The 254,608-nt window shown below is 39.9% G+C and overlaps 2 protein-coding genes and 1 non-coding gene across 6 annotated transcripts; all 3 read left to right on the plus strand.

The window, feature by feature from the left end:
• The first annotated feature begins 24,716 nt into the window (after positions 1-24,716).
• On the plus strand, positions 24,717-24,791 carry Trnas-uga (transfer RNA serine (anticodon UGA)). The gene has a single exon. It is a non-coding gene; the product is annotated as a tRNA-Ser (tRNA).
• Positions 24,792-63,557: 38,766 nt separating this feature from the next.
• LOC126094829 (dolichol kinase) lies at positions 63,558-114,319 on the plus strand. 2 transcript variants are annotated; one of them, XM_049909424.1, is made up of 8 exons: positions 63,558-63,889; positions 64,000-64,257; positions 72,950-73,170; positions 77,246-77,434; positions 103,265-103,474; positions 111,287-111,548; positions 112,162-112,239; positions 113,826-114,319. In XM_049909424.1, the coding sequence occupies exons 2-8, from the start codon at positions 64,059-64,061 to the stop codon at positions 113,960-113,962; spliced, it is 1,296 nt and encodes a 431-aa protein (XP_049765381.1). In that variant the 5' UTR covers positions 63,558-63,889; positions 64,000-64,058; the 3' UTR covers positions 113,963-114,319. The 2 variants fall into 2 exon arrangements, with proteins under 2 accessions (XP_049765381.1, XP_049765380.1); XM_049909423.1 differs by having other exon boundaries at positions 64,016-64,257.
• A 25,677-nt stretch (positions 114,320-139,996) lies between these two features.
• Positions 139,997-241,526, plus strand: LOC126094650 (zinc finger protein 511-like). Of its 3 annotated transcripts, none has more exons than XM_049909149.1 (4): positions 139,997-140,198; positions 178,908-179,059; positions 203,609-203,810; positions 241,375-241,526. In XM_049909149.1, the coding sequence occupies exons 2-4, from the start codon at positions 178,911-178,913 to the stop codon at positions 241,423-241,425; spliced, it is 402 nt and encodes a 133-aa protein (XP_049765106.1). In that variant the 5' UTR covers positions 139,997-140,198; positions 178,908-178,910; the 3' UTR covers positions 241,426-241,526. The 3 variants fall into 3 exon arrangements, with proteins under 3 accessions (XP_049765106.1, XP_049765104.1, XP_049765105.1); XM_049909147.1 differs by lacking the exon at positions 241,375-241,526 and adding an exon at positions 215,508-216,137 and having other exon boundaries at positions 139,999-140,198; XM_049909148.1 differs by lacking the exons at positions 139,997-140,198; positions 178,908-179,059; positions 241,375-241,526 and adding exons at positions 180,581-180,687; positions 215,508-216,137.
• Positions 241,527-254,608: the final 13,082 nt, after the last annotated feature.

A 254,608-nucleotide genomic window follows, 5' to 3' on the forward strand; every position in this document is an offset into this window, starting at 1 on the left:
TAAGTACTACTGTGTAATTGAATAGTGTTACTGTGTAAATGCAATTCTGTCAAAGGTTTGATGTTCATCATGTGTATCAAGTGGTAGTGGCAGCAATGTATAACAGTCAATAATAATTAAGTCAACGTCATAGTCATCATGTCAAGACCAATGTTTGCCAAGCCAAATAAAAATGTACGGTTGCTGAACAACTGTCAGTGTGCCAAGATACGCAAATACTTCCTCTCTTCAAAAAAAATATGTACTGCTAGTGATTTAACAAAGTGTGTGTAGACAATCTTCCTTCCACTTTAGTGTTCTAGTCTGCTATCTTCATCCTCCTTGTTCCATATAGACCAACAACAAAAAAATATGCACCTCACTCACTTTACCTCTTATCCACCAAAACTTCAACAATCATCAACTTCACACAATCTCAATACCTCAATAATATCTCTTCAATACGTCGATACATATAAACCTTATCGCCAATATCATTTTACTTTCATAACAACTCTTTCCTCTAGTCAGTCTCCTCGAACAAGTACGGATAAAATCCTAATGCAAACCTCATCATCCCATAGAATCCGAAGACACACTGTCAACACACAACCTCTGTGTAATCCATCTGAGCCAAAATCTTCTACTCATTATGAATTATAAACAAAGGAATGCATACATGACCTCTAACAGACTTAGTTCGAATAACTCTCAGTAATTAAGTACGATTACGGAGTGTGAATGATCATAATATTTCACAGTGTGTACACCACTTCAAGAATTATGGCAAACAGAAGCAAACATGTGGAGTATTTCTTGTGTCAAGTGTCACTTCCTATTTCAGTTGCTCACAAAAAATGCAGTGTAATAACTGTCAATGGTCTAAACCTAGTTTTGGTATGTCATGTCGTTAGCTTCCTTCCTATTAGCATAAATTTATACAGCTTCCATAAAACCTCCAGCTCATGTGACTTCTATGACGTTTCTTGTACTAAAGTCGCTCGTCGAATTACTGCAGTTCATTTTCTTATGTTAAAATATAAAGCACTGAGCGTAAGCAAAACAGGCAATAGCGAGTAAATATACCAGTAGAGAACAGAATGTCAACAAGTGGATGCAGCACAATTCTTACAACGAGGCTCTGCCGAGCAAACAATCTATAATTAATACAATAGTGTGACCTAAACTCTATGTTTATACACAGTACAACAGCATTTCTATATACCAAATTAAAGAGTAATTATGACAACAAACAGAAATTTATAAATATGCAATCCATACGCACAGCAGCAAACATATATCTTACGTAATAAACAGGTCATTAGCATCATATCAGCATAAGCAAATAAATGTTCATATGTAATCTTAATAAGTAAACATGAAGGCGCAAGCAGATAAATGACAAAGTGTAACCTACATACATAACCACAGTCAGCACAATTAATCAGGTGACAATTATAATTTAAATAAATAAGCACAGCAGGCACATAATTAAAAAATATTACATCAGTGAAAAAGCATAGCAGCCAAGCGATGCATAATATACACAAGTTACAACTCAGTTCATTAATAATCATTGTCAAAATCAGTTAACGTACGCAAGCACGTCGCTTCACAAGTAAATTCATAGAACATGAAATTTAGCACAAAGTATGAATCACATAATCGCGAGCAGCAAATTACATCTAAAGTACGTACCTAAGTGGAAATATGTTACCTGAAAATGAACTCAATTAACAGTTACCTTTTTTTAGTTTATTAGTTTCTTCTTGGAAATTACATTCTTCCTGAAATTTTCGCGATAGCAAGTCGTCTTAACGTCGGACACGCACAGAATTTACCTGAAGTTCTTAAATATTTTATAGAACCGTATCCTGAAAAATACTGAATGTTAATAACAGAATTCATCAAGTCACTATAGCTTTATACTGAATTTAGTCGGAGAAATTAGACTGTGTATTTGTTTATGGCTGTCAGTGCATTCGCACTGAGCGCTCGATCAGCTGTAGGCGCGTGACGTAGGAAGCAATTGTTTGCGGTCAACGACTGCCCTGTGCGGCTCGCAGACTTCACTGTTGCTTTGAGTATGTGCCGCCGCGCCCCCAAAACACAGCGCGGTATCCTTGTATTCTCTGCATGTTTACGTAAACTGTTGGTTTCTCGAAAGTATGTCATTCCACAAAAATTTTAACGTTAGATATATGATGTATTCCCTTAGAGCGTCGTGATTTCAGAGTTTCTACTTCGACAGTGTTATCATGAATAATTTTGCGAATTCTATATGGGCCGTTATAAAGCAGAAAAAATTTGCGACACAAGCCTTTTCCTTTGTGAGACAAACGATGAGACTTAATTAACACTTTCTGACCAACTGACAAGATTTTTAAACGACCAGGACGCTTAGCTGATTTCTCTCTTCTAGCAGCCGCAGATGTAATATTTCGTAGAGCCAAGTTGACAATTTCAGAATGCCGCAGTTTCCGTGTAGGCGGAAAAGGAACGATTTCAGAAATGCGATTTGTCGGTGCTTTGTTTTTTAATATCAGTAAAGGCGGTAAAGAAGTTGAATCATTAGGGAGTTCATTCAGAATGTTTTGAAAAATATGAAGATACTGATCCCACGTTCTGTGATTCTGATGACAATAAAGACGACACAATTTATTGATTTCCTTCATCCATCTCTCTGAAGCGTTAGATTGGGGGTGAAAAAGTGAAATGAAAATTGGTTTAATCTTACGACGCCGTAGAGTACGAAGCCAAATTTTAGAGCGAAACTGTGATCCATTATCTGATATAACCTTATCAACATGACCCACTTCTTTAAGAAAATGTTTGATGAAAGCATTAGATACTGAACGAGCTGTTGCTTTGCGTAACGGTGTAAAACACACATATTTTGATGTCAATTCCACTGCTACGAAAATGTACGCAAAACCATTAGTAGATCGAACCACTGGACCGAACAAATCGACTGCAGCCATGTCCTTTAATTTCGCTGGAATGATAGGAAACAACGGTGCTCTGTGAGAAACTGTTGGCGGCTTAGCCTTTTGACATAATTTGCATTTGGCCAGAACAGATCGAATACGTTTTTGCATATTACTGAAGTAGCAATTCTCTCGTAATTTATGAAAGCATTTTCTGGGACCAAAGTGTGCATAACTGAAATGCGTATACCAAATCAGCTTATTAACCCACTCATCAGGAATACAAACTAACCAAACAGAGTTGTCGACCGATTTTCGTTTAAAAAGAATGTCATTGCGAACTAAATAATGCTGTCTAATCGCTACGCTTTCCTTTCTCCTCCACTTCTCCTTAATGTCCTTCCAGATTGGATCCTTAGTTTGCTCCTTAGCGATGTCCTGGAGCGAAGACGAAATAAAGTTCTCAAACGCAACACCTTGAATATACATCAAACAATAATTGTTTTCCTTGCAGTCCTCTTCAGCACTTTGTTTCAAACCCATAGGTGCACGTGATAAAGCATCAGCAACAATATTTGAAGAACCCTGTATGTAAACAATACTAAAATCAAATTCCTGTAGGTACAACGCCCATCGTGACAATCTGCCATGAGTTAATTTTGTCGACATAAGAAATTCCAGAGCTCGATGATCGGTGTAAACCTTAGTATGTCTGCCAAACAAAAATGTGTGAAATTTTGTAAAAGCCCAAACAACAGCCATAGCTTCAAGTTCTGTAATCGAATAATTCTGTTCTGATTTAGAGAGAACACGACTTCCAAATGCAATAGTCTTTTGTACTACAACGCCGTTTTCTTCTATCTCTTGAAATAAATGTGCACCTAGGCCTTTGTATGATGAGTCCGTCGCCAAACAAAAATCTTTAGATAAATCCGGGTGTGAAAGAAGTGGAGCAGCAACTAAAGCATCACGGAGTTGTTCAAATTCTGACTGAGCTTCCTCATCCCAACACCAATTAGATTTCTTTCCAGATAGTTCACATAAACGAGGTGTGGCCAAATTGTCCAATCTAACAAAGCGTCTAAGAAAATTACAGACACCAAGGAAAGTACGAACATCACGTTTTGTGGTAGGAACAGCATAATTACGAATAGCGTCTAGTTTTTCTGGATCAGGAAGAATACCTTCTGTAGAAATAATGTGACCGAGAAATTTCACCTGAGAACGACCAAATTCAGATTTTTCTAAGTTCACCGTAATGCCAACTCTTGCAAAAATACGTAATAATGAATCCAAAATTTTGTTGTGCTCACTCCAAGAATGTTTAGCAATAAGAATGTCGTCAACATATGAAGTAATATTGTCACGAAGATAAACAGGTAAAATTTCATTTAAGCTACGAATGAATGCTGCTGAAGATACAGTAAGTCCAAACGGTAATTTCCGAAACTGGTAACAGTTACCAAAGGCTAAAAAGGCAGTATATTTTCTACAATCAGGGTGGAGTTCTATTTGCCAAAAACTTGCGCGCATATCAATCGTGGATAAAACTTTAATTCCATGAAAATGTTGAAGAAGTTCATCTAAATTTTGTGGACGGTCCGTTTCAGGAATGATGATATTATTTATCTGTCTGGAATTCAGAACCAAACGAATTGACCCATCCTTTTTAAGAACAACGTGTAATGGGCTAGTATAAGGACTGACTGCAGGCTCAATAATGCCCTGAGCTAACATGTATTGAAGTTCATTCTTAACCTTGTCTCTGTAAGCCAAAGGAATTGCGTACGTTTTCCCCCGAAATGGTGTGTGTTCTTTTACCTTAAATAAATATTGTAAGCCTTGTATAGTTCCTGTGTGATGTCTAAATACTGTAGCATGTGAAGTCAAAATGTGGTGCAGCTCTTCTCTTGCAACGTCATCTGGCACTTCAGCTTTCTTAACCTTTTCATTAATTAATTCTTCGCTATTAATTATATCATCCATCGCGTCGCTGTATCTATTGTCATTGTCATGAATAAACACACCGTCGTCATAATGCTCAACGAAAACATCAGAAGTAAGAAACCTTAAACATTTTGTATCTGACTCAGATCTTGTTAAACACTCGAAACATTTCAAACATTTCGGCATTCCGGCAACAGTCAAATTCACACTTCCTTCTTTAAAGTTCAAAATTGCCTTATGTGTGTTAAGAAACTCCATACCTAATATAATTTGTGTACTGAGTAATGGAACAATAATAAAATTAGCAGAAAATTCGTATCCTTGACAATTGAAATTTAGGTTGGTCTGTTGTTTAACTTCTACACCTTTTCCAGAAATAGCTCCTCGAATTGTAGTTTTAGAAATAGGTAACACAGGACAGGCAATAGTCCTTTCACATATACGAAAAACTGATTCACTAATGACGTTCAATGGGCTCCCAGAATCTAAAACTGCAGTGAACTTATTCTTACCCACACATACTTCAATAACAGGATGTAAAAATGCGTCTACATTATTTTCCTTCTCGTCTAACAAAATGTCTCTCATGTCTTCCAGGCGTACGTAGCGTAAAGCCGTAGTGTCATTACTTTCTTAACCGTCTATATTGCTGCCAGAAGCCGAAGCTGCTATAGTTCAATTCTTTTATCTTGGCGGCTCGCGCATGCCCGCCTAGACGCGGGAGATTGCTGCGTTGCCAGTTGCACACGACGCACGCGCCAAGAGAAGCAGCGCCATAGTATAGCATAGTTCGCAAGCTTACGTTTAGGGGGGAGCGCGCAGTTCATGAAGTAAAGCCACCATGGCCGCAGTAACCCTTTCGCTGCTACAAAGACGTGCTCCCTGCATTCCGCGCTGTGGGCGATTTTGTCACTGCGCTGCTCGCCTGTGCAGACACGTTGTGTTCCGACTGCTTTGACACTCTTTATCATTCGATTCCACAAAAGCTATTTGGCTCAAAAATTAGATTTTTACCTATCTTCTTGACTGATACCTTCTCCCCATAAATGACTTAATTTTGTTTCGATGTTCAACGCAGTTATTATGCAGCATTAAATACAGTAAACCATTGCACGAAATTTTGAAGAGTTTGCAGAGGTTAAGTCCATAGAGTATACTTTCCGGATGGTCGATTTTAGTTGCCACAATGTTGAGAATGAAATGTGGACAAGATACCTATATATTTCATTTAATTTAAGTACCACATAAGTGTCGTATGTAATATTGAGAAATATTCCACCTTTCGCGACTGTAACGAAAGTTTTACTTACACTGGCCACGTTTGGCTTTATTTTAAAGCACTTCAATCAATCAAAAGAAAGTAGACAAAGTACATTAAACAAAACTGTGGACTTACAAAAACATTAGGACTTGAATATACCGTCTGTCAGTGAAGTTCTCAGAGCTATGTCAAATATAATTTTGTGTGTGGCACACACAAACAGCATTTATTTGCTAAAACACTGATGAGCCAACACAAACGTTGAATATTGTGCTACCGCAGCACAAAACTACGAAAGGTTACTTGGCAATGGAGGACACAAAATACAGTCCTCTTATGATGCTTTGAAAGAGAGAAATGCGTCTGGTCTAAATAAGTCGCTTATTACAGTTGCAGAAGAGGGATATATTTCAATACCATTGGTAAAACTGCGACTGTGGAACAAAAACAAGAAATAGAACATGAATACCATTGTGTATGTGCCATAGCTTTCACCGATGGAAGTGCTTTAAAATAAAGCCAAACGCGCCCTGGGTAAATAAAACATTTATTACAGTCGCGAAAGACGGAATATTTCTCAATATTACATACGACACCTATGTGGTACTTAAATTAAATGAGATATTGTTATACAGTAAATATTATATGAAATTTAGGTATCTTGTCCACATTTCATTCTCAACATTCTGGCAACTAAAATCGACCATACGGAAAGTATACGCTATGGACTTTTACCTCTGCAAACTCTTCAAAATTTCGTGCAATGGTTTACTACATTTAATGCTGCACATCAAAACAAAATTATGTCATTTATGGGGGGAAGGTATCAGTCAAGAAGACGTGTAAAAATCAAATTTTTTGGCCAAATAGTTTTTGTGAAATCGAATGATAAGTGTGTCAAAGCAGTGGGAACACCATGTGTCTGCACAGGCGAGAAGTGCAGTGATGACAAAATCGCGCACAGCGCGGAATGCGGGGAGCACGTGTCTGCAGCAGCAAAAAAGTTGATGAAGAGGCAAAGCACTAGAAATTTCATTCAAACGAATAAAATTCGTGAAGTAAGGCACTCCAATATTGTTTTAAAATAAAGAAAATATTAAGCCGCACAGAAGGTTTGAACTCATAAACTTTTGCTTGGCAGCCCAAGTCCTTAACCGTTCCCCTACCTCAGCTCGTCGGGCAATGTAACTCCATAAGAACTATAACAGTCACGCAACTACTTATAAACACTGTTGGTATGACTATGAATTGCTCACGCTTCGTCGAAGTACAATAGGAAATAAACAATTACCGCTGTTCTTTATTGCGAAAAAGCAGTTCGTGAGATTGAAACAAACACCTTTCCTTGCTATCGCCTGAATTAGGAGTCTTATTGCTTGTTTGGTTTAATTAATTAATAGAATATGAAGCAGTTGGTATAAAGAATGTTTTTTCCAAACTTTCTATAAAAGAAAATCTGCTATCAAGACATTGCTTTTGTTCTATTACTTTATTTATGACTGAACGTTTCTTAAACTGAAGACACTCGTCCGTGCTCTGCACTGCAGTCGAGATCTGGCAACGTCGTTCTCTGTTCATTGGCTGACTGTGTTTTGTGACGTCAGATGCGCAGAACGAACCTAAACTCGGCCGCCAAGATACATGACGCGCACTATAGTCATTGTCGATTGTTTGCGTCACGTCTTTGATTATTCGCGTCATTTCGCGGATCCATTTCTACGATTTGCACTTGTCTCTCTGAAGTTCTGTCACGTGGAGGATGCCAATTAGGTCCCTCCTGTCTGTCAAATACAAATTCTTGGTTGTGTCTGTTATTAAAATTTCTGTTTTCCTGTCTGTCTGCATAGCTACTTCCTGTGCAATTTCGACTGTCACTTCTGAAATTATTGTTGTATCTACTACCCTGATTATTTCTGTAGTAAGAATTTCTATTACTGTTTGAATAATTTCTGTCTTGATAATACCGATTACTGTTTCCGTATGATTGATCATTCCGGTTGGAATTACCGTTATTATAACTGTCTGTGTAATTTCTGTTAGAACGTCTGTCATTGTCATAAGGCTGGTATCTATTGTCCTGTCTGTTACGTCTGTCATTCTCAAAGTTACCCATATAACGCCCGTTCCGATCACTATCCCTTTTCTCTGAAAATCTATTGTAATTACTGTTACTGAAAAAGTTACAAGAAGTCCCGTCGTCGTTGTCATACTCAAGTTCTTGCAACAAAGTCTTAAAAGTCTCAATGTCGTCTTTACATCTTCCGGCTAAAGCAATTTGTCTTATGGATTGTGGCAGCTTAGTTAAACAAATGCGAATTAATTCAGTCGGGCTGTAAGGGTTGGAAAGGAACTGATTCTTTCGAATCATGTCTTCAAAATATTCTGCCGGCGTGCGGAACTCAGACTGTTTAAAATTACGCTGCATAATCAGACTATGTTTGACTCTGTCTTGCGTGTTTTCGGACCAATATGCCGATAGAAATGCATGATAAAAATCATTTAGATTGTTACAATCTCTAATAAGTGCACGCATCCGCGTCGCCGGTTCGTTTTCTAAATATCCACACATAAATTCCAGTTTGTGACTTAGTGGCCAATTTGGTGGGAGTGCGTACATAAATTGATCTAACCATGAACATGGATGTATGTCATTCTTAGAATTGCGGAAGATCTTGAATTTCCGAACAGTCAAAAAGTGTTTATAGTCAAAGTTTTCGCCTCGTGGCGACAAAGACCTACCGCGTCTGTCCCAGTCCCAATGTTGATTATTGTCAAGTTCGCGCGCCTGGCGCTCTCTTGTTGCATCCCGTAAATGAAACAAATTATTTTCTTCAAACCCCTCTGCTATCTGTGATTCTAAATTTCTTCTACTGTCTTTTCCTACGATTTCGCCTTCAATTTGTTTGACTTGCTTTCGTAATGCCTCCACTTCCCTTTTAACGCGTTCATTAAATTTTCCCTGATTTTCAACGTGTTTATTTATGCTCTGGTACTCTTCGGTTTCTGCAAATGGTAATGGAGCTGTATCATCCGAATCTCTGTCCCCATTTAAACTAAGACTTGTCAATTTATCTGAAATCTCCTCAACTCTTTCCGATAAGTCACCTATTTTTCTTTCTGTTTATTTACATCTTCCGTAAGTGTCACGACTCGGGTTTCAGTATTGACACATTTGGTAGTTAACTGTTCATATGTTCATATTGTTGTGTTAGGTTATTTAATCTGTCATTTGGCACGGATTCCCCGATTCTCACAAATATTTCCTCCTTATCGTGTGCACGTTGTAAATTTAACTCTGAAAATTTCTGTACTATCACGCGATCTCTTTCTTCCTGTTCTCTATCCTGTTCCTTTTGTCTAATCTCTACTGCAATTAATCTATTATTGTGAGAATTCAAAATCGGTTGTACTTCTTCTCTAATTTCTTTCTTTAATTCATCTTTCATGTTTTTGAAACATGTCCCTATTCGTGAATCTAACCGTGTTTCCATTGTTTTCAATTCAGATCCTAACTGTGATCCCAGTGAGTCTAACTGTGTTTCCATTGTTCCCCTATCTGTTTTTAATTCAGATCGTAACTGCTCCATTGTTCCCATTTGTGAGTCTAACCGTGTTGCCATTGTTCCCATATCTGTTTTTAATTCAGATCTTAAATTTAATATTGCACTCATCAACTGCTCCATATTAAATGGTTCAAAATTCTTTTCGCCCCTTACATTTCCCGCAAAACTAACTGCATTCTGCATAGCCATAAAGCTATCTGTGTTCGATACTATTTCAAAATCTTCTGTCGTTGATCTCGTATTCTGTGAATTTTCTGATTGAGAAAAATTTTGAAATGGTTCCGGACTATTTTCCTGACTTATTAAATTGTTTTCAACTTCATTATTCATCATACTGTTGTCCTGTGTTGGCGAGTTCGCCATGTCAATAATTTCGTCATTCTCACTATCCATCATTTTTGCCTTTTTCATAGATCGCGTAATCATTTACAAAACATACAAAGCTCGTCACTGTACGAAAATTACACACAATGACTCTTTATCTCCAACAATACCATTTACATGAAAAGTTTCCCTCAAACACGATTAATCGAACAATTGAAATAATTGCACTAAATCGTCAAACGCGTATACCAGGCAATAAAAATTAAATTTTGAAAAATACCATTAGAAGAATCCTGATTACCAAATCTACACATGCAAAATAGACTACAATTACTAAACTCCAAATTACTACTACAATACTACTGTCTACTATTTTTACAATCAGAAGATTCCAAGGGACGATCCGAAGCAGCGGTCGCCACGTGCATGGGGGCTTAATTTATATAAAATGCAAATATTTTTTAGTAGCTGTAAGTCCGATTACGCTGTTTCGTAAACGGCTGGCCCTGACTAGTATTAGTACGCAATCTGATTGCATAGAACAACAACAAAGAATGAAATGAAAATTTTCATTAACACAATTAATTAATTAAGTCCCCAGCAACTATAAAACCTACGAAGCCAACAAAGCACAAGTGTAGCTGTTCTGTGTGTGGAAGTGTGACTCAACGTACACATCTGGCACGGTTCTTCTTCAACAAGACAAGAATTTTTAAATACCAATTATATTGATGTGATAAAAGAAAATTAGAAATACTATAATTGCGTAAGGAAAGCAGAATTACACTCTAATACAAGAACACAAGCCAGATGCTTTGTTGACTGAACCTGTAATGATGCATTATTTGCGATACACAAATAATATAGGAACATAGCGTTTTATTACCTTCATATATATTGACGAAATGCACTCTGATCATTACAATATCTCCATTAGAATAACATCTGCTATCTCTCCCATCAAATAACTGCATAAAACATGGAACAACACTCTCCACTATCACATCTCACTCCGACTTCACGACAAGCAGTGCCCACCACAACTTCTCGGCAAGAACTGCTTGCCGCTACGTCTCAATAGTCACTGCCAGTGGAGGCGGCGGAACAATACTCTCTGGCGCGATCTCTGGCGCTGTGGCTCAGTGTAGCCACCTTTCAACGTCTCAAATAAACAGGAAATTGTCCTACGATATTCAGTTAAAATACAGACAGAAAATACCCTTATCAAATGCAGTGAAGTTACGTTGAGAGACTTATGATGATGGTAGCAAAATCCCCAAATAAATTGTAATCAAAGATAATAAGATAATCAAAAACAAAGTCCACTTCGTAATTACAATACACGAAATGTTCACTGGTTCAAAGAAGTTCAGAGTTCAACATGATCGTTACCAAATTAACATACGCAATACAAAGAATAATAATTCATAATCTCTCTAAACTCAGTTCCAAAATACAAGAGAGAACAGTTTTACTCTGGAGGGCATTCAGGCCACTCGAAATTTTAAGTCCCTTCAGAAATTAAAATATGGTAGCGGCTGTACACCACCCAGAATCAATCACCTATATGACCAAATAATGCACGTTGTCTCACGCAGGTCTGCCTTCTTCAAGAACTCGAAATGAAGTACCCAGAATCATTCCCTTGAGCTCTTCACTCGAAAAGTCCCAGTATCCAGTTCCCCAGGGTTCTGCTACTGTCTACTTTTCCATTGGCTGAAGCCCATCCCCACAAAAAACATCGTTCTTACGTTCTGAGACATGATTTTAATCAACCAGACATCTTTGTGGACTAAACTAATATATTACAACAATATTTAAGTAAATGCCATAAACATTCGGTTACACTCAGATCTTTTAAACTAACTACAAATAAGGACTGTTAATAAATAAATAAACTAGCATTATTTTGCAAGTTCATGCATGTAAAATGACAACGAATTGCCGTTAAATATTATTTAAACAACCGTTAAAACTTTCTTGACAGAAGCGTCTTTTGGTTCTCTTTTCAATTGTGGTGTCCACTAACACATGCGACTGACCACTTGTAAATCAGCACACTCTTTTAACAGCATTTTCAATCAACATTTAAATAAACTTACTGGCAGACTGCTCATTAAATAACGCCACAAATGTTACACTATATAAGGTATTCACACTATATCCATTGCTGTGTAATTCTGGAGGGTACGATGTTCTGACAAATATTTGCATAACAAATTCACACAAAAGACGTAATAAATCAACAAATAAAATAAATATAGATACGTAGCCTTCAGAGATGATAACTGTAGTGCAAAGCTGTCATCTGAGGTACTGTATGTTGTAATCTCATGAAGCGTTTAAAAGTCTTTAATACAGAGGTTCAATGTGAAAATGTTAATTCAAAAATGGTTCAATTGGCTCTAAGCACTAGGGGGCTTAGCATCTGAGGTTATCAGTCCCCTAGACTTAGAACTACTTAAACCTAACTAACCTAAGGACATCACACACATCCATGCCCGAAGCAGGATTCGAACCTGCGACCGCAGAAGCAGCGCGGTTCCGGGCTGAAGCGCGTAGAACCGCTCGGCCACAGAGGCTGGCAAAATGTTTATTCAGTGATAAATACTAAGTTGTGAAGTTTTAAAGTTATGGAAATGTTGTTATGTCATTGGATGCGCCGTGTTTTTCTGAGACTGCAGATATATTAAGATTTGTATTTATATTTGACATTAAATTATTATAGATTCTCAAATACCTGTAAGAAGCCATCTTTCAGCCTGTCTGACATTGCCCCATTTTTGGAGTACTGTCTCCTGCACAAAGGCCATGTGTCTAACAGTTGTCCAAATTACCAGGTTTGGGATATAATTATTTCCGGTAACACTGCTCGTCTCTGCACCTGGCTGGCCCGTACCAATTGCTGCAGCTTTAGGTGCCCTGGGCTGTGCGCCAGCATACACCTAGGCAACAAATTCGTCTTATCTCGCACCATTGCTACACTACTGGCCATTAAAACTTCTACACCACGAAGGTGACGTGCTACAGACGCGAAATCTAACCGACAGGAAAAGATGCTGTGATATGCAAATGATTAGCTTTTCAGAGCATTCACACAAGGTTGGCGCCGGTGGCGACACCTACAACGTGTGACGTAAGGAAAGTTTCCAACTGATTTCTCATACACGAACAGCAATTGACCGGCGTTACCTGGTGAAACGTTGTTGCGATGCATCGTGTCAGGAGGAGAAATGCGTACCACCACGTTTCCGACTTTGATAAAGGTCGGATTATAGCCTATCGTGATTGCGGTTTATCGTATCGCTACATTGCTGCTCGCGTTGGTCGAGATCTGTTAGCAGAATATGGAATCAGTGGGTTCAGGAGGGTAATACGGAACGCCGTGCTGGATCCCAACGCCCTCGTATCACTAGCAGTCGAGATGACAGGCATCTTATCCGCAGGCTGTAACGGATCGTGCAGCCACGTCTCGATCCCTGAGTCAACAAATGGGGACGTTTGCAAGACAACAACCACCTGTACGAACACTTCGACGACGTTTGCAGCAGCATGGACTATCAGCTCGGTGACCATGGCTGCGGTTACCCTTGACGCTGCATCACAGACAGGAGCGCCTGCGATGGTGTACTCAACGACGAACCTGGATGCACGAATGGCAGAACGTCATTTTTTAGGATGAATCCACGTTCTGTTTACAGCATCATGATGGTCGCATCCGTGTTTGACGACATCGCGGTGAACGCACATTGGAAGCGTATATTCGTTATCGCCATACTGGCGTATCACCCGGCGTAATGGTACAGGGTGCGTATTACCTGGCGTGATGGCTTGGGATGCCATTGGTTAACGTCTCGGTCACCTCTTGTTCGCATTGACGGCACTTTGAACAGTGGACGTTACGTTTCGGATGTGTTACGACCCGTACCTCTACCCTTCATTCGATCCCTGCGAAACCCTACATTTCAGCAGGATAATGCACGACCGCATGTTGCAGGTCCTGTACGGGCCTTTCTGGATACAGAAAATGTTCGACTGCTGCCCTGGCCAGCACATTCTCCAGATCTCTCACCAACTGAAAATGTCTGGTGAATGGTGGCCGAGTAACTGGCTCGTCACAATACGCCAGTCACTACTCTTGATGAACTGTGGTATCGTGTTGAAGCTTGCATGGGCAGCTGTGCCTGTACACGCCATCCAAGCTCTGTTTGACTCAATGCCCAGGCGTATCAAGGCCGTTATTACGGCCAGAGGTGGTTGTTCTGGGTACTGATTTCTCAGGATCAATGCACCCAAACTGAGTGTAAATTTAATCACATGTCAGTTCTATTGTATTATATTTGCCCAATGAATACCCGTTTATCATCTGCATTTCTTCTTGGTGTAGCAATTATAATGGCCAGTAGTGTAGGTGGCTGATTAGCTCCCCTAAATACGAGTAACGTTACTGAATGTACTCCCATAATTTGCCTACAATATAGGTGCAAAGAGTTTCCGATTAGCCATCGTAATTTAGTTATTTGAATAAATCTGTTGTTTTCTTAACACCTTGTGGACATCGTTCATTGTGCAGTACCCAGCAACCCTGTTCTCACTGCCCTCAACTTCAACTAGATATTCGTGATTATTTTGTTAAGTTGGTGGGGATACTTTCTTACTGCATGCGGTTGTAACACACACACCTAATTTTTTCTGAGAATTTCGAGCACGTTGTACCACTTTACATTGCGGGACGCTATTTCTAGGTGGGCAAATCCTGATTTTTCTCCCCGGTGCGGGTGGAGGCAGGATAAACAGGGCGGCCGGCAGGTGGGCGGCTCCAGCGCCCCTGCCTCTGCGGTAGCTGCGACAGCGCAGGCGCGGCTCCGTTCCGGGATAAGCCGCCGGCGAAATTGGATGCGCCGCAGAAATAAAGGCGCCCTGCCTGCCCTATCAGCTAAATATCTCCCGGTGTAACAAGCTTCCCATGTCTGCCGTGGCGCAACTCCAGGCACGAGTTTGGAATCTCACACTGTGCAGCTCCGCTGTGTGAACGTATCATTTTTCCCCAGAATTTCTCTTTGGTCCCCAACGCCATAAAGACTGCGACCCCTTTTTGTGGCAGATTTAATGTAAAATACGAGAGGCGTTCAATAATTAGTGCAACATACATTTTGGTCGGCCAAGTTCGGTTCAAAAAAATGTCGAATTTATTGTGGAACGTTGTGGAGTATTCCCGCTGCATCCCCTGTAATTTTCTGTAGTTCCGATAGGTGGCGCCGGTATACGTAGCCTTGCAAATGGCGTCCGTATCAGATGTGCGTTCCACGCAGAGAAATGTTACTGAGTTTCTTTTGGTAGTCAACCAGATCATCGCACATATTCATAGGCGCTTGCTGAATGCTTACGGAAACCTGGCAATGAACAAAAGCACGGTGAGTCGTTGGGCGAGGCGTCTGTCACCATCGCAACGAGGTCGTGCAAACCTGTCCGATCTCCCACGTCCTGTCCGGCAGTCACAGGTGTGACTCCTGCAGTGTTGGAACGTGTGGACACTCACATTCGAAGTGATCGACAGATCACAATCAAACACCTCGCTGCTCAACTGGACCGTCAGAGGATTATTCTGTTTGAGGGTCCCCCTCATGATGCAACGATCAACTCTGAAGTGTATTGTGCCGCCATCAGGGAATCGAAGAAACGACTTCAGTGCGTTCATCGCCAAAACATGCAAACGACTTTTTCCTTCTCCCTGACAACGCATGGCCTCACACACGTATACGTACCCGAGAGGAGCTCATAAAAATTCATTGGACCGTTCTTCCTCATCCACCCTACAGCCCAGATCTCGAACCTACCAACTCCCATCTGTTTAGTCCAATGAAGGATACACTGCGAGGGAAGCAGTACGTGAATGATGGGGAGGTTACTGTTGCAACAAGACTTTGGCTCTAACATCGATCAGTAGAGTCGTACCATACTGGTGAAGTGTGGTAAGGTCATCGCATTCAACGACGTGTCCAAAATTAAAGCAACAAGCAGAAATTTTGCAAGGTTATGTTTATTTTGCTACAAATGGTTAAAATGGCTCTGAGCACTATGGGACTTAACTTCTAAGGTCATCAGTCCCCTAGAACTTAGAACTACTTAAACCTAACTAACTTAAGGACATCACACACATCCATGCCCGAGGCAGGATTCGAACCTGCGACCGTAGCGGTCGCGCAGTTCCAGACTGTAGCGCCTAGAACCGCTCGGCCACCTAGGCAGGCTGTTTTGCTACAAAACAGTATAAATAGGTGATAGAAAAGTAGAAACAACGTAAAATATACAGAATGTCAGCAACTGCAACATGCATAACGGAACACAAGGACATCTATGTCTTTTTCCAACTTAGTGGATTTGCACACACATTCCGACAACTGGTTAACGTGGTCGGTATGGAGTGTGGCCACCTCTAGCAGCAATATATGTCTGAAAACGACCGAGCATTCTGTGAATGTAACCAATCTCATGTTGAGGCAATAACGCCCATTCTTTCCGCAGGGCAATTCGCTAATCTTGGTGTATGCTGACATGATGCAACCCGTCTCCTTAGTGCATCCCAGACATGCCCTATGGGATTAAAATCAGTAGAGGGAACAAGCCACGCCATGCAGGTAGTATCTTCCGTTTCCAAGGAAACATCAACCATCCTTGCTCTATGTGGTAGAGCATTATCGTCCATAAATATGAAGACTGGGCCCACAGCATCTTGAAACAACCGCACATGAGCTCCCCAAGATCTCGTCACGACCCCTTGCCGATTAAACTGTACAATTTCGTGAAGAGGTGTTCGAGAGGTCAACATAATCCCTGCCCACACCATCAGAGGTCCTCGTCGATATCAATCTCTTTCCACAATTTTTGGGCCCCGTAATAGGGTTCCACATTCCCTCCAGATGCGAATCTGTCTAGAATCACTCTCTAGACGAAATCGGCACTCATAAGACGCGTCGGACGTACACATACTGCAGGTCTCCGAGAATAAAGGCCACTCGTCCGAGGGCTTCTGAATGCCGTTTATCTCGACACAACACGTCCAGTGGAAGCTGCGAGGTCTGATGCCAGGTGCCATGCAGTACTAAGGCGGCACTGTCTACATCTACATCTACATTTATAATCCGCAAGCCACCCAACGGTGTGTGGCGGAGGGCACTTCACGTTCCACTGTCATTACCTCCCTTTCCTGTTCCAGTCGCGTATGGTTCTCAGGAAGAACGACTGCGGGAAAGCCTCTGTACGCGCCCGAATCTCTCTGATTTTACATTCGCGATCTCCTCGAGAGTTATAAGTAGGGAAAAGCAATATATTCCATACCTCATCCAGAAACGCACCCTCTAGAAACCTGGACAGCAAGCTACAACCGCGATGCAGAGCGCCTCTCTTGCAGAGTCTGCCACTTGAATTTGGTAAATATCTCCGTAACGCTATCAGGCTTACCAAATAACCCTGTAACGAAACGCGCCGCTCTTCTTTGGATCTTCTCTATCTCCTCTGTCAACCCGACCTGGTACGGATCCCACACTGACGAGCAATACTCAAGCATAGGACGAACGAGTGTTTTGTAGCCACCTCCTTTGCTGATGGTCTAAATTTTCTAAGGACTCTCCCAATGAATCTCAACCCGGCACCCGCCTTATCAACAATTAATTTTATATGATCATTCCACTTCAAATCGTCCCGTATGCATACTCCCAGATATTTTACAGAAGTAACTCCTACCAATGTCTGTTCCGCTATCATATAATCATACAATAAAGGATCCTTCTTTCTATGTATTCACAATACATTTGTCTATGTTAAAGGTCAGTTGCCACTCCCTGCACCAAGTGCCTATCCGCTGCAGATCTTCCTGCATTTCTCTGCAATTTTCTAATGCTGCAACCTTTCTGTATACTACAGCATCATGCGCGAAAAGCCGCATGGAACTTCCGACACTATCTACTAGGTCATTTATATACATTGTGAAAAGCAATGGTCCTATAACACTCCCCTGTGGCACGCCAGAGGTTACTTTAACGTGTGTAGACGTCTTTCCATTGAGAACAACATGCTGTGTTCTGTTTGCTAGAAACTCTTCAATCCAGCCACACAGCTGGTCTGATATTCCATAGGCTCTCACTTTGTTTATCAGGCGACAATGTGGAACTGTATCGAACGCCTTCCGGAAGTCAAGGAAAATAGCATCTACCTGGGAGCCTGTATCTAATACACGATCGCTGATTCCTACAGAGTAGATTCTGGGTTTCCAGAAATGACATGATACGCGAGCAAACACATGTTCTAAAATTCTACAACACATCGATGTCAGAGATATAGGTCTATAGTTTTGCGCATCTGCTGGACAACCCTTCTTGAAAACTGGAACTACCTGTGCTCTTTTCCAATCATTTTGAACCTTCCGTTCCTCTAGAGATTTGCGGTACGTGGCTGTTAGAAGGGGGGGGGGGGGCATGTTCATTCGCGTACTCTGTGTAGAATCGAACTGGTATCCCGTCAGGTCCAGTGGACTTTCCTCTATTGAGTGATTTCAATCGCTTTTCTATTCCTTATTCCTTATTTCGATGTCAGCCTGTCGCGCACTTACAATCAAATAACGGCCCTCTCTTTCTGATATCACACGTGGTCGGCCCTGCTCTGGTCTTCAGGATACATTTTCAGTCACCATAAACTGTCACCAATTCGAGAAACAACAGGACGATTCACATTAACCCATCGGGCTACATCAGTTTGAAACTGTCCTGCTTCCATTCTTCCTATGGCCCTCCAGCGCAGAGAGTCTCTGGTAGGCGTCTTCTCTGTGCCATACCGCAGCGTCTGTGGCTCTGTAATCAATGATTGTGGATGTGGGACATTATTTCATGCCAAGACAAGGCCACAACAATAATCATAACTCTCTCCCTGTGTGGAAGTCACAGCAGTAGTGCGAGTACACGACACAGACACACAGTGACATTCTGATATTTGGGTCAGTCCTGCTTGAGTGTTTCTGTTGGTCGAGGCAGTTAAGGCAACCAGTCGCGTATAGCGCGGGAAATCAGGATATGCTTCCCGGTCTGGAATAAATTTTCGTTGTCACCAATACATAGTGCAGCAGTAGTCTGGTCGTATTCGCCACTGCGAACTCGTTTCATACAGAGGAAGTAGGTTTAGCCACTGATCAAGTAGCTTTTAAAATAGCATATGCGAGATCTGGATGAACAGAACTTGTCAGATACCAATGGTCCTACAGTTGAACAATAAGGAATGAATGGTGCTGTCGAGAGTGTTGCTAGATTAATTGTCACTGGTTGCTATCACACAGAGACTTTAATGGCTTCAAATGGAAATGGAAATGAGCGTTCGGCGACATTGGCCGGGAGGCTCCTTACAGGGCAGATCCGGCCGCCTTGGCACATGTCTTACTACGTTCGACGCCACCATAGGGCGACCTGCGCGCTGGTTGGGGATGAAATGATAATGAAGACAACATAACACCCAGTCCCTGAGCAGAGAAAATCCCCGCCCCAGCCGCGAATCTAACCCGGACCCCTTAGAACGACAGTCCATCATGCTGACCATTCAGCTATTGGGGCGGTTTCGAATCAATGCTGCTAGAAATATGTAGAAACTCCTCTGTGTGTACTCATTGTGAAATAAACAGATGAGACTCTCTTTGTTCTATTTCCTTCATATAAGTAAGCCTGGTGAACTCACTGTTATTTGAATTCTGACATTAACAAACCTAATAACGAATTCACTGAACTTTGAGTTGATCTTGTGATGAGGCTATCATCAAAGTAAATAGCAATCAGCAATTTTTCGTTTTGTTCTGTCAAATGTAAATACAATGAATAAGTCTATTTTTCTTCGTGAATGAGACAAACATAGTATTCCAGCACTGAGGTGATTGGTTATATGTATATAATGATTTATTGAGGCGATATACATGATCAAACTATAACTCTTCCTTTCTGACCAAGAAGAAGAATTATATTGTCAAAAATTTATTTATATTTTGAGAATGAGAGTATCGAGAGACTAGTAATCCATTGCCAGAACAACAGGCTTGCAACACCTCATGTGTGATCATGTGAATATTAATTATTATAGATGCACCAACTTTATTCATGCTTGGATACTAGACTTTGTAATGAAATAATGTCTGCAGGCTATGAAGAAGTTTTCTACCATTAGTAGCGATATGCTTAAGATGTTGAAAATGGCTGCTAGTTGTTCATTGGCAAGCCATTACTCCAGAAATCATTACAAGTGCTTACTGGAATCTGAACATCTATTCTGTCAGCTGTAAAAATGCTAGTAATTAGCCTTACGAAAAATACAAGTACTCCATTCCCAACTACCACAATTATTATTATCTAATAATCAAAAATATTTACTCAAGCAATGGCCAAGGAAGGAGATAAAAGCTAATAGAAAAAGATGGCCAGAGAGAGAGTTTATTAAAGACAAGTGATAAACAACTTACAAAAATTCAAATAATATGTTGCCGATTTTCATTGCAGTTACTGATATATATACATTATGTTTGCCTTCTCTAGCTATGTGAGTAAAAGGTCATTCAATAACAGATATTAAATAGCATTTATAACACAAAATATACACAACTTTAAGAATCATTTACCATACATAGTAAATGAAATTGATGTATCGTTACATCGACCACTTTGATTGAGGCAAGAAATTTTCTTTATAAAATACACAGTGAAATTAAATGTTCCTTTCACTGTCAGGCGTGTCTATATAAGACATTTATTTTATATTTAACATCAGTTTTATAAGTTTCACGTAATGATTTGTGTACAATATAAAAATTTGAATTCTTTTTGTCCAGATCGTTTTAGTTTAAGCTCACAGTTTATTTTTTCTCTCCGTTTCTTTGTTTTCATCTCAGTAGAACTTAAGTAACTTTATGCTTGTCAAATATAAGTTTCATGCATTTCATTCGAATTTACTCTGTTTTTTTTATTTTATTTATTTATTTACAACTTGCTCCAGTGTGTGTGTGTGTGTGTGTGTGTGTGTGTGTGTGTGTGCGTGCGTTTGTGTGTGTGTGTGTGTGTGTGTGTGTGTGTGTGTGTGTGTGTAGAGCAGTGTAATGTTTGTGTTGCATACCGACGATGCTGAAAGAAGGGTGAGGGTGAAACTCGGTGCCTGTAAGTAGCCAGCACCTTGCGAATAGCACCAAGGGGGCTTGCCAAGCTTAACGTCCCCACCCAACAGATGGATCACCACCAACAGTGTCACAGGCTCTCACTTCATGAGACACTGTGGCTAAGTTTGGAATTGAAACTATGACATTTTTTGTCAAGCCTGGTGACAAGAAACTGTATGCCACCATCTTTCCTCCCCTTGTCGGCCAAATACTGAGAGTTGAAATTTTTTTCCACTACTAGGATTCGAGCTGATCACCCCTCTGTCGAGCGCCACTGCACAGTTTTCAGTTAGCAATCTCGCTCATGGAGATAGCTTGATTTTAATCTGTTCACTTAACATACGAGTTGCATTCAAGTGCTAAGGCCTCCAATTTTTTTTTCTCCGGACTGGAAAGAGATAGAAACATGCGCATGTTTTAAAATGAGGCTGCGTTCATTGTCAATACATCCCAGAGGTGGCAGCACCGTAGGACAGATGGAATTTTATCGCCAGCGGCGAGAATGAGAACTGTCTTAAATACTTAAAATGGCGACGTTTTCCTTACTTGAACAGCGTGCAATCATTCGTTTTCTGAATTTGCGTGGTGTGAAACCAATTGAAATTCATCGACAGTTGAAGCAGACATATGGTGATGGAGTTATGGATGTATCGAAAGTGCGTTTGTGGGTGCGACAGTTTAATGAAGGCAGAACATCGTGTGACAACAAACCGAAACAACCTCGGGCTCGCACAAGCCGGTCTGACGACATGATCGAGAAAGTGGAGAGAATTGTTTTGGGGGATCGCCGAATGACTGTTGAACAGATCGCCTCCAGAGTTGGCATTTCTGTGGGTTCTGTGCACTCAATCCTGCATGACGACCTCAAAATGCGAAAAGTGTCATCCAGGTGGGTGCCACGAATGCTGATGGACAACCACATGGCTGCCCGTATCTACTGTAAGCAATGTTGAAGCGCAACGACAGCATGAATGGGACTTTCTTTTCTTCGGTTGTGACAATGGATGAGACGTGGATGCCATTTTTCAATCCAGAAACAAAGCGCCAGTCAGCTCAATGGTAGCACACAGATTCACCGCCACCAAAAAAATTTCGGGTAACCACCAGTGCTGAAAAAATGATGGTGTCCATGTTCTGGGACAGCGAGGGCGTAATCCTTACCCAGTGCGTTCCAAAGGGCACTACGGTAACAGGTGCATCCTACGAAAATGTTTTGAAGAACAAATTCCTTCCTGCACTGCAACAAAAACGTCCGGGAAGGGCTGCACGTGTGCTGTTTCACCAAGACAACGCACCCGCACATCGAGCTAACGTTACGCAACAGTTCCTTCGTGATAACAACTTTGAAATGATTCCTCATGCTCCCTACTCACCTGACCTAGCTCCTAGTGACTTTTGGCTTTTTCCAACAATGAAAGTCACTCTCCGTGGCCGCACATTCACCAGCCGTGCTGCTATTGCCTCAGCGATTTTCCAGTGGTCAAAACAGACTCCTAAAGAAGCCTTCGCCGCTGCCATGTAATCATGGCGTCAGCGTTGTGAAAAATGTGTACGTCTGTAGGGCGATTACGTCGAGAAGTAACGCCAGTTTCATCGATTTCGGGTGACTAGTTAATTAGAAAAAACAATCGGAGGTCTTAGAACTTGAATGCACCTCGTATAATAGAAAGTTACAAAAATGTTACTTCGCATATTTTTTCTGAAAAAAAATTGAGAAATAGTCACTCTATTATTTGTTTCAGGTAAAATGTACTTCATTCATATTGGATTGTGTGATACTTACAGTAGATAGGAGATTAGGAACGGCGAATCGCAGGTACAATGATGGAACATCCACTGACCTGTCATCTGCACAGTCGTTTTAGGTACCTCCTGGCAGCTTTTGCTAGACTGCCATAACTGGTGATTTATATAGAAAAGACATATAAATAGTAAGTATACCTGTCCCCACAGCTTCAGTTCCGCCAGTATCTCGTCTCCTACCTTTCAAACTTCACAGAAGCTCTCCTGCGAACCTTGCCGAACTAGCACTACTAGAAGAAACGATATTGTGGAGACATGGCTTTGCCACAGACTGGGGGATGTTTCCAGAATTCACCTAGCGAAATGTTTGTTTGGTCTTTAAGAATATTAAGCATTAGACTTCGTTTTTATTGTATGGATTGATTTGCATGTAATTCCCATGAGAGTAACAGAAGCTGTGTGTTACCATTAGGCAATTGCTGTGGTCTTACACTGTACATACATTGCTTACAAAGTGATGTAAATAGCTTTTGAACTAGTCCATTCATGTGATACAAATTAAATGCAAAATAACAAAACAGATGCAACAGGTGGCACTGTCTTTATACATTATCTTGTAAATTGAAAAGTTGTCTACTCATCCGTTTAAAATTCAAGATTGTGGACTCTATGTCTAAATCACCGCCAATAATTAGAATTAAACCACCTCAGCAGCCAGTTCGCTGCTCACACCACTCCATTGCTAGTCAATAGTAGCATCCAGACGGTATGAAATAATTGCGCAATTTTGTGTATGCACTTTTCAGCTGCAGCTTTTATTACAACACCAATTATCTCTTGGATGAAATAATATTCGGAATGGCCAATGAGAATTCATTTCCAGATCGCCACACCATATTACAGATAAACAAGTGTACATTACTGCCATTTACTGTTGTCTATACCTGTATCAGTCACATTGTCAGCTTTTCAAGTCCCTTTTAGTGCTGACTGCTTGAAATTGATTACTATCGTGGTTCCTGTCTGCGTTGCCTTACTTATGTTGTAGTTTACACACATGTTTTTAGACCTCACTCATGAGAAATCCTATTACAAACAAGAATACAGTTACTGACATGTATAGTTCCTTAACATTTCATTACAACAATTGGCACATTTACAAATTGTCTGCATATCTCATTCTCGGTTTATGGAAACACATTTTTCATTACAGATAGAGTTCCTGTCAATTGTCCCTAACAGAGTAGAATCACTCTGTAATGTTTGGCATCACTGACTAGTCAGTCAGTTTATTCATACTATGAATAGCATCATACTTTTACAAGAAATAAACCTCAACATCAGAAACATGGAGTAAAATCACTACCCATGTAACTGCTTTACAAAAGGAAAAGGAGCATTTCGTGAGTTTAAGACTTGTTTTACATTAGTCCTCGACCTTGGACACAGGTAACGCAATTCTTCATACAAAATACTCATGTTGAAACATTCCTAAAGTGAAACTTCCTGGCAGATTAAAACTGTGTGCCCGACCGAGACTCGAACTCGGGACCTTTGCCTTTCGCGGGCAAGTGCTCTACCAACTGAGCTACCGAAGCACGACTCACGCCCGGTACTCACAGTGAAAATCTCATTCTGGAAACATCCCCCAGGCTGTGGCTAAGCCATGTCTCCGCAATATCCTTTCTTTCAGGAGTGCTAGTTCTGCAAGGTTCGCAGGAGAGCTTCTGTAAAGTTTGGAAGGTAGGAGACGAGGTACTGGCAGAAGTAAAGCTGTGAGTACCGGGCGTGAGTCGTGCTTCGGTAGCTCAGTTGGTAGAGCACTTGCCCGTGAAAGGCAAAGGTCCCGAGTTCGAGTCTCGGTCGGGCACACAGTTTTAATCTGCCAGGAAGTTTCATATCAGCGCACACTCCGCTACAGAGTGAAAATCTCATTCTGGAAACATTCCTAAAGTGTTTGCTGTATGACATTACTTTCGTCTCTTGCTTTGTTTCCATTATATGAGGTACCTGGTTACTGCTGCGTCCAACAAAACTTGTTCCCACTATATACACATATATACTTATACTAGCATGCTTAGGCATGGTAATTCATTATGGGCACTGATGACCTCGATGTTGAGTGCCCATAAGCCCCAACACACACACGGTAATTCATGATATAAATAAAGTAAAATTTATTGCTACCACTGTTATTCCAACAGTCCAGTGATATGCTGCATTCTGCCCTTATTGGTAGTACAGTTAATTTTATTCATGGGCTCATACAATACTGTGTCAGTAACAAATTTTACCGAATTTCCGACAAAGTAGTCACTTACTTAAATCATTTAGTTGATACAATACTCTCACATTATTTGACCATTTTGTCACTCTAAAAGTCTCTACTGCATGATTTATCTCATCACTATCTACTAAGAAATATCTCTTTGACATTTACTTTGGTAACAGTCATTCCATCATTAGAAACCTTCGCTATCTAGACCCTTTTATTGTAATTATTAGTCATTTCATATACTTATGTTTTAGAAATCATATAATGCTTACTGCATTTTGCTTATCAGATTCAAAATCACATGACACAAAACTTATTCTACAACACAGACAAAACACTCGTTGACCCAAATTCGGCTACATGATGGTTAAGTAAAATCCTTGTAATATAGCCTAACACCTTTACATTAGATCTTTGCTACAGATGGCAGATAAGTTTACAGTATGATCTTTTTGTGTAAACTTTCTGATTACTGACACTGTATCCTTTCGTAAATTATATTGCAGGAATATAGCATTTGGCTGGTTATATGTCTTACATATGAAATTCTCACATGCACTCATTCAGATATTATACAAAATACTTTCATACCTTGTAGAGGGCTGTTACTTTCTCATCCTCTCTTAACTAATAGTTGTATCACCAAACTGCTTTTACTTACATACTAGATGTGTCATGTCCATCGACTCCAATACCCTTAATCAATACTTAACCTAAGGTCACAGAGGTCATACTATGCAAACGTTTTGCTCTGACACATCAAGTGCGTGTATTCTCTTAAATGAGAGACTAGTTGTCTACATCCTAGCTCCTGTTGGTATACCAATAACATGGTCACATAGATTAGATATATTTTCTGACTTACTTGCAGCCAAGGCATTTTATCTACAAAAACTGAAACTTAATGGGTTGTTGCATTACATTACATTAATATTTGTTCCATAGATTTACATTTCGTAATGATGTAGAGTGTGCAAGTTTAATGAAAGATTTCTTTACACAATTTTTTTATAGTAACTAACTCATATCCAAAAATTCATCCATTGAGTAGGAGTTGACACTCAGAAATTCTTTTAATTTGGTTTTTAATGCTGGTTGACTATCTATCAGACTTTTACGCTATTTGGTAAATGACCAAAGATTTTTGTGGCAACATAATTCTCTCCTTTCTGTGCCAAAGTCAGATTTTACCCAGAATAGTGATAGTGTTGTAGCTATGCACTTTGCTATTATTTTTGAATTAGGATATGTTAATAATAACAAATTTCATAAGCTAATATGTATTGCAAGGGTATTGTGAGTATCACACGTTCCTCAAATAAATCGAGATTGAGATTTTCACTCTGCAGCATAGTGTGCACTGATGTGAAACTTCCTGGCAGATTGAAACTGTGTGCCACACCGAAACTCGAACTCAGGACCTTTGCCTTTCACAGGCAAGTGCTCTATCGACTGAGCTACCAAGACCCGACTCACGTCCTATCTCCTAAGCTGCAATTCCGCCAGTCTCTGCAATATGCTTTCTTCCACGAGTGCTAGTTCCACAAGGTACACAAGCTAGCTACTATGAAGTTTGGAAGGTAGGAGACGAGGTATTGGTGGAACTGAAGCAGTGGGGACAGGTAGTGAGTCGTGCTTGGGTAGCTCAGTTGGTAGAGCACTTGCCCACAAAAGGTGAAGTCCCAAATTCGAGTCTCGGTCCGACAACCAGTTTTAATCTGCCAGGAAGTTTCTTTAAATAAATGTTTGCAAGGTGGTCTTGGGTGGGCTCCAGCTATTATTCTGATAACATGCTTTTGTGCTACGAATTCTTTTTCTCTTAATGATGGATTACCCCAAAATATGATGCCATATGAAAGTAGTGAAAGAAAAGTAGTGAAAGACATAGTAGGTAAATTTACTGATCTGTTTATCAGCAAAATTTGCAGTAACCTTAATAGCATAAGTAGCTGAGCCTAATCATTTTAGCAGATCATCAATGTGTTTCTTCCAATTCAATTTCTCATCAACACACACCCAGAAAATTGAAACATTCTGCCATAGCACTAGGCTTCTGTTCAAAGTCTATATTTATCAATGGTATTATGCCATTTAGTGTACAGAATTTGTATAACGCATTTTCTCAAAATTTAATGAGAGACCATTTGCTAGAACCACTTAATAATTTTCTGGAATGTATTACTTACAATTTCCTCAGGTAATTCTTGTTTGTTGGTTGTGATTTCTATACTTGTATCATCAGCAAAAAGCACTAGCTTTGCACCTTCATGAATATAGAGTGGCAAGTCATTAATATATATTTCAAACAATAACGGACCCAAGACTGATCCCATGTGGGAAAACATTCTTGATACCCCCCAGTTAGAGGACTCTGCTGATTTTTGCATAGAATCTGTACTGTTAATTTCAACCTTTTGCATTCTTCCAGTTAAATATGCATTAAACCATTTGAGCACAGTTCCACTCATATGACAACATTTAAGTTTATCTGGAAAAATTTCATGATTCACATGTCCATAATATTTTATCAGTGAATGTGTATATAGCATTTTCTATTGAAAAGTCTTTCTGAAAACCAAACTGACATTTTGGTAGTAGTTCATTTTTATAAATATATGAAGCTACACTTGAATACATTACTTTTCAGGAATTTTGGATAAAGTTGTCTGAAGTGAGATTGAATGATAGTTGTTGACATCAGACCTATCCCCTTTTTAACCTAATGGTGTAACAAAAGCATATTTCATTCTATCCAGAAATATGACCTGTTTCAATGAGCTACTAAATATGTGTCTGAGAATCCTGCTTATCTGTTAAGAACAAGCTTTTAGTGCTCTGTTGGAAATGCCATCGATTGCATGTGAGCTTTTACTTTTGAGTGAATTTATTACTTTCCTAATTTCAGTTGGAGTGTAGGGCTGAACTTCAATTTTATCAAGTTTTTCTGCAGCACTTAAAAAATGATTATGAAAGATGTTTTCTACCTAAGGCTTTTTCATAACGAACTCTTCATTGAGGTTGATAGAAATATAGTCTTCCTGTGCTCTTTGATGCCTTGTTTCCCTTTTAACAACATTTCAAATTGTTTTAATTTTATTATCAGAGGCTCTAATCTCAGACATAGTGCTCATATTTCTGGACTTCTTTAAAACTTTTCTTAATTCAGTCCAGTAGTTTTTATGATGTTTGACAGTTTCTGGATTCTAGCTTAAGATGCATTTCCCTTTCCTGTTTACAAGATATTTTTATCCTTTGGTAAACCATGGCTTTTAGATGCTTTGTTTTAATTATGTTTCACTCTTTTGTTAGCGAAACTGTTTTCAAATATACTCACAGATGTATCGTGAAATAGGTTAATCTTTAAACTAGCATTGGATACCCTGTACGCATCACCCCAGTCTAACTGCTGAAAGATTTTCCTATACTTTGCAGTCGTTAAATAGTTAATTGAATCCACTACTTTGCAGGACTGTTTTGCATTACTGTATGCAGCTATGTCATATACTGTAGCTAGCTGTGCATAATGATCCCACAGATCATTCTTAACAGGAAATTTCTTTATTTTATTGGGTACTACCTGCATACGAAAATCAATAACTTGTGTCAGATTGAAAGAACCAAATAATATTTAAAAGTCAAGCTTTCTATTGGAATCTTTCAGAAAATCTACATTGAAATCCTCACAAACAATAATTAGCTTCCCTCTGTCTGACAGCTCAACAAAAAAATCCCAGTTTTTCAAAAATAGTCGAAAATTTCGCTTGTGGAACTATACACAGTTATAGTTAGAGAAGTATCATTATTTAGTTTAAGCTCGCACATACATGGTTGTAGATGTTCCTCTGCACAAAAGTTTTTAGTTTCTAAATTTTTCATGCTGTGATTAATTTTAACATATACAACAGTTCCTCCTCTCTTCATAGCATCTCTACTTACATGTGCTGAAAGCTTATATCCACCTACATTTACCTCTTCCATATCTGTGAGTGTGTGATGATCAGACAGGTGTAGTACATCTATTCCACCCTCAGTTACTAAATCTTATAAACAGACAAGAAGCTCATCTACTTTGTCTATTAATACCCTTATTCTGATGCAATATACTAACATCATTTTTCACTGAACTTTTATGAGAATCTAATGATTTTTCATTGTACTTTTATGAGAATATTGTGATATTTTAACATCTCTAGTACCTGCCTGTCTGAGCTTCTCATTAAGCTTAATTTCATTCAGTGTTGAATTATTAGATTCTGATCTTACCCAAAAAAGAGGTACTCATATGACTTTTAGTGCCCCCCCCCCCCTTAAAGATTTTGTCATCCTCCTGCCCATTTTATCCTTCCATTTCCTATTGCGATGCAGGCCATGTCTTGTGAAGTCCCACCTACCAATAGCATTAACAGGAACCAAAACTGTGCCTGACAGAGCAGCTGATCTAGCCCCATATTGATCCTCTTGACAGACCTGTTCAGTTGGGGCCGATCATATTGCATGAAAGCAGAAACCAAGCCAACATTTGCATGGTTCGTTGCAAATACTATTTTTGCCAGGTTGCATTTAATACTGTAGCCTTGATCTCTGTCAGTGCTGTTTCCTTCTCCACCCACTATCACAACATGATCCTACTTTGTAAATGCCTTTTACAATGATCCTACATCCTGTGTCACTTGGCTAAGACATGCACTGGTCTTGAAAAAACTTGTCACCTGGTACTGCTCAGCTATTTTTTCCTGCAAGATCTGGCCAAACCTCTTCCACAGCTCCTACTACCTAACAACACAACTTTCCTCTTACTTTATTTTTTTTAAACAGTTGTTTTTCTGGTGAAAATTTGTTGAGTATTAACTACACTTAAATCTGCCTGAGCCCCTTCCTCAGTCAACTGAGGTAGCAAGGCCAATTATTGTTTGTCCCAATTATGGAACTGTCACTGTTCTCCTTCTGTGGTCCCTGTTCCTTGCTACCACTTCCCACCAGTCTTCACCCATCTGCCCCCTTAATGTCACCAGTTACTCTCTAGAACTATACAGTTCAACCTTCAGGGCTCTAAGCCTCCCTTCCCATTCAGCTGTTTTCCCATCCCTTGAACATACTTTGCAACAACATGGAACAGATCCCTTTAATTCCCAAATTCCCATTCCATTACATTCCCCCCAATGTAACCATTTGTCACAACAGCTGCAGAGAGCTCCACAACCAACTTTCCTATAGCAGCTCAAACACTTCTCACTCACAATTATTTACAATCTTTTTACAAAATTTATCTAACCAATAACAGCAGTATTCTGTTAGCTGTAGATCACACCAGTCAATAGAGTTATGTGCAACGCTAACATATGTGTATACTATTAACATAGTAACATAATGCAATTAAGAGAAAAATTAGGCTTAAAATCGCATTTGCGCGATATGGACTTTACGATTTTTGAAAAAAAATTAAAAGTAGAGCTTAAAACATTTTGATTCTTCAAGTAGATATGGCTCTGTTAAACAGAGGGTGTTTGAAAAAGAACTCCCTAGTTTTAATGTGTCCTAGAATCTGTACAAAGTGACATACACTATTCTAGTACGAGGGTTGTTTTTTAAGTAAGGGTCGTTCGCGCGTATAGTCCCGTAGTTCGCGCGGACGCCGCAACAAGCCACCGCGCCACTTGCCGGCATCCTTCCCGTTCACACTGATCCAAGTTGCAGCTCTGTAGCTGACGTGTACGCATCGCTGTGCTACTTTATAATGTTTACGATTATTGAATCGCCCGCCGCGTGTGAGATACGGTCAGTGATACGTTTTTTGACCGCGAGAAGCCTATCAGCTGCAGAAATTCATCGTCAGTTAACAGAAGTTTATGGCTTGAATGCAATGAGTGAAGGTAAAGTGCGTCAATGGGTTAGAGAGTTTAAAAATGGCCGTCAAAACGTCCATGACGAAGAACGCTCAGGCCAGCCCTCTGTGATCACTGGTGATTTGGTGGCTGCAGTCGAAACAAAGATTCGTGAGGACAGAAGATTCACAATTTCCACTCTTTCTTTGGAATTTCCACAAGTTTCAAGATCGGTTTTGTACAAAATTGTGTCTGAAAACCTAAACTTTAAGAAACTGTGTTCTCGGTGGGTACCCAGACTCCTCACAGAGGACCACAAAGGGAAGAGATTTGCCACTTCATTGGACTTTTTGATTCGTTACGAGGAAGAAGGGGATGACATGTTGAGTCAAATTGTCACTGGAGATGAAACATGGGTATCCCATATCACTCCCGAAAGCAAGCGACAATCGATGGAATGGCGAGACACAACCTCACCCGTTAAGGTCAAAGCCAAACAGACGCTGTCAAAGCGCAAGATTATGTCAACTGTGTTCTGGGACCGGCGCGGTGTTTTGCTAGTGGACTTTATGCCACGAGGAACGACAATCAACTCAGATGCCTACTGTGCAACTCTAAAGAAGCTCCGCAGAGCAATTCAAAACAAAAGGCGTGGCATGCTGACAAAAGGAGTTTTGCTTCTTCACGATAACGCTAGGCCTCACACCTCTCAAAAGACTCGGGATTTGATTGATTCTTTTGGCTGGGAAGTTTTGGACCATGCACCATACAGCCCCGACCTTGCTCCTAGCGATTCTCACCTTTTCCGGTACCTGAAACACCATCTTGGCGGGCAGCGCTTCAATGACGACGATGAAGTGAAAGCGGCCGTGAACTCTTGGCTGTCGGAGCAGGCGGCCGAATTCTTTGAAGAGGGAATTAAAAACTTAGTTGTACGGTATGACAAGTGCTTAAATAAATAAGGCAACTATGTAGAGAAACAGGTAAAAGTGTGTAGAATCAGAAAATAAAAGTTTTTTTACAAAAGTATTTGTATCTTTTTTTAAAAAGAAAAACGGTCCTTACTTAAAAAACAACCCTCGTATGTGGTGTTTGATTCATCAACTCTCCAAGTTTGGCTCCCCTGCAGTTGGCAGGTCTGCTTAACCTTGAAATGGCACCAGTGCTGTTTTTTTCCTCTGTTCCCTCAGTTCAATCCAGGTATGCATGCAGCGTAGTGCAGAGAAACTCAGCCATAATGTGTGCTCCACAACAGAAAGTTCAATGTCTTATTTGGCTCTTGAAAACTAAGTCAGGTATATCAGTGTAACATAATTTTAGACATCAGTATGGTCGTGAACCACCTACAGCAACAACTATACGTCATTGGCTAAAGTTTTTCAAGGAAACCAGTAGAGTTTTAAAAGCAAGATCACCAGGTGGAGTGAGGACTTCTGAAGATGTTGTTGAACAGATCCATGTTTTTTGTGTTCAGGGCCCGAAGAAGTCATTGGCCTGACGTAGTCTACAATTAGGAGTGCCTAAAGGTACTATGTATGATGTTGTGCGTAAAAGACTTAAATTGCGCGGTATATCGTCTCGATGTGTGCAGGGCCACAAATGGATGCCACTACTAACATTAAACAAAACTTTAAGGAGTTCTCTTTCATGATATGTACTCATTGATGTAATTTTTCATTCATTTCACCATTAAATTAATACTTGAAACTAGAATGTTCAGTCTCAAACACCCTGTATAAGTGTAACAAAAGCAACCTTAATTCATCACTTAATACTTACACAAACGCCTTATATTTATGCGAAAACCCAGATCTAAAGTGCGCGGAAATCGGTTCTTAGTATTTTTTTTAGGAATACTTTGAAACGAGTGAAACCAATTTCTTAACATTATCAGATCAGCAGTAAATTATACTCACTGTAATTAGCCCAATTGCTTTACTGAAGCCTATGCTCACTGTATTTTATTGGTTCTGTCAATATATGCATCCAGCCGTTGGAAATAATTCTTCAGCTCGTGATAAGTGTACAGACCTTTAATTTTCCTCGTAATCAGGTAGGCCAATAGGGAAATATGCATTATCTTGAATGGTACAATATATATTAGTTGCCATTTCTTATTCCTTCTTAATAACAATGTGGGTTTTCAACATCAATTTCTCACCTATAGGGTATACTTGCATTCTGCCTAGCCTATTGTCATACTGTCCTCTCACAAATCAGCATTTTCCATGATAGTGACCAACACTTGTTTTATGTTTTCTTCCATGGTTTCCTCTGCTCGTGGCACATGGGAAATGGGGTTTAGCCACATATTCTTTTCTTTCCCCCATTTCACTAAACCAGCTGGAGTGTGTGAGGTGGAATATACAGGAAGATTATTCACTATTTCTTCGAACACACCTAAATATTCTACCCATTTGGTGTGTTTATGAGATAAAACGATTAAACTCAAGAAAGATCTTCTCCATAGGGCTGTCTTCTGGGATGAGTCACGAGACCATTATTTCCTTAATCTGATAATCTTTCAAAAATTCCCTCCATTTACGATAATCGAAATTGTATGCATTGTCAGATAAAATCGATTCAGGCTTGCCTAACATAGAAAGATAGTCATTTACCTTTCTTCTCATGTCTGCCATGGCAGCACCTGATTTCACTCTATAGAACTTAACATATTTAGAAAAGATGTGATACAAGCCAACAGTGTATTTAATGCCTCCTCAGGCAGAAGGTAGTGGTCCTGAAAGGTCAATACAAACCATACTCAAAGATTTTAAAGGTAGTATGAGATGAATTTCTGTCTTACTACCCAAGTTTCGAGAATTTGTCTTTTGGCAGAGTACACAACCTTTCAGAATATGTTGTGTGTGCTGAAACATATCTGCGAAGTAGCAATATAGGTTCAATTTCCTGCAGCATTTTCTTGCACCTGAATGTCATACAAGAGCGTTTCGATAGCCAGCAGGAACACACACGCACCACTTTCACATAGGATGTCTCCCCTGCAAAAGAAAGCACCTTCATATAATTGATTATGTTGTTGCATTTGGGATTATTCTTTTGCTGTAGAAGATGCTTGACTTTACTTCACCTGGAGTCGTTATTTTGTAACTTCTTCGTTGCCTTACAAAAGTCTAGAAAATATTGCTTATATATTCAATCTTTCATCAGCATTATTTTGACTTCTGAGATTTGTTCTACCAGATGTTCAAATTCGGGTAATCCTTTAGGTATTCATGATAAGGCATCAGCAATTATTTTCTCACTTCCTCTTTTGTAAACAATCTCAAAATTATAAGCAGCTGCAGCAGCAAGTCGTATACTCCTAGCTCACTCATTTGTTACATAGTTTAATTCTTAATTTCTTTGCGTGTTTTTGGTACTTGCATTGTTTAATTCATAAATTTCGGGCGTATTATAGTATTTGAGAGTTGTAGCATCGCGTTTTAGTACCTGAATAGTGCAAATTCGCGTAGTCGTCTGTCTTCTGTTTTTGTTTTGAACGGCCAGTGTCGGTTGGTCACAGTCAGTGTGCTCCCTGCCGCCGTTGGATAAGCAGCTGCAGCAGGAAGTCGTATACTCCTAGCTCACTCATTTGTTACATAGTTTAATTCTTCATTTCTTTGCGTGTTTTTGGTACTTGCATTGTTTAATTCATAAATTTCGGGCGTATTACAGTATTTGAGAGTTGTAGCATCGCGTTTTAGTACCTGAATAGTGCAAATTCGCGTAGTCGTCTGTCTTCTGTTTTTGTTTTGAACGGCCAGTGTCGGTTGGTCACAGTCAGTGTGCTCCCTGCCGCCGTTGGATAAGCAGCTGCAGCAGGGAGTCGTATACTCCTAGCTCACTCATTTGTTACATAGTTTAATTCTTCATTTCTTTGCGTGTTTTTGGTACTTGCATTGTTTAATTCATAAATTTCGGGCGTATTATAGTATTTGAGAGTTGTAGCATCGCGTTTTAGTACCTGAATAGTGCAAATTCGCGTAGTCGTCTGTCTTCTGTTTTTGTTTTGAACGGCCAGTGTCGGTTGGTCACAGTCAGTGTGCTCCCTGCCGCCGTTGGATAAGCAGCTGCAGCAGGAAGTCGTATACTCCTAGCTCACTCATTTGTTACATAGTTTAATTCTTCATTTCTTTTTGTGTTTTTGGTACTTGCATTGTTTAATTCATAAATTTCGGGCGTATTACAGTATTTGAGAGTTGTAGCATCGCGTTTTAGTACCTGAATAGTGCAAATTCGCGTAGTCGTCTGTCTTCTGTTTTTGTTTTGAACGGCCAGTGTCGGTTGGTCACAGTCAGTGTGCTCCCTGCCGCCGTTGGATAAGCAGCTGCAGCAGCAAGTCGTATACTCCTAGCTCACTCATTTGTTACATAGTTTAATTCTTAATTTATTTGCTTGTTTTTGGTACTTGGCATTGTTTAATTCATAACTTTCGGGCGTATTATAGTATTTGAGCGTTGTAGCATCGCGTTTTAGTACCTGAATAGTGTAAAATCGCGTAGTCTCCTTCCGCCGCCGAGCAGTGTGTCAGCAGTGCACAAGTGGCAGCATTACTGCATTTACTAGGCAATCTCGTATTTTAATAACCGTTTAAATTTTGTGTTGATTTGTTTGCGCTCTCTGTAGATTAGTTCAGACGTTCATTGCACAACAGTTTTTAGCATGGATAGGGACTGCAACTGCTGTGTTCGGATGCAGGCTGAGTTGGCATCCCTTCACTCCCAGCTTCAGGCAGTGTTGGCTTCGGTCACACAGCTTGAGGCTGTTGCCAGTGGGCATCACTGTTACGGTCCGGATGGGGGTTTGTTGGGGACGGCCAGCTCGTCCCACGCATCCCCCGATCGGGCTACAACTGTGGTTGCCCGGGATACTGCCCACATTGAGGCTGATCCCTCACCTGTGGTAGAGTGGGAGGTCGTCTCAAGGTGTGGCAGGGGGCGAAAGACATTCCGGAGGGCTGAACGGAAGGCCTCTCCAGTTTGTCTGACGAACCGGTTTCAGGCTCTGTCTCAGGCTGATACTGATCTTCGGCCTGACATGGCTGCTTGTCCTGTTCCAGAGGTTGCCCCTCAGTCTGCAAGATCCGGGCGGTCGCAGAGGGTTGGCTTACTGGTAGTTGGGAGCTCCAACGTCAGGCACGTAATGGGGCCCCTTAGGGATATGGCAGCAAGGGAGGGGAAGAAGACCAAAGTGCACACCGTGTGCACACCGGGGGAGTCATTCCAGATGTGGAAAGGGTCCTTCCGGATGCCATGAAGGGTACAGGGTGCACCCATCTGCAGGTGGTCGCTCATGTTGGCACCAGTGATGTGTGTCGCTATGGATCGGAGGAAATCCTCTCTGGCTTCCGGCGGCTATCTGATTTGGTGAAGACTGCCAGTCTCGCTAGCGGGATGAAAGCAGAGCTCACCATCTGCAGCATCGTCGACAGGACTGACTGCGGACCTTTGGTACATAGCCGAGTGGAGGGTCTGAATCAGAGGCTGAGACGGTTCTGCGACCGTGTGGGCTGCAGATTCCTCGACTTGCGCCATAGGGTGGTGGGGTTTCGGGTTCCGCTGGATAGGTCAGGAGTCCACTACACGCAACAAGCGGCTACACGGGTAGCAGAGGTTGTGTGGCATGGGCTGGGCGGTTTTTTAGGTTAGATGGCCTCGGGCAAGTACAGAAAGGGCAACAGCCTCAACAGGTGCGGGGCAAAGTCAGAACATGCGGGGACCAAACAGCAATCGGTATTGTAATTGTAAACTGTCGAAGCTGCGTTGGTAAAGTACCAGAACTTCAAGAGCTGACAGAAAGCACTGAAGCTGAAATCGTTATAGGTACAGAAAGCTGGCTGAAGCCAGAGATAAATTCTGCCGAAATTTTTACAAAGGTACAGACGGTGTTTAGAAAGGATAAATTGCATGCAACCGGTGGTGGAGTGTTCGTCGCTGGTAGTAGTAGTTTATCCTGTAGTGAAGTAGAAGTGGATAGTTCCTGTGAATTATTATGGGTGGAGGTTACACTCAACAACCGAGCTAGGTTAATAATTGGCTCCTTTTACCGACCCCCCGACTCAGCAGCATTAGTGGCAGAACAACTGAGAGAAAATTTGGAATACATTTCACATTAATTTTCTCAGCATGTTATAGTCTTAGGTGGAGATTTCAATTTACCAGATATAGACTGGGACACTCAGATGTTTAGGACGGGTGGTAGGGACAGAGCATCGAGTGACATTATACTGAGTGCACTATCCGAAAATTACCTCGAGCAATTAAACAGAGAACCAACTCGTGGAGATAACATCTTGGACCTACTGGTAACAAACAGACCCGAACTTTTCGACTCTGTAAGTGCAGAACAGGGAATCAGTGATCATAAGGCCGTTGCAGCATCCCTGAATATGGAAGTTAATAGGAATATAAAAAAAGGGCGGAAGGTTTATCTGTTTAGCAAGAGTAATAGAAGGCAGATTTCAGACTACCTAACAGATCAGAACGAAAATTTCTGTTCTGACACTGACAATGTTGAATGTTTATGGAAAAAGTTCAAGGCAATCGTAAAATGCGTTTTAGACAGGTACGTGCAGAGTAAAACTGTGAGGGACGGGAAAAACCCACCGTGGTACAACAACAAAGTTAGGAAACTACTGCGAAAGCAAAGAGAGCTTCACTGCAAGTTTAAACGCAGCCAAAACCTCTCAGACAAACAGAAGCTAAACGATGTCAAAGTTAGCGTAAGGGGGGCTATGCGTGAAGCGTTCAGTGAATTCGAAAGTAAAATTCTATGTACCGACTTGACAGAAAATCCTAGGAAGTTCTGGTCTTACGTTAAATCAGTAAGTGGCTCGAAACAGCATATCCAGACACTCCGGGATGATGATGGCATTGAAACAGAGGATGACAAGCGTAAAGCTGAAATATTAAACACCTTTTTCCAAAGCTGTTTCACAGAGGAAGACCGCACTGCAGTTCCTCCTCTAAATCCTCGCACAAACGAAAAAATGGCTGACATCGAAATAAGTGTCCAAGGAATAGAAAAGCAACTGGAATCACTCAACAGAGGAAAGTCCACTGGACCTGACGGAATACCAATTCGATTCTACACAGAGTACGCGAAAGAACTTGCCCCCCTTCTAACAGCCGTGTACCGCAAGTCTCTAGAGGAACGGAAGGTTCCAAATGATTGGAAAAGAGCACAGGTAGTCCCAGTCTTCAAGAAGGGTCGTCGAGCAGATGCGCAAAACTATAGACCTATATCTCTGACGTCGATCTGTTGTAGAATTTGAGAACATGTTTTTTGCTCGAATATCATGTCGTTTTTGGAAACTCAGAATCTACTATGTAGGAATCAACATGGATTCCGGAAACAGCGATCGTGTGAGACCCAACTCGCTTTATTTGTTCATGAGACCCAGAAAATATTAGATACAGGCTCCCAGGTAGATGCTATTTTTCTTGACTTCCGGAAGGCGTTCGATACAGTTCCTCATTGTCGCCTGATAAACAAAGTAAGAGCCTACGGAATATCAGACCAGCTGTGTGGCTGGATTGAAGAGTTTTTAGCAAACAGAACACAGCATGTTGTTATCAACGGAGAGACGTCTACAGACGTTAAAGTAACCTCTGGTGTGCCACAGGGGAGTGTTATAGGACCATTGCTTTTCACAATATATATAAATGACCTAGTAGATAGTGTCGGAAGTTCCATGCGGCTTTTCGCGGATGATGCTGTAGTATACAGAGAAGTTGCAGCATTAGAAAATTGTAGCGAAATGCAGGAAGATCTGCAGCGGATAGGCACTTGGTGCAGGGAGTGGCAACTGACCCTTAACATAGACAAATGTAATGTATTGCGAATACATAGAAAGAAGGATCCTTTATTGTATGATTATATGATAGCGGAACAAACACTGGTAGCAGTTACTTCTGTAAAATATCTGGAAGTATGCGTGCGGAACGATTTGAAGTGGAATGATCATATAAAATTAATTGTTGGTAAGGCGGGTACCAGGTTGAGATTCATTGGGAGAGACCTTAGAAAATGTAGTCCATCAACAAAGGAGGTGGCTTACAAAACACTCGTTCGACCTATACTTGAGTATTGCTCATCAGTGTGGGATCCGTACCAGATCGGGTTGACGGAGGAGATAGAGAAGATTCAAAGAAGAGCGGCGCGTTTCGTCACAGGGTTATTTGGTAACCGTGATAGCGTTACGGAGATGTTTAACAAACTCAAGTGGCAGACTCTGCAAGAGAGGCGCTCTGCATCGCGGTGTAGCTTGCTCGCCAGGTTTCGAGAGGGTGCGTTTCTGGATGAGGTATCGAATATATTGCTTCCCCCTACTTATACCTCCCGAGGAGATCACGAATGTAAAATTAGAGAGATTAGAGCGCGCACAGAGGCCTTCAGACAGTCGTTCTTCCCGCGAACCATACGCGACTGGAACAGGAAAGGGAGGTGATGACAGTGGCACGTGAAGTGCCCTCCGCCACACACCGTTGGGTGGCTTGCGGAGTATAAATGTAGATGTAGATGTAGATGTAGACATGACAGTAATAAACTCAAGGCTTCATGATAACAGTAAACCTTGACATGTCTCCCAAACAAATAATAGTTAATTTTTTTTAATCCCAGACAGTAACCAAAGTCTCTAGTTCAGTTGCAGAATATCCCCTTTCCCAATGGGATAAGATCCTACCAATGAAGATGATTATCGTTTTTTTCATCTTTTCCTTTATTGGGTATGAACTGGAAGATGCATGCCCCCATCTCAGAAATGAGGCATCAGACGCAAAGCAAAAGTCTTTCAGCATGTCAGGATGAAACAATACATCAGAATGAAGTAACACATGCTTTGTAGCCTCAAAATCCTTCTCGCAATGCACTTTACAGCACTGCTGACTGTTCTTTAAAATATTTTATGTGGATTGCTATTCAACAACTGATGTGGCACAAGTCACCTAAAAATGGACATAACTCTATAAAGGGTTTCAGTTGTCATTGTTCCTTGGAAGTGGAAAGTTCTTAACAGCGATCAGTTTCTCAGGATCAGGTATTACAGATCCAGATGAAATTACATGACCTAGGAATTTGCCCCCGTTTCGCACTATCTTGTATTTTGATAAATTTGTAGTAACTCCAGCAGATAAAATTTCTGCAACATTTTTTCTAAAAATTCATTACGTTCTTGCCAGACAGGGGTGGCAGTTAGGATGTCACACACACACATTTCTTTTATCCAGTAATTCTGATCCAGGCACCATGTCAAGTGAAGCTATAAAGCCTCCTAAAGTAATGTTTAATTCAAAAGGGCAACATGTGGTACTGGTAAGATCTTACAGCACAGATAAATGCAGTAGATTTCCTCGAGTATTTTGACAGCAAAATCTATCAGTATGAAGGTTGCACATTGAAGCTAGATAAGTGCTATCGCTGAAAAAATTCTGTAGATGCTCCTCCAAGTTTTCAGAACCTGTTCATACTGGCACAATTATGCGATTTATTTCCCTTGTGTGGAGTACAAGGTGTACTTTCACACTAGGCTTAGCTGCTGCAAGAAGAAGACTGCAGTAAAGGGAGAATGAAGGCTTGATGACAGCCCCCAACATGTATCGTATTTCTTGAATCACAACCTCTCTCTTAGATCAAACAGTTAATTAGGTATTTTTACTAAGGTTTCATGTGGTTTCACTTCCACATGCTATTTGTAGTTTTAATTATTCCAGACTTCTTGTCAAACACACCAATATACTCTGATAGTAAATCTTTCAGTTCCTCCTGTCATTGAAGAGTAATATTGGTAGACTCTGATACTTTATCCTGAACTAATTTTTCATTTTCATAACTCAAAGTGCTATGATCCAACGAATCATCAGTCAATACATCTCATTTTGACAAGATGTAATCGATTGTTTCGACAATACTTATCGTGGTACTTAGGAATTTTGATTAAATCCACACTGTCTTCTTTCTGATCAATGTGAAGAGAGCATCTTCCCATCTCTAACTCAATTTTGAAACATTTCTCCTTTAATAACTTAGTACCAAGATACACTTTCCTATCAAATCTTCCACTACTAAAAAGATGTATTTTGTGGCTGTGCCTGCTACTATCGTGTTAGCATGGATTTGAATTTTTACTTGTTTCGACTTACTACCCACTGCTCCAAGACAATGCAGTTTTGAACTGGGAAGTTGACAGCTTTCGAATTTTACTTATTTTATCAACTAATGCTATAGACATAACACTGATCATTGCCCCAGTATTGAGAAAGGTAACAGTTGGGCTAGTTTCTATAGTAGCTTTGATTCATGCTCACACTATTTCCTTTGAACCTTCAGTATACATGTAAAAATTATCCATTATTTCATCTCTCAAATCTACATCTTCATTATACATCAACAGTGACTGCATAAATCACTTTCACCCCCACTCCATCCTATTGCCAACTTTGGGATAGGGGTACTAATGTGGCCAGTTAAGTTTGTTCAACTATCCACTACAGGACAAGTCTCATTTGTGACTCTGACAACATACATAGTGAGATATTGATCAGGCCAGTTAATGTAGACATCACGATTCACTTCAGGATTCCATTGTGGGTGTTACTATTTTCTTTAAAGGATAGCTGCTCTGCTGATAGGAATGCCACTGGTTGTTTGGATTATTTTGCGTTGTACTGAACTGTGATGTGTTTTGCGCATTGGAATTACACTGATTACAGTTATTGTGATTATTTGAGGGGAGTATTTCATTATTTTCGCAACACATATTGTACCTATAATTGGTCCTGCTCCTCCTCGTATGATCTGGAGAGTCAATATTTACATACCCACCAGCACCTGACAACTGAGGAGCTTGCACTGGGGCAACAAATCCTGCATGAGTCTAAGCTGATTGGTCGCCATTGTTGACATACTGTGGCGCGATGGCGTTGTCTGGCCCATTTCATTCCCATTCTTATGATTATTTCCATTATTACTAGTCCTTGTATCTTCATTTATTAAATCAGCAGAGTCTAGTACAGATAAAAGTTATTCCAAATTATACTCAGGTTACCTATACAAGCTTTTCTCTAATGTAAATTGGCAACATGACTTTCAGAATACATGACAAGTTTTTATGTGATATAGGTTCATCCCAGAACCCGGTCTTGTTCAAATATTTCTCAAAACACTTTCTTGGAATTTCTTGTCTAGGATTATATAACTCTGGATTAAAGAGTTCTTTCCTCAATTTTTCTTGAACAAATTTTGACAAATACCTTGCCAAACACGCATTTTTGAACTGTTCATGTGAGTGACAACGTTTTTCAGTCGCTGTAGCCCATAGTGCAGCCTCAACAGGATGCACAGTTTCTTGTCTGGTATGATCATGTGAAACTTTCTGTGTCTGGGAAGACTTTCCTCCAACAAGATAGAAGTATGGTTGGGTCTTTCCACTAAATTCCTACTGGTATAGTTTTGTGGCAGTTGTCCACCTGAAAATATGTCATTAATACCGGTCGCTGGCTCCATCTATTTGAGTTATATTTGGTGTGTTATCACCAGTATGCCCTTTTACAGTATGTAATTCCTTTTCCACATTATCAGTTTGACCAGTTAATTTAACTTGAATCTCTTGTTGCCATTTGGGCAGATCTTGAGTCAATGTTTTTCTCACAAAACTAAGTTCGCTTTTGACAGCTTGCACTGCATTACACTGTTCAGCATGTACCTCAGTGAGAGTCTCATCTGTCACTTGCCTTAGTTCTACTTCGAATTTTTCAGCAATTTTTGATTACTCTTTCGTTTCAGAAATTCCTCTATTTTGCTCTCGGGCTCAGCAGATAGATTTTCCATGGGCGACTCTGCTTGTTTCACTATGGGCTTTAGATATCTTCATCTAGTTGTAAAGTGTAAAACTTTCAGACAAATCTGTTTTTAGCAATACTTTTAATGGTTTCCTGCAAACCTGATATTTCGGTATTTACATGATTCAAATCTTCAATACTTCTGTTACATTGTTAGGCACTTGTACTTTCAATTGCTTAATTTGCTTCCTCACTTGTTTAGTGACTTGCTCCATTTGTTGTTTCAAAGTAGAAAAATTACTAGACATAGTGTCTTGCCTATGATCTATGTCGTTTATTCTTTGTTCATAGAGAATAGGTCGCAGTTCACAGCTTCCTGTTTTTGATTTAGTGTTGATAGGTCACTAGAAAAGTTTTCTACTTTTTGCAAAATCAGTGCAAGAGAATATAGTTACTTATAGGTTCAGTATTTGGGGCTGATGTTACATTGTTTTCTCCCATAATAGGGCTAGAAATCATTGCATCTGGATCAATCGCAGGTACAGGATGAAAATCCATACTTTTAACTTCAGCAAAAGGACTGTACATCATAATATTGTATTCTGTATGCATGTCAGTTTCAGCTGGCAATGTTAACGCTGCTCACCACAGCTGGACTGGCAGATATGTTTACATTGGTGAACTAACCATTAACTGTCTGAATATTCTCATTTACAGTATTAGTTTGTGCCAATTTCAGCAACTATTGGCGAGTTAACACCACAACAAGGAATTGTAGCTTCCTAAAACGTTATCACTTTTATATAACAGAATTAAAGATGTTACAGAAATATCACTTGCCACTAGTTAATAAATGTGGCAAAACGTATCTTTGGTAACAGATGCTGATCACACTAATCAGTGGCATGCACTTAACTATGATTGTCCGCCTTCTTGTGGAATTTCTACAGATTCCAATTTTAGTTACAAAAAATTCTAAATCGTATAACTAAGTGTAAAAAAGGTCTCAATGCCCAGGAAATTTATTTTAACTGAAGCCAATCTAAATTTAAAAGCTTTGAATGTTCTGTGCTCATTGCCTGGTGCTGCATACACCAGAACCTTTATGATAATATATTTGTAACTCTTTGATTTCAGATTATTTCCCTTCCAGATTCTCTTGCCTTTTATAGAGACAGTATATTTTATCCTCTGTTTCTTGTCAGGTCTGAATTTCTCAGTGTATTTAATTACTGGCTCATTGATTTCATTCATTATTTATTCTCATGGAAAGAACTAAATAATTACAACACATACAGCAGGGGTGTCCAACCTGTAGCCCGCTGGTTGTATGTGGCAAAAAACAAGTATCAAAGTGGCCTTTAAAAAATCTGTGTATGTACCACTATGATAAACTGCGTATTTTCAATCTGAAACTCCCACCATGATACTACTCTCTCATTAGTTCATTTTTTTCAGTTATGTTTAGTAATTTTAAGTGTATTGTGTGTGGCCCAAAAATATTCGTCTTCTTCCAATGTGGCCCAGGGAAGCTGAAAGATTTGGCACCTCTGCTATGCAGCATAATATACAGCATACAAATCAAGTCCAGCTTATGATGTTTCCAGTGTAGTTCTCCCTCTCTGACTGAGAAGAACAGTTACATTGACAAAGAAAACTATCTATATTTTCAGAATGAGAACATGCAGCCTAGTACTTCCTTGCTGAAACAACATAAAATTTGCGACCTTTAGTAATGATCTGCATGGTATGTAGAAAATGGCTGCTAATAGTTCATCGGCAATATGTTACTCCAGAAAATGTTACAGTTACTTACTGGAACCGGGACGTCTGGTCTGTCAGCTGTGAAAATGGTGATTATTAGTCTTACAATAAATGCATGCATACCATTCCCAGTTAATGCAGTTATTCTTACATAATAATCACAAATGCTTACACAAGAAATGACCAAGGCAGGAGAGAGTAGGCTAACACAAGAAGAAGACAAGAGATAATGTTTACTAAAGATAAGTGGTGAACAACTCACAAAAATTCGGAAATAAATTTTGTTGATTTTTACCGCAGTTACTGACATATACACTTTTTTATCATCAGTCTCCTGAGTGGTTCGATGCAGCCCACCAAAAATTACTCTCCTGTGCCAACCTGTTTGTCTCAGAGTAGCATGTTCAACCTACGTACTCAATTATTTGTTGGATGTATTCAAATACTGTCTTCCTCCACAGCTTTTCCTCTCTCCAGCTCCCCCTAATACCATGAAAGTTATTCCCCAATATCTTAAAAGATTTCTTACCATCCTGTCCCTTTTTCTAGTTAGTGTTTTCCATATATTCCTTTTCTCACCAATTCTGTGGAGCACATCCTCATTGTTTACATATATACATCAAGTTTGCCTTCTCTGGGTATGTGCACGATGGGTCATTCAATTACAGATATTAAATAGCATTTATAATAAAAAAATATGTACAACTTTAAGAATTATTTGGTTTGTTTGGTGCAACCTATTCATGGACTGCTTTTGTCTGACTGACTAATGTATTTATTTCTTGAGACTGATGAGTCTGCTAACCTAATTCATAATCGTTAAAACTTACTGGTTGATATATTTTTTTTAACTGGATGACGATTTAGTAAATCATCTGAACATTCTTGGTTGCTAATTTCAGTCTGATCAGTAGTGGATTTAACTTTTTAATTTGATGGAGAATCGCTAATCAGTTCTTCACTTTCCTCTCGTATTTCTCCAGGTATAGAAATAAGTTCCAGCTTAAGCTGATTTCCAGTTTTATATAATTTCTCTGGTCAAAAATCAACATTGCATAATTTCAGTACTCGATGTTTTGATAATATATGCGGTTTGTGACCATCTTTGTCATTCACACAACCAATAAAATGGAGTGGCAAGATATACTGAATGTGGAACAACATCTCTTTGGCAAATAAACATAGCATTTTGAACCAAACTTGCATAAATAACTAAAATTTTAAAACACTTTGACAGTCCACAACTCAAAAGGTTTTTTTCTCTTTAACACTTTACTTACCAGTATGACTGAGTAGATAAATGGCTGTTGCGCATACATGACCCCTAAATGGTTTTGGCAACTTGCTAAATGATGATATGGAACGAGCTAATTCTGTTATTTGTCGATTTGTTTGGTGGATGACACCAGTTCGTTCAGACTTATTCAGATACATAAAATGAAACTCAATACCATGCTCGCATAACACTGGAGTGACCATTTTACAACTGAACTATGTATCACCACCAGACTGAAACACTTCTACCTTGTGACTAGCAGCATCACACTCTTTCAAAAATGTTTACAAATTGTCAGTTACTTCAGATTATTTCACATGAGGTATACACCAGCAAAACAAGAATAATCACCTTTGAAAATCACATGCTACTGAAAATCACTTACAGAAGCAACAAACACTGGACCATTAACATTAGCATTAATCAACTCATTGACAGATTGTGAATGATCTCTGTTAGGACTGAATGGTTTGAGTTGAAGTTTACCAAGAGCACATCCAACACAACACAAGTTTGTACACTTTAAAACATGCCAAAGTGAGAGACTACATCTCATATATAATGTACATGTTGATGGCAAAGTCTCTCATTGCAGCCATGTGATTTTTCTTTTGCACCTGCTAAGTTAACCTGTGTTTGTGAGTCTGGAAAATTAACATGCATGTTCATAATATTCACTGAATCAACAAGTTTTCCACTGCAGTTGTTTTAATACATCAGACTGATAACACCATTTTTATCATAATTCATATTACAACTATTTTGTTCATCTTGACCAAAAGAGAAAAGTTGGTGTTTGATATGAGGTATATACCAAACATAATCTAGGGAAACAGATATCCACTTTTTGTTCATGCATATTTCAGTAATAATATTGCCACTCCCACATTCAAAAATAACTTTATTGCTAGCTGTCTGTACACATAGCAGAATACACATAGCAGAATCACAAACTTTTCAAACATAGCGAAGTACAGTCTGTTTGCTGAAATGTAGAGAAATCCAGTAATCACCACTATCAGCGCTATCAGCTACTGTTCATTTCTGAATTGGAGCTAGAACTACACACATCAAAAAAGTTTTACATCACTCCAGTTCTCAAAACTCCTGCACATAGACGTTGACTGTTGATATTGTAGCACAGTCACAGTCCTTTTGACTGTTCAGAGCTGTTACAAAACCCACCCAAAGATGTAAACAACCATGCATGAGCAGTGCCTATTAGATGGAGGGGGTCCGACAGCTGATCAGTTCCAGTCATTCCACCAGGAAGGAGGTACAGGGCTCATGTTGTCTATAGTTCAACTATGCCTAGACGGTCAATACAGTGGCTTGAGCGCGTCCGCATTGTTACTTTGTGCCAGGAAGGGCTCTCAACAAGGGAAGTGTCCAGGTATCTCAGAGTGCACCAAAGCGATGTTGTTCAGATGCGTAAGAGATACTGAGAGACAGGAAATGTCGATGACATGCCTGGCTCAGGCCGCCCAAGAGCTACTACTGCTTTGGATGACTGCTGCCTACGGATTATGGCTCGGAGGAACACTGACAGGAACGCCACCACGTTGAATAATGCTTTTCGTGCACCCACAGGACGTCGTGTTACAACTCAGACTATGTGCAATAGGCTACAAGATGTGGAACTTCACTCCTGACATCCATGGTGAGGTCCATCTTTGCTACCACGACACCATGCACCGAGGTACAGATCGGCCCAAAACCATGCCAAATGGACCGCTGAGGATTGGCATCAGGTTATCTTCACTGATGAGTGTCACATATGCCTGCAACCAAACAGTCGTTGGAGACGTGTTTGGAGGCAACCTGGTCAGGCTCTACGCCTTAGATATACTGTCCAGCGAGTGCAGCAAGGTGGGGGTTCCCTGCTGTTTTGGGGTGGCATTATGTGGGGCCGACGAACGCCACTGGTGGTCATGGAAGACACTGTAATGGCTGTACGATACATAAATGCCGTCCTCCGACAGATAGTGCAACCATATTGGCAGCATATTGGCGAGGCATTCGTCTTCATGGACGACAATTTGTGCTCCCATCGTGCACATCTTGTGAATGACTTCCTTCAGGATAACGACATCGCTCGACTAGAGTGGCCAGCATGTTCTCTAGACATGAACCCTATCGAACATGCCTGGAATAGATAGAAAAGGGCTGTTTATGGATGACGTGACCTACCAACCACTCTGAGGAATCTACGCCGAATGGCCATTGAAGAATGGCACAATCTGATGAACTTGTGTATAGTATGCTATGACGAATACAGGCATGCATCAACGCAAGAGGACGTTCTACTGGGTATTAGAGGTGCTGGTGTGTACAGCAGTCTGGACCACCACCTCTGAAGGTCTCGCTGTATCATGGTACAACATGCAATGTGTGGTTTTCATGAGCAGTGAAAAGGGTGGGAATGATGTTTATGTTTATCTGTATTTCAATTTTCTGTACAGGTTCCAGAACTCTTCGAACCAAGGTGACGCAAAACTTTTTTGATGTGTATATTGTAGCTGCAGCAATGGGTTTTCAGCAGTTTGCAGTAATGTGTCCAGTTTTATTGTAGTATAGTTATGAGTGAGGTTTGTTTGTCTTATTCCACTCTGTTGTCAATTTCTTCTGTTTACACTGTTGCTTGTCCAATTTTGATTTTCCATAGAAAATGACAGCTGCCTGAGTCTTCTCATATGTAACCGGTGAATTCTCAATAAGAAACTTTATCGTCTCGTCAGTTCAGATTAAAAAACATGATAATATGTCCACCTATAAAATTAATATTCAGGACCTAATGTTTTGAAAATATGATGCTAAAGTAGTAAAAGAGGTAGCATTGCATTTGCATCATAATTTTCTCTGTTCATTGCATAAGTCATCGGAAATGTTTGTGAGCAGTGACAGATATTTTGTTACTCATGTGACATCATCTTCCGTCATTTCAAACTAACAGACGCTCCACTGAAGATTGTTCAAACATTGATAAACGGCTGTTCAGAGTTATTTTGCTTCAGTCTTATATCATACATGAAAAGCAGATAGTTCTTCCAGTACATTCTGATGACAAAATCTGCCACTGCATTCTTGTGTTGCAAGCAGCGAAATGTGTCAAACGGTTCTTCTCGTTCCGTTAATCTACAATGAAGCAAAGGCAATGTTTGTTGAAACAAAAATGGTCTTGCTATTTTCCATGGTTCCCACAGATCTTCACTTGAGAACTTGCAAATTTCTGTATGACTACTGTCATCATTCTGCTGAAGGACAGTGTCAGTCTTATGCCACAAACTTTGCTGCCTCGTGTAGTTTAGTAACCGACAAATAGTCCATTGAATGAGTACTATAATTATCACAACTACTGCGTTCAACTCAGGACCTGTAATCTGCTGTGGTGAACTACAAATATATATGTGGTAACGTAGAGAATGTTGAGAGGTCGAAACCTCTCTGACGTCCAGGGAGAGTACCTTTGGCGGCAAAAAAGTCAGGTATCTGGAGCCAACATCGCGTTGACCATAAATAACATAGACTGCGTGTTACGTCATTAGACTTAAATCAACGTCTGACTCGGGGCAGGACGCCGAATTTCTAAAAAAAAAAAAATGTTCAAATGTGTGTGAAATCTTATGAGACTTAACTGCTAAGGTCATCAGTCCCTAAGCTTACACACTACTTTACCTAAATTATCCTAAGGACAAACACACACTCCCATGCACGAGGTAGGACTCGAACCTCTGCCGGGACCAGCCATACAGTCCATGATTGCAGCGCCCTAGACTGCTCGGCTAATCCCGCACGGCCCGAATTTCTGGTTTCTCTTATTAAGCACTGTGTGGTGTAGAGTTGACACAGCTTTCCTCATTTGTAGTTGGAATGAAACATTGATTTTAACAAGAAAACAATTTACCTTATTGCTATTACACATGTAGTAGTGCAGTTAATCTGGTTTCTCCAAAATTCCAGATATTAATGCGTTGATTATCGTTTTTGTATGTGGCGATGTGAAACATACTGACAGTTCTGTTTACAAGCAACAAAATTACAGTTCTTCAGTGAACACTTGTTTTTGTTGTGCTGTGAGTCTTTTTGTGCATCGTTTCTACAAGAGTGGAGCAAAAACATGGGTTTGGCAGGCAACGTTACTTTTCTGACGATCCCTCAACAAATGTGGAAGATGTTTTGTTGTGCTTTTACAAGAAATTAAATCATTTTATAACAATAAGGTTCGGTTTTTATGCAACATAAGCATTCACTTTTATGAGTTTTGCCACTTAGTGATGCAGATGTGTAAAGCAAGTAAAGGACTGCCAGTTTGTATTAAAAGAATCTCCTGAGGGAACTTAGCTGGTTCACTTAACAAGAACAGATTTTCTAGGTACAATTAACAGTTTACATTCACCTTTAGTTGTGTATGACGCTGTCAGAAGCAAATCTGCACCACAAAGGACTTTCCTACTGGTGGAAGTATTATTTAATGCTGTGATAATTCGTGGAGGAGCAGAATATCAATCCAACAGTTTGAAGCTGCTTCCAAGGGATTTTTGGTGCACATTCAGACTGGTACATCTACTAGCGCAAATTGTTCTGCTATTGTAATAAATAACGACTATGATTACATACCTCATTCAGTTTCTAACACTTCGTATTTGACTAGTAAACTGAACAAAGAACTGGAGTGCCACAATTGGCAAATTTCACTGTATCCTAAAATTTCTAGTTCCATTACACTGAACGGAAAAAAAGATGTGGTTCTTCAAATGTCCAGTTTTAATGTGAAAAATCCTTTCAAGAAATTAGTTACCTTAGCTATGCAGGACATAAGGAATGATGTTTTCCTTCAGCTGAATAAACATGGTCCAAATAGTCCTCCTCTTGATAATCACATTCATCAACTGAAACAATGCTGTACTCATTGAGTATTGTAAAATAAGACTACACTTTGTAGTGAGACTCTACAGTAAGAAACTATGCCATGCTCTGATTAGAAGCAGCTACACAAAAATAGTTTTTTTAATATTCAGTGATTTTGAAAATAGAATTGCATACATATGTGGTAGCACCTATAGTTGCAGAGGTCAAGTCACTTACAGCTGAACTGCAGTTTTTTTTGTTTGTTTGTGTGAAATAAATTAATGAATTTGACTCTCATTCGGTAGACCTGCTCTGTATTTTTCTTAAACTCTGTTGCTGACAAGCAAGAAACTAATGCCTTATATTTGTTTCAGTGTGTAATTCAGCATATCAGTTTCCAAATTTATGTGCCTTAAAACTGTGTTATCATCTTAATTTTAAGATTACTGAACAAGTTTTTCTTCTTCCCTCTCATACAGCTTCCAAAATTGGGTTAAATAAGGTTGATTCTAAACGATCTGTGTTAAGTGCTAGAGTAATAAACTTCCACATTAAAAGGATGTCAGTCTTACATAAATGCTGTTTTTCTGTGACAGATTAAGTAATTGTATTATTATCATCAGTACTTTTATTTTTATTTTGTTTAAGTGCTCGTTTTAGAATTCTGTTCAACATGTTGATGCTGGGTGAGAAAGTGAAAATGTTGTCATCAGAAATGTACTCCCCTCCAGACACTTTACCAGAAAAAGCTGCATCCTTAATACAGATAATATAGCCTATTGCTGATCATAAATAAGTTATGACACTGATAATGATTCTGTTAAAAAAAAGACTGTTTAACTTATTTGTCTGAAAGAGCAGTTCATCTATAAGAAATATGGAACAATATTTATACAAACACAATGGTGTCAAGCTTGATTAATGTCTGTACAAAGTGTTTTGGGTGTGCATTACTGTGCATGATGATTTTTTTTTGGGGGGGGGGGGGTGGCATCGGTGTTGGCAAATTTTCACTCTGTTGTAAATGAATCCCCTGGAACAGAGCACTTTAAGTAACTAGGCATGTGTTTAGTATATAGTGTCCAATCACCAGAAATGAGCAGCAAGATTATTGTGTAAAGCAGATAACCACACATTGTGTAGAGTGCTTTTTAAGGCTCTTGGAATGCTTACACCCCAATACCTGTACTCCTTAATGGTTTTTCTTACTGACAACAAAAACAAGTTTCAGCTGAACTGTGGTGTACTTAACACAATAGAAGGCAAACAAAATCATTTTCATGTGCACTTTGCATTCATGCCCAGTGTTCTGAGATGAGTAACAGATTCTGCTGCAAAGGTATGGTATCCAACAAGCTCTGATCTGACATGAAGCAAGAAATTGGGAATTTCTACTAATTCAAAAGAAAACTGTACTTAAATCAACCACTCTTTTTTATTACTTAACGATCTAGATTCAATAATTAAAAAGTTCTGTTGGTTACTTGGCAGGTACAAATACGTGCTGCAATGCTATATGTTACATAGTAGTGCACTGCAAGCAGAACTCTGTTTTTGCAGATATAAGTAACTATTTTGTATTTTGTCTGGAAAATTCAAGTGTGGTGAAGTTAGTATTAAGCTATCAGTGGGAGGAAAGCAGCAAGTATTTTGTGTAACTGTGAATGCAGCAGCTTTTTTCAGAGTAGCATCTTTCTTTTTCTTTAACCAATTAGATGCTGTAGGTATGTACACAACTATGCAGTATAGAGGTGGGTACATTAATGTTAATACAGATTATCTAAAATTTGTGTGTTGTTACAGTAAATCTTGACTGACTCCACATCCCTGAGCGTTCTCCATCTAAAATATAATTTTGTTACAGATCAAATTTTGTGCTTTGTATTAGCAGCATAATTAATTACCTTCATGTATTCCCAGAGAAGTCTTCTTTTTACCCCACACACTTCACAAACAGACGAAAATCTCAATTGTGAAAGGGAATTATTATCAAAATCATTGCAGAGGTATTCCCATGAGTTGAAAGTTAGGATGGATGCTGGTCCCTTCATGTTAAATTTGATGTGTGACTAAGATTTTGAAATGATGTATCGTTAATATCTAGCTCACTGCACATGTATAATAATTTTTTGTAATATATTACACTTCCTATCTTGATATCGTTTCGGTTAACTACAAGAATTCACAGTGCAAGAAAAGGATTCACCAATGAACAGGATTCCGTTACTTGTTAAAAAGAACTGTCAATACTTTTGGGCTTGATCACATGTAAAAACAATAAACATTGCTTTATTATCAGTAATTTCGAAGAAACTATGTTAACTGCACTGATATATATGTGTATATATATAACAGAGGTGTTACAGTTCGATGAATTGATAAATTCAGCTGTATATGAGGAAAGCTGTAACTGTCAGCTCCACCTCACACAGCCAGTAATGACACACTCAGCTTTCTGCCTCATGTCATGTGACTTAGATGTTGGTTTCAAGTCTGAAGACAGCAGAGATAGGGACATGCGCGGTCTGTTATATATGGTCTATGCAACATCATAACTCAGTCACTAAACAGACCAGTAGATATCACTACGGCCATGCTACCATGATCCTTTGTGAGTCCAGGAGGCTTGATCAAATGTTCACACTCATTCTTCAGTGATCTTTCGTAGCAGTAGTATTTTTTGGTTATAGGTTTTGGCAGATAGGTATTTGGAATAGTCTAAGTCTAGAGTAGGCTGTGATAGTTTGATGGTAAGTTCAAGAAGTAAATGAATATGCTTTCGTGAGAATAGCTATAATTATTGATATTATATGGTTACACATGTATTTTGACGATGGTGGTATCGAATATTTCAAATAAACGATGAGCATTTCATCTATGAAAATTACGTTGACTTAACTACTCAAGCTGCATGGGCAAGTCATCAATACAGGATACAACACTGCAGTCAGAACAAATTTCTCAGGAGGAAGAATATTCAAAATTGCTGTTTATCACTATGATTTTAAAGTAAACATAGGCACAGAAAATATAGCAGAAATGCTTGTATTATTATTAAAATATCTGAAACGTATCCATGATCTAATAAACTTTCCCTGAATTCACCTTGCAATTTAGTTTTTATGGTTCATCAGTTACGGAAACATGGATTATATATAGTGCAAATGTAAACTTTAGGTAACGTAACATGTCAATCTGTTACCACTACCTTTATTTAGCAATCACATTTGCCAACTCACAGGCAAAAGTATCACCTCCTACCCTACACTACAGTTTGGGCTAGGCTACACATCAGTGTGTCACCACAATCAAACCTCAGTTCTGGGTCCAACCACACACTATCCCCTTTTAATTATCATAGTTTTGCTTAAATCGGGAAACCTTATTTTGTACAAATCGCATTCCTGCACCTTCCTTTCAGCAACAGAATTCATTTGGAGCTGTGATCTATCCGAGTAAATTTCCAAACTGTACACATACCGGTACATATTCTCCAGAAAAATACATATTGCGGAAATTTGAACGGCCTAAAATATTTTTTTAAAATAATGCTTTAATTAATCGGTAAGGGATGACAGTAGCGCGATCATAGCGACATCTATCGCCTTGCTTGGTAGCTCCAGACTAGAGGTGGGCCAAACGGTTATTCTGGAGTAACCGTTATCACAGTTCCAGTTATTCTTTGATAACCGTTATCGTTAACGGTTATTAATAACTGCCAAGTTATTTTTCGCTAGCGAATACCGATAACTCCGACAGTTAAATAACGACATAGTTGGAATCCATCAGTTTAGTTATCAGTATAACTGCGAGTAGTGTGAAATAGCAGGAATGTCGTATGAATCGTGTCATAACCTCAGCTTATTAACTCCGGGTACATTTTAGTTGATGTTAGAACGATTATTAGTGTTTCAGATTATATGTTTGTAGGTCGGTCGCTATTAGAAATATTATCTTCGCAGCTGCGACAGAAAGTACGCGGAACTTCGCCAAAGCACTGTTTAAGTAAAATGTTAACAATGTGCATTTTTAAGTATGAAGTAATATGTAAACTGAGTACTGTAGGTTAAATTCGAAGCTTAATTTCTTGTGCTGCTCACATAATAGAATAAAGTGTACAGCCTTGTAATACAACAAAAAATATGCGTAATGTGACAGATTCGTTTACTCTTGTGCTGTAAAAGCTAGTCCTATTGGGGAAAGTGTGAGTACGCTAATCCAAGTTTTATGTCAGATTTGGAAACTGCTCGATTTCTCCAGCTACAGCATGTTTATAACATATGAAGACATGCAGATCGAAAAGGTTGACAGTGTTACATTTCTGGGACTACAACTCGATAATAAATTCAGTTGGGAAGGGCATACCACATTTTTTCATTCTATTATTTCATAAGGGAGCATATTCTGTGGTAACTTATCAAACGTAGCAAAAGTTTTTCGCATGCAAAAGCGTGTAATAAAAATCGTTTGTGATATCAATTCAAGAACATCATGTAGGAACCTGTTCAAGGAACTTTGTATTCTAACTACTGCTCCCTAGTATATTTATTCCTTAATGAAATTTGTTACAAGTATTTCCAACCAATAGCTTAATACATAAAATCAGTACTAGAAATGGGAACAGCAATCTACATAAAGATCTAAAATCACTTACCTTGGTCCAAAAGGGGTTCAATATTCAGGAACATGCATTTTCAATAAACTGCCAGCAAGTCAGCAACCATTAAATCTTGGTTTCAGATAAAGCACGGTTTACAGTGTGTTTGAAAGACTATTTGATACAGAAGTGTCTGATTCCACCCATCATCAATGTGCCGGAAGTAGCTATTTTAAGTGTGTCTATGACGTTACTACATACACATGGCAACAAACACGAAGATACATATAAATAATACAATAACATTTCCCACCAAAAATACAATCAAACCAACGAGACAAATGCGGGAAGTTGGGGGTTTTAGGGTGAGGACAACCTAGTAAAAAAAACCACACCATGATCCCAAAACACAAAATGAAGAACAAAAAGAAAAAAGCATTCTGCTACACCAACAAAAATCTGCAGGAATCAGACACTTCCCTTGAACAATATAGGTCAACCGTAGGTGACCATACCAAAACACCAATACCCACAACTAAAAGTACGAAAATTGGAATCGGACATTTTCCTTGACCTACATAGGTCAACCTCAGATGACAATACTAAAACATCAGCACATACAACTATGAAAATGGGAATCAGTCATTTCCGGTGACCTATATAGGTCCACCACAGCTACTGATGCCAAAAAACCAACACCTACAACTGCGAAAAATAAAACCACAATCCCAAAAGTCCACAAATCAATCATCCCTACATAAATTAAATCACATTCAATACTTCATAAATACACAAAACATCACAGCTAGAAAAAAAAATAATAATTACCACCAGCAAATTCTGGCACTGCAACCTAGATCGACACACACAAAAACCAACTCATAAACACCGTGCCGTAATGACATTCACACACCACAACACCTTTACGTCGAAGCAGACGGGTGGAATCAGATGCTTCCGTTGACCGCTCCTTCTACTCTGTAGATGAATATCGTAACAGAGACTGATAGACCAACTTAGGTAAAAATTCTGCTATATTTCAGTTTTGACAGCACTTGGTTGCAACAGTCAAGATCGGGTATTCTGTGTATGATAAATTTATTGAAAGTGCGTATCTGTGTTTTATTCTGACAGTGTATCAATTCTGTAAATATTAGCAGTTACTGTGATATATTCACATATTTTGACAATCTCCTGACAAATGATGAGGATAATAATTATTATATTCCACTGTATTATGTTATACGTTCTGACATGTTATTTGTCATTCGCGACGGCCAGCGGCTATTTCAGAAGAAGTACGTAAATATTTGTTCGCTCCAGTAACTATCGTCTCTGTAATATCACCGGGGTCTAAGACTGGAGTCACTGTATCAGGAACACAGACACACAGTTATTCCGTTACCAACTTCCAGGTTACTTGTAATGGTAGTCCGATAACTGCCAGAGAGCGAGAACTGTGAGCCAATAACGATAACTGCCAGAGGAAAATACCTATCTCTGACAGTTATTTCCATAGTCGCTCGAATTCCTTATGGTACCTATCTTTATACAACCCGTCCAAGCTAAATTGACATATGAGGCGGTGGCTTAAGGTAACGACCGTACTTGTTAATGCCTGTACTGCAGCTCCTATCAGCCACTGCTTGGACATTAATCTTATTTAATTGTTTGTGCTAAAAGTAACGAAGGCGCACGATATAGTACACAGTTCTTATCAACAGATGGCGTGCAGTCTCACAGTTATTTCCATGGCCTATAGAACGCCTTCCAAATGGTCTATCCTCTCCTTAGTTCCTAGCCAGTTCTCCGATGAGTTGACAGGAAAGCGTAGTACGATCTTTGGTCAACAGATGGCGCGAGGCACTGTTGACATTAGACAGTTATTGAAATAACTGCCTCTATCAGAGGAACGGTTATCGCAGTAACCGTTAGTTTTCAGTAACCGGTTATTTCTATCAGTTACGTTATTTGTTGCTACCTCTACTCCAGACGCCTGTGAGAAAACGAGAGGAGCAGCGCATTCTCGACATTTTAAAGGTTGAGAAAGCTCTGTAAATTCGATCTGTTCAATAAAACAGTTCATGTATAATCGTGTATTATATCATTCGGCAGTGATTCTAGTTCGCCTTAGAGCCCTACTTTGACACATTTTGTAGCAAGAAATGAACTAAACACTTAGTAAGTAAGGCTCACTTCCTGTAGCTACACAGATACACAAAACAACAGCGCATTGGAGGTGGCAAAAAATAATGTAACTGATAGAAATAACCGGTCATTGAAAAGTAGCACTTACTTTGATGACCACTCATCTGATACTAGCAGTTATTTCAATAACTGCCACTAGTGTCTCGCGCCATCTGTTTACCAAAGATCGTGTTATGCTTTCGCGTCAACTCGTCTGAGATCTGGCTACAATGGAAAGAATACATCATGTAAAAGGTGTTCTGCATGCCATGGAAATAACTGTGAGACTGCGCGCCATCTGTTGATGGAATTGTGAACTATTTCGTGTGCTCTCACTACTTTTAGCACAAACAATTAAATAAAGTTAATGTCAGAGCGGTGGCTAATAGGGGCGACCGCAAAGCCATTGCACATGTACGGTTCTTTAAGTCACCACTCTGTGTGTCAATTTAGTTAGTGTGGGTAGTACAAATGGTCACCGTAAGGAATTCGTGCGACTATGGAAATAACTCTCAGAGGTCAGTATTTTTCTTTGGCAGTTAGCGTATTCACTCACAGTTCTTGTTATTTGGCAGTACCTCGAAGATGGTAACTGTGTTCATAACTCCAGTTAAAAGTCATAGAACTGATGAATTTCCAGAAAAGATAGTTACTGGAGTGAACAAAATATTTTCTTACTGCCACGCAAATAATCGCTGGCCTTCAGGGTTCCAGAGAGTTGACAAATAATGGGATTCTATTCTTTCCATTTCTTGAGGTGCTGGAACAGGTGTCACTCTCTTTCTGGCCTTTGGTTGCGATAGCGGGTATTGACTTTCGTTTTGTGTTCTTGTTTCCTCTGTGTTGTTGACACTAGACTAGTAGTACCAGCAATAGTCGTATACATGGAAAGCTATGAAATATTGTAAAGAGTATGGTTCAAATGGCTCTGAGCACTATGGGACTTGACTGCTGCGGTCATCAGTCCCCTAGAACTTAGAACTACTTCAACCTAACTAACCTAAGGACATCACACACATCCATGCCCAAGGCAGGACTCGAACTTGCGACCGTAGCGGTCACGCGGTTCCAGACTGTAGTGCCTAGAACTGCACAGCCACTCCGGCCGGCGCTGTAAAGAGTATGCAACATGTTAATATTTTTTGGGAGTTTTACACTTACTGAAATATTTGAGTGTCATAGGTGGTCTAAAAACGGAAAATAGTATACCATACCCTAACACTTAGTGGCATTATCATGATAAAAAAGCGCCAGTGCTGTATCAGACAATCTCATTAAATTGTGTCTTATCAACTAGAGTACAAAAAAACTTCTGGAATTTGGTGAAGTATAGCTTTGTGGCTTTACTAAGAGAAAAATGAGTTTTCCCAGTTTTACGCATCCATTGCAAATGGGCTTTTTCATTTATTTTTGGCCATTGACTTTGAAACATCTTTTACATAGTATTGAGCACATCAGTTTTATACAGGAAAATTGTACAATGAAATATTTACACTTCAGACACATGTATGGCAAATTAACCATTTCATGGAGGCATATTTGGAATGAATACAGGTATACTTACAACAATAATCAGGTCAGATACTTTTTCAGCAGTATTTAAATAAAGGTATAGATTTACCAGTATTAAAGCCTACTAGTACTTGTGCATACAACATGAACGTTTTTTAATAATATATGTTTTTTTTGTTTTCAAAGAGCTCAAGTCAGTTCATTTTCTGTTGTGTTAAGAAACACTAAAAAACTTAGTCAGGTGCACCCATTGCTATGTTGGGGTTCTGTTATATGCAAAGCTTAGCTGTTCATTTTAAGTGCTCACCAATCTCGTTCATGAATTAGTCTGTTATATATTCAGACAGTTAACTGTCATGACATTAACAGTGAAAAGGAAAAATGTCAAAGCAGACATTTGGCATTTACAGATGAAGTGTTTATTATTGCCTCATATGTGTGATAGAACGAAAAAAAGTAAAACACTGAATCGGCAAATAAAGTATTCCTCAGGACACGAAATTTTGTTATTAACAAATTTCTGAAAACTTAATGCAAATTCGTATTCCCAACATCAATACTATTAATTCTGAAAACTTAATGCAAATTCGTATTCCCAACATCAATACTATTAATTCATACTCTCACAATCTGGATACCCAAAGAAGAATTAGATCAACAGAGTAAAAAAGATATCATAGTGACGTCAGAGGTATTTAAATCTGTTACCCTTATGAGGTCAACACGACTAATCATCCATTGGAATTCTTCGTACAGTAATTCCAAACATAAGAGATACACAACAAACTGAAGGCTTGGAGAAATGAAATCTAGTCATTCTCCCACCAAAAAGTGAAGACCCTCACACTAGCTGAAGAAATCGATCAGTTTTTCAAATCTCACATAAGACTTGGGTTAGAGTACTCCCACTTTCCTCAAATGGACTATCTTGTACAAGAGAAAACGAATCTATCATGTTACATATATTTTTCTGTTGTATTACAAGGACATCCACCTATTCAATTAAGTGAACAGCACAAGAAATTAAGCTTCGAATTTTATCTACAGTATTCAGCTTACATATTAGTTCATGCTTTAAAAAGCATGTTTTTAACGTTTCACTGAAACAGAGCTGTGGTGAAGTTGCGTGTACTTTCTGCTTCAGGTGCGAGGATAACATAACAGCTACCAATAACCTAATTACATATAATATGAAACACCAATAACCACCCAGACATCAACTGAAGAGCTTCTGTAAAGTTTGGAAGGTAGGAGACGAGATACTGGCAGAAGTAAAGCTGTGAGTACCGGGTGTGAATCGTGCTTCGGTAGCTCAGATGGTAGAGCACTTGCCCGCGAAAGGCAAAAGTCCCGAGTTCGAGTCTCTGTCAGGCACACAGTTTTAATCTGCCAGGAAGTTTCATCAACTGAAATGTACCGGACAGTTAATTTACTAAGCTTATGGCATGGTTAATATGACATTGCTGCCACTTTGCACTACTCGCGGTTATAATTATACCTATAACTAAACTGTTGGATTCCACCTTATTAGTTGTTTTTAACAGTAACACCATCTGGAGTATTCGGTAGTGAAAAATAACTGGCAATTATTTATAATCGTTAAAATTAATGGTTACAAAAATAACTGTAACCATTACAACAGTTACTCCAAAATAACTGTTTTGCCCCATTTACAGTACACAGCGATAACAGAAACAACACAGGGTTTTGCACTAACCACACCATGTTGTCCCAGCTCTAACCAACTGAGCAATGAAAAGTCAGAACTGGGAGATCAATTGGAATCTGCTATGTTTCACCCGCATGCAGGTTTCTCCTAGTTTCCTTACTAAGGCTGTTTTTGGTGCATTGAAGACTTGTCACAAATATGTTACCCATCATAGGATTTTTTACAGTTAAATATCAACTAACGACGCATTGTCAGAGTCAGCAGAAGATTATAGTATAAACAAAAACTTTTTTCCCTCCATCTCTAATGTTATCTTTGGTCATATACTTAGAATCATCAGATTACTGTGTCACAGATTCAAAACTTGTTGAAAGGTTTTTTTTTTTTTTAATCTTCACATTGTGACAGATTCTGAGACCAGCAATGATATTTATATTCTTATTGTTATAAATATTTGACAGTTTTTGTGACTATGTCACAATTCCCATGAGTGTGGTTAGGCAGCAACCTAAGACTACAGCTTATGTTGCTGTGAGTGAACTAACAGCAGTGGCATTTGGAGAGGAAAGTGCCTAAAAGTGAACTCCCATTTCGTTTTTATTTTTAAAAAATAGAAAATATTAAAAAATTATCCTTTAAAAGCATGTAATATTTAATGTATAATATTATGTGCCATTTACATTTTAGTAATAGGAAATAAACGAGAAGTTATCAGGAAGAAAATATTTTAAAAACTTTACACTTAGCGAGTTCCTAAAATAGCTGCTAAATCGGATCCCATGTACAAATAATCAAAATGACACTGAACAAAATTAGAAGGAGGTGTTGAATTAGAGAAAACATCACTCAGTCTTCCAGAAATACCCCACATTTTCCCAGCAGTTCCGTCTTTAAATGGGTGTTCAATGTTATTTCCCTCTTACAGTTGTAAAGTCATTCTTCACACTCATTGCGATTAAGCATGAAGGAAGAAGCTTCCATAGCAAGACATCACTAAATCGACACTTCTTCAAGATCTTTACCAAGGTGTGTTGGTCTCCATCTTCTTGTTTTTGCTAGTGATCAGGTGCATCGTACTTCTTGCTCAACACCCTTATAAGAGTTTTTTTTGTGCCATTGAACTGTTCACTTCTTCCAACTCAGCTGTTTTTGAACTACATCATTAGCTTTAGTCATTTTCGACAGACTCCACTTTCTTTGATTTACCCTATTATCCTCTTGAAATCAGCAAGAGAACTACAAGGAAACAGTAATGCACTAATACGGGAAGACTTTAATCATGAAAAAGAAAGGCACCCAGTTTAAGGAACTTCAGGAGGTCCAGTTTACCTACATTTCATAGTAGAATAATTTTTTAAACAAACATCCAATCAAAATGTAAAAATGCTTGATACAACAAATGTATCAGAGCACAATATATGCTGTGTGTGAATACTGTATCAAACAAGCATGAAAAATACCAATTTCTCGATTTATGCTTTTACACTCTGTGTAAATAAGTGCACCTCATGTAATTTATTTGGCGCCCATTTCATAGCATTCATGAAACAGGGCTTGTTTTTACCAGTGCGCTATCGTTCAAGTGTAAAGTACACCTTCACCAAAAATTTCTGGCAGAAACTATTCTAGAAACTTTACATTTTACGTCATACATGAATAGTTTTCTGATTTCACTTTCTGAAACAGCAATACGAAAAAACAATGAACATAATTTTGACAAACAAGTAAAATTATCACAAATAAATATAATTTCCAGAGGAAACATTTTTCGCTCTTAAGTAGGCACATTTTCGAAGAAGCAGCAGTGCTGTAGCCAATAAACAATAATCATTTGTTTTTACAGGCACATGGGCATAACATAGCACTTTCAGATTGGCCTTCGAGTTCTGATTTTTCATTGATCGCTTGGTTAGAGCTGGGACGATGTGGTGGGGACAGCGCAAAACCCTGTGTCGCTTCCGTTCTTGCACAGCCCACATTGAGCCAAAGCATAAACTAGACTAAGAGTGTACAGTTTTGCAGTAGAGGGGTTTCAAAGAATATGTAGCGAGGTGCTACAGTAGGACAGAACGGAAAATATATCGAAGTTAGATTTATTTACTTCTTTCGATTTTTTTACATCAACAGGCACCTTTCCCCAATCTGTATGTTGAATCACAAAGGACGTAGCAAAACAGAAAGTGAAAACAATTCACAGTGCGACAATGCATTTTAAATTGGGGCATTCTCACCGATCGTCGACGGAATGGGATGGAACGTAACGTCAACGATTCTGTGGAAAAAAAACTAATGATATCTAGGTGGGGGCATGGAGGTGCTATCGTCATCAGACGAATAGTATAGGAATTTGTGCTTTTGTGACTTCTCAGCCCATATATTTTACATGCTCTGTTTACGAAGGTACCATGACGATCTGAATATTTTTTATTTTTGAGTGTTCTTCTGAAACGGAAAAAATTATTTACGTTTTACAATGCACGGCTAAAGAAACAGTCTAAAGTGCACGTAAACAAGAACATAAATAGACGAAGTATTTAACAGTGAAAAGTTGTCTCTACTGAAGGAGAAGAACTCCGTTGTTTTTGTTGTTGTTTGGTACTTGACAAAGAAGAAAAGGTAAAAGAACTGTATATATTGCCATATAAACATATTTGTATATATACTTTTCCTGGGGCAAATAAAAAATAACTGAAATGTCTGGATGACAGTATTCCTCATTGCATTGTGCGATGTTTGCTGTACAACCTTTGTGAAGAGCATCTATTACGAATTTTTCTTGGGCATTGATAAACACCTATTTTTAGTTTCTTGCTTTGGATTACATATTCTGAGTTTTGTGTCTTGTAAATGGTACATACCAGGTGTTGTTGGCTGTAAACTTTCACCGTTGTCACTGCACTAAGTGAAGTGATGTTGATCGAAGTCTCACCGATTAATTGACGGTGACATTTCCTTCGAATGTCAGTTGTGTGTATGTAGCATCTGTGGTGGTGTGCATCTGATGTAAACAAGCCATGACGCTGACAGGAATAATGCAAGAAGCTGAGGTGTAGCAGGAGTTATCTGTTCCGAACTGCTGACGATGATTGAACTTTGATTTCAGTACGTAGGCTGCCTTCTTTGACGGGTGGCAGCGGTTGTTTGTTGGCCGAGAACAGAGTACCGCAGAGGTGCAAAATCAAAATAATGGGCAGTCGATTGCAGGCAATTTTAATGAGGGATAAGTATAACACGAGGTCAGTTGTAAACCTTGTCTCTACATTATTATGCAGTGAAACACTAGAGTACAGACAAGATACGGTTTACCTTCAGTCACATGCTTCTGTCAATTTAAGGATTGTTTCAGCCTTTACTGTTAACAGGCCCGGCGCGTCAACAGGAGAATGGCTGATTTCTCTCCTCCCAATGGCAGTGGTATTGAGTACGATAAAAACTCACAATCCAAACTATTTGCTGATGACTTTCAGTGCCGGTCTGCTCGCCGCTGCCGTATGGAAACTTATAAGAATTTCTTTATGTGAAAATTATACTTTGAAACATTTCGATGTTTATGATGTGATACCAGGCGCTGTAATCTTTCTGCTTCTAAAGTTGCAGAAAACAAGTAAGTACATCACCCGTAGTTCGTCCATGAAGGTAGGCCCAGAAATGTTGCAGTAGAAACTACCGTATTATTATTTGCCAATAAATCTGACGGCTAAAAGATACTTACTTACTTGGTTGATGATACTGGAAGGTGGTCAGTGTTGTTTTTAACAATTTGTAGTCTAAAACTGCAAACACTGACGACATACAACACTGGTTTTATCATAAAATTATATTTGACAATTGCAAGCGATTGTCAGTGAGAAATTTTTCAGAGCAAAGCCTGCTGGATATTGTGTTTATGAAAGTTTCATTACAAGGTATTTCTGTTTGAAATCTTGATCAGCATGCTTCCTCAATAGGCTACTTCCAGTGCGTATGCAATTTAGTAATCTTTAGCACACAATATTGCATATAGAGTTTTATTTCGATCGATCATTTCCAAATGGCGTATAAATTCTTTGTATATAAAGTGTCTGTTTGCGTTTACCCACATGTAATTCAGTAATTATCAAAAAAATTATTCAGTTGCAAACAGTAAGATTTTGGCTCCATTGTCTGAAATATTTGTCATGCAATATAAATTTGGCTTTGTGCATACTACACAAACAGTATCTCTTAATTTTTGGGGGTGGTGTCAAGTGTGTAGATATTAAGGTTGAGATGTGTTTGGCTGTTTCCGCTAGGTGTCATACTTAATTAGGAAGCAATACTATTTGTATTAGCTTTGTGCTGTAGTATTCTGTAACATGGAACAACAAAATTTGTCACGATTACCAAAAATCATTTAAATAATCATTATTTCCAATATGCTTTCGTAGAAACATAAGTGCATGTCTTATTTGATCTATGACATCATCAGTATTGCGGAAATGGCTATTCTGTCTCCAACATGGTGCCTATCATGTCCCTACATACACAGGGCAACAAACGTGAAAATACGTATAGATAAGACATGGTTCATTCCATGTCAATTCAACCAATTTGAGAAAATGTTCCAGCTGATAGTCTCAGATTTGGCTGAAATATAGCACACCAATGCTACTAAGTGTGGAACACTCATGTACAAAATTTTAAGTTCTCCTGCCAATTAGTTCAAGAATTATGGCTTGTGAAAGAAAGTGGCATGACCCGGAAATTGCAACCCGCATCTGGCAATCTATCTTCAGACCCAACTTCAGGTCTTAATAACTTAGGAACTATTCCGCACAGTCCAGTGAAATTTTTACAACCCTGTAACATCCACTTAGAGAACACACTATTAATCAAAACACCAACAACATATTTCTGAGGGAAAATAAAAAATTCCAAAATGTGATTTAGAAAATGTAATACGTTAAAAGGTAAAATTGTAGGTGCCCTCTGTGCCAAATATAATTCACTGAAAAAGAGTATAAATTTTTTGTGATAAGCTTAATCTGGCCGAAACACACACAGAACTCATCTTGCCCATATCAGTCTCACAAAGTTACATGCACACGAAAATACAAATTTTGAAAAATTACCGGAAAACATGGATTTTCTAAGTGTGGTAGTACAAAAGGGACAAGTGATACCCAAGCCAAATTTCAAACACTGCATAAGTAGACCATGATATAATATGTGGCAAAATTTCAACTTGTTATTGCAAGGCATTTGTGCACAATAAAAGTTGACAGAGATGTATTTGGTTACGTTGCTGTTAACGTGATTTAGCGAGTAATAGTGGTGATGCAGACGGCTTGTTTCAGATAAAGCTGAAGTAATTGTTGGGAACCATTAGGCAACAAAAAGTTAAACAATGGTAGTTTTCAGGGACAGAATGAGTCATTGTTGGGCAGGAACAACAAAGGAAACAAAGCAACAATTACAGGTTACTAATGTTTTTAAGATTCTAGTTCAGACTGGTCAGTACTGTTATGGAAAGTCAGTATGAAGGCAGAGTTGTTCAAACAAGTTGCAGTATTGGTAGAGCACAAGCATCTGAATGTCATAAAACAACATATGGAACGAAATGTGGCATTCACTTTGTACTGTATAATCTGGATGAGTTGGGCCAAGATTTGTTGCTATGGAGTTCTGGGATACACCCTGTGGGCACAAGAAGTACAGTTCCAGGAAACTTTAGTGTTTATCGTCATATGAAAGTGTTTCTGGATAAGTATTCTTTCCTACAAAGAAGTTGTTTTGATCCATTTCGGATTCATAAGAAGACAGTGAAGTGTAGCCTCGGAGAAATTGGTATAAAATCAGTATTGAAAGTGAATCAGTGCATGGGACTTAACGTGAAACCAGGACAAAAGTTATGTTCCAGGTGTGTTACACCGCTAAAAAAAATGAAGAATATTCTGATAATTTACATGATAGTGACGAAGAATGTCAACCACCTAAAACCACAGCGGATGAACAATTAAATACTTCAGTGACTGCTCTTGGTTTGTCTCCCATGAAGGCACACAAAGTTGGGAATAGAGACAGGCCCAGCTATGGTAGAACAAAACTACAAGAAGCTCAAATGGAATTAAAACACAAAACAGCTGACACACTAATGGTGGAAGAGGAAGAACTATCTGCTCCAAAGGAACAGAAATCATGCCAGAAATGCTCTGATTTGGACAAAATTGTGCATGATTTGAAAGAAAAATGTGCCATATCCACACACCAGGAAAAAGTAGCTATTCTTACCCTTGCACCTCCCAGCTGGTCTATTGACTACACTGCAAAGGAATTTAATGTTTCTACATATATGGTAAAGCAAGCTAGGAAAATAAAAGCAACCCAAGGAGTGCTTCCACAACTTCAGCAGGCTCAGGGTAAGCAATTGAGTTCAGAAATAAAGGTGCTAGTGTCGGAGTTTTATGAAAATAATGACTACAGCCGAATAATGCCTGGAAAAAAAGACTATGTAATGGTGAAAATGGGAAATGTACGTGTACAGATGCGAAAAATACTGTTGCTATGCAACATATCAGAGCTGTATGTAGAATTCAAGGGAAAGTATCCCAATACCAAAGTAGGTTTATTATCTTTTTTTCAATCTTCGGCCAAAATGGGTTGTGCCTGTAAGTGCAAGGGGCACACACAATGTTTGTTTATGTGAGACCCATGAAAATGCTAAACTGATGTTTGCTGCTATAAAGGATTCTGGTCTGGATTACAAAGGTGCAATGAAGCTGCTAGTGTGTGACATCAGTTCCTACCAGTACATGGTACACAGGTGTGAAAAGTGTCCTGGTAAGGCAAATCTTGCAGAACACATGAATAACAAACTGTATGGTGAACTCCTTGTGGATGACTATGAACTTGTTTCTTATAAACAATGGACACACATGGATCGCACAAGTCTTGAAACAAAGCAAAGTACAGTGGAAGATTTTGTTGAAATGTGTTGTCTAAAAATGGACAAACTGACCACACACAGCTACACAGCAACAGCACAATCGGCTTATCTCCAGTTTTGTAAGGATAATTTGAAACAAGATGAAATTATAGTAATACTAGACTTTTCTGAAAATTATGCATTTAGGCCTATAGTTCAAGATGCCATCCAAGGATATCATTGAGACAACAGTCAAGCAACTCTCCAGCCATTTGTGATTTACTATAGAGGTGAATCAGGTGATGTGTCTGTCATGAACCTGTGCGTTTTTAGTGAATGTTTAATTCATGACGCCATTGCAGTTCATGCCCACATTCGCACTGTCATGGCAAAACAAGCTGCCTCATACATTTTGTGAAATACTTCAGTGATGGGGCAGCTAGTCAGTACACAAACTGTAAAAATCTCAAAAATTTATGCATGCATTACCATGCTTTTCAGATTCATACAGAATGGAATTTTTTCACAACAGTCATGATAAAAATGTATGTGATGGTATTGGTGCTACCATTAAGCGCATGGCAACACGAGCTAGTCTGCAGCACCCTACAGAAGGTCACATTCTAACACCTCTTCAGTTATTTACCTGGGTACAGAAAAATATCTCTGACATACAGTCATTCTGTGTTTCAAAAGATGAGGTGAAATCAGCCGAAGAATTACTAAACAGCAGACTAGAACACGTTAAAACTATTGCAGGCACAAGGAGCCATCATCACTTTTCTCCAGCGGACTCAATGTGCAGATGAGCAGACTAACTATAGGTTCAAAATGATTAATGGAAAATCTCATACAAAGATGTGAAACAAATACTAACAAAGAGATAGAGGGGCTGGCCAGTACTTACCTCAGCTCAGTACAGCTGATAGATTCACAAAAAACAGAACCGAAAATTTACATTCCTAGCTTTCGGAACAAATGTTCCTTCATCAGGGAGGAGAGAGGGGAAAGAAAGGGAAGAAGGGAAAGTGGATTCAGTTACTCACAACCCAGGTTATGAAGCAACAGGGAAAGGAAAACAGGGAGGGTAGCAAGGATATCTTTGACTTTCCTCTGACAACCATGCCTCCATCCTTGCTACCCTCCCTGTTTTCCTTTCCCTGTTGCTTCATAACCTGGGTTGTGTAAATAACTGGAGGAAGTTAATAGCAGACAAGCCCTCCCCCCATCTCTGACTGCAATATGTTGTTGTTGAGGTCTTCAGTCCTGAGACTGGTTTGATGCAGCTCTCCATGCTACTCTATCCTGTGCAAGCTGCTTCATCTCCCAGTACTTACTGCAACCTACATCCTTCTGAATCTGCTTAGTGTATTCATTTCTTGGTCTCCCTCTACGATTTTTATCCTCCACGCTGCCCTCCAATGCTAAATTTGTGATCCCCTGATGCCTCAGAACATGTCATACCAACCGGTCCCTTCTTCGTGTCAAGTTGTGCCACAAACTCCTCTTCTCCCCAATTCTATTCAATATCTCCTCATTAGTTATGTGATCTACCCATCTAATCTTCAGCATTCTTCTGTAGCACCACATTTTGAAAGCTTCTGTTCTCTTCTCTTCTCTTCTTGTCCAAACTATTTATCGTCCATGTTTCGCTTCCATACATGGCTACACTCCATACAAATACTTTCAGAAACGACTTCCTGACACTTAAGTCTATACTTGATGTTATCAAATTTCTCTTGTTCAGAAACGCTTTCTTTGCCATTGCCAGTCTGCATTTTATATCCTCTCTACTTCGACCATCATCAGTTATTTTGCTCCCCAAATAGCATAATTCATTTACTACTTTAAGCCTCTCATTTCCTAATCTAATTCCCTAAGTATCGCCCGACTTAATTCGACTACATTCCATTATCCTTGTTTTGCTTTTGTTGATGTTCATCTTACCTCCTCCTTTCAAGACACTGTCCATTCCGTTCATCTGCTCTTCCAAGTCCTTTGCTGTCTCTGACAGAATTACAATGTCATTGGCGAACCTCAAAGTTTTTATTTCTTCTCCATTGATTTTAATACCTACTCTGAATTTTTCTTTTGTTTCCTTTACTGCTTGCTCATTATACAGATTGAATAACATCGGGGAGAGGCTACAACCCTGTCTCACTCCCTTCCCAACCACTGCTTCCCTTTCATGCCCCTCGACTCTTATAACTGCCATCTGGTTTCTGCACAAATTGTAAATAGCCTTTCGCTCCCTGTATTTTACCCCTGCCACCTTCAGAATTTGAGAGAGTATTCCAGTCAACATTGTCAAAAGCTTTTTCTAAGTCTACAAATGCTAGAAATGTGGGTTTGCCTTTCCTTAATCTATTTTTAAGATAAGTCATAGGGTCAGTATTGCCTCATGTGTTCCAGTATTTCTACGTTATCCAAACCAATCTTCCCCAAGGTCGGCTTCTACCATTTTTTCCATTCGTTTGTAAAGAATTCTTGTTAGTATTTTGCAGCCGTGACTTATTAAACTGATAGTTTGGTAATTTCCACATCTGTCAACAACTGCTTTCTTTGGGATTGGAATTATTCTTCTTGAAGTCTGAGGGTAATTCGCCTGTCTGATACATCTTGCTCACCAGACGGTTGAGTTTTGTCAGGGCTGGCTCTCCCAAGGCTGTCAGTAGTTCTAATGGAATGCTGTCTACTCCCGGGGCCTTGTTTGAACTTAGGTCTTTCAGTGCTCTGTTAAACTCTTCACGCAGTGTCATATCTCCCCATTTCATTTTCATCTACATCCTCTTCCATTTACATAATTTTGTCCTCAAGTGTGGCCCTTGTATAGACCCTCTATATACTCCTTCCACATTTCTGCTTTCCCTTCTTTGCTTAGAACTGGGTTTGCATCTGAGCTCTTGATATTCCTACAAGTGGTACTTTTCTCCAAAGGTCTCTTTAATTCTCCTGTAGGGAGTATCTATCTTACCCCCTAGTGAGATAAGCCTCTACATCCTTACTGTGGTGTCACCGCCACACACCACACTTGCTAGGTGGTAGCCTTTAAATCGGCCGCGGTCCGTTAGTATACGTCGGACCCGCGTGTCGCCACTATCAGTGATTGCAGACCGAGCGCCGCCACACGGCAGGTCTAGAGAGTCTTCCTAGCACTCGCCCCAGTTGTACAGCCGACTTTGCTAACGATGGTTCACTGACAAATTACGCTCTCATGTGCCGAGACGATAGTTAGCATAGCCTTCAGCTACGTCATTTGCTACGACCTAGCAAGGGGCCATTACCAGTTACTATTGATGCTGTAAAACATGTACCGTCAAGAGCGATGTTCACCAATTATGGATTAAAGTTAAGTATTCCAGCATCTACGTACTTTTTTGCTAGTATAATTACCTTGTCCTGTTCCAGACCTCACGCCAGCCTGCGTGAGCTTAAACGCGTGCCTTTCGGCTTCCTCATAGTGGCTTGGCTGTCTTGCCAAGCCACAACACTTACATTTTTCCTCTAGCTATCCCTGCTTAGCCATTTTGCACTTCCTGTAGATCTCATTTTTGAGACGTTTGTATTCGTTTTTGCCTGTTTCACTTACTGCATTTTTATATTTTCTCCTTTCATCAATTAAATTCGATATTTCTTCTGTTACCCAAGGATTTCTAGTATCCCTTGTCTTTTTACCTACTTGATCCTCTGCTGCTTTCACTATTTCATCCCTCAAAGATACCCATTATTATTATTATTATTCTTATTCTGTATTCCCCCCCCCCCCCCCCCCCCAATTCTTGTCAATTGTTCCCTTATGCTCTTCCTGAAACTCTCCACAACCTCTTGTTTAGTCAGTTTACCCAGGTCCCATCTCTTTAAATTCCCACCTTTTTGCAGTTTCTTCAGTTTAAATCTACAGTTCATAACCAATAGATTGTGGTCAGAGTCCACATCTGCCCCTGGAAATGTCTTGCAATTTAAAACCTGGTTCCTACATCTCTGTCTTACCATTATATAATCTATCTGATACCTTCTAGTATCTCCAGGATCTTCCATATATGCTACCTCCTTTCATGATTCTTGAACCAAGTGTTAGCTATTATTAAGTTACGCTCTGTGCAAAATTCTACCAGGCATCTTCCTTTCATTTCTTTCCCCCAATCCATATTCACCTACTACATTTCCTTTTCCTATTATCGAATTCCAGTCACCCATGACTATTAAATTTTCGTCTCCCTTCACTATCTGAATAATTTCTTCTATCTCATCATACATTTCATCAATTTCATCATCTGCAGAGCTAGTTGGCATATAAACTTGTACTACTGTAGTAGGCGTGGGCTTCGTGTCTATCTTGGCCACAATAATGTGTTCACTATGCTGTTTGTAGTAGCTTACCCGCACTCCTATTTTTTAAATTCGTTATTAAACCTACTCCTGCATTACTCCTAGTTGATTTTTGTATTTATAACCGTGTATTCACATGACTGAAAGTCTTGTCCCTCCTGCCACCGAAATTCACTAATTCCCACTATATCTAACTTTAACATATCCATTCCCTGTTTAAATTTTCTAACCTACCTGCCCAATTAATGGATCTGACATTCCATGCTCTGATCCGTAGGACACCAGTTTTCTTTCTCCTGATGATGACGTCCTCTTTTGTAGTCCCCGCCCCGAGATCTGAATGGGGGACTATTTTACCTCCAGAATATTTTACACAAGAGGACGCCATCATCATTTAACCAAACTGTAAAGCTGCATGCCCTCAGGAAAAATTACGGCTGTAGTTTCCCCTTGCTTTCAGCACTGCAACATAGCCCTGTTACATTTCATCATAATATCCATACCTAACAACAGAAGCCACAGAATAAATGAAATGTCTTACTGCACCTTGAACAGCAAACCAATAACACTCAACAAAAACACCAAACACACAAACAAAAAAATAATTGGTAACCATTGAAAAAAATTCCAAATTTTAGATCCGAACTACAAACACAGTCAGTGACTTCACACATCCCACACCAAGGCTCAAATGAACCCAATACCGCACACTACATTCAGCACATACTCACACACCACCAGAAGGCGCCATCAGACACAAGACGACATCTACAAACACAACCAATTCATAAACTCCACGCCGTAATGATGTCACACACCATAACACCATTACATCGTGGGTGAGAGCAGACGGGTGGAATCGGACGCTTCCATTGATCCTGAATATGTAGTGTAAACTTCATGTTTTCAGGTGCATTCTCTATTAAGCTTCCTGGTAGTTATGATGTGTCTATTGTACAGTTATTACCAGAATGCCAAAATACTCCACATTCCTCTTATTGTTTTTTCATTCTTGTCCTGATGTGTTCACATGCATATTTTAGCTCCGTTATTACAACATTATAATACATGTTCTTTGTTTTAGGCATACCACTATGCTTTATTGGTTCAGTGTTGGGTTCATATGCCTATACATTAGGCATTCCCACTATTTTAACACACTGCCCAAAATATTTCACATTTGGAGAAGCAGGGGTTATTGTGCAGTCTTTCTTGACATTTTTATTTTCTGCTGCAATCAATATACCTCACTTCTGCAATATGACTTCACTTGAAGACATTGATAGAGCTACAGTGATATTACAGGTAATTAAAACAATGTACAGGCGCAGTTGTATTTTAAGGTAATTATATAACAAGAGATTTATGTGTAATAACTCACTACAAAAATTCCTTTAGATAATGGAATTAAAAAAAAAAAAATAAGGTTTGTTCCAATCCTTCTGGTGTACTGCTACTTCATGACACAAAATTCCAAAGTAATAGATGTTTAAAACATTTTACAACCACCCTCCTCAGGGCAGCCCTCATGATTTACATCAACCGGTGGACTTCATCACTGAAGGCCAATTCACACTGGCTGTCATGGCACCGTCACGTCACAGTGTATTCACACTGTCCATCATGTCATGACATGTCGAATCAATTCAAGTCACTTGATCTGAACTTGCTCTGCTGTCCTCAACTTTTTTCTCAGGCATTGCGACTTTTGCAAGATGATTGTCAAATGTTTTTAAGCACAAGGTGTACATACACAATGTGGTAGCTTATATAATGGGTGCTGGAGTCCACACATGCATGGAAATGACATTTATTGGACTCAGATTGTTTGCAGCTTGCAGGGGTAGCTTGTATGTTAGAGAAGGAAGGCAGATGTGTAAAACAGTACAAAAAATGGTGTCTCAAAAATGTCATTACATGATACAGAAAGGGAATTTCACACGATACAAGGAGGTAAAGCACGAGAAATGTGCGCTGCAAATTTTAGAAAGTTGAAGCAACAGTTTTTTCTCATTTGTTTTGTCAAATTACACCCAGAATTACTGAAAGGAACATCTGCCATCACATCCGTGAAAAACTGGTTTGTTTAAGATTAATTTTAGTTGCCAGTGCAGTACAAATTTTTGCACAGTAGTCATATTTTCATTACCTTTCCCTTAAAGATTTCTAGGATTTCTTTACACTGTGTATTTGGCTTTAATAGTTAGTGCTTTATTTGTACTTGCATTACCCACTGAAACCACATAGTTAAATATTGACCACCGATGCTTGAAGAACTTTTCACACACATTCCCGAGAGCTACTACAATGAACAAGCCTGCCACAAACATATTTAAACAAACAACTCTAATACATTACTTGATGTATACTTCACTGAAGAAGCTTTTGTCCACTGTTGCAGTGTCTGAAGGTTTCAGTTCATTTCTTTATGAAACACTAAAAATGCCTGACACCACACAAAAATAAATTTCATGTACTAATCAGTCTGATTCTACCCAAAGTACTTTCTCACTTAAAGTTGCAGCCATATTGCAAACCATTTCATTGTAAAATATTAAAATGGTTCTGGCATGTATACAAATTCACTTTGTAAACATAGTAAAGGGCAAGTAATTCAGTACATTCATGTCATACAATTCAGACTGCAAACCCGTTGCTTCAATTAATCTTTCATCATTTATTATAAGCTTTAACAAAAGAAATAATGAAACAAAACACCTTATAACAAATAGCAAACAGATAAGTGATATAAACCTTGAAAACCACGACAAAACAAAGTATGAAGATCACCATATGGCTGTGTATTGGGAGGAAATAAGCTTGGGAGTCATGTAATCAACAATGGTTGGATGATGCCAACCATCAAAACTTTCTTCGAGAGGAACCTTGATGATGCCATATCATGGTGGAAAGCCAGTATGTGTGCCACCATTTGAAATGCATTTGAGAAAGTTTTGACATGATGTAGCAGACATGACATGACGGCCAGTGTGAATTGGTCTTGAGTGGAAGCATATAACCCAAGTTTGTCCCTTGGTGCTTTGGTAGTAATCTCTGGTGAAAACATGAGTTCCATATCAATTTTCCCTTTGTTAGCACTTTTTATTTATGCGCCTATTGGCAAAATGCTGTGTTCCACATTTGCAAGCCTGTGATAAGTTTTTGCAATTGTTCCACATCTTGGTCTGCAGTCATAAACCTCGAAATTTTGTTAAACACTTGAACCTCTTGACTGTTTTGGAGGTCCAACACCAAATTTGACTCATTACTTAATGGAATTATGCTCAGATGTGTGGGACTCTTACCAAACAGAAATAACAGGAGATACTCAACTTGTAGAAAGGATGGCAGTGTGAATTATCACAGGTTTAATAGATCTTGTAACAAAACGGAAGCCTCCCTAATATTACATCTACAAGAAATGGCTGTGTTTCTTTAAAAAAATTAATAATAAAATGATTGATGATTCAAATTGAAGTGGAATTTGGCACAGAAAACGAGTATGGGAACTCTATATGTAGCACTGGGATAAAGACAGAAAGCTTTGAGTATTCCCAGAATTCAGATTATTACTTACTTGGACCGAAATAATTACTGATATTCATCACAAAGGGAAGTAAGGTCCCACAGTGACTGGAATACTGTATAGTATAATGAGTTCTAAGATGCAAACAAATGCCAGCAAGTATGCATCTCTGATTTAAAATTTTCATGTGGTCCATATGCATTACCAGTGAAAGTCCACCTACTCTACCCTGATAATCCACACACTTGTGTGGATGGTTTTATCTCTGAAGAGTTGTCCAGAATGCACCTTGTGTATGGTTTCGCTGAATCCATTGGGACAGACTGCACAGAGAAGCTATGCTGAGCTGTTAATGCAGAAACAGTAACCAAAGAAGTGTGTCTTAATTTTGTCCACCATTGTCAGTGTTGCTGCTGTGACTGTTATTCTGTAAAAAAGAAAACAGTCTACAGTCAGAAATTGTCATTTCTATTCCAATACATGATGCATTGTGAGGAGTGGGAGTCATATTAAAGTGCTTCATCAGTCTGCATCATTGTTTGAAAACAGATTATTACTGACCCTGTTAAGACTACATAGGTATACTACAAGGCAGCACATTGTGACTACAATTTTTGTAAAATAAAGCTGCAATGTGCCACATTGTGATACACCCATGTACACTTAACAGGACCAGTAATAATCTGGGTTTTTTTTTTTTTTTTAAAATGTGTGGCTGATCAAGCACCTGAGGATGAGCCCCTTGGGCTCAAAATGCATTGTATGTTGAAATAAAAATCATTATTTGTGACAGAAGTAATTTTTTCTGTTTAAGAAAGTAACTGTGTTTTCTTCTGAGGGTTGTCACATTACTCTGTTTTGATGACTGCATATTATATGCTTTTTTACTGTTGCAAAGATTTTTGCCCAGAAACATAGGTAACTGAAGGAACAAACTGAATGAATTGTAATTATAGTATTATTCAGTAACAAGCCACAAGAGACCACATGTCCCTTACATCAGAATACAGCACTCAGAAACCTTGAACAACCTGTAACATTTTGTCAGAGTTATGGTTCAGTGTATCACACTGAATGTTGTCTAAGCAACTAATTTGAGTGTTGGTCCAACTTTTTCTTAAAATCATTGACCATTCTGTATTGCAGTTCACATTTTGCCTTCGTCTCACTTGCACCAGACAGTTATTCTTCCTCCGTATTCTTTGATTTTAATCCATTCATGTGATGGGTTATTATTGATATTGTTGTTGTTACTACTACTTATTATTTATCAGTTCTAATCCTTTTTTACATAGATTTGTGTCACATTGTACCCCATAAAGACAAACCACAGTAGTTGTTGAAAGCTGATTTTACTTGTGTAATACATAATTGATAACTGTAAGTGCTAATCTGAGATGAAGAGGTTGGCACAGGTGAGGCAGTTGTGGCATAGTTGGAAGACTGCTGAACAAAAAACATTGTTAATTCTTTTAAGTGACAAAAAGTGTTTACTCACCCAGTAATAAAATACATGCATTCTTTTAGGAATAACAATGAATAAATCTGTTTAATTTACTGTGTATTTTTATGTCTGTTATGAGGCCAGTGAATCATGAGCAAAACGAATTATGCATAGCAATTCCAGTTGTTTATCAGTGTGTGTGTGTGTGTGTGTGTGTGTGTGTGTGTGTGTGTGGAGAGAGAGAGAGAGAGAGAGAGAGAGAGAGAGAGAGAGAGAGAGTAGTTACAATGTTGGTTGCTTCTTTGTGTCCCTTTTAAAATGAGTTAATATATTATGAAGGTCAGTGTCACCTAGCTTGCAGAGAAATTGTGTGTTGATATACTAAGTCCTTTTGCAAATGAAATTTACAGGTTGGCCTAGTGGGTGTGACAGTTATTTGTCTAGGACTGTGGCTGGTTCCAGCTTTGAGAGCAACAGTTGGCTTCTACAGCATTTGTGCAAGTGTACTCATTGGACTTGTGATCTTCCCATTGCACATTATCATGGGAGCCAGTCCAGTTATGTGGATTATCCAGTTGCTGTTTGCAGATGTGAAAACGGTACATTATATGAAGGATTTTTTTACAAACATCTGTTAGATCATGCTACTGTAATCTAATATTATTGTTTTCAAATTTGTCATTTAGTACTGTTAGGGAACTGAAAATATAGCATTTATTTTTAGCAAAATTAGCATTTTTTCCCCATAATTGATGTAGTTTAAAATTGTTTGACATATAAATTTAAGTTTGCCACGCTGTGTGTCTAAGTTGTAGTTGTTCACAAAAGAAGATAAAAAGGAAAAAAAAGCCATTGTTGGATTGAAATAACAGTAATAAGGAGACAAACTAGTTTTTATTCTCAGTAAGAAGAGTTTTTGAGTGGAATGTTTGCTCTACAGAAATTTCAATTATTTCTCTGGAACAGTCTTTGCTTATTTTCTTCTTTTGGCTTTATTTAAACTTTCATCAAATGATTGTTGCTGTTGAAAAACAGCTGCATTTCTCACTGGTGAGCAGTGTGCTTTCCTGATTTAAGGTGTATGTTGACCTTTTGTTTCTTTTGCTGCCTGGTTCAATAATTACAAATTCTGCAGAACAATATTGAATATGTGGCATTTAATCCATGGTTAGCATACAGTAGAGCCACACAGCAATCAGTCACAATCCCATTAGTTTTTATTAGTGTTGCAACTCTATGTTTTGACTATAAGTGCCAGTCTTTAGTGCATTTTCATTGCAATTCAATAGACTCGTGGAGTTCATGTCATGTTCCTATAGGTGTGCAGGCCTTCTGCCTGTGCGCCTGTAAGAACATATGGTGACATGAACTGCCACAAGTATATTGAATCGTAACAAAAATACATTGAAGATGGCTATTTATATCTGAAATCTAGATTTGCAAGAGTGATAAAAACTAATGGAATTTCGACTGACGACTGTGTACCTCTCCTTTCTTATAGTCTACGGTCACTGTACTTGGTGGTTCCTGGTGGAATCAAATTTGGCTATACTGTAGAGCCCTTTTCAATGCTGCATATAGGACTGACAAGATAGGGGATGTAGAGGCAAAAATAACTCTTTTTTTTCATCCTTTTGAGGAAGACTGTTGATGCAATTTCTGCAGTGCAGACATTACAACGTAGTGTGAGAGTAAACAGATGATTTCAGATGTTCAGTTCGCGAGGAGTGCTATGCAGGTGCGAGACGAGCCCTGCTTCCCTCTCACAGTTCAACAGCCTTCAATGGTTGTGTTTCTGTGACAGGAGAATTGATACATGGATCGCCAATACCTTGTGGTGTCATGAGTCGTGCTCCGATCCCTTGATGAACCAGAAATAGTCTCGTCTCTCATTTCAAAATAAGAACAGAAAATAACATGCTATGCAAAACAAGAATAAAGTGGCGTGCACAAAGCATTTGGCAACAGCTAGCACAAAATTGAATTTTGTGGTTGGCAACTTTGTAAATGAAGCGGTTCAGTGCAAGCTCTGTTGGTATCTTATGTACCCCACACCAGAAGCTACCATGTTACAGTGACTGCAGTTTTTGCATAATACCAACTTTAGTTAGTAGACAAAACAAGCCCATCTCTTTGGCTGAGTCCTAAGTTGTCATATGCAGCATGTATGTTAGAGATCATTCAACCATGCATTTTTTGATGTGGGATTGGAGTGCAGCTTATAAGTGTACTGTTATATCCGTGTGTCAACACTCAAGTGTGAAATGTATTCTGCAAACATACATTCTCTTTCCAAATTTTGGTTCACTAGATGTTACGCAATATCGGTAACTAAAAACTGCTTACTTTCACTTATCTTTATATGCAAAAAATAACGCTGTTTAAAACTATCTCTGATAAAATAGAGTTCATCTGGGGAAAAAATCTCTGTGAAATAGCGTTTATTACATAAATTCACAAATTTTTCCCCATTTCGAGGCAGAATTCGCACATATTGTAAATGCAGTTTTTTAAGGTCTCTTATTATTAAAACAAACACAGGTCAGTGAGGTGAAAAAATGGAATTTCACATGAAGGTTTTTGGTAGATGGTTGTCATTGTAAGATTCTCATGCATGCCCAGCACAGCAGTCGAATAGCTTCATTCACCTTCAGGTAATCAGTTGCTTTGGATGAGCCATTGATGATACTAGTCATGAATGTTGACCAAAATAAATTTTTCCAGATTAACATCAACATTGTGTGGAATGAAGAGGATTGGAATGTGAATTACAGGAGGTAGAGACATACTTAGGAGTATTGAATACTGCAGCACATATGGTTTTGTGAGGAGATATAGGTGTGTAAAATATTGTATCCCAGAGGGTTGTGGACAATTCAACCATGCTCAAAAGTGGACTTGCATTATTTTATGTTAGGAAATGCTCAAAAAATTCAACCAAGGAAATCCAAAATCAACATTATAACAGGAGACAATATTTATACATGCTCCAAACTAAGCAGCAATTGGCTATTTGGGTGTTCAAAGATCACCCGAAACCAAAAAAAGTATCTGAGACAAATCCATTGTGTATTTCCACCTGTAAACTTCACCATTGTGAGCAGCCAGAGAAATGGAAAAAATCTGAGGAAGGCTTCTCTTGACTTACGTTGGGAGTAACATTCAGAGAGAAATTGCTAGGATGAAGTTAGTGGGACTGAGTGAAGTGCAGTGGCAGGAAAAACAAATAGGGGTAATGCACAAGCATTTTGAAAAGTAATTGAGGTTCATGGAGAAGAAATGTAGAAACTTTGTGGTTTGCCGATGTTATTGTAATTAAGTCACAGATGGGCAAAGGAATTGTAAGAGTTAGTTGAAAGGAATAAATAGTGACTCAAAAATAATTTATAAGTTGAACATGAGATTAAGTGAAACAAGGGTAACAGAGTGTAGCCTGGTGTTGCTGAGGAATTCATTTCAGTTGATGTGAACTTTTTCAAGCAGTCATCTGACTGATTTGATGTGGCCTGTCATGAATTCCTCCCCTGTGCCAAGTTCATCATTTCATAGTAGCACTTCAAACCTGCGTCCTCAATTGTTTGCTTGGATGTTTTCCAATCCCTGTCTATCTCTATAGATTTTACCTTGTACAGCTCCCTCTAGTCCATGGAAGTGATTCCCTGATGTCTTCGTGGATGTCCTACAATCCTGTCACTTTGTCTTGTCAGTGTTTTTACATATATTCCTTACCTTTTGATTCCTCATTCCTAACCCTATCAGATCACCTAATTTTCAACATTCTTCTGTAGCTCCACATCTTACATGTTTTGATTCTCTTCTGTTTTGTTTTTTCTGCACCTTTATTTTGCTTTCATACAATGCTGTGCTCCAAACATAAATTTTCAGAAATTTCTTCCTCAGATTAAGACATAAGGTTAATACTAACAGACTTCTCTTGGCCAGGAATGCCCCATTCTGCCAATGCCACACTGCTTATGATGTCCGCTATCTCTGATGGGGTATTTTGCTTCATAGGCAAAGAATTATTTAACTTTGTCTACTTGTGATCACCAGTTCTGATGTTAAGTTATTTGCCGTTCTCATGTCTGCTACTTATTGTTATTTATTGTTACTTTGGTGTTTCTTCAGTTTACTGTCAATCCACATTCTGTACTTATTAGACTGTTCATTCCATTCAAGAGACCCTGTGGTTCTTTTTCACTTTCACTTAGAATACCAATGTCATCAATGAATCTTATCACTGAAATCCTTTCACTCTGAATTTTAGTCACACCCTTAAACCTTTCTCTTATTTCAATCATTGCTTCTTCAGCCTATAGATTGAACTGCAGGGGCAAAAGACTACGTCCCTGTCTTACATGCTTTTTAATGCAAGCACTTTGTTCTTGATCTTCCACTCCTATTGTCCTCTCTTGGCTCCTGTACATACTGTATATTATGTCTTTCCCTGTAGTGTGGCACTATTTTTCTTAGAATTTCAAAAATCTTGCACCATTTTACATTGTCACATGCTTTTCCAAGCAGACAAATACTATGAATGGATACTGATTTTTATCAGCCTCGCTTCCATTATCAGCAGCATCGTTGGAACTTCCTCTCAGGTGCCTTTACCTTTTCCAAAGCCAAACTGATCGTCATCTAACAGATCTTCAGTTTTCTTTTCCTTTCTGTATATATTATTCTTGCCAGCAACTTGAGTGAATGAGCTGTTAAGCTGATTGTAGGATAATTCTGGCACTTGTTGGCTCTTGCAATCTGGAGCAGCACTACTGCATCAAATTTTGCCAGAAACTGGATGACAGACAGGTGGAAACCATTTGGAAGATTCAGACGGCTTTTGGTGATTGTGTTCTGGGCATCACACATATTTAGGAGTGGTACAACTGGTTTAAAGAAGCCTGCACATTGCTGGAGAGTGAGCCACACTCTGGTTGGCCATCAACATGCCAAAATGACCATGTCATTGCCAAAGTGAATGCTATGGTGATGGGGGACTGTCTTTTGATGATCAGAGAAATTGCTGAAGAGGTGAGCATCAGCACTTTTTTGACACATTGCATTGTGACCAATGATTTGGCCATGAAGAGAATGTTAATGAAGGTTGTGTTGACAGTGCAGCAAAAGCAGCTTCATGTTGAAAGTCTTACAGGACATGTTGAACTCCACAAACAGTGAACCCGACTTCGCGAATACCATAATCACTGGTGACTAGTCCTGGGTGTATGGTTATACCCAGAAACCAAATTCGTCATCACAGTGGAAGTATTAGTCATCACCAAGACTAAAGAAGACCCACCAAGCCAAGTGTGCAGCAACGTCAAAGTGATGCTGACTGTTTTTGTTGACTCCCGCAGTGTGGTACACCATGAGTTCACAGCACAGGGTCAATCAATCACCAAACTGTACCTCAGGAATGCCCTCCATTGCTTACATTCTGTTGTTTGGTGCAAGAGACCGTACTTGAAGTCAACAGGAAATTGGTGCCTCTATCACAACGATGCTCCACCACATTCCTCGTACTTCATTCAGAAGTTTTTGGTGAAAAACGAGAATCCTGTGCTTCAATAGGGTCCTTACTCTCGTGATCTGGCCCCTTGCAACTTCTAGCTGTTCCCCAAACTCAGGAGGCCACTGAAAGGAAAGCTGTCTCAGAAAAGGGAGGACATTATAGCAGCAGCAGCAGCAGCAGCAACAACAGCTGAGCTAAACTCCATTCCAAAAGAGGCTTTTTCGGCATGCTGGCTCTGCTGGGAGAAGTGTGTGGAGTCCCAAGGGAACTGCTTTCAGGGTGATTAGGTGTCCAGTGCTCCAGGTAAGCCAGTTTGTTTTTCCTGGCCATGGGTCAATTACTTTCCTAACAGACCTCGTATTATCGCCATTTTCCCCAATGATTTTAGAAATTCTGATGGGATGTTATCTATCCTGTCTGCCCTATTTGATCGTAAGTCATCCAAAGCTCTTCCCTGTCAACTCCTATTTCTTCTGTCATTTCATCAGATAACACCTTTCTTGGTGACTCCCTTGACCACTAGTATTGGGCTCACCCTTCTTCTCTATTATGACCAGGAGTTCTCTTTCAGCTACTACTCCAGCAGCTTAACTTCATGTTACCTACCACGTGCCTGATGTGTGTGAACCCTTCACCACCTTGGCTTCATGTGGCAGCTCATGTTCATCTTGGACTTCATTTGCTTCCTAAGGAAACAGCTCCAGATTTGATCTCTCACTGTAAGTTTCTTGACCTTCGCAAGCAACTTCACCTTCATCTACACTGGTGGCTTTAAGACTGACTGTGGTGTCGGGTATGCCTTCGCCATTGGCACAGACTATTATCGGTATTGGCTTCCAGAACACTGCTCAATATTTACAGCAGAGCTCTTCGCTCTCTCTCTCTCTCTCTCTCTCTCTCTCTCTCTCTCTCTCTCTCTCTCTCTCTCTGACCATCCAGTGCAACCAGTGCCACAGGCTTTTTTATCATCATATGCTCCTATTCTCTGTGCCTTTCAGAGCTTGTGTGTGATGTACATCTCTTAGTGCAGTGGGTCCAAGAAAGCTACTACTTGCTCACTGTTGACAGTGCCACTGTGACATTCATGTAGGTCCCTCGTCACGTCAGTCTAATGGAAAATTAAGCTGCTGACGGGATAGAGGGATACCAAGACCTGACTACAGTAAACAGATGCAAATGAATGTTTGTTGTAGCAGTTAATCAAAGATCAAGAATAGACTAGAATGGAGAGCTGCATGAGACCAGTGTTTGGACTGAACACAACAGCAGCATCAAGTCAAATGCCTCTTTCCTTCTTCTAATGTGAGTATAAATATTGCTACTTCCTGTAAAAGTCGGTCACAGTTTAAAAGAGTCAAGAATAGAAGAAATTCCTTCCTACGATGCGAAATAGTACGGCTGGTCTTGTCAAAAATTTAGCCAGGTGCTAAAATATTGTCTAGGTAAATAACACATGCAAGAATCTGAATGTTGTGAATGGGCTTGATGTGCTGTAAGGGATATGTAATTCCTTTCTCCTCTAATGCATTTCAAGAAAACACATAGAAACTGGCTCACTGTAGTAGCTCTCCACAGTTGCATCGACACGTGACAATAACAAGAAACTGCTTCATGCATTTTTCAGTTCTAATGACATGATGTGTTATGGTACTTTTTCACTGTGCATATCTTCAGGGTTTAAGTCCCAAAGCCTCATATGGGCTATGTATCTTGTAACACAAGTGTAGATATGGAAAAATGTTTTCCCAAGTTCTAACTATGCTTCAGAAAGTGATAAGATTTACAGAGAGTAATTATCATGTTGGAGGAAGTGTGAAAACTTTTGCAACCAATAAAATTATACAGACTTTGGTGGTAAATGCTATTTGGTCAAGTGCTTATTATGGCATACTGAGCAGCTAGCAGCATGAATACATATCTATGCTTTTCCACTCACATAACAGTGTGACTTCTGTCAGAAAATCAGATGTCCTAGAAAAAATAAAATACGTCTGCTGAAGTTAGTCATCTTGCTGAAATTTGTAACTATTTCTGTGGTTACTTGAAATTCAAAAAAACATTTCATTTGAAATCTGCAACAAGTTTTACTTATGTCAAGATCAAAAAGACACATTACTGATTACTTTAAATGTAATGCACATAAATTAATCAAATAGCTATTTTTTATGAAGTCGTCATAGTATAACTTGAAATTGATAGCTGTGAGTTTTTTGGAAAAAACTTGATTATGTATCAAAAGGATAGGCAAATGGGGAAAAAGTGGTGGTGTATTTGTCACTGTAAACAGGAAACAAATCCATTGACACAGAAATTTCAGATGCAAGTGAGATTGTTAAGACAAGATTCAGTAACAGGGATGGGCATAAAACAATAATTGGATCGTGCGATCACCCAGTTGACTCATAGATAACTTGAATTCAGTTCTATGTAAGTTCCCCAATCGTACCATAATCATCCAATAATTAATTGGGAAAACTAGTTTTGTGAGTGATGGGTGTGATGATACATCCTGGGAAAACAGCATCTCTGAAAACTACATCTACATGATTACTCTGCAATTCACATTTCAGTGCTTGGCAGAGGGTTCATCGAACCAGAATCATACTATCTCCCTACCATTCCACTCCCGAAGAGCGCGCGGGAAAAATGAACACCTAAACCTTTCTGTTCGAGCTCTGATTTCTCTTATTTTATTTTGATGATCATTCCTACCTAAGTAGGTTGGGCTCAACAAAATATTTTCGCATTCAGAAGAGAAAGTTGGTGACTGGAATTTCGTAAATAGATCTCGCCGCGACGAAAAACGTCTTTGCTTTAATGACTTCCATCCCAATTCGCGTATCATATCTGCCACACTCTCTCCCCTATTACATGATAATACAAAACGAGCTGCCCTTTTTTTGCACCCTTTCTATGTCCTCCTTCAATCCCACCTGGTAAGGATCCCACACCGCGCAGCAATATTCTAACAGAGGACGAATGAGTGTAGTGTAAGCTATCTCGTTAGTGGACTTGTTGCATCTTCTAAGTGTCCTGCCGATGAAATGCAACCTTTGGCTCACCTTCCCCACAATATTATCTATGTGGTCTTTCCAACTGAAGTTGTTCGTAATTTTTACACCCAAGTACTTAGTTGAATTGACAGCCTTGAGAATTATACTATTTATCGAGTAATCGAATTCCAGTGGATTTCTTTTGGAACTCATGTGTATCACCTCACACTTCTCGTTATTAGCGTCAACTGCCACCTGCCACACCATACAGCAATCTTTTCTAAATCGGTCTGCAACTGATACTGGTCTTCAGATGACCTTACTAGACGGTAAATTACAGCATCATCTGCGAACAACCTAAGAGAACTGCTCAGATTGTCACCCAGGTCATTTATATAGATCAGGAACAGCAGAGGTCCCAGGACGCTTCCCTGGGGAACACCTGATATCACTTCAGTTTTACTCGATTTGCCATCTATTACTACAAACTGCGACCTTCCTGACAGGAAATCACGAATCCAGTCGCACAACTGAGACGATATCCCATAGGCCCGCAGCTTGATTAGAAGTCGCTTGTGAGGAACAGTGTCAAAAGCTTTTCGGAAACCTAGAAATACGGAGTCAACTTGAGATCCCCTGTCGATAGCGGCCATTACTTCATGCGAATAAAGAGCTAGCTGCGTTGCACAAGAACGATGTTTTCTGAAACTATGCTGGTTACGTATCAATAGATCGTTCCCTTCAAGGTGATTCATAATGTTTGAATACAGTATATGCTCCAAAGCCCTACTGCAAACCGACGTCAATGGTACAGGTCTGTAGTTCGATGGATTACATCTACTACCCTTCTTAAACACTGGTGCGACCTTCACAATTTTCCAGTCTGCAGGTACAGATCTATCGGTGAGCGAGCGGTTGTATATGATTGCTAAGTAGGGAGCTATTGTATCAGCGTAATCTGAAAAGAACCTAATCGGTATACAATCTGGACCTGAAGACTTGCCCGTATCAAGCAATTTCAGTTGCTTCGCAACCCCTAAGGTATCTACTTCTAAGAAATTCATGCTAGCAGCTGTTCGTGTTTCAAATTCTGGAACATTCCATTCGCCTTCCCTGGTGAAGGAATTTCGGAAAACTGCGTTCAATAACGCCGATTTAGCGGCACAGTTGTCGGTAACAGTACCATCGGCACTGCGCAGTGAAGGTATTGACTGCGTCTTGCCACTTGTGTACTTTACATACGACCAGAATTTCTTTGGATTTTCTACCAAATTTCGAGACAATGTTTTGTTGTGGAACCTATTAAAGGCATCTCACATTGAAGTCTGCCAAACTTCGCGCGTCTATAAATTTTAGCCAATCTTCAGGATTTCGCGTTCTTCTGAACTTCGCATGCTTTTTCCGTTGCCTCTGCAACAGCGTTCGGACCTGTTTTGTGTACCATGGGGGATCAGTTCCATCTCTTAACAATTTATGAGGTATGAATCTCTCAATTGCTGTTGCTACTATATCTTTGAATTTGAGCCACATCTTGTCTACATTTGCATAGTCAGTTCGGAAGGAATGGAGATTGTCTCTTAGGAAGGCTTCTAGTGACACTTTATCCGCTTTTTGGAATAAAATTATTTTGCATTTGTTTCTGGTGGATTTGGAAGAAACGGTATTGAGCCTAGCTACAATGACCTTGTGATCACTAATCCCTGTGTCAGTCATGATGCTCTCTATTAGCTCTGGATTGTTTGTGGCTAAGAGGTCAAGCGTGTTTTCGCAACCATTTACAATTCGCGTGGGTTCATGGACTAACTGCTCGTTATAATTTTCAGACAAAGCATTTAGGACAATCTCGGAAGATGTTTTCTGCCTACCACCGGTTTTGAACAAGTATTTTTGCCAACATATCGAGGAAAGGTTGAAGTCCCCACCAACTATAACCATAAGAGTGGGGTATTTATTTGTTAAGAGACTCAAAATTTTCTCTGAACAGTTCAGCAACTATATCATCGGAGTCTGGGGGTCGGTAGAAGGAGCCAATTATTAACTTAGTTCGGCTGTTAAGTATAAACTCCACCCATACCAGTTCGCACGGAGTATCTACTTAGACTTCACTACAAGATAAACCACTACTGACAGACACAAACACTCCACCACTAATTCTGCCTAATCTATCATTCCTGAACACCATCTGAGACTTGGTAAAAATTTCTGCAGAACTTATTTCAGGCTTTAGCCAGCTTTCTGTACCTATAACGATGTCAGCTCCTGTGCTTTCTATTAGCACTTGAAGCTCAGGGACTTTCCCAGCACAACTACAACAATTTAAAACTACAATTCCGACTGTTCCTTGATCCAATCACTACCTAGAGCAAATAGCTAAGAGCACCAGTCATGACGAGAATATATTGCATCTGCAGTAACTGCAATAAATAGACATGACCTTTGAGAATGTCCACAGCTAAACTGGTATCAGTGACCGTGATTGCAGTTGCGGCAACAATGATTACCTCAGTACAAAGGACAACTGAAACAGGTAGAAAGATACATACAGTGAAACCCATATTTCACATTTTCATGAGGTTCAGACTTGAAAAACTTGAAATTGACGGAAATGCTGGATCAAGGAAAGTATTAAAACCACCCAAAATGTGAGCAAAAATACATGTAATTGGCATATATGATTAAAAATCTCAATCCTCTCCAATACTTCGTATAAAATCTGCGTAGACATCTGCTTAATGTCATACTTTTCACCATTGCTGTTATTGTGTAATGTGTATCTTACATGCCACACTTCATATGCTCATGACCATTAAAATGTTATTTTAATCTTCCTGAGAGAAATGTAGATGTGAGAAAATGAGTTCACTTCCCCAATTGACGTTACAAGCTTATTAGAAGTGGACTCAGTGAATTTCTGCACATTGGTAAAATTTAAATTTGAAAGAAAGCTCAGGTGCTACATTTTCGCTTCATGCCCTCAGTCACAGCTGATGTGAACTTTTTTCAAGCAGTCTTCTGACTGATTTGATGTGGTCTGTCATGAATTCCTCCCCTGTGCCAAGTTCTTCATTTCAGAGTAGCTACAGTTTCGCTTTGTGCCCTCAGTCACAGCAGCCAATCTTTATGATGTACAGCCTGTGGTGCAAAGTGTATACATGAGTAGTGTATGTAGTTGTTGCAACTATATCACATCAGATTTGAACACAAAAGTCTTTAAAATGTGTTATCACAAAACCTTTGCTATATTTCCATGTGAAATCCCTGTCATAACACATCATCTGTATGCAAAGTATATTTTCAGCACTTCACAAAATGCTTTCACCCCTACCAGTACTCCCATCACTGAAGAGTCACTCCCCCTCTCCGTACATCCAGTAGGTGAGCTCATTTTACATGTGTTGGTGTGGTGTGGTGGCCATATGCTGGCTATTATGTGACTTAACAAAAGTCACCAAGCAATAAGAGTTCACCAGCCGAAGTGGGCCATGTTTCCACGATTATGACTCAGCATGTTCTTAGAGTCTCAATGTTCAAATTAAAGAGTTGATGATTGATATTGTTGCTGAATACAGTACATCAGAAATAAATGCAAAAAGACGAGACTGAGTTATAAGTGGCACAAGATAAGGTGGTCACATATTGGCTCAATCCAGAATGCTTTTTCCATTACTGCTGCAACCAAGCAGTAGTGGTGTCATAATTGTGTGGTGAAGCGCAATTGTGTTGGCAACACCGATCATGGATTATGTTAGTATTTGCTCTCTCACATCTTCCCTCCACAACTGCATAAATATTCCCGTAAATCCTTCACCATCCTTGGTGCGAACCATCTGTCTTTTGTGCCACTTATAAATCGTTAAGTCACATCAAATGTCAATAGGAAGAAAAAGGGATGAAGTCAAGTGAGACATTGAGTAAGTACTTAGAATCAAGGTAAACCTTACTAGGAGGAAATGTAAAATCGGGGAATTTTTAGCTTTGGTCTTATATATTTTTCATAGGGGTCACTAATTAATGGTGTAGAATTGCAAAAAATGTAAAATCAGAGATTGTAAAATCAAAGTTCCCCTGTACATCCAGTAAACTAGATAAAAAAATCAATAGTGCCATATCTCAACGAGGAACTTCAAACTTTCAGCACAGAGCAGGAGCATCTAGAGGAACTGTGACTAAAGTTTAAAAGAACAGTGTACCTTGCACTGGATACATATATATCCAGTAGAACAGTTCATAATGGGAAGGACACCCCTCCCCACCCTCCCCCCCCCCCACCCCACCCCACCCTCCTATGTATATAGTTACTGCTATAAAAATCAGAGATTATGTGCAATAGGTGTAAAAAAAAGCATAGGACTTTAGATAGAGATATGCTGAAGGAAATGCATGTGGCTGTCAAGAAAGCAATGCATGATGCTTCCAGTGACTACCATGGCAGTATGTTGTCAACTGATGTTTCACAAAACCAAAGAATTTCTGATCGTATGTAATGGCTGTTAGTGGTGCTAAAGTTAGTGTCCAGCCTGTAACGAATGAGACAAGAACTAAAATTCAGGGTAGCAAAGCAAAAACTGAAATGTTTATCTCGATTTCCAAATCCTCCTTTACAAAGAAAAACCCAGGAGAAACACCTCAGTTCAATGCTGAAATAAGTATTAGTGTCAGTGGAGTTGAGCAACAGCTGAAATATTTAAAACTGAACAAAGCTTCATGGCCTAATGTAATCTGTATTAGATTCTATACCGAATTCGTCGCTGAGTTAGCATTCATCTGCCTATAATCCATCATGGGCCCGTCAAACAATGAATTCTGCCAATTTTGTGGAAAAAATCTCAGGTCACACCTGTCTACAAGAAGAGTAGTAGAAGTGACCCACAAAACTACCATCCAATATCCTTGACATCAATTCATTGTAGAATCCTAGAAAATATTCTGAGCTAAAACATAATGAGGTATCTTGAACATAATGACATCCTCAATGCCAACCAGCATGGATTCCGAAAACATCAATCATGTGAAACCCAACTCGCACTGTTCTCACATCATATGCTGAAAGTTTGGATCAGGGCAGTCAGATAGATACTGTATTTCTTGATTTCTGAAAAGCATTTAACTCTGTACCTAACTTACACTTACTGCCAAAAGTTCGATCATATGGGGTATTGAGTGAAAATCGTAACTTGATTGAGGACATTTTAGTAGGGAGGATGGAGAGATGTTGTCAGATGTAGGAGTAACTTCAGGTGTGCCACAGGGAAGTTTGCTGGGACTCTTGCTAATCATGTTGAATGTTAATGACCTTGCAACAATATTAATGGTAACATTGGGCTTTTTGAAGGTGATGCAGTTATTTGAAGTACAGTCTGGAAGAAGGTGACTAAATACTCAGTCAGGCCTTGATAAGATTTCAAAGTGGTGCAAAGATTGGCAGTGTGCTTTAAGTGTTCCGAAATGTAAATTTGTGCATGTCTCAAAATGAAAAGATGACTATAAAGTCAGTGAGTCACTTTCGGAATCGGCCAACCCACACAAATACCTGGGTGTAATATTTTGTAGAGATATGAAATGGAATGATCACATAGGCTCAGTTTTGAATAAAGCTAGTGTTAGACTTTGATTTGTTGCTAGAATACTGGAGAAGTGCAATCAGTCTACAAAGGAGATTGCTTAGAAATCACCTGTGCGACTGGTTCTACAATATTGCTCAAGTGTGTGGGATCCAGACGAGATATGACTAACAGGGATAGTGAATGTATACAGAGAAGGGCAGCACGAATGGCCTCAGGTTTGTTTACTCCATGGGAGAGTGTCACAGAGATACTGAAGGAACTGAATTGGCACACTATTTAAGACAAACGTAAACTATCTCGAGAAAGTCTATTAACAGGTTGAAGAACAAACTTCAAATAGTGACACTAGGAATATGCTAAAATTCCCCTCATATTGCTCACATAGGGATCATGATGGTAAGATTAGAATAATTAACTGCAGGCACAGAGACATTACCAATTACTCTTCCTGTGCTCCATACGTAGATGGAATGGAAGGAAACCCCAATAACTGGTGCAATGGGACACACCCTCTGCCATCCACCTCATGGTGGTTTGCAGATTACAGATGTAGAGATAGAAATATTTATATGGAGAAATGTGTAAGTGTAATGCATGAAGGCTATAACCATCAAAGGTGCTGCCCAACAGTGACAAACCTTCTATTCTTTCAGTAATGTTATGTAGTAAATGTTGTAATTCTTTACACTAATTCTTCCAAAACTTTAGATAAAAATGCACACACAATATTAAACATGTTTAAAATACACCAGTATTATGAAAAGGATACATTGATACCATATGGTGTAGATGTTGAGTCACATGTAAGCACAACAAAATACTGTCAAGGCGGTAAGCTTTCAGTTAAAAGGCCTTCATCCAAATTAGACAGTGCATGCATGCACGCATTTGCATTTAGTGGAAGCACCAAATTTGTTGGAAGCACCGAATTTGGCCAAATTTGGCGGCAAAGGTCACTAAATTTGGTTTGCCAAATTTGACAAATAAAATTTCCTTGAGTGTCACAAAAAACATCAAATATGACAGGAAATTCAGTGTATTTGGCAAAAATAATAAATGACATTGCAAAAACAACACCGAATTTGACAAAAAGTAACTCCCAACATTGACCATAAAATAAAATGATTTTTTTCCTGTCACTAGAGATGGTTAACCTTAGAGTACCAAATGGGGGTGGGGGGAACTTTGTGCCCACCTTTTATAAATATTGAATTTAGATTGGTATTTCATATTTTAAAATTCGAATAAAAATATTTAATGTTTTTTATTATTTCCACTACCAGATTTTATAAATTAATAATTTTTTTCAGCTGAACTTAATCCATTAATTTAAGTCCAATGGTGGTCATCCTGAATTCTACCTGCTTAGTAGTAGATGTGACATATCCGTGTGTGTGTGTGTGTGTGTGTGTGTGTGTGTGTATGTGTGTGTGTGTGTTTATTGTCTCTATGAACATACCAATGCTTTTGGTAAGTTACAGCATCTTTGTTTTTAGATATATATTTTCCCACGTGGAATGTTCCCTCTTATATATATATATATATATATATATATATATATATATATATATATATATATATATATATATATATATATAAAAAGAAAGATGATGAGACTTACCAAACAAAAGCGCTGGCAGGTCGATAGACACACAGACAAACACAAACATACACACAAAATCTAGCTTTCGCAACCAATGGTTGCCTCGTCAGGAAAGAGGGAAGGAGAGGGAAAGACAAAAGGATTTGGGTTTTAAGGGAGAGGGTAAGGAGTCATTCCAATCCCGGGAGCGGAAAGACTCACCTTAGGGGGAAAAAAAGGAGGGAAAAAAGGACAGGTATACACTCGCACACACACACTGATCTCTGCCCAAACTCTTTGCCTTTACAAATGTCTGCTTGTGTCTGTGTAATGAGGATGGATATGTGTGTGTGTGTGTGTGTGTGTGTGTGAGTGTATACCTGTCCTTTTTTCCCTCCTTTTTTTCCCCCTAAGGTGAGTCTTTCCGCTCCCGGGATTGGAATGACTCCTTACCCTCTCCCTTAAAACCCAAATCCTTTTGTCTTTCCCTCTCCTTCCCTCTTTCCTGACGAGGCAACCATTGGTTGCGAAAGCTAGATTTTGTGTGTATGTTTGTGTTTGTTTGTGTGTCTATCGACCTGCCAGCGCTTTTGTTTGGTAAGTCTCATCATCTTTCTTTTTAAATATATTTTTCCCACGTGGAACGTTTCCCTCTATTATATATATATATATATATATATATATATATATATATATATATATATATAATAGAGGGAAACGTTCCACGTGGGAAAAATATATTTAAAAAGAAAGATGATGAGACTTACCAAACAAAAGCGCTGGCAGGTCGATAGACACACAGACAAACACAAACATACACACAAAATCTAGCTTTCGCAACCAATGGTTGCCTCGTCAGGAAAGAGGGAAGGAGAGGGAAAGACAAAAGGATTTGGGTTTTAAGGGAGAGGGTAAGGAGTCATTCCAATCCCGGGAGCGGAAAGACTTACCTTAGGGGGAAAAAAGGACAGGTATACACTCGCACACACACACACATCCATCCTCATATACACAGACACAAGCCATGAGTATATGAGGATGGATGTGTGTGTGTGTGCGAGTGTATACCTGTCCTTTTTTCCCCCTAAGGTAAGTCTTTCCGCTCCCGGGATTGGAATGACTCCTTACCCTCTCCCTTAAAACCCAAATCCTTTTGTCTTTCCCTCTCCTTCCCTCTTTCCTGACGAGGCAACCATTGGTTGCGAAAGCTAGATTTTGTGTGTATGTTTGTGTTTGTTTGTGTGTCTATCGACCTGCCAGCGCTTTTGTTTGGTAAGTCTCATCATCTTTCTTTTTAAATATATATATATATATATATATATATATATATATATATATATATATATATATATATATATATAAAAAAAATCATGTAATAATCAACTCAGGCCCAAATCCAAAACCAGGGTCGTGACTGCAGAACAACACACAGCCCGGAGAGCACTTTTTTTAATGACACCAACATGCAGGCAGAACAGATCTGAATTCATGAATGAAGAGTGTTGTTATTTATACTAACACAGAATACTTCAGAATATGTAAACATTATAAACAGAATTACAGGAACCAACCAGAAATAAGCACTGAACAACACATATTTGCTGGTGATTGGGTTTGAACCACAGCTTGCAGCATTGCTCCCTGTCTTGGAGAAACAGCAAACCACTGTTTCAGAGGTTCTTATTGGAGCCGACAGTAGCACCATCGACCTAGGTATAGAGGTATCCTCTGTATGGTAGCACTGAAGGATTGTAACATTCTGGTTGCACGGTCACATCCTCTTCATTATGAGAACGGAGGTAGCCCCTCCCATCAGAGATAGGCAGTCATTGAGTGGACCTTCAGTTTCCTTGAGTGAGAAGTTCCCATCACTATTCTGCACTTCAGGACTATAGTAGGACTTCATATGGAGGAAAGACCGGACATCTCTCTGCACTTTTGGCTTAATGATGAAGGGTCATAATCCTTGCCTTTGTATGTGATGTCCAGCAAGTGACAAAGGGCACATTATGGCTCAAAGTAGCACTTTAAAAACTTTTACAATAATCCCACTTTTGTGGCAGGTGTAAAAATCCATAACAAGTTTCCTAGGCTGTATCTCATTGGTAGGTACTTTGCATTAGAGTGCCCTCTGTCCCCCTCCTCAGCATCCATAGCCTGTGTGAGCTATCTGTCTGATAAATGCTCTCTGAGGCCATTTGTTGACTCCAGAAACCTCACCAAGAAGTTGTCAATTTGGTGGAAAGTCACTGCTAGACAAATAGTTAGCAGGTGTGCTGCACATATTGTGGTACATGCTTCTGTCACTGGCATTCCTTACAGTGGTTCAAACGTCTGATTCTGTCTAATCTTCAGAAATCTCAGCATTGTTGCAAAATTTTGGGATAGGTGTACCTAGATGAGCTGTCAGCAGAGCAGTCATTTCTGTCCCACCAGATTGTAATTCCTCTTATACAAGGCACGTAAGTGCCATTTCATTCTACCACTAGCACTAGTGTCACAGTTCCACACATTCAGACTCTTCTTTCTGGTTCACTGTCCTTCCACTAATGCCATTACAGATGGGTTGTGTTGTTTGTGTGTGTTAGTGATGCTTCAAAATGTTCAAGAGAATCTCTGAGCCTGCCAACTGTGAACTGAAGTCTGCATATGGTTTTTGAGTGCAAAGAATGTTAACCCAGTTGAAATACATCAACAACTTGTAGAGATTTATGGTGAAGATGTAATGACTGATGGAATGGCGAGAAAGTTGGTGAGATAGTTCAGTGATGGACAAACCACAGTTCATCATGAAGCTCGGGATGGGTAGCAGCCGGCCGGTGTGGCCGAGCGGTGCTAGGCGCTACAGTCTGGAACCGAGCGACCGCTACGGTCGCAGGTTCGAATCCTGCCTCGGGCATGGATGTGTGTGATGTCCTTAGGTTAGTGAGGTTTAAGTAGTTCTAAGTTCTAGGGGACTGATGACCTAAGAAGTTCAGTCCCATAGTGCTCGGAGCCATTTGAACCATTTTGATGGGTAGCATTATGTTGTCAATGATGAATTGGTTGGGAAAGTTAATTAGAAAATTCATGAAATCAAATGGTTCACAATTAAAGTGCTTTGTGATGAGTTTCCACAAACTTCAAAAACTGTTCTGCATGAGATTGTCGCAAATAGCCAAACTTTTCACAAATTATGTTCCTGTAAATGCTTATGGGTGTCCACAAAGTGAAGTAACATGGCTTTGCTTTGACATTCCTTACCTGATACAGGGATGAGAGAGATGAATTCTTAAAAATAACTGTGACCAGTGATGAAAATTGGGTTTTTTCATGTCACTCCAGTATCAAAACAGTTGATGGAGTGGAGGTGCACATGATCCCCCAAAAAGCAAAAATTCAAAACAGTGTTAGCTGAAAAAAAAATCATGTGCTCTGTGTTTTGGGACAGGCAGGGCATTCTGTGTGTTGAGTTCATTCCTAGAGTTGAAACCTTCAATTGGATATGATACTGCAAAACACTGAGAGACAATTTTGGCTCACAATTCAAAGCAAGATACGGGAATGCTCAGTCAAGGTATTGTGTGCATCATGACAGTGAATAACAATTCAGTTGGGTGCAGTTCAATCACAGGCTGTACAACCCCTATCATGCACCTTATGACTACCATTTGTTCTTGAATTTGGACAATGGCACTTAGACAACAATGGCAGTGCAAAAGAATGGCTCTCTTAATTGGTGGCATCTTTCTATGAAGAAGGCACAGAAAAGTTCGTTTCTCACTACAACAAATGTCTGAATAATGGTGGCAGCTACGTAGAAAAATAGTTTACGTAATGCTCTTTCTCGTAAAAATAAATTTTGGTTGAAAAAAATATTTTTTGGTGTTTTTCCAAAATGGTAATTACTTTCTGGACATGTCATACAACGGTCTCTTTATTCATTGGAATTTACCTTTAGTCAGTTACCCCTTCTTCAAGGCTTATATTATTTCAGCAGTGCTATACCTTCCTTCTGTTCAGCAACAATGTAACTTAATGCAATGATCTGAGAATGAGATTTTCACTCTGCAGTAGAGTGCACTCATCTTGGCAGATTAATGCTCTGTGCCGGACTGTGACTCAAACTCGAGACCTTTGCCTTGTGCAGGTAAGTGCTCTGCCAACTGATCTACCCAAGCACAACTCACAACCCGTCCTTGCAGCTGTACTTCCCCCAGTATCTCATCTGCGACCTTCCAAACTTCGCAGAAGCTCTTCTGAATAACTTGAGTCTTGGTCCAGCACACAGTTTCAATCTGCCAGGAAGTTTAATGCAATGATGACTTAGATTTCATCAGTGCTGATGTGTTCCACCAAAGGATTCCTTGAAGGGCAGTGACTTGTGTTTGTGTCCTTTTTTTTTGTATATTACTGTGAGGCCGTACTCTTGAAGTCTCATTATCCATCTCGCCAATGGCCTGATGGATACTGCAGGCTAGTCAGCCAGTGTAGAGAATGGTGGTGTGCTACAACTGTAAATGTTTTGCCAAATTAGTATGGTCAGAACTGATCGATGGCTGTAATAACTACAGGGTGGCACTCTTCCTCAGTTACAGAATCGTTTGTCTTGTACGTAGAGAGAACTCTGGAACCCTAAGCAGTCACCTTTTCAACACCTTGCTGAATTTGTACTAAAACTGCACCCATTCATTACCTGCTAGTGTCAGTGGTGTGAAGTTCTGTCTTTGCACTCTTCTCATAGAATGCCAGGACGAGAAAATGTTAGCATCTATTTATGGATAAGGAAAGATCTTTTTTGCACCTTTTTCTTGGAAAACTTGACGTATCCCATCAGTATTTCTAGCAGTGGACATGCTGTGGTACGGAAGTCAATTATAAATCACTGGTAATACAGGGTGATTCAAAAAGAATACCACAACTTTAAAAATGTGTATTTAATGAAAGAAACTTAATATAACCTTCTGTTATACATCATTACAAAGAGTATTTAAAAATGTTTTTTCTTTTTACTCAAAAACAAGTTCAGAGATGTTCAATATGGCCCCCTCCAGACACTCGAGCAATATCAACCCGATACTCCAACTCGTTCCACACTCTCTGTAGCATATCAGGCTTTCATAACTAACCTTTTTTGTAGGACTCTCCATACAGTTGATTGTGGAATTTGCAGCTCTCTGCTAGCTCTGCGAGTCGATTTTCCTGGGCTGCGAACAAAGGCTTGCTGGATGCGTGCTACATTTTCATCACTCGTTCTCAGCCGTCCAGAACTTTTCCCTTTGCACAAACACCCATTCTCTGTAAACTGTTTATACCAACGTTTAATACACCACCTATCAGGAGGTTTAACACCATACTTCGTTCGAAATGCACGCTGAACAACTGTCGTCGATTCACTTCTGCCGTACTCAATAACACAAAAAGCTTTCTGTTGAGCGGTCGCCATCTTAGCATCAACTGACGCTGACGCCTAGTCAACAGCGCCTCAAGCGAACAAATGTACAACTAAATGAAACTTTATAGATCCCTTAATTCGCCGACAGATAGTGCTTAGCTCTGCCTTTGTCGTTGCAGAGTTTTAAATTCCTAAAGTTGTGGTATTCTTTTTGAATCACCCTGTATAAGTACGTTGAGAGAATTTTTCTCAAACCACAAATGTACTGAGGAGTCAGGAAAACCAGTGACAAATTGTTTTCTCTGGATTAGAAAAGACTCCATTGCCAATAACTAGCCTAGATATCCCAAAATTTTATTTCTTGGTTGATCAAGAGGCAATTTCTCACGTTCAGGTGGAGGTTTTCAGCATGGTTGTTGGGCAGCAAACAGATAACTTTAAACTCATAGAGGCTGTCAGGTGTTGCGGAGGCTGTCTTTATCTGGTCAGCCTTGTCATTTCTGTTTACTAGTAGCCTGTCTGCATGTCTGTATTTACGAAATACTTTATTCCTTCAAGCATTCTAGGATGGATGTGCATCAGTGGGTGGGTAGACATCTTTCAGCAACTGGCACACACATGCCATGTGCCGTCCTTCACAAGGACCCCAGGAGAGGATCAAGCACACTCTGAAAGTTCATTGATGTCCTCTTGTAGCATCTTCATGTCGTCCTAGATTGTCCATTGTTTAGCCTGTGACACCCTTGTGAGTTCTGGTTAGTTGGGTGGATGATACCCAGTGTTGATACAGTGTTCTACCTTAGGTTGCTTGGTCTACATTTTCTCCACTTCCAGATTTGAAAGCATCCAAAAATTGGCACCATCATTCCTTGGTTGGGCCAGATCGTATTAGCAGTTGTGTTGTACCAGATGAAAGTATAATTGTTCGTAAAATAGAGAGTTCGTTACTTTGCTGCAGGTGGAGACGTAGTGGATACTGTAACACACAAAATATTAGTTCCCTTTATTGTAACCGAGATAAGAATTACTTAAGCTTTTACAGTCCACTTCCATGGAATGTCATGAGTATTTACAACCATCTCTGAACACTGACATATTGATTGAGACAGACAAAATAAGTCTCACTCAGACGGTATTTAATAATAACTTTCACTTGGAGATCTGCCTCATACGTTGAATACGCTGCTGGCCTACTAGACGACGATGTCATTCTTAGATGATCATTGACTAGAATGAATGGTTTAGATGATGATGCTGTTGTCCTTGTCCTAGTCGATGATCAAGACTGGGCTGAGTGGTTCTGTGTTGCAGAATAGTTGCAACGACACAGCAAAACTTTTCTGGGTGGGACTATGTCGGTGTTGCCCATTTGTCAATGTGACTTGCAGTGACTATCTTCTCATATGACTACATTCGGATGACACCACAAGTTAGATAGTAATTCCTTCTTCTGTGTTTGTAGTGATAAATCAGTGGCACTGGGCTGCCCATTCTGGACTGGTTTGGTTTTTTGTAACAGTTAGCAATTAAAAGTTCTCCTTGACCACCTGCAGTGTCGTAAATGGCCAACAACCATCCAGAGCAATCTTTATGTGTTTGTCAAATAGCTTCATCAGTCTGGAGCTCTGATATTCCACAGTCTGAATGCTTGCGTTACCTGCAAGAAGTCCTTTCTTAGAATATTCTGACAAATATGTATTCTGCATTCTGTGAAAGTGGCAAATTTGAAGAATTGTGTTCTGTAATTGATAGTTACGCTTGCAGTACATGTTCATATCAATTGGGCATATTTCCCAGTTGTGACCTTAAACACAATCACTTTTGTATCATGGAGCATATTCTTCTTTAGCTGGCAGTGACAAGCATTCGACCTTACAGAAAAAGGAACCCATAAGTCAACTAACACCCAGATAGTTTGGCCTTTGATGAGAGTTCCTGAGGTATGTGTAACTGTCTTGTGTTTCACATTTTTGTTTGTGGCGGTCTCAGTCACGTTACATAGTTTTCCTGAATTGGGCAGCTAGGAAAGTGACCGGCACTTCAGTACAGTGACTGGGGAACGGCTGCAGTGTGTTGGGGTGTGACCTTGATCAGAGTAAGGTCATGGTCTTAATCCTACACATAGACTATAAATGCAGAGGAGAGAGCAGATAGGTGGAAAGAATACATTGAAAGCCTCTATGAGGGTGAAGATTTGTCTGATGTGATAGAAGAAGAAACAGGAGTCGATTTAGAAGAGATAGGGGATCCAGTATTAGAATCTGAATTTAAAAGAGCTTCGGAGGACTTACGGTCAAATAAGGCAGAAGGGATAGATAACATTCCATCAGAATTTTTAATATCATTGGGGGAAGTGGCAACAAAACGACTATTCACATTGGTGTGTAGAATATGAGTCTGGCGATATACCATCTGACTTTCGGAAAAGCATCATCCACTCAATTCCGAAGACAGCAAGAGCTGACAAGTGCGAGAATTATTGCACAATCAGCTTAACAGCTCATGCATCGAAGCTGCTTACAAGAATAATATACAGAAGAATGGAAAAGAAAATTGAGAATGCGCTAGGTGACGATCAGTTTGGCTTTAGGAAAAGTAAAGGGACGAGAGAGGCAATTCTGACGTTACGGCTAATAATGGAAGCAAGGCTAAAGAAAAATCAAGACACTTTCATAGGATTTGTCGACCTGGAAAAAGCGTTCGACAATATAAAATGGTGCAAGCTGTTAGAGATTCTGGAAAAAGTAGGGGTAAGCTATAGGGAGAGACGGGTCATATACAATACGTACAACAACCAAGAGGGAATAAGAAGAGTGGATGAACAAGAACAAAGTGCTCGTATGAGGAAGGGTGTTAGACAAGGCTGTAGCCTTTCGCCCCTACTCTTCAATCTGTACATCAAGGAAGCAATGATGGAAATAAAAGAAAGGTTCAAGAGTGGAATTAAAATACAAGGTGAAAGGATATCAATGATACGATTCACTGATGATGACATTGCTATCCTGAGAGAAAGTGAAGAAGAATTAAATGATCTGCTGAACGGAATGAACAGTCTAATGAGTACACAGTATGGTTTCCGAGTAAATCGGAGAAAGACGAAGGTAATGAGAAGTAGTAGAAATTAGAACAGCGAGAAACTTAACATCAGGATTGATGGTCACGAAGTCAATGAAGTTAAGGAATTCTGCTACCTAGGCAGTAAAATAACCAATGATGGACGGAGCGAGGAGAACATCAAAAGCAGACTCGCTATGGCAAAAAAGGCATTTCTGGCCATGAGAAGTCTACTAATATCAAATACTGGCCTTAATTTGAGGAAGAAATTTCTGAGGATGTACGTTTGGAGTACAGCATTGTATGGTAGTGAAACATGGACTGTGGGAAAACCGGAACAGAAGAGAATCGAAGCATTTGAGATGTGGTGCTATAGACGAATGTTGAAAATTAGGTGGACTGATAAGGTAAGGAATGAGGAGGTTCTACGCAGAATCTGAGAGGAAAGGAATATGTTGAAAACACTGATACGGAGAAGGGACAGGATGAAAAGACATCTGCTAAGACATGAGGGAATGACTTCCATGGTACTAGAGGGAGCTGTAGAGGGCAAAAACTGTAGAGGAAGACAGAGATTGGAATACGTCAAGCAAATAATTGAGGACGTAGGTTGCAAGTGCTACTCTGAGATGAAGAGGTTAGCACAGGAAAGAATTTCGTGGCGGGCCGCATCAAACCAGTCAGTAGACTGATGACAAAAAAAAAAAAAAAACTATAATTGGCTGCAATTGACTGGTGTGTGTAGGACTGTTGTAATGGTTGACAGCTTGCAACATAATTGTTTTCAATCCCTTATCTTCTTTCTCTGTAGATAGAAACATACAATGTGCCCAAGGCATCCACAGTAAAAATATACTGGCAAGTTGTACTCTGTCTTCCAAATGTTTATTCTTCTTTGGGGCATTATACTAGACAGCGGAGTTGGTTGCACTTAAATTGGTCAGATGCTGGGTTTTCATTTGACAAATTGGGAAAGACAATTCTTCATGGAGTGTTAGACTGCTGGCAGAGTTGGTATTTGCTGTATGAGAGTCGAGGCCATGACAGTTTACTACATTCAGCATAGACCACATTTGGAAGTTGGACTTATTTCTCTTGTATTTCATCAATGTACTGGCACAACTTACGGACAATAAGCACTTGGTACATTTCTTCTGTGACTCCTGTAATTAAATGTGAGGTTTGTTGGCTTCTGTCATATTTGTAATCACAATGTGGCACAGGGACAAAATATGCTGTAAGGACGACTGTTTATTTCATGATGTTATCCTCATCCTTCATGCTAAGCAGATTTGTAGTTGATTGTTACCAAATGTTCTCTTCAGTTAGTGCTGGAATTTGTTGCAGCTGTAGAGCTTACCTTCATTATTCTTGAACCACTGTTGGTCCGTGCCATCCTAGGAAAAGTACACATTTGCCACCACATCTTGTCATTGTACCCTTCGTATTTGGTAACTCTCTCAAATCCTTTCTGCCATATGAGATCCGTTGATCTCCTGAATAAATGAACTTTGGGAACAGTGTGCTATGTGTGTGCAGGCGATGAATTTTACCTTGTGTAATTGGAGTCAGAGCAATGTAGACATTTTGAAATACCTCATGCCTCCACCGACCATTGTCACATAGCAGCTGCAGTCAAGTGCAAAACCAAAAGCAGATCCATCATTCAAGTATGAGACTGAATGTGCTGAAAGCATGTTTATTGCAGACGCAAATCTAAATAGAGAACAGAACTGTCTCCTGGATAGAAAGTGCTGCAAAAATTTATATGAACAGTATTACTCCAGAATATGCAAACATTATAAACATAGGAAATTTCAAGAACCTTCCAGAAATTTTAAGCAGTAAATAACAAATATTGGTGTTTGGGTCGGTAAAGGAAAAGTTTTCACCCTTTTTAATCACAAAACCATGTTACTTTCCAGCTGCTTTTGTAAGCCATGATAAGTAACTCTCATACAAACTCAACCATTATTTTAAAAAAAAAGCTGGATTCTGATTTTTTTTAATTTTATAACTGCTGTTTGTGATGTACCTGACTCTGTGTGTTGAAAGAAGACATGGTAACCAAAATTATGTGTAACTTCAGGAAAGGAGGCATTCATAAATTGAATTCTTGTTTTACAACTTACAGAAATGTCACCAATTTTGTCAACATTCACAGCTGGTTTGTTACAAATACTTGAATTAAATTTAATAGCTTTCCTTGCATAAATCTGCTGTAAACTTAAAAATGTTTTTAACGTGTGATATATGTTGGAGCAATAGTACTAGATAAACTTTTGTACAGTGTCACTGTATCTGTAGTACAAATATTTGTGATCTAATAATAGCTGATGGAACTGTCAGACAGATACTGATGGTATGCTACTGGATTGCATGCTGCGCTGTAGCGGTGGCTGCAATAGCAGTCCAAATACAAGCTGGTAAACATGCTTCGACAGCTACCAGGAAGTCCTTCCATATTTTGGTTGTTGCTGTATATGTACCAGGTCTTATTGGAACATACTGCCTCCTGTACTTAGCAAGTGGCATTGTGTTGGCACTGTTTGTCATGTTAGAGGTATGTATTTTTGAAATATTTTTCCAGAAGGAGAATTTTTTAGTTATAGTGACAGTAGTGTTTGAAAATATATCTATTAATAGTCATTACTGATTAGACATCTGCAGAAAGTTGCTAATAAGGAGCTGTATGATTGACATAGTTCCACCTGCAAAAAATGCTTCCTATAATAAATGCTTCCTATCAACACTAAGGAATGCTAATATGATATGTAGCCTCCAAATTGTTTGTCTGTTGGTTGTTCAGCATAGCAACAACACATAGCTGCACTTTGTTCCAATCAAGTTCAAAATTTCTGCTTCTAATACCAGTTATTATTAAAATGTAAGAAGTGGGAGATCACTAATGTTAGGCTACATACTAGAATTTGCTCAATGTTACTTTGATCAGCAGAATTCAGCAATAAATATTAGTAACCTCCTGCCCAGGATGAGCACATGTGTTTGTAGTGGAGTATACGATTGTGCTAGAGTCAAGTCATCTTTCAGATCCAAGCTGCATTCTTCTGTCAAATAATTACACAGATTTCAGCACTGTAAAATGAGCTTAAAGATTAACACTAATTAGCCAGTAAAGGTCAGAGTACTGATTGTTGACTCCAAATCACTAAAGATTGGGGACATTGCATGAAAGTTTTGCTAAGTTCGACATGATGTACCACACGGATAGTAAAAGGGCACTGTGCCACATGCATTGCATACTGATTTTCTCTGAATCCAAAACTTGCGCTTCTGCACTGCATTCTACAAAGTTCAACACTGCAGCATTCTAGCCACCCAGTGTCTGGCTCTGTGGCACCTACTAAACTTATCACCTCAAATAACATGAGAATTTCACTTGAGTAACCCATAGTTCTCACTCTGCACACCCAACACTATATAGACACATCCCCACTCTGACTTCAAACCCTTTACATTTACTACACAAGTAGAGTATAATGAAGATAAAAACTATGCCTTATAACCTACATCAAAACTATCGACCTCACAGTGTGCCGCTTTCAAAGCTTACCAGCTTCAGCAATAATTTATTGCATTTCTATTGTCATATGTAACTACATTTATATTCACTTAAAAGAGATAATTAAAAATAAGCATGAGCCTATTGATTCCGAAAATTTTATCCTGCTATTTCCACTGATAACCATTTGTCCCTAGATTTAATAGTGTTTGTTGAATATTCATTCTACATCTAATTATTGCCTTAAAATGGCTGCGAGCGCTGGTTTGCCTCCTCATCAAACAAAGGAAGCAGGAGTGTTGGGAATACTATGTATCCACCAATGGCACACGAACCTCCCCCTTGTATGTTTGGACCAAGCTCTGCCGACTTTACGGCTATCAGAACCCAGCAGGTGTACCTGGAATTCTCAAACAAGGAGCCACATCTGCCGATCCCTATGTAATTGCAGAGAGTCTTGCTGAGCATTATGCTCACATCTCTGTGTTGGAGAATTACCACCCCACCTTTAGTCTCGTCAAACAAAGTGTGAAGTGACAACACCTCTCTTTTGCTCCAAGCCACCCTGAGCCTTATAATGCTCCCTTCAGTGAGTGGGAATTTCTCAGCGCCTTTGCCGACTATCCTGACACATCCCCTGGCCCAGATCGCATCCATTCACAAATGCTAAAACATTTGTCAGCGGATTCCCAACGCCACCTCCTTGCTGTCTTTAACCACATTTGGAGCGATGGCGAATTCCCATCACAATGGCGGAAAAGTGTTATCATTCCTGTCATAAAGCCCAGGAAGAATTCACTTGACATTGACAGCTATTGTCCCATCAGCCTCACCAACATTCTGTGCAAGCTGTTTGAACATATGGTGAGCTGGCGGTTGTGTTGGCTCCAGTCTCAGGACCTTCTGGCTCCATCCCAGAGTGGTTTTCACCAAGGACGCTCCACCATTGACAGTTTGGTGTACCTGGAATCTGCCATTCGATCAGCCTTTTCGTGGCGACAACTCATTGCTATCTTTCTTGATCTCATGAAAGCCTTTGATACCACTTGGCGACACCACATCCTCACTACTCTGCATGAGTGGGGTCTTCAGGGCCCACTCCCGATTTTTTTTTATACAGAACTTTTTGTCGCACAACACTATCATAGTTCACATCGGTGCATCCCATGTACAAGAGAATGGGGTCCTGCAGGCCTCTGTCCTGAGTGTCCCACTCTTTTTTAATTGCCGTCAATGGTCTCACATTAGCAGTAAGATCGTCAGTATCTCCCCTCCTATACACTGACGATTTTTGTGTTTTGTTCAGCTCCTCTTCTACTGTTGCAGCTGAACGCCATCTGCAGGGAGCTATACAGAAGGCGCAGTTGTGGGCCCTCACTCATGGCTTTCAGTTTTCGGCCGCCAAAACATGAGCGATGCACTTCTGTTGTCATCGTACCGCCCACTCCCATCCAGAACTTTATCTTGATGACTAACTACTAGATGTATTGGACACTTACAGCTTCTGGGACTGGTCTTCAACGCCGGCTTAAGTTGGCTTCCCCATCTTAATCAGCTTAAGGACAAGTGCTGGCAGCACCTTAATCTTATTCGATGCCTGAGCCACACCAACTGGGGTGCTGATCGTTGTACACTGCTGCAGCTGTGCGAAGGCCTCGTACAGTCCCGTATTGATTACAGGAGCATGGTATATGGTTCGGCAGCCCCCCTCTACACTGAGTCTACTAGATCCAATCCATCACTGTGGAGTTCGCCTCATGACGGGTGTCCTTCCAATCTAGACCCTTGAACAGCCTACTTGTGGAAGCTGGCATTCCTCCATTGCGGCTCCATCGGCAACTATTGCTCGCAAATTTATACCGCCCACATAACATAATTCGCCTCGCCATCCAAATTATTGTCTTCTTTTCCCCAACACGGCGGTCCATCTCCTGCAACGGCAGCCTAGAATTTGACTTCCTTTTGCCATCCATACCCGGTCCCTTCTTTATGAACTCGGTGCTTCACCCTTACCACCTTCCCCGCTGGTCTACTTCCGTACACCTCGATGGTCCATACCTCGTCCACGGCTTTGACTGGATCTATTGCAAGGCCCCAAAGGCTCAGTTCCACCTGAGGCCTTCCATCAGCATTTTCTCTCTTCTTGGCTAGTTCAAGGGCTCAGAAATAATCTACACCGATGGATCAGTAGTCGACGGTTTTGTTGGTTACACTTACTCTCACATTGGCCATTGCAAACAACTCCTTGCTGGACGGCTGCAGCATTTTCACTGCAGAGTTGGTTGCCATCTATTGTGCTCTTAATCACATCCGCTCCTGCTCTGGTGAGTCCTTTGTCATTTGTGGTGACTCCTTGAGCAGCCTACAAGCTCTCGGCCAGTGCTTCTGTAGGCATCCTTTGGTACTGTTAATCCAGTAGTCTCTTTATGCCCTCTGCAACAGTGGACACCTAGTGACCTTCATTAGGACCCCAGGCAATGAAATTGTGGACCGCCTGCCCAAACAGGCCACCAGTAAATCATCTCTGGAGATTGGCCTCCCAGAGACCAATTTGCGAGCAGTCTTCTGCCGCAAAGTTTTTGCGATCTGGGATACTGAGTGGCGCACTAAGAGTACGCCAAATAAACTCTGTGCTATCAAGGAGACAACGAATGTGTGGCGGTCATCCATGCCAGCCACTCACAGGGAATCTGTTGTCCTTTGCCGCTCCGCATTGGCCATACACAGCTAACACATGGTTACCTTCTCCGTCGCGAGGATCCACCTTGGTGTCGCTGTGGTTCCCATCTGATTGTCATGCACATCTTGTTTGACTGCCCAATTTTAGCAGCTCTGCGGTGGACTTTTAACCTTCCCAGCACCCTACCTTCGGTGTTGGGCGACAGTGCCACAATGGCAGATTTAGTGTCACATTTTGTTCGTGAGGTTTTTTTTATCATACTATCTAAGGGTGGGCGTTTGGCCTTCTTTCTGGTGCCTCCACCCTTCCTCCATTTTAACCATGTCACACTTTCTTTGCATTTGTCGGTCTTGGTGTTTGTCTTTTCCATTCTTGTGTTCACCTCGCCTTGTCTGTTTGGGGTGAACATTTTAATGTGTTACAGAATTGCTGGCTCATCTTTTATTTGTGTGATCAGCCAGCCCAGACCATCTGCTCTATAGTTTTAATACAATCTTCCTACTTTTCCCTATGGTGTATGTTTTCCCTGTTTTTTTTTTGTTCGTACCATTTGTTTTCTTTTTAGGTGTGGTTCCACATTCATTTTCCCCCCATTTACTTTCCCAAACATACTTTGGGAGTTGTTTTACCGTGAGCCTTGTTTGCATCTGGAACAAGGGACTGATGACCCTGTAGTTTGGTCCCTTTATCCCTCAAACCAGCCAACTACATCTAAGATTAAAAAATCTAATTCTAGCAAATAGCACTCATCCAGTTTTTGATCGATAAATATTTAATATTACTAATTTCTAAGGTATTCTAAAATTTCCTGTTGTAATTTGCTGTCCATTTACCTAACATCAGTTAACTATAATTGCAATTATATCAAACTTTTCGTACATCATTCAGTACCACATGAAATGCATCACCGAATGACATCTTGAGTACAACTATGACAGTTTTGCTATGAAAGTATCAAAAATAAATGTTGAAACATGCCACTTACTTTTGTCATGACTTGGTCATTTATCATCCAATGAAAAGCACCCTTGTTTTAAATAATATTTATTTTTCCGAATGTAACATTGTTTTTGCCTAATAAGTACTACATACAGTGTTATCGCAACTTTATATTGATAAGGAACTGAAATTGCGGCATTCTTTGGCAGCACCCAGAGGCAGCCACCAGGTAGTGTTGGACAGCAACTTCTGGGAATTCTACCAGACACTGGCCCGGCATGTGCTTTGTCAGTGCTGGCTCGTACACTGTCTGTGGCCAGCAACATCAATGTCTGCTGTTACCTCGCTGGGCTGGTCAGCCACACCCACTTTTACTCAGGCTTGTCTCTCTCTTTATTGAGGATGCACATTATTATGTACATCTCATACCATTCTCATTAATACCTTTTGCATCTAATAAAGCTTCCAGCCTCACTGTAGAAAACCCTAAATAAGTTACGGCAAGATTCTGTATTTTATCTACATCTCCATCATGGTGGTTCGCAGTCTCTCAGCTAGTTATTGATAATCTGGCTACCATTCCTCACTGTCTGAGACCAGAGAGGCTTATTTAGTTTGGTATGTTGTTTTACTCTTATTTTATCAAACCAGCTATTACAGATGGTGCCTAACAAAGAGGTGGCACCATCTTGTTTATAATGAAAAGACCATTCCAGATTGTCCTGTGGATAATAACTGAGTGCTGCATGGTACGATTTAACATCTGTAGTTCAAGGAACTGATACTCCATGTATTGATAAGAGGTGGTGCAAGATTTTCATTGCCATAATAACACACTTAATGACTTCCTGTAAGTGACTAATAGCCTCCAATACTGTGTGTCTACTTCCAGATACTAATTATTAGTACCAAAATGGTTTCAACTCTCACTAAAGACATCTGCAGTCCCTGTGTGTCAGTGTTTTGGAGTTTTTCATAATTTCCTCTTATTTCCATGTCATGACTGCTATTCCTTGTGAATACATTTGAAAGATGCTAAAGTTTTGTGGGTAATACAGCAAAATTGGTGACACATTACTGCCCCATTCAGCTACACCTATATCCCACTGCATACATATTGTGGCCACTACGTGCAGTAAACATTCATGATGCACACACAGCTTTGGACTGGCTTAAATGTTCATATGTACTGCATCAATATATTTTCATAAGGGGTCCACTTATTAGGGGGAAAAATATTATACTACCTTATATTTAAGCACCAAATATAAGAAAACCAGAAGATAAATGATTGTTCAGTAAAATTGACAAAACTCTTATTACAATTTTTATAAATTGATTGTTCTTGTATCCAAAAATAAGTTATTTCCTTAAGTAGATATGCACAGTGAAGGGGTGGCTGAGCGGTTCTAGGTGCTACAGTCTGGAACCGCGAGACCACTATGGTCGCAGGTTTGAATCCTGCCTCGGGCATGGATGTGTGTGATGTCCTTAGGTTAGTTAGGTTTAAGTAGGTCTAAGTTCTCGGGGATTGATGACCTTAGAAGTTAAGTCCCATAGTGCTCAGAGCCATTTCAACAGTAAAGGCGCAAAGATGCTGAAGTAACCAAATAAAATTGGATAATAAACACAGATTGTCAAAGAAACTGTAAAAATGTTAATTATTGCTTTAGGTATCTCCTTAGTAATGTATTCTGAAAGACCAGTGAGTATGCTGCACAGAAAAAAGATAAATCGAAACAGTGTAAAACTAACAGAATTTAGTAAAAACATGTCAGCAAACAAAAGGACTAAAATCAAACCGAACACTTGCAGAATTTCACATAGGAATGTCAATATCCACACACAGTCTGAAAGAAATCATTACCACCAAAGTTATGAAAATAATTGATATTAAGAAACCACCGTTCTTCAAAAATAAGATGATGCACATGATCCCACAAAGAAACAGTACCTGGAGAACTTGAGAATATAAAGAGTAGCCAGTGTAATAAAACTTGAGCAAGGTCATTCTGAGTTATATTGGGAATAAGTCTCCAAAAAGGTTGCTGAGGCAGCTGAGGAAAGTGTTACACTAAGATCTATGAAGAGCAAACATTGTAATGCCAGCTTCAAGTATAGAAGCTCTACTAGAGGTGCAAATTACACCTACAGAAATGAAGAAGGGAACTTACCACAGTACTGCAAATTTCATATTACACAAATGATGATGTAATGACGGTGCCTCTTGCATACAACCTACCACATCGGTCTTGTGGAAACAGAGAAATTAGATTACCTAATAAAATATTAAAAATCTTTAGTACCAGATTTCTGAACGTAAAGTTACTGGACATAAGTAGTTATGGAATGAGTAATTTTGCTGGACACAACATGCACTTAAATCAGCAAGGGCTCAGACTAGAACCAGAAAAATGAAACTAGAAGCAAGCCTTTGTGCACGCACTAAAAAATCCTCTATTGTAATGTAATTTTTTCCAAATTAATGCATTTAAAAATTAGAGAATTATCAGTAGTAGTGATAAGCAGGCTTATTGGCTTGGAAGTCTTCCTTGAAAGTATTAAGAATATGTGAATGTTTTATACCTACTATATTAAAACTGATAATGTGAAGTTGATGAAGCCTTATAGGCATTACCAAAGTGGTATACTGCAAAAGACTGTGCTTTAGCACATGTCGCTCTAAAAATCTTGATAGTATCTGAGCTGGCAGCTAGTTTTTGCAGAGAGAAAAGACATGTAGGTTCATGCATTCTAGTTGACCAAACCATAAATATTAAAGTTGGACAAAATTTTTGGGTTACAAAAGAGGAACAAGGTTTTGAAGGTCTCTACCTATGATTTTCTGGTTTCAATATCTTATCAGCATGTACTGAAATCCAGGATGGCCAGTAATATATAAATGTGACATCGCACCACATAAAATAAAAGCAGAAAAATCCCATAATTTATTTGTACTGATTTTAATATTAACTTCAAAGTGCCTCAAATTTTAAATTCCTCAGTGTAAAAGTTCCAAGCTATTACTCATATTTATTTTACATTCTTTCTACCCGCTACAAACAAAATTATTTTATTATAATAAGAATATTTTAACTTTCCGTTTTGTGGTACTTAAAATTGTGAACTGACAAAAGTGCATATTTCTGTTGTTCATAAATAATAATGAGAACTCATTTACACACACAGAAAAATATTATGTGCACATTACTAACACTGAATGCTATTTCCAGGCAATGCGTCTTTTGCATATACCACCACTACATGTTGGCCTGCAGCAAGGTTTTGAACTGTTTGCAGATGAGAAAGATGCTGGTGGTGGAGCACTGACACCTATGTACCTGCTGACGGGTGTGTCACTTCCATTGTGGCTACACCCTGCTGCTGTCAGTAACTATTTGCCATCGTCCTTTCTAGCAGGTCTTCTAGCTGTTGGAATAGGAGATACAGCTGCATCTGCATTTGGTTCCTGGATAGGTCGTCACAGGTGGCCAAGTGAGTATCACCCATCACACTAACTAATATAATTAATAATTATATTATAAATATGGAAAATAACAGCAAAATGAAATAATGGAAAATCCAGGATGGAATGTAACAATATTATGAAAAGGATAGTTATTACTCATCATAGCACGGAGATCCTGAGTCGCAGATAAGGAGAACAGAAAGACTGTCACAGTAGGAGATTTCAGCAAACAAGACCGGCTTCAGCTGCCAGACACTGGTCGTGTGTGTGTGTGTGTGTGTGTGTGTGTGTGTGTGTGTTTATTTTTGACAAAGGCCTCTTTGGCTGGAAGCTAGTTTGTGACAGTCTTTTTGTCGTGCCTACCTGCGACTCAGCATCTCCGCTACATGTGAGTACCAACTATTCTTTTCATAATATTGTGAAAATAACAGCGAATTTGACAGTAGTGCAAATAACTTTATTAATGCATTGTTTATTACATGGGTGGGTACATTCACAGTTGTAATGATGGTTGTAGATATTATAATTGGCTTCTTCAGAAAGAAGCAACGTGGATTTTTTTATTGTTTATTGGGAGAAGTCAGTATTGAAACACACACCTTCTGGTCTCTTATACAGCATATGTAATTTCTTTTACAGATTCGGTGAAAACAATTGAAGGAACTGTTGCTTGTATATTGAGCCAGATTTTTTTGAGTGGGTGTCTGATGGCATTGGGTAAGTTGCAGCTATTGATTTCGTGCCCATAATTTGTGTGTAAGTGTATCTCTGCAAATAATGTATGTACATTTGCAGAGGTGGTGGTTTTTGAATTCACAAAAGGTATAAGGGACAGTTGGTATTTTATTTTGAAAGCAGAAAGAAATATTCAGTGAGAATTAACTAACTAAACAATTAATTTAAACATTGCCCTAATTTCCATTATAATCATCATCACTCTGAGCTTTATAATGATATTGGTGAAGAATTCTTAATGTTTGTTTCTAACTACTCATGTACAGCTTGTTTCATCTTTTTGCTGTGTCTGAACAAGTAATAAAATTCATTGTGTTGGTTGAATAGTTGGATATGAAGCAGCACAAGGTCAGGACTGTAAGATGGATGTGACAGCTTCTCTCTCTCTCTCTCTCTCTCTCTCTCTCTCTCTCTCTCTCTCTCTCTCCCCCTCCCCCTCCCTCCCCCCCTCCCCTCCCCCCTTCCTTTCTGCTCAACCCAGATTATTGATGATCATTGTGTTTGTTTCTCAGTATGGGGCCAGGTGATGCTGTGCATTGAAACCTTTGCCGAGAACACCATGTTATTTTATTCTTATCACTGATTCCACTTAGTTTTGAAGCATGTATGAACACCACTCACTTTTCACAGTACATTGTCGTCCTTAATAATCACAAATAACTGGCCTTGCGAGTCCCAAAACATCACTTCATCAAATTCCAGATGTCTCCATTCAAGACTTGGTTATTTGCAGTCTGTTTCATGGTGGTGAATCAATACTTAATCCCAGCTTATAACATAGTTTAAAAGTAAAGTAGTCATCAGTCTGAAGCTTGTTTTGAACACTTCAGTGCTTTACTAGCCATGACTGAGCGAAGTAACGCAGTGGTTAGCACACTGGACTTGTTTGGGAGAACGACAGTTCAATCCCGCAACCAGCCATCCTGATTTAGGTTTTCCGTGATTTCACTAAATCGCTTCAGGCAAATGCTGGGATGCTTCCTTCGAAAGGGCATGGCCGCCTTCTTTCCCCATCCTTCCTTGATCCAATGAGACCGGTGACCTCGCTGTTTAGTCTCCTCTCGTAAACAACCCAACCTTTACTATTCCTGGTCCTCTTCGAGGTGGTATACCATTGCTTTCCTCCCATTTTTGAACTGACTGACCCAGCCAGTTATAGGGGGACCTACAGCTTAATGTGGATTCTGAACCACGCTGCAGTTTGGCATTTTTCACATTTTCGAACATTATCAGAAGTGAAAGAAGTAATAAGCTACAGATAAAAATCTTAGGTTTGATGAGGAATCGAACCCCAGAAATTCACCACTGAGCTAGAAATTAACTGTGAGGTGGCGGTTGTGGTTGATGGTGGTTTGTAATCACTTTTGTACATAGGTTCCTTTATATTAGGAATATTTGTGACCTCTGCTTCATTCATCCCTCATTTACTTTGTTACACAGTGTGAAAAGAATTATTGCTTAGTAAGTCTTGAGCTGATGTATCTTGCATGTTAAAGGTTGGGTTCTACTGTAGACATTGACATTGTGTTCATGAGCAAACTAACTCTTTTGAAAATGTCTTGTTCCAGGTTACCTTGATGCAAGTGTAGCATCTGTTTCAAAGCTGGTAATGTCAGTAGTATTGACATCCCTTCTTGAGGCAAAAACAGATCAGGTGGACAATTTAGTGCTTCCACTATTTATGTATTGCATTCTTGAACTGTAATGGTGGTATGAAATAGAAACTGCAAACTTTGTGACTGGCTGTGCTCATTCCTATAGAACACATAAGATCTGAAGTACTGATAATAGCTCCATTCACTTATGTAACAAAAAAGAGAGAGAAACAGAGGATATCTGTATGCCAAAGAATATAGGTCTACAATTAATGTAACTGCAATAGAGGAAATTAATTTCAGAGCTACGTATACAAACCTGTATTTTTATATTTATAATGATAATTTATAGATTTTTAAAGTGCCTTCATGTTACTACATAAAAACAGTTTTTTTTTTAGAAAATGTAGATTTGTTGCATATTACTTGTTAGTGTATTTTTAAGTTATTAAATGACACTTTAAAGACTCGCATTTCTCTCATTTTCTCTTACAGAGTTACAAGATTTATGACAAGATAAATTTTCAACCAGCTATATCTTCATTTGTTGGGACTGAAAAATCACTGTGTCCACATCATAGCTTCATGCCAATAAATTTTATTCTGCTATTTGAACCTTTCCAGTATTGTTTAATATTTCTCACATTAATCATTCTGTAGAATGATCACATATTTGGGAACTCTGGAGACAAAATATTGGAAATCACAATCGTAATGGCATCTTGGCACTGGTTGACATGCAGTCAATAGAATAGGAAGTAGGGCTGTGGGTACTCTGTTATGGGAGCATCAGTTTGACACAGAGGCTGCAAAGCCTTGTAGGTCACAACCATATTCTTCTGAATCCATTTTGTTCTGGTTTTGATAGTACCACTGTAATTTGTCACAAATGTTCTGATCATTCTGTTGGTCTAAAGACCCCAAGAGTTTTTTGAACTACTTCATGAAATTTACAATTTTGTACAGGCAAAGGCATGTTTTCTGTTTAGGGTGTAGAAAAATTTCCACTACCTGTCACAATTAAAGGTTTACCGAACGAGGTGGCGCAGTGATTAGCACACTGGACTTGTATTCAGGACGACGACAGTTCACGTGTCCAGCCATCCTGATTTAGGTTTTCCGTGATTTCCTAAATCGCTCCAGGCAAATGCCGGGATGGTTCTTTCGAAAGAGCACAGACGACTTCCTTCCCCGTCATTCCCTAATCCGGTGAGACCAATGACCTCGCTGTCTGGTCTCCTCCCTCAAAGGTTATTTATTTGTCACACGACCGGTTTCAGGCTTGTGCCCATCCTCAGGTGTTCATACATTCATGTACACATTAATATTACTGGAGATAAATGTATAAATACAAAAAATTATTTGCTGGTGACTAAACAGATACAAGTGGGACAATTGTAAGTGGCGAGGCAGCATTTGTGGAAAATATCTGTACTTACCTGAAGATGCTTCATCTTTCATGAAGATGAAGCATCATAAAAATGATGCTTCATCTTCATGTAACTACAGATATATTTTCCACAAACGCTGCTTTCAATATAAACATGTACATGAATGTATAAACACCTGAGGATAGGGGAAATCTGAAGCTCGTATGACAAATAGATAACCTTTTATTATGACTGGTAGTGGAAATTTTTCTACACCCTATAAAGGAACAGTCAGGGAGTTCAAAAGCATCCACAATGGATAAAATTCATTCACATTTTCTGTTGCCAAAGAAGTAATAGTTTTATGCAAGTAAGTGTAGTGTAGAGTGTGTGTGTGTGTGTGTGTGTGTGTGTGTGTGTGTGTGTGTGTGTGTGTGTTTTGTATCGTATCTGAGGGGTTAATCACCAGAAGCATCCTGTCTCCTCTATAGGTAATAGACTATGCACAGATTTGTGATTTAACCTAGGACTTTGAAACAGCACCTGATATTAAAGAAATGTGCATGACCATTTCATTCGTTCTCCCATCTCCTCATTCCTGATGAAAATTTCTTTGACCAACAAGACTATAACCAGCTATCACAGTCAGTGATCATCACACTAACACAGTAGAACACATCCATCAGTGATCCTCCTACTAGTTTTTGTTATCTACTGTGATGGCAGCATACCAAGTGGATAACAGGTTCCAGTTGAATACAGTTACATGTGAATGTTAATAGTATTGTTTCTGTTGACTTCTAATTTTTTTGTTTTTTACAAAAAAGCATTGTAATGCAGTAAGTTGCAACAGTAACAAAGGATTCACATTAGTCATTCTTTAGGTTTTGTAAGGACTCTGAGGGGGATGTAACATCACATTGCAGGGGATTGTTCAATAAAATCTCTCATGTAACCTACATTAAGTAAAGATTGCCATTTATTTCTAGGACTAGGAAATGGCAAGTAAGTAGCAGAAGACAAGACATTTTGCAGAAAAATGGTTACTGTACAAAATTAACCAGCAGGCACTGTTACCGAGGAGGAAACTGCCACAAAAATGTAATGATGAAATGTTAAACGAAGAGAAAACCTATTTTACAGCAAAAGGCAGTAATTCCCCCAGTGTTGCTACTGTATCAGAGATAAAGTAATTAAATTAATTTTTTCATGTCTTGGAAAACAGTGTGCGAAAATCAGTGGACTTCATGTGAAATTGAAGTAAAAAAATACTACAGTTATCAGAAACTGTCTGTTTGTTTGTTGTGAGATGGCCTTAATGGCAAACATAATGTTTACTAGCTCCATTACCTGGGTTTGAGGACACTTACCTACAATAATGTGTGGGTCACAATGAGTAATGGCATTTTGAAGTTTGACAGCTATTACTGTGCTAGTTTTCAAAGCAACAGTAAAAGCTATACACCTGATTCATATTTATGTTGTCAAGACTTCCCAGAAATTGGGTTCGTTGGAGAAATGTGCCTGACTTAGGATGAAATTTAAGAGATTGGAGGTACAGACTAAGGACTATAAAGTTTTTCCAAGCCTAGTACATGAAAGAAAACAATCTAATTTTGTAACATCAGAAACAGTTTATTTAGGTCCAACATAATTCATACTTCAGATGGTGGGTGGCTTGGGTGGAAGAACATTTCCCAGCTCATCCAACTACTAGCTTTTTCCAAAAAAAAAATAAGGTAAGCTCTGCAGTTGAATCAGTCATTTTAGAAATAGCATAACTTCGTAAGTGCATATTTTTTAGGGAACATAAAAACTTTCTTTTAAGAAAAGTACAACACACATCAAAAGTTGATTTGTCTTATAATATCCAGCTCCTAGTAGACCCAGCCAAACCGTAATCATAGTGACCAAAACCATAATCAAAGTGATTAGCATTACATTTTTTTTAAAATTAACTCAAATGCTTGTGAAAATTTATCCCTGATACATGTTATTGTAATCAAATTACTATAATTTTACTTTCAAAATCTGTGAAACACACAAAAGCTGATTTATACAGCAAACTTACATAAATGTAACAATATTATGAAACAAAGTTGCTAATCACCATATAGCGGAGATGGTGAGTTGCAGACAGGCACAACAAAAAGACTGTCACAAATAAGCTTCCAGCCAGCAAGGCCTTCATCAAAAATAGGTCACACACACAAACTGCAGTCAAGTGTGTGTGTGTGTGTGTGTGTGTGTGTGTTGCTCCTACTACTACTACTACTACTACTACTACTACTACAATTTTTTACCAATATTTTTGAGAAATTTAATGCATGTGGTATTAAAGGGCCTTTATCTTTAAGGAACTGTGTTAAAAGTGCTCTTGACCACAATGAAGTTTTAAAGCCATGGATACTATCATGGAAATATTTAGACTGGTGAGAAAGATTTGGGCCTGCAAAGGTGCAAGGAGAAAAGTAGAGGTGGGGGGAAGGACTGCACAGGTATGCTGTTGGGATAGGAATGTTAACAGCTGGATACCGGCAGGTGGAGAACAGGGAGTAGTGATGGTTGACGCAAGGGGGCTTCCTGGAAATGAAAGATAAGTTCCATGGAGATTTCCCATGTGAACAGTTCAGAAAATCTTGTTTTGGTGGGAAGAATCCAGGTGGCACAGCCTGTGAAGCAGTTGTTAAAACCAGGCCCATCATGTAGAATGGCCTGCTCAGCAACTGGGTTGTCCAGCTCTCCCTTGCCAGTTAGTGGTCGCCACTCACATGGACAGACAGCTTGCTATTGGCAGGCCCATGTACAATGCCGTACAGTGGTTGCGTCTAAATTGGTAGTTCACATGACTGGGTAGGAGATACCTGTGGCAGGACTGGAATGGGTGGTAGTGGGAGAGTGTATGGAAAAGTCTCACATCTAGGTATGTTGCAGGGATACAAGCCATGGTGCAAGCAGTTGGGAGCAAGGTTGAATAAGGAGGGGCTAGGCTACTGTGTAAGTAAAGTAGGTAGTGGAATATCACTGTTAGAGGTATGACTTCAATAAAAAGAAGATACTAACTTCAGAAGTTGAGGCATGATACAGTGTAAGAAACATCAAAAGTTTATTAAAAGTATGTTTGGACAGGGCAATGAATGGGTATGAGAACTGGACTTTGGGGAATGAAAAGGGAGTGTGTGAATTCTTTTGAGATCTGTTACAGGCCCCTTCTGAAAACCAAATGGACAGATAATATCACTGACAGTTTCAGCTCTCTGAGACTGCAGGCGTATGTGCAAGTTCGTGTGTGTGTGTGTGTGTGTGTGTGTGTGTGTGTGTGTGTGTGCGCGCGCGAATCTTTTTATTGTGCCTATTGCGACTCAGCATCTCCACTACATGATGAGTAGCAACTTTCTTTCTCTGGTATTGTTACATTCCATGATCATGAAGTCATTAAGAGTGGGAGGGAAGAGATAATTTAACTCTTTTGTTAAATGAGAATCCAGATTATTGGACACCTGCTGGCGGCTGCACGGGTAGCGGAGGCTGTGTGGTGTGGACTGGGCAGTTTTTTAGGTTAGAAGGCCTCGGGAAAGTACGGGGTGGGCTGCAATCTCAAAGGGTACATGGCAAATACAGGACAAGCTTGGATCAAGGAACAGTCGAAATTGTAGTTGTAAATTGTTGTAGTTGTGCTGGGAAAGTCCCTGAGCTTAAAGTGCTAATAGAAAGCACAGAAGCTAAAATCGTTATAGGTTCAGAAAGCTGGCTAAAGCCTGAAATAAGTTCTGCAGAAATTTTTACCAAGCCTCAGACGGTGTTCAGGAAAGATAGATTAGGCAGAATTGGTGGTGGAGTGAAACTTCCTGGCAGATTAAAACTGTGTGCTCGACCGAGACTTGAACTCGGGACCTTTGCCTTTCGCGGGAAGGGCTCTACCATCTGAGCTACCGAAGCACGACTCATGCCCGGTACTCACAGCTTTTCTTCTGCGTGAGTCGTGCTTCGGTAGCTCTTTACTTCGGTTGGGCACACAGTTTTAATCTGCCACAAAGTTTCATATCAGCGCACACTCCGCTGCAGAGTGAAAATCTCTATCTGGTGGTGGAGTGTTTGTGTCTGTCAGTAGTGGTTTATCTTGTAGTGAAATCGAAGTAGATACTCCGTGCGAATTGGTATGGGTGGAGTTTATACTTAACAGCCGAACTAAGTTAATAATTGGCTCTTTCTACTGACCCCCAAACTCCGACTATATAGTTGCTGAACTGTTCAGAGAAAATTTGAGTCTCGTAACAAATAAATACCACACTCTTACGGTTATAGTTGGTGGGGACTTCAACCTTCCCTCGATATGTTGGCAAAAATACTTGTTCAAAACCGGTGGTAGGCAGAAAAACATCTTCCGAGATTGTCCTAAATACTTTCTGAAAATTATTTCGAGCAGTTAGTCCACGAACCCAAGCGATTTGTAAATGGTTGCGAAAACACACTTGACCTCTTAGCCACAAACAATCCAGAGCTAATAGAGAGCATCATGACTGACACAAGGATTAGTGATCACAAGGTCGTTGTAGCTAGGCTCAATACCGTTTCTTCCAAATCCACCAGAAATAAATGCAAAATAATTTTATTCCAAAAAGCGGATAGTGTCACTAGAAGCCTTCCTAAGAGACAATCTCCATTCCTTCCGAACTGACTATGCAAATGTAGACAAGATGTGGCTCAAATTCAAAGATATAGTAGCAACAGCAATTGAGAGATTCATACCTCATAAATTGTTAAGAGATGGAACTGATCCCCCATGGTACACAAAACAGGTCCGAACGCTGTTGCAGAGACAACGGAAAAAGCATGCGAAGTTCAGAAGAACGCGAAATCCTGAAGATTGGCTAAAATTTATAGACGTGCGAAATTTGGCACGGACTTTAATGCAAGATGCCTTTAATAGGTTCCACAACGAAACATTGTCTTGAAATTTGGTAGAAAATCCAAAGAAATTCTGGTCGTATGTAAAGTACACAAGCGGCAAGATGCAGTCAATACCTTTGCTGCGCAGTGCCGGTGGTACTGTTACCGACGACTGTGCCGCCAAAGCGGAGTTATTGAACGCAGTCTTCCGAAATTCCTACATCAGGGAAGACGAATGGAATATTCAAGAATTTGAAACACGAACAGCTGCTAGCATGAATTTCTTATAAGTAGATACCTTACGGGTTGCGAAGCAACTCAAATCGCTTGATACAGGCAAGTCTTCAGGTCCAGATTGTATACCGATTAGGTTCCTTTCAGATTACGCTGATACAATAGCTCCATACTTAGCAATCATATACAACCGCTCGCTCACCGATAAATGTGTACCTACAGATTGGAAAATTGCGCAGGTCGCACCAGTGTTTAAGAAGGGTAGTAGGAGTAATCCATCGAACTACAGACCTGTATCATTGAAGTCGGTTTGCAGTAGGGATTTGGAGCGTATATTGTACTCAAACATTATGAATCACCTCGAAGGGAATGGTCTATTGATACGTGATCAGCATGGTTTCAGAAAACATCGTTCTTGTGCAACCCAGCTCTCTTTAATCGCACAAAGTAATGGCCGCTATTGACAGGGGATCTCAACTTGATTCCGTATTTCTAGATTTCCGGAAAGTTTTTGACACCGTTCCTCACAAGCTACTTCTAATCAAGCGACTGGATTCGTGATTTCCTGTCAGGAAGGTCGCAGTTCGTAGTAATAGACAGCAAATCATCGAGTAAAACTGAAGTGATATCAGGTGTTCTCCAGGGAAGCGTTCCTGATCTATATAAATGACCTGGGTGACAATCTGAGCAGTTCTCTTCGGTTGTTCGCAGATGATGCTGTAATTTACCGTCTAGTAAGGTCATCCGAAGACCAGTATCAGGTGCAAAGCGATTTAGAAAAGATTGCTGTACGGTGTGGCAGATGGCAGTTGATGCTAAATAACGAAAAGTGTGAGATGATCCACATGAGTTCCAAAAGAAATCCGTTGGAATTCAATTACTCGATAAATAGTACAATTCTCAAGGCTGTCAATTCAACTAAGTACCTGGGTGTTAAAATTACGAACAACTTCAGTTGGAAAGACCACATAGATAATATTGTGGGGAAGGTGAGCCAAAGATTGCGTTTCACTGGCAGGACACTTGGAAGATGCAACAAGTCCACTAAAGAGACAGCTTACACTACACTCATTCGTCCTCTGTTAGAATATTGCTGTGCAGTGTGGGATCCTTACCAGGTGGGATTGACGGAGGACATAGAAAGGGTGCAAAAAAAGGGCAGCTCGGGAATGTCTGAAAGTGAAATGAATTTGTCATGGATACCATGAGCCATTACAATAATGGTAACCTTAGAGTGTAGCTGCACAGTCCAGTAGTATTGCTGTAACACATGAGCCCACAGTGTCTCACAAACTAGTTAAACTGTATCAAATTCAGAAAGTGACAAGTTGCGTATTATACTTACTTAAATGGCCTAATGACAATCGTTTTGATATAACACCTGTTGCCTGACTCCTACTTCAATTCTGGATTTTTCACTATCTTGGTAAAGTCTAATGGAAGTTGTTACAACATTTATTGAACACAAGTAGCTTTTTTTGTGTTGACAAACCAAGCAGTAGAAGTTCTCAGCAGACTGTTCCTCTGAGCCACAATAGAAATAAAAGCTAGACAGTTCCTGATTAGTTAAGTGTCAGAAAGTCCAATTACTACTTAGCCAATATGAAGGTGTTTAGTAGTCAAAGTACCATTTAACCTAACAGTCATGGAAACCAAAATGTTTGTTTTGTAGCACTATGGACATAGTAAACAGTCACGGCAGTTGGTCCACAGATGGAGGTGAATCAGATAACAGGAAAATCATCACTGGGGTGTCATATTTCTGTCCATTACAGGAGACACAGGTGATTTTACACATTTTGATATGCCCATACCTTCCAATATACATTCGGTAGGGTTACTTAACCTACCCACCCACCCCACTCCATCCTGTTGCACTGGCAGGTAATTCCAGTACTTGTCCGGCCAGTATGAGGGAGGAAGAGGCAGCAGAAATGGCCAGAGACTGGGTGATGTCAAGATCAAAGGTTCCTGGAAGACATCCAGGGCTGCTGGTGCCAGTGGTGTTGTATGTGGAGTTTCTTGTGTAGGCTCAGTCTTCTGAGAATGGAGGCATCCCTGCAGCATGTGGCAGATCCAGTGATTCAACTCTGAATATAGCTGGATCGATGTCTGTGTGTCCCTTAGCTTGTGTTAAGAGGGGGCCAGGTGGCCACCCATGTCAACTGCAGCTGGAGAAAGCTAAGATGGGAGAGCGAAGTGCTTCCTGATAATGCAGGCTACTGGCTAGGATGCTGCAACCAGAGCTGGTTGTAGTGCCGATATAGCATCCTACATTTTGTAGCCACCAGCAACACTTGATACCCTTGCTGTTTTGCCATTGACCCTGGGTCCATTACAGATTCTGCTCAGACATGCATGGCCCCTCCGGGGCACCCACTCAGAATAATGTCATTGCATTTGCTTCGTGTTTTCAGTAGTAGGCACAGGAGATCTAGAAATGTCCTGTGGGGGCACCCCTGGAGGACATATATGTCGCACTTTGGCATGTACCATTCTGCCAGCCTGTTTGAGGCTGAGGGGTGTGGTAAGATGCTAAAATTCATTGTGGGTGCAAAACTTTTTTGAATTTTGATACTGTGAATTGGGAACTTCTAGGTCACCAGCGTGCAGGGGTGCACCCTCTGTTCTAAAGATCCTCTCCAAGGCTACCACTGTGGTTGTCTGCTAGAGGTGGAGGACAGAGATGAAGTGGACAAAGGAGTCCCAAGGAGTTGGCGTGAACTCTGTCCCACTGCTGCCTCTGAGCTGGTAATGGCGAGAACTGCAGTGGCACTGACCAGTGTGCCTGACAACTGCTCCACCTGTACATCATCATTGAACATACAAGGCCAGTAAACACAGTGGCATGCCAGTTCCTTCATCCTGGAAATCTCCTAGCACGATTGGTGGATATGCCGAATCACGCGACATTGCAGGGAAGATGACACAAACACCTAACACTGTTCATCATCTTTAAGGAACTCCGCAACTTGATGAACCTAAATATGGTGCTGCCACTGAGAGAAACAGTGAAGGTAAGGTGGATCTGTACCGTGAACATTCTTGAGTTTATAGAGGCATAATGAAAAGATAGAAGTATTTAGAAACAAAAGATAAAATACCATAATAGGTGTGAAACTGTTGTACCTGGCAAAAAACATTGTCTCTGACAAATTTTCATTCTGCTGGACCTCATACAAACTTCCAGCAATATATTTATTAAGAAAACAATGAAATTACTGTTCGTAAATCTGAGAAATCATTATTGCATCGTGTCCTAAGAATGCAATTTATTTGAGAGAGACTCAGTGCGTCGCAGTGCATATTTATTTGCACGCTGCCACCAGGACTTCTGTTCTAACAACTCACCTTCTTCAGAACAGATTAGAAAGTAATTTCATGCCACTAGAGATGAAAAACATTGATAAATGTTAGGGAGGAGAGCCTTGATAAAAAGTTGACAGTTTTGAGCAGATGGCTACTTCGTTGTCTGGTGAATGCCTAGACTACTTAGACAAATGGTATGTGACATTTTAAGAACTCAAATGCTTTAGTGAACTTAAATGATAAAGTGTGAACCAGCTTTTGTACTGGCATAGCTCTGAACTTGGGAAATTGCCTTATAGATAAGTGGATTAGACATTTTAGTGCCACTCTGAACTGCTGAAACTAGTTGAGGATTTTTCCCCCCAATTCCTGCACACAATGTTGGGAAGACCATGTCATTTACATATCCCAAAAACCGAGTTTTGCATGTTTTGCACTGAAAATAATTTGTAGCACAGAATGTGCAAGATTAGAGTATTTTTTTATTTCCATTTTATTGTATCTTATAGAATAATGTTGTGGGATGTAACAAAATCTCAATTAAGACATTTTTAAATTACAGAAAAGACCCGTTAGAATTATTACACACAGCTCTCCACAAACACACTGCGGACCCTTATTCATTTAGTTAGAAATACTTACAGTACCATCTTTGTACATATTCAAAAGTGTGCTGTATGTAAGAACACACTTGAGTAGTTTACATATAAATTCAGATTTCCAAAACTATAATACATGTATCAGCAAGAATCTGCATGTGGAAAGAGCAAGAAAAATAAAAACCCAAAAAATGTGTCCCATTACAGAATAAAGCCATTTTGTACTCTGCCAATTTGCATCAAGGGAATCAATGATGATGGAAAATTTAAGTCAGAATTAAAAGAATTACCTGTTAAAGAAATATTTTTATCATGTAGAGGAATATTTTGAATCCCTAACAAACACTTATATTTTCTTCAATATTATTTAAATCATCCTATTCTCATTATAAATTTATTTTTTTGTGTATTCTTTTAAGTGTAAACGATGTGATAAATGTGTTCGCCAAAGTGCAGTGCATGTATGTCAAATTATTATTTACTTATTCAGAGAACATGTGTAATACCACTGCATTAGTTCATTGTATAATTTCTTTAATATACTGTAAAGTGTTAATTTCATATTAATTAATAGAATTGTGCTGCACCTATGCTGTATAGTGTTACGTCAATTCTGTATCATGTAAGTGACGCAAAGGATGCTAATAAACTAAACTAAACTAAAAATGCTAATGTTGAGAGTATTTTCATTAATAAGAGTGCAGTGGACAGATGAAAGGAACAGATTAGCTATTAATTCAATCAATGACAATGTTTTTGTGAAGCATAATTGTAAAAACTTCAGTTATATGGTATTTCAAACAGGCTACATGTTTTGTGCAAGGTGAGTTGAGAGAAGTATAAATCATTGCTGTTGATGATCACATTGAACACTATATGTCAGGATTTTAAGAAAAATATAAATGTGTAAGCCTGTGAGTATATGTAAATAGAATTTAAGTTCAAACTTTACATCATTTTTGTACTGACTAGTAATGTCCTACAATTGTCAGATGTTTTACAATTTTTTTTTTTACCTTGGTGTCCTAAGTTTCCATAAAATAATCTAATAATCTGGCTCTATGATATTAATAATGTATGAGCTTTTTGTGAGTGGATGGAAATAGATTATTTGTTTAATTAAAATTTAATTGGACATCAATATCAGTGGCACAATGTGACAGAATATGCATAACAGGAAACTCGTAAACAGAAAACAAATTGTAGGATGAGATCTCAGGTCTTTCAACCAACAAAACATCAATGTATTAAAAGCAATTTTGAGAAATGAATAGTCTTCAAGCCCAGTAGACAAGTGAATTGTACAATGCTTTACAATGTACTTTAGCACATTACCTCATTTAGATTAGATTAATACTAGTTCCATAGATCGTGAATACAATATTTCGTAATGATGTGGAATGAGTCAAAGCAGCATTTCTATGAACTTGGAGAAAAGAAAACTTCTTCAAAATAAACAGTGGATGACAAAGGACTTAGTAGAACAGAGTGCTACATATGAGGAATAAAACAGAAGTATTGGAACATTCAAAGCACACAGGAAGCAACAGTATACACATTTGTTAAGTCAAGCAAAATCCAAATCAATAATACTGATTGATCAGTCTTTCTTTCGCATCCCATCTGGTAAGTCTCTCCTGATCCAGCATTTCGGGCAACTTTTACATAACTCTCCCCATTACCTATAAACCTCACCAGTCCTTTCCCATCTTCCTTCCCCTTCAACCCTTCTGCCATAAAAAGAAGCCACTGGCTCTGAAAGCTTATATGTTTCTTTAAGTTTTATTTCTGCTTTCTCCTGCCACTGCTTGGTGAGTAGATTTTTTTGTCTAATTCAGCTATATTACATTTTCAAAAATTGATTATTTTTGTTGGTATATTAAATCAATAAAGGTGAGTGCTTAAATATCAACAAATAAAGTAAAAAAAAATAATAATGCTTGAGACATCATCAGCACTAAGTATCAAAAAACCATAAACATAGAACAAACTAAATAAAAAATATGAATGTAACAAAATCATCAGAGGTAAGAGACATATTGCCAATATCCTGAATAATAACTATAGAGATTCAGTAGAAATTGAAGTATGGAAATAATACCAAAAGAAGTAATCAGTCTATAGTCACAGAAACTGAAAGCTTATTGAAATTGATAACCGAGATGGAGCTGGCAAAAGTTACTTAAAAGGTAAAAGCAAAGAATTTGTCAAGTTATGGTTACATGACAGCTAATCAAACACTCCTGTTTGATTAGCTAGTCTGTCATGTAATCATAACTTGACAAATTCTTTGCAGTGGAAATAATTGTACTACAATTGGAGATTGTGAAATGTTGATCCCAAGAAATTATAGCTCCTGACCAACTTAAAATGCTTAAGGTAGTGTGTGTGATTTTAACGTTTACAGACCAGTATCTGTAGTCAGGCTTTCGCTCATGCTTAACAGACCATTGGCTTTCATGAAAAAACTTGAATGTTGTCCTGACAGTCATTGGTTGATGAAAGATTGGATATTGGAAATGGAGTGTTCAAATAATAAATGTTAGCAACTTAGAAGAAAATAATAGAAAGATCGGAAAGGGACAATCTGCATTTTTTTTAACAGTTAAAACAAAAGACAACATACAGATTATACTTCGTGTTGCTGTTCTAGTTGGGAGGGTCTTGGGAGAAACATAGTCTGTTTCATCTGAAGTAGTGTACAAAATTATGTCTTCTTACATTGCTAATTGAGATACATTGTGAGTAACTCTGTGTGCTTGTTTCTACTGTCTAAGAAATTAGTGCCACTTATTACATCTTTTAAGTGCTTATGTAGCACATACACTTTGCACTGCTTGTGTTGTTATAACTAGATGTAGTTCTACATGTTGCATGTGTGCTGTTATGTTGTATCTTTGTGTGCATGACACTTTTTCCCTTGACCAGTGCCACAGGCGGCAGGAGGGAAGCCTCGACACTTAAACTTTGAGCCTCCCCTCCCCTTATTACTTAGATGTGAAATGATTGTTTCATTGCTTATATTAGTTATTTTCCTTTACGTTATTTAGTTATCACATTTAAAATGTAGTTGCAATACATGAACCAATCACGTGCTATGTCTACTTCTTTTATAATTGTCTTATTTATCTATTTCAAGTGTTACACTCCTTGTGTATGAGTCAGTGTCTAATGTGTCATTGTGTTCGTATCATTTTCTCTGTCTATATTTATATCAGTGTCTCTGGCTGTGTCTGAGTTTGTGGCCTCCCACTGATTCTGTTGTCATGTTTATTGTGTGTCTGTTCAAGATCTGCATCATGCAATGTTATTTAAACAATATGTTACCTAGAGCACACCATTTTTCTGGGCCGTGTAACATTCCTTTGATCTCATTATATTCTGTCACAGGTCTTACATGTGTGAGGATGTTATTATTACCTTTATTACCAATTCTATGTCATTCACCAGCCACAGCTGGACAGACAGCATCAAGATAAAACATTATCAAAATACATGAATACAACTCTACCATGATAGCAGTTTAATACCGCAAGACAAATTTAAGTTATAAATTAAATTACAATAATATCACAACAACAAAACAGATAGAAGTATATAATGAAATTAAATATAATGGTTGCTGTTGGAGTCATGGAACTGAGCTGCAGCTCAAGTAAACACTATGCTATTACTAGAGAAGAATTCTCCAATATTGTAGAAGAGTTGCTCTTTTAGCTTACACAAAATAGTAGTTTTAAACTGCTCCCATGATAAAGACTGAATGTCATCAGGTAGAGCATTAAACAATTTTAGGGCCACCATTGGGAAGCTGTTTTGTGTCTCCGCTAATCGACACCTTGGCATGTCGATACTGTCTTTGTGAACTTCATTTCTCTTTCTGTAGATATCATGGTCTCTCTTTATGTGAAGAGGCAGTTCAATATATACTGGCTGTAAACAGTCAGAACTCCTAACCTGGTGAATATTGGTCAACAGTGGTCTGTTTTTTCGCTTGATGTAATGATCCCCATTGCTTTCTTCTTTCTTTTGCAGTAAAGGCACATTATTGCAGCCTGCAGCGTGGCCCCAAAACAGTGTGACGCCAAATGCTCAAGAAAACCAGCACTCTGGCTAAATCGCATGTGATTCAAATGTGCTGGGTACAGGTCATGGCTTGGATCTGTATGCTTCAGCTTCAGTCATTCCCGTGTATTGAGGAAGAAGCAGAAAACGCGACAGCCTTTGTCGGTTGTGTGATGGAACACTGAAACTAGTTGTATATAGAAATTAAATGTGAAAGAGACAGCTGCTGGTGATTTAATTTACATTTCATACTGAACAGTCAAGTCCCTGCACTCATCTACTACAAAGAGAATGTAATTACTTCAGTATGAACAGCCAAAAGAAAAATCAAAATAAGTAGCAATTTAAGATTTAACAGAATCCAATGTGCAGCCCCCGAACATTTTTTTAAGTGTCTGGAGTTTAGCTTGACCTATCCAAGGCATACAACAAAATTCATCGTGCAGCTGAACTGAAGATGTAGGCATAGATGTAGAAGAATATATAGGATTAATGATTTTACTTTTGAATGGAGCCACAGTCATATAAAACTTTCTGAAAGATGTAACTGCCATTTGACTGTACAACAGGTTTTATTTCATAGTCATGATTTCAGTCTTAGGCCCAGTACCTGGTGGTCTGTGCCATCACAGTACATGGAATGACTGATTTCCGGCAGTGCTCAGCAATGGCTGATTTAGTCATGTATCTTAGTTGGGTGTGCCTCTGTTCTTTCTATCAGATATCCACTGTTCTAGTTGTTTGGCCAATGTCTGACGTGCCACACTGACAAGCACCAAGTGCTTTGTCTTCAAACCTATGCACCCATCTGCATTCTGACGTTCTGTTCTTGGTCTGGTGTGGTTCCAGCATGAAACACCAGTGCTTGGCCTGAGCTCCAGACGAAAGATGGAATGCCTAATAATGCTTCTAGTGGGGATGGACCACAGGGAGAAAGCTGGAACTGTGGCAGACTGAAAACAGAATTCCAGCCCCCAGACAAGCACTCTGGACCAAAGAGGGAATGCAGAAGAATCCTGCAAACGAGAGCAGGCCACAGATGGAATGCCTAGAACTGATGATGGATGGGGAAGAGTGCAGGTCTGTTCCACTCAATGAGCAGTCTCAGGTAGCACCTGGTGAAGATAACAATTCACACTGTTGAAATGTCATTCAAGAATGATGCTGATAAATGGCAGAATGCCAAACACCTCAAGATGTCAACAGATCACTGGGAAGGTCCAAAGAATCACAGCAAGAGACTCTACAGGAAGGAGATACACCGAAACATCAAGAAGCTGGACAAGCTTCAACAGAGGAAGTGAAGGATTTTGAGTACATAGTTTTCATCATATCAACTCCAGAGTGGCAAATGAGATAAAACATCAGGAGAGCATGACACTTGTGAGAGACAGGATTCGATATATGTGCCAAAGGCTAGATGTGGTAGTCAGGGAGCTTTTACACCTTCATTTGCACATAAGCATCCTTAGCAACTGACATTTGATACAGGATAAAAAGTGCCTCTTGGTCTCTAATGGAGTGCATCAAGAATAATGCCTCAGTATGCCAAGCTGTGTAGTTTGACCACATGAGTAAAAAAACATGTAAGATGGAGGACACTTGCACTGCGATTAACCTAAGTGGCAAGCAATTTTGTGACACCATGTAGACAGTGCTCAGCAGGGGGGCTCAGTTTTGCAACAACTCCTAAAAATGTGCCCATTTCCGGTTTCATCAGTACAGTGGAACCAAATGTGGCAGAAGAAATTCACTGGAGACATACAGGGCACTCACCATGACAAAGCCTCCAAAACTGAACATCTCAAGTAATGAGTGGCTTGCACTCTAGAGGTTCTGGGAAGAGAGCAACATCATGGTGTTGCTAGCAGACAAAGGGAACTCTATAGTCATTTTGAAGTAGGATGATTATGGTGAGAAAGTATGTCAACTTCTGGAGGACCCTGCATACAGACTTTTGGAAAGTGACCCTACAAACAGAGTGGATAAGAAGGTGAGTGCTATATTGAGGGAAAGCGGTATGCCTGACAAGCCCATTAAACAATTACAAATGAAAGTGCTAGTTACACGTCTCTGTCACCTCTTGTTCGCATTGATGGCACTTTGAACAGTGGACGTTGCATTTCAGCAGGATAATGCACAACCGCATGTTGCAGGTCCTGTATGGGCCTTTTTGGATACAGAAAATGTTCGACTGCTGCTCTGGCCAGCACATTCTCCAGATCTCTCACCAATTGAAAATGTCTGGTCAATGGTGGCCAAGCAACTGGCTCGTCACAATACGCCAGGCACTACTCTTGATGAACTGTGGTATCGGGTTGAAGCTGCATAGGCAGCTGTACCTGTACACGCCATCCAAGCTCTGTTTGACTCAATGCCCAGGCATATCAAGGCCGTTATTACGGCCAGAGGCGGCTGTTCTGGGTACTGATTTCTCAGGATCTATGCACCCAAATTGCATGAAACTGTAAACACATGTCAGTTCTAGTGTAATATATTTGTCTAATGAATACCCATTTATCATCTGCATTTCTTCTTGGTGCAGCAATTTTAATGGCCAGTAGTGTAAATATCATTTCCACCCTTTTATTGCTCATGAAAACCACACATTGCATGTTGTACCACCATACAGCAAAACCTTCAGAGGTGGTGGTCCAGATTGCTGTACACACCGGTACCTCCAATACCCAGTAGCATGTCCTCTTGCATTGATGCCTGCCTGTATTTGTCATGGCATACTATCCACAAGTTCATGATGGCACTGTTGGTCCAGATTGTCCCACTCCTCAATGGCAATTCGTCGTAGATCCCTCAGAGTGGTTGGTGGGTCACATTGTCCATAAATAGCCCTTTTCAATCTATCCCAGGCATGTTCGATAGGGTTCATGTCTGGAGAACATGCTGGCCACTTTAGTCAAGCGATGTTGTAATCCTGAAGGAAGTCATTCACAAGATACGCATGATGGGCGTGCGAATTGTCATCCATGAAGACGAATGTCTCACCAGTATGGCTTTCACATGTTGTATGGCCTACAGACATTACGGTGTCTTCCATGACCACCAATGGCATACGTTGGTCCCACATACTGCCACCCCAAAACAGCAGGGAAACTCCACCTTGCTGCACTCAGTGGACAGTGAGTCTAAGGCATTCAGCCGGACTGGGTTGCCTCCAAACATGTCCCCGATGATTGTCTGATTGAAGGCATATGCGACACTCATCAGTGAAGAGAACATGATACCAATCCTGAGTGGTCCAATCGGCATGTTGTTGGGCCCATCTGTACTGCACTGCATGGTGTCATGGTTGAAAAGATGGACCTCGCCATGGATGTCGGGAATGTAGTTGCGCACAGTTTGAGTCATAACACAATGTCCTGTGGCTGCACGAAAAGAATTATTCAACTTGTTGGCGTTGTTGTCAGTGTTCCTCCGAGCCATTATCCATAGGTAGCGGTCATCCACTGCAGCAGTAGCTCTTGTGCAGCCTGACCGAGGCATGTCATTGACAGTTTCTGGCCCTCTGTATCTCCTCCATGTCTGAAAAACATCACTTTGGTTCACTCCGAGACGCCTGGACACTTCCCTTGTTGAGAGCCCTTCCTGGCACAAAGTAACAATGCGGACACAATCGAACCATGGTATTGACTGTCTAGACATGGTTGAACTACAGACAACATGAGCCGCATACCTCCCTCCTGATGGAATGACTGTTAACTGATCAGCTGTTGGACCCCCTCCGTCTAATAGGCACTGCTCCTGCATGGCTGTCTACATCTTTGGGTGGATTTAGTGACATCCCTGAACAGTCAAAGGGACTGTGATACAATATCCACAGTCAATATCTACCTTCAGATGTTCTGAGAACCGGGGTGATGCAAAACTTTTTTTGGTGTGTGTATTATAGAAACATAAGAGAACGTAAATGAAGATGAGATTGGAGACAGGATACTGTGAGAAGAATTTGACAGAGGTCTGAAAGACCTAAGTCAAGACAAGGCCCTGGGTGTAGACAACATTTCATCAGAACTACTGATAGCCTTGAGAGAACCAGCCATGACAAAACTCTTCCATCTGGTGTGCAAGATGTTTGAGGCAGGCAAAATACCTACAGACTTGAAAAAGAATCTAATTAATTCCAATTCCAAAGAAAGCAGGTGCTGACAGGTGTGAATATTACCAAACTATCAGTTTAATAAGTCATGGTTGTAAAACACTAACACAACTTCTTTACAGAAGAAAGAAAAACTGCCAAAAGCTAACCCCAGGGCATCAATTTGGATTCCAGAGAAATGTAAGAACATGTGAGGCAATACTGACCCTACAAATTCTCTTAGAAGATAGTTTAAGGAAAGGCAAACCGATGTTTATAGCATTTGTAGATTTAGAGAAAGCTTCTGACAATGCTGACTGGAATACTCTCTTTGAAATTCTGAAGGTAGAATTAGTAAAACACAGGGAGTGAAAGGCTATTTACAACTTGTACAGAAACCAGATGTCAGTTATGTGAGTCCAGGGGCATGAAAGGAAAGCAGTGGTTGAGAAAGGAGTGAGACAGGGTTGTAGCCTATCTCCGATGTTACTCAATCTGTACATTGAGCGAACAGTAAAGGAAACCAAAGAAAAACTTGTAGTAGGAAATAAAGTCCAGGGAGAAGAAATAAAAACTTTGAGGTTTGCTGATTACACTGCAATTGTATCAAAGATAGCAAAGGGCTAGAAAGAATAGCTGAGCTGGATGGACAGTTTCTTGAAAGTAGGATGGACATCAACAAAAGTAAAACAAAGGTAATGGAATGCAGTTAAATTAAATCATGTGTTACTGAGCGAATTAAATTAGGAAAAAGATGAAATTTGTTACTTGGGCAGCAAAATAACTGATGATGGCCAAAGTAGAGAAGATACAAAATGTAAACTGATAATGGCAAGAAAAGTATTGCTGAAGAAGAGAAGTTTTATTTATTTATTTAGATCCCATAAATCCAATACAGGGAGGCATTTGCATGGATGTAGGAGGTGTCAGATTATTACAAATTATAAAAAGGAACACACAAAAACCCCTCTTGCAAGGGAAGATATACATATAAGACAAAATACACATTAATGGTTACAGACAAAATTACACTTACAACAGTTATAACAAAGGTAGATCTTAATAGCTGCATAAAAGATAGTAATGTTAACAATGATTCGAACTATCATAATGCATAAGAGTAAATCAGATTTAAATAAAAGAAAAATCAATTAGAGTTAAAACAACTGAAATATTCTTCAACCGAATAAAAAGAAGCATCTATTGGATAGTGTTTGAGTTGTTTAAAGTTGGTAAGCATGTGGACAAGTGATTTCTGTGATGGTGAGAGTGCATTGAACATATTGCAGCTCATGTAATGGACTCCATCTTGTACAATACTAAGGTTTTTTAATTCATAATGGAGGTCCATCTTTCTCCTGGTATTGTGGGTATGGTATGAATCATTCATTTTGTATAGTTGCTCATTTCTACCAATGAAACATAACAGGGAGTGGATATATTGACATGCAGTTGTCAGTATCCCTAATTTTCTAAACAGGTTTCTATGAGAATGTCTAGGCTGAACTCCCCTGATTATCCTAATAACACTCTTGGGCAATGAATTTTTTTTTTTTTTTTTTTTTTTTTTTTTTTTTGGGAAAGTTGCTGATTACCCTAGAAAACTATGCCATTCAACAATAGTGCATGGTAGTAACTAAAATAAGCAATTTTTGTGGTTTCTCTGTCACAGACAGTGGAAATAATATGAATAGCAAATGCTGCTCAGCTGAGTTTTTTGAGAAGTTGTAAAATATATTCTGACCATTTTAGAATGCTGTCAGTGTGTACACCTATAAACTTGGATGACTCAATTTGTAGTAATTCTCTACCATTACATTTAATTATTAATTGCTCCTCCACTTTTTTCTTACTTGGAAATGAACAAACTGGATCTTGTTAACATTAAATGATAACCCATTATTTTCAAACCAGTTAAGTACTTCATTATTGGCAATATTGGCCAATTCCTCAAGAGTGTGGTTGGGAGTTTAGTTGACAAGGATGGAGGTGTCATTAGTGAAAAGAGTAAAATAAGTTTCAAAGCTAGTACACAAGTGAAGGTCATTGATGGAGACGAGGAAGAGAAGGGGGCCAAGTACATACCCTGAGGAACACCACATCCAATAGAGCCCCAGCTACATATATGAATATAAAATAAAAATATCAGCACCTGATATTGCCATTCCAATATTGATATATTGGGATACAAAATAAAGTTGATATTTATCGATATCTTTTTCAAAAAAACATCAATATATTGATGTTTTATCAACAGCTCTAATTCTGTCCATCTATCAAAATAAGAGGGCTACTGGCAAATATCAAAGATGATCTGGGATTATGAAAATCAGGAATTTATAACATACCATGCCAATGTGGCATGTTGTGCACTGACCAAACAATGAGGACAGTGGACATCAGATGCAAAGAACATCAGAGGCACTTTCAACTAACATGGGCAATTAAATCATCCATTGCCAAGCACTGGTTGGGACTCAGTCTTTCCACCAACTATGATGAAATGAGGGTTCTGGCACAGACCCACAAATCTTGGGACAGTGTTTTTTTAAAGAGTCTATAGAGATAAAGGTGATGAATAACCTGAAGAAGTGTGACACTCAGTACCAACCAAACTCAATAGAGCCAGGGATCTTGAACTGGAGTTGCTGAAAATACAATGGGAGCAGCAGCAGAACTCCACATAAATGAGAACTGAGAGTGTGAATATGAGAAATGAATCCCATATAGGTCGCCTGGCATACTAAATTGAAGATGGGATGTTGCAGGGCACTTCCAGTGGGAACAGACTGCAAAGGGAACACCTAGAATTGCATAGAACTGAAAATTGAATGCCAGCATGCAGACAGATGCATGAGACTGAAGATGAAACACCAGCACTTGGCCTGGTGCACTGGACCAAAGACAAAATGCCTAAGCATATTTCTAGTGGGAGCGGACTATAGAGAGAACAGGGGTAACCACAGCAGAACAAAAGTGGAATACCAGCCTACAGAAGGGTGCTCCAGACCAAAGAGAAAACACTAGGGACACTGCTAGTGGAAGGAGACAGCAGATGGAACACCCAGAACCAACGACATAGGGGGAAGAGCATAGGTATAAATATTGAACCTATCTTACTTGATGAATAGTCTCAGGTAGCACCTGATGGATGACAAGTCATATTGTTGAAATATCATGCAAGAACGATGCTGATATTGGGCAGAATACCCAACACCTCAAGATGCCAACAGATTGCCAGGAGGGTAATTTCATGTGAAATCACCCAGTGGCCGTCGCCCTTATGTCACAGATTTTTCTGAAAATTTGGTGTAAGAATGTACATAATGAATTAGGGTTAAAATATATTTCTGGAATTTTTTGGCCAAAATTGTAATTAGGAGACCATTTTGAAATGTGGGCTCCTCCTACCAACTGGCGTTGAGAAACGAAGTGCCTTGTAAGTTTGTAACCACTATAACTTTTTTATTTATGAATCAATTTTATTGAATTTGGTGTCATTGGAAAGTAAAATAACAGAGCTATAATATAAAAATTATTAAAGTGCTATGTCTAAGCAACAAATGTTTGAAAATTTGTAATTAATGTAATTTCTCACCAATTTTTTTGCAAATTTCAGGATTTTTTTTTTTTTTTTTTTCCGTATAATCACAAGTTTCACCATCTGAATTTTTGTTTCAAATAATTCCTACTGCCATACTTTTCAACATAAAAAAATTATAAGGTTGTTTGTCCTCTATTGTTAGATCTTATAATTTTTCAATAATGTTGTAATAATTAATTGCTTCAAATAGCTAATCAACAATACATGAAACAACAAAGAAAAATTCAGTCTAGTAGCAACACTCACATGCAGCACGGGCTGTGTGACTAATTAGAGAACACGAAAAAGTTTCAAACCATCCAGTTCTTTTCTGCAACATACATAGTTGATTAAAAATCACAATGGAAAACAAATGTTTTTAAGTTTTGTGTCAGCAGTTGTGTGTCAGAAGAAAAGTAGTTGCAGTGAAGAGCATGATTTAATAGACATGTCAAGCCTGAATCAAGCTGATACTGAATTATTGAAGCTAAGAAGCATCTATGAAAATATTGAAGAGTGTTTGTTGTTCTCACAAAAGGCTCTATTTGGGGACATTTAAAGACAGACAATTTGCTGAGACCCTTTTAAGAAGCATAGTAAAAGACTGCTAAGAAATCTTTGAAACCTGTTTCTTTAACCATGGCAAGGAAATATAAAACCCTTGGGCTTATCCCAGGTACCAAGCTGTGCATAACATGCTGTAAGGACATTTTATCTCCTATGGGGGATAACCTTCCAGGGATGGATGAATGTGAAGTTGAAGATCAAGAATATACAGCAGATCCATCTACAGTTCTTCAAAAACTTAATGAAAGTTGTGAATTACTTGAAATTTCACCATTTAAGATTACCAAGGGAGCACAAGACAGGCATCCAGTATAGGTTCGATCCAAGTCTCGTCGCTTAGCTTTAAAATTCCAGCAAACAGCATCAGAAGTGCTACGTGATCCAGTGAAATATGTGTCTGAAGAAACTGGCAGTGCTGAATGTACAGACTGTAATATTTTAATGCAAAAAATTAAAGAGAAATTCATCAGAAGTTCTGTCAAAGAAAAACTACAAATACTTACCTTAGCATCAGCTGCACGGAGTAAAGGAAAAACCCAAATGTTTTTTAACACTACCAAATACATGGTAAAGAAATCGAGGGTATTACTAAAAGGAGAAGGTATTTTGTCAAAAGGGAGTTATGAAGTGGGAAAAGTAAGTTGCATTTCTGCTAATAAAAAAAGACTGTCTGTCTGTCCCTTGAGAAAATGGCAAAAGAGTGAATAAGACAAAAAGACTAATTTTACATAATCTGAAAGATGTATACTTAGCTTTCAGAGAAAAATATCCTGAAGATAAAATTGGTTTTATTAAATTTTTTGAACTTAGGCCAAAAGAATGTGTTATTGTAAACAGTTGTGGAATGCACAACATAGGTGTATGCACGTATCACCAAACCGTAAAACTGTTAATGCATGCTGCACATGTGAAAGAACCATACACTGAACTTCTACAGAAACTTGTGTGCTATCTGGAAAACGAATAGTGCATGCTGCATCGCTGTTCTCAGTGTCATGACGAATATGATCTGTGCAATTTTTTAATGGAGCTGGAGTCCTTACAAGATTGTAAAAATATCGTATTCAAACAATGGATGCAAACTGATCGACCTACACTGAAGACATTAATGAAGACGACCAATGAATTTGTTGAATATTTCATACAAAAACTTCAAAACTTAACATCATTATGTATCAAAATCTCAGAGTCACTACTTTAAATCAAGCAAAGAAACCCTCCCTGATACTACATGCATCATCATAGTTGATTTTGCAGAGAACTATACCCGTTTGCTTCAGGATGCTGCACAAGGATTTCACTGGCAGAACATTCAAGTCACCCTTCATTCTTTTGTGGTGTACTTTGAAACAGATGATTGCATTAAGTCAATGTCATTGTGTTGTACAAGTGACTGTTTGCAGCATGATACAAACACATTCTATGTTATCCAGAAAACTGCTGCCACTTATGTATTGGAAAAATTACCACACGTCCAACATGTTATGTACTTCAGTGAGGGCAGTCCTGCACAATATAAAAACTTTAAGAACTTTTTAAATTTGTGCCATCACAGGTAAGATCATGGAGTAACTGCAGAATGGAATTTCTTCGCCACCAGTCATGGCAAAAATACATGTGATGGAGTTGGTAGTGTGGCGGTGCGGTTCTTTCCGTCCCTTTACGACGGACCTGCACCTACCTGTGAACATTGTCTCAGCAGATCATCAGTAGGAAAGCCAAGCAAAACCTACTGTACTTCGACGTGAACCAGGCTGCAATTAAAGTCACTAATCTACGTTTTGGGAGAAAGTTTTCACTCAAATGAAAGGTTGGAAATTTTGTCCTCAATTAATATATTCTGAAACTTAGGTGAACAAGTATCACTGCCAAGCCTATGCTAGTCTTAACACAGTCACTCACGATCCCTTTCACTCACATTAGCAAGTTTATGGTGTTGCATTTCCCGAAAACGTAATAGCTACAAAAATACCGATTGTTTTTGATTGATAATGCTCGTCAAATATTAAGTCTGTCAGTACCAAATGCAGTCACAGTTTATAGCTACCGACCTGCACAATACACCACGCGGAATTTGTCTTTTCTCGTCACCAAATTCACTTAAAAATTCCGAAATTTCTACACACCCATCGGAATAATTATGCCGTCACTTTACCGCACTTTTGATGTAGGAAACACTGCTAGATCCGGCAACTTATCCGTTTCCATCCAAACTACAACTACACACGTCCGAACTGTTTCATAGCTAGGCTCCCACTCTTCCCTCGAATTCTCTACCAGCAGAGAAAGGCGCGAGAAGAACTGCAGAAAGGCCTTAACAAATCTGTAGTTGCAATTCGAGTGTTAGCAGACATAGGCAACATAAAAATGAAAAAGCTTGCATACTTTCATTCCATAATGTCATATGGGATAATATTTTGGGGTAAATCTTGAAGTCAAACAAGTTTTCAAGGTCCAAAAACGAGTAATACGTATTATTTGTGGAGTAAATTCACGGACCTCCTGCAGAAACCTCTTCAAAGAACTGGGTATACTAACTACTGCCTCTCAGTATATTTACTTCTTAATGAAATTTGTCGTAAATAATATATCTCTTTGCCAACAAACAACTCAGTTCATACATACAATACCAGGAACAAAAATGATCTGCAAAAGGTCTTAAAAGCACTTACTTTAGTTCAAAAAGGGGTCCACTACTCAGGAACACTCATCTTCAATAATTTGCCAGGGAACATAAAAAAATTAGTTAGAAATAAAGATCAGTTTAAAAGGAGCCTGAAAGACTTACTACTGGCTAACTCCTTCTACTCCATTGGCGAAATTTTTAATACAAACAAATGATGTATTGTATTTATTCATACTATTAGTATTGTTATTTCAGCTTTAAAAAAATCGACATGTTCCACATCCACGAGGCTCTCCTCAGCACGGATCTATGGAACGAAAAAGTAATCTAATCTGGGTGAAGCCGTGGGTTTTACGACGACACGATAAAAGCATTCAACAAAACTTGTTACGTGAGCTTACAGTGGAAGACGTCAAGTCGTACATCAATTACTTAAGAATGGATGAGCATACATTTCTGTATGTGCTCAATGAAGTGTATCCTCATATCACAAAGCACAATATTCACTTAAGAACTGCTACATCTTCAGAAGACATGCTCACTATAACACTCCGATTCCTTGCTACAGGAGAGGGTTATGTTAGGTTAGGTTAGGTCTCCAATCTTCTTAATCTATTTTTGTATTCAGGGTGCGCTACGTTGTAAAGCGCCTCATCAGCTTCAGACATCTCTATTAATTTTGTAGTTGTCGGTACACACCAATTGTATTTACCGGCAATGGTTATAAAAACACTACAGACAACAGCAAGCTGCAGCGATGCTAGCGCTCCATGTGGTAACATGTCACATGGCAGTGAACAGAAGACAAGCGGTTTCTTTGATCAAATATACAGCGAGGCGCTAGATTTGATCAAATATTGGACGACATTTGGCAAAGTCCCTATTACACTATCAAATATCTTTGACAAAGATATTGGACAAAGAAATTTGATAGTGTAATACCGGCCAAAGAAATTTGATAGCGTAATACCGGCCTTACTTAATACTTCTATGTGGGCACGGAGACGCAGGTACTAATATAAATACGTTGTAATAAGCAATATTTATGATTTGCGTGTGAGCTGTTTATTCCAAAATATTATTTCAGTCAACAATACTATGAAAGTCCGTCTGTAACAATAGTTCAGAATTTCGACATTTGACTTCGCGTTTTATCAATTGCTTCAGAAATTAAAACAAAGCATCATCTCGCAGTGAACGCCCTCATTATTGATTAATTGTAGTTATTTTGATCACAAAGTCGTTGGAACACACTTTAAATGTTGATTTAATAGAACGTTTTATGAAATTTATGCAACTGTTTTAAAAAGATTGTCTTCCTTAAGTCTTCCTTATTTACCTACGCATAAGAGTACAAACGGAGTAATAAAAATGAAGAACGTAAGTTACGTTTGTAATTTTTCTAGAAATCTGAATATAATAAGCAGTTTGGTTGTCTGAAGTCCAAGTAACGAGAGGAGAGCAAATAGTGGAAATTAACCTGTTTCACACTCCTGCCTACCTTTACCTCCACAACCTACAAGTCACTGTTAAGTGCTGGGAAGAGAATACTCTCCAATATACCATACAGTAGAGAAGGTTGAGAAGGCCACCCATCCACACTGAGTTTCTGAAGCTCACAATTTGCAGCATTGCTCGCAGAACCGACCGCAGCCCTTGGTTCTGTGTCAGGTGGAAGGACCTGAACCAGAGACATTGAGGGTTCTGTTACAAGCGAGGCTGCAACTTTGTAGACTTGGGCAATAGGGTTGAGAACTGTAGGGTCCCCCTAAATGGGTCAGGTGTGCACCACACAACAAAGTCTGCTACCAAGGGAGCTGACTTTGTGAAGGTGCACACAAGGGCCTTTATAGATCAGGTGACTCTCCGTCCAGTCCAGATAACAATAGCTGTAGAAGACACAGAAGTATAATTGTAAGAGTGCCCCCCAGAGGTGAGAGTACTAAACTTCCTGAAAAGCAGTGAAGCTCACACAACAATAGGTACAGAAAGCTATTTGAAACCTGAAATTGGTACCAATGAGATTTTTTGAGGAAAATTTAAGTGTATACTGAAAGGATAGGCTAATGGGAAGTGAGGGTGGTGTATTTGTCACAGTAGACAAGGACTGAGAGAGAACTTGAAGCTGCATGTGAGACTGTTTGGACAAGAGCCAGTATCAGGAGTGGGCATAAAATGGTAATTGGATCTTTCTATCACCCACCGGACTCACCTCATGATGTAACTGAAAACCTTAGAGAAAACTGTAGTTCACTTGTACATAAGTTTCCCAAGCATTTTGAAATGATCGGTGGAGACTTTAATCAACAAAGGAGTCAATTGGGGGAAACTATAGTTTTGTTAGTGGAGAGCATGATAAGACGTCCCGTGAAACATTACTAAAGGCTACAAAGATATACACATTCAGTAAATTAGATGAAAAAAGCAGTAGTGTCATATCTCAATGAAGAACTTGAAACACAGGACTAAAGTACGTAGAAGAAGTTGGCTCAATGTTAAAAGGACAGTTGACCATGGACTAGGTAGACTGCTGCCTCACAGTTTGCAGCATTGTTCCCAGAGTTGATTGGGATCATTTGGTTTGGAGCCAAGTGAAGGGTCTCAACCAAAGGCTTTGTTGACTTTGTCACAGTCTTGGCTGCAGGTTTCTAGACCTGCGTTACCCTGTGGGCATTTGTAGGACTCCTAGTGATAGATCAGTGGTGCACTACACAAAACAAGCAGCTACTTGGATAGCAGAGTACTTGTGGAGTGCACATGGGATTTCTTAGGCTAGGCGGTAGTTTGACTTGGTCTGATGAACACTTGCCAGTCGATATGCAGCAACGGAAGTCAAACAGCATTCAGCATAAAGACACTTTGACTGTCATAATTTTATCAGTAAACTGACGAAGTATTGGTAGTAAAGTTATTACTGCCCTCCAAGAAAGTTATTGTGCTCAAATTATTCTTGGTACCAAGAGCTGGCTGAACCTGAAGCAGAAAGCGCTGAGATATTTAGTGAATTGTGGAATGTATATTGGTAAGATAGATTAGTGGCCATAGAAGAGGGAGTGTCCATTGCAGTTCACAAAAATATTGTCTCGATTGAAATCAAAGTTGAGTGTGTCATTAAAGTTATCTGGTCATTTATAACAGGTGTAGGTGAAGCCAAGTTAATTGTCGGGTGTTTTTACTGGCCACCCGATTCCACTGACAGTTCTAGAGTTGGGTCAACAGAAGCGTCCGATCCCATCCGTCTGCTTTGACCCATGACGTAAGGATGTTATGATGTGTGACATCATTACGGCACGGAGTTTAGTTTGAGTTGGTTCTGTTTGTAGATGTCGTCTTGTTGTGGTACAGTGCGCGCTTTAGTTTTTTTAATTGGTTGTTGTTGTTGTTTGATTTTGTGTGTGTGTGTGTGTGTGTGTGTGTGTGTGTGTGTGTGTGTGTGTTAGTTACAGTGTTACATGGTGTATTTGTTTCATTTGTGCTTTGGTGTTGGTAGGTCTTTAGGTAAGGATATGACGATCAAGTTCAGTAGCATGATGTTGCGGGCGGAGATGGGGAGGACATGTTGTCCTTGATTGAGTTTCTGCAGATGTTTGGATTAACAGCAGAAATTGTGAGTTGTAGTGTGTGCCGAGAGAATATGAGGTCAGGGAGAGTTCCAGAATCTCGGACCAGGGACGTGTGTTGGAAGGATAACCTTTGGTACTCCATTAGACCTTGTTCGAGAAATCAAGGTTGGCCATGAGAGAGGTTGTTTTGATGATTTACTGTTTCTGTTATAGGTCCTCTGTTAGTTTCTGTGTGCATGAGATAGGAGTAAGCGAGAGGACAGTGTTAGACTGGTTTTCTTTTTGTAGGGAAGTGTGTTCGGAGTAAGTGTAGTGTAGGGGTAAGTTTGGTAGGCTAGGGATGGTGGTTGAGATGGACGAGTCATAGTCTGGGAAGAGGAAGTATGAGAGGGGTAAGTCTCTAGTTGGTTTTTTGGTGTGGTGGTCGTTAGTTTGGGAGGGGGGGGGGTATGGTGATAGTGTTTTCAGGGTTTTAGAGAGGCGTAGTGAGAGGCAACTGGTGGGATTAATTGAAGCGTATATTGAGGAGGGGAGTACTTTAGTTTCAGACGGTTTTTGTCATACAGGGGTTTGGGGAAGAGGGGTTATGATCGTTTAGTTGTAAACCATAGTTTACAGTTTAAAAATTACAAAACTGGGTGGTGTAGCCTACTAATACAACAGAGGGGTTTGGGGGGGCAGTTATATCAGTCATAGTGAGAGGGAAGAGGTGCTCTCCTAATCTGCAATCTCATTTAGATGAGTATTGCTGGCAGAAGAGTGTCTCTGAGCATTGTATTTTTCTTGTTTCTCTGAGCCGGCTGTTGTGGCCGAGCAGTTCTAGGCGCTTCAGTCCGGAACTGCGCTGCTGCTACGGTCACAGGTTTGAATCCTGCCTTGGGCATGGATGTGTGTGATGTCCTTAGGTTAGTTAGGTTTAAGTAGTTCTAAGTCTAGGGGACTGATGACCTCAGATGTTAAGTCCCATAGTGCTTAGAGCCATTTGAACCATTTGTTTCTCTGACAGTTGGAGAGCACCTATTTTGTTGCAGTTGTTTTTGAGTTGTAATGTGTGATTGAGTTTTGTTTATTTTGTGGTGTTTTTTTTTTTTGGGCGGGGGGGGGGGGGGATGGTAAAGTAGGGAGGGGGGCTGGGATTGGCATTGGTAGGTTGGGGGTGGTTTGGGAGTGTTTTGTTTGTGTTTATGTTGCTTGTGTGTGTGTGTGTGTGTGTGTGTGTGTGTGTGTGTGTGTGTGTGTCTGGCCAACCTAATGTGTAGCGCCATAATTTGTTGGTGGTAAGTTGTCGTGTTTTTGGGTCTATTGTTTGCAAGTTGTAATGTTTTGTGTGTTTATGGTGTATTGATTGTTTTTTAATTTCTGTGTGGTGGTTTGATTTTTGGGTTTTTGAGGTGTTGTGGGTTTCATTTTATTTATCACAGTTGTAGGTGTTCGTTTTTTGGTATCATCCGTTGTGGTTGACCTATATAGGTCAATAGAAATGTTCAATTCCAGTCACTTCCAATTTTTGTAGTGGTAGGTGTTTGTATTTGGGTATCATCAGCTGTGTTTGTCCTATATAGGCCAAGGGAAATGTTCAGTTCCAATTTTTGTCATTGTAGCCGTGTGTGTTTTGGTATTGTCAGCTGTGGGCGGCCTATACAGGGTGAGTCACCTAAAATTACCACAGGAAACACCTCCCAAACCACAAAAAACACCGAATAACCAATTCCACAGACCAAAAGTGAAGAGAGTGGCTGTTGTAATTGGTTAATACAAACCATTGAGAAATACACGTAAGTCTGATTTTCAACATGTATATATGTGTTTTTTGTGTAAATGGAAACCCGTTGCTATTTTTAGCATAACAAAATAGAAACAAATACTTAATCAATGCTGTTTGTTCAATTCTAAAATGTTAAGTACATCCAGAGCAATTTGTAACGTAAGGTTGACACTTGAAACCTCAGACATTCAGTTGCGTGTTGTAACAAACAATATCTGTAGGGCTATGTTTATGAAGACTACGCCGTTTACGAGTTTGGCTCTCTCTGTGTCTGCACATCGCGCTTGCTGAATTAGCCCTTGTACTCAGAATAACTATAGTACACTGTGTTACTGGACGTCTGTGATAGTGTACCATACTTAAGTAAGAACAGTAGTACGCACAGTAGGAACGTGAGAAGGTTGCAAGTACAACAGTGTGTACAGTGTTGTAAGAACTGTGAAAATGATGTTTTCTAACTCTGAAAAGGCAGAGATGATACTCATCTGTGGCAAGTGTAGACAAAATGCATCTGCAACTTGCATATTGTATGCAGAAAGGTACCCAGACAGAGAACATCCAACGCGCCGCACATTTGAAAACGTCTATGAACAATTGTATGCAACAAGTATAACCGTAACACACAAACAGGTCCTAACAAACCCATCACAGGAGATGTAGGTGCAGTTGTTGTGTTGACTGCTGTTGCCTTGAAGTTCACGTGACATCACTGGAGGCAGTGCAATGAGTCAAAGTAGTGTAATGCACATACTTCACCGTCACAAATTTCACACGTATCATGTGTCACTGCATCAGCAGACAGACAGTCATCTGAAATACTTTTGAATACAGTTTTCTCAAATCTGTCTTTAGCAGCTAGCTTGGCAGCCACTACACAGTGGAAATATCTTAGACTTTGTAGCTACAAATAGGCCAGACCTTATCAACAATGTCAGTATAGAAACGGGGGTCAGCGATCGTGATGTCATTATAGCAACAATGATTGTTAGCATCTCACTTCTACAGTAAACTGACATTACTTAGTTCCAGTAAAATGGATGTAGTGGAATTATGGGCAAATGTTAAGCAGATTGTAAATCGTGGTCTGGTGAGATATATGCCTAGTAAGTGGGTACTGGATGGAAAAAAAAAAACCACCATGATTTAATAATGAAATTCAGAGGATGTTGAGGAACCAGAGGCTGTTGCACTGTTGGTTCAAAAGGGAATGCACAAATGACGACAAGGAAAGGTTAGTAGAGATTCGTGCATCTGTTAAAAGATCTGTGTGTTTAGCATACAACAACTGCCACTGTCACATCTCGGCAAAAGATCTGGCAAAGGACCCAAGAAAATTCTGGGTGTATGTAAAATTTCTAAGCGAGTCTAAGGCTTCCATTCAGTCCCTCGTTGACCAGTCTGGTGGGGCAGTTGAAGGTAGCAAAACGAAAGCCAAAGTTTTAAATTTACCTTCAAGATATCGTGCATGCAGGAGAACCATACAGACATACCATGATTTGACCTCAGACAGTCTCCCATATGGACGACATAGAAATAAGCATACCTGGTGTAAAGAAGCAACTGAAAGATTTGAAAGCAAATAAATCACTAGGTCCGGATGGAATCCCAGTTCGATTTTACAAAGAGTACTCTATGGCACTGGCCCCTTACCTAGCTTGCATTTATTGTGAATCTCTCACCCAGCACAAGGTCCCAAGCTGCTGGAAAAAAGTGCAGGTGAGTCCAGTATATAAGATAGGTAAAACAACAGACCCACAAAATTACAGACCAATATCCATAACTTCTGCTTGCTGTAGAATTCTTGAACACATTCTCAGTTCAGATATAATAAAGCAGCTTATGTCCACGAATCAGCATGGTTTTAGAAAGTGTTGCTTGTACGAAACCTGGTTTGCCCTTTTCTCACACGATATACTGCAAACAACAGATGAAGGACAACAGGCAGATACTGTATTTCTAGAGTTCCAGAAAGTGTTTGACACAGTGCCTCATTGCAGGCTGTTAATGAAGATATGGGCATGTGGAATAAGTTCACAGATATGTGGGCAGCTCGAAGACTTCGTAAGTAACAGAACCCAGTACATTGTCCTCAACCGTGGGTGTTCCGTCACAGACAATGGTATCATTAGGTGTGCTCCAGGGAAGTGTGATAGGACCTTTGTTGTTCCTTGTATACATAAATGATTTGGTAGACAGGGTGGGCAGCAATCTGCGGTTGTTTTCTGACGATGCTGTGGTGTATGGTAAGGTGTCGAAGTTGAGTGACTGTAGGAAGATACAAGACAAAATTTGCAGTTAGTGTGATGAATGGCAGCTAGCTCTAAATGTGGACAAATGTAAGTTAATGTGGATGACTAGGAAGAACAAACCTGTAATGTTCAGATACAGTATTACTAGTGTCCAGTTTGACACAGTCAAGTCATTTAAATATCTGGCTATAACATTCCAAAGTGATACGAGGTGGAACAAGCACGTGAAAACTATGGTAGGGAAGGCAAATGGTCGACTTCAGTTTATTGGGAGAATTTTAGGAAAGAGTGATGTTTCTGTAAAGGAGATCGCATATAGGACACTGGTGCAATCTATTCTTGAGTACTGCTCGAGTGTTTGGGATCTGTACCAGTCGGATTGAAGGAAGAAATCAAAGCAATTCACAGGTGGGCAACTAGATCTGTTACCGGTAGGTCTGAACGACACATAAGTGTAATGGTGATGCTTCGGGAATTCAAATGAGAATCCGTGGAGGGAAGGCAACGTTCTTTTCCAGAAACACTAATGAGAAAATTTCAAGAACCAGCATTTAAAGCTCATTGCCAAACGATTCCACTACTGCCAACACACATTGCACTTAAGGACCACAAAGATAAAATACAAGAAATTATGGCTCATATGGAGGCATATACTCAGTCGTTTTTTCCTCATTCTATTTATGAGTGGAACAGGAAAGGAAATGAGTAGTAGTGATAAAGGGTACCCTCTGCCACGCATCATAAGGTAGCTTTTGGAGTATCTTTGTAGATGTAGATGTAGATGTAGATGTAGATTTGCACCCAGGAGACAGTTCATAATGGGAGGGACTATCCATCGCAGTCAGTCACTATAAAGAAACTTCTAAAGAAACAGAGACTACTGCATCACAGGTGTAAAGCAAAGCATAGGACTGTAGATGGAGAGATGCTGAATAAACACCGGCTGTCAAGACAGCAATCTGTGAAGCCTTCAGTGACTGCCATAAAAGAATATTGTCAAATGATCTTTCACAAAACACAAAGAAATTATGGTCGTATGTGAAGGCTGTTAATGGCACCAAAGGTTAGTTCCCAGTCCTTAGCGAATGAGACAGGAATTGAAACTGAGTGTAGCAAAGCAAAAGCAGAAACACTTAACTCTGTTTTTGTAATGTTCCTTTACAAAGGAAAACCAGAAGAATCACCAGAATTGGTCCAATTTAATCCTCATACCACTGAAAAGATGTCTGAAATAAGTATTAGTGTAAATGTTGTGGAGAAACAGCTGAAAAAATTAAACAAAGCTCCAGGATTCTATATGGAATTTGCGTCTGAGTTAGCTCCTCTTCCAACTATAACACAGTTCACCCCTGTCTACAAGCAGTATAGTAGGAGTGATCCCCAAAATTACCATTCAAGGTCGATTTGTTGTAGACTCTGGGAACAAATTCTGAGCTCAGACATAATGGGTTATCTGAAACAGAATGACCTCCTCTATGGCAGCCAGCAGAAATTTCGAAAACATTGATCATGTGAAACCCAACTCTCACTTTTCTTACATGACATACTGAAAGCTGTTTATCAAGGCAGTTGGGCAAATGCAGTATTTCTTGATTTCCAAGAAGCATTTGACTCAGTACCACACCTACGCCCATTGTCAAAAGTACAATCGTATGGGGTATCAAGTGAAATTTATGATTGGATTTAGGACTTTTGGTAGGGAGGACACAGCATGTTATCATCAATGGAGAGTCATCGTCAGATGTAGAAGGAGGAGGAGGATATTAGTGTTTAACGTCCCGTCGACAACGAGGTCATTAGAGACGGAGCGCAAGCTCGGGTGAGGGAAGGATGGGGAAGGAAATCGGCCGTGCCCTTTCAAAGGAACCATCCCGGCATTTGCCTGAAGCGATTTAGGGAAATCACGGAAAACCTAAATCAGGATGGCCGGAGACGGGATTGAACCGTCGTCCTCCCGAATGCGAGTCCAGTGGTCAGATGTAGAAGTAACTGCAGGTGTGGCCCAGGGAAGTGTTCTGGGGCCTTTGCTGCTCATGCTGTAAATTAATGACCTTATAGATAATATTAATATGATTAATGGAAAATCTCATATAAAGATGTGAAACAAGTACTAACAAAGAGATAGAGGGGCTGGCCAGTACTTACCTCAGCTCAGTACAGCCGATAGATACACAAAACAGAACAGAAAATTTATATTACTAGCTTTCAGAACTTTGTTCCTTCATCAGGGAGGAGAGAGGGGAAAAAAGGGGAAGAAGGGAAAGTGGATTCAGTTACTCACAATCTAGGTTATGAAGCAACAGGTGAAAGGTATACAGGGAGGGTAGCAAAGATGGAAGCATGGGTGTCAGAGGGAAACCAAAGATATTCTAATGTAAGTACTGTGCCAGCTTCAAACCAAAGAGGATGCATACAGAAGTAAAGAGGTATATAGTATAAAGATAAACACAACTATGTAGGAAGAAAAGATGTGTGAATGGCTAAAGAGGAGAGGGAAAAAGGAGAGGACAGAAGAGTAAACGGGAGTGAGGTTGGTTAACGTAGGTTCAGTCCAGGGGGATGGCGGGATGAAAGGATGTGTTGGAGTGGAAGTTCCCATCTCCGCAGTTCCGAGGGACTGGTGTTGGGTGGGAGAAGCCAAATGGCACATACGGTGTAGCAGGTTCCTAGGTCCCTAGAATTATGCTGGAGGGCATGCTCTGCTACTGGGTTTTGGACATCTCCTAGGCAGACAGTTCGTCTGTGCCCGTTCATGTTGTAAGAGGCAACTAAAAGGAGTGTCTCACCTTTTGGCCTTTATGTGATGGTCCCCTGTAGGGTTTGACCTCCATTTTTCAAAATTTTCCCGAAGAGTGAGCCAACTGGGGAAGGGTGCCTTTCATGGTGCAACATGTCCATCATGCATTGAGATCTTTAGCCCACACTCTCATTGTGGCATTGCAGTCCTGCTCATCCTCCATTTCTTGAGCGAGGACACCTCCCTGGGTGCATTTTCCTCTACCCACTATGCAGTGTCATTTTCTGCGCCGACGAGGACCATGGAATTCTTTGCACCTCATATCCAGCACGTAACCAGTCCATTGTGGTGGGGCCACCTTGTACCCTGTTGGTTGTAGCCCCCTGACAATACAGGGATCGCTCTGCTGATGCCTGTGCCACGAACTCCCCACATATGCCATGGAGTAGATGCCCATCTCCCTGGGGCAATGGGACTCCCGGCAATGGCCATCTTGCCTGGTGGCCCTTGCTGAGGCTGGGTGGCGCCCGTGGGGAGGGCCCCTGGTTGGAGTGGGTGGCATCAGGGCGAATGACACACAATGAAGCATAGTACATCATCTCTTGCTGGTGGTCCGCTGCCAGCAGTCTCTAAGCGGGCAAAGTCTAACTTCAATGTTGAGAAATATGACCCCAAATTGTTCCCCTCCCTGGCCACACGATGGGAGGAATGCCATGTTAAGGATGGCAGTGAAGCTTATTCGCCCCGGTACCTCGTATGTACGAGAGTTGATGGGGAATCTTTCATGTCCATGAAGCCTCAGCTTTTTTTTGTGGAGCATTTGGAGGACAAGTTTGGGGAAGAGGAAGGCTTCTCCAAAATGTGCTCTGGGTCAGTCTTGATAAAAACAGCTTCCTCTGCCCAGTCATGGGCATTACTCACTTGTGCCAAGTAGAGGGATGTTTCTGTTACCATCACATCCCATAAGAGCTTAAATTTGGCCCAGGGTATTATATCTCACAGGGACCTTCTTTTGCAGTCTGACAGTGAGCTGCGTTCTAGTTTAGAGCAGTGAGGTGTTCATTTTATCCGACACATCCATCAGGGTCCAAGGAATTATCAGGTTGCCACGAGTGCCTTCATCTTGGCCTTCTGGGGTGACACATTGCCCGAGAAGGTCAAGGTGATGGTCTACCACTGCGTTAAGCCATATATTCCTTCCCCGATGCGGTGCTTTAAGTGCTGGAAGTTCGTTCATACATCTTCCCACTGTACTTCCAGTGTCACATGTCAAGATTGTGGATGTCCATCACATCCCAATGCTCCATGTGCCCCGCCTCTTATCTGTGTCAACTGCGGAGAGCATCATTCACCTTGCTCGCCAGACTACAGGATTTTACAGTAAGAGAGTAAAATTGTGGAATATAAGACAGTGGACAGACACCTACACTGAGGCAAAGAGGAAATTTGAGCACCTACATCCTGTGGCTATGACCTCCTCTTACACTGCTGCTATGAGAACAGTTGTCGCCCCATCAGTTCCTCGCATTCCTGTCGCCTCTCGGAACCAGAAGACTACACCTGCCCCCTTGATGGTAAGGGGCACTTCCCTCCCTGTTATTGCTGCACCACCTACTTTGGGAGCAGACCCCCCCTTACCCCCCTCCCCCCACCCAAACCGTCGGGGATATCAGTCCCAACTTCTGAGCTGGAGAAGTGCAAGTCTTCTTCAGCTCCTCTTGCTAGGAAGGAGTCCATTGGGTCACTCTCAGGTTTCTGCTAGTGGGAAAGATGACACCCGCCAGTGGCTGAAGAGCCCAAAAGCAGCTGGTCATAGGGCTTCACACTCATCCTCAGTCCCGGAGACTGAATCAGTGAAGACCTCCCAGCCAGGGAAACCCAACGAGCAGCGAGAGAAATCCATAAAGAAGGTCCCCAAGACCAAGGGAATTTGGATGGCACCCACACCACCACTACCTACAAGCTCTGCATCAGCGGGTGAGGTGGAGATTCTGGCGTCCACTGAGGACCTAGATCTGACCGGACACTCTGACACAATGGATATAGACTGCTCAGGCAAAAAGTTGGTGGCAGCAGGTGACCCTAAGGCGTAAACTGCCTCATTGAATGTCCCGTACCTTCCCAGTCTCACGATGATGTCATTCTCCAGTGGAATTGCGACAGTTTTTTTCCACTGCCTGGCTGAGCTACAGCAACGGTTAAGCTTCACACCTGCTTTCTGCAATGACCTCCAGGAAACCTGGTTCCTGGCAATACGGACCCCTGCCCTCGGCAGCTATAAGGGATACTACAGGAACTGTAGCGACTATAATCGAGCATCAGGTGGAGTTTATGTTTATGTCCTAAACTCAGTCTGTAGTGAAACTATGCGCCTTCAAACCCGTCTTGAAGCTGTGGCTGTCAGAATAAGGACAACGCAGGAAATCACTGTCTGCAAAACCCATGGGGTGGCACTGTGCTTACTGGCCCAGGAAGAGATGTCAAAACTTTCCTGTCTCAGTTCAACCTCTGCCTCTTAAAAACTGGGACCGCCACACATTTAATTGTGGCTCATGGTAGCTACTCGACCATTGATTTATCAATTTGCAAACCCAGGACTTCTCCCATCTATCCACTGGAGAGCACATGACGACCTGTGTGGTAATGACCACTTCCGCATCTTACCGTCACTGCCCTTGTGTCAGGCCCATGAACGCCTGCCCAGATGGGCTCTAAACAAGGTGGACTGGGAAACTTTCACGTCTACTGTCAGCATTGAATCTCCCCCACACAGTAACATCGATGTGATGGTTGAACAGGTGACTACAAAAATTGTTTCTGTGGCAGAAAGCGTTGATCCCTTACTCTTTAGGGTGCCCCGGTGAAAGGCAGTCCCTTGGTGGTTGCCAGAAGTCGCTGAAGCAATTAAGGAGCATCAGCGAGCTCCACAGTGGCATAAGCAGCACCCTTCCCTGGAGCACCTCATAGACTTTAAATGGCTCTCGTATTCACCAGCTTATCAAACGGTGGAAGCAGGAGTGTTGGGAGAGATATGTCTCGACCATTGGGTGCCATACATCACCTTCCCGAGTCTGGGCAAAGATCAAGTGTGTTTTCAGGTACCAAACCCCAACAGGTGTTCCTGGTGTTAATGTAAATGGCGTGTTATCTACCAATGCAAATGCGATTGCTGAGCACTTTGCTGAGCACTATGCTTGAGCCTCTGCGTCAGAGAATTACCACCCCCTCCCCCTCCCCCCTCCAGCCTTTCGCACTCTCAAACGGCGGCTGGATGGGAAGTCCTCTCGCTTACTACACGCTACAGTGAATCCTATAATGCCCCATTTACAGAATGGGAGCTTCTCAGTACCCTTGCTCACTGCCCCGATGCAACTCCTGGGCCAGGTCAGATCCACAGTCAGATTTTTAAACATCTCTCATCTTACTACAAGCGACATCTCATCATCTTGAATTGGATCTGGTGCGTTGGCGTCTTTCCACTGCAATGGCTGGAGAGCACCATCATTCCAGTGCTCAAACCCAGTAAAAACCCACTTGATGTGGGTAGCTATCGGCCCATCAGCCTCACCATGTTGTTTGTAAGCTGCTGGAATGTATGGTGTGTCGACGGTTGGGTTGGGTTGTGTCCTGGAGTCATGTGGCCCACTGGCTCCATGTCAGGGCGGCTTTCACCAGGGTTGCTCTACCAATGATAATCTTGTGTCCCTCGAGTCTGCCATCCGAACAGCCTTTTCCAGACAACAACACCTGGTTGCCATCTTTTTTTGATTTACGAAAAGCATATGACACCAACTGATGACATCATATCCTCACCACATTATATGAGTGGGGTCTCTGAGGCCTGATCACAATTTTTATCCAAACTTTCCTGTCGCTTCGTACTTTCCGTGTCCAAGTTGGTGCCTCCCATAGTTCCCCCCATATACAGGAGAATGGGTTCTCGCAGGGCTCTGTATTGAGTGTCTATCTGTTCTTAGTGGCCATTAATGGTCTAGCAGCAGCTGTAGGACCGTCCATTTCACCGTCTCTGTTTCCAGATGATCTGCATTTTGTACTGCTCCACCAGTACTTGTGTTGCTGAGCGGCGCCTACTGGGAGCCATCCAAAAGGCGCAGTCATGGGCTCTAGGTCACGGTTTCCAGTTTTCAGCCACAAAGTCATGCGTTATGCACTTCTGTTGGCATTGTACCATTCATCCAGAAACAGAACTTTACCTTAGTGACAATCCACTCACTATAGTGGAAACATATCGATACTTAGGACTGGTTTTCAACGTCCACTTGGCTTCCTCACCTTCATCAGCTTAAGTGGAAGTGCTGGCAGCACCTCAATGCCTTCCGCTGCCTGAGCAACACCAACTAGGGTGCAGATCGCTCTATGCTGCTGCAGCCCTTGTTCAATCCTGCCATGACTATGGGAGTCTGGTTTATGGTTCGGCGGCACCCTCAGCATTGCATTTACTCAACCCAGTGCACCACTGCAGCATTCGCCCAGCGACAGGAGCTTTTAGGACGAGTCCGGTGACCAGCGTTCTTGTTGAGGCCGGAGTCCCTTCATTGCAGATTAGGTGATCACAAATGCTGGCCAGTTATGCTGCACACATTCGTAGTTCTCCTGTGCATCCAAATCACTGTCATCTTTTCCCACCCACGGTGGCTCATCTCCTGCATCGACAGCCCAGGTCAGGGCTTCCAATTGCAGTTCGTGTCCGATCCTTTCTTTCCAAACTGGAGTCCTTGCCTTTACCACCTATACTTGAGGTCCATTCACGTACACTCCATGGTTTACACCTAGGCCATGGCTTTGCCTGGACCTTTCACATGTCCCTAAGGACTCAGTTAACCCCATGGCTCTCCGCTGCCACTTCCTCTCGATGCTTGACGTGTACCGAGGCCACGAAGTGGTTTACATCAACGGCTCAATGGCCGATGATCATGTCAGCTTCGGGGATGTCCATGGAGGACATACTGAATAGCATTCGTTGCCAGATGGCTGTAGTGTTTTCATGGCCGACCTGGTGGTTATATCTTGTGCTCTTGAGCACATACGTTCATGGCCTGGGGAGTCGTTTCTTCTCTGTACTGACTCCTTGAGTAGCCTACAAACTATCGACCAGTGCTACCCTCGTAATCCTATGGTAGTGTTCGTTCAGGAGTCCATCTATGCCCTGGAACAGTCACATCGTTCAGTTATGTGTGTGTGGACCCCAGGACACGTCGGAATCCCAGGCAACGAACTTTCTGACAAGCTGGCCAAATAGGCTACGCTGAAACCATTTCTGGAGATCGTCTTCTCTGCAAGTCACCTGCCTTCAGTACTACGCTGCAAGGTTTTGCAGCTTCGGGAGACGAAATGGCATAACTTCAGCACACACAACAAACTGCGTGCCATTAAGGAGACTACGAATGTGTGGCAGTCCTCCATGTGGGCCTCTTGCAGAGACTCTGTGGTTCTCTGCCGGCTCCGCATAGGTCACGATTGGGTGACACACGGCTACCTCCTTTGCCATAATGACCCATCTAAGTGTCGGTGCGGTGCCCATATCTTAGTGATCTGTCCTTCTTTAGCTGCCCTGCGATGGACTCTTCAGTTAACGGCTTGTTGCCATTAATTTTAGTGAACAATGCCTCATCGGCTAATTTAGTTTTATGTTTTATATGTGATGGTGGGTTTTATCATTCTATATAAGTTTTCGCACATGTCCTTTGTCCCTTTGTGTTCTGCACTCAAATGATTTTAAGGGTGGATGTTTTAATGTGTCGCAGAGTGGCTGGCTTTTCCTTTTTATTCTCATGATCGGCCAGCCATGGTCATCTGCTCTCTTGTTATTACCTCTTCTGCCTGTATCTTGCTTCTCTCTGTGATTTTCTTTTTCTGTTTTGTCCATAGTAGTGTTGGTTGTCCTCCTGTCATTCTTCTGGTTCTTCCTTTCTCCTGTTATTGTGCTGTATGTCTCCTTTCCTTTCTTCTTTCCATTGTGTAATTATATTACCGGGAACATGGGACCGATGACCTTGCAGTTTGGTCCCCCCCACCCCCTCCCCCTCATTTAGCCAACCAATCCTATGTATCGTGGTCATGAGAACAAGATTAGAATAATTACAGCATGCATATTGGTATTTAAACACTCATTCTGCCCACACTCCATATGTGAATGGAATGGGAAGAAACTGCAATTGCAATGGGACATATCCTGTGCCGTGCACTTCACGGTGGTTTGCAAAATATAGATGTCAGTGTTGACGGAGATTAGGGGTTCTTCCTGTTGCTTTGATTTGTAGAGCTTGGTAAGAGTGTGGTTCTGTATGTTCTGTAAGTAGTGTAAGGTTAGGAAAACTTACTCAGTTTTAACTTTTTTACTTTTTGCATTTATATTTTTCACAGTAAGTAAGTGTTGAGCACATTGTTATTTTGGATGCTGCGTGATTAATGTTTAAACACCTTTCCTTACCTTGGCAGCATCCTGTCATCAAGTGCAAATATAGATTTGGAAATTCAATATAGAATTAATCTCATGTTGGAGCATCTGTTCCCAGACTGAGATGTCAAGTATTTGATAATTATGATGTCAATGCTGCAAGAAAAATCCTCGTATACAATTCATTTGTAATTTCCACCATCCATTTATGGCTTTGAATCCTGGACATGTTACAGATGGCATCTAAAAGCTGGAGCACTATCACCAGTGATTCTGCATAAAATAAGTCTAGATAAAGCACAAATGTCAGCATCCTTGAAGAGGCACATATAACCAGTATAGAAGCAATGGTTTTAATATGGCAGTTACTATGGGCGGGGCGTGTAGTTCCCGTGCCAAATAATCGTGTTTCCAAACAAGTGTATTACTTTGGGTTAAGGGTAGGTGAGATATAAGTAGGAGGTCATAGGAAACCATCTAAGGACATAATTAAACCTAAAATGAAGATGTAATTATTTAATTGGATAGATAAAAAATCTAATCGCCAAGCGGTGGGAGAACACAAACAGGAAAGACTGTTGTGATTGGCAAACGTTTGGAGCCAGTGGCTCATTTTTCAGGCAGAAGGGTTAAAGGGGAAGGAAGAAGGCTCAAGGAAAAGGACTGGAGACGTCTAGGAAAAGGGGTAGATTTTGGGAAAGTCACTCAGAACTATGGGTCTGGGGAGACTTACCGTACTGGATGAGAAGGAAAGACTGACTGTTGGGGACTGCATCAGACGAGATTTGAAAACCTGAGATCTTAAAGATGGAAGACAAGGTAATATGCAAGAAAGAGATTACTAGTAAAACATTGCACACAAGTCAATAAGAGTGAGAAGCTCAGTGCATTGTACATAACAGAGGCGGGAGGGGGCGGAGAAAAATAGCCGGGACAATGGAAGATGTACAAAATTAAAACGGAGTGAAGCAAAGAGTAGTTACAGTGAAGAAAAGCTGTGACAGAAGAAATTAATGTAAATTAAGGCCAGGTGGGTGGCGAAACCAAGGACATGTTGAAGAGCTAGTTCCCACCTGCGGAGTTCTGAGAAACTGGTGTTTGGGGAAAGAAAGAATCCAGATGGCACCTGTGGTGACACAGATGCTGAGTTCACAAATGTCATGTTGTAGAGCATGCTCGGTGACAGGATATTTCGAGTTGCTAGTGTATAACCTCTGCCTATGCCCATTCATCCTAATTGATAATATGGTGATAGTCATGCTGACGCAGAAGGCTAAACAGTGTTTACATAATAATTGGTATATGATATATGTTGTTCGCAAGTGGCTCTCCCTTTGCTAGCATACGTTTTGTCAGTTACAGGCTATTGTGGGTGGTGGTAGGAGGATGCATAGGGCAAGTCCTGCAGCAGGGACAGTCACAGGAATAGGAGCCATAGGGTAGGGAGCTGGGTACAGAAGGAGCATATGGTCTGACAAGAATATTGCAGAGATTGGGAGGGTGATGGATAGCTATTCTAGGTGTGGTGGGCAAAATTTCAAACAGAATGGATCTCATTTCAGGGCATAATTTTAGGAAATCATGACCCTGTCGAAATAGCTGATTTACACATTCCAGACCATGATAATACTGAGGTGTGCTCCAAAGCTGTTTTTTGGAGAGATCAGCAGTACCAGGGTTTGTTGTGATGGCCTGGGAAATCTGCTTTTTAACTAAGCTGGTTGGGTAATTACGTGCAGTGAAGGCTGAGGTCAGAATGGTGGTGTATTGCTGTAAAGAGTTTGCACCCGAACAAATACGTTTGTCTCTTATGCCAAGGCTGTATGGGAGGGAACATTTGACATGGAATGGATGGCAACTGTCAAAATGTAAGTACTATTGTTTGTGGTAGGTTTAATGTGGATAGAAGTGTGCAGCTGGCCTTCGGTGAGGACAAGAACAACATCTACATCTACATGGATACTCTGCAAATCACATTTAAGTGCCTGGCAGAGGGTTCATTGAACCACCTTCACAATTCTCTATTATTCCAATCTTGTGTAGCGCGTGGAAAGAATGAACACCTATATCATTCCGTACGAGCTCTGATGACCCTTATTTTATCATGGTGATTGTTCCTCCCTATGTAGGTCGGTGTCAACAAAATATTTTTGCATACGGAGAAGAAATTTGGTGATTGGAATTTCATGAGAAGATTCCATCGCAGCGCTAAATGCCTTTCTTTTAATTATGTCCAGCCCAAATCCTGTATCATTTCCGTGACTCTCTCTCCCATATTTCGCGATAATACAAAATGTGCTGCCTTTCTTTGAACTTTTTCGATGTACTCTGTCAGTCCTATCTGGTAAGGATCCCACACCGTGCAGCAGTATTCTAAAAGAGGAAGGACAAGCGTAGTGTGGGCAGTCTCCTTAGTAGGTCTGTTACATTTTCTAAGTGTCCTGCCAATAAAAGGTCTTTGGTTAGCCTTCTCCACAACATTATCTAAGTGTTCCTTCCAATTTAAGTTGTTCGTAATTGTAATACCTAGGTACTTAGTTGAATTTACGGCTTTTAGATTAGACTGATTTATTACATAACCGAAGTTTAAAGAGTTTCTTTTAGCACTCATGTGGATGACCTCAAATTTTTTGTTATTTAGGGTCAATTGCCACTTTTCGCACCATTCAGATATCTTTTCTAAATTGTTTTGCAGTTTGTTTTCATGTTCTGATGACTTTATTAGTCGATAAACGACAGCGTTATCTGCAAATAACCAAATACGGCTGCTCAGATTGTCTACCAAATTGTTTATATTGATAAGGAACAGCAAAGGGCCTATAACACTGCCGTGGGGAATGCCAGAAATCACTTCTGTTATACTCGATAACTTTTTGTCAATTACTACGAACTGTGACCTCTCTAACAGGAAATCACAAACCCAGTCACATAACTGAGATGATATTCCATACATACGCAATTTCACTATGAGCCGCTTGTGTGGTACAGTGTCAAAAGCCTTCCGTAAATCCAGAAATAAGGAATTGATCTGAAATCCCTTGTCAATAGCATTCAACACTTCAAGTAAATAAAGAGCTAGTTGTGTTTCACAGTAATGATGTTTTCTAAACCCATGTTGCCTGTGTGTCAATAGACCATTTTCTTTGAGGTAATTCATAATGTTTGAACACAATATATGTTCCAAAATCCTGCTGCATATCGACGTTAACAATATGGGCATGTAATTTAGTGGATTACTCCTACTACCTTTCTTGAATATTGGTGTGACCTGTGCAACTTTCCAGTCTTTGGGTACGGATCTTTCGTCGAGCGAATGGTTTTATATGATTGTTAAGTATGCAGTTAATGCATCAGCATACTCTGAAAGGAGCCTAATTGGTATACAGTTTGGACCAGAAGAGTTGCTTTTATTAAGTGATTTAAGTTGCTTCACTACTCCAAGGATATTTACTTCTATGTTACTCATGTTTGCAGGTGTTCTCGATTTGAATTCTGGAATATTTCCCTAGTCTTCTTTTGTGAAGGCATTTCAGAAGGAAGTGTTTAGTAACTCTGCTTTGGCAGCATTGTATCTCCATTGCCATCACTCAGAGAAGGCATTGATTGTTTCTTGCTGCTAACATACTTCACATACGATCAGAATCTCTTTGGATTTTCTGCCGGGTTTCGAGACAGTCTCATTGTGGAAACTATTATAAGCATCTTGCATTGAAGTCTGCACTAAATTTCGAGCTTCTGTAAAAGATCACCAGTCTCTTTGTGCAACAATTGTCTAACCCGTTTTGTGTACCAAGGTGGATCAGCTTCGTCATTTGTTAATTTATTTGGTATCAATCTTTCAATTGCTGCCGATACTATTTCTTTGAATTTAAGCCACATTTGGTCTACACTTATATTATTAATTTGGATTGAGTGGAGATTGTCTCTCGGGAAGGCGTCAAGTGAATTTTTATCTGCTTTTTTGAATAGGTATTTTTTTTGCTTATTTTTCGAGGATTTGGGGATTACAATATTCAGTCTCGCTACAACAACCCTGTGTTCACTAATCCCTATATCGGTTTTGATGCTGGTAATTAACTCAGGATTATTTGTTGTTAAGAGTTCAAGTGTGTTTTCACAATGGTTTACTATTCGCGTGGGCTCATGAACTAACTGCTTCAAATAATTTTCAGAGAATGCATTTAGCAAAATTTTGGATGATATTTTATGCGTACCTCCGGAATTAAACATGTATTTTCGCCAACATATCGAGGGTAAATTAAAGTCACCACCAACTATTATCGTACGAGTCGGGTACGTGTTTGAAATCAAACCCAAGTTTTCTTTGAACCTTTCAGCAACTGCATCATCTGAACTGGGAGGTCGGTAAAAGGATCCAATTATTATTTTATTCCGGTTGCCAACAATGACCTCTGCCCATACTATGAGGGTTGTTTTTTAAGTAAGGGCCGTTTTTATTTTTTAAAAAGATACAAATACTTTTGTAAAAAAACTTTTATTTTCTGATTCTACACACTTTTACTTATTTTTCTACATAGTTGCCTTGTTTATTTAAGCACTTGTCATACCGTACAACTAAGTTTTAAATTCCCTCTTCAAAGAATTCGGCCGCCTGCTCCGACAGCCAAGAGTTCACGGCTGCTTTCACTTCATCGTCATCATTGAAGCGCTGCCCGCCAAGATGATGTTTCATGTACCGGAAAAGGTGAAAATCGCTAGGAACAAGGTTGGGGCTGTATGGTGCATGGTCCAAAACTTCCCAGCCAAAAGAATCAATCAAATCCCGAGTCTTTTGAGAGGTGTGAGGCCTAGCGTTATCGTGCAGGAGCAAAACTCCTTTTGTCAGCATGCCGCGCCTTTTGTTTTGCATTGCTCTGCGGAGCTTCTTTAGAGTTGCACAATAGGCATCTGAGTTGATTGTCGTTCCTCGTGGCATAAAGTCCACTAGCAAAACACCGCGCCGGTCCCAGAACACAGTTGCCATAATCTTGCGCTTTGACAGCGTCTGTTTGGCTTTGACCTTGACGGGTGAGGTTGTGTGTCGCCATTCCATCGATTGTCGCTTGCTTTCGGGAGTGATATGGGATACTCATGTTTCATCTCCAGTGACAATTTGACTCAACATGTCATCCCCTTTATCCTTGTAATGAATCAAAAAGTCCAATGAAGTGGCAAATCTCTTCCCTTTGTGGTCCTCTGTGAGGAGTCTGGGTACCCACCGAGAACACAGTTTTTTAAAGTTTATGTTTTCAGACACAATTTTGTACAAAACTGATCTTGAAACTTGGGGAAATTCCAAAGAAAGAGTGGAAATTGAGAATCTTCTGTCCTCACGAATCTTTGTTTCGACTGCAGTCACCAAATCATCAGTGATCACAGAGGGCCGGCCTGAGCGTTCTTCGTCATGGACGTTTTGACGGCCATTTTGAAGCTCTCTAACCCATTGACGCACTTTACCTTCACTCATTGCATTCAAGCCATAAACTTCTGTTAACTGACGATGAATTTCTGCAGCTGATAGGCTTCTCGCGGTCAAAAAACGTATCACTGACCGTATCTCACATGCGGCAGGCGATTCAATAATCGTAAACATTATAAAGTAGCACAGCGATGCGTACACGTCAGCTACAGAGCTGCAACTTGCATCAGTGTGAGCTGGAAGGATGCCGGCAAGTAGCGCAGTGGCTTGTTGCGGCGTCCGCGCGAACTACGGGACTATACGTGCGAACGGCCCGTACTTAAAAAACAACCCTCGTAACTCAGGAAGTATCTACTTCAATTTCACAACAAGTTAAACTACTTCTAACAGCAACAAACATGCCACTGCCAACCGTGTTTAGCCTATCCTTGTGGAACACCGTTACGATCTTCACAAAAATTTCGCCTGAGCTTATATCCAGCTTTATCCAGCTTTCAGTGCCTACAACGATTTGAGCATCGGTGCTTTCTATTAGCGCTTGGAGCTCTTGGTACTTTCCCAACAAAGCTATGACAGTTTACAACTGTTATACCAATTGTTCCTGTATCTATGTTCTTCCTGTGTTCAGCCTGCACCCTTTGTGACTGAAGCCCTTCTTGTGTTTTCTCGAGGCCCTCTAAACTAAAAAACCGCCCAGTCCACACAACACAGCCCTGCTACCCATGTAGCCGCCTTCTGCGTATAGTGGACACCTGACCTATTCAACGGAAACCGAAACACAATCATCCTTTGTGGCAAGTCGAGGCATCTGCAGCCTACACGGTTGCAGAATTGTCTGAGCCTCTGACTCAGACCCTCCACTCGGCTCTGTACCAGAGGTCCGCAGTCGGTCCTGTCGACTATGCTGCAAAAGGTCAGCTCTGCTTTCATCTTGCAAGCAAGACTGTCAACCTTTACCACTTCTGTTAGCCACTCGAAACCAGAGAGAATCTCTTCTGATCCAAAGTGACACACATCATTGGTACCAACTTGAGCAACCACCTGCAGTTGGCTGCACCCTGTGCTCTTCATGGCATCTGTGAGGACCCTTTCCACATGTAGAATGACTCCACCCGGTATGCACACGGAGTGCACATCGGTTTTCTTACCCTTCTTGTCAGCAAAGTCTCTACGGGGCCCCATAATGCACCTAATGTTGGAGCTCCCAACTACCAATAATCCCATCCTCTGTGATTGCCCGGATCTTGCTGGCTGAGTGGTTTTCTCTGAAACAGGACAGGCGACAGCATCTGGCTCAGTGACAGTGTCAGCCATAGACAGCACCTGGAACCTATTTGTCAGACAAACTGGGGAGGCCTTATGTGCGGCCACCTGGGAAGTCTTTTGCCACCTGCCTCGCTCCAGAGTGACCTCCCACTCTATCACAGGTGAGGGGTCAGCCTCAGTGCGAGCAGTAACTGGGTTGGCTACCGGTGAGGACCGATCAGAGGACTCGGACATGCTGGATGTCCATAGGGTCCCCATGGCTGGCCCACAACAGTGGTGTCCATCCACTACAGCCTACAGCCTGAAGCTGAGAGTGAAGTGTCACCAACTCGGCTCGCATATGCACACAACAATCGCAGTCCCTGTCCATACTAAAGACTGTAGAAAACTAAACTATGCAGATAAACAGAGTATAGACTCACGCTATGGAAATCTACTGTGGACCCTGACGAAAATGCACGAACTGTTTCTAGTAATACTCAGTTATTCAAAACCGTAACTACCAAAGCACTCAGGTGAAACTAAATAATTCGCCCCTGATTAGGAACTTGTAATATGTCAAAAAATCGGTTTACTTTCTGAAGCAAACGAAAACGCGAGAACAGTGGCAATTAGATATTAAATATACACACAGAAACTCAAGAAACTAAACTATTAAAGCATACAGATGATATAATAAAATTTGCTCCTGGTTAGGAACTTGTAAATGTCATAGAAGCGGTTACTTCCCTGTTGCTGGATCTGTCTCGATCAGCTATTACTGCCTGACATCAAGGAAAGTGGCATGGGATTCGGAATAAGACCATATGAAATTTAATTGGAAGAAGGTATTCAGAGATTCCAGGAATTTTAGCACGCCATCTTCACCATGAGTACATATGGTAAAGATGTCATCAGTGTATCTAAACCAAACCAGAGCTGAAGACTTTTGGAGCCCAGGAAAGCCCCTTCCATGTGAGCTATGAAAAGGTTGGCATAGGAAGGAGCCGTCCTTGTTCCCATGGCCATACCCCTGATCTGTTTGTATGTCTGCCCCTCAAAGATGAGGTAGTTGCTGGTAAGTTGATTAAGGTGAGTAGGAAGGATGTCATAGGTTTGGAATCAGGTCGGCACTGACTGAGGAAATGTTCAGCAGCAGACAGACTATGTACATCGGGGTTGTTGGTGTAGAGGGAGGTGGGATCAATGGTGATAAGCAAGGTGTAACCTCAGGCCCCTCACAAGGACTTAACACCTCATTCCAAAGAACTTCTCACCCCACTCAAACCCAGTGCCCCCATCTTTTACCTTCTTGCTAAGATCCACAAACCCAACATCCTGGCCGCCCTATAGTTGCTGGCTTCAAAGCACCCACCAAATGTATATCTGCCTTAGTTGATCAACCTGCAACCCATAGTACAAAAACTCCCCTCCTACATAAAAGATATCAATCATTTCCTAGATCATCTGAAATCTATGCCCGTTCCACTCCCACCATACACCTTGCTTATCACCATTGATGCCACCTCCCTCTATACCAACAAACCCGATGTACATGGTCTGTCTGCTGCTGAACATCTCCTCAGTTAGTGCCCACTTGATTCCAAACCTATGTCATCCTTCCTACTCACCTTAATCAACTTTATACTTACCAGCAACTACCTCACCTTTGAGGGGCAGACATACAAACAGATCAGGGTTATGGCCATGGGAACAAGGATAGCGCCTTCCTATGCCAACCTTTTCATAGCTCACATGGAAGGGGCTTTCCTGGGCTCCAAAAGTCTTCAGCTCTGGTTTGGTTTAGATACACTGATGACATCTTTACCATATGTACTCATGGTGAAGATGGCCTGCTAAAATTCCTGGAATCTCTGAATACCTATTCCCAATTAAATTTCACGTGGTCCTACTCCAAATCCCATGCCACTTTCCTTGGTGTCGCTCTTTCCTCACTGAAGGCCAGCTACACACTTCCATCCACATTAAACCTACCAACAAACAACAGTACTTACATTTTGACAGTTGCCATCCTTTCCATTTCAAATGTTCCCTCCCATACAGCCATGGCGTATGAGGCAAATGTATTTGTTCAGATGTGGATTCTTTATAACAATACACCACCATTCTGACCTCAGCCTTCACTGCACGTAATTACCCCACCAGCCTAGTTAAAAAGCAGATTTCCTAGGCCATCACAACCATTCCTGGTACTGCTGATCCCTCCACAAAACAGCTTTGGAGCACACCATTGGTGACTCAGTATTATCCTGGTCTGGAATGTGTTATTCAACTACTTCGACAGGGCCATGATTTCCTAAAATCATGCCCTGAAATGAGATCCATTCTGTTTGAAATTTTGCCCACCACACCTAGAATAGCTTTCCATCACCCTCCCAATCTCCTCAATATTCTTATCAGACCGTATGCTCCTTCTACACCCAGCTCCCTACCCTATGGCTCCTACCCCTGCAACTGTCCCCGCTGCAGGACTTGCCCTATGCATCCTCCTACCACCACCCACAATAGCCTGTAACTGACAAAACGTATGCTAGCAAAGGGAGAGCCACTTGCGAACAACACATATCATATATCAGCTATTATATAAACACTGTTTAGCCTTCTGCATCAGCATAACTACCACCAAATTATCAGTTAGGATGAATGGGCATAGGCAGGGGGTATACATTAGCAACTCGTAATATCCTGTCGCAGAGCATGCACTACAACATGACATTTGTGACCTCGGCATTTGTGTCACCACAAGTGCCATCTGGATTCTTTCCCCAAACACCAGGTTCTCAGAACTTTGCAGGTGGGAACTAGCTCTTCAACATGTCCTTGGTTCTCACCACCCACCTGCCCTTATTTAGGGCCTACATTAATTTATTCCGTCACAGATTTTCTACACTGTAACTGCTCTTTGCTTCACTCTGTTTTAATTTTGTACATATTTCATTGTCATTCCCATGTATTTTTCTCCATCCCCTCCCGCCTCTGTTACGTACGATGCACTGAGCTTCTCATTCTTATTGTAGTAATCTCTTTCTTGTATATTACCCTGTCTTTACCTTTAAGCTCTCAGGTTTTCAAATCTCTTCTGATGCAGTCCTCAACAATCAGTCTTTCCTTCTCATTCAGTACCGTAAGTCTCCCCTGACCCGCAGTTCTGGGTGGCTTTCCCAAAATCTACCCATTTTCCTAGACCTCTCCAGTCCTTTTCCTCAACCCTTCTTCCTTCCCCTTCATCCCTTCTGCCTGAAGAAGGAGCTGCAAGAGTTTGCAATAAATGAGCATGTGAAAAAAGTAATAAGAGTCTAATCTAAATATTAACAAAAGAAGAGACTGAAATGCCACATAATTGCAAGTGGTCCACTTAACACCCTACAGGAGGTGAACTGAATCTTGCCGTGGGTCAATTGAACCATGCAGGGAGTTAACTGAACCATTGTCATTAACTGGTACACTTTCAGAAAAGTAATACACATCATAGGAACCAATGACTGCCTGACGTGGAATACAACATAATTTCATTCTCATTTATTTGTTATTGCAGGAAACATGAAGTTCATGCATTACAATTAGTCATGGTAACAATAAGATAAGTTGAATCATAATATGAGATAAATAAGATACAAATAAAGAGTTGCACTGTGCTCACAATCGAGACATGCAAGGTATCAAATGAAAACTAATAACAATACTTGCAATTAGAGCTCATTGAGGCAATAGGAACATTTTAATATAAGACGACTTTTGAGCTTGGTTTTAAATTTTGAACGTTCAAGATCCTTCAGGTATCTTGGTGATTTATTATAAGAGGTTGCTCCTTTCACATATGGGACATCTTCCATGCTGGATGATGTTGCATTACTTGCTTGAATAATCTATTATCATCCATTTATTGGTGATAACATAGCTACCAGGCAGGTCTTGACAGAGGAGTGAATGAAGTGTGTGCCACATTGTAGGGGAAGTATAGCACTAAATGTGTTGTAAAGCCCGCTTTCCTATATGAGGAAACCCTGACAACAAACCATTTTAACTCGGAGGTAGCCCCATTTCTGGATATGCTCTGCATACCAGGTCAAAGGACATTTATAATTACTAACATTTGTCACAAAGAACTGGATGGACTAAAGAAACAATTAAGGTCAGTTAGTGAGAAGCCAACAAAACACTTTGTGGTACTGAAGTTGTGCTGAGGAGTGGGTTTTGGATACTTCTACATCAGTTAACTGCAGATCGCTGCACAAAGGGTGTGTTCCCATATTTTTGAGTGTACTTTGTATTATGGTTTATTCTTATCCATTCATGGATGGAGCATGAAAAGAATGACTGTGTGAGCTGCGCAATCTATACGGGATAGGTACATAGGGGACTGAGGAATATTTATACGTGGCTCAGTCACATTAATGTGACCACCACCTATGTTTAACATCAGGGTGCAATAAACACTCAAAAATGACAGGTGGTAGCACTATCACTGGAGGGTACACAAAGCGTATCACTGGGATCCAGAAAACAGTGCAGTTGTTGTCATAATGTGAAAACGGAGTGATTTATCTGATGTCCAAAAGGGTATGATCATTGGCTGTCAGGCCAGAGGGGGACAGGGGGAGGGGGGGGGGGGAAGCAGTTCCAAAATGTTTTTAATCAGTTCGTGTACTGCCGTGGTTGAAGTATATCAAGCATGACAAAATCGTGCTACCCAAAACTAGCACTGAGGCAACTGTGGGGCACCACAGTCCATAGGTGACAGGAGTGAATGACAGGCTTGAAGATGTCTGCAGACTACTAGACATGGAACTATTGAGCAACAGTTACCCAGATGAACCAAAGGGCTACTAACAGTGTCTCCTCAATGACTGTGGCAGCAGGCGCCTGGTTTGTGCACCCATGGTGACTGCTGTTCCTCGGTGACGAAGGATGGTATTTGCATGCCGATACTGCAACTGTACATCCACTTGAGTGCCAACACGTGGCTTTTTCAGATGAATCATGTTTTATGCCCCATTGGATTGATGGTTGTTGGCGTGTATGGCATGAAATGTCCAAATGCCAACAGTCTGCAACAATTGTTGGAAGTGTCCAAGCCGAAGGAGGTAGAGTTATGGTCTGGGGAATGTTTTCATGGCATTTCCTGGGTGATCTCATAATTCTGGAAGGCACAATGGATTAACACAAGTATGAATCTGTCCTTGGGGACTGTGTCCACCGCTACACGCCGTCTATTTTTCCTTGGCACCATGGCATCTACTTGCAGAAGAGTACAACATTTCACACAGCTCACAGTGTATGTGCATGGTTTGGAGAGCACCAGAATGAGTTTACTGTATTCCTCTGACCAGCAGACTCCCCAGCTTTAAACTCAGTCGAGAATCTGTGGGACCATTTCGATTGGGCTTTTCCTCACCATGGGTCCTCAACCGGGAAACCTAGTGCATATGGCCAAAGCACTGGATTTGGCATGGCTCCACTTACTTGTCGGTACCTTCCAGAACCTGACTTACGTTCTTCCTGCAGATCTCGCAATGGTGTTCACTGCAAAATGTGGTTATTCAGGCTTTTGACAGGTGGGCACATTAATGTGACTGGGCATTGTAGTTCTTCTCCTGAAATGGTTTTTTTCTGTGGGTGGGTTCTCATTAGACGAGGTGTACGTCATCTTTCTTTGAGCATTTGACAGTTAAGATTTTTCAACATTTCTGTCACACTTTCTCATCAATCAAACAAATTTGTGACCATTTGCGCCACCTGTCTTTGTATTTGCACCACCTGTCTTCACGTATATTCTGTGTTCCCTTTTAGTCCAACAAGATATGGAATCCATACACTTGAACAGTTTTAAACTATATACTATGAAGTGTTTTGCTTGCAATCTCTTTTGTGGTCAAACTACAGTTTCTCGGTATCTTGCCAATGAATTGTAGCTAGCCATTTGCTTTACCTACCACTGAGCTTAATGGTTATTCCATTTGATATTTATACTCATAGTTAGTTCAAAAAATTTCTGTAACTTGACTAGCTCTTGTTGTGATTCATTTATCCAGTAGTCAAAAGATACCATGCTTCTGCATTTTCTAAGGTCCACAACTTTGTGAGTGTTTTTTATATAAACCTTTACACAAGGTTGATATTTTGTCAATCTAACTGGATATTACTGCAGTTTTATACATGGTGTAATTTTCTTGTAGAAAACTGCGTGTTTGAAAAATTTTAAATTGCAACTAATTCTATCTCCTAACTCATTAATCTATAATGTGAACAGTGAAGATCTATTACACTCCCAAATGGAACACCAGATATTACTTTGTGTGTCTAAATGACTTACCATCCAGGATTTGTACTACATCCCGCCTGTCAAGAAATTTTTCACCCAGTCCTGTAGGAACGTATTTTTATTTATATGGTGTCAATGTGACACCGAATCAGAAGCTTTCAAAAATTCTAGAAACATCAAAGCACCATGATTTTCTCTGTCCATGGCATGCAGGATAATATATGTCAAGAGTTTGAATTAAGTTTTATGTGGTCATTGTTTTGGGAACTGATGTTGATTTCCATGTAGAAGGTTACTTTAGTCTATGAAGGTCATAATTTTCGAATTCAGAAATATTTCCAATTTACTACAAACAGATGTGAGTGGTATACAGTGGTAATGCTGTGGATCAGTTGTACTTCCTTTTTGTAGATGGGTTTGACCTGTGCTACTTTCAAATCACGGTGAACATCTCTGTGCTCAGGTGCTCAGGGGATCTGCAGTAAATAATGATCATTGCCATTGGGCAATGGGATCTTATTGGGTTACAATGATTTAAGTGGTTTTCAACACAAGTAGTAGGTCATTTAGCTTAGCAGCAGTAAGATTGATGGCTAAATTCTGTTGTTTTATTTATTCTAGAAGGAATAGAACGGAACATGACATGATGAACATAGCCTGTGTATGATTCTTTTTTTTTTTTCCACTTATAGTCGCCACTCAGAACAGAACAATACATAGTCAGAGCCATGATACAAAATGCTGATATTGAGGATCACTTTGAATGGCAAAAGCACTGTTTTTGTCTAAGCAAGCAAATAGGAAAGGAAGGCTGTAGGTTCTCAATTTGTACATAAGTGTTAATCCCATGGAGATAGTGCATGTAACACTGCATTGCAGCTAGCAGATTAACGATGAGGAGCGGTGTGCAGGCCAGCCTGGATATGAGTTTTAGCTGGTTTCCCACATCACACTATGTGAATACCGAGTCAGTATGTATGTCCCACTTCACTTACACAACTCACGAACCTTAGAAAACTTTCACATGAATAACGATGTTTGCAGATAGTTTGGGGAACACACATTCCATGGGTGTGGGGGGAGGGGGGGCAGGGGGTGGCAACAGGTTGGGCATCAGGCCACCCCTTAAATTAATTGTGTTGTAATCCATTAATAACTGATAATGTGCCAGTGCGGGCCAAAGTCACTAGAAAAAGAAGATTGGTTTGCATTTCAGTAGCTGCTGTACAGTAGATAGTTAGTGATGTTTGTGGTGACATCAAGGACTTTATTAAAGTGTGTGTAAGGAAATAAAATGATTGTATGACATTGGACAGGGAGACCCAGTCTAGGGGAGGGTCAGCCGCATGGCGCAAGTCTTTTTGTTTGCCACCACCTCGGCAACTCATTTGTCTTTGTGATGAAGATGAGATGAAAAGATTATGAAACACAAACACCCAGTCCCCGGGCAAAGAAAATCTCTGATCCGACTGGGAATTGAACTGAGGGCCCTGTGATGTAAAGGCAGTGATGTTAAGTACTAGACCACGAGCTGCATACTGTGTAAGGAAGATAATGTCAATAAAAAGTGGTTAACAAAATGTGATATGAAATAGTGGAATGTTCACAATGGGATAACAACACTCAGTGCCACTCAGGACTGGAGCAAATTAATCACATTCTCTGCCAGGGTTTCCACTTCCTCTTGTTGTGCACTGAAATGAGGAATATTCTCCCTACCCCTCCCACAACAGTATTCTGCCACCCAATGAATTTTTAATGCATGGCTTGAGATACATTTAAGTGTGATGATATAAATGGAACAATCCACACCAAACATATCATACATACAAACTACAGAAGTAGCTACCATATGACCCATATTATCGGTGATACGTTTATTATCCACATTTGACACATCCACTCTTAACGAATTTTGTTCTCTGTAACAGGTAGCTTGTGGAAATGGGCAAAACCCAAAACTAGTCATTCAGGAAATTAATAGAAGTTTTGGTTCAAACATTTTACAAAACACCATTTCTTCAGTATTTTAGAGCTGCAAGATGTAGCATACTGAAAAATCTACACAATAACAGTCTCCATCCCTACTCCACCCCTTCTCCCATGGCTCATATCCCTGCAGTAGATTTAGATGGAAGACCTGTTCCATTCATCCTGCCACTACCATCACATACTTCTGTCTTGTCACAAGCATCTCCTACCCCATCAAAGACAGGGCTACTTGTGAAAACAGCCATATGACTACAAACTAAGTTAACAGTGCCACTTTCTGCATGGACGTGACAACTAAGGAGCTTTCTGTTCACATGAATGGCCACCGCCAAACTGTGACCGAAGGACAGCTGGACCACGCACATGCTGAATATGCTGCGCAACACAATGTGTTTCACTTTAATGACCACTTCACAGCCTGCACCATCTTCCTATCAACACCAGTGTTTCTGAACTGAGCAGACAGGAATTCTTCCTAAAACATATTCTTCAGTCCCATAATCCTCCTGACCTCAACCTTTACCTGTTCCCACCCCTGCACTAAACACGTCTTCTATCCCACCATCGCATCTACTTGTCTTTTCCCCTCTCATCACCCCCCCTCCTTCCCCCCCCCCCCCCCCCCCCTCGCCCTCCCCCCTAGCATAGTGGCTTCCGTTTTTCTGCCGAGAAGACGGTCTATATTAACTTCTGGCGCTACAAAGAGTTTCTCCCACTGTCCTTAGGACTCGGTCCCGTTGCTCTCCCATTCGTGAAGACAACAAAATTTTTAGGTCTTACATTTGACAGGAAACTTAGCTGGTCTCCACATGTGTCATATTTGGCTGCCCGTTGTACCTGTTCTCGAAATGTCCTCCGTGTTCTCAGTGGTATGTCATGGGGAGCGGATCGAACCGTCCTACTTCGCCTATATCGGTCGATCGTCCGCTCCAAGCTGGATTATGGGAGCTTCGTATACTCCTCTGCACGGCCACCCATCTTACGCCGCCTCAACTCCTTACAACATTGGGGTTTACATCTTGCGATTGGAGCGTTTTATACTAGTCCCGTCGAGAGTCTTCATGCTGAAGCTGGTGAATTACCACTCACCTACCGGTGCGATATACTGCTTTGTCGGTATGCCTGTCGGCTACTGTTAATGCCCGACCACCCATCTTATCGTTCCTTTTTTGACGACTCTCTCGACCGTCAATACGGGTTGTATGTCTCTGCCCTGCTACCCCCTGGAGTTCGCTTTCGTCGCCTCCTTCAACACCTTGATTTTTCACTCCTGCAACCTTTCGAGTGGGCGAGAGCCACACACCATCTTGGCTCCAGGCTCAGGTTCGCGTACACCTTGACCTCAGCTCGCTCCCAAAGGAGGTTACCCCCGGTTCGGTATACCACTCCCGTTTTGTTGAACTTCGTTCGAAGTTCATTAAAATGACCTTCATTTATACCGATGGCTCTAAGACCAATGACGGGGTCAGGTGTTCTTTTATTGTCGGGGCACAAAGTTTCAAATACCGTCTCCATGGCCATTGTTCGGTCTTCACAGCTGAGCTCTTTGCCCTCTACCAGGCTGTTCTTTACATCTGCCGCCACCGACATTCTGCTTATGTCATCTGCTCCGATTCCCTGAGCGCACTCCAGAGCCTCAGTGATCCGTATCCGGTTCACCCTTTCGTGCACCGAATCCAACACTCTCTTCAGAAGCTGGTGGACGACGGTTCTCTGGTTAGCTTTATGTGGGTTCCTGGCCATGTCGGTATCCCTGGGAACGAAGCTGCAGATGCCGCGGCCAAGGCTGCGGTCCTCCAGCCTCGGACAGCTTCTTGTTGTGTCCCTTCATCAGATTGTAGCAGGGTCATTTGTCAGCGCATTTTATCGCTGTGGCATGCCGATTGGGCTGCACTTACGGACAACAAGCTTCGGGCCTTGAAACCTCTTCCCGCGGCTTGGACGTCCTCCTCACGCCCTTCTCGGCGGGAGGAGGTCGTTTTGGCCCGGTTACGAATTGGACACTGCCGGTTCAGCCATCGCCATCTGCTGACGGCTGCGCCGGCGCCGTTCTGCCCATGTGGGCAATTGCTGACGGTCCACCACATTTTAACATCCTGTCTGGATTTTAACACACTGCGTCTTGATCTTGGCCTGCCATATACTCTAGATGCCATTTTAGCGGATGACCCACGAGCAGCTGCTCATGTTCTTCGTTTTATCAACCTGAAAAACCTCTCTAAGGACATTTGATTATGCTGTTTTTTTAATCCTATGCCTGTCAGTCTGTCTTTTATCGTGTTTTCCCTTTTAGTTGCTGTTTTAAACTTGTGCGTCGCGGTGCATTCCTAACGTAGTCTGGGCGCTAATGACCATTGAAGTTGTGCACCCTTAAAAAAAAAAAAAAAAAAAAAAAAAAAACACCTAGTATAGTCAACGCATTATTGTAGCCACAGAGCCCACAGCCACCACAGTAGTACGAGTTTATGTGCCAACTATCTCCATAGTTGATGAAGAGATTGAAGAAATGTATGATGAGATAAAAGAAATTATTCAGATAGTTAAGGTAGATGAAAGAAAATCTAATTGTGATGGGGGACTGGAATTGGATAGTAGGGAAGGGAAGAGAGGGAAAAATGGTAGGTCAATATGGACGGGGGGGAAAGGAATGAAAGACAAAGCCACCTGGTTGAATTTTGCACAAGGCATAATTTAATCATTGCTAACACTTGGTTTAGAAATAGTGAAAGTATGTTGTATATGTGTAAGATACCTGGAGAACCCAGAAGATTTCAGATTGATTATATAATGGTAAGACAGAGATTTCAGAACAAGATTTTAAACTGTAAGACATTTCCTGGGGCAGATGTGGATTCTGACCACAATTTATTGGTTATGAACTGTAGACTAAAACTAAAGAAATTGTAGAAAGGTAAGAAATTAAGCAGATGGTATCTGGATAAGTTGAGAAAACCGGAGATTGTAAGAGTGTTTCAGAGGGAGCATTAAGGAACGATTGACTAGAACAGGGGAAAGGAAGGCAGTAAAAGACGAATGGGTAGTTTTGAGAGATGAAATACTGAAGGCAGTTGAGGATCAAATAGGTAAAAGGACAAGTCCTGGCAGGAATCCTTGGGTGACGTAGGCTATATTGAAATTAACTGACCAAAGGAGAAAATGCAGCAGGCAAAAAGGAATGTAAATGTCTAAAAAATGAGATTGACAGGAAGTGTGAAATGGCTAAGCAGGAATGGCTAGAGGACAAATGTAAGGGTTTATGAGTATATAAAACTAGGGGAAGGATAGGCCCTATCTACATAAAAATTAAAGCAGTCTTTGAAGAAAAGAGAAGTAGCGGTATGAATCTCAAGAGCTCAGATGGATAACCAGTCCTGAGCAAAGAACGGAAAGCTGAAAGGTGGAAGGAATATATAAGGGCCTATACAAGGGAGAGATGAACTTGCAAACAATGTAATAAAAATGAAAGGGGACGTAGATTAAGATGAAACGGGACTCATGATACTGAGAGAAGACATTGACAGAGCACTGAAAGACGTAAGTGAAAACAAGGCCCCAGGAGTAGATGACATTCCTTCAGACCTACTGTGATAGCCTTGGGGGAGCCAGCCATGACAAAACTTGTTCACCTGGTTACAAGATATATGAGACAAGCAAAATACTCTCAGATTTCAAGAACAATATAATAAGTTCAATTCCAAAGAAAGCTGGTGCTGACAGGTGTGAATACTACTGAACTATCAGTTTAATAAATCATGGTTACAAAATACTAACCCCAAATTCTTTACAGAAGAATGGAAAACTGATAGAAGCCATCCTTGGGGAAGATCAGTTTGGATTGCGGAGAAATGTGGGCTCACATGATGCAATACTGACACTATAACTTATCTTAGAACATAAATTAAGGAAAGGCAAACCTACATTTATAACATTTGTGGATTTGGCAGAAGTTTTGGAAAGTGTTGACTGGAAACTCTGAAATTCTGAGCATAGCAAGGGTAAAATGCAGGGAGCAAAAGCCTATTTACAATGTGTACATAAGCCAGGCAGCAGTTATAAAGAGTCGAGAGGCATGAAAAGGAAACAATGATTGAGCAGGTAGTGAGACATGGTTATAGCCTATCCCCGATGATATTGAATCTGTACACTGAGCAAGCAGTAAAGAAAACCAAAGAAAAATATGAAGAAGGAATTGGAGATTAGGGAGAAGAAACAAAAACTTGGGGTTTGCCGATGACATTGTAATTCTGTAGGAGACAGCAAAGGAATTGGAAGAGCAGTTGAATGGAATGAACACGATCTTGAAAGATGGATATAAGATGAACTTCAACAAAATTAAAATGAGGATAATGGAATGTAGCCTAATTAAATCAGGTGAAGCTGAGGGAATTAGATTAGGAAATGAGACACTTAAAGTAGTTGATGAGTTTTGCTATTTGGGCAGTAAAATAACAGATTATGGCCAAAGTAGAGAGGGTATAAGATGTATACTGGCACTGGCAAGAAAAGCATTTCCGAAGAAGAGACATTTGTTAATATTGAATATAGATTTAAGTGCTAGGAAGTCCTTTCTGAAAGTATTTGTATGGAGTGTAGCCATGTATGGAAGTGAAACACAGACGATAAACACTTAACACAAAAAGAGAATTGAAGCTTTCAAAATGTGCTACAGAAGAATGTTGAAGAAGATTGGGTGTGTCGATCACATAACTAATGAGGAGGTACTGAATATAATTGGGGAGAAAAGAAATTTGTGGCACAAATTTATCAAAGGAGGGATCGGTTGATAGGACACCAAGGGATCACCAGTTTAGTATTGGAGGTAAGTGTGCGGGAAAAAAATCGTAGAGGGAGACCAAGAGATGAATACAAAAAGCAGATTGAGAAGAATATGGAATGCAGAAGTCATTTGGAGATGAAGAGGCTTGCACAGGATAGAGCAGCTTGGAGAGCTGCATCAAATCAGTCTTAAGAACTGAAGACAACAACAACAACAACAACAACACCTCCACCTCCACCATGGACAATGCAATGGTCAGCACCTTCACTTAATGACCGAGAGCAGTGGCATTTGTATTGAGCTGTCAGTACTAACAGGCGAGGAACACTGCGTGAAATAACCACAGAAATCCATGTGGAACGTATGATGAATGTATCCGTTAGGACAGTTCAGTGAAATTTTGCTTTATTGGGCTATGGCATCAGATGACCGACAAAGTACCTTTCCTAACAGCATAACATCAACTTCAGTGCCTCTCCTGGGCTTGTGATCATATCAGTTGGACTCTAGAGAACTGAAAAACCATGACTTTGTCGGATAAGCCCCAATTTCAGTTGGTTAGAGCTGATGATAGGGTTCAAGTGTGCCACAGACCCCATGAAGCCATGGATCCAAGTTGTCAACAAGGGACTGAGCAAACAGATGGTGGCTCCATAATGGTGTGGGCTGCATTTACATGAAATGGACTAAGTCCTCTGGTCTAGCTGGACTGATCGTTAACTGGAAATGTTTACGTTCAGCTACTTGGAGACAATTTGCAGCCATTCATGGACTTCACATTCCCAGACAATGATGTAATTTTTATGGATGACAGTGTGCCTTATCACAGGCCACAGTTGTTCAAGGTGGATTTGAAGAACATTAATGACAATTCAAGCAAATGATTTGGCCTACATTGCCCGACATTAATCCCATTGAAAATTTATAGGTCACAATTGAGGGGTCAGTTAATGGACAAAATCCTGCATCGGCAACACTTTAGCAATTATGGATGGCTGTGGAGTCTGCATGGTCCAATATTTCTGCAGGGGCTTCCAACAATTTGTTGAGTCCATTCCATGTTGAGTTACTGCAGTATGCTGGGAAAATATTAGGAGGTATCCCATGATTTTTGTGACCTCAGTGTAAAGCATGTCGGGGGGGGATCCAGAAAACAGTGCAGTCATTGTCGTAATGTGTAAATGGAGAAATTTATCTGATGCCCAAAAGGGCGTGATCATTGGCTGTCAGACAGGGGGTGGAAGCATTTCTGAAATGGCTAAGTTTGCAAACTATTCACATGCTGCCATGGTTAAATTGTATCATGCATGGCAAAATGAAGCTGTCCAAAACCGACGCCATGGTAATTATAGTGCACATTAGGCCATAGATGCCAGTGGTGAATGACAGCTGCGGAGATGTGTACAGGCAAATAAACATGCAACTGTTGAGCAGCTGACTGCTCAGATGAACCAAGGAGCTACCATCAATGTATCATCAACAACCGTTCCGCTAACATTGCTGTGTATGGGCCCTGGCAGCAGGCAGCTGGTTCATGCGTCCATGCTGACTGCTGTTTGTCAGCAGTGAAGGCTGGAATTTGCACTCCAGTACTGAGTGGTGACGGATGGCCTTTTCAGATGAAGCATGTTTTATGCTCTATCTGACAGATGAAATGTCTGAAAGTAAACACCCTGTGACAATCGTCGGAAGGATGCAGACTGGAAGAGGGAGCATTGTGAGCTGGGAAATGTTTGTGTGGCATTTCCTGGGTGATCCTGTGATTCTGGAGGGTACAGTGGATCAACACAAGTATGCATCTGCCCGTGGGGACCATGTCCAGCCCTGTGTGCAGTTTGTTCTTCCTTGGCACGATGACATCTACCAGCAGGACAATCCAACTTGTTACGCAGCTGGATGTTTACATCTGTGGTTTGAAGAGCACCAGGGTGAGTTTACCATACTTCTCTGGGCACCAGACTCCCCAGATTAAAACCCAGTCAAGAATCTGTGGGACCACCTCGATGAGGCTGTATGTGCCATGAACCTAAACCATAGCTGCCCACAACATTGGATTCGGCATGGCTCCACTTCCCTGTCGGTACCTTCCGGAACCTCATTGACACTCTTCGTGAGTGCTTTACAGTTGTCACTGCAAAAGCTGGTGATTGAGGCCTTCGACAGGTGATCACATTGATGTGACTGGACAGTGTATCTTGGAACATAATCTTTTCTCTGCCACGTAATGACTGGGTGTTGTGTGATGTCCTTAGGTTAGTTAGGTTTAAGTAGTTCTAAGTTCTAGGGGACTGATGACCATAGATGTTAAGTCCCATAGTGCTCAGAGCCATTTGAACCATTTGGAACATAATCAATCTCAGAAACAACACAGGTTTCTATCAGCTGTGTGTATTTTCTGTTTCTGTCTTTCAGCAATGTGCAATTTAAATCTCGGAACATAATCTCCTTCAGCTGGTGACAATAAGTATCTATTAGCATAGAAAATGACACCTTACAGTCAACTAGTGTCTGGACAGGTTGGTCTTGTTGTAATTTCCTGACATGTGGCACCTATTTTCCATGGAGTATTGTCGTGTGTATTTAGTTTTCTTTTTATTTCATTGACTGGGAGAGTGGCAGGAATCCTTTTATGGTAGCAGTTTTGACTGCTGTACATTGAAGGACAGCTTTGACCAGTGGACAGTGATGGGCTTTTTCCCCACAGGTCAGTTGTAACTATCATCCATTGAGTGGCATGACATTGCTGAGTCCTGCACTTAAGTTAAAAATATTAGTTACTTGGTGGTGGCCACCCAAACAGTTCTGTACCGATTCTGAGATTCTCCTCTTGCGACAACTGCCCGGCACCTTCCTGAGATTAACACATTCCTGTCTACCCTTAGCTTGCATCTTATGTCTCACACTGTCTCACTCCTTCTGGATTCTTTAATGGGTTAGCATGCTTTTGTCCACAGTCTTTGAAGCACTGAAGTTACTCTAGATAGATATCTTGAAGCTGTAGACTTGCAGCATCACCAGGATCTTTTCACTGATTTGAAAACTTTGACTGTTGTTCGGTCTTCTGATCTAAACTCAAGATTTATGATGTGAATAGCTGCTCACATCCCATGACAAGTGTTAGCGCTTTATTTGTGAAAGCAAATTAAAATTACTGTTGATAGGCCACATTCAAGCAGCTTGTATTATCATTACATTATTATTGCCCATATGTCTTCATTCACAGAGTGAACTGTGTTTTCATTGGTAATATTTTTTGTACCTCTTCTCACAGGAAATGGAGAAGACATTTGAAGCACTTTCACAGGTCGCAGTGGGTCGACGATCTCCGGCGGATCCGTTCTTCTTATCGGGAGATGCAGTATGCAAAACATATAACAGGCTTGGTGTGTTTGATATTGATGATGAAGACCTGTGCCATGAAGTGTAAGTAATTTACCTTCCTTATGTACATTATATTTTTACAATTAAACAGCAGTGAGGCAAAAATAAATTCAAATGTGGGCATGTTCAATGTGAATACATAGAGAAGTAGCTGTCTCAAGGCGAAATATAAGTTAGGACGTAAAAAATAACTATCACACACACACACCCTCAACTTTCTTTGACTCCTGTTTCATTCTTCCATTGCTTGAAGAATTCTAGAATTTGTTTTGATAGTGCAACATCACTCGAAAACGCATGTTAAACATAACTGCCATAAGACTTTCTGAAGCAAGATAAGCTAGTTATTTGACGGGAAGAATGCTTTGAGAAGCATTATCAGTACATAGGTAAAATTATGTAAACAGCATAGATGTAAGGGTTCCAATACATGGGTACAAACAATAATACAGCAAGTCATCTCATGCCAAACGAAAGGAGAAATTAATGGTAAATAGGCTATTGGGTGGATGAGACAAGAACAAGGCATCAAAGAGAACTAAAGCAAGTAGCAAATACTAAAGGCAACTGAAATGGAAAACAACAGACAGACAGCTTAAAGAATTTTATTTCTCACTAGCCTGTCTTACAAAGAATCTTGTTCATTCTTTCCTGGTCCTGCGCCCATCTCCTAATGATGTGTGCAGGTAAGACCTGTTCCACTCATTCATCAAGGCCATTATGCATTAGTTCTGTAGCTGATCTCTGAAAAATAAACGTGTGAAAGTAGCCATGTCAGTTACTGATGTTGCTGATTATCACCGTACACGGCTTCTGAATATGCTGTCATCCATTCCCCCTCCACATATTCTCCTTCCCTCCCTCCCTCCCATCCCCATGATTTTTCACTGAGGAGCAGCTTGCACGAAATACACAGATAGGAACGACCTAAGACGTGTCTTTTAATCCCACAATACTCATCATGGCCATAATTACCACTAGTCCCTGCTTATATTCCCATCACATTTCTTGTCCCATCACTCCTATTGCACAAGCTTCACATTATTTTCAGCCTTCCACTTGAGCTGGATTCGTTAGTCCATAGAACCTCATCGGTCTTGCTTTCTTATTGAACTCCCATTCTCTTTGGCTCTTCCTCTGCTCTTACTGGTTGTTTGTATCCTTTCTAGAATTCATACTGTTTCATCTTCAATATGATAATGCTTCTCCCAAGGATACAATATTTGTTCTGTAGAAATGTATATATTTACCTTAAAATTCTGAACTGTAGCACCTTTAATTGTAATTTGTTCATAGATCGCGAAGACACCACATGGTTTCCTCTGCAGTTGGATCTTGTGCTGAAAATCTAAATCTTAATCTGTTTCCAATTGTCTACCAATGATAAGAAAGTACTTCTTCTTCTTGTATTGGCAAGTATATTGCGTCTTCTGATAAAAGTAGTTAATGTTAAAGAACATCGCATTTACTGTTTGCATTCATACTTTCAACTTTGAAGTTACATGAACAAAATCTGATATTTGAATGAGAATGAACGATTTGACAGCTAACTCATTGTTTCTGTTCGTTGTGATGTCATTCACATTGTCACACTACACTCTTTCTTGTAGGCGCACCATGCATCTCCAAGCTCAGAACTTGAAGCACAGAACAAATGGTATATCGTGCAGGTATGCAACTTGTGGCAAACTGGAATAGCCATCCTATCTTGAATACACATGGTGATCATATCTCTAGCAGTTTACATGCAAAAACAATGACAAAAACCTCCAAACAGTTTTTGGTTCCAAACTATTTAACTGATAAATGATTTCATCTATTTCAATCATCATTTGTCAGTTAGGTAAATGTTGGGTAACACGTCACTTTACCAGAGTGATACACTATGTGATCAAAAGTATCCAGACACCCCCTAAAAACATATGTTTTTCATATTAGGTGCATTGTGCTACCACCTACTGCCAGGTACTCCACATCAGCGACCTCAGTAGCCATTAGACATCGTGAGAGAGCAGAATGGGATGCTCTGCAGAACTCACGGACTTTGAACGTGGCCAGGTGATTGCGTGTCACTTGTGTCATATGTCTGTTCACCAGATTTCCACACTCCTCAACATCCCTACATCCACTGTGTCCGATGTGGTAGTGAAATGGAAATGTGAAGGCACACGTACAGTACAAAAGTGTACAGGTCAATCTCATCTATTGACTGACAGAGACCACCGACAGTTGAAGAGGCTCCTAATGTGTAATAGGCAGATATCTATCCAGACCATCACACAGGAATTCCAAACTGCATCAGGATACACTGCAAGTACTATGACAGTTAGGCGGGAGGTGAAAAAACTTGGGTTTCATGGTCGAGCAGCTGCTCATAAACCACACATCACGCCGGTAAATGCCAAACCATGCCTCGCTTGGTGTAAGGAGTGTAAACATTGGACGATCGAACAGTGGAAAAATGTTGTGTGGAGTAACCTATCGAGGTCCACAATGTGGCGATCCAATGGCAGGGTGTGGGTATGGCGAATGCCCGGTGAATGTCGTCTGTCATTGTGTGTAGTGCCAACAGTAAAACTCGGAGGCGGTGGTGTTATGGTGTGGTCATGTTTTTATTGAAGGGAGCCTGCACCCCTTGTTGTTTTGCATGGCAGTATCACAGCACAGGTCTACATTGATGTTTTAAGCACCTTCTTGCTTCCCACTGTTGAAGAGAAATTTGGGGATGGCGATTGCATCTTTCAACACGATCAAGCACTTGTTCATAGTGCACGGCCTGTGGCAGAGAGGTTACACAACAATAACATCCCTGTAATGGGCTGGCCTGCACAGAGTCCTGACCTGATCCTATAGAACACTACGTGAAGAATGGGCTGCCATTCCTCAAGAAACCTTCCAGCACCTGATTGAATGTATGCTTGTGAGAGTGGAAGCTGTCATCAGGGCTAAGGTTGGGCCAACATCATATTGAATTCCAGCATTACCGATGGAGTGCACCACGAACTTGTATGTCATTTTCAGCCAAGTGTCAGGATACTTTTGATCACATAGTGTATGTTAAATTACATGTCCCCTCCCTTAGACAAATGATACTGTCACATATATAAAAATAATAAGGAAATAACTGAATTAACACATGTATTTTTTTAATTCATCAGTTTTAAATTACTCTATTAACTGTGTTTTTATCATAAAGTGTTACATTGATTATTTGTTGAAACTGAAGTCAAATAAATATCAGTTCCTTTTGTGACTGTAATGTTAGCTAACTTTGTCTGGAAGCTAGTGGGGTATTACTACATCTTGGATGATACTGTGAAAACAGGTGGAAGTATACAGACAAGAGAAGGGTTTGCACATTGGAACTGTTGGATTTGGAAAGGAGTTGGATAGAATGATACTCTTTAACATGGAACTACTACACTGCAAAGTTATCTCCATTAAGACACCACTATGGTGTGGCTCATGGATGTACATTACTTCGTAGAGATGGTCATGATGTCCCCTTCTCAATGCTGCTGCGTCTGCATTGTCCATGTGGCTCCTTATTGTCTAGGCATTGATTCCTCTGCTGTTCTGGGAGCAAGAAAGGTGCGGGTGTTGATTATCACTAGACTAACAAAATCGTGATGCAGGATTCCACGGTTTGTTTAAAAAAAGCACATATTTATTGCCAGAACTTGAAAACAACTACTCTCCACTGCGGTCAAAACTCAAGTGGCAGAAATCCCGTTGCTCACCAAATATCACAGTCATAATGACAAAGAACATACATTTTCTGTATCGATTATTGATTGCAACACCTACCCTAAAATCATACAAAGTAAATGCTTTTCAAAACAATTTTAATTAGTGTATAGCATAACAAAATGGGCTATTTGTCAGTTCCATTACAATAGCCCCCCAAGAATTTTGTAAATGTGAACATGCGAACAAATTTCTGACTCCAGAATAATGGAACTGCCAAGAATGATTTTAAATAAATTAAAATTTTTAATAGGACTGTTTTCTTTGAATTTTGCTAACTTTCTGCCCATAGCAATTGGCATGACATTAGGGTTAACACTGAAATTGTGTTACAGAAAGTGAAAGAAAACACAAATTGTTAATTTTAAGGTAAATGAAATACAAGAGAAGATTTACAATTTTCACTTAGATGAGTCTATAATGTCGTAGCACTTAACATTGAGTCATTGAAAGGTTGTAGTTTTTGAGTATTGGTTTGTCTTACTTTCTTTTATTGACCACTTTACTGGCTATTCACAGTAATGTCCCACATTTTCCATCTGCACTTAGCTGTCCTCCTTTAATATGTTTGATTTCTGCTTGTACTGAAGCAAGTCCATTTCCACAGCTTAGCTGTTTGTATTGCTTCAATTATTATAATGCCTTGTTATGTAAAAACAAATACAGAGATCACCTTGTGGTTACATAATATTTATATGTAAGTATATGGTTAGAATACGTATTTATCCTTCTGGTAATGTGTATCTAGTGGGAGAAGTTTACAGGAATGTGTCTGAGTAATACTACATAGGTATGGACTGGTCCAAAAAGGATTCTTTAACTAACAACAAATTCAGTAAACTTGTAATACAAATGCATTAACATATTGGATGTAAAATGTATTATTGCAAACTATAACCCTTACACCAAGGATAAACAAAAAATTAAATTGTTTTCAAAAGTAAAGCTACAGTCAGTCTGTTACAGGGGTTCATATCCACAGTAAAAGGGCAAGGGTAGAATCATGGTTGTTTGAATGTTTTTGGATGATATGTATACATCAGAATTAGAAAATTATTACTGCCTGTGCTTTGCAGTGGTTGAGAAACAATATACAGTAATTCATGTTGTTTACTTAAAACGATTCTCCCCCTTGTTTAGTTGGGTATTTCAACAACTTATGTGTGTAGTAATTAAGGGGAGTCGTTGGACATCTCTGCCAAACTCTTTGCCTCTGTATATGTCTGCTTGTGCCTGTATATGTGTGGATGGATATGTGTGTGTGTGCGCGAGTGTATACCCGTCCTTTTTTCCCCTAAGGTAAGTCTTTCCGCTCCCGGGATTGGAATGACTCCTTACCCTCTCCCTTAAAACCCAAATCCTTTCGTTTTTCCCTCTCCTTCCCTCTTTCCTGACGAGGCAACCGTTGGTTGCGAAAGCTAGAATTTTGTGTGTATGTTTGTGTTTGTTTGTGTGTCTATCGACGTGCCAGCGCTTTCGTTTGGTAAGTCAAATCATCTTTGTTTTTAGATATATTTTTTCGCACGTGGAATGTTTCCTTCTATTATAAACTGCATAAACATATAGATATATCAAGAACAAACATGATGAGCATATTACACAAAGAAAATTCACTGCAAACACTTCATACAGCAAACACATTTCAAAGAAATAATAAACATTTTCAAGGACACAAAACTGTATCATAAAATCAGTCAATTTTTGCACACTACATTTCATAATTTCCAGTGAAAAACTTTTGTTGAGTCACCTTCTAACTTTCTCAGAATAGTCTTTTCCCTTTAGTTTATATAATTTCAATGAAACACTATTCCTTAGCCCGAGAACTTTCCTGGATTTAGGATACACCAACCAGTATGCATTAGGGTGTGAATTCTCCACAATCTCGAATGGATCCATGTGGATTTCAAAGAATTTCTTTATTTCAGAAGTTAACATTTTTGATTTCTCATGTGATTTTACTAAAACGTAATCTCCAACTTTAAACTTGGTTGCTTTGATCTTGTTATCATGTCGTCTTTTTCTAATTTCCTCCTGTTTTATCATGGTTTCTTTGACTATGGCTTCACATTCACGCATAGTCATCATTGTGCATGGTGGGAATTCTACGAGTTTAGTGATAATGTTGTCCGGTTTTAGATGAAACATAATTTCATAAAGTGAAAAATCCTGTGGAAGTATGTTTGCGAGCTGTTCATGACATCTTCAAACTCTAGTACAGAGTCGTACCATGTAGGATATTTATGACTGCAATATGTACGACATAAGCAACCAATCTCATGCATATGCCTCGCAACTGGGTTTGACGATGGATTATACACGGATATTTGAACATGTTTGATTCACGATTTATTGACAAAGGCTTTCAAAACTTTTGATAAAAACTGCAAACCACTATCCAACAGATCACTTTTGGTTTCCCGATGTTTAAGAAATAGTATTTTTCAACTTTTGTAACTATCTCTTTACATGTGGTTTTTCCGACAAGATACAACTTGATTAGTTTAGAAAATACATCCACCGTGACAAAAATGTAGCAGTGGCCACTCCTACCCCTTGAAAGAGTCCCGTAGAAATCAACGGGGACTAAATCTAGAGGTTGTGCAGGAGTAATGTTTTGCATTTCACCTTGACATTTTCTGTTACTTACTTTGACTCATCAGCATTTATCACAAGTTGACAATTCTTTTCTAACTTTCTGGGCCATATTGTAGAAATATATATTTGCTTGTAATTTTTGCATACATTTCTGAATGAGTCTCTCATGTGTATACCTAATTAACCTCTCAGCTTCATCTTCAGGCCAGCATGGTTTCCAGTTGTCCGAGTCTTTCATCTGTTCTCCTAAATAGAGCACCCTTAAACACCTTATAGTACTTGTCTAATTTTTCAGAGTTCTTTTTCCCTAAACAACTCTTTATTAATTTCCAATTTATATCACAGTTCTGGTTCCTCCTGACTTTATCATACAATGATGTTACAACTTTTTCATCTGTGACCCCTTTAATATACCTCATTTTAAACTGTTTTCTTCATTGTGATCAAAAATTTCTGTTTCCCCTCCTACTGGTAGCTTTGATAGAGTATCTGTACCTATGTTGTCAGTGCCTTTAATATATTTAATTTCAGAGTTGAATTGTTGTAAATACTGTAAGCTTATCATGATAAAGCTTACATTCCTGTAAATAGGTTAATGCTTTATGACCAGAGTACACTATTACCTTATGTCCAAGTAAATAGGTCTTGAATTTTGAAAATGACCACAGTATGGCTAGTAACTCTTTTCTGTGACTGTATAGTTTTTTTTTCATACTTCAATAACATTCTGCTTGCAAATGCAATTGTAGGATGAACAGTTTCCCCATTGACTTCTTTTTCTTGAAATAATTCGGCACCTAACCCATAATCACTACTGTCAGTATGTAAACAGAAAGGTAAATTGAAATCTGGTCTGTGTAACAGGTTCTGGTTATTCACTTTTTTTTTTTTATTTTGTCGAAAGCCTCTTGACAATCTTTACCCCATATCCAAATAGTGTCCTTCTTTAATAAGTTACTTAGACAGGGTGTGTTTAAGCTTGGTTTACTTACAAATTTTCTGTAGAATCCACATAGCCCATAAAATGATTTTAGTTGTTTTCTGTTATGGGGTGTATGAAACTCTGAAGTAGCTTTAATTTTGTTTGGATCTGCCAAAATTCCTTTTTCTGTTATGACATGTCCGGAAAATTTTAACTCAGGTACTGCAGATTTGCACTTTTTTAGTTTTAGTGTCATTCCCCCCTCTTCTAAATATCTCACATCCCTGTCTTAAAAGCACAACATGCTCATTCCAATCTTGTACAGTTACTAAAATGTCATCTACATAAATCACTAATTTGGATACAAGTTTCTCCCCAAGCACATGGTCTAAAGCTCTAATGAATTCTGCTACCGATGAGTCCAAGCCAAAAGGGACTACACAATACTGATAGGTATGACTGTTGTATATAAAAGCAGTGTATTTCCTAGAGTTGGATGCCAGGGATACTTGGTGAAAGCCTGAGGTTAATTCTAGATTTGACATTAATTTTATATCCTTGAACTTGTGCAACACCTCATTGATGTTTTCAGGGTGGTCTGTTTCCCTGTATAAGATCTTGTTTAAAAGCCTGGAGTCAAGAACTATTCCCACTCTCCCATTTCTCTTTGACACTACTACCAGTGGGTTATTATAAGTGCTGATACTCCTTTCAATAATGCCACACGCTTCAATATTATGTAGTTCTTTCTCAACCACTATACGTTTTTTGCAATGGGTACACCATACGGTTTTATGAAAATGGATCATGGCATCTCACTAGCAAAGTAAATTGGTAACCTCTAACTTTCCCTGGAATGTTGCTAAAGACATCACTGTATTCCTATAACAAAGACTCTAGTTCCTGTTTTTGCCCATTGTTTAGACCACTAGCTTCTGAAATCTTAGTGTTTACAAGTGTTTTGAAATCTACTTCACTTAAGTCTAGCTCTGTTACGTCTTTGTCAACATATATTATAAAATTAGGCATCCATGCGTAAAGGTGACTTTCTAAATTGTAAAAGATAACAAAGTTTGTCTTTTAACTGTTTTACTATGTTTTCCTGTAGCACCTCTTATTTTCACCCCAATGACTGGCATTTAAATGTAGTCTTTCTTGCACTTCAGCTTTTTGCTTAATATTTCAGATATTCCCAACACTTGACTCCCTGTGTCTATAAGGTACTTGCCTTCTCAGGTACCAACTTTTACTGTAATGAATGGACTACATATGCCATCACCTTTTTCAGATGGAACATATTCATACACCAAATCACTTTTGATTTCACTAAAACAATGACTTCCTGAATTACAATTACCTATATTACTGCCACATGTATTACCTACTGTCATTACATTAACATACACATCATTAACGCTGTAATTTCATTAATCCAACATTTTCATCAGTATAACTTTGTTCATCACTAAGGTACTTATCCTTCAGTTGTTCAACAATAATATGTTTAGTATTTTGCCACCAATCAGGCTATAAAATTTGACACACATTAAGACTCATTTTTCTAAAATTGCTATAATTTTAATTGCATCACTATTTAGCCACGTATTATAAGGAAATAATTCACCATTTGTTCATTATAAATGGTAGCCTACTTGCACAGTCAGTTTTACTATTAAGAGAATATTTATCATCTCAACATGTTTCTTCATAAGATGTTGGATTACAGAAGAATTGGTTGTGACACTGACATTAACACCACTTAAATTAACAACAGCCTTTGGTATATCTACAACATGCATAATGTCAGAATGAGATTTTCACTCTGCAGCGGGGTCCCAAGTTCGAGTCTCGGTCGGGCGCACAGTTTTAATCTGCCAGGAAGTTTCATATCAGCACACACTCCGCTGCAGAGTGAAAATCTCATTCTGGAAACATCCCCCAGGCTGTGGCTAAGCCATGTCTCCGCAGTATCCTTTCTTTCAGGAGTGTTAGTTCTGCAAGGTACGCAGGAGAGCTTCTGTAAAGTTTGGATGGTAGGAGACGAGATACTGGCAGAAGTAAAGCTGTGAGACCGGGCGTGAGTCATGCTTCGGTAGCTCAGATGGTAGAGCACTTGCCCGCGAAAGGCAAAGGTCCCGAGTTCGAATCTCGGTCGGGCACACAGTTTTAATCTGCCAGGAAGTTGCATAATATCAGTTTCTCCCACAATACCTAATTCTTCCATTTCTTCTTTCAAACAAACATAATATTTCTCACCGTCATCAGGCACCATTAAATCTTCATTTTCCCAAATACTACAATCATCAACCTCTCTCTCCTGAAAACTTACAATGTTGCTTTCACACCCAAGTGTATTTAATTCTTTGCTGATTAAATCAGTGTCAACAATTTGCTCACCTGGTTCCCTCATCAGTGCTTCAGTTCCTAAATCATGTAAATTGTTAACCTGCTGGTCCTCTGACAAACTAAAAGTTTCTGTCCATTCATAAAATTCAACTAAGTCAATTACTTCCTCTGGCTCTTTATTACAACCAATGTGTTCATTCCTCTTACTTGCATTTTTAGTGTTAGATGAGGAACAAGTGTCATTCTTAACAGATACTGTGTTTACAGGGTAGTACACACTCACAGGATAACTACTCATTACTTCAGATGTATATTTTTGTACAGTGCAGTCACTGTTATCGGCCCATCTATTATCTATACTTTTCACCCCTACCGTGTGGACTGACAATGGAGTGCATGCTAACTTTTTACTTCACGACTTACCATAGCATTTGACTCCTGGTGTCACTATGTTCATGCCAGTTCCTGTTTTTAAACTCCCTGTTATTATTTCTGTTCCAATTGTTTCCAGATTGCCCTCTTGAATGGAAATTGTAGTTTTCCCTTGAATGGAAATTATTATTATTGTGACTATTTTGTTCCCTGTGTTGAAAACTATGGATGTTAGACCTACTGTTTTCCCTTCTGTTAAAATTAGAATTTCCCCAACTATGATCCCCACCTCTCTGTGTGTGATTGAAATAGTTTTTTGGTTTCCCCACTTTGTCTATAATTCTATCTAGTTTGTCCATATAGTTTAGAAATTGTTCAGTGTCGTCATCTGGTCCATAAACTAGGTCCCATTGCACATCAGTTGGCGACAACCTCTTATAGCATCAAAGGGTTTACCCAAATGTACAAGTTTCTTCAATTGATTTTTACAAAATTGTTTCATAGTCCCCTGTGTTTCCCTATAATTTAGTCCATTCAGGAACTCTCTCTTTATTCTGGTTTGTTCAGTTTCAGACCAGAACCCTATTTCATATTCTGCATAAGACATGTACACAGAAAAATTTTGATTGGCCCATGACCTAGATTCCCCCTCCAAAAATTTTTTCACAAACTTAATCTACAAACTTTCACTCATATTAGGCAAAAAGTTGTCTGCACAACTCTGCAGAGAGTCAACAGGATGCAAACTACACTCATTAGAAAAGTTTTTAACTGCAATATTGGATAATAAGGTACATGTGTTCATAGAAAATTTTTTGTTAGCTACATCATTGCTAAGTATTTCAAACTTACGGTTTAACTCTGATATTGTACTTTTCAGTTCACTTAACGTTTATCTTAGTTTAAACCCCGTGGCGTTTTACAGTGTTACTGACTGTTTCCACTTTATCATTTACAACAGTTAGTTTTGAATCTACTCTACTTTCAATATCTGCAGCCATAGCTTTTACATTTACACAAACTGTATCTATTTATCTGTTGACATTAACAAAATACTTGCATTTTTCTCTCTGTCTGTGACTAGTTCATTTTTTACAGATTGAATTTGGTTATTCAGACTAGATTTTGTTTCTCCCACTTCAGATTCTACCACCAAAATCTTTGTTCCTGCCCTACTAAGTTTCTTGTCTATCTTGTATATGCCATTGTGAAGTTTATTACCCCAAAGTAAGACATTGTCAATTTTTTTTGTTTATCACTCCCTCGAGATGCGATACTTTCTGATTTATGACCCGAAAACTATCCACAACCATCTGATTCATGTTGTGTAACTGTTCCTCATTAGCTTGTAAGGGTGCTGCAACTGTTTGATTTAAAGCTAACAATTGTTCCATAATTTGTTACATTGCTTTTATGTCAGACATCTCCTGTTCTAATAAATGAAGACTTTGATCCACTTCTTTGAATGACTCATTTTGCGTTTTTATCGGCATGTCTAAGTCCCCAGAGAGTAACAAATTTTCACAATCCTGCTCAGATTCAGCACCACTTTCCTCTTTTACAATGGTCATTTTCGTAAAATTTCACAAACAAAATAATAAAAGGAATAAAAAGCTCTACACAAATGTACTTATCATTTTGGTGGGTCTCCACTCATGTGGTCAGTCCACTTTACCATTTCGTTTCGTATCCCTTGATTTCCATGTATTGTACATCTTTGCACCACGTGGTTATTAGACACAAGAAAATCATCCTTTTTTTTCTTTAGGCTCCTGAAAAACATAGATTTCATCAATCCGTGTACATATAAATGTCTTAACCGTGGCACAGAGCCCCCAGTTATCATGGACCCTTTCTGCTACACTGCAAAAGTTATCTGCATACAGATACCATTACAGTGTGGCTAATGGATGAACATTACTTCGTAGAGATGGTCATGATGTCCCCTTCTTAATGCTGCTGAGTCTGCATTGCCCATGTGGCTCCTTGTTTTGTCTAGGCGATGATTCCACTGCTTCTCTGGGTGCAAGAAAGGTGCGTGTTTTGATTATCACTAGACTAATGAAATCATGATGCAGGATTCCACAGTTTGTTTAAAAAAAGCACATATTTATTGCCAGAAATTGAAAACGACTATTCTCCACTCCGGCCAAAACTCAAGTTGCTGAAATCCCGTTGCTCACCAAAGATCACAGTCATAGCAACAAAGAATATATTTTCTGTATCAATTATGGATTGCAACACCTACCCTAAAATCGTACAAAGTAAATGCTTTTCAAAACACCTTTAATTAGTGTATAATATATCAAAATGGGCTATTTTTCAGTTCTATTACATCCTGGCGGCAAAGATCACAGTCATAGCAACAAAGAATATATTTTCTGTATCAATTATGGATTGCAACACCTACCCTAAAATCGTACAAAGTAAATGCTTTTCAAAACACCTTTAATTAGTGTATAATATATCAAAATGGGCTATTTTTCAGTTCTATTACATCCTGGCGCAGAAGAAAGAAAGGAAAGGTAAGACTAGGAATGTTAGAAACAAATAATAAAATGAAGATAGACCCCAAAGACAGAAGCCTACTGCACATCCCACTAAAGGATCCCTCCATAGGAGGTACTTCACTATGGGCTAGAGAATGTAGAACTTACCAATCCTACAGAATGAACATCACCAGCTTCAACCTCACAGGCCTGAAAATTGGTTCTAACACCATACTATTGAAAGCCTATGGAGAGAATAGCAACAAAATAGTAACTTCAATCCAGTTTACCACCTCAGCTACAAAAGAAACCTCTGACTGGTCACTACAAGTTTTACTTTGTTCTTAAATTCTTTTGAGTAAGACAAGTGAGGCAAATAGTTTGACTGCTTATACTAAGTTAAGCTAACCTTCCCTAAGAAATTGGTATAAACCCAACCAGAACTTGTTAGATTTCAAATAGTACCAAATCCCTTTGTACAAAACCCATATAAACTATTATTACTGCCACCTAGTAGAAAATTGTACAAGCTCTTACCAGATTTTACCATTTTCTAAATTTGAAATACAAAACACTTTATAAAATACACTGAGACTTACTTCCAAAATATATACCCACAATGTGTCAGTGGTTGGGCACATTCATGAGTATCTTTAATCACATTATGCTACTGACATTTCATTTCTTACAACAGCATCTATTTTATGAAAGCTTTATTCATTTTTGGTCACTAATACCAAATAGGAGAAGCTACATTTTCAAATAACTAGTAACATTTTAGCTGTATGTTCTACACTCCTGGAAATTGAAATAAGAACACCGTGAATTCATTGTCCCAGGAAGGGGAAACTTTATTGACACATTCCTGGGGTCAGATACATCACATGATCACACTGACAGAACCACAGGCACATAGACACAGGCAACAGAGCATGCACAATGTCGGCACTAGTACAGTGTATATCCACCTTTCGCAGCAATGCAGGCTGCTATTCTTCCATGGAGACGATCGTAGAGATGCTGGATGTAGTCCTGTGGAACGGCTTGCCATGCCATTTCCACCTGGCGCCTCAGTTGGACCAGCGTTCGTGCTGGAAGTGCAGACCGCGTGAGACGACGCTTCATCCAGTCCCAAACATGCTCAATGGGGGACAGATCCGGAGATCTTGCTGGCCAGGGTAGTTGACTTACACCTTCTGGAGCACGTTGGGTGGCACGGGATACATGCGGACGTGCATTGTCCTGTTGGAACAGCAAGTTCCCTTGCCGGTCTAGGAATGGTAGAACGATGGGTTCGATGACGGTTTGTATGTACCGTGCACTATTCAGTGTCCCCTCGACGATCACCAGTGGTGTACGGCCAGTGTAGGAGATCGCTCCCCACACCATGATGCCGGGTGTTGGCCCTGTGTGCCTCGGTCGTATGCAGTCCTGATTGTGGCGCTCACCTGCACGGCGCCAAACACGCATACGACCATCATTGGCACCAAGGCAGAAGCGACTCTCATCACTGAAAACGACACGTCTCCATTCGTCCCTCCATTCACCCCTGTTGCGACACCACTGGAGGCGGGCTGCACGATGTTGGGGCGTGAGCGGAAGACGGCCTAACGGTGTGCGGGACCGTAGCCCAGCTTCATGGAGACGGTTGCGAATGGTCCTCGCCGATACCCCAGGAGCAACAGTGTCCCTAATTTGCTGGGAAGTGGCGGTGCGGTCCCCTACGGCACTGCGTAGGATCTTACGGTCTTGGCGTGCATCCGTGCGTCGCTGCGGTCCGGTCCCAGGTCGACGGGCACGTGCACCTTCCGCCGACCACTGGCGACAACATCGATGTACTGTGGAGACCTCACGCCCCACGTGTTGAGCAATTCGGCGGTACGTCCACCCGGCCTCCCGCATGCCCACTATACGCCCTCGCTCAAAGTCCGTCAACTGCACATACGGTTCACGTCCACGCTGTCGCGGCATGCTACCAGTGTTAAAGACTGCGATGGAGCTCCGTATGCCACGGCAAACTGGCTGACACTGACGGTGGCGGTGCACAAATGCTGCGCAGCTAGCGCCATTCGACGGCCAACACCGCGGTTCGTGGTGTGTCCGCTGTGCCGTGCGTGTGATCATTGCTTGTACAGCCCTCTCGCAGTGTCCGGAGCAAGTATGGTGGGTCTGACACACCGGTGTCAATGTGTTCTTTTTTCCATTTCCAGGAGTGTATATTCCTTTACTAATTATAACCTTCCTTAGGAGCAGCATACAATACACAATTTATATAGAGGGATTCAGCATTCTGCGTATCGTTATCTTCTACATTTCTCTCCTTTTTCTTCTGTATTTCGAGTTTAACAGACTCTTAATCGATTATGACTCCATGCCTGGTTTCTTTCCTCTCTGTCTCCTAAGTAATCCTGTACTTCCCACTGAGGGTGACCAATACACATTACTTATCCATTTGTTTGTTTGTTCATTCCATGCTTCAAGGTCTCAGCATGGAGAAGCAGGGTGCACCATCGAGTATGACCATGCTGTGACAATGTGGGTAACGTCACCGGGTACAGGTGACGATGAGTTAGCTGCCAAATTGTTCATTTTCCTTTCTATCTCCTAAGTACTCCTCTACCTCATGCTAAGAGTGATCAAAATGTGTTATTCATTTATGTAATTCTAGTGATTTATCAAAAATTGACCCCATTTGTGTTGCTATGCATCTTGATCATCTCATTTTGATTGAACCTAGATGTCAGCATGTCATCCAACACAGTCTAAATGTAGAACTTCTCCTTCCTTCCTTTTCTTTGCTTCCATGATGAGGAATTGTTAACATCCTCTGTTTACAATTCTGTATTTGTGTCTGAAAAAAAAAAGTTCTAAGTACATGTTTTTGGTTTGTTAATAGCAGCACTCTTCTGAAAATTTACTGCCTAATTACTTTGTCCAAGTTCAAATCAGGAATGTAAATTTCTGAAAATGACTGAAGTGGTGAGTGAAAGTCTGTACCAAGGCTGGGTATCGAACCCGGGTCTCCCGCTTACTTGGCAGGTGCTTTAGCCTCCTCGATCCAAAGTCTCATTGCCTCCCCAATCCACTTGAAATTCCCCTTACGCATGAACAGAACTACTGAGGCTCCCCATGTTCTGGAATAGCACCTCAGCATTGAATGTAAATGGGGATCCACCCTGAAATTCAGGTCCAGGTAGTTATACAAATGAAATGACACAATTTCCAATACTTATACGTATCTCTGTTCATGTGTAAGGGGGAATTAAAAATAGACTGGGGCAGCAGTGAGAATTTGGATCGAAGAGTGAGGTGTGCCAGGGTCGTCCGTGCAGTTATGTGAACCACTGTGCTAAGTTGGCCAGGTGGCTAATGCACCTGCCTAGTATAAAGGAGACCTGTGTTCGATTCCCAGCCTTGGTACAAATTTTCTATAGCCAGTTCAGTCTGTATGCATAAAATCATATCTGTACGAGACGAGTAAAGTCTCAAATTGTGTCATTCATTTCAACAAATCTCCCCCCAAGCAACCAAAGTTGATTTTGTAGCGTGGCATGTCGAGTTGCTGACGTAATGCCAGACAGCTGTGCTTGGTGAACTGGACTGCTGCTGTTAGTTGCATCATCGCCATAGCTGCCTCATCTCGCTGTGGTGTAGTTTTTGTGTTGGACCGACTGGAAAAGTTGTAGTCTTTATAGTCTCCTGACTTGGAGACTTTCATTCTTCTATGGTGCATGTATTGCCAATTTATTTAGTTATCACTTACCAAGAAATTAATTCTTCTGATGTTTCTTTATATTCCTTGGATGTGATTATTTAATGATTTTGTCACAGAATTTCTTCTACTGATGTCATTGTTAATGACAAGAGGGATAACCATTGTATATTCTTCACTTTCAAATATCAATATCTTTTTAATGTGTACCTAATATGAGTCCTCTTTCTCAAATTTTGTTTCAATTTTTAGCATTAGTTTATTCTGGGTCCTGCATTAGGGCCCCAAAATGCAACATTTGGGTTTTAGAAGTGCTTATATCTAACCTTCATATTCTGAACTGCAGCACCTTCAATTATGATTTCTTCATAGACCAAGCAGGTGCTACACTGTGGACATTGTTTCCCCTGCAGTTGGGTCTTGTGCTGAAAATCTATAAATCTTGATCTGTTTCCAACATTCTGCAAATGAATAGAAAGTACTTAATCGTCTTCTGATAAAGAGTATATTATAGCTTCTGATACAACAAGTTAATCTAAAAGAACATTGCACGTAAAGTTTGTGTTTGTACATTCAACTTTGATGTTACTGGACAAGATCTGACATTTGAATGAAAATGTACAATTTGACTGACAATTCACCATCTTCCATTCAAAATGACACCATCCATATTGTTGCAGCACACTCTTACTCAGTGCTGCACCCCACTTGTCCAATCCTTGGCCTCGAAGCACAGAACAAATGTAATGCCCTGCAGGCATCACAGCCCTTGGTAAAATGCAATAACCGTCCACCTATATCAGTTTTCATTTGAAAACAATGACAAAAATGTTGAAATAGTTTTCAGTTTCAGACTATTAAACCAATAAATAGTTAAAACTATCATGCTCATCGTTTGTCGGCTAAGTATGGGTTGAGTAACACATCACTTTTCCAAAGTGATATGTTACATCACAAGGATTATGTAAAAATCAAGAATAGCAGAGGTCATTTTTGTTCCTAGTGTTATATTTTTAATTGTGAGAAGCTATGTATGACAAATTGGATAACAGATTAAATATATTTTGAAGCTGTTCTTAGTTTGTCTAGTTGCTGAAATGCAGTATTATGAAAAGAACTCACCAAACAGCGGAGGTGCTAAGTTGCAGATAGGCACAATGGAGAGACTGTCAAATAAATAAGCTTATGGTCAAAACGGCCTTCATTGGTTGTAACGCACACACACACACACACACACACACACACACACACACACACACACACACACACCCCTTGGTATGGCCTCAGCAGCCAGAGACTGTGGTCATTTGTATGCTAGTTGCATTTGTGTGTGTGTGTGTGTGTGTGTGTGTGCGTGTGTGCATGTGTGTGTGACTAATTCCAGTGAAGGCCTTTTTGGTCTGAAGGTTACTTGTTTAACATTTTTGTTGTGCCTATCTGTGACACAATGTCTCCTTTATATGGTGAATAGCAATCCATCCTTTTCATAATATTGTCATTATTTCATACTGGTTTGTCCATTGTTTGATAGTTAATTAAATAGGTGTATAACACCATTCCTATATCTCATCGTATGCATTTTTGCTGTGCATATTTTAGGTCAAGTGCAGAAATATCCAAGAATATTACTTCTTATGACATTAAAAATTTAAATATGTTAAAGAATGTAACTTTCTGGTGTTTTGATATCCAAAATTAGGTACCAAGAACAAAGAAAATGATCTTTAATGTAAGTATGTGGTAATGTCTACAACCTGGGAAGGTGGATTCATTGCATTAGTAAAGAATGATATTAGTGTGTTCTTGCAGTTTGAAATTGAAGTTTGGTAGCCAAAGGATTCTCTGAATTCTTTAACGTACTTCAAAATTTTATTAGTTGGTGAATCATCTTCAGTTTTAAGTTCTTATCAGTGTAACTACCCAGACAGTTTGATCAATCTCTCTCTCTCTCTCTCTCTCTCTCTCTCTCTGTCTTTTTAACTGTTGCTGTTGGATTCTCATTCTTCCTTGTAAAGAACTGTTAGGATTAGTTCAGTGATAATCATTTGAAAAGCCAATCAGTTATAGTACTTAAAAGCTCATGTACATTTTCTTTACTGACACATTTTTGCTTGACTTATATATTGTGCCTCATCAACAGAGATAAGTATTTCCACTTCTTCATTAGAAGATGTGAGTCCATTTCCTCATATAACAACACTTAGAATATCTAACAATGGAACTTCTCCCCCCCATTTGCTTCACCTGGTCCTACTCCACCCAACAAACCACCTTCCTAGATGTTGACCTCCACCTCAAAGATGACTACATCAGTACTACATCTGTCCATATCAAATCTTCTAACCAGCACCAATACCTCCATTTCAACAGCCGCCACCCATTCCATACCAAGAAGTCCCTTCCATACAGCCTAGCCACCCATGGTCATCGCATCTGCCGTGACGAGCGGCCCCTCTCGAAATATATCGAGGGTCTCACTGAAGCCTTCACGGACTGTAAATATCCCCCCAACCTTGTACAAAAACAAATCTCCCTTGCCTTATCTTTGCCCTCTTCCACCATACCCCAAAGTCCCACTGTCTGACCACAGAGGAGCATTCCCCTCATAACTCGTTTCCACCTGGACTGGAACAACTGAATTACATTCTCTGCCAGGGTTTCAACTACCTCTCATCAAGCCTGAAATGAGAAATGTCCTGCCCACTATCCTTGCCACCCCTCCCACAGTGGAATTCCACCATCCACCGAACCTACATAATATACACTTCCATCCTTGCACAAACCCTGCTCAAAACCCCATATCTCGTGGCTCATACGCCTGCAATAGACCTAGATGCAAGACCTGTCCCATACACCCTGCCATCTCCACCTACTCCAGTCCAGTCACAAACATCACCTATCCCATCAAAGGCAGAGCTACCTGTAAAACCAGTCATGTGATCTACAGGCTAAGCTGTAACTACTGTTCTGCATTCTATGTGGCCATGACAACCAACGAGCTGTCTGTCTGCATGAATGGCCACCGACAAACTATGACCAAGAAACAACTGGACCACCCTGTTGTTGAGCACGCCACCTAACATGACATTCTTCATTTCAGTGACTGCTTTACTTCCCACCAATACCAGCTTTTCTGAATTGTGCAGTTGGGAACTTTCCCAGCAATATATCCTATGTTCCCGTAACCCTCCTGGCCTCAACCTTTGTTAGTCACAGTCCTCACCCATCCAGCCCTTTTCCTGTTCGCATTCCAGTTCTACACAGCCCTCATTCCACCATCGCACCCAGTGTTTTTACTTCTCTTCTTTTCCGCTACCTCTGCCCCTCCCCACCTCTCCCCTGCCCATTATCTAACCTCCCGACTGCACATAGCTGCCGACCCTGTCTCCACCTCAACCCTGCATGCTTCCCAGAGCACTGCACTCTCTCTCTCTCTCTCTCTCTCTCTCTCTCTCTGTGTGTGTGTTTGTGTGTGTGTGTGTGTGTGTGTGTGTGTTTTCTATTTTTGACAAAGGCCTTACTGGCCGAAAGCTTTATTTGTGACAGTCTTTTTGTTGTGCCTGTCTGCAACTCAGCTTCTCTACTATATGGTGAGTGGCAACTTTTCTTTTCATAATACTCTTGTAATATGCAAGGTTCAGTCTCTTAAACACAAAAACACACATGAAATTTCACCAATATATACTACTAATAAAATACAGGAAAGGCTACATCTGTAACTTCAGTAAAGGATCCACTATAGAAAGCACTAAAAAAAAGTTTTTCGCCATCTGCATATATCTGAACATGTGTGGGCTTAAGCTCAAGGGGAGCAGAGAATGAAAGAATAGCCTTATGAAATGAAACTATTAACTGTATTGTGAGGTCATCCAGTGTGTGCGGAGATTTCCGGTGGTGACACACTGCAAGTTTCAGCTGGTCCGAAACTTCTGTTGGGTCCATGTCAGAATTCATTTGATTGTTGCCACCATGGAGGAAGGCTTTCACCATACAGACATAATGTTCTAATTCATTGCTATCTTGAAAGAACTGGACACTACATAGCTAGACAATAGGTGGGATGGTCATCTTTCAACTTTGCTATAGTGACTAGAGCCATCTAACATCCATGCATCATAACTTCTAACGCTTTAGACAACCTGAAGTGATGTGAAGTTGGACTGCAGAATTCACACCTCTCTCACATCAGTTGACTTACTTGATCTGCACAGCCGATCCTCTTCTCTGGATTGCCGGCTCTGTCAATCTCCAAAATCTTCTTCTCCGAAGAATAGTGCTGGTTACAGGAATTTATAAGACTCTCTCTCTACTTTCAAAATAATTTAGTACTCGAAGAATACTTTTAGTTCAGTCTTGATATATTTCAACTTCCACCAATAACATATTCACCATTCCTCACATTAACATTCGAATGTTTACAAGTCAACCAATTCATCTTGCATTAGACTCTATAAAGTACATGTGCAATAAAATTGGTTTAACAACCACACAATTTATGAACCTGTCTTGCCTCTAGAGAGTCCAATACGTGAAGTACTTAAAAGTCTCTATTCAATTGTTCATTTTTCTTTAACAATAATCACAGTCACTAAAACAGCAAAGAATACTGCATAATTACTCCTTGTTCTTTCATCACGGCTTCTGTGGTGCTAGGGGCAAGCACTTATCGGTGTGGTTCGACCGCCACATTTACACTCTTCTCATAACGAACTTCCAACCTGCACACAGAAACAGGTGGCGCAGTAGATACGTTTCCACTCTCCCATTTATATTTAAAATGTCATGTGTTTGAGACGGTAGAAGGACGATTGGTTCTAGAATTTACACGGAAATTCTCAAAGCACTACAATCTGCCCAGAAAAGACTGATCCACATTCCTACTGAACCCTTGAGAGTGCATGCTTTAGTAGTGCATTGGTACCTGGCAGCCTTCATACTTGCAGGGTGCCAGACATATCCTGCACTCATTGGTGAAGAGATTCTAATGCCATTGATCAAGTTTCTGCAAAATATTTGATCAAGTTAATGTCTGCAACTGAGGAACATATTAATAGAATAAAAAATATGCTTCAGTTGTCAATAACTTCTAACTTATTGAATGACCGATTTCAAAGCCTAAAGCTTCATCTTCATGTGCCATCAAATAATTATGAAAACATAAATGTGTGGCTGTTGGTGGCACCTGGAGGTGGAGCGTTGGCTTCAAAAGCTCTTATGAAATAAATAACAAATCACTGACAACTGAAACAGGTCTTATATTCTATTAAAATGATCAAGTTTCCATTATAGAAATTCTCTTGCCCACCTTCTTTGTCCATTAGAGTTTTGGGGGATTTTTACTGTTTTTTGTAACAAAAGTCTAGAGGAAAAATTAATAGTGTGAAGACAATAACATACTGTGTTAGTTGACACATGCGTTCTTGGCTGTGTCCAAAAAAGTAGTGAGCATTTCTGTTGCGTATGAGCCATAATATATAGGTCATAGTCATCAGATGGTGATGTTGAATGTGGACGACCACTATGCGGCAGATCTGTGTTATATCTCTCAGTGTTGGTTGAATGTTTGAATAATGTCACTGTGCTTGCAACTTCTTTTACCACAAAGTGTCAATGCAGAAATGGGCTAAGCTCGAAATTGTGCTCCCACCCCACCCCTCCCTCTTGCTAGCTGTTAACAGTGCTCCCAATCTAGGTAGCTGATATGAGAACAGCTTGCCCCAATTTGCATAGGTGATAAATATCAATAGGTTGCCTGCAGTTTAATGATGATTACCTAGCTATTCAGTCTCTGACCAAGTAAGGTGTCAGAAATGTTCCTACTTGCAGGGGGTCCTTGCTTAGTATGGACACAGAAGGAGATTGGATGGACAGGTAACAACACACACACACACACACACACACACACACACACACACACACACACACAAAAAAAAAAGTTTAACAGAAAAAAAGAGAATGTATTCAAAGATTTTAAGTTCACAATATTCACCGATTGGACTGTCCCTAATGTCAACCATTACTTAAGAAGATTATGAGGGACTTTCAGTAAGAAATGTACTGAGGTAATTTCAGTTGAAAAAGTGCAGAATTTTTTGTGGGACATCGTGGAATACTTCCGCCTGAGCCCCTGTAGTTTGATGATGTTCCAGTTGGTGGCGGCACTATACGTAGCCTCGAAGATGGCGTCTGTAACAGAGTTGCAGTCCAAGCAGAGCACCATCATGGAGTTTCTTTTGGAGGAAAAACAGGGTGCTGCATATATTCATAGGCACTAGCAGAATGTGTATGGAGACCTGGCAGTGAACAAAAGCACAGTGATTCATTGGGCAAGGCATCTGTCATCACTGCAACTAGGTCATACAAACCTGTCCGATCTCCCACTTGCTGACTGGCCACATGCAGCTGTGCTACCCTCAGGAAACAGAAGAAACGACTTCACCGTATTCATCGCCACAAAAGTGCAAATGAACTATTCCATCTCCTTGACAATGCAAGGCCTCACACAAGTCTGTGCACATGAGAAGAGCTCACAGAACTTTATTGGACTGTTCTTCCTCATCCACCCTGCAGCCCGGATCTCGTACCTTCTGCTTGGCCTAGTGAAGGATGCTGCATTCCATGGAAAGTAGTACATGGCTGATGGGGAGGTCGTTGATGCAGCAAGACATTGGCTCTCACTTTGACCAGTAGATTGATACCATGCAGGCATGTAGGCCTTCCCATTAATGTGGTGTTAGGCCATCCCATTCAATGGGTATTGTGTTTAAAAATAGGGTTTTGTAGCCAGTTCAGCCAAAGTAGTGGGGAATAATGTGGTGTATTGGAATCCTAAGTATAACCAACCTACTTTCAGAACAAACCAAAATGATTATGTTTGACAGTGTTCTTGGGTGCATTACATGATTACACCTCTTGCATATAAGAGAACATCCTGAATCACTACTCAGTCTTAATGTAGTCTCATCCAAGAAGAGCACTTGGCCCTACCCTTCATTGGTTCAATCTGTGTGCAAATGGTGTCGACGATGTGTGGGTGTCTAAAGAGCACATTGTACTGGTCGAAGAGATCACATCCATGCATTTTCCACACCACTGTGGAGTGTGAGATTGTGTGCCTTTCAGTCCTGTTAACTGTGGTACCAACTGCAGCTACTGTTTGACATGGATCCCTTCTTGCCTGTTGCACAATGTAGTGGACATCTGCTGCTGTAGTTGACCACGGTTGACCATCTCCTCTCCTTCAGGGAGCAGTGCCTGTGTGTTGGAACATTCCCCGTGCATGTGAAACAGTGCTGTAAGCTATACCAAATTCCTGGTCTACACTCATCAGATTTTGTCCTCCTTCCAGTTTCCCAGTGATTCTTCCTCATGTGAAGTGTGCAAGTCATCCAAATGTTGTCTTCAGGTCATGTTGTAATGAAGAACACCACCACAGTTGGACTCACATTCGGGAGGACGACAGTTCAATCCCGCGTCCGGCCTTCATGATTTAGGTTTTCCATGATTTCCCTAAATTGCTCCAGGCAAATGCCGGGATGGTTCCTTTGAAAGGGCACGGCGTCTTCCTTCCCCATCCTTCCCTAATCCAATGAGACCGATGACCTCACAGTTTGGTCTCTTCCCCCAAACAACCCAATCCAACCACCACAGTGCTCTGTAACATCCCGTCTTTTCCCATTCCTTCAGGTGACTTGTGTTTGAGGGCCAATCCCATTTGGCACTATAGATGCCTTGTCCTCATACCATTTCATGTCCTCCTTTGTGTGCACAACTGGGAGACCTCTGGCAATATGGTCCCACACTTTCATTCATTTGCACCAATTAGTTAATATGTTCTGGTACTTTACCTCTCTTGTCCTCAAATTTTATGGAGCATTGTATTTCTTTAAACTTTATCTATGGTAGGAAGAAGTAGTAGCAGTGATGTTAACAACTTTGTTATGATTCATTAATTCAATCATTCATTCATTCCTTGGGATCCATAGATCCCATAGAGAAGAAGGACCTTCAAACATATACAGTAAAAGAAGACAAGGAAGTCATAGAAACTTAATCAGTAGACTGCATTAACAATAAATTATCACTATATGAACAAATGCTATTCACATCATCAAAATTTAAATCAGGTAAATTAGTAAGAAAGCTGCCATTTTGAAAAACTCTGCTGCTTCCTCAATTTTGAGGGTGTAACCGATATTTTGAAAATACATGAATTAAAAACCTGAACTAGTATATATCTATTGTACACAGTTTCTAGTTTATCATCAGAATTGCAGCCTTATTTTTATAGTCTGAAATACTTTTGCATCATAAAAATTATTAACTTAAACATGCTGAATAGTTAAGCAGCTTGTTGAAACCAATTTACAGTAGCTGGAGATAAGTATTATTTGTGTTTTTGTTAGTGTTTCAGAATTCCCATGTGGTGTCCCTGGCTGTGATGCAAAGTTTGAGTCTCTTCTACAATTTGATGTGCATTACAGCACAGCTCATCGGTATATATGTGTGGTATGTAGGAAGACGTTGCCATCACCACACCTACTCGATCTTCATGTATCAGAAAGTCATGATTCCTTTTTCAGTGCTCAAGCGGAGAGGAAACCAATGGTAAGTTTCTCATTATAATAAATATGTAATCATTTTTAACTGATGGGACTACAGGTTCTTGTTGAAACAAGCCCTTTTTTCTAGTGTTACTGCTTTGAATATGTTATTCATATGTTTTGATGTATTATGAAATAAACAGCCTACAACCAACAAAGAAAGTAACGGGTAATTATAAGCACATCAAGCTCTTATAATATACTTCAGTAAAAATAAATGATGATGTAATAAATTACAGCTTAAATACAGTGTCTCTCACTACCCAATATTGACAGGAGGCTACTTACACTGGGTGGGGAAGGGGCGGGGAGGGGGGGGGGGGGGGGGAGGAGACGTACCAACAATAAAAAAAGTTGTAGGGCACATTTCTACATCTGAAAGTTGATATCTGTTACAGTTTCGCACAGTTCGCAATATGAGTGATGCTGGTAGTACCACTATGAGGATGCAAATAAGGATTGCTTTTAATGCACACTGTGACGGTTGTGGGAATTAATTACTTTTGAGATGGAACGTGGTGAGTTGTCAGTCAAGAATGCCTTTAAGGTGACAAGGACGCCATTAACAGCACCTCACTGAGTTTGAACGAGGTTGAGTAACAGGCCTGCAATATTGCAGAAAGACTTTGCAAGAACATAGAGCTCTGGATGGCCACATGACGCCACCAAGAGAGAAGACCACCGAGTTGGGCGTATGGCTGTGACACATCATACTGCATCTGCAGCATCAGCAGTCTGAGCAGCAGTTGGCACCACAGTGATGCAACAAACTGTTACAGATCAGAATATTGAATCAAAACATCTTTCAGCCATCTATTCCAAATAGTTATTTTATTGAGGAACCAGTTTTGGCAATATATTAATCCATCTTCAAGCCCCCTGATTGACGTGAGGGAAGATTTCTACCTCTGCTCCAGCCAAAATAGGTGCCAGAATTCAATGACTGATATCCATAGATTTTGGCACAGTTATCACTTCACTTATCACTTGCTGACTGTTTGACAAAAATTACAAATTGGTTCCAAGGACAACTCTGAGCCAGATGTCCCTGTACCAAGCAATGACCCCAATCCACTGCCATCTGTGACTTCAGTACTGTCAAGTGAGAGTTCATTGGAGGGAAGAGTGAAGGTTTGTTGTGTTTTTGGATGAAAGCTGGTTTTGCATCAGTTCCAGTGATGGTTGTGTGTTGGTTAGAAGAATGCCAATTGAGAGCCAAGAACCAACCTGTCTGTGTGCTAGACACACTGGACCTGCTCCTGGAGCAACGGTCCAGGATGCAATTTTGTGTGACAGCAGGAGCACTCTCGTGGCTATCCCATGCAGCCTGATTGCAAATTTTGTACATCATTTTGGCGAATCAACCTGCTGTGCTGTCAGTCATGAACAGCATTCTGAGGGTATTTTCCAATATGATAACACTCACCCACATACCACTGTTGCAACCCTTCTTGCTCCACAGTGCATACTCAATCAACAGATCTGTCCTATGTCCAGTACATATGGGGCATAATTGGATGACAGCTCCAGTTTCGTCCACAAACAGCATTAACAATTCCTGTATTGACTGACTAAGTGCAACTAGCATGGACTTCCATCCCACAAACTGACATCCAGCACTTATGCAATATAATGCATGCATGTCTGCATGCAACACTCTGGCAGTTACACCGATTACTAATGTATCCGCATTTCACACTTGCAGTGGCTGATCTCACACATACATTAATCTGTGATCTTGCAAAGTTAGTGACTTAAATATGTTGCCTAGACAAATGTATTCCTCTAATTTCATTACTCTACATTAATTATTTTTTTGGTGTTGCAGTTTTTTTGTGTCAATGTATTTACTGTGAAACAGAGTATCCAGGTCAGGTCAGTAATTTTCACAGTTAATTTTCACAGTATTTAAGGTTAGGGTATTTGATACAAATCATAACTGTACAGTATGGAGTTGGATGGAGAGATCAACTAGATTTTTCCATATGTGGAAAGGGTACTCCCGGATGCCATGAAGAGCACAGGGTGCAGCCAACTGCAGGTGGTCACTCATGTCGGTACCAATGATGTGTGTCGCTTTGGATCAGAAGAGATTCTCTCGGGTTTCGAGTGCCTAACGTAAGTGGTAAAGGCTGTCAGTCTTGCTTGCAAGATGAAAGCAGAGCTTACCATTTGCAGCATAGTCGACAGGACCAATTGCGGACCTCTGGTACAGAGCCGAGTGGAGGGTCTGAATCAGAGGCTCAAATGGTTCTGCGACCGTGTAGGCTGCAGATTCCTCGACTTGCGCCAAAGGGTGGTTGTGTTTCGGGTTCCGCTGAATAGGTCAGGTTTCCACTATACGCAGGAGGCAGCTACACGGGTAGCAGGGGCTGTGTGGTGTGGACTGGGCGGTTTTTTAGGTTAGAGGGTCTCGGGAAAACATAAGAAGGGCTTCAGTCACAAAGGGTGCAGGTTGAACACAGGAAGAACGTAGATAGAGGAACCATTGGTGTAACAGTTGTAAACTGTCATAGCTGTATTGGGAAAGTACCATAGCTCCAAGCGCTAACAGAAAGCACTGATGCTCAAATCATTATAGGCACTGAAAGCTGGATAAAGCCGGCTATAAGCTCAGCCGCAATTTTTGCAAAGAACCTAACGATGTTCCGAAAAGATAGGCTAAACACGGTTGGTGGTGCCATGTTTGTTGCTGTTAGAAGTAGTTTAACTTGTCGCGAAATTGAAGTAGACACTTCCTGTGAGTTAGTATGGGCAGAGGTCATTGTTGGCAACCGGAATAAAATAATAATTGGATCCTTTTACCGACCTCCCAGTTCAGATGATGCAGTTGCTGAAAGGTTCAAAGAAAACTTGAGTTTGATTTCAAACACGTACCCAACTCGAACGATAATAGTTGGTGGTGACTTTAATTTACCCTCGATATGTTGGCAAATAGACGTGTTTAATTCCAGAGGTACGCATAAAATATTGTCCAAAATTGTGCTAAATGCATTCTCGGAAAATTATTTTGAGCAGTTAGTTCATGAGCCCACGCGAATAGTAAACCATTGTGAAAACACACTTGACCTCTTAGCAACAAATAATCCTGAGATAATAACCAGAATCAAAACTGATATAGGGATTAGTGAACACAGGGTTGTCGTAGCGAGACTGAATATTGTAATACCCAAATCCTCAAAAAATAAGTGAAAAAAATACCTATTCAAAAAAGCAGATAAAAATTCACTTGACACCTTCCTGAGAGGAAATCTCCACTCATTCCAAATTAATAATATAAGTGTAGACCAGATGTGGCTTAAATTCAAAGAAATAGTATTGGCAGCAATTGAGAAGTTTATACCAAATAAACTAACAAACGACAGAGCTGATCCTCCTTGGTAAACTCAACGGGTCAGAACACTGTTGCAGAAACAACGAAACAAACATGCCAAATTTAAACAGACACAAAATCCCCAAGATTGGCAATCCTTTACAGAAGCTCTTAGTGTGGAGTTCAATGTGAGATGCCTACAACAGTTTCCACAAAGAAACTTTGTCTCGAAACCTGGCAGAAAATCCAAAGAGATTCTGGTCGTATGTGAAGTATGTTAACGGCAAGAAACAATGAATGCCTTCTCTGTGCAATAACAATGGAGATACTGTTGAAGACAGTGCTGCCAAAGCAGATTTATTAAACACTGCCTTCCGAAATGCCTTCACAAAAGAAGACTAAGGAAATATTCCAGAATTCGAATCGAGAACAGCTGCCAACATGAGTAACGTAGAAGTAAATATCCTCAGAGTAGTGAAGCAACTCAAATCACTTAATAAAAGCAAGTCTTCTGGTCCTGACTGTATTCCAGTTAGGTTCCTTTCAGAGTATGCTGATGCATTAGCTCCATACTTAACAATCATATACAACCGTTCGCTCAGAGAAAGATCTGCGTCCAAAGACTGGAAAGTTGCACAGGTCACACCAATATTCAAGAAAGGTAGCAGGAGTAATCCAATAAATTATAAGCCCATATCGTTAACGTTGATATGCAGCAGGATTTGAGAACATATATTGTGTTCGAACATTATGAATTACCTCGAAGGAAATGGTCTATTGACACACAATCAACATGGGTTTAGAAAACATCATTCCTGTGAAACACAACTAGCTATTTATTCACATGCAGTACTCAGTGCTATTGACAAGGGATTTCAGATCGATTCCGTATTCCTAGATTTCCGGAAGGCTTTTGACGCTGTACCACACAAGCGGCTCAGAGTAAAATTGCATGCTTATGGAATATTGTCTCAGTTATGTGACTGGATTTGCGATTTCCTGTCAGAGAGGTCACAGTTTGTAGTGATTGACGGAAAGTCATAGAGTAAAACAGAAATGATTTCAGGCATTCCCCAAGGTAGTGTTACAGGCCCTTTGCTGCTCCTTATCTATATAAACGATTTGGGAGACAATCTGAGCAGCCGTCTTTGGTTGTTTACAGATGACACTGTCGTTTATTGACTAATAAAGTCACCAGAAGATCAAAACAAACTGCAAAACGATTTTAAAAAAATATCTGAATGGTGTGAAAAGTGGCAGTTAACCCTAAATAACGAAAAGTGTGAGGTCATCCACATGAGTACTAAAAGGAACTCGTTAAACTTCTGTTACACAATAAATCAGTCTAATCTAAAAGCCTTAAATTCAACTAAATACCTAGGTATTACAATTACGAACAACTTAAATTGGAAAGAACACAGAAAATGTTGTGGGGAAGGCTAATCAAAGGCTGTGTTTTATTGGCAGGACACTTAGAAAATGTAACACACCTATTAAGGAGAGTGCCTTCACTATGCTTGTCCGTCCTCTTTTAGAATACTGCTGTGCGGTGTGGGATCCTTACCACACCACTTATTGCCCGAACCGCCCATTTCTGAGCCAAAAATATCCATTTAGAATGGGAAGAGTTACCCAAAATATAATACCATATGACATAAGCGAATGAAAATAATCAAAGTAGACTAATTTTTGTGTCGAACCATCACTTACTTCAGATACTGTTTGAATAGTAAAAATGGCAGCATTATGTCTTTGAACAAGATTCTGAACATGGGCTTTCCACGACAGTTTACTATCTAACTGAACACATAGAAATTTGAACTGTTGAGTTTCACTAATCATATGCCCACTCTGTGAAATTCAAATGTAGGGTTTTGTTGAATTGTGTGTTAGGAACTGTAAAAACTGAGTCGTACTGTGATTTAGTGTTAGTTTATTTTCTACAATTTTTATTTTCACAAGTCCGTCTTGATCACACAGATTTCTTTACACTTTATGACCAGTTTCGGCTTATCGCCATCTTCAGATTGTTAAAAATATTCTGATATAAATCATTGTCAAGTTAAACATGAGTGTACATGTTTAACTCGACAATGATTTATATCAGAATATTTTAATGATCTGAAGATGGCAATAAGCTGAAACTGGTCATAAAGTGTAAAGAAGTCTATGTGGTCAAGACGGACTTGTGAAAACAAAAGTGCTAAAAATAAAATGATCGCAGACTCATATATAGACTTTATATCTTCAATTGATAAATATTTTCTACAAGCCATGAACTTATGTCATGAACTGCACTATTTGAAACATCCTTTACTAACAAGCTAGTGTCATCAGCAAACAGAAATATTTCAGAGTTACCCCTAATACTGGAGGGCACCTCGTATAAATAAGGAACAGGAGTGGCCCTAACACTGATGCCTGGAACTCCCCCCATTTGACCATCCCCCACTCAGACCCCACATCACAGCCATTCTCAACACAGTGAATAATGACTTTTTGCTGTCTGTTGTTAAAGTAAGAGGTGAACCAACTGTGAGCTACTCCCCGTATTCTGTAATGGTCCAACTTCTGGAGCAATATTTTGTGATCAGCACAATCAAACGCCTTTGTTAAATAAAAAAATATGCCTAGTGTTCGAAACCTTTTGTTTAACCCATCCAGTACCTAACAGACAAAAGAGAATATAGCATTCTCAGTTTTTAAACAGCTTCTAAAGCTGAACTGTACATTTGATAGCAAATTATGTGATATAAAATGATCAATTACCCTTACATACACAGCCTTTGCAATAACTTTAACAAACACTGATGGCATATAAATAGGTCTAAAATTGTCTACATTACCCTTTTCTCCCTTTTTATAAAGCAGCTTTACTACTGAGTACTTTAATCGTTCAGGAAAAATTACAAATATGGGTAAGTACAGGGCTAACATGTGCAGCACAGTACTTTAATATTCTGCTAGGCACTCCATCATATCCATGGGAGCCCTCAGTATTCAGTGATTTAATTATTGACTCAATCTCCCCCTTGTCTCTATCACAGAGGAGTATTTCAGACATCAATCTCGGAAAGGCATTGGCCAAGAGAGTTCTATGATTCCCTATAGAAACTAAATTTTTATTTAATTCACCAGCAATGGTCAGAAAATGATTGTTAAATACTGTACATATATCTGATTTATCAATAACAGAAATACTTTTACTACTGACTGACTTTATATCATCGACCTTGTGCTACTGACCACACACTTTCTTCTCAACTGACCATATGGTTTTAATTTTATCCTGTAAATTAGCTGTTCTATTTATGCGCCACATACTCTTTGCCTTCCTAATAACATTTTTAAGCACCTTACTATACTGTTTGTAATGGGCAACTGTAGCTTGATTGTGACTACTTCTAACATTTTGATATCATTCCTGCTTTGTTCTACATGATATCCTTATCCCATTAGTCAGCCATCCAGGCTGCCTTTTACAGGTAGTACCCTGTTTAGAATGTTAAAATGGAAAGCAACTCTCAAAGAGCATGAGAAGTCTGTTAAGGAAAGCATTATATTTGTCATCTATGTTATCAGCACTACAAATATCCTGCTACTCTTGTTCCTTGACAAATTTTAAAAAACTTCCTATTCCCACATAGTTTGTAATTATATGTGACATTTGTTTGAGTACAAAAGCCCTTTAGTGTTAAAATCTGTGAATCATAGCCTGAAAGGCCATTCAGACTTTTACTAACAGAATGCCCATGTAGTAATGAAGAATGAATTATCTATGGCTGTGCTACTGTTCCCCTGCACCCTAGTTGGAAGAATCACTGTCTGCATCAGATCATATGAACTTAGGAGATCTACCAGCATCTTCTATCTTGCACAATGATATACAAAATTAATACTGAAGTCATCATGTATAACTGATTTCTGGTACTTTCTACATATTGAATCAAGAACCCTCTCTAGCTTGAGCAGAAATGCTCTGAATTCAGAGTTGTTGTTGTTGTTGTCTTCAGTCCTGAGACTGGTTTGATGCAGCTCTCCATGCTACTGTATCCTGTGCAAGATTCATCATCTCCCAGTACTTACTGCAACCTACATTCTTCTGAATCTGCTTAATGTATTCATCTCTTGGTCTCCCTATACGATTTTTACCTTCCACACTGTCCTCCAATGTTAAATTTGTGATCCCTTGATTCAGAGTTAGGGGACCTATAAACAACAAAAATTTTAAGTTTATTTTCATTAAATTGAACTGCCCCTGCGCAAGATTTAAATATCTGGCCTCGCAAAGAACTCCTTGTAAAATAGCCAGCTAATCTGTATCTTGGTAAAGGAAGCCTCTGAATTGTCAAATTATTTAAGTGGTGCTCTGATATACCAATAATGTCAGAATCAACATCTATCAGCAGTTCACTAACTTTATCTCTAAAGTAGGTATACCTATCAGCTGACTTCAATCTAAAAAAGCTGCAGCTCTAACACCATCTACTACAGGAATTTTTTCATGAATGATCCCACGACCCCACACTACACTGTCACCTGTGTAAGCTTTTGCCAGCTTCCCTTTCCCATACCTATTGAGGTGCTGGCCATGCCTAGTGAAACCAGATCTGCTGATAGACTCAACTGGCACCACTGCAATGTGGCCCATGTCCTATGCCATCAGTGCCTTCTCCAACCCCATGTTAACGCACCTAACAGCCGCATTAAGATGAGGCTGATCATGACGCTGAAACAGTTGCACGAAATGCGCGTTAGTGCCACTAGTTTGAGTAGCTATCTTTACCATGTCACCATCTACATCATATTCCCTGTCCCTATCAAGACTATTCCCTGCTCCACACACAATGAATACCTGATCCTCCTTCGTAAAATTTCTACATAACTCCCCTATGCTGTCAGTCACCTGAGCCAACTCTGCACTACACATCACAATGCTGGTGACCTGGTACTCACTCCCTGCCAGTGCTGGACCACACCACTACTGTGTGAACTACCTAGCAGCAGAACCTTCTTCTTTCTGTTAGGCTTTGCAACTGACTTAGGTCTCATAACTGCTAAGGACTGCTGCAGGTTTCATACACCTACACCTACAGCTACAAGAGGCTCCTCTCCACTCAACTCTTGGCAGTTGGTCAAATCTATTGTGTATATGTAAAGTGCAGCTGTCTGCATACCACCACCACCAACACCTCCTCCTCCTCCTCCTCCTCCTCCTCCTCGTAGCTGCCTTCTTGTCAACTGTGAGTTCCCATTCTCCAGCACCCTTCACCCTCCTCAACCTATCTAGCTCCTCCTTAGCATACTGTAACTGCACCTGAAGGGCACAGATCTTACCCTCTTGCTCCTCTGTCAACGTATTTCTGCTACAGATTCTGTATTCCCAGGAGAGGATGTCACTAGAATGCCCACTGGCTTCCCCACTGCATTCCCCCCAATGAAAATACTTTGAATAAATCCTACACCGTAACCCACTACTCACAAACCTACGACAGAGCCCACACTTCTCACTCATGGTAAAATTTTACTGTTACTGAAAAAAATTAAACGTCTACATTACCTATGTTCAGTTTCACCAGTAAACTATTTATAGGACTAACAATAGCGGTCTCTAAATTCTCTCTCTACTAAGAAAGCAACAACTTTCATTAAACTACTAAACCACAACTAATACCAGTACCAACAAAACTTCACAAAATGTACTAGCGAAAACCAAAAACTCGAGCGGCTACTGGAATGCTCAACAAAGTTAAAACAGTGAATGAAAATTTGGCCAAAATATTTCACTAGAAACAATAAGAAACATGAGCTGAAAAGTAAAGCACGAATTTTCTAAATGACATAAACACACATAAAACTCTATAAAACACAGCAAGCAAATGTTTCCAAAAGTTTATTAAATCGTTATTTCACCACGAACAGTGCGAAACACCGTTGAGAACTATTAAATTTAATAACTGTATATTAGTGCGCAAACAACTTGGTCAGTACTTAGCTTCATAACAGCTAAAGCTGCAACTGCATGCCACAAAATGTAAACACACGACTGAGGCGTGAGACTTGGATGAATGACATAAGCACATTCACAAATAACAAACCACTTGAGTCAGTAGCACAGAAAGAAAGACTGAGATTGATGAAAATCCACTGATAAGTTACTTTTACAGCAAATATTAACACAAATAAACTTTAAAATAAGTAACTGAAGACTAAAACTTTATAAAATATTGACAAGAAATTTCAACAGCAGTCCAGCACTCACGACGTCACACCAAAGATGTCACTTCCTTATGATCACTTTCCCATTGGTTACACTGGACACGTCATGGACCTGTTTGTGTAACATAACATGCAATGTGTTAGCTCACAATGCAGTGAGGTGTGCTACACCTGGATTGAATGGCCATGGTGGATTAACGATCATTGGTGTGGTACACCAGCTAGCCAAATTCTGGTTTTTAGGCTATTTTTCCCTGCTTATTTAGACAAATTCTGGGAGTGCCTCCAGTCTACATCTAAGAAAATATGATTAACAAATATTTAAAACATCATAACACACAAAACGAAGTTAGTGTCATTTATAGGGTAAGTGGTTGCAGACGACTTCCCTCTCTTAGGATAAATGATGACTTGGGTGGCAGGAAGGACAGCCAGTTACAAGGCAAAGCTAAATTAAAAATGTGAAATCATGAAAAAGATTCCATCCCATACAATAAGATAAAATGTTAGGAAAGAGAGACAATGGGCATTTCATGATCAATACTTTAGAGGACCAAAGAACAGTTAAATCTGATTGGTATACAACAATTTGTTTGCCATAGGACATCAATGCCTTTGTTTTTCATCTTGAAAATAAATGGCAGCTATCATGCAGCAGGTCAAACTGTTCATTATTTGAAAGAGAAGAACATCAAGTTAATGTCTCATCAACTGTATTTATCTGATTTATAATCTGTAACAACCTCTATTGGTTCTAATATGTCCAAAAATCTTTAAATTATAAAGGAAAATGTTTTGACAACTTGACAACTAATAAAGCAATTTTGTACCAAGAAATATTTTTCCGTAATTGTTTTTACAGCCACTTACAAGGCAGCTTTTATATTGACCCATTCTTGCTGAAAACGCAGAAAAATCAGCAGAGGGCCTTGCAAAACCACCAGCAATCTCATCCCCCCCTTTCTCCTCCCCCAAGGATTACACAGTTACCCACTACTCACAAATCTTCACAGCCCTGACACTTCTCACTGGTGATCATAAGTCACCAAAATCAACAAATAATAGAAATCAGATGTTTCTGTGGCTACCATTCTTCATAGAAATAAAGTGAACTGAATTCCCACTTCCTACACTGTAGAAGCTATAAAACTGAAGTACTTATCTACAGTGTTGTTAGGCAGGCACTACTGCACTTGCTTCTAAATAATATGAGAAGAAGCCAGTTGCTGGTAGTAAGGCAGCAGTTCACTAATGATGTAAATACCATTGACAGGTTGAATATTTCACTATCATCTACGGGTTCCTTCTTCACTCATTAGAGGGTAGTTACAAGACCTTCCAAGATATTTCTGCCTAACTGTCCACAATAAGGCAGTTATGGCAGCATACAAGTAATAAACAGGAAGTAAAAACATAGTAATCTGTTAAATAAGACTCTTTAAAACCACAATGAAACTTCTGATGACAAAAGGCTTGATCTGCTAAACTGACTAAACTTATAGACTAAAGCTGTCAGTAGTCTGTTAACTACAGAAAACAATCAAAATTGTGCTGTATCAGACCAACACTTTGATTTTATATACTTAAGAAATTCTTCAAGCTCAAATAAAAATCATTTGTCTGGAACTGCTTTCATGTTGTATTTAAGTCACGTTATGTGTCTGACACTTGGATTCAACTTTATCACAAGTGATACACAACAAAGTAGTTATTGCAGTGACAGTGAGTTTTCCCTGTTCTGTAGAAGGTAATGCAATATCTCCAAAGAGATGAAAAGAGGTGTATATACAGATCCACCGTTACAGAATGTCACTACTTCTTTATTTTTGTGCTAGTGAACCCTAATTGCTGTACAAATTGTATGTATATTAGGCATTATTTTTGGATAATCCAGATTCTTTCGATAGTCAAAATTGAGTTTACTTTTTGTGTCTAAATGTTTGACGTTAGTCATGTATACTGTACACTAAATGAAATATCATGAGAAGAAAGAATAAAATCTCTTAATGATTCATGTAATTAGTGAAAATTTGTGCTACTGAGAAAAAGATCTGTATTCCATTGTAAGCAAAGTAACATTGTGGATGATGTTCAATATCAGAAAACCCATTCATATATATTATATATTTTTATTTATATTTTACGTATATCTTTATTTATTTATTTCAGTTTCGCTGCTTTGTAGAACAGTGCAGCACGTTATGCAACAATCCTCAGGAGCGACGCAGTCATTGTATTTCACAGCACAATTTCCCTCATGATTTCCGGTTTGATAGTACCAAAAAACAGAAGCACACATCAGCTGCAGGAGGTCAGATGGAGACAGATATTCGTCCTACAAATAGATCACATCTAAAACCAAAGACTTTCAGTTTTGGGCGAGAAGCAAGGAATTCCAAGAACTGGTTTAACCAAGGGAGAGGTAGAATGAAAAGTACTGATATTGACACAGTGATGAAAGATCTACAGGACAGTTTACCAGATCAAACATAACCTGTGAATAAAATTTAGTTTTCCCAGTTACATGAAGAGAAGTGCAAATAATACTTCAGAGAAAAAGTATTGAACATCAGATAGGCAGTTAAAATATTGTCATAGGTTTTGTGTGTGTATCCACCACTCAGTATTCAACTTTATGGTGAGCACTGACCTCTCATGACAGCTATTATTAATTTAATGATGTTATTTACAGGAAGTACTGTTTCAATGTTGTTGTGGAGTGATTGTTTAAGAGATGATGTATTCAGATGTAACTCAGTTACCAGTATAAAAACTTTGTTAATAAAAAATATCAGCTGATATAGTATCAGAATTGTGGCATTTGTCATTAGAAAATAAATAAATAAATAATTTTGTGCACGAACTTGATTCTGAGTGCAAGATGAAAAGTTTGGCCGTTGTTCAAAATTTCAAATATATTTAGCATATGGTTTTCGTGATAACTATCTTAAGTGATCAGTACTTTACATTTCGTAGCACTGGATAAACCCCCCCCCCCCCTCTCATGAATCATGGACCTTGCCATTGGTGGGGAGGCTTGCATGCCTCAGCGATACAGATAGCCGTACCGTAGGTGCAACCACAACGGAGGGTATCTGTTGAGAGGCCAGACAAACGTGTGGTTCCTGAAGAGGGGCAGCAGCCTTCTCAGTAGTTGCAGGGGCAACAGTGTGGATGATTGACTGATCTGGCCTTGTAACACTAACCAAAACAGCCATGCTGTGCTGGTACTGCGAACAGCTGAAAGCAAGGGGAAACTACAGCCGTAATTTTTCCTGAAGGCGTGCAGCTTTGCTATATGGTTAAATGATGATGGCGTCCTCTTGGGTAAAATATTCCGGAGGTAAAACAATCCCCCATTCGGATCTCCGGACGGGGACTACTCAAGAGGATGTCGTTATCAGGAGAGAGAAAACTGGCGTTCTATGGATGGGAGCGTGGAATGTCAGATCCCTTAATCGGGCAGGTAGATTAGAAAATTTAAAAAGGGAAATGGATAGGTTAAAGTTAGATATAGTGGAAATTAGTGAAGTTCGGTGGCAGGAGGAACAAGACTTTTGGTCAGGCGAATACAGGGTTCTAAATACAAAATCAAATAGAGGTAATGCAGGAGTAGGTTTAATAATGAATAAAAAAAATAGGAGTGTGGGTAAGCTACTACAAACAGCATAGTGAACGCATTATTGTGGCCAAGATAGACACGAAGCCCAAGCCTTCTACAGTAGTACAAGTTTATATGCCAACTAGCTCCGCAGATGACGGAGAAATTGAACAAATGTATGATTAAATAAAAGAAATTATTCAGCTAGTGAAGGGAGACGAAAATTTAATAGTCATGGGTGACTGGAATTCGGTAGTAGGAAAAGGGAGAGAAGGAAACATAGTAGGTGAATATGGATTGGGAGTAAGAAATGAAAGAGGAAGCCGCCTGGTAGACTTTTGCACAGAGCATAACTTAATCATAGCTAACACTTGGTTCAAGAATCATAAAAGAAGGTTGTATACAGGTTTCAGATAGATTACATAATGGTAAGACAGAGATTTAGGAACCAGGTTTTAAATTGTAAGACATTTCCAGGGGCAGATGTGGACTCTGACCACAATCTATTGGTTATGAACTGTAGATTAAAACTGAAGAAATTGAAGAAAGGTGGGAATTTAAGGAGATGGGGCGTGGATAAACTGACTAAACCAGAAGTTGTACAGAATTTCAGGGAGAGCATGAGGGAACAACTGACACGAATGGGGAAAAGGAATACAGTAGAAGAAGAATGGGTAGCTTTGAGGGATGAAATAGTGAAGGCAGCAGAGGATAAAGTAGGTAAAAAGATGAGGGCTACTAGAAATCCTTGGGTAACAGAAGTAATATTGAATTTAATTGATGAAAGGAGAAAATATAAAATGCAGTAAATGAAGCAGGCAAAAAGGAATACAACTGTCTCAAAAATGAGATCGACAGGAAGTGCAAAATGGGTAAGCATTGAAGGCTAGAGGACAAATGTAAGGATGTAGAGGCTTATCTCACCAGGGGTAAGTAAGTCACGGCTGCAAAATACTAACGTGAATTCTTTACAGATGAATGGAAAAACTAGTAGAAGCTGACCTCGGGGAAGATCAGTTTGGATTCCATATTCCGTAGAAATATTGGAACACGTGAGGCAATACTGACATTACGACTTATCTTAGAATAGAGATTAAGGAAAGGCAAACCTACATTCCTAGCATTTGTAGACTTACAGAAAGCTTTTGACAATGTTGACTGGAATACTCTTTTTCAAATTCTGAAGGTGGCAGGGGTAAAATACAGGGAGCGAAAGGCTATTTACAATTTGTACAGAAACCAGATGGCAGTTGTAAGAGTCGAGGGACATGAAAGGGAAGCAGTGGCTGGGAAGGGAGTGTGAGAGGGTTGTAGCCTCTCCCCGATGTTATTCAATCTGTAAATTGAGCAAGCAGTGAAGGAAACAAAAGAAAAATTCGGAGTAGGTATTAAAATCCATGGAGAAAAAATAAAAACGTTGAGGTTCGCGGATGATATTGTAATCCTGTCAGAGACAGCAGAGGACTTTAAAGAGCAGTTGAATGGAATGGACAGTGTCTTGAAAGGAGGGTATAAGATGAACATCAACAAAAGCAAGACGAGGATAATGGAATGTAGTCGAATTAAGTCGGGTGCTGCTGAGGGAATTATATTAGGAAATGAGACACTTAAAGTAGTAAAGGAGTTTTGCTATTTGGGGAGCAAAATAACTGATGATGGTCGAAGTAGAGAGGATATAAAATGTAGACTGGCAATGGCAAGGAAAGCGTTTCTGAAGAAGAGAAATTTGTTAACATTGAGTATGGATTTATGTGTCAGGAAGTCGTTCCTGAAAGTATTTGTATGGAGTGTTGCCATGTATGGAAGTGAAACATGAACGATAAATAGTTTAGATAAGAAGAGAATAGTAGCTTTTGAAATGTGGTGCTACAGAAGAATGCTGAAGATTAGATGGGTATATCACATAACTAATGAGGAGGTATTGAACAGAATTGGGGAGAAGAGAAATTTGTGGCACAACTTGACTAGAAGAAGGAATCGGTTGGTAGGACATGTTCTTAGGCATCAAGGGATCACCAATTTAGTATTGGAGGGCAGCGTGGAGGGTAAAAATCGTAGAGGGAGACCAAGGGACGAATACACTTAGCAGATTCAGAAAGATGTAGGTTGCAGTAGTTACTGGGAGATGAAGAAGCTTGCACAGGATAGAGTAGCATGGAAAGCTGCATCAAACCAGTCTCAGGACTGAAGACCACAACAACAACAGCACTGGATAAAAATTAGTACTACACTGTGATAAAAAGATAGAAGCTGAATTGGAAGTCTATAAGAACTCTGCACCAGTTTTCAAGACTATTTATTGATAGATAAGTAAATGTATTCATGGTTGGTATGATACTGGTTAGTCCTGGATGGAACGGATACCATGGAAAGACTAAAGGTAACCCCTAATCATGTAGGTGACACATTGAACAGTATATAGTCACATAAACATTTAGCTCATAGCTAAGTTTTCAGATATTAGTCTTCTTGAAAGGTAAAACAAACACACATAAACACACACACACACACACACACACACACACACACACACACACACAAAGAGATATATTGTCCCAGCTCTACAATTGCCTTGGCACTTTTTGGACAACCCCTTCACTTTTCTGCTGAAGAAATTACTTCCTGTATAATTTGTAGTGTCACAAAATAAGACCCTCACATGAATACAAGATATATTTTTATATTGTTATATGAACAGCTACATAATTTCCTAAATTTTGTTCTGCACATGGAGAGGCTGAGTGCACAGTCGAAGCCTATTATATTGACTCCAGATCGGAAATGTTTGAGAAAGTGCATTTCAGAATGTTGTTTGAAAAACTCAGAGTGTAATTTGGAGGTCTACTGGTGGTGTTATGTGGAATGTGTGCCCATCATTACATGCTGGAGACAAGACTACAGCCATAACAGTGGTTAGGCAAAGATAAAAATGGGAACTAGTTTTTTTTGCTGGTAAAAGTGATGGTAAATGTCTTCGAAACTTGTGGTGCGTAATCATCATTGACTATTTGGAAAAGGGTACAACAGTGACTGGCTCTTATTATGCAGCATTATTGGAGGGGTTACATAGTGATGTGAAGCAGAAGTGACCAAGATTTAAAAAGAAGACCAATAATAATTTCTTAGCATTGGTATGCAAATTCTAAGCAAAGCAACTTTGACCTGAAATTAGTTGTTGTGTTGCTACTGATGTATTTTGTGGATATTCTGGAATAACTTTTTTTGTTTTGTAACAAATCTTTTTACTTTTTATTTTGACTTTGCAACGTAAGCTGTGCTCTACAAATTTAGTAAAAATTTTCATTTATAGAGTAGTGTGATAGTGTTGGACATTTTGTTTATTGTATTGAAGTGCCTTTCATGGCTAGTAGGCCTGTCACATCATTATCATGACTTCCAAGACTTACTTTTTCCCTCAGTGAGTTTCCACTGTATATTATTTTGAGGGTGGTTATCATTTTGGACGTTTATGTAAAAATGTAGGTATAGATGAAGGTGTTTAGGAAATCATGGAAATAGGGAAGGGATACTTTTGTAAGAGTTGCTAAACATCAATGGACATAAGGCAGAGGGAAATGAGGAAGCCGGCTGGTGTGACCGTGTGGTTCTAGGCGCTTCAGTCTGGAATTGCGTGACCGCTGCGGTCGCAGGTTCGAATCCTGCCTCGGGCATGGATGTGTGTGATGTCCTTAGGTTAGTTAGGTTTAAGTAGTTCTAAGTTCTAGGGGACTAATGACCACAGATGTTAAGTCCCATAGTGCTTAGAGCCATTTTTTGGAAATGAGGAGCAAGATGGACCAAATGGGACAGAAGTGGAAGAAGAAATAAAGACCAAAAAAGGACCTTGACTGGATGAAGTAAGTGTGGAGAAGGTGAGAGCAGCTGCCAATGTTGAAGTGCAGTGGCTCTGTCAGGTCATGAGAACAGTGTGGAAAGAAAGGAGACCTGAAAACTGGAAAAAAGGGAATCATAGTGCCAATTTTTAACACATCAGAGACCAGGCTTGAGCATAACTTGGGCTGCAACTTTAAATTAAAAAACTGTGCCCAAATATAGGTCAGGCTACAGTTTTCTCGACACACAAGCCACCTATCACTTGAAAAATGGACTCATTTCATCTGAGAACAGTGTACGGAAATCTCGCAACATGCCCCACGACTGGTGCTACCTTCTGTTGTCAGTTTCTAGAATTATTTCAAAGGAGACATTAGTGAACATAACAGCTGCTGTTGTAAATGGCTGAGCCAATCTGATCACAATGACATAATTCCATGTGTGTATGCTTTAAGTTTTGGGGTTTGCTGTAATTCTGCTACAAATACGTCACATTTGTTGAATGAACAACAAATTTTGGAAGCTCAAGAAGAAGATATTGCTCAATAACTCACCTCACATTTTTTTCTGGGAAGTATAATTGTACTTTCCATCATCATTATTTTAAAATTTGTAATCTGTCAAGGAACTAAAGGAAATATGAAAAATAAATCTTGAAGTTTGTCCCTTTTTTAATATGTATTACCCTTGAAGAAACATCAATTAAATATGTACCAGTAACACTGTAAACAATAGTATAAATGGCTGATTTCCTAAACCAAATATTCTTCTGAGTGGCCAGTCTCCAAATTGTTAAGAAGAGTTGCAGGAAACTATTTCAAAATTGTAAGGGTGTTGCATTGATGTGTTATACTGTGAGGGTATTTGCGAAGATTTTGGAATAGAGAGTACAGAAGATAGTAGGAGGAGGATTGAGAAAGAAATTATATGAGTTTAGACCAGGAAGCTTGACAGTGGATCTAATTTTTGACACAAGGCATCTCCAAGAGAGACACTACGAATATGAGATAATTTAGTAGCAGTGTTCAGGGACACTGAGAAGCCTTATGATAATGTGAAAAGAAGCAAGATGAGGGGAATTTAGAGGCTGGCTATGAGAAGAATAATAGGAACTGCAAATTGTGTAAAAGTAGCTGGAGAGAAGACTAACTGAATTCAACAGAAAAATGGGGTGAAGTAGAGGAGTTCACTTTGCCCTCTATTTTTCATAATCATTATGGATGAGATAATGGCAGTGTAAGTAGGAGCCAAAGTGTGAGTAAATGGAGGAGGAGAGGTACAAATGCAAAGGGCAAATGCATGGGAGGAAGTGGTGGGACAGTATGGATTGAAATTAAATGTCAAGAATTGTTAAGTGATGGTGGCAATGAGAAATAGAGGAGAATAGCAACAGGGGACCACCAAAAAGTAAGTGGATGTACCAGCAAAAAGTAAGCAAATACTACAACTAAAAAAGAAAAAGGCAGTTGAGCAGGATATAGTCTTGTGAGATAAAATTTCAGGACAGCTGAATAGAACTTACTAGAATTGATAGAGTAAGGAATGAGACAGTGAGAGAAATAGTGAAAGAGAAGCCCATGCAAGAGACCATAGAAAAGATAAGATTAAGATTGTGTGGGCATATTAAAAGGAAGTGAGCTGACAGGATACCAAGGCAACCCCATGAAATGACAATAGGAGGCAACTTACCTAGGGGAAGGCTGAGAGACAGATAAATCATTGGAGTGAAGAAATGTGTGACGAGGAGAGGAGCAGACTGGGAAAGAATGGAGAGGGAAACATGTTGGATGAATGAGAAAAGATGGAGAAACTTTGTTCTAAACAGACCCAGCTGGAGGCTGGAAATTGCAGATGATAGCTATGTATAAACTTACCATGAAAGGTAAACTTACTTTTCCAAACACAAAGTTGGTGCAGTGCATCCTTTGTAGCCTGAATTTCAACATATAAGGTTCTGTAATATCAGATCTGATTATGGTGGAAAGGAAAGAGTTGGCTGTGTAGCCTTACACCTGCAGTTCCACCTCTGTCTATCATGGGGGCATTTGTGTAAATATGGAGCTAATATCATGATGGGCAAGAACAATCATGTAATAACTAGTTTCTCATTTTTGTTTGTTGGAAATATGATAAAATAAAAATAACTGGCTGGCAGTACTGGGGAAATTAGCTATCATATGTTTTCTTTTGCCCATAAAACAAGAAATATTAATATTTATTATGACGTATGCTATTACGTTTAATGAAGACCCGGAGTATCTAGGTGGCAAAAGAGAGTGAAGAGCAGGTGAAGCAGCCTTAAGAGATTAACTAGGATGAATCTGAGTTGTTACTCAGCCTTGAGTTCTGCTTATCAAATGTATATCAGACAATGTACCATGCTGAAGTTGCATGGTTTGCATGCCTCAGTGATACAGGTAACCTCACTTTAGGTGTAACCACATTGGGGAAACTTGACTAACCTCAGGTTCCTGACTAGGGGAGCAGCCTTTTCAGTAGTTGTGTGTGCAATGGTCTATATGATTGATTTATGTGACCTTGTAACATTAGTCAGCATAGCCTTACTGTGTTGGTACTGCAGACAGCTGTAAGCAAGAGGAAAACACAGCTTCGGGAGGACGACGGTTCAATCCCGCGTCCGGCCATCCTGATTTAGGTTTTCCGTGATTTCCCTAAATCGCTCCAGGCAAATGCCGGGATGGTTCCTTTCAAAGGGCACGGCCGACTTCCTTCCCCGTCCTTCCCTAATCCGATGAGACCGATGACCTCGCTGTCTGGTCTCCTTCCCCAAACCAACCAACCAACCAAAACACAGCTGTTGTTTTTTCTGACGACATCAGCCTTACTGTGTGGCGTATTGATGAAGACGTCCTTTAGGGTAAAATATTCCAGAGATAAAGTAGTCATCCATTTCTATCTCTGGCCCTCGACTACTAAGGAGGGTGTTCCCACCGTGAAAAATAAAACTTGTGTTCTAGGGGTTGGAGGGTAGAGTGCCAGAATCCTTAATCAGATAGGTAAGTTAAATTTAAAAAAGGAAATGGATTGTGTGAAGTTAGATACAGTGGGAATTAGTGAAGTGATGTAGCATGAAGAACAGGACTTCTGGTCAGGTGAGTAAAAAAATCAAATGGGGGTAATGCAGGAGTAAGTGTAATAATGAATAAATAGAAAAAGGGATGTGGGTAAGGTACTGTGAATAGGATAGTGAATGCAGCATAATAGCCCAGACAGACACAAAGTCAACATCCTCAACAGTAGTACAAGTTTGAAAGAATGTATGTTGGGATAAAATAAAGTATTCAGATAATTAAGTGGAATGAAATTTTAATTGTAATGGCATCTTAGAATTTGGCAATAGGAAAAGGGAGAGAAGGAAAAATAGTAGGAGAATGTAGTTTGGTGGAAAGGGGAGTTACCTAGTAGAATTTTGCACAGAGTGTAATTTAACTGTTGCTAACACTTGGTTTTAGAATAACAATAAAAAATGGTTATGTACTTGTAACAGACTTGTAGACAGATAAGACAGATTTTGATCCAGATTTTAAACATTTCCAGTGTTCATGAACCAGAGATTAAAACCCAATAAATTGCAAAAGATGGGCACCTAAGTAGGTAAGTACTGCACAAACTGAAACAACCAGAGTTTATTGAGAGTTACAGAGGGAGCATTAAGCAATAATTGACTGAAACACAGGAGGGGAATACTATTGAAGATGAACTGGTAGAAAGCTAAAGAAGAATGCATGTCCAAGGGAAAAACAGGTGCTACTTGTAGGAAAATTAAAGAGAGAAAACAGAAGCATGTATGTGTATATCGAGAGCTCAAATGGCAAGCCCAATACCAAGCAAAGAAGGGAAAGCTGAAATGTGGAAGTAATATATACAAGGGCTATACAAGTAAAATTTATGTATTTATCATGTCAAAAGTATATATAGTTGACATAATTATACAAGTAAAATGAACTTAAAGATAATATCATAGAAACGCAAGAAGAAACAAATGGAGATGAGATGGGAGACATGGTGCTATGGTAAGAATTCTTTCCTGTGGTGTGCTGAAACAGACAAAATGCCCTCAGACTGCAAGAGAAAAAGGAATAATTCCAGTTCCAAAGAATGAAGGTGCTGATGTGTGGATATTACCAAACTATAAATTTAATGTTATGGTTGAAAAATACCTATGCAAATAATTTACAGAAAATGCACAAACTAATAGAAACTGACGCTGGGGGAGATCAGTTTGGTTATGGGACAAATGTAGAAACACATGAGGTAACACAGACCCTATGACTTATCTTAGAAGATGATTCTCTTTTGGAGTAGTTGAAAAAACTCTAGAACAGCTAATTAAACCCCATCTAGAATGGTGACTGGAATTAAAGAATTTACTTTCAAGGCATCAGTTCAGTTTTTGGAAAGGAACTGTAGACAATCTTTCTAGTGTGCAGCCTAAAACTCCCTGTGCTTGCAGTGGCTAATGTGACCTTCAAGTATAAGTTTTTGTCATTGAGTACATGGGACAATGTTCTTATTGTGATTGTGCTTAAAAGATTAAGTGATGTGGGCTTTCCAAAAGAACTTATATTTGGTATCCAAAATCTCATCTTTCAAAGAATCATATAGTGGAGATGCTGAGTCGTAGATAGGCACAACAAAAAGACACTCAATCCTTTTTGCTAGTTTTACAGGGTGAGCATAAAATATTTAGTGTATCATATTATTTTGAATGGGTCAAGTACACTTTGAGAATAACAATATCATTGACATAAGGAACTACTGTATTTATGAACTTAAACAATATTCAGAACCATAGCGTTGATTATTGCTAGGCGCAGGAGCTAGAAAGTAGGGTGCATGCCTGTATCTTCCACAAAACTTTGTAAGAATCCCTTATATAATTTTAGCATGTTAAATAAATTATTTACTAGTTCAGACAGTTATTATTTACATATACAACACAGTTTTCATGTGCATCACTGCATAAAATACATTAACACCCCTTCCTGAAACAAAATAATGTGAATTCTTGCACTGCTCTGAACATTTCATCTTCACAGGTTTCACACACAATTTGAATGATTATCATATTTCTTTTCATTAGGTATGCTCTATAAAATTGTGCTCAGTATTATGTGACACACTGTGTTCAGATCCGGAGGTCTGCGTACTTATTGGATTTATATCCTTCACTTCAGGAAGTACTTTAATAGTGATTGTAGAGCAACACTTCATCATCCACAAATGTCAATTTCAAACACTGGAAAATTGAGGATGGAATGTAACAACACCAGAGAAGGAAAGTTTCTCCTCACCATATAGCAGAGGTGCTGAGTCGCGATAGGCACAACAAAAAGATTCACACAATTAACATGCGCGCGTGCGCAAACACAACTTGCACATGTCTGCAGTCTCAGATAACTGAAACCACACTGCAAGCAGCAGCACCAATGCATGATGGGAGTGGCAACTGGGTGGGGGTAAGGAGGAGGCTGGGGTGGGGAGTGGGAGGGATAGTATGGTGGGAGTGGCAGACAGTGAAGCGTTGCAGTTTAGACCGGGGGTAGGAGAGAAGGTGCAGAGAGGGGAGGGGGTAAGTAGCGGAAAGGAGAGAAATAAAAATAAAAGAAATTAAAAGACTGGGTGTGGCGGTGAAATGACGGCTGTGTAGTCTGGAATGGGACCAGGGAGGGGACTGGATGGGTGAGGACAGTGACTAACGAAGGTTGAGGCCAGGAGGGTTACGGGAAGGTAGGATCTATTGCAGGGAAAGTTCCCACCTGCGCAATTCAGAAATGCTGGTGTTGGTGGGAAGGATCCATATGGAACAGGCTGTGAAGCAGTCATTGAGATGAGGGGTATCATGTTTGGCTGCGTATTCAACTACAGGGTGGTCCACTTGTTTTTTGGCCACAGTTTGTCGGTGGCATGTGGACAGACAGCTTGTTGGTTGTCATGCCTACATAGAATGCAGCACAGTGGTTGCAGCTTAGCTTGTAAATCACATGACTGGTTTCACAGGTAGCCCTGCCTTTGATGTGATAGGTAATGTTAGTGACTGGACTGGAGTAGGTGGTGGTAGGAGGATGTATGGGACAGGTCTTGCATCTAGGTGTGTTACAGGGGTATGAGCCATGAGGTAAGGGATTGGGAGCAGGGGTTGTGTAAGGATAGACGAGTATATTGTGTAGGTTCGGTGGACGGTGGAATACCACAGTGGGAGGGGTGGGAAGGATAGTGGGAAGGACATTTCTCATTTCAGGGCATGACAAGAGGTAATCAAAACCCTGGCGGAGAATGTAATTCAGTTGCTCCAGTCCCAGGTGGTACTGAGTTGTGAGGGGAATGCTCCTCTGTGACCAGACTGTGGGACTTTGGGAGGTGGTGGGAGATTGGAAAGATAAGGCAAGGGAAATTTGTTTTTGTACAAGGACTGGATGATAATTATGGTCAGTGAAGGCTTCAGTGAGACCCTCGTTATATTTAGAGAGGGACTGCTCGTCACTGCAGATGCGACAACCACGGGTGGCTAGGCTGTACGGAAGGGACTTCTTGGTATGAAACGGGTGGCAGCTGTCGAAGTGGAGGTATTGCTGGTGGTTAGTAGGTTTGATATGGATGGAGGTACTGACGTAGCCATCTCTGAGGCAGAGGTCAACATCTAGGAAGGTGGCTTGTCGGGTTGAGTAGGACCAGGTGAAGCAAATGGGGAAGAAGTTGTTGAGGTTCTGGAGGAATGTGAATAAGGTGTCCTCACCTTCAATCCAGATAGCAAAGATGTCATCAATGAATCTGAACCAGGTGAGGGGTTTAGGATTCTGGGTTTTTAGGAAGAATTCCTCTAGATGGCCCATGAATAGATTAGCCTAGGATGGTGCCATGCGGGTGCCCATAGCCATGCCGTGGATTTGTTTGTAGGTAATGCCTTCAAAGGGGAAGTAATTGTGGGTGAGGATACAGTTGATCATGGAGACCAGAAAGGAGGTTGTTCATTTGGAATCCATAGGGTATCTGGAAAGGTAGTGTTCGATAGCAGTAAGGCATCAGGAATGTCAGTGTACAGGGAGGTGGCATCAATAGTGACGAGCAGGGCACCGTGTGGTAAAGGGACAAGAACTGTGGAGAGTCGGTCGAGGAGGTGGTTGGTATCTTTTATATCTTTCCAGTCTCCCACCACTTCCCAAAGCCCCACAGTCTGGGCACAGAGGAGCATTCCCCTCACAACTCAGTACCATTTGGGACTGGAGCAACTGAATTATATTCTCCGCCAGGGTTTTGATTACCTCTTGTCGTGCACTGAAATGAGAAATGTCCTTCCCACTACCTTTCCCACCCCTCCCACCGTGGTATTCCGCCGTCCACCGAACCTACACAATATACTTGTCCATCCCTACACAACCCCTGCTACTAGTCCCTTACCTCATGGCTCATACCCCTGTAATACACCTAGATGCAAGACCTGTCCCATACATACTCCTACCACCACCTACTCCAGTCCGGTCACTAACATTACCTATCTCATCAAAGGCAGGGCTACCTGTAAAACCAGTCATGTGATCTACAAGCTAAGCTGCAACCACTGTGCTGCATTCTATGTAGGCATGACAACCAGCAAGCTGTCTGTCCGCATGAACGGCCACCGACAAACTGTGGCCAAAAAACAAGTGGACCACCCTGTTGCTGAACATGCTGCCAAACATTATATCCCTCATCTCAATGACTGCTTCACAGCCTGTGCCATATGGATCCTTCCCACCAACACCAGCTTTTCTGAATTGCACAGGTAGGAACCTTCCCTGCAATAGATCCTACCTTCCCGTAACCCTCCTGGCCTCAAGCTTCGTTAGTCACTGTCCTCACCCCTTCTCGCAGTGTGGTTTCAGTTCTCTGAGACTGCAGACGTGTGTGTGTGTGTGTGTGTGTGTGTGTGTGTGTGTGTGTGTGTGCGCGTGCACGTGTGTGTGTGTGTGTGTGTGTGTGTGTGTCTACTGCTTACAAAGGCCTTAATGGCCAAAAGCTATTTTTGTTGTGCGTATCGCGACTCAGCATCTCCGCTATGTGGTGAGTAGCAGCTTTCCTTCTCTGTCATTGTCAAATGTCAATTTCATGGAAACCTGTCATTTGAAATGTCTGTCTTGTAAGATATATCTCCAAGTCTGTCTGTACAGCATTTGGACCATGCCACCTTGGAAATAAGACAAATTGCACTGTCATTACATTTTTAATGATGGATGAAAGGATATTGAGATGACATGAATAAAGAAATGAAGTCATTGAAATCCTTTGATTGCATCTTATACATAGACATGTTCAAATACTTTATCCCACTCTTGTGGAACAGTGAGTTCCTGATTGGAAAGTTTAGCCTTTTTATGGTATTGAGATGGTGAATGCTGTGTGGGCTTTGAGGAGTTACTTCAGGCAAATTTCTTTTGTGTTGTGAAAAAAAGGTGTTTGTGTGTGTATGCTATTTGGATGTTTGTTATGGCTAGCAGAATTATCGGACCAGAATCCTAGTTTTGTGTTTGATATGATCTTCAGCCCATTTTAACTCACATGATATGTGTCATTACTGACCTGTCAATCAATTGGTTCCTCTCAAACCACTCAGTAGCCATTGTTGCATGCTATTTCATGAATAACTAAGTCAAATGTCTAGAGCTTGTGCAAATAAAATTACTGACCTTTGTTGAGATGTGGCACTGGAAGACATTTCTAATGGTCCAAGGTGATTTATATGATCTGCTTTTGTCTCTTCATTAGTTAGTTTCTTGATCCATGGATCTTTTGCGTGATAGATCATAATGATGTGGAATGAGTTATTTTGCATTCACATTGCAAATTAATTTGTACATATGGTTACAGTTGAACATTTCTGAGTGGATTTTCTTACTTTCTTTCTTTCTTTCTTTATTTATTTATTTTTTTTTCAAAAGGAAAAATATATACAGATGTTGTGGATTAGTAAGTCCTACCCACCACCTTTTACTCAGTACAGTAATAGAAGTTCTTGTACAGCATAGGAGTTTCCAAGAAAAGCTTTCTCAGTTTGTTTTGCAATTTTGCTTTGCACCCCTTTTTGTGTTAAAGATGACTAATGCGGAGTATTGAATGTCAGTTTTCCTTCCGGTGTTGTAATAATGTACATCGTTGAACTGTAGAGGATTATTTACAACAAACTTCATGAGGGAGTAAATATACTGTGAAGGAGTAGTCTGAATGCCCAACTCCTTAAATAGATGTCTACAAGATGATCATGGGTGAGCACCACATATTAGTCTTACAGAACATTTTTGTGCAATGAAGACCATCTTTCTTAAAGATGAGTTGCCCCAGAACATTATTCCATATGACATTATTGAATGAAATTTGTCTCTCCCCAAGATTTGCAGTGATTCTAAGTGCAAAAATGGCTGAACTAAGTTGTTTTAGAGCTTGTGACATTCGCCTGCTTTATTCCTTCAGCAATAGCCCTCAGTGTTGACATACTGCATTGTTATACTAGCTGAAAATGGGGGATAGAAATTCAACACTGACTACTGTAAATGACGAAGCCGACAGTTACACAGTTGTGTTTCACAGTTCTTTACTGTCACTGTTCACAACCCCTCCCCACACACATTTCACAGTTATCTGGCCAGTTCACTATCGGTTGATAAGACTCATTAATAGGTTGCAGGCAATATCAGCATAGTGCAACAACAGTTTGCTGTTGAACATTCATGAGCAGTAAAAACCTATCCACACAGTTCACAGTTTTTGCAGAATAATACGGCACGTGTGACATTATTTCATAAATAATTTGGATAGGTATTGTCATTACTTGATCTAACACATGGCCTATTTGTGTTGCACTCATTTCACTGTTAAGTTGATGTATTGTTGTTGCTTGAAACAGTACATAAATCCCTTCTGAAAATCGGCCATGGACTGACTGTCTCACAACCAAAAATCCATCCTTTGCATATCCTCACGATAATAGGCACTGAAACTATTATTTGTTCAGTGTTTTAAGTTACAGAAATTACAATTAAAACATATCTCATTCAATTAAGTGAATACATCGAAAAGTTCCTTCTTTTTAACCGTTTATTCCATCACAGAGATTAGGCCAAATTATTTGTTTAAATAATGAAATTAACAGATATAGTTATACAAACAATGCTTTTGACAAACCTGGTAATTATTTTGGAATTAATTAAGGGCTGGATTTGCTAATAAGTTTTTGAATAGAGCCAAATAAATGCTTTAAGAATCCTAGCAGTTCCCCTTCCAAATGTTTATACCTATTAAAGAATTTATATTTGCTTATAAGTCAACAATAGAACCTAAGCCACAAAACAATTACTGATTTCACCCCAGAACAAAAGATATTAACTAGGACTAGCCAAAATAAATTAGGAAATTAATTACATACACAAAACTAAGCACAAAATTAGACCTGGTCCTATTTTCCTTAAGACTGTGGGCCGACCTTTCTGTTTTCTGGAAATGAAGATTATACTCACGCATGTTAATGGTAATTAGGCCAAAATGAAAATAAAATGTATTTAAGGAGGCAGATGGCAAAAAAAAGAGAGGAAGTAAATAGATCCTGTTGTGACTTGGCAAGACAGCCAAGCCACTATGACCGGTAGCCGAAAGGCACGCGTTTAAGCTCACGCAGGCTGGCGTGAGGTTTGGAACAGGACAATCTAATTAATATAGCCAATAAGGTACATTGCTGCTGGAATACTTAACTTTAATCCATAATTGGTGAACATCGGTCTGACGGTACAGGCATCACAAGATAAATAGCAATTGATAATGGCGCCTTGCTAGGTCGTAGCAAATGACGTAGCTGAAGGCTATGCTAACTATCGTCTCGGCAAATGAGAGCGTAATTTGTCAGTGAACCATCTCTAGCAAAGTCGGCTGTACAACTGGGGCGAGTGCTAGGAAGACGCTCTAGACTTGCCGTGTGGCGGGGCTCGGTCTGCAATCACTGACAGTGGCGACACGCGGGTCCGACGTATACTAACGGACCACGGCCGATTTAAAGGCTACCACCTAGCAAGTGTGGTGTCTGACAGCGACACCACAGATCCCAGCTTGCTTCGTCACAAGCTCGAAAATGTGTTGTTGTTTTTTTTTCCAACTTAAATCCTCATCAGTATTGACACCTAAATTTTTTTTAGTTTCCACCCTATTTATTATTTCTTCACCATGTGTTACACTTATTATTGGTGTAGTACTCCTGGACGTGCAGAACTGAATATGTCGTGACTTTTTAAAATTGATGACAAGACTATTCACAGAAAATTAGTCAATGATATTTTATCTACTTTATTTACCATTTCTTCTATTTCTGTGTGTGTGCTTGGATTGATTACAATACTGGTGTCACCTCTAAAGAGAACTAATTCTGCTTGTTGTATATTAGACAGAACATTGTTGACATATATGAAGAGCTTTAGTGGACCTCAGACTGAGCCTTGTGGAACCCCATACATGTTTTCTCCACAGTCAGAATTATGCCCTCCAGACTAGCCTATATTGACTGAATTACCTTATGCAGTATTTTGGTTAAATTTGACATTATCCATTGGCTGCTTTTGCTATCAGTCCCACAAAACTTTAATTTATCTAGGGGGATACTGTGATTCACACAGTCAAATGCCTTAGACAGATAACAGAAAATACCAACTGGAGCTATTTTATTATTTAATGCTTGTAAAATCTGATTAGTGAAAATGTAAATGGCATTCTCAGTAAGCAACCCTTCTGAAACCCAAATTGCGTTTTGCTGACAATATTATTGTTGCTAAGATGAGACAATATCCTAGAATACATCATCTGTGAATACCTGTGCATAGCTTCTTGATTCTGATAGTTCATTCCAGCTGCATTGTCTTCTTCTCCTTCAATTTTTTTTTTTAAAATCTGTCAGTCATCATATGTGTTATTACTTAGGCAATGGAAAGAAGGACTGAACTCTTCAGTGAAAATTTTCCTGTAAAACCATTTCTTTTCTGTGTTCTCTGAAGTAAAATTATTTTCCTTGCACACTGTTACACACACACTGTAGACAATTGATATGTTAAGGCCATAGTCAAGATATTTCTTCTGTGACACTTCTCTGTAATAGTGGCTATCATACTTTGGAGCTCTCAAATGTAATAGATCACTGTTTAATCCCAAGAATTTGATATTGTTCTCCTTTGCTTCTACATCTTCATATCTGAAGCACGAGCTGGATCTAATCTTTTACAGTTTCTGACGTACATATTGAGAGTCTTTTTCAGAGTTTGACGATGACAGGGAATTGGATGCAAACAATTTATTATTGATGTCGATGAAAGTTTTATTAACAGTTCTCTCTAAAACTACACTCAATTGGTCTGCTGTTTATGTCAATATTTGTAAGCTGCAGACAACACTAACTTAGCACATGATAGTGCTACAGATGTTAGGTGATTAATGCACCTGCCTAAAAGGAATTGCTCTGAGACTTAGCTATGAAGAATATTTTATGTAATTATCTACCAGTCAAACGACGATTGACAGCTCAATTTATTAATCTATCCAACTAAAATCCTTTGTTTGCTATTAAAGAGACATGACATGAAAAAATTTTCTTCTGTACTCAATGGCAACATAATGCTTCCATTTTCTCGAAAGAATAATATTATTTACAAAGACAGTCTGCCATTTCAGCACAAAACATGAGATAAATTATGAACATGAAAGCTCAGAATGAGTTAATCTAGAGTGAGATCACTTCTTGTCACACGTAAACCTCAAGCCTGTTCCATTAAATAAGAAAAGGCTACATGTAAATTGAATAACGCAGCGAAACTTTGAAAAATACAACAAAACTGAAATGACTTTCAAGGACTTCTACGGAAAAGGAAAATGGAAACCTGGGAGTATATCCAGGAAAATCTGGCAAGTACAGCCAAGGAAAGTGTACCATTACAACACAGGCCTAGGCACTGGTAGTGGACTGAAGAGTGCTATGAGCAGATGCCTATTTTTTTATTTATTTTATTTGGTATGTGTATTCCATGGATCCGTACATGCGAGTGATTCACTTGGATTTGGAACATGTCAGTACAATTGTACAAATACAATTAATGCGACAGAATAGTAATAAAATACAATGATATAGATATTAATAAATATCACTTTTTCTCATTTAAAAGCTGTCATTTAACTAGTATAGCAATTCACACTATAACATTATAACTATAATATTAACACTATAACATTAACAGAATATTGTATCATCCATCTAATAACTAAGAGACTAAATACATCTATTATTAAGGTAGTGAATTATTTCTGGAAAAGAATTCATCTAAGGAGTACAGTGGATGGTCAAGCAAGTATTTTTTTGATGTACCTTTGAACAGCATTTCATTTTCTCTTGTACATTTAATATAATAAGGCAATGCATTAAAAGTCTTTAGAGCAGCATACTTTACTCCCTTCTGGACAAGTGATAAATTTATTAGTTCGACATGTAGATCATCTTTACCTCTAGTATTGTAGTTATCGTATGAACAATTTGTTTTATACTCTTTGTCTGTATTAACAACATTCATCAGAGAGTATATGTACTGACATGTTGTGGTCAGTATACCTAACTGAGTGAAAAGTTCTCTACATGAGGTTTGTGGAGGTACCCCACACATGATTCTGACTGCTCTCTTCTGAGTAGTTCAGATTTTTTTAGGCCAGTGAATTGCCCTAGAAGATTATTTTATAACTCATTGATTAGTGAAAGTATCCAAAGTAAGCTGATTTGAAAATGTTGATGTCCCCAAAACGAGTAATGATTCTTAAAGCAAAAGTTGCTGGTGAAAGCCTTTTTAGAGTAAGGGACACATGCTGTTCCCAGTTGAGCCTACTGTCAATGTGAACCCCTAGGAATTTAGTGGAGTGCACCTCTTCTAGTTCCCGGTTGTCATGAGCAATTACTATATTTTCTGAAGTTTATTTTTGTGTGGAACTGTATAAAATTAGTTTTTTTTTAATATTAACTGAAAGAGAATTAATTGAAAACCAAGCTGTAACTTCTCTGAGTATATCATTAACATCAGTCTCCACATCAGCAGTAGACTTACCATCTACTACAATGCTTGTATCAGCAGCAAACATTGTGAATTCACAATTTTTACTAATGGATAGGGGTGAATCATTAACATATATTAAAAACAGCAAGGGTCCAAGGAAAGATCCCTGGGGACCTCCATGCTGTATTTTGCACCTTTCAGAATCCACTAGATAGAAGATCCTTTGTTGCAGCCATTTAGAACCACCTTTTGTTTCCTGTCTTCAAGATATGATTTTTAGCCAGTTACGTATAGGCCCTTTGATTCCGTAATGATAGGCCTTCTCCAAGAGTATCTTGTGGTTTACACAGTCAAAGGCCTTGGAAAGATCACAGAAGACACTAACTGGTGACTTCTTACTATTAATACACACCAAGACATCATTTGTGAGTGAGTATATGGCACGTTCTGTGGAAACCCCTTTTTGAAAACCAAACTGTCTATGGTTAATAATATTAAGTTCATCAAGATGTGCCACAATCCTGTTATACACTGCCTTTTCAAGAACCTTTGAAAACGTTGTTAAGAGAGAGACAGGACAATAATTTTTGACATCTGTAGCATCGTCAGACTTGAAAAGAGGTCTCACAATGGCATATTTCATTCTCTCTGTAACAACTCCCTCACAAAGAGATGTGTTGCAAAAGTGAGCTGGTACTACACTTACATCATTACTGCAGGCTTTCAACAGTTTACTAGAGATTTTATCTATACCTGAAGATCCTTTACTTTTCAATGAGTGAATTTTTTTTTTAATTTCATTAACAGTTATGGGTGGTACATTTTTATCACTAAAACTTTGTGGAAGGTTAAGTTTCAGAATATCTGCAGCTTCTCTTAGGTCACCACTGCAACCTATTTGAGAAGTGACTGTTAGAAAGTGATTACTAAATGTGTCTGCTATCTGTTTACTATCAGTTATTTCCAAATCATTAATTTTTAGGACAGCAGTTTTTACATTGTCAGATGGTGCAGTACCTGTTTCCCTCTTTATTACATTCCAAATCATTATGATTTTATTATTTGAACAATTAATTTCAGATTCTATGCACATACTTTTAGATTTTTAAATGACTTTAGTTAAAATTTTACATTAAGTCCTATAATAGTTCATCTGGAGGAGATTATTGGATTGTCTGGATATTATATACAGTTTTCTTTTTCTCTGACACGATATTTTTATGCCCTTGGTGATATAAAGCATGATATGGAGACAAAATAGAAAGCAAATATGAGACATTAAGATTAGTGTACTGACAGACATGAAGATCATAGAGCAAACCAAAATAAATCAAATCTCCAGGGAAATTCAAGCACTAAAACATAATTTAAGAACAAAGATAGCGGAACCTTCTACAGGACTACCAAAAAGCACTTAAATGGGTAGCAACCTTCAACCCTAAATTTTCCAAGAAAAATGGGAAACTGCCAGTGAAAATTGTGACTCTTGGCCAGACACTTTGAGAAATTGTTAAATTCTGAAGATCTGGAAGATAAAATGGTCATGAATAATTCCAGAACAAAGTAATGAAAATTCGATCCCACCAGGCGAAAAATACCTTTAAATAGTTAAAAAACTGAAGAATCACAAAGCCTCAAGGAAAGACCCTATAACAGAAGAAATACTGAAAAGCGGTGAGGAAATGACAATTACAGCATTGAAGCAAGAAATGGAAAACACCTGGAAATCAGAATTAATCCCTGATGATGATTAGAAAACTGATCTGATTCATCCTTTGCATGAAAAGGTGATAGAATCAATCTCAGCAACTGTTGTGCTGTTTGATTGGTCCTATAACACATAAATTACTATCAAACACACTGCAGACAAAGATAGTGGAACAAATAGATCATCAGCTTGAGGAATAACAAGCAGGCTACAGAAAAGGAAGATCGCGTGTGGAACAGATCTGGTGGTTGGAAAGAGTACTGGGAAACTTTCTACAAAGATGTGGTGGTAGTCTTTCTACACTTCAAAAAGTATATGATTTGGACAGCAGGGAAGTGTTATTTGGCATACTGCTAGAATCCAGAGTGGACACCAAGTCAACAGAAATTATCTAGTTGACATTAACGGGTACCCATTTTAAGGTATTTTATGGGGCAATTCTCCAAGGAGTCTAATAATAAAGCAGGGGTGAGAGAGATTGATGAGCTGTCACCATTTCTCTTTAACTTGGATTTGGAAATCATCCATGACTGGAAAAAAGAACTAGGCAGGAAATGGTTGCTCGGCTATGTAGACACTGGAGTATCTAAAAGAAGGATCAAGAGCAACTGCCTTGCTTTCACCTACAATCTCACAGTCTAATTGAGGAACACTAACACAGCCACAGACAATATACAGGGTGGCGCATGAAATGTATTACCAACTGTTTCTTTCACAGTTTACGATGCACATTAGATATCCCGCTGGGATCTCTACAGCAGTACCAGCAGAGCCTGGAAAAACAAATGAGTTACGAAATGACATGTAATTCATGATACTGCCACTAGGAGACTAGTAAGCAGCAATGGCTGACAATGGAAGACTGACGACACAGCAACGATCGGCAGTTGTGTTACTTTTTCATGAAATGAAAAGCCTTGTTGTGGCTCAGAGCCGTTTTCGACAACAGTTTAACACACGATGGGTCCCTTGCAAGAAGATCATCCACACATTGTACGATAAATTTGTACAGGAAGGAACAGTATTGGAAGCGAAGCGACCTCGGCCTAAGCCTGTTTGTTTGCCGGAGAATATTGAAGCGGTACGAGTTGCTGTACAGAGAAGTCCCGGGAAATCGTGTAGAAAGGCAGCAGTGCAACTGGGAATATCCAGACGCTCCGTTCAACGCATTCTTAAAAGTGACCTCCATATTTACCTGTACAAGATGACCTGTGCACAGAAGCTCACTGAAGAACACAAGCAGCAGAGACTACTGTTTGCTCAGTGGGCAGAGGATAGGGAGGAAACTATCAACAACGTTTGGTTTTCAGACGAGGCGCATTTTCATTTAGACGGTGTGGTTAACAAACAAAATGTACGCTTTTGGTCCACTGAAAACCCACAAGTGCTTCATGAATGACAACATTATGCTCAGAGGATTACAGTGTGGGCAGCAATTTCCAGTCATGGACTTATTGGACCCTTTTTCTTTGAAGAAACTGCAAACAGTGAGCATTATTTGAGCATGCTTCGCAATAGCTTCATTCCACAGCTTCCAGCTACTGCCTTGCCCTTCAACACGCAGTGGCTCATGCAAGATGGAGCAAGGCCACATACTGCAAACACTGTGTTGGAGTTTTTACACGAGCATTTCGACATGCAGATCATTTCACTCAGGTTGCCAGGTCGCTTCAATGACGGACAAAATTGGTCCCCCAATAGTCCAGACATCAATCCATGAGACTTTTTTCTTTGGGGGTACCTAAAGGAAAAATGAATTTACAGAAGACATGTGCCGTAGGGTAATCATTAACTTCAGTGTCCGTTTGAAGGAAGTTAGGAAACGAAATGGTGGACATATTGAGCATGTGCTGAGTTAGAACCAATCTCCATAGACGGCTCTTCATTGTAGTATATGTTCCTTTCAGATTATATTGACAATAAAGTTTATATTCAAAAACAAAATGGTAACACATTTTGTGCACCACCCTGTGGATATACTAAAACAATAAGCAGAAAAAGCCTGACTCCAAATTTCTTTTGATACATGTGTGACAAACATCAGAGCAGTCCGTCATTATCTAGAGAGAAAGAGAGCATGGTAATGCAGAAGCAGTTGACAGTTTTAAATATTGTGGGGCAATCACACAACTAAAAACTAGTGAAAGAGTTGCCGAAAACAGCAGGTGAGAGAAAAAGGCGACTGCTTTTTGCAGAAACTTGCTTTATGCAAGAGAGAAGTCATCTCGAGGCAGACAATCTAAGACCGTACAAAATAGAAATTCAAACAGTGTGTATGCTAGTGAATGCCTCTGAATGACGGGCTTGTTGGGACTAAACCTGTGAAATTTGAAGGACAAATCCTCAGCAAGATAATGTGTCAAAAGATTGTGAATGAATAATAGAGATTATGATATTTGAAAGCAGACCTACAGTTACCAACAAATTGTTCATGGATGTGAGATAAGATTGCGAGATGTATCGAACTGATGAGACATCTCAGATCAGACAAAGCATAGGTCACTGGGCCACATCTTTAAAGGTTTCCGTTATCAGTGGGAACTTAATGGGGGACAGAAAAAAAGACATGCTGCCAGAGAAAGAGTGCAGGAATTTTACAAAGAACAATAGTGTTATCCACACAAACATTCATGATAACTTGAAGCAATAATTGATCAACACTGATGTGTTTTAAATAACTCAATTGATTTAGGATTAATCTGTAATGACCACGTCATCAACCATACTTCCTTCAATTAGAAGAACAATGGTACCAATATGGGATGCTGTTATTTTGAATCACGGCCCAGCAACCCATTTTATTTTATTATTTTTTCCCCTTAACAACATGGACCAAAACTACTTGGTCATTAGACAGGGTAGTAAATTATTGGATATCAAGAGGATGTCTTAGGTGCTTACTTGTGTAGATGGAAACTGTGACATTTTTCACTCTGCAGCATAATATTATCCACACAAACATTCGTGATAACTTTAAGCAATAGTTGATTAATATTGATGTGTTCCAAATAACTCAATTGAAAGATAAGCAGGGGTGGTGACAAGGGTGGCCATTTTAAACTGGATAAAATGACTTCAGAAATCAGCGAATATTTTGCTTCAACAGATTCAATCATTTTTTTATAATTATGTAACAATATAGGTTGCAATGTATTTCAAGTTAACAAAAGAATGAGAGTGGCTAATAGCTTACTATCTAAACCGATAAATATCATTTAACTTAAAATGGGCATCTTATTATTTATTAATATAGATTGGATGTATTTTAATGAAAGGAGAGCTGAAACTATGGAAGAAAAAATGGGTTGGTGAAAGTAAAAGACCTGAAACAGCAACTGAAGCTTTAAAGAACTGTGACAAGCAGTTTTCCCCAAACATACATGTTTTACTTCAAATATTCGGGACTATTCCTGTTGCCACAAGCACTCCTGAACTAAGCTTATCTATTTTGAGACGAATAAAGACTTATTTGTGTAACACAATGGGGCTGGTGAGACTAAATGGATTGGCTCTTGCAAATATCCATAAAGAAACATATGTGGACATTGAAAATATCATTGGCATATTCAGTAAAAATAAACAGAGACAAATGAGCATGAAAAATTGGGCAAAAGACAGAAATACCTAGTGAATTTTGTTACAGAATTTTTTTAATATTCATGTCAAGTTCAGGTTTTTACATTCATGTCATTTTCTGTATCCAGAAAATTAACGAAAACTAATTTGTTGTAAGTTCGCCTTTTTTATGGCATATGTAATTTATATCTCCCATGTTAAAATAAGTATTTTTAACCTGACATCCAAAACAGTTAGTACTTCAAGCAACACCAAATTTTACCAATTTGTAGGTGGAGAACACCAGCTGAGCAGTATTCGTTTAGGCTGACTCCAGCTATACATTGCACAAAAGGAAAAAAAGAAAAAGAAATAATTGCAAATGTCTGCCAAAGGAGGTATCTGCTAAAACACCAGAGAAAATGTGCCTCATTACTCTTAGGAGGGACATCCTATGTAGTGTAATTTCAGTTTGTCAAGAACATCATTGCATGCTGTTTTTGATTGGATTCTAGGAGTGGGGAGGTGGGGACTGATATTCTATATTGATAGTAGTTTTTAGAATCACACAGTGTTATACTTCAATGATACCTGGTGTCAGCCAAGAAAACACAGTATGTTTTGTAATTTCAGTTGCTATGTTTATTGCCCCACTTGATGGAGCAGTCTCCCAAACGTTGCCAACTGTAGGGCAGCTACTGCAGACAGACAAGACATAGGGAGACTATCTGTCATTAAAACTGATGCTGGCTGGCTGCTTCAGAATTTCATTTTCTTCTCTTATCTCTACCTTGAAAGTAAATGGCTGCCTAGCTAGTACATGAGTGTCATGGAACTGTATAGTTTTGCCATGCTGATTGTGACATGACAATGATTGTCAACTCTAATGATTCTGAAACAGTTTGCAAACTTGTCCATATTGACAGTGAAATTTTGCTTCTGGTAATCAGTGAGTTAGTTACAATGCAAAGAAAGTTAAAGGCTAAGAAATTTCTAAATCACAGTTTTAATAAAATAGTTAATGATTGACAATTATTTAGAAAAAAAATTAAGTAATTTAAATGTAGCTTTGAAGTGTAAATGCTTTGAGTAATGGTCTTTACTTACGAGAGAAAATGAAAATTTACCATGAGAAACAGCCTTATTTATGAAGAATTTTTTGAGATAATGTTAACACCATTTTGACATTACTATCAGTTGCAGAGTATTTAAGTGTGTGGTTTCATTTACACAGTGAACTGTGTCTGTACTAGGTAATGCTCTATCTACCACTTCTCACAGGAAATGGAGAAGACGTTGGAAGTACTGTCGCAGATCACAGCATGTCATTGATATTCGAAAGTTCCGTTCTCATCTCCTGGAGAAGCAGCGTGCAATACATTTACTAGGCCGTGTATGTGTGACATTGTTGGTGAAGAACATTGCCGTGGCATGTAAGTAATTTACTTCCTTTGTACATGACATTTTTACACAGGGAAGTAACTTAAAAAGAAATGCGAACATGAGTACATTACATAAAATGGCAACAGTCTCTTGACAGAGTATAAGTTAAGGTAAAATAACAACACACATACTAAGTATCAAATTTTTCCTTCTTGCATTACTTGAAGAAATTCAGTTTTTTTTTCTTTTTTTAATTTTTTATTGTTAATGTATGGCTAGATCAAAAGCTTGTGTTAAACATAATTATTAGGTCTGTCTGAGGCAAGATCAGCTAGTTATTTATGTGCTCCACACCAGAAAAATGGTGATGATGTGTGTAACAACAAACCAGTTCGAGTGAAATACTGTAATGGGAGTGGTCAAGGAACGATCAGTTTGTTTTTATAGTCTGTCATTGCCTTTAATTTACTATGAAGGTAAGCAGATATCTTCATTGTAAGTTGGCATTTTCTGTTTCAGTATCAGGTAAAATCCAGATTAGTAGAAAGCATTTTTATTCCTAGAGCTATAATGCAAAATTTAAGCTGATATGAATGGCAAACTTGATAACACATTAAATATATTGTGAATCTGTTGTTGGCATGCCTTGTTGCTTAATTATCTTCAGGAAGCTTGAAGCCATACAACACTCATATACCTCATTGCATATTTAATTTAATTGGATAGATAAACAAAAAGTCTACTCACTCAGTCTTTCCTTCTCATCCCGTATGGTAAGTCTCCCCTGACCTGCGTGGTTCTGGGTGACTTTTCCAAAATCTACCCCTTTTTCTAGACCTCTTCAGTCCTTTTCCTTCACCCCTCTTCCTTCCCCTTCAACCCTTATGCCTGGAGAAGGAGCCACTGGCTCTGAAAGCTTGTCAGTTACAACTGTCTTTTATGTGTGTGTTCTGCTGCTGCTTGGTGAGTATATCTTTTTTATCTATCCAATTAAATAATTTTGTCAATAATTAATTGGTTTCATTGCATATTTTATACTGTATATACTTTAGGTCTAGTGTAGAAATATCCTATAATACTATTCTGTCTTTCATTAATAAATGTAAGCATGTAAAACTAATTTTCTGGTATTTTGATCACAAAAATCAATTAAAAAACAGAGAGCAAATGTTCCTAAACTTGAGTGTTGTGTAATAATGTCTGCAATATGGGATCTTGTGTTGTGTGCAACAATAAAAAATGATATTGTGTATTCTTGCAGTTTGAATTTACAAATTGATCATCAAAGAACAATCAAAATCCTTTAAATGTTCTTCAAAATCTTATTAGTTGGTACAGTCATCTTCCGTTTGAAGTTGTTATCAGCTAGCATACCCAGATATCTTGCTCGTTCTATTTTTGATATTGACTGTGTTCCATTTTCTTCTTCTTCTTCTTCTTCTTCGTTTCACCCAACTTTGGGGTACGTTGAATCAATCACTTCTGTGTGTTCTGTGCCTTTCTTTTCGCCCAGTACTGTTTCATTCTTTCTGATCTTGCTTTTCTTTCCTCATCAGAGATGACAATCGTTCTTTTCTTTCTATTTTGGAGCTGGAATCCCTCTTTTCTGTCTTTGCTTATCATTTTTGCGGTCCTGTCTGTGAGCATTTTTTCTGTGATGTGTAGTTCTCTTAAGTCTTTCTCTGTTTGGATAAACCAATTTGGTTTGGATTTTTTATTCCTGAAGTAGTCAAACATTCTTTTTGTAAGTCTATTTGGGTTCATTCTGAGAATGTGCCCATAAAACTCAATTCTTCTTTTCCTCATTGTATCCGAAAGTTTTTCTGTGGTTTTGTAGAGTGTTTCATTTTTGGTATGAATTAGTTTGTCGTTATGAAATTTGGGGCCTAAAATTTTTCTCAATATTTTTCTTTCTTTGATCTCTAGCCTTTCAATTGGGCCATGGTTAGTGATAGATAATGTCTCAGCTGCATATAGTGTTTCTGGTTTAATGACAGTGTTGTAATGTTTTATTTTTGAATTCCATGAGAGGGACTTTTTATTATAAGTATTTTTAGTAAGCTGAAAGGCTAGTTCAACTTTGTTTCTTCTTAATTCTATTGCTTTTTTCTCAAGGGCGTTCCAGCTAATCCATTCACCAAGATATTTGAATTCTTTAACAATTTCGATCTTTTGGTCTCTTACTTTAAGATATTTCATTGGCTTTTTTATATTTGTGATTATTTTGGTTTTTTCAAAAGTAATTTTAAGGCCTATTTTCTCTGCTTGTTTCTGTAATTCGAGGATCTGTTCTTTGGCTTCTTCCCATGTTTCAGCTAGTAGGGCCATATCATCTGCAAATGCTAGGCAATTAACCTTGATGCCTTTGTTTTTTGTTCCTAGTCGGATTCCACTATTGATTTTCTTGTTCCATTCTCTTACTATTTTTTCTAGGGCACAGTTAAATAACAATGGAGAGAGTCCATCACCTTGTCGTACTCCAGTTTTTATCTCAAATAGGTCTGAGAGTTCTCCCATAAATTTAATTTTGGAGTATGTGTTGGTGATGGTTTCTCTAATTAGGTTTGTAGTTTTATTGTCTAGGTTCAATTCTTTTAATATGGAGATTAGAGATTCCCTGTCTATGGAGTCGTACGCCTTTTGAAAGTCAATGAATGTGATGACATACGCTTTTGCTCTTGATTTTTGGTAGGCCATAAGATTTTTGAGGTTTAGAATTTGTTCTGGGCAGGATCTTCCCTTTCTGAAGCCTGCCTGGTATTCTCCAAGTTGACAGTCTAGCTGGGGTTCTGCTCTGTTCAAAAGGACTTTAGACAGTATTTTGTATGTTACGTCAAGGAGCGAAATCCCTCTGTAATTGTTGGGGTCTGTTCTGGATCCCCTCTTATGAATTGGGTGAATGAGGGCCATCTTCCATTCATCCGGAATTCTTTCTGTTTTCCATATTTCTTCAAATATGTTTTGGAGAGATTCTATGGCATTTCTATTGACATTTTTCCACAGTTCAGCTGTAATTTGGTTCTCTCCCGAAGCCTTATAGTTTTTGAGATTCAAAATGATTGATTGTAGTTCCTCGACGGTGGGTGGTTCTGAGTTAGGACTTGTTGAGGTTGAGTTGCTGAAATCCATTTTCTCAATTGGTTCTTTACAGTTGAGAAGGTTTCTGAAATATTCCCTCAAAATTTTGCAATTATCCCTGTTGTTGTGTGCAATATTACCATTTTTATCTTGTAATTGGAGTGTCGGTGGGCTGTACTTGGTTATTTTTTGTTTAAAAGTTCTGTAAAAGCTCCTAGTCTTGTTTTTGTTGAAGTCTTCGTTGATCTGCAAAAGGAGTTGATCTTCTTGTGCTTTTTTAATTCTTTTGAGGTTTTTACTCACTAGTTTTCTTACACTCAGGAAATTTTGCCTATTATATTCATTTTTCTGAGATTGCATCTGTTGCCATGCTTTCTTTCTTTGCTCAATAAGTTTGTCACATTCCTCTGTCCACCATGCGTGTTTTTTGATTTTGGTTATAGGTGCTATTTGTTCAGCTTTGGTTAGTAGGCTTTCCTTCATTTGATCCCAATTTTGGTTCCTTATATCTTGAGTCGCGAGGGGAAACTCCTTCGAATTCATTATCTTTTCTGGATCGTATCTTCTGCTTTTGGGTTTACTGTTTCTATCTTTCCTTTTGGGGATAATTTTGAGTTTTATTTTAGAAAGATAGTGATCAGAATCCAAGTTTGCTCCTCTGAGTACTTTGACATTTTGTATTTCTGTATGGTGTTTCCATTTTATCGCCACATGATCAAGTTGAAATTCACCCAAGTGTGGGTTTGGTGAGGTCCATGTCTTCTGTTTTCTGGGTAGTCTCTTAAAGGCTGTGGATTTCAGGATCAAGCCATGCGCTTGGCAGAGTTCTACTAATCTGACTCCATTTTGGTTAGTTCTATTGTGCGCTGGGTAGTTTCCAACAATATTTTTGTATTTCTTCTCTTTTCCTACTTGAGCATTGAAGTCCCCCGTAAGTATGATGTTGTGTTTGTCTGGGATCTTTTGCACCACGTCATCTAGTTGTTCCCAAAAACGTTCCACCTTTTCCTTATTTTTCCTATTGTCTTCATTTATGGGGGCATGTGCATTCACAATTGTGTATACTCTATTAGCAGATTTAAAAGTGAGTGTGGAGAGTCTTTCCGATTGTGATTGAAAGCTGATAATGGAGTCTAAAATACTTTTATCTATTATAAAGCCCATTCCGAGGTGGGGTGTGTTTTTCATTATTCTTTTGCCTACCTTTCCTTTGTATATTCTGAAACCTCCGGAATCAAAATTGTTTTCATCTATGTATCGAGTTTCTTGTAGTGATGTTATTATTATTATTATTGACTTTTTTTTCTCAGACTTAAGTCTGGTTAAAAATGGAACGTGACGCGGACCTCGGTCAAGCGTGACTTCCTTGTAACTGTATGGTATATGTTATATTGCATGTAGGAACTTTCGGGTAATTGAACATGTATCAATAATTACAGATTTTTGTAGTTGTATATATATGTTTGGATGTAGCTGTATTGCATTGATGTACTGGTGAATATTGTGAGGTATGACTCCTGTAGTTGATAGTATAATTGGGATAATGTCGACTTTATCCTGATGCCACATGTCCTTGACTTCCTCAGCCAGTTGGATGTATTTTTCAATTTTTTCTCCTGTTTTCTTCTGTATATTTGTTGTGTTGGGTATGGATATTTCAATTAGTTGTGTTAATTTCTTCTTTTTATTGGTGAGTATGATGTCAGGTTTGTTATGTGGTGTTGTTTTATCTGTTATAATCATTCTGTTCCAGTATAATTTGTATTCATCATTCTCCAGTACATTTTGTGGTGCATACTTGTATGTGGGAACGTGTTGTTTTATTAGTTTATGTTTTATGGCAAGTTGTTGATGTATTATTTTTGCTACATTGTCATGTCTTCTGGGGTATTCTGTATTTGCTAGTATTGTACATCCGCTTGTGATGTGATCTACTGTTTCTATTTGTTGTTTGCAAAGTCTGCATTTATCTGTTGTGGTATTGGGATCTTTAATAATATGCTTGCTGTAATATCTGGTGTTTATTGTTTGATCCTGTATTGCGATCATGAATCCTTCCGTCTCACTGTATATATTGCCTTTTCTTAGCCATGTGTTGGATGCGTCTTGATCGATGTGTGGCTGTGTTAGATGATACGGGTGCTTGCCGTGTAGTGTTTTCTTTTTCCAATTTACTTTCTTTGTATCTGTTGATGTTATGTGATCTAAAGGGTTGTAGAAGTGGTTATGAAATTGCAATGGTGTAGCTGATGTATTTATATGAGTGATTGCTTTGTGTATTTTGCTAGTTTCTGCTCGTTCTAGAAAGAATTTTCTTAAATTGTCTACCTGTCCATAATGTAGGTTTTTTATATCTATAAATCCCCTTGCACCTTCCTTTCTGCTTAATGTGAATCTTTCTGTTGCTGAATGTATGTGATGTATTCTATATTTGTGGCATTGTGATCGTGTAAGTGTATTGAGTGCTTCTAGGTCTGTGTCACTCCATTTCACTACTCCAAATGAGTAGGTCAATACTGGTATAGCATAAGTATTTATAGCTTTTGTCTTGTTTCTTGCTGTCAATTCTGTTTTCAGTATTTTTGTTAGTCTATGTCTATATTTTTCTTTTAGTTCTTCTTTAATATTTGTATTATCTATTCCTATTTTTTGTCTGTATCCGAGGTATTTATAGGCATCTGTTTTTTCCATCGCTTCTATGCAGTCGCTGTGGTTATCCAATATGTAATCTTCTTGTTTAGTGTGTTTGCCCTTGACTATGCTATTTTTCTTACATTTGTCTGTTCCAAAAGCCATATTTATATCATTGCTGAATACTTCTGTTATCTTTAGTAATTGGTTGAGTTGTTGATTTGTTGCTGCCAGTAGTTTTAGATCATCCATGTATAGCAAATGTGTGATTTTGTGTGGGTATGTTCCAGTAATATTGTATCCATAATTTGTATTATTTAGCATGTTGGATAGTGGGTTCAGAGCAAGACAGAACCAGAAAGGACTTAATGAGTCTCCTTGGTATATTCCACGCTTAATCTGTATTGGCTGTGATGTGATGTTATCTGAGTTTGTTTGGATATTAAGTGTGGTTTTCCAGTTTTTCATTACTGTGTTTAGAAACTGTATCAATTTAGGATCTACTTTGTATATTTCCAATATCTGTAGTAACCATGAGTGGGGTATACTATCAAAGGCTTTTTGGTAATCAATGTATGCGTAGTGTAGGGACCTTTGTTTAGTTTTCGCTTGATATGTCACCTCTGTATCTATTATCAGTTGCTCTTTACATCCTCGTGCTCCTTTGCAGCAGCCTTTTTGTTCTTCATTTATAATTTTGTTCTGTGTTGTATGTGTCATTAATTTCTGTGTGATGACTGAAGTTAATATTTTGTATATTGTTGGTAGGCATGTTATGGGGCGATATTTAGCTGGGTTTGCTGTGTCTGCTTGATCTTTAGGTTTCAGATAGGTTATTCCATGTGCAAGTGTATCAGGGAATGTGTATGGGTCTGCAATGTAACTGTTAAATATTATTATTATTATTATTGAATTCACTTTCTTCCTGTGCAGAACTGTCTTGAGAAGTTCAGTGATAATGCATTTGCAAAAGTCAGTCAGCTAATTTACTGAAAAGTTAAGTTACATTTTTTTCTATTGGTACATTTGTGCAGGGCTGGTTTAAGGAATTTTGGGGCCCCAGCGAAGTCTGATTTTGGGGCCCACCTACTTTTTTGTACAATGTAATTTTGATTACACTTTATACGATTACATGGTTATAAATCATTGTTATGTATGTGTGCATGTGTGCATACATGCCCATGTTTACAGTTCAAACAGTTTCGATAAAAATGACGGATTGAGGTTTCTTTGAATGTATGTACAAATGGACCAGCAATTTATTAAGTACTAGCTTACCAGCAGCTTCACATGGGCTTAGGACATGTTGATAAAGATACATATCACTTCAGAAGTGTTTTGTATGGAGTGTAATGTGTCAAGCTCAAGTTATAAGAATACTGAGTAGTGTTGATTTCGAAACATTTTTGTGTATCTCTTTTTTTTAATATATACAAAAAGACCAGAAATATACACAAAAAACGGAAATATGCAACAAAAATAAAAAATACATGCACATGAACTTAAAATGAACGAACCTGTACATAAAACCAACACAAAATAAAACTGAAAAAATAGGAATCTAACAATTTATAAGGCATTACTAACATTACAGTAATACTAAACCAAATCTGAATCAATTTTAGTTGTGTCTGTTATAGTAAATTACTAAATATTTTTCCAAATCTTTTGAAAAGGCCTTCCTTACATCTGTCGGAATAGTTTACACATTTAAAAAAGTCCTCTCTGGGGCACATAAGGTTACAAAGTAGAACATCATTGTTGCAATGTCCAATGCAATGCCTCCGTATTCGATGAATAGAAATAATCCTTGAAAATTACATCTGAAATCATAATGTCTGATATAATATTTCTTTAACAGCAAGTTCACTTATGCTGATTTTGTTATGTATTTAAAAAATGTACTTACAGCATCAACAATTGTGGAAAGGATAGATTGCTACTTACCATAAATATGACGTTTTGAGTTGCAGACAGACACAATGAAAAGACTTTTAGACACTGAGCTTTTGGCCAAAGCTTTCTTCAGAAAAGAAAGGAAAACAACACATATTTACACGAGCAGTGTCACACCTCATGCACACATGACTACTAGCTCTGGCTGTCACCTGCACCTCTCCCGCCAAGGGAGCAGCCTTTGCAGCATGTCTTCCTTTCTTTGCTGCAAGCTTGCACTTCCACAATCCCTTTCCCCCTCTGCCTCTCCTTCAGATGGTTTTCTTGGTACAGACCCTGCTTGGACCTGGTTTGTGATTAGGGATTCGAGTTTCCACTTCCAGCATTTTCTACAACTTTTTATTCAATAAATACATGATCCCCATTGTTGTGTTTGGCCTGCCACCACTTTCCAAAATTCTCCAGAAGTGCAGATTGCGCAGGGAAGGTCACCGAGTGCAATGTATGCTCCACCCTCGTGCCTTTCCATCTTTGCACCCTTCCCTTTAATAAGGCAGCACACCGAAAACCCAGCATGCAGGGATGTCACTGTTGGTGCCTGAGCTGAAAACTCCCCATGTGCGCCAAGGAGTATGTGGCCGTCGTGTCTGGGACACGGGTCTCTGAGCAATGGATTACTGGCCAGGTAGCCATTGCTGAGGGTGAGTGGAATCCATGGGGGGAACCCCCATTCAGAGTGGGTGGAACCAAGGTGGATGAGCTGCAAATGAAGCAGAACAGGTTATCTCCCTCTGGTGGCCATACAACCCCAGCACTCTCTGTGGAAGAAAAGCCCTTTTTAATACAGAGAGGCCCTAAAATGTTCCCATATGTGGAGTAGACAGAGGACAAGTTTGAGGAAGTGGCAGCCGACTCTCAAATGAAAAACAGTTCATTTTGGTCAAAACAGTATCCCTTGCCCAGTCACGATTCCTGCTCACTTATAACAAGCTGGGTGACTGTCACTCCCCATAATACTTCTAATATGGTTCAGGGCAACATTTCCCACCAATGCCTGCCCCCCCCCCCCCCCCCCCCCCGCCCCTCAATGCAGTGCTTCAAGTATCTGAAATTCGGGCACATGTCTTCACATTGCAATTATAGCCCCATCTGTAGAGATTGTGGATGACCACTGCATGTGAGCACTCCTTTTATACCTCCCCATCTCTAAGTTGTAGAAAGCACCATTCTCTCTGTTCACCAGATTGCGCTTATTTTCAGGGTATAAGTCTCTAGACAAACTAACTTATCAAGAGGCCAAGAAGAAGTATGAGTGGTTGCACCCAACATGTATAACATTGTCATATGCTACAGCTACAACAAAGTCATCCCCTTTGACAATGGTACTTGTGCTCATTACACCTTCTGCAGAGGGCTCTCAGGTTTGCTTGACCATGCCTGCCCCCCCGATGGTTGGAGACTCTCCTCTTGCTGCTTCCCCCTTGCCTACTTTGGGATTGTTGGCTTCCCACCCAATGAGTACATTGGTCCTCACCTCCCAGCTGGAGACAAATCATCTTCTTCCTTCCTCTGGCTTCTCTCGCCAGAAAGGGGTCTCTCAGGACACTTTCTTCCAAGGTTTCTGCCAATCTGTAACGGGTCACCAGCCAGTGGCTGAAGTAGCCACAGGCTGTTGGCCATAGGGCCTCATGATCATCATCATTACCTGAAACTCATTCAGAGAAGCCCTTGCAATCATCCAAATCCTTTCAGGAGAGGAAAGATAAAAAGAAATCCTCCAAGAAGAAGGAGATTCCAGTAGCCCCACACCACCAGATCCCAACTGTTCCACTCCTGTGGCCAAGGTGGAGTTTCCGGTGGCCCCTGAGGCCCCAACTTGCACCACACAACAGAACCTAGAACCTATGTGTGTTGGTGATGCCATAACCCCACAACCAATGACAGAAAGTGACCTTAGGACATAACCTGCCTCCTTGATCCATTCATGGCCTCAAAGTACAGTGACAACATTATTCTCCTGTGGAATTGTAGCAACTTTTTCCACCACTTGGTTGAGCTATGACATCTTTTAAGCACTTCTGAATTGCTGTTCAGGAGACTTGATTTCCAGCATTGAGGACCCTGGCCCTTCGTGGATAGTGGAGACATTATAAGAATTGTGTTAACTCTGACAGTGTGTTGGGCACTCTACATAGTGAACTTGTGTCTCTTGATACACCTTTGGAGGCTGTGGCTCTTTGGATAAGGGCATTGCAAGATATTATCATCTGCAATGTTTACCTCCCTCCTAATGTTTGCATTGGTTTCTCAGCTCCATCACCTTGGGTGATTTCAATGTCCATAACCCTTTGTGGGACGGAACCACTATCACTGGCTGCGGTAAAGATCTCAAAAACTTACTGGCACAACTTGAGCTTTACCTCTTGATTAGTGGTGCCCCCCATATGCTTCAGTGTGGTGCACTGAACTTTCTAGCCAATGACTTTTCCATCTGCAGCCCTTGTCATCTCGCATATATCCACTGTAAAGTCCATGATGTACTGCATGGTAGTGACCACTCCCCGACCTTCCTGTCCCTCCATCAGCAGCACTCCCCTGGACGCCTTCCCAGATGGACTCTCAACAGTGTTGACTGCAGTGATTTTGCCTCTGCTGTCGCCCCTGGCTCCCCTCTGCATGGAGTATCAGTGAGGCATTCCAGAATACAACTACAGTCATCCTTTCTGGATCTGTGGTGATCCTCTGTTCCTAGGGCCCATCCAATGGAAGACCGCACCTTGGTGGTCATTAGAAATCGCAGGGGCTGTTATAGGTCGTAGGCAGGCTCCATTGCCTTTAAGTGGCCCCATGCTGGTGTCCACCACCAAATGAAACGACAGAAGTGAGAATGCTAGGAACAGTATGTACCTCTCCTTCAAAGATATGGGCAAAGATCAGACATGTGTATGGATATCAGACATCTGCAGGTGTACCTGGTATTACCCTGAATGGTGCTGTCTACACTGACCCAGATGCCGTCGCCGAAAATTTTGCCCTGCATTATGCTCGAGCCTGTACATCTGACAATTATCAACCTGCCTTTCATGTCCTAAAGCAGCTGCTGGAGTGAAAGCTATCATTTACTACATGTCACCTGGAGCCATATAATGCACCATTCAGTGAATAGGAATTCGTCAGTGTCCTAGCCCACTGCCCTGATACAGCCCCGGAGGCAGATCGCGTCTACAACCAAACTCTGAAACACCTATTGTTGGATTGTCAGCGTTATATCCTTGCCATCTTTAACCACATCTGGAGTGAGGGTGAATTCCCATCGCAGTGGCAAGAAAGCATCTTTGTCCCAGTGCTGAACCCATGTAAGCTTTCTCTAGACATGGACAGTTATCGCTCAATTAGTCTCACTAATGTTCTTGATAAGTTGCTTGAACGCATAGTGAGGCAGCAGCTGTGCTGGCTCTTGGAGTCTTGGGGTCTTCTGGCTTCGTGCTAGGGTGGTTTTTGCCAAGGCTGTTCAACTACTAATAATCTGATTTACCTGGAGTCTGCCATCTGAACAGCTTTTGACCAATGTCAACACCTTATATCTGTCTTCTTTGACCTGCAAAAGGCTTGTGACACCACATCCTCGTTACCTTACACGAGAGGGGTCTGTAGGGTCTGCTCCTGATTTTTATCCATAACTTCTTGGCTCAGAATATTTTCCACATTCAAGCTAGTACCTCCCACAGTTCTCCCCATTTCCAAGAGAAAGGGGTTCTGCAGGGCTCTGTGCCGAGTGTCCTCCTCTTTCTGGTACCTGTCAATGGTCTAACAGCAGCTATGGGATCCCTGGTATCACCCTCCCTGTATGCTGGCGACTTTTGTCTCTACTATTGCTTCTCTAGTGTGGATGTCACTGAACATTGACTGTAAGGCACCATATGAAAGGTGCTGGTATGGGCCCTCACCCATGGCTTTTGGTTTTTAGCCAACAAGTCTCACGTCATGCACTTCTGTCGATGTTGTGGCATTCACCCACAACCAGCACTTTACCTCGATGACCAACTACTCAGTGTGATGGAGACTTATTGCTCTTGGATGATGTGGATTCCCCATCTGTGCCAGCTTAAGTGAAAGTACTGGCTGTGCCTTAATACATGTCATTGTCTGGGTAACACCAGCTGGGGTGTAGATTGCAATACCCTTCTGCAGCTTAACAAAGTCCTGATACAATCCTATCTTGATTATGGGAGTCTGTCATACAGTTCGGCATTGCCCTCGGCATTGAGGGTATTGGATCCAATCCACCACTATGGGGTTTTACTTGTGACAAGAGCCTTTCTAACTAGCTCTGTGGACAGCTTAATCATGGAGGGTGGGGTCACTCCATTGCGGATCTGGTGCCAACAACAGCTTTTTAATCACACTACACATGTTCGCAGCTCCCCTAAGCATCTGGACTATCATCTCCTCCTTCCAACACATGGAAACCCATCTCCTGCTATTGCATCCCAAATCAAAGATTATGACTCCAATCTGCATCTGGTCCCTCCTCTTTGAAATCCAGTTGTTCCCTCTACTACCTCTCTTCTGAGCCCACTTACGTACACTCCCATAGTGCATCCCTTGGCCGGTGCTTTGTCTTGACATACTACAAGGTCTGAAAGACTCAGTCCATCCTGAAGTCCACCGCCACCAATTGTTCTCCATCCTTGGAGCATCCTGGGGTTCAGAATTAGTGTATACTCATGGCTCAATGGTTGCTGGTCACATAGGCTTTGCTTATACTCGTGCGAGACATGCTTAACTGAGCTATTTACTGAATGACTGTAGTGTCTTCACTGCAGAGTTGGTAGCCTCTCTCGTACTCTTGAGTGTATCTGTTCCTGCACCGATGAGTCCTTTCTCATCTGCAGTGACTCCTTGAGCAGTTTGCAAGCTCTAACCAGTGTTAACCTTGTCATTGCTTGGTCATGGCTGTCCAGGACTCCTTGTATGCCCTCAAACAATGTGGATACTCGGTGGCCTTTGCCTGGACCCTGAGCCACATTGGAATTCTGAGGAGTGAACTCACTGATAGCATGGCCAACGTGGCTACTGGTTGGCTGACTCTTTTGAGATCGGTATTATGCCATAGAGGTTTAGGCATCTGGAATGCGGAATGGCTCACTTTGACTTCATGAAACAAACTATAGGTGATAAAGGAGACTGTGAATCTGTGGAGGTCCTCCAGGCAAGCCTCTTGCAAGGACTCTACCATTCTTTGCCAGCCCAGCTTTGGGTATAATTGCTGACTCTTGTTCATCTCCTCCATCATGAAGACCCAACCCACTGTTGTTGTGGTTCCCATTTGACGACGGTCCACAGTTTGCTGAACAGTCCCAACCTAGCTGCCCTGTGACGGGCTGTTAATCTCCCTGACTAGCTATCCCTGGTGTTAGGAGACAATGCCTCAGCAGTTGTCTTAGTTTTATCTTTTATTTGCGAAGGGAGCTTTTACCACTCTCATTAAGGGAGGGCCACTTAACCTTATCGGCCCATTGAGGGG

The sequence above is a fragment of the Schistocerca cancellata genome, chromosome 8, assembly GCF_023864275.1.
Source record: "Schistocerca cancellata isolate TAMUIC-IGC-003103 chromosome 8, iqSchCanc2.1, whole genome shotgun sequence".
NCBI lineage: Eukaryota > Metazoa > Arthropoda > Insecta > Orthoptera > Acrididae > Schistocerca > Schistocerca cancellata.

Coding starts and splice junctions, on each gene's coding strand:
- LOC126094829 (XM_049909423.1), top strand. CDS start 63,840: ATGGGCAGTCGATTGCAGGCAATTTTAATGAGGGATAAGTATAACACG. Junction 103,475..111,286: donor CACTGTTTGTCATGTTAGAG/GTATGTATTTTT, acceptor TGCTATTTCCAG/GCAATGCGTCTTTTGCATAT. Junction 111,549..112,161: donor AGGTCGTCACAGGTGGCCAA/GTGAGTATCACC, acceptor TTTCTTTTACAG/ATTCGGTGAAAACAATTGAA.
- LOC126094650 (XM_049909147.1), top strand. CDS start 178,911: ATGGAGAAGACATTTGAAGCACTTTCACAGGTCGCAGTGGGTCGACGA. Junction 179,060..203,608: donor GAAGACCTGTGCCATGAAGT/GTAAGTAATTTA, acceptor TGTTTTTGTTAG/TGTTTCAGAATTCCCATGTG. Junction 203,811..215,507: donor AAGCGGAGAGGAAACCAATG/GTAAGTTTCTCA, acceptor TATTTATTTCAG/TTTCGCTGCTTTGTAGAACA.